At 45.5% G+C, this 277,585-nt stretch overlaps 24 protein-coding genes and 1 non-coding gene across 48 annotated transcripts; 13 read left to right on the top strand and 12 right to left on the bottom strand.

The window, feature by feature from the left end:
* The first annotated feature begins 23,543 nt into the window (after positions 1-23,543).
* On the top strand, positions 23,544-42,064 carry apln (apelin). The gene is made up of 3 exons (XM_029165367.3): positions 23,544-24,123; positions 35,486-35,658; positions 38,034-42,064. Exons 1-2 carry the CDS (start codon positions 24,057-24,059, stop codon positions 35,650-35,652), a joined length of 234 nt encoding a protein of 77 aa, XP_029021200.1. The 5' UTR covers positions 23,544-24,056; the 3' UTR covers positions 35,653-35,658; positions 38,034-42,064.
* Positions 42,065-56,476: 14,412 nt separating this feature from the next.
* On the bottom strand, positions 56,477-65,868 carry vimr2 (vimentin-related 2). Of its 3 annotated transcripts, XM_029164398.3 has the most exons (10): positions 65,726-65,868; positions 65,209-65,353; positions 64,969-65,127; positions 64,686-64,805; positions 62,641-62,736; positions 61,613-61,744; positions 60,511-60,636; positions 58,461-58,571; positions 58,147-58,271; positions 56,477-56,641 (listed from the first exon to the last, which is right to left on the bottom strand). In XM_029164398.3, the coding sequence occupies exons 1-10, from the start codon at positions 65,806-65,808 to the stop codon at positions 56,599-56,601; spliced, it is 1,140 nt and encodes a 379-aa protein (XP_029020231.1). In that variant the 5' UTR covers positions 65,809-65,868; the 3' UTR covers positions 56,477-56,598. The 3 variants fall into 3 exon arrangements, with proteins under 3 accessions (XP_029020231.1, XP_055368395.1, XP_055368396.1); XM_055512420.1 differs by lacking the exon at positions 62,641-62,736; XM_055512421.1 differs by lacking the exons at positions 56,477-56,641; positions 58,147-58,271 and adding an exon at positions 60,254-60,372.
* Positions 65,869-66,003: 135 nt separating this feature from the next.
* On the bottom strand, positions 66,004-78,319 carry ocrl (OCRL inositol polyphosphate-5-phosphatase). Of its 2 annotated transcripts, XM_055512418.1 has the most exons (23): positions 77,865-78,319; positions 77,239-77,317; positions 75,575-75,666; positions 75,240-75,278; positions 74,821-74,934; positions 74,132-74,320; positions 73,693-74,002; positions 73,512-73,613; positions 73,297-73,411; positions 73,027-73,143; positions 72,707-72,888; positions 72,507-72,618; positions 72,147-72,256; positions 71,885-72,020; positions 71,680-71,790; positions 71,368-71,533; positions 71,011-71,246; positions 70,366-70,389; positions 68,807-68,926; positions 68,606-68,690; positions 68,180-68,307; positions 67,970-68,081; positions 66,004-67,884 (listed from the first exon to the last, which is right to left on the bottom strand). In XM_055512418.1, exons 1-23 carry the CDS (start codon positions 77,905-77,907, stop codon positions 67,760-67,762), a joined length of 2,847 nt encoding a protein of 948 aa, XP_055368393.1. In that variant the 5' UTR covers positions 77,908-78,319; the 3' UTR covers positions 66,004-67,759. The 2 variants fall into 2 exon arrangements, with proteins under 2 accessions (XP_055368393.1, XP_055368394.1); XM_055512419.1 differs by lacking the exon at positions 70,366-70,389.
* A 274-nt stretch (positions 78,320-78,593) lies between these two features.
* Positions 78,594-82,119, bottom strand: si:ch73-335m24.2 (protein eva-1 homolog C). Of its 2 annotated transcripts, XM_029164388.3 has the most exons (8): positions 81,901-82,119; positions 81,043-81,248; positions 80,797-80,920; positions 80,560-80,712; positions 80,179-80,322; positions 80,039-80,110; positions 79,871-79,951; positions 78,594-79,544 (listed from the first exon to the last, which is right to left on the bottom strand). In XM_029164388.3, exons 1-8 carry the CDS (start codon positions 82,094-82,096, stop codon positions 79,159-79,161), a joined length of 1,362 nt encoding a protein of 453 aa, XP_029020221.1. In that variant the 5' UTR covers positions 82,097-82,119; the 3' UTR covers positions 78,594-79,158. The 2 variants fall into 2 exon arrangements, with proteins under 2 accessions (XP_029020221.1, XP_029020222.1); XM_029164389.3 differs by lacking the exon at positions 79,871-79,951.
* A 2,765-nt stretch (positions 82,120-84,884) lies between these two features.
* Positions 84,885-88,050, top strand: clic2 (chloride intracellular channel 2). The gene is made up of 6 exons (XM_029164414.2): positions 84,885-85,184; positions 85,877-85,986; positions 86,646-86,771; positions 86,858-86,958; positions 87,035-87,216; positions 87,458-88,050. Exons 1-6 carry the CDS (start codon positions 85,140-85,142, stop codon positions 87,617-87,619), a joined length of 726 nt encoding a protein of 241 aa, XP_029020247.1. The 5' UTR covers positions 84,885-85,139; the 3' UTR covers positions 87,620-88,050.
* Positions 88,051-88,150: 100 nt separating this feature from the next.
* On the bottom strand, positions 88,151-92,510 carry urp1 (urotensin-related peptide 1). Its single transcript, XM_041072552.2, has 6 exons — positions 92,424-92,510; positions 89,444-89,589; positions 89,237-89,362; positions 89,105-89,145; positions 88,813-88,918; positions 88,151-88,334 (listed from the first exon to the last, which is right to left on the bottom strand). Exons 1-6 carry the CDS (start codon positions 92,465-92,467, stop codon positions 88,303-88,305), a joined length of 495 nt encoding a protein of 164 aa, XP_040928486.2. The 5' UTR covers positions 92,468-92,510; the 3' UTR covers positions 88,151-88,302.
* On the top strand, positions 91,284-94,807 carry c1galt1c1 (C1GALT1-specific chaperone 1). The gene is made up of 2 exons (XM_029164412.3): positions 91,284-91,439; positions 93,202-94,807. Exon 2 carries the CDS (start codon positions 93,216-93,218, stop codon positions 94,167-94,169), a length of 954 nt encoding a protein of 317 aa, XP_029020245.1. The 5' UTR covers positions 91,284-91,439; positions 93,202-93,215; the 3' UTR covers positions 94,170-94,807.
* Positions 94,808-95,614: 807 nt separating this feature from the next.
* Positions 95,615-97,620, bottom strand: mcts1 (MCTS1 re-initiation and release factor). The gene is made up of 6 exons (XM_029164417.3): positions 97,424-97,620; positions 96,690-96,842; positions 96,497-96,594; positions 96,286-96,419; positions 96,140-96,207; positions 95,615-95,897 (listed from the first exon to the last, which is right to left on the bottom strand). Exons 1-6 carry the CDS (start codon positions 97,432-97,434, stop codon positions 95,816-95,818), a joined length of 546 nt encoding a protein of 181 aa, XP_029020250.1. The 5' UTR covers positions 97,435-97,620; the 3' UTR covers positions 95,615-95,815.
* Positions 97,621-98,013: 393 nt separating this feature from the next.
* Positions 98,014-105,646, top strand: cul4b (cullin 4B). The gene is made up of 20 exons (XM_029164381.3): positions 98,014-98,935; positions 99,868-99,983; positions 100,103-100,206; positions 100,300-100,369; positions 100,960-101,033; positions 101,118-101,280; positions 101,500-101,589; positions 101,851-101,933; positions 102,019-102,086; positions 102,186-102,304; positions 102,401-102,593; positions 102,694-102,798; positions 102,878-102,988; positions 103,086-103,171; positions 103,308-103,415; positions 103,514-103,627; positions 103,722-103,827; positions 103,926-104,098; positions 104,225-104,377; positions 104,483-105,646. The coding sequence occupies exons 1-20, from the start codon at positions 98,467-98,469 to the stop codon at positions 104,576-104,578; spliced, it is 2,601 nt and encodes an 866-aa protein (XP_029020214.1). The 5' UTR covers positions 98,014-98,466; the 3' UTR covers positions 104,579-105,646.
* A 111-nt stretch (positions 105,647-105,757) lies between these two features.
* On the top strand, positions 105,758-114,569 carry lamp2 (lysosomal-associated membrane protein 2). 3 transcript variants are annotated; one of them, XM_029164394.3, is made up of 9 exons: positions 105,758-105,956; positions 107,483-107,598; positions 108,321-108,534; positions 108,612-108,773; positions 108,853-109,058; positions 109,173-109,292; positions 109,559-109,604; positions 109,712-109,876; positions 113,344-114,569. In XM_029164394.3, the coding sequence occupies exons 1-9, from the start codon at positions 105,911-105,913 to the stop codon at positions 113,484-113,486; spliced, it is 1,218 nt and encodes a 405-aa protein (XP_029020227.1). In that variant the 5' UTR covers positions 105,758-105,910; the 3' UTR covers positions 113,487-114,569. The 3 variants fall into 3 exon arrangements, with proteins under 3 accessions (XP_029020227.1, XP_029020228.1, XP_029020229.1); XM_029164395.3 differs by lacking the exon at positions 113,344-114,569 and adding an exon at positions 112,634-113,016; XM_029164396.3 differs by lacking the exon at positions 113,344-114,569 and adding an exon at positions 110,248-112,468 and having other exon boundaries at positions 105,759-105,956.
* A 424-nt stretch (positions 114,570-114,993) lies between these two features.
* On the bottom strand, positions 114,994-120,668 carry atp1b4 (ATPase Na+/K+ transporting subunit beta 4). 2 transcript variants are annotated; one of them, XM_029164409.3, is made up of 10 exons: positions 120,561-120,668; positions 120,369-120,488; positions 119,575-119,643; positions 118,774-118,990; positions 117,230-117,358; positions 117,049-117,153; positions 116,570-116,769; positions 116,265-116,321; positions 116,087-116,179; positions 114,994-116,015 (listed from the first exon to the last, which is right to left on the bottom strand). In XM_029164409.3, exons 2-10 carry the CDS (start codon positions 120,369-120,371, stop codon positions 115,854-115,856), a joined length of 1,035 nt encoding a protein of 344 aa, XP_029020242.1. In that variant the 5' UTR covers positions 120,372-120,488; positions 120,561-120,668; the 3' UTR covers positions 114,994-115,853. The 2 variants fall into 2 exon arrangements, with proteins under 2 accessions (XP_029020242.1, XP_029020243.1); XM_029164410.2 differs by lacking the exons at positions 120,369-120,488; positions 120,561-120,668 and adding an exon at positions 119,800-119,986.
* Positions 120,669-120,687: 19 nt separating this feature from the next.
* On the top strand, positions 120,688-128,729 carry tmem255a (transmembrane protein 255A). Of its 4 annotated transcripts, none has more exons than XM_029164402.3 (9): positions 120,688-121,903; positions 123,697-123,839; positions 124,463-124,525; positions 125,687-125,776; positions 126,220-126,374; positions 126,516-126,587; positions 126,930-127,098; positions 127,177-127,323; positions 127,527-128,729. In XM_029164402.3, exons 1-9 carry the CDS (start codon positions 121,846-121,848, stop codon positions 127,671-127,673), a joined length of 1,044 nt encoding a protein of 347 aa, XP_029020235.1. In that variant the 5' UTR covers positions 120,688-121,845; the 3' UTR covers positions 127,674-128,729. The 4 variants fall into 4 exon arrangements, with proteins under 4 accessions (XP_029020235.1, XP_029020238.1, XP_029020239.1 ...); XM_029164405.3 differs by having other exon boundaries at positions 126,936-127,098; XM_029164406.3 differs by having other exon boundaries at positions 126,936-127,098; positions 127,530-128,729.
* Positions 128,730-128,929: 200 nt separating this feature from the next.
* Positions 128,930-133,361, bottom strand: zbtb33 (zinc finger and BTB domain containing 33). The gene is made up of 2 exons (XM_029164384.2): positions 132,959-133,361; positions 128,930-132,492 (listed from the first exon to the last, which is right to left on the bottom strand). Exon 2 carries the CDS (start codon positions 132,488-132,490, stop codon positions 130,379-130,381), a length of 2,112 nt encoding a protein of 703 aa, XP_029020217.1. The 5' UTR covers positions 132,491-132,492; positions 132,959-133,361; the 3' UTR covers positions 128,930-130,378.
* Positions 133,362-133,512: 151 nt separating this feature from the next.
* Positions 133,513-136,440, top strand: nkap (NFKB activating protein). 2 transcript variants are annotated; one of them, XM_029164385.3, is made up of 8 exons: positions 133,513-134,124; positions 134,390-134,470; positions 134,665-134,729; positions 134,811-134,903; positions 135,004-135,043; positions 135,126-135,320; positions 135,509-135,658; positions 135,790-136,440. In XM_029164385.3, the coding sequence occupies exons 1-8, from the start codon at positions 133,667-133,669 to the stop codon at positions 135,962-135,964; spliced, it is 1,257 nt and encodes a 418-aa protein (XP_029020218.1). In that variant the 5' UTR covers positions 133,513-133,666; the 3' UTR covers positions 135,965-136,440. The 2 variants fall into 2 exon arrangements, with proteins under 2 accessions (XP_029020218.1, XP_029020219.1); XM_029164386.3 differs by having other exon boundaries at positions 135,007-135,043.
* A 559-nt stretch (positions 136,441-136,999) lies between these two features.
* ndufa1 (NADH:ubiquinone oxidoreductase subunit A1) lies at positions 137,000-137,656 on the bottom strand. Its single transcript, XM_029164419.3, has 3 exons — positions 137,428-137,656; positions 137,225-137,314; positions 137,000-137,138 (listed from the first exon to the last, which is right to left on the bottom strand). Exons 1-3 carry the CDS (start codon positions 137,527-137,529, stop codon positions 137,118-137,120), a joined length of 213 nt encoding a protein of 70 aa, XP_029020252.1. The 5' UTR covers positions 137,530-137,656; the 3' UTR covers positions 137,000-137,117.
* Positions 137,657-138,018: 362 nt separating this feature from the next.
* upf3b (UPF3B regulator of nonsense mediated mRNA decay) lies at positions 138,019-141,367 on the top strand. Its single transcript, XM_029164387.3, has 10 exons — positions 138,019-138,281; positions 138,500-138,606; positions 138,688-138,794; positions 138,879-138,977; positions 139,185-139,295; positions 139,384-139,427; positions 139,530-139,718; positions 139,826-139,983; positions 140,066-140,393; positions 140,472-141,367. Exons 1-10 carry the CDS (start codon positions 138,171-138,173, stop codon positions 140,604-140,606), a joined length of 1,389 nt encoding a protein of 462 aa, XP_029020220.1. The 5' UTR covers positions 138,019-138,170; the 3' UTR covers positions 140,607-141,367.
* A 323-nt stretch (positions 141,368-141,690) lies between these two features.
* On the top strand, positions 141,691-143,809 carry rpl39 (ribosomal protein L39). The gene is made up of 3 exons (XM_029164420.3): positions 141,691-141,843; positions 142,178-142,281; positions 143,621-143,809. The coding sequence occupies exons 1-3, from the start codon at positions 141,841-141,843 to the stop codon at positions 143,667-143,669; spliced, it is 156 nt and encodes a 51-aa protein (XP_029020253.1). The 5' UTR covers positions 141,691-141,840; the 3' UTR covers positions 143,670-143,809.
* sowahd (sosondowah ankyrin repeat domain family d) lies at positions 143,794-145,878 on the bottom strand. The gene is made up of 2 exons (XM_029164413.3): positions 145,715-145,878; positions 143,794-145,535 (listed from the first exon to the last, which is right to left on the bottom strand). The coding sequence occupies exon 2, from the start codon at positions 145,406-145,408 to the stop codon at positions 144,449-144,451; it is 960 nt and encodes a 319-aa protein (XP_029020246.1). The 5' UTR covers positions 145,409-145,535; positions 145,715-145,878; the 3' UTR covers positions 143,794-144,448.
* Positions 145,879-146,021: 143 nt separating this feature from the next.
* On the bottom strand, positions 146,022-147,773 carry pttg1 (PTTG1 regulator of sister chromatid separation, securin). Of its 3 annotated transcripts, none has more exons than XM_029164415.3 (6): positions 147,626-147,773; positions 147,119-147,208; positions 146,893-147,032; positions 146,720-146,801; positions 146,414-146,575; positions 146,022-146,189 (listed from the first exon to the last, which is right to left on the bottom strand). In XM_029164415.3, the coding sequence occupies exons 2-6, from the start codon at positions 147,201-147,203 to the stop codon at positions 146,107-146,109; spliced, it is 552 nt and encodes a 183-aa protein (XP_029020248.1). In that variant the 5' UTR covers positions 147,204-147,208; positions 147,626-147,773; the 3' UTR covers positions 146,022-146,106. The 3 variants fall into 3 exon arrangements, with proteins under 3 accessions (XP_029020248.1, XP_029020249.1, XP_040928485.1); XM_029164416.3 differs by lacking the exon at positions 147,626-147,773 and adding an exon at positions 147,546-147,609; XM_041072551.2 differs by lacking the exon at positions 147,626-147,773 and adding an exon at positions 147,381-147,405.
* Positions 147,774-148,504: 731 nt separating this feature from the next.
* septin6 (septin 6) lies at positions 148,505-160,114 on the top strand. Of its 6 annotated transcripts, none has more exons than XR_008695876.1 (11): positions 148,505-148,663; positions 150,222-150,336; positions 151,303-151,498; positions 151,725-151,911; positions 153,060-153,221; positions 153,302-153,398; positions 154,158-154,326; positions 154,472-154,604; positions 154,705-154,895; positions 155,739-155,792; positions 158,412-158,637. XR_008695876.1 is itself a non-coding variant. In XM_029164393.3 (11 exons), the coding sequence occupies exons 1-10, from the start codon at positions 148,634-148,636 to the stop codon at positions 156,105-156,107; spliced, it is 1,284 nt and encodes a 427-aa protein (XP_029020226.1). In that variant the 5' UTR covers positions 148,505-148,633; the 3' UTR covers positions 156,108-156,151; positions 158,996-160,114. The 6 variants fall into 6 exon arrangements, 4 of the variants coding, with proteins under 4 accessions (XP_029020226.1, XP_029020225.1, XP_029020224.1 ...); XR_003787166.3 differs by lacking the exon at positions 158,412-158,637 and adding an exon at positions 156,974-158,159; XM_029164393.3 differs by lacking the exons at positions 155,739-155,792; positions 158,412-158,637 and adding exons at positions 156,104-156,151; positions 158,996-160,114.
* Positions 160,115-160,674: 560 nt separating this feature from the next.
* Positions 160,675-164,654, top strand: nkrf (NFKB repressing factor). Of its 3 annotated transcripts, none has more exons than XM_055512349.1 (4): positions 160,675-160,904; positions 160,991-161,058; positions 161,186-161,500; positions 161,763-164,654. In XM_055512349.1, exons 3-4 carry the CDS (start codon positions 161,410-161,412, stop codon positions 163,997-163,999), a joined length of 2,328 nt encoding a protein of 775 aa, XP_055368324.1. In that variant the 5' UTR covers positions 160,675-160,904; positions 160,991-161,058; positions 161,186-161,409; the 3' UTR covers positions 164,000-164,654. The 3 variants fall into 3 exon arrangements, with proteins under 3 accessions (XP_055368324.1, XP_029020215.1, XP_055368323.1); XM_029164382.3 differs by having other exon boundaries at positions 161,370-161,500; XM_055512348.1 differs by having other exon boundaries at positions 160,675-161,058.
* Positions 164,655-164,701: 47 nt separating this feature from the next.
* On the bottom strand, positions 164,702-167,817 carry ube2a (ubiquitin-conjugating enzyme E2A (RAD6 homolog)). The gene is made up of 6 exons (XM_029164418.2): positions 167,623-167,817; positions 166,338-166,418; positions 166,214-166,239; positions 165,852-165,941; positions 165,673-165,761; positions 164,702-165,573 (listed from the first exon to the last, which is right to left on the bottom strand). The coding sequence occupies exons 1-6, from the start codon at positions 167,664-167,666 to the stop codon at positions 165,445-165,447; spliced, it is 459 nt and encodes a 152-aa protein (XP_029020251.1). The 5' UTR covers positions 167,667-167,817; the 3' UTR covers positions 164,702-165,444.
* Positions 167,818-168,455: 638 nt separating this feature from the next.
* Positions 168,456-168,527, top strand: trnae-uuc (transfer RNA glutamic acid (anticodon UUC)). Its single transcript has one exon. It is a non-coding gene; the product is annotated as a tRNA-Glu (tRNA).
* A 308-nt stretch (positions 168,528-168,835) lies between these two features.
* On the top strand, positions 168,836-196,376 carry elf1 (E74-like ETS transcription factor 1). 3 transcript variants are annotated; one of them, XM_041072661.2, is made up of 9 exons: positions 168,836-169,431; positions 187,403-187,722; positions 190,843-191,014; positions 191,100-191,204; positions 191,348-191,506; positions 191,607-191,690; positions 192,255-192,447; positions 192,617-192,952; positions 193,437-196,376. In XM_041072661.2, the coding sequence occupies exons 2-9, from the start codon at positions 187,651-187,653 to the stop codon at positions 194,215-194,217; spliced, it is 1,902 nt and encodes a 633-aa protein (XP_040928595.1). In that variant the 5' UTR covers positions 168,836-169,431; positions 187,403-187,650; the 3' UTR covers positions 194,218-196,376. The 3 variants fall into 3 exon arrangements, with proteins under 3 accessions (XP_040928595.1, XP_029020912.1, XP_029020914.1); XM_029165079.3 differs by lacking the exon at positions 168,836-169,431 and adding an exon at positions 175,992-176,376; XM_029165081.3 differs by lacking the exon at positions 168,836-169,431 and adding an exon at positions 182,183-183,224.
* A 2,843-nt stretch (positions 196,377-199,219) lies between these two features.
* tnmd (tenomodulin) lies at positions 199,220-234,391 on the bottom strand. Of its 2 annotated transcripts, none has more exons than XM_029165750.2 (7): positions 234,234-234,391; positions 232,120-232,254; positions 213,128-213,268; positions 209,043-209,141; positions 205,207-205,366; positions 204,595-204,704; positions 199,220-200,793 (listed from the first exon to the last, which is right to left on the bottom strand). In XM_029165750.2, the coding sequence occupies exons 1-7, from the start codon at positions 234,279-234,281 to the stop codon at positions 200,584-200,586; spliced, it is 903 nt and encodes a 300-aa protein (XP_029021583.1). In that variant the 5' UTR covers positions 234,282-234,391; the 3' UTR covers positions 199,220-200,583. The 2 variants fall into 2 exon arrangements, with proteins under 2 accessions (XP_029021583.1, XP_029021582.1); XM_029165749.2 differs by having other exon boundaries at positions 205,207-205,369.
* Between the last annotated feature and the right edge of the window lie 43,194 nt (positions 234,392-277,585).

Consider the following 277,585-nt stretch of genomic DNA (forward strand, 5'->3'; position numbering starts at 1 on the left):
TCGCAGTCAGCGTTGGAGCCGCGTGCGTCCGTCCGAGCTGCAATCAGCGGGATTAATGATCAGGTATCACGTTCTACTGTAAAAGCAGCGTGGGAGGCTCCGGGGAACAGACGCCCGGAGTCTGCAATTCCTCACGTCTGTCTTCAATAATGTAATCGACTCCTGGGGTGGGAGATGTCTGTGGCACCGTTGAATTATGTTCCTCGACAACGCCATCACATGCAATCTGTGCGTCGAGCAAACGCCCCCATGAAAACCTACCTGCGCTCACGCGCCGCTGCTCGGCCTCAGAAGGTGTTCGCTGACGGAACCCAGGACTGTGACATAAATTGTGACATAAATTGATAAAAGCTCGTTAAGAATTTGCAAAAGGAGAAAACACAGTGATTTAGGGAAACGATTATGGTTCGACAAAGATGTCTGTGACTGCCAGAGTGAAAAACTGTTTTTAGTTGGATTCATGTTACAGTTTATTCTCTATTATTACTTTAGTAATAACCTGCCAAGGTCGATGGGGCTGAAGAGCAGCTGGTGAAGTGGCGGCATGTTTGGCAAGGCGTGATAACAGCGTGTGCTTGGCGTGAGGTGACACAGTCTTGTTCCAGGCCTCTGGGGCTCTGGACTCACATCAGGGAGACTTGTTACGCTTCCGCGTGCATCTCCGAGTGTCAGATTCCAAACGGCTGAGGGAAGAACCCGACTGCGTGGAGCGTACAGTAGATGAGTGTCAGAGCCACGGGTTCTAGTGATAAAGGCCTGATAAAGAGCGGAGTGACTGGATGATATGTTAAGAGTCAACAACTCTGCACAAGTCTGACTAATCCTGCATTATCAGCGCGTGGCTCGGGCCGGGATGAAAGCGGCTGAGATTTGGGCTGTGGAAGCAAACACAGACAGAGTTGTGTGGACTTGTGATTGGGGCAGCGTCAGATCTGCGACGTGTCTGACAGCTTCTTAAAGGGGAGATCACACCAGAGGACAGAACAGAGACCGAGAGACTGGGAGGAAGGAATGTGAGCGAGGCAGAAATAATTCCAACCGGAAAACAATATTTGAATCTAACAGCAAAGCGCTGCACTAAAAGTGTGCAGGAAGTCAAATAACAAGCAGATTATAACATTTTATAACAGTATTAAAATAGATTCTTCTCTCTCTTCTCAGTTATTTTATTCTTAGGTTGCACTCAGCCAATAGACAATGGGGAAAGAGTTTTATTCAGATCTGAATGATGCTCATTATTATGATACACAATGAAAATGATCACTATTTTTCTGTGAGGCATTCAATCTGAGTCGGAGAAACATTCCAGGATCTGAGTCACTGATAAAGTTGTCGTTCCTCAGAGAGAAAATTATTTTATATTTATAGGAAGTCCTTGGAAATGTTATTGTTTTATTTGGTTTTGCCGTTGGATGCCGTCGATGCAGGAGGCGGCTACGTGGCTCCAGAAATAGCTGGGGCCCAGGCCCAGCGTGGCCTCAGAACAATGCCCCGCACCGGTCTGCATCACACTTCCCTTGGCCGCTGCTCTGAGCCGCTTTTATGATGACGTCCGGCGTCCAGAAGGGAGCGGGGAAGTCGGACGAGAGGAAGATGTCGACTGAAGGGACCCAAACACGCCGGTAAACAGGAAAATACACAGAGGAAGGCACCTGGTTCAAGCGCCGCTGCCTTCAGGGACTCAGGTCACACTCCAGCTCCGGCTGCGTTGTTTCCTATTGACACTGTTTCCTTATTCTCACATATCCTGTGTGTCGGTCACAGCCTGTCATGGTGTCAACTTGTTTGCTCAATCGTGTCCATAGCCACTCTTATTACTGTGCGTGGAGGAACCCCGGTCACTAATTTGCCCTGACGACCAAGCGATCACACGCAAACATGTGCTGCTTCAGCCCACACAGATATTACGTGGCTGAGTTCCTGCAGCCTGATTAGAAGTGGACGTGCTTCTTTTGCACAAATCCCCAATCACGCGTGAGTAAATTATAGACAGCAGGTTGGAAGCGAATGAGGAATATGGCCAGAAGGATTTACTGACTCTAATGAGCCACAAGTCTGCTCTAATCAATATTTTTATAAAACGATGATGAGATGATGAGGTTCTAAACGCCGCAGCCATTTACCCACACACACTTTTAGCCTCGTTCCGTTCTGGGTCACTAAAGTGTGCTACACCACCTCAAGCTGTGACGATTCAGTCAAGTTGACCGATTACAGGCGCCGGCTGGGGTTTTGGTTGTGTTGCTACAGCACGAGCTGGTTTCAAGCCGCACATATTCAGCGGCTGGAGAAGGAGAACTAATTCCCTTAGAAAGAAAGTGAAATCCCATTATTAGACTCCGCGGAGGCTGCCGAGGTACAAGAAAGAGATAACGAGCAAACTTGGAGGCAAACTTGGAGAGGAAGCCGCATTAAGTGAAAGCGAGAACCAAGTCTCAGCGTTTGTGATGAGTCACCACTTTTATAGCAGCGCTTTTTTTTCACGTCGGAGACAGAAAATAACAAAACATGAGACGAGCGTGAACGCCACAAATCATTCCGCCACCCAGAAACTTGACACTGGATGCCACATATGTGACACAATAAAAAAAATCCATAAACCCTTTCAGTTGGATGAACTTGTTACAGAAGTATTTACGTGAAGATCGGCCTGTATTGTGGCTGGAGGCACGGGTTTTAAAACCTCTGCTGGAAGCAGAATAAAAACGAATCCCTGTGCAATGACACTCGGCCTCTGTAACAAAGCCATGTGCAGGATTTTTATGGGTGTCAGCAGTGACCAATGGAAAAATGGAGCCAAGGCGGCCGGCACGCACACACTGACCTCAGTCGACACAGTGGAGCGTTTGAGTCCGCTTCTTCCCCAGCTCTGATGACAAATGCTATTTATAGCGGGTTCTGACAGTGTTATTTGTGAGCTCTACCTTTCACTGTACCCTTATCTAGCATTTTAAAGTGATTAAAACAGCCCGCATGTCCCTCCCGTATCACCGTGAACAAATGTTATTCTACCCTTCAGACGGCGTCTGAGAAGCCAAGCATAACACTGAACGTCTACCTGGAAGAGAAAGGAACCGGTCCCACGATGCATTTCATTAAGGCGGCAGAAACAGGAGATTTAGATGAAATATCGTGGATAAGATGGAGATGTTCACTAACGTAGCTGTATTTTCATTCACATGTTTCTGATTAAACTGACTATGCTCTCTGATCTGGAACAATAGAAGCTGATCTATATTGCGTGTGTGTGTATTAATACTTGGCAGGAATACGTTGCTGAGTGTCCAGGTCCCACAATCCGAGCCGTTGTGACACATTCAGGGCTGCACACAGCGGCTATTTAAACCATTAATCTTCCAGTTGCTGTATTTTATGACTTACTGATTGTTTTGCTTTTAAAATGTCACAATCAGCAGCAAACGCTCGTTAAACACAGAAATGATTAGTTCGCTATCGTACATGAAGTTGTTGAAAGCAGCAAACTATAATGATGATACAGGGTGAACACGCTGAGACCACGTAATTTACTACAAGCACTAAATACTGTAACTTGTTTCCAGTCACAGTTTGTGTATATTTAAAACTTATTAATTATTTCACTTTCTTTTCAGGAATTTATTCCTGTTAAAACAACATGACAAGTGGAACCAGGTGACGGGTCTTTTCATTTCTCCCCTTTGTTGATTCATTACATTGAACCCAAGCCTCCAACGGTGCAGCAAAAACAAGCAGGATGTCTCGTCTAAACAAAGGCTCGGTGCTCATCAGCGACCCACGGGCCTGTCTGCTAGGCTCCGAGTGGCACCTTCCAGGTTTTGGGGGTCTCGGAGGAAAGGGAAAGGCATGACACATCGGAGCAGCTGGGAATCCGACCCCCCGCGGAGCTGCTGCAACCCATCTTTGAGAATTTCCTGATTGAATGTCTAACCCCTCAGCGCTTTTGGCGACAGCCTGCGGTGCATAACATGCGTTTTCATGGTGAGAGGGTGTTTACCATGTTACAGACAGGGCAGTTCAAAGTGGAGGAGAGACGGGGTCTCATTGAAAGTGACATTTTATTTTGAATAACCCATGACCTTTAAAAAACAGCTATGTCTAAACGAGACACAGTGTCTGTCTATTCAACAGCACAGGTCTCATACCCGGAGCTTATGGTCTATTCAAAGTGGAACATAAAGCGCTTCCAGACGTTTGTGGGTGCATTTAAACACTATCTCAATATTGCATTTGTTTCCTTAGACAGCGTCGGAGAAGCAGGTGAGCAGGGAGCGTTCCCCGCGCGATCGTCATTTCAAACACGTTTTCGGCAGCTGTTGATCCGAAGCGTGACATTTCTCCGGTTCTACTGGGACAAATCCGTTCCCATCATGCGGCTTTCATCGTCGCAGGTGTTCGCCCTTCTACCAGCGGAGGCGCCGCGCGTCACAGGCGCAGGTGAGCGCTGAGACCCGTTGCCAGTCGCACTTTACCTCACTTTACGTCGGCTCGTCTCTATTAAAAACAGCAGCCAGAATTCCAAGGTTGGAGATTCAAAGGCCTCAGAGTCAGAGGGTAACTCCAGTCGGGGGAAATGTGCGGCCTAAAGGAAGCGTAAATATATACTGTATATCCTTCCAAGTCAAGACAAAGGCACATTAGCCACTGTGCAGCTATACAACAGGTACGAAGGAAATGCTTGACATAGCGACACGTTAGAAATGTCTGTTGGCAAACGCATTAGGATGCACTGTGCCAATAAACAAGCATCTCACCCCTCTGGACCGTCGCCTCCACCTCCCAGTCAAAACAAGAGCAACAACACAATGGACCCTCAAGTATATTAAGTCTACAGGTGCTTAATATCAGTGATGAAGAGCCGTTCGCGTGAAACAATAGCCGCGCACTTGGCAGCGGCGACATCCAGGTCCACATTCTTCGCTGCTTCCTCCACACACGCTGCGCCGCCTTCAGGTCCGCCCGCATACTTTCCAGGCGGCACATCCTCAGGTTGCAGCGGCGCGCGGGCAGCAGGTGTGAGGCCGCGGCGGACTTTCCAAGGATGTCAAGTGAATGGGAGACACGTTAATGTCTTTCCCCTGCCTCTGCAAACAAAGGGGCTGGAATGCAGGAGGACGCCTGCGGACACGCCGCAGATGGAGGAGATACGGTCCTCTGAATAGGATGCTGATCACTGGTCAAAGATACAGCAGGGCTCTGGGCCCTAACAAAAATAAAAGCTGAAACCCGGAGGAATTACACATAATAATTTATAGCCCACCGGTTATAACTGCTTCTCAACCTGTCTATGAGCTGCAGGTATTATATGTGTCTCTTTGTTGAGTGTTCAGCAGGAGAGAGAACATCTTAGCGCTTCCTGCATCTGCCATTTTAAATATCGTCATGGTGATTGCTGGAGATGGGCTTGAGTGCTGAAATTGCACATAATTGCTGTATCTCAGCTTGAATCTGGAAGGGCCTAGAGTGCAGGGAACAAGCGATGCAGCTCTGAAAATCCCCCCGTTTGGTTAGAAACGTGAGAATCCTTGAAATATAAGACAGGACAGAGGACTCTTGACCTGCTGCCGGGCTGTAACATCTTACTGCAGGCCTGATTAGATCAAATCGATGTTAACCAAAAATACTGTGAGGTTCAACGACAACAATACAAACAACAATGTTTAGTTTTAGTCAACTGCACCCTTTAAAGCATATCGATGTGAGTTGAAACCAAGGTCAGGTTTATTATAGAGAGAGGCTTTTTACACTGGAGTTGCTGTGATGATGAAGCTTTTCCTTTTCCCCACGCTTTATCTTGGAGCTAATATATACAGTAGTATATCTTTATCACGCGCATGTCATTACATCAGCTGATAATGATATGATAAGACACCACGGTTCCCCAAGTTTCTCCCTTTTGTACTGTATGAGTTATTTAGCTAAATATGAGAACTTCTGCAGCCACCAGCCTTTGGACTGGTCGCCATGGCCACTAGCGTGGCCTCAGCTGCTTGTCAAGGTGTTTTAATGGGGCCTGTTGATGGATGACTCCATTACTGCACCACAGCATGCTGTGTCACCTCCAGCTGCACTGGCACGCTCCCCCTCCCCGGCCCAGGATGTTGTCTTGTGTTTGCAACGAAGGAAATAAATATATTTATAAGTAACAAACAAACAAAAAATATCTCCCACACAAATACTTCCTGACGATAAGAGGAGCGCTTGATTACAGCGAGCAGCCGGGATATGAGGCGGACATTGTGGACCGCAGTGACGGCAAGGCCTGCATCCTGTTGGTGATGGTTTTGACATGATGCTCCGTCCTGAGGATTGTGCCCACTGCAACCAGGCTCTAAATGTCGTCAGGCAGCTGTTCTCTTATTTGACTGAATTGCTAAAGCAGAGCAAGGTGAGGAGTAAAAAAGAAAAGAAAAGAAAAAGCGAGAGAGAGAGAGAGAGAGAGAGCAGAGAATCTGCTGAGATAAAGCCGCCACAACAAACAAGATATGGCCCAGATCAAGGTGCTCCCCCATCATCAACCTGCACGCTATCTGAACCACATTAGTCAAGCTTGAAAAGACCCCCCCCTCCCGTTCCCCACAAGACCGCTGAAGATGGACGAGCGGCAGGGAGGCAGATAAAGTGAAAGAAAAGAAGAAAGATACAGACAGAAAGTTAGAACTTTCCTCCTCTGTTGGAGACAAAGGCCAAGTTTTTTTTTTTTCAGGCACATGAGCTCGATGGCTAATAAATCCCATGTGCTCATGTCTGCGAGGTGTTAAATCTGAAGGGTCCTGCCCCCCGTGGCCTCGGGCCAACACCGAGCTGAGCAGGGTGGAGGACCCCAGAGACCTGTCACACCAAATCAGAAGACACATTTATTTTGCTTGGTGAAATTCTGAGGAGGGAGGCTGGTTTGCCTGACGTCGGGTCTCGGCGGCTGACGGGATCTCGGTCCCTGTGGCTCCTTGAACTTTCCCAAAGTGTGTCAATCCAGCGTGTGAGCGCGTCTCTCCGAACGCCCGTAAAAACGCTGCGAGGCGTTCGCTCTCGGATTGATACAGCTCTGAAGCCTACCACCAGGGGTTCGTGAAATGGGGCGATAAAAAATTTACCGCTTTACAATAAATTTTTCACCGGCAAAAACTCGGACCGCGGCCATTAGAGCCGTCTCGCTAAAGAGAAGTTGTTCAGGTCAGGGCCACGTATAAATCCTCAAAATTAAGTGTCTCGGCTCAGGTTTGCTGATGCTACCGCCTAAATTTTCCCCTTCATCCATCAGCCTTTAATTTTCTGCTATTGAGTGGAGAAAATATTGTTTAACTTCACAATTAATATCCAGCGAGAAACGAATGTGGTCCGGAGTCTCCTCAAATACCTTTCTGCTGAACTCTAACAATAACACGCTTTTAATTCATCGCTTGAGGCCAGTTCTGCAATGCAAACATGTAAATTAAAATGAGAAGCCAATTTCCCTTTCCAATTACGCCTTTCATTTAGCTTCATTGCAGTTTGTTGGATTTGCCAAATAACTGCCACGGAAATCATGAGCGAATCCATCAAACGTACGCTGGGAGGCTGCGGGGCAGGAAGCGCGTTTGTCAGGACCGGAAACTCTCTGAGTTCGGCGTCGTAGGAACGTGTCACTCACATTCACGCGGTGTCAGTCAGAAACCGAGGCCTACCAGACCCGGCTGGACCCGGCTGGACCCCGCTGAGCTGCTGGGCACCTGTTCTCTGTAAATGCCCCCCCCTCAAGGGCAGACAAACCGCCCCTCCCCCACGCTAAAACCCTCTCCTCCGGGGATTCGGACGCGTCTTATCGCAGCGCCTCGAATCCTCTGCCCTGGATTATTCCCATCCTGCTCAGCGACTAGCGGGTGCCAGCAGGCCACGACTGCCGGCGCAGATGGGACTCCAGGCCCGTGATGGCTTCCATATGTCACGGACCTCTGCCGGCTCTTTTTTTGTTTTTCTTCCCATCGTTCATCTCGTTCCTGCGCGTTGCACTTGAAAACCGCCGTGGAGGTGGGATCGGGTCAGCCGTGATGCCCATTAATACATTTCAGCGCAGAGTGGACATCCAGCCCCGGCTTGAAGTCTGCATTTTGTTGAATGATCATTAAGGGGTTAAAGACTGCAAGGTTAAGGAGACCACATTTTACTGCCAACAACCTGACAGGAGATAATTTGTACGTTCTAGAGAGTCCTCAGTGTCCACCGGGGCCTTGGTATTGGACCCATGGAGAGATTTCCCACCATAACTCCTTCCTCCATTAACTGTCACAGTCCTGAGAGGCCTACAAGTCGCCCTAGAGACCCTATAATATGGCACTGTGTTGTTGAATGGTAAATATGATCCAATCGGAAGCTGCTCACTTTGGCACCACAACCCAGGGAGGTTTTCTGGCCTTGACTGACACATGAGAAGGCTAATATTCCTGCTCTGATTATAATCCCTGTAGTCGACCTCATTAGCCAGGCATCCGCATTGAACCCTGGCTGAGTAGGGTCCAGGAGCTCAGCTGTCAGTCAACACCTTTTTCTTCAAACAAAAGGTGTCAGGGAGGAAAAAAAATCCAGCTCTCTTTCTTTTTCGCTCCCTCCGGAGCTCACGGACGGCCTTGGGATTTGTGGAAACGCATATGAATCGCTCCCTGGGTGCCCAAATGTTTTGAGACGTGATCAAAAAGAAGCATCCGCATAAGAAAGAAACATAAATTAAACTAAATGGGTTTCATGAGTGAAAATCCTCCTTTACAAACCTGATCCTTTATTGTTGCACTTTAACATCCAGAACAGCAAAGTGATCCAAACCAAAACCCTCCATGGCTGTGTGTCTGAACCTCCCCCTCAGAACTCACAAAGTAAATCATTGTTTATGAATCTCATGTAAATGCAACGCTCATACGTTCAGGATCACGTCCTCAAAGAATGCAATAAGCCTCCATTTCCATTCTAAAAGAATTAACTAAAATTCCTCAGAGTTCAGACTCTGGACAAAGGTAGGACTGAGGTTCCCCAGCAAACGCTCGGCGTAGATGCCTCCGCTTCAGGCTGACGAACGCTTCAACGGCAGTAAGAATGCAAAGTCACATGATTTCAGAGCCCCGCTGCCCTCAGCGTGCGGTGAAATAACAACCTATAAAATGACACTTCAAAACACGGAGCTGCCACGGTGATTTACGGCGCGCTCGCTTTTCCTGAGGGGGACGGCAGAGGCGCGGATCTGGGCCTTTGTGGGGTCTTCTCATAAAAGGCCGGGCAACGAGAGACCCCACTGTTCCCACAGCATTCCTCTGCTGTTTGGGTAAAAAGAGAGGATCGTCCACCGAACGCCGGCGCCGCTCACCGGCTAATTCATTGATCTCCATTTGCTGCATTCTCACCGGCAGCAGGGCGTCCGGTGCTGCTCACTCCCTCACGCCTCTGCGTTCGGCCGAGCGCTGCTGGACCGCCGCCTGTGAAACAGATGGCGGGGAATAACACCGTCACCCACCCTGAACACTGACATCCTGGGCCAGGGCGCCGCCGTGCACCATGCTATCTGTCTGTTTGCATGCCCCCCCCCCTCCCATTATCCTCGCACAGACATCACCAGATTAGGAGATGTACATGAGTGAAACTGACTGGGCAGCTGAGCCTCATTAGCCAAACATACGCTGCCATTATGCAACCAGTCTGATTGCTGGTTTGCTTAAGTGGCGCAGGTGGGTCCGCTGGGTTGTTCTGGGTTCAGAACCGGTTAGTGCAAGGACGGGGGTCTGGACTTAAACAATTAGACAATTAACTGGCCAAGTGGGATCAATTGGCCTCAGGATTAGGACCAATCGGAAATGGTCAAACACTTAAGATTAGATTAAGATTACAGAGGGGACATAATGTTCTAACACTGATTTAAAACAAAATAAGCCTTCTTACACGACCAGCCCACATGCCCACGTACCACTGCATGCAATTCAATCACTTTAAATTAATTGATTGTTTGCAGTGGTCGTTCCCGTTAAGCTTTTAAGTCAATAATTGACATCATGAGTTGAGGCATTTTTTTAATATGTCTTTGTTACTGTATGTTTGAGTTCACAGTTCGGTTAATGGGTAATGTCTCTAAACAAGAGAGGTCCATATCAGAGATGGTAAAGTCAGCATTGGTCTCATTCATGAAGCCTGGACTGTTTTAAAGTCTTTTTTTTTCAAATTAATCGTAAAACAAATACATTAGAATTAAACAAACAGAAATGCAAGCATTCAACAGTCTGATGATTCCAGGGTGTGTTGGTTTTGTCTGATTTGCTTCCGAAGGGTTAAAAGTGTTAAGACATGTCCTCTCACGCAGGTTGGTCCTATTCACAGCTCCCACTTTCACTTCAAAGTTTGCGTTTTGAACCTTTTCAGACTTGGTCATGAGGCAAAATGTCAAAATACCCCAGTGACATTTTCCATGTTCCACTCTCATCTGGGCCTTGGCTGCAGCCGCTGCAGTGTCTCATATCTCTCAGCTCCCTACTTCTCAGCTGTCACGCCACCAGTGAGAGGGTCCTTACCCAGCAGCCAGTGCAGGTCAGACCACCAAATGTGCCCTTGACTGCAAAACCATCAGGGGACTTTTTCAAGGCAAGAGTGAGTTTTTGAAAGAAATCCTCAGCAGTGGATGCACATCTGGAAGCTCCTGCAGCTGAGGAGTAAGGATCCGGAAAAGCAGATGGATGGATGCACGGTGGCTGGTGGAAGTCATCATTACCGTCCACGAGAAGAGTTCGCCCATTCAGGCCATTAATCCCTGGCTGCTTCAGGGGTCGTATGTCACTTCTAGTCATTCACTTCCTTGTGTCACACACACACACACACACACACACACACACACACACACACACACACACACACACACACACACACACACACACACACACACACACACACACACACACACACACACACACAGGCCCATTTGGCAGGCCCGGGGAGACAAGCTTGTTGTGATGGGTCAGAGTTAGCCAAGCGTGAGGAGCCAGTAGGATGTTTTCATCACAGGGGAAGGTGCACCGACAACAGACTGAGTGGTAACCTCAACAAGTCAATCAAAGCCATCTCCTACTGCAGGAGTGTCTCCACGAATCAGGCAGTCAAAGTTTGTATTCTCATAACACATTGTTCCGTCTCACTCCCTTCTCCTCTCACTGTATCATTCTTACCCAAACCATGGGAAGTGACGGCCTGTTTGCGGTGTCACGCGCAGGTAAACAGCGGTCTGACCCTTTTAAGGAGAGCTAAACATACCATCCACTGCCGGACGGCGAGAAGATTCGTCAAAGTGTCACGGGAGAAAAACCTCAGCTCTTGTATGATGCGCGTACGTAAGTGCGGATGTGCGAAGAAGATAAGCAAGCAACCGAGTCCAGTCCAAACAGGACAGAGTCAGTCAAATAGCTGTTAGTCACCGCTGTTAACACAGGATTGTTTACAGTTTTACATACTTGTTCATCACATGTGTATCATACACTAACGGTCACAGCAGAAGCAGAAAATGTGATGACTAATTATAGGCAGTATTTTCAGTATTTTTTTATTTTAAAGGTACAGTGTGTATTTATTTATGTCCCCTATCTGCAACCTTTAATGCTTAAGAATAAGAGATCGACTGATTGGTCAGATTATAATGAATATCGCCTTGGACCTGGTGCTTCATGCAAACGTCTCTGTTGTGCCCTTTATTGTTCACTAACGCGTCTGCTTTTGTCTCTGCGAGTAAAATCAAGGAGCCATTGTTTAAAACATGCCGGCAGTAAATCTGCCATCATCCTCACTGTAAACCACATGTGGGCCAAATGAGAAATTAAGCTTTCACAAGGGGACAATTAAGGGGACGGGGTTCACGGATTGGTTCAGAGTATTTTCATTTTGATTTATTGGACTTGTAAAAATATCCCGAAAGTCACAACAAGCTGCCTGTTACCAGGCAAAGTCTGCAAAGTATTGACTGATCTCCTCAGGTTGGTTTAATGCTTTTAATAACACTACGTTACAAAAATAGTAACCACCTTGAGCTACAATAGAGAATCCTGTCAATGTTTAACCAGTAATTGTATATTACAAATCAGCGCTCCACCAGAAACAATCCGTCCCCGGGGGCTTAAAAGGCTCTGGACACAGCAAAGTAGTGATGAGTGAACCAGCTGTCCTCTCTGCTGCTTAAGCCCCATGTGGAAGTGCACGCTCACACAACTATGCCTCATCTGTCTTTCTACTTCCCCGATCTCCCACTTGTTTAATGCGCGTCGGCTTGGAGGGGAACAGAATAATCTGACTTCACCGTCAAACGGCCACTCTCCTCTGTCTTGGGAAACGCGATATCACGTCAAAACAAGGGGAGAAGCGAAGTAACTGATGGTGTGGAAAGTGCCTGGGATCCACCGAAAGTGCTCAGTGACAGAAAAAACACGAAAAAAGATGATGAGCCCGTTTTCTTTTACAGCAGACATCTGCTCCTGGCTTGTGAACCTCAGGATAATTGGTTTTGGTAGCGCAGGCTGAATCATTCTTTCATCCCATTTTTCATCACAGCTGTGGTTTCAAGCCGCACTACAGCTCTGTTGGTTTCCTACATGTGTTCCACTGAAGACATCTATTATCTCACTTCTAGTACAGCATTGGATCACCTCCACATCCACTATGACAGAGCTACTGCTGCTGCTCTTTCTGTGTGAGGAAATAAATATTATATTAATATCTATTTATATATTTACAATTTCACACATACATAACTAATGTAAGACCAAAGGCAAATACACATTTAAACATCAGCGTTTAATCAATCATTAAACTATTATTAATTTTTCAGATTACAGAATAAGATACTGATATAGCTGAATTATGAACCTTCAGATCAAACGTTTCTCATCAAACTGTTTATTTGTCTTTGTCTTTTTTTTCTCCTTCTTCGTGGGCTTTGGTCACGGCTAAAGACTGCGTTCAGGAAGTTCGGTGAGAACCTTAACGCAGGTCATAAATCAGCTGCTCACTGCTGGATTATCGGGGAACATCCGACGGAGCAGGCATCTGGAGCTCGTCCAGCTCGCGGACAAAGGGCGGCCTATCTCTCCCTGCGCTCGGCCAGTGCACTTGTTAAACTCGGCTCCACTGTTGGCCTTTTCTTGGCTGCCCAGTATCGCGCCGCAACCCAAACTCTTGTCTCGCTCCCGCTCCCTGTTTTTGGCTGACTACAAGGCAGCCAAGTGGGACTTGGTCGGTAATTGGAGGCTCCGCAGAGGCTCCGCTCCAAGCGATGCACGAGGGAGGATCGCGTGGGGAAACTCCTCACACGTAGGTGCAGTCATCGTGGCGCTTTTTCCACTGAGGTGAACGGGACACCACGCGAAGGCGAACACCTTCAAATGCAGAACTCAAATGCAGCATTGTTCACTAAGCTGCATTTCTTTCATCTCTCCTCTATGTTCTATTACATATGTTCCCACGACGTGGCCCGTGGTTTAAAGTAGGTCAAGGTCCCTTTGACTCGGAGCATTGTCCTTTGCCTGTCTGTCAGCAGCCTTTGAACACTCTGTGCACATGAGCATTGTTCATTTGCAACACAAACACTTTATTTGATGTAGTCGCTTTCATTCCAACAAGAAGCATAAATTAAAACCTGTAGGATCCTATAGTAAGAGCAGGTAATTATCCTGTGCCAGATGCTCATTGCAGTACATCAACAGTCAAAACCATCAACAGATTCAACCCAAATTCTGCATGAAATGTGGAAAATGTTCCATGCAGCTCTAAAAAGTGGAGCTCTCGGTCCTGCTGCTTCCTAACTGGTTTCCTTCCAGCTCTCCAGGTTCCTCACTCACACACGCGCCTTAAGCGATTTTACAACAGTCATCCGTCCATTAGCCAAAACCACTTCTCCTGTACTACTCTTTTACCGTAGCCAATTTAAGCGAGCGCTGGACAGGTCACCAGTCCACCGCTCTATTTACTGATTCACACACACGTTCACACCTTCGGGCCATTTAGAGACATCAATTAACCTAACTGCATGTCTCTGGACCGTGGGAGTCACTGAGGAAGTCACAGTATCCATACAAACCCCACACACACTGACTGAAATATTCACATATATGTGCACTGATGTTAACATTTCTTCATATGATGCAGTCAATAGTGATAATAGCTTATATTATGGACCATAAGTACATTAAACATGAGCTACTTATTTGAAGTCCAGCTTTGGCTGAGATCCACTGCTGTGATATATTGTCTGTGAGATATTGTCTGAGCTGCACTTAGTAATAAAGGGCATTAAAGAGAGATTCCCCCGCCCACTTTAGGGATTAAGTGCTTATTCAGAGCACACCGGGCACCGGAGGGAGAGTATAAACAACGTGTTAATTGCAAAAAAATGGATCCAGTGCCAAGTCAGCGCTGTGGCAGCACCGCTGCTCCTCCGCACCACACGGGACAATTCCCGGTCGGCCGACGCGGAAAACGCTCCGCGGGGTTCATGTGGAGGGAGAAAGATGAAAGGGAACCGAGTCCAAGTGGCCTTTCAAACATTTATATTGTTCTGCCTCCTGAGATCTGTCAAAAAGTCTGGAAAGTGAGCTCAGGCCTCCACTCTGTAGGAAACTGATCCCACCACTGCAGGTACAGCTCTCTGGAGTCAGGACATAAATTTCAGCCACAGACTTGACATACAGTGCATAGTATGACAACCGGAGCAGCTCATGAATCACGGCTGGGTGCGATCGCTCCCTGATTAAGAGTCCAGAAAATTCAGAGCCTTCTCACACCCGGTGACACGCGGCGCTCGGCTGACGTCGTGACGAATAGGTAAGTGATGAAACACAGAGTCTGACCCCAGCAAGCGCTGCCGCCGCCCCCCAGGGGGCCAGAACGCAGTGGAAGGAGCTCAACACTATGTAGAAACCTGCAACAAGTGCGGCGCGATGCTCGATTGAGTCTTGTTCCCTCCACGAGCGGTGACAGTTTCACGTTTGAGCTGTTGATGCTGCAGCGGCTGCAGGAGAAGCCACCTGAAGAGCGAAATTCAACCTGGAAAACAACAGCCTGTCGTCACGTGACAGGAGGAGGAGGGCGAGACGAGAGGCTGCCGCCTAATTAAAACAGCAGGAGCGATGACTCAGCTGCCGAGCGTCCTCTGGATGCTTCATGTGACTCAGCCGCGTCTTCCTCCACACGGCGAGCGTGCGTTCTGACGCGTGGACCATGGTTACGCAACGGCCACGATGATGCAACACACCTGGAAAAAGGAGACGCTCCCGGAGCGGATCCCGGAGCGGATCCCGGAGCGCTGGGACTGAAGCTGAGCGTGCGCAGGAAGCGGTGGGCGATTTGTGAAGTGTAGAAGGAATGAATGTCCATAATTCACAAGCTACTTAAGCGTTCTTAATGCCTGGCGAGTAGATTGTATTTAAACAAGAGGGTTAGCCCAGTCATAGTAATGCGGCCCAGTGTTGCAGCGCCGAAGCACACAAGCTGACATTAATCCTAAGGGTAATGTGGCGCTTCCTGTGGCTAATGAAATCTGAAGCTTTTAAATGGCTGCACCTAATGACACTCTCTGACAGTTTTTGAATTAAGCAGCCGTGACTGCTGGGACCCGACTAAATAGCACACAGATGGCCCACACCAAAGTTCCCTGCACCCACCCCCATCGGCGTTTGCCCTTGGGGCCGTTGGATGCAACGGGCTCACGTTAGCGTTAAAGCAGCAGAAGAGTTTGTATAAAACTTTAGATTACTTTTAATTATGACATATGTTGATAATAAACAACTTTTTACATGATTACATATGGAAAGCTGAAATGTAATGGAAGAAGACATGAGTGAATATGAACCTGTGGTTTTATTTACTGGAGATCAACACAGAAAGGGTAACAGTGCAAATCAGATCCTTCCACTGAACAAGCCCTGAATGCTTTTGGACCACAAGAATGACTCTGTTTGCACGACTATGACTGGAAGCTGTTAGCATGCTCAGCTCGTGCACACAACACAACAGGAAACAAACGCGTCACCCGCTTGCACTGCAACGTTTGCATCCCCGAAACGGTCAGAGACTCATCTGAGTGTCGCTCCGCTGAGTCTCCACAGGCCAGAAAGTCAGCGTTAAGATCAAAAGAGGCACCAGCAACGAGGTCCTGTTTCATAATTAGGCCTCGCGGAAGGTTCAGCGTTGTCTGGGTGTGTTTAAAGAATCACCGTCCGTGTATTATTATTTCATTGTCATTATTTAAAACTTTACTGTTTTGTTTCTATAAATAACTTGTCAACATGTTTTGTGCTGGGACAAACTGATGCTCGCTTTGACTTCTACTACGGACGATAAATCCAGGTCCTCTGAGGACAGTTGAGCTTGTCACAGCTTGATGTAAACATGAAATCTGAAGCCACATAATTGCTGATTGGATTGCTCCAAATATGTAATGCGTGCAATCTTCCCAAGCCAAATAAATCACTTAATTTACAAACTGCCAGCCAGAAAGCTCTCTCTCTCTCTCTCTCTCTCTCTCTCTCTCCCTCTCTCTCTTTCGCTCGCTCGCCCGCTCAGACTTTTTATGAAGCCGTGCCATGATAAATAAACATCTGCAAAAAACAGCCCAGACCCGTTTCCTTCATGTGCAACAAACAAATCATTCTAGCAACCCACAGAGGCGCACGGCAACGGCTGCCAAGGGAGGCAGGGTGTGAAAGCGACTTTATATGGGATAAAAACACGCATCACCAAACCACAAAATGGAACCTATTTCACACACTTCACTGACATCTCAAAGGGACAATTTCCAAAATTCTTTTGTTCCTCAGGTGTTTCTCCTCAGTTTTAATATTTGCTTCCTACCAGTCGCAAAATGTGTATGTTTTAAGCATAGTTTGCCTACAAATTCCTGATTATGTATGATAGGCATCCGCCGCTGCTTTCCCAGGGCGACCGACTCACTTCGCCACCTCCCCTGGTTGTTGAGCTGTCAGAGAGCTCCGGTGGCGGTGTTGAAATCCAGACGCGCAAATGCAAAACCGCTCGGCCACATTTACATTTACACATACATTCAAACCAAGTTACTGTAAGATACGGTAAGAACAAGCAGATTGATTGAATATAACAAGCTGCCACATTTGAACATTGGGGTCAGTATCAGGCTGAAGGTCCTTCAGATGCACTGCACCTCATTGTGCTTCTCCAACTAGCAAACATTTCCCAACATGGAAGCGCTTTAAACTCAAACTGGTCTTGGTCATTTTATTCATCTTTTGTCCACATTCCCTACAATCTTTTGACTTTTTGGAGAGAAGGCTTGCGATGCTATAGATAAATGACCACAGACACTGCGAAGCCAGTTGAATGGAGCCTTCGATTCTCCAACCAAAGTTTTTGTGATTTGTGATGGTAGAGCTCCGTTAATCGCATGCAGCTACGTGTTGACATCACTTGGCACTCGTGTGAAAGGCTCCAGCCTCCCAGCGTTGACGTGCTGTGTATACATGTGTTTTGGATGTTGTTGGGGAGACTTTATACTGAGGCATTAGCCATTTATTGTGTTTCGTCAGATCCAATGCCAGAAAAACAATGTCTGGCAGTTAGTGAAACCAAATAGCGGGAACTGTTCAATTGACCCCAAACATAAGCTGAGGACTTAAAGCAGAAAGAGCAAAGACAACGTTATCCCTCTTCTTTAATGGAACACACGTCTGCTTTAGATATATGGCCGTGTGCGCATTCATAGATAAAAATGAGGTGAAATCCAATTCCTAACGCCAAACGTCCAGTTGCTACGTATCTGAAAGAAGAAGGGCGTTCCCCACGAAGACAAGCGGCTCCTTCAGAGACATCCATTCATCAAGAGCTGCCAACATGCCAGAAGTACAAAGGGCAGCAAACCCTTCGCCTGCTTAGTTTCCCTTTTTGTCTTCCTTGTCTCTTTTCTCCTTTCAAACTCTTTTCACAGTCGTATTTAACTTCCCTTAAGAAGTCAAAGCACAAAGAAACAACCATATTTCTTTTTTTTCCTCTGTTGTTGTTGAATAGCAATTGAACACTGTTGCAGAATCAGTTAGTCTTTTCCTTCCTCCATCTATTATGTCAACGCTGCTGAGGAATAGTGTTCCCTGCTATTTGTCAAAAAGAGCAAAGCAAATAATAAAGAAAGGAATTCAAGAAACATGAACTCCGAGGTCCCTCCACCTGCATTTCATTGAGGTGCGTATAAAAGCGACTTAATGGCTCTCGAAGCTCGTGTCGAGAATCGCCCTTCATCGAGCCCAGCTGTGGCAGGTGGGGACCGAGGTGGCTCACATAAAACAGAAACAAATTATGTTCAGGATGCTTAAAGGTCCAAGTCTCCATAAAACATAATGTGTCATTAATGAAGTCGCCTTTTCTTGCCCTTTTGCTCTTTTTGTTCGTAACAATGGCAGATGGGGAAACAGTCACCAGATCTGTTTAAGCCTTAGAGCCTACGACCATGAATAATTTACTTTGATTGCACATATCAGAAAAATAAAAGGGGGAACATTTTTGAAATGACTATTGTGGAGTTTTTCCTCCCAGACAGAGCAAAGAGAATTCATAACGGGGGAAGGTGACGAGGCATCAAAGAGAAATTTTACAGATAGATAAGAGACAAAAGAGCAGCGGCTTCAAAACGCTGCCAGAGTTCCCCTTCCCTGCTCTTGAAGCAACCTCTCTTCTGCTGCTCACATTCACACGGAGGTGTCAGACATTTCAATAACTTCCAGGCTTGCTAGCGCTACTAACTATTGACCACTGGCTCTCATTTAAAGGAAAGGTAAGGCCAACACTGGAATCAGATACCTATAAGATATACAGTAAATTATAAAGTAAGAATGAATAAAATAGCAAAGCTACAAACACAATTTCCCAGTTGCTTTAAGAAGCTATTTAGCTTTTGTAAAAATAGGGGTATGTGAAAGTCTAGGGGCTGTGTTTAAAAAGATTTCTATCTTCAGTAGGAACCTGGGGGCTGAGTCACAGACAGAACAAGCTGAAAGGCACAAAGATATGGATTAACACATGAAAGGTTCCTGTCTTTTTATGGGATTTGGCCCAATCAACAAAAGTAAATATTACCTCTATCCTTCATGTACTTCTGTGGGGGCATGATTGTCTATGAGGTCTGCTGCCTTCATCTTTTCTCAGGTCATTTCAACATCCCCCAATTTATATCAAGGCGGAAGAAATGAGTGAATGTGGTGAGAGGTTCAGTGAGTCAGGTTCCGCCACACATTGATCTCCTTCCTCCACCTCAACGTACAGACTCCAGCATTGTGAGCTTTTAACCGCGCTTCATGGGTGTTTTTCTTAACCTGTCTTCTCCCCCAGAAAACATTTCCTTATCGCTCATCTGTCCAGTCACGTTTCTCCATCTCGCTGCGTGTTAGCACGGACCAAGCAGCAGCATGTTCGGTCACTGGCACTTAGAAAAACCCCATTGTCCATAAGAAAAAAATCAGCCGTTCCCAAACCACATGCTGCTGTTCAGACAGATCAGACTTCTGATAACCACAAGAGAGCAGCTACACACTTTGGATACAGCGCCCTCCTCTATTTAGCTTGTTTTGACTCTCATCCTCTGTTACAATAAAGAAAGGGCGGATGATCACCAAGCCTTCCCCAAACCCAGGGAGAGAAAACTGCACTCAGGGAGCAGGAGGTATTTGTACTGTTTGTGCATGGGAGCGTGTGAAAGTCTGGCACGTGGCCACAGACTCCCGTCTCTGCAGCACCGACCAATGCACAGACAGTAGAGAGGAGTCACAGGTGAGGAGTCAAAGTTGGGAGCCGTGCTGAAGAGGTATTCAACACTCGCAGTGAAACATACAGTAGAGCTCAGAGCGTGATGTCAGAAGCCGGGCTGTCACCTGCCACCTGGAACAAAGCCCTCAGTAGATTTTTATTGCTGATTAGTCGGACAGTGCGTTCAAAAGAGCCTCCTTATTTGTTGTTTTACAATATCTGTGCAGAATCTGGCTTTGACAGGTTCATGGGGGCGCGAGGCGTGTTTGGAATACGCTCTTTGAGTGCGATCCAGCCTTTTGCTGCCGACCACAGAGACAAACGTGTCCATTACAAACCTGTTTCACGACCTGGAGACCGGCTCCGTGATGTGAATGGGATTTTTTTAAAGAGTCGCGTTCCTGCAGGTGGAACATCACTGCGAGCCCTTCATGCCGGTTCTTAGCAGGGATATTAATAATAATGAGTCTATTAGTGAAAAATGCTTCCCAGACATGACGTGTCTGTTACAAGACAGTGGACAGTTTGACTTCGAACGCTGTATAACCCATATTTAACAGATTCAGAGACAAAAACACAGCGTTACTGTAGGTCCCAGTAGATCATTTGTCTGGTGGATTTAAAAAGAGCGAAAACTTTTTGGAAGCTCATGATAAAAACTATAATCATCTTTATTTGGTTATTTTGGATTTAATATGACACCACTCCTGATAAATCTGTCACTGGGGGAGGAAGAGGGGAGGTTATTCCATATTTACCTCATTACTTTTGCGTAAGAAGCTTTCTTTTATTTTTGGAACGGCAGCAATGATGGTTGTTCTCAGTTCATTAGTTCAGAGCCTGTCCGACGTAGGAGAGAAACACCAGCTGGCGTCCGACTCTGTGGTTCAGTAGGCTTCTGCTCTGTCATGATTAACTTCTGAAAACGTGGAAACCCAGAACCCTATTTGTCTCTATTATCTTCCTTTTAAAAATGAACTCGCAGAAATGGTAAATCATGATTTTCATCAACTGCTAAATTTCAGCATAGTAGCAGTCGTCGCTACTCGAGGAAGATTAGAATGAAGGAAAGTGCTTGTTTGTGTGTGCGTGGCTGCTCGGAGGCAATAAAAGCAGGCTGGCAGAAATGCCGCCCCGTCTTCCAGGGGACTTGGCAGGTCCAAGACTTTTCTCAGCTAATTTTGCAAAACTGCTGATAATGTCACGATTAAAGGCAGATAAGTTAATCCACTGAGCCTGTGGGTTTGGACACGGAGGCGGAGGAGGGCGCCGGAGGGGAGGATCACGTTTGCTTAAACCTTCAGGCGAGTAAAACACTCCTCGTCTCTTTAATACACTGCACACTTTGAACTCCCCCTAATGAAGATGTCACACGTTCCTCGTAGCTGATCTCTCTGGAGAAGCTAATTAGCAGCCGCGGCCTGCTCTCCCGTTGACATTCACCGACTCTCGTGTGATTTGTCTTCCATTGCAATAAATGTCCTGGAAATGGAAGCGGACATGGAGGTGATGAGTGCATATTAACAACAACAACAACGCAAGCCGGCTGCCACCGCTCATTCAGTCATCGAGACCAAAACACAAACAAACATCCGCACACTTCATTAGGATTCCACAAATCGAGCGCTTGCTATAGAAACGGATGATAAACAGGAAAAGCCCTTATTGGAGAATACGGTAAATAATGCAGCAGCCACAGTGGCAGCGACTAATTTAGCCACAGCAGAGAGGGCACCTGTTCAGTCAGAGCCACATTAAAAAGGAAGCACCCGTCCTCATCATCACGTATCCTCGGAATGTCTGCTTGTTATTAAAAACTCAGGAGTCAGGAAGAGTCGTCATCGGTGGCTGGACGCGGCCACACGCCGCATTCCTCCATCAAACTCTTCCTGTAAACAAGCGAGTGCTTCCTGTGTTGACACGCGTGCGGCCACGTTGCCAGGTCCACATCAATCCTCCGCTTGCTCGCGCGCATCGTGGCACGGTCGGCCGGTGAATTCTGAGGAAACGCCATCTATTGCGTCTTCATCGCAGGCTTTGCCTGCAGCTCAGACAATTAACGCTAATAGAGAGCAAAGTTTGCTGCCAAGTTTGCAGCGTCTCATTTTTATCCATATCCACTGGACATTTAATGACTACGCAGCGCTTGCCTCCATTTTGATAGCTGCCTCCTGAACCATAACTCTTTTAATTTGAAATTACTCTGCAGGCACTTACTTTGTCCATTGCTTTACAATTATTCCTGAACGTTGGAATAAATTGAATTTTAAATTACGTCTAACTACTAAGTGGGCTGGTAATGGCGCTATAACCGTCGCTATCTCTCATTACAACGAGAACAAAAAACTTGCTCGCGCTCTCTGTCAGTGATCAGTGAGCACCTCTGAGAAAATGCTGTGAACAGACTCTTTTAAAGGCACTTGGGTCAATTATCTTCGGGCTAAAAAAAGGACAAGCTTGGATAAGCATCTTTGGGCCCCGGGGGCACGGCCACCCCCGAGGGGAGCGCATTGCTCCACACGAAGCGAGGGCTTCAAGAGTCGCATGTAAAAATGGAAGGTGCTGCTGTTGTTGGCTCTCAAGTGGGTGGCACAGACATGTTGCCCTCAGGGACCCGGGGCCTTTGGGAGACAATGGCCGGGCTGTGTGAAGCGGGAGCCGAGGGTCACAGGGCCCCACTTCTCAGGTCCACACCACCAAAGTGACTGTTTAGTGACAACACATAAAAAAGCAGTTGTCTTGAAGACCATGGTGTGTGTGTGTGTGGGGAGGGGTCCATTCATCATATGTCACTGAAGCCCTTAGAGGATTAAATATATGGGCCCAAAAGTGAATTGCTGACATGTAAACAGTATTTTAGTAACATTTTTATTGGTTGGTTAAGTTTGTATTTATTTAAATTGTTTAATTTACAGAATGCGGTTCCAGATCCACTTGTCTTATCAATAAATGCTGTAATAGGGCAGTGATTGTTTAAAACACACCAAATTCACGGCCCTTCCCAATGGTTTTCTTCTCCAGAAGGACTGTAGAAACGCGCCGCCTTGTTGTTTCTCAATGGCTCAACGCGATAAGAAGACTTGTTGTACCAAGGTACAGTTCTCACGATTCATGGCAAGAAATGCAACTTTCCTGTTTATTGTCTGATAAACAAGTAAAAAAACGCAAGTCGACTTATTTCACGGCGTCGCCGGGCGCTTGTTTTCGTGCCTCTTTTGTTCACGGGAAGAATATAATCTGTGCAGCAAAATAAAACAAATGGGTTCAGGGGCCGCGGGGCGAATGGGGCGAGCGATGGGACCGGGCCGGGCCTCGTACTGTAGGTTTTTTCCTGCGGTTCCTCCCAGTGTCACGGCCGCTAACTTCAAACGGCGCGAGTGATTTAAGCCGCGCCGCCGGTGAGACGAAGAATACTGTACGGAAGAAGGATCTGTACAGCTGGTGCCGATACAAAAGCAGGAAGGCATGAACCTCATCTCACACCTTCCCTTCTTTCATCTACTTCCCCTCATAAGCTGGTATTTTGATCCCCGGGTTCCTGGCAAGCAGCCCTGTTTGCAATTCAAAGAGTTTTCAACAAGAGCATCTGTTTAGGTATTATCATAAACCTGCATGCACCCCCACCCACCCTCGCTCGCCCCCTCCTCCCTCTCTCTCTCTCTCTCTCTCAGCACTTGCATGTTTGAGGCAAAGGGGAGGAGGGTGTCTGATAGTGGGGCGGAGGGAGGAAGGTGGGGGGGTTCTGTGACCCGGAGAGTCAATGATACATAAGCCACATGACCAGCTAGTCTCTTTATGCAGGGGCAAACAGGAGTCAAACTCACACACACACTCACACACACACGCCGACAGGCTGACTTCCAGCACGCTCGCAGCTGAACTTGGCTCACGCCGCCGCTTCTGTGGCGGAGAGAAAGAACACGCACCTCCGTGGGAGAGCGCAGATAAAGACGTGCCTTCAGTCTCGGAGCGGCGCTGTCACACGCTGATATCCAAATACGCATTTAGACGAATACACAGACACAGTCAGGGATCAGACACACACATGCCCACAAACTGACACACTCACTTCTGACACACACACAGGGGAGCGAATAGTCCCTCTCTCTCTCTCTCTCTCTCTCTCTCTCTTGCTCGCTCAGCTGCTCTCTCTCTCTCTCTCTCTCTCTCTCTCTCTCTCTCTCTCTCTCTCTCTCTCTCTCCCTCCCATCCACACACACACACATACACACACACACACACACACACACACACAAACCATTACAGTATATCAGCGAGTGACTAGCGGAGAGCCAGAGGGGAGTGCAGAAATGAATGTGAAGATCCTGACGCTGGTGATTGTGCTCTTGGTGTCTCTGCTGCGTTCTGCCAGTGCTGGTGAGTACAGGAGCGGCCAGCCTCGTCGCCAGCCGTCTCCCTCCGCTCGCGGTTTCTCTCTGTGTTTGCCTTGGGCTCGTGCAGGCAGCTGTAGTTGATCAGTTACCCAGCATGGTTAGCCTTGTGTGGGCTCTGAAAAGCAGGAATATCAGCACCTGGCTGTGTACAGTACTGCACTGCAGTGGTAATAGTGTCTGCTATTATACTGGCATGGCTTTTATGGGCAACTTCAATGTGGTTTGAGCATAAATTGACAATTTTCCTCCATGCCTCACCTTGATATCAGCTTGTAGGACCCAAATGTATTATATGGAGAGGCATTTATTGATGTACATTCATTTATGGAGCTGATGGACTGGATGCATGGGAGAGTAGACGCTGTTATGAAATATAAGATCTGCTTGGCATATGATGTGTTAGGTGGAGTGAAGCTGATTAATTTACGGCTTGATGTATTCCATCTGACCCGAGCGCTGTATGATTATTACATGACTGTGATTGTGCAGCCGAGCGACGCGGCACCTATACATGCACGCGTGCCTCCTGTGGTGATGATAATGAGGACTGTAATTGTTGGACGCATTGATAGGGGGGAAACACGGAGCCCAGACGCAGGCATCGTCTCCGGAGGGGCTCAGTCTTGATGCCTTGTCACAGTAAATTTCCGTAAAGTGGTGCTGCATCTCCGGAGCCATTGTTGGACTGTGTCTCTGTTCCACCGTGGACGTTGATTGTTGATATTTTGAACGAAGGCATTGACATGGGACGATTATACGGGGGGGTGGGTGGTCTGGGTATATTCGCTCTCATATAAGTAAAAGTATTCTGAGAAATGTGGTGGGTGGGTGGGGGTTAGTTTGGAGAGCGGAGGGCAGTCTGCAGATGTGATGCAGGTAGCGTTACGGTGAGAAAAAACAACAGTAAGGCCTGTGCAAATGTCTGGACCAGTCCTGGCTTTATCACCTGCCCACCAACTACACCGGCCGAGGACCCTGATGCTGAGACTCCCAAAAATAACGACTCCTGACAGTATGCCTCATACTGAGACTCCGTATAGGCTGTGTGTGCTCGGTGCGATACTGTGAGGACTTGGCGCTCGCTCGCAGGATGCCGTCCACCCCGCGCATCGATCCCGCGCTGCCCAGCACATTCGCCGCGGCGACGGCGCTATTTTGGGTGCGTGCACACGAGCAAAAGCGGGAAGCAATTATCTAGCATCCTGGTCAGTGTTGTTTTTCACACTCTGCTTGAGGCTAAGCATGCTCCATGCCTGAAAGCCCTCTGTGCTACTGTACACCGGCGACGAGGGGGGGGGGGGCTGCTTCGCCTCGGGCTTTCATGCGAGCGCATCCCTCTCAACGGCGTTCAAGTCGCCTGTGTGGCTCTCGCCCCCCCCCCACAACCCTCCACCACCCCCCGGCTGCTGCTGTAGTATCAGAGCTCCATTGACAGGGAGGAAGAGGCAGGAAGGGAGCGAAGGCGAGGAAGGGAGGCTCCGAAGGCGTCGATGGGTGTGGGGAGGGATGCTAGCTGGAGTGTGTCTGCGTAGCACAAGCCTCTGCTACAGTATGCGCTGTCGCGGGAAGGTGTCGGAAGAGGCTCTGCATGTAGGCAGTGGGTGTGAAGCCTTTCATCTTGAGACAAACGCTTTTCCAGTTCAGCGGGCTTTATCTCTCTCAGGCATCTGTGTGTGTGTACATGTGTGTGTCTGAAAAAAGATGAGACACACAGAGACAGTGTGTGTGTGTGTGTGTGTGTGTGTGTGTGTGTGTGTGTGTGTGTGTGTGTGTGTGTGTGTGTGTGTGTGTGTGTGTGTGTGTGTGTGTGTGTGTGTGTGTGTGTTTGTGTGCGTGTGCGTGTGCACATGCAGGAAGCAATGAATATAGATCTGAATCTGACTGATGCACTGTGGATTTGTCTGTGTCTGTATTTATGGACGTGTGTGCATATTAGCAAGTCCTGGCGCAACAGGCGATCCAGCTCAACAACATAATGCATCTTACAATATTCACTCAGTCCACTAAAAGAGCTACTGTGGCCTTCTCTATGTAATATTAGCATCCTTTAGCAGCGTACTTCAATTACCCATCCTTGAAAAGCACTCTGGCTCAGGAGTGGGCTCCAGCTTTAGACATGTGGTATCCATAATTCATCCCCGGGCTGATCGCTCTTCCTCCCTGTGTAACTCTTACGCCTAGTATATAAACAGTCCTCATTCTCAAGACCTTCCTGTGTCTTTCAAAGCCCTCTAGTAGGTATCAAAGCTTCAAAATGTTCCGCCGCCGAGACACCCTTCCAGTCGCCACTCGAGGGACGCGTGGAATAAAAACAGCAGCAGCTGGCTTGGATACGCACACGCACGCACAGAAGGTGCCAATGTTAGGTCAGGGTTGAACAGGTAGGCAGTGGTGAGTGTGAGCGGGGGCACGAGGCCCAGATCAGAGCAGCTACCTGGCAAAGAAATCGTCTGCTCGGAGTTGATTTAATGAGAGCTGTCAGCGGCGCTATTATTCCGTATTAAACTTTGATGTATTGTTGCTGGCTGCTCTGTGGTACCAGCATGCACGCGTCCTGTGCTGTTGTCAGCCCCGTTCAGATGCTGCGTTACAGGTCAAAGTACGGGGCTACAGCACTCATTAAAGCCCCTAGAGGCATAAAACACTGCAGCACTAGACTCTAGCTATTTGGTTAAACAACATCTATAGACCTTAACTAACCGTAACCCGGAAGCTTTAAATCATAATCCCAGGTCGTCTAATGTAAAGAAGGTGTTTGTGCCTGTGGATATGATCACGGTGGCTGTGAAGGAGCAAAAAGCAGGCTAAGCTTTTCCAGATGTCCACGCATAACACGAAAACAGTGGGCCAGCGCTTGTGTCAAAGGGGGGAAGCGGTGCAAAGGTTAGACGAGATTACGGAGAACGAGGAGTTTATTGTTTTTTTGTGGCCTCTACCTTCTGATCGCCGGCTGGGTTCGTGTCACAGGCGGGGGCAGATCAAATCTATTGCAAGACAAACTTGGATTTCCTCTCGATACAGCAGAGCCTGCAACATCGGCGGGGTTCATCTGCTGCAGACGCACACACACACACGCACGCACGCACGCACGCACGCACACACACACACACACACACACACACACACACACACACACACACACACACACACACTAAACAACCTTTGGGTTTGGGATATGAGTGACTTTTTTTCCTCTAGTTTGATGCATCTTCTTTATCTGATGGTTTTTAATAGTAGCACTACAACAAACAAAACCATGTTGGTTTGAAGTTTGACACTTTATACCATAAGATACTGATTTTCTATTACACCACTCACTATTTACCCTGTGGTGGTTACCGCTCCATGGCTCTGGGTGTGTTATGCTGTATTCACGTCATACTGTTTAGACCGTTACTACAAACAGCAGAAGAGAAATTGTATAGTGAATGTTTGCCGTGCTTCCCACTTGGCGGTGCGTCAACAAACTGTTGCGGATGCGACTATAACGGACCGCACATCTGCATCCAGGCACAATCCAAAATCAACACTAATACAAGCGTATGGGAATGTACGGTAAACAGAGCTGTGTAATGTTTGTATCCTGTTTCACCACTTAATAAACTGCTATGAATGGGGGACACAGGGAAATCAAGGCTGCTGAGGTGAGACTAATGGTGAAACAGGAAGTATTTTAATTGCTGGAGGCGAAATCAGAAAGTCCATCTATTAAGATTTTCTCAGCCACCGTATGCTGTTACCATAAAATTCCTTGAGAAAAGCTTGGTGCAGCTGCAGATTTAAGAGGGATGTTTTTCTATGATAAGCTGCTTCACATCTGTATAATATCACCCAATGTGAGCTTGGTTAATGGCAATCAATTGCCCTGAAGTGGTTGTGAGGAAGAGATTTGAGGAAAAATCATAACTCATTTGGTAGGGATATGAGGCTAACCTTTGGGCCGGCGCTCCCCGGGGAGCCCAACTGTTGAGGACTTTGGCATACGAGACTGCCGGGCTGCTGTAATGTAATTCAGAACTCTTTGAATGAATAAATCTACTCACTTAGATTTTCCCTCGAGAGCAAACGCAGTGAAGGGAAAAAGTAAAGGGGGAGTGAAAGAAAACGAGCCAAGGGACAGAAAAATAAAAGGGCAGACAGGAAGCGAGGCTATCTCAGAGCTGAGAGGTGGGCCCCTGTAAGTTCTCTGTGGCGGAGGAAGTCCCATCTGAGATCTCGCAGCTGGTGATCTGCTTCATCTTCACAGACTTCATATGTGGGGCAGTGACACTTAATGGTTGTAGAAAATATATCTGTTCCGCTTAATGTGCTGAGTTACTTGTAAATGTAACCCCGTCTCATTCCTCACGTGTATGTGTGCTGCGGTCCAGGCCCTCTTTGAGCTTTTGAGGGTATAAATCCACCATTTGGGCTTTGAGCAGTGGGGGCTGGGGTGGGAGGCCTGTGTTCACCAGATCTCGTGATCACCAGACCCTATCCTCAGGCCCAGGGCACTGGGTACGACTTAATTAGAGCCAGATATTTTCAAACAGCGCTCTGCTTTCCACCAATATTAATGTGATTTATGAGCCTCTCCTCAGCATTGGTACCTTTCTGACGGCTGTCCTGGCAGATCAGATTCCTGATCAAGATTTGAGTGGACACTTTTATGAATAGTCGGCAAAACCGCAGGATAAATATTGTGGTCGTTAGGAACGCAGGTGCTTTAATTACTTTCATGCTCAATTTACTGGGAGCCAGAATGCAGAATTATTACTTCTGCATGTTGCTTTAGAGGCGTCATTTGTGGTTCAGGTCCATACTTTGGTTGCTGTTGTTGAAGTATCAGTCAACTAAATGTGGCTAACGTCAAACCTCTGTAGGTGCTGCAATGCATCAGCGAGCTGTGCAGCTGCCTTTTGTCAGCTTGCTCTACTGGAAGTCACAGAGCGGAGTTCAATGCTGTGGAGATGAGTGTGGATCGGAGCTGTGGATGCTTCATTTAGCGATGCCCCCACTGGGATCCGCCTAAACCCAAAGCCTCAGGCAACAGCATGCGCACGCCGAGCGTTGTAAGAAGCCACGCTGCACCTCACAGGGCTTCAGAGCGTCGCGAACCTCATGTTATCGACTTCAATTAAAAAGGACTTGGAAAAATTCTTTAAATCCACAAACACAGAAAGCATCCATTATTCATCACTCTGACTTTTATCACAAATGTAATTGAGCCTAGGAGGCGACTTCACATGTTAGGACGTTGTTCAGGCATCCACTGATGAACAGACGAGGCCTCTGCTACTGAGGCTGCCTGCACCCAGAGCCCCTGAACATGAACAGATGTCTGTAGGAATAAAGCAAAACAATGTATGAGATTCATAAACATCCTCCACCGTGGAAACACTTGATATATATTTTTATAGCTGATGTAAACCTCTGACAAACACTGAACTTTGGCTCACCTGCAGCCCCATGCAGCGTGTGTTTCTTTGCCCAGTGTGTGTGTGATGAAACTGCTTACTACAGTTACAGTAGCATTGCATTCACTGCACCGCCCCTGAAGGTCTGCTTCAAAACCAGAACTGGATGCCACACATTATGTGTTAAACATGTAATATCTGTGGCTGCTGGTGACACCTTGTTCTAGTTACCTGTCCAGTGCAGCTGTCAGGGGTTAAGTGTCGGAGCTTTCCTCTGGTGGAGAGGTGACCCAGTCTAACGCAACGCTGCTCGTTTCCTTTAATAGTCCTCTATGCTACTGGGAACCGACAAGGTCTCCACATGCATTAAAAGCTGCAGTGAACCCGGGCGAGTGACGTTCCCGCTGCTCTCTCTGCTTCTCCCTTTCTCCCACGTCTCAAATGGGAGATGGCACGGAGGAGGAGGAGGATGGGAGGGGGGTGATGACACAGGAGAGGGAGGGGCTGTGGTTCCCGTGTGATTAGCGTGCCCATGGAAACGGATGCTTGGAGGATCCTTTTGCCCTTGACATGCAGTCTCCCGGGACCGGGGCAACGGCTGGTAGCCTCACCCAGCTCCTGCAGCTACCACGTGCACGGATGCACCCCGCTGAGCCCACGCCATTAAACGTGACACCCCGAATTATCCCCTTAAGGTCTCTACCGCTGGCTGCTGAACAGGCTGCGGTAACCTGGTAGCCACCGGTTCACCCCTGCAGCTGAAGTGTGATTGTGAATAAACCAACAGGCAGCCAAGTGGTGAGGGGAGTCAGTGGCTTCATTAGCTGGCTTCATGCGTCTGCCAGTCCTTTGAACTCGCAGCGCTCTGATCATACAGTAGCAGAGAATGCAGCCTCCAACCCCATCGTTTCATACACTTTCTGATTCAGGAGCATAAATAGCACTACACTTCACAGACGGCTGACTGATTCAAAGGGGATCTGAGAGAGCCAGACGCCGCACCGTTGCGGAGTTCGGTTGGTTTGTTTCTTAAGCTTATGTGCGTTTGGGGGGTGGGGGTTGCTTTCAGAGCGAACGCGACGAGGGGTTACGTTTAAACGCTGCAGGAATGGGGACAACTTTCCACGTACTTTGGTTTCCCCCGGTGGAGTTTGCGGAGACAAAGCCGGCCTTCAGCTCAGCCACAAGCGTAGCATTATCGCGGCTTAACAATGCTGCATATCAAGCAGTCCCCAGCAAAAATAAAAGAGTGCTCACAACCAAAACAACCCCCCCCCCCACAGCACCACTCCCCAGCCCCATTCAGAGGAACACTTTAAAAACAGCCGAGGTCGGACGGGGCTGAGCCAGAGCTCCTCTGCAGACAAATGTGCAGACTGAGGACCTGGTCAGTTTCAGCTGGCAGCGTCCTTCTTTTTGCTCGCCGTGCCTTTCATCGCGGCCGGGAAGTTGCCAATCGGGACCCCAGTTCGCACCGAGGCCCCACTGCTAGGCACGAGATAAGCAGCATTTACGAGATCAAAAAAAAATGTTGGATTGCGAAATGTGCACAACAAGAGACGACTTGCTTATCTACAGGAGGCACTGGTCCATATGAGCAGGCTGGAGGTGTGGGGATGGTGTCAGGTAGCGGTAGAACGTCGCACCACGTATTCTAGGTTAAAGGAATGTTGGGCCTGAATCTGGCACAATTAACACTCCTCATCCCTGGCTGAATAATCCTGATCCCGTAATGTGCTTATGCGGTGGGAAGCATCTGTGCCCGTGGCATGTGTGAGTGTACGTCTGTGGCATGGAGCTGCTGAGGGAATTAGGAGCTAAAGCTACTGCTCTCCTTTTAGTGAATGAAGGAGGGAGGCACACAATGGAGACAACAGGCCTGATCCTCCAACGTCATGGTAATAACCATGGCTACACACACCAGGGAATTTATTCTTCCTCTCTCCCACTAACACAAATATTGTTCTGTCATCCTTCATAGCACGCACACACACACAAACACACTTACTGTGTTTAGCTACCTACACACAGAAGACAAATAAAGCTGCTGAATATATGTTGCTGTGCATGTCTAGCAAATGCTGCATGCTAATGGTAATCATTGTTTTGTTGCTATGTGATCTTGTGCATAATCTAGTATTCATAAATTATTTGGACATATTTATTCTGACACTAGTACAGTAGATATTGAGACATCCTAATAATATTAAGCGATGACTATTCATGGACATCTGTACATTTTCCTATTTGGCACGTTGCTATTAAAATGTTTTTCTGGAGAAAACGGCTTTGATAAGAAGTGCCAAAGCCATTAAGGTGGGCACCGTGAGTCTGTAGACATCTGCATACCAATCCATCCAGTATCATTAATATTTCAGCTAAGACAAAAGCGGTGGATCAATCGGCTGACTGACATCTATACAACTGGCCTAAAACCCCCATCATCGACTGTAAGAGGAGAGTTTTTAAATTGTAGCATTCAGACAGTAGGGACCATGTATACAGTACACAGCATTACCTTTCTTTGGCAGTGATTCGCTCCCATTCTCACGGTCGGTAGCTCCATGCGTCAATATACGTCTAAACAAACGTCATGGGACAGAGGCAGAAGCAATGAAGGTACAAAATAAGACCCAAGGAGATGATATGCATTTGGGAAAGTCAGCCAGCTAAGAAAATAGATCAATGAGTTCGTCATCTGTGTGACTGTGAGTAATGAGCTGCTGTAGACAAGTGGAGGACAGCGTGTTAATTTGCAGCGACACAGAGAAAATCAAACACAACAGGATTTAAAATGCTTGGTTGCGCATGTTTACATTGGATTCAATCGCTTCTAAACCTTACGAAGCGCTGAGTGCTTGTTTTCTGGCGTCGCAGAGGGTGGTACAGTTTAATCTCCTATGTCATGGTAGCAGGGAACCTGCTGCCAGAGCTGCGTTTGGGTGCAGACATTTGTTGTGTAGTCTTTTTGGCAGTCGACACACACAAATCGGTTTTGCAGCTATTAATAAGCGTCTCTGGCCAATTCGCCGCGCTTTCCGTGATGCCGTATTGACACAGTTCCATGATATACACGCTGCTGTTGCCAGCCACGAGGGCAGCTGCTGAACCTGGCTTTGACCCAGAGGACCGGCGCTTCGCTACTGCGGCCGGACGGACAAGCTCTGGAAGATGTATGTGTCTCCAGGCCCCGCCGATGCGCTGCTGGGGAGTCAACAGGGATAAGCTGTCAGTTTTCCACTGTCTGCGGGGCCATTAGGGGACGGAGAGCCAGCCATTTGACAAAGCCAACAAAACAGATATCACCTTCAGAAGCAGCAGTAAAACTAGGGCAGGGAATTAGGGAGCAGGCAGATATTCATCATGAGTCTGGAGACTGGCCAGTTTCTGACAGTGCTTCCCATCCTGACCACCTCTTTGTATCCTCTCCTGTCCATTGACTTCTTTTTTAGCGGGGTGTGACGATGCAAACACGGCTAGTGGGAATAACCAGGCATTCCTGAAATTCCCTCCTTATTAAACTTTAATTAGGGAATTACCAAGTGTAGAAAGATGTTTTCAGATTTGGTGGCAAGAGGGCACAACCGTGGCTCCAAGGTCACCAGGCACAGAGATAAGACTGTTGTGGAACATGTGTTTTCCTGCATTGTGTTGTTTTACCGTATGGGAAAAGCTCAAATGGGATATAACTGGACTGGATCCAATTCCAGAGCAATAAGATAGTGGAGATATACTTGTTTATGGAGATAAAGCAGGCATTATCCAGTGATAACCAATCATAGAAACGATCTGAAGGTCTATATGCAACAGATGCTCCCACTTTCTATTTCTGAGTAGTCCAATACAGATAGCTAGTGATAGCTGCTGCTCTAAGTCCCGCACTGAAAGGCTTTCTCCACTGCTGCAACAGTTAATCTATACTGCCTGTGTTATCACTGGGGCCCGGCTTATTTTTAGCAGCTTTCATTACACTTTTCCGTCCCGTCGCCTGATTGGACGGGTTGGGATTCGTCAGGAGAATCGTCGCTCCTGTCGAACCCCGCTGCCGAGCGGCGGCTGACAGCTTGCCATGGCAGGAGACATCTAAATTGTCTCATTATTGACCCGGGATGTGACAGTCTGAGCCACCCAGAGAGGAGCGGCGGAGCAGCCACAATCGCTCCGCCATCCGGCGCTGCAGCGGGTTTGCGACTCGTGCGGTCGGTGAACGAGGGCATGTGTTTCCAGCGTGTGTTAAACGGGCCCATCACACGGGCGCCAGCTGCTGTGCTGTAGTTACTGCAGGTATTAATGAGACACTTAGGCTCATGTTGAATGATTAAATGTCCCGCTTCTTACCTTTTCAAAGCCGGGTTGTGGTGATTTATGGTACGTTGGAGACAACAATCCACCGACTAAATCCTGTTAATGCAGAGGCACCTGCCATGCGAGCGGACACAAAGTGACAGAGTACGGCCTTTAATTCTGTCTATTACTGTGACTCCTGTTCAAAATCTGCACTCAAAGCCCCGGGTTATGAAAGAAACAAGCCAAATGCCTTCGAAATGTCCTTCGTTCCCTGTATAAGTGGAACAATAACAAAAGGATAATGTGAAGATTAGTGTTCCTGGGGGCAAAGATGGACTTTAGATGCAGAAATATTCCAGACTTTCCCTGCTTCAAATGAATTACGCCACTGTTCAGCCACAAATGCAGCATGTAATGTGCTCGTGGAGGAAGCTTAGTGTGGAAATGGAACTTGAGAAGTCTGGCGTTTCGGGGATGTGCACTGACAGCATCCAGCGGGCCGCCTGACTTAGACGTGCGCTCCACCACCGCTCAGGCCTCAGAGCTGAAGAGCCCCTTCTGTTTACTCTGCTCTACAGTGTTGTTCTTTCCAAAATCTCACCCATAACGCCACGGCTGAGGGTCAGCATTTAAGAAATGCCGACGAGAGGATGCTCTTGAAGAAAGATGATCTGTATTGAAACAAAGTGGTCTTGGCTTTTAGACAAGCATGAGATTTCTGAATGCTGTCAACAGTTTTTTTGTGTGGGTTTTAATCAACCTCCACGTTCATACTTGCCTTTTGAGGTAGCTGCAATCTGGACATTTAGAGAGACTCCATTTAAGTATGTAATAGTATTTATTTGCATCTTCAAGGCTCCATCTTAGTCTAAGAAAGTCTGATAATAATTACAAAAATATGTCACTAAATAAGTAATACTACTTTTGTTTGCTTTTACTGAGATTTGACTGGACTTCAGAAGTGTCTGTAGTGTGAAAGATCACCCAAGTAAAAGATCCCATTACAAGGAAAAGATCTGCAGTTAGAAAAAAATGGGGATCTCCAAGAGGTGGTCTTTCAGTTTACAATAGGTTAAAAGGTCGTCGGGACACATGAGGTGGGCCCAACCATTTGGAAAAAAGGGGCTTAAGCGGATCAGGGCACACTTATTGAGAGATGACTGAGAACATCTGGGATCACTCTCGAACACAGCCGCGCTCACACAAACCTCGGACGTTCGCACACATCCTGCGCGAGACACGGTGCTGTTAAACTTATCTCCAATCGGGGATCAAACACTGCGACAGGATGCACCTCCACAAGGCGCAAGTGCTGTGTGGGGTTTGTAATCTTTATGGCGAGTGAGCGAGACATGAGACATGAGGGTTTGGGTTTCAGGCTCTAGCTAAGCTGTGACTATCTGCTGTAGTTTGGGTCCACCACACTCACTTAATGAACTGAGATTCCGGGTGGGCTCAGAGAGGCCCCACCACACATTTATCTGTGCGTGTCTCTCGTTTCCTCATCCATTACCACTGTGATCCTTCTGTGGATCTTTTCCTCTGGCACTGATGGACGTGCAATCAAAATGTGATATCCTCCGCGAAAAGCGATAATAGCTGAAAGTGCTGGCGAGATCCTCCCTGGGAATCTAATCAGGTGTCTCCCCCCGTGTTCTCCAGGTCCCATGGCCTCCACGGAGCACGGCAGGGAGCTCGAAGAGGCGGCTGCGGTTAGAAAAATGGTCCAGCAGAACGGCGCGAGGGCCGGTCAGACCCACAGACCAGCCGGCTGGAAGAGGAGACGCCCACGGCCCCGTCTCTCCCACAAGGGGCCCATGCCGTTCTAGAGCAAGGTGAGCCTGCAGCGGAGCACGGTTTGTTACCACTTTGACGGCGCGACAGCGCCGTCAAAGTGGTAACAAAGAAAAACAGTCAGTGTTCTACGTGTTCCACCTTGGATCGCGGATCTTCTCTGTGTTTGTAAAGGGGCCAATTTCCTGTACAGTCAGAACTACTCACTTCTACAGCGATGATGAGCAGAAGCTCTTCCCCAAAAATTCATTCATAACTGCTGACTATAATTCCATGGAGTCGTACCTCTCGTATCTCTGATGACGAATCAGAGAAGAACCCAAACTCTTACGGCAACACTGGAAACTCAGAGTGCATTCCAACACAAGGATGTTATTGTTGGCACTGAACAAGGTTACTGGGCTTTACTCTACCAGCTATTACATTTAGGGCTACGTCCTTTGAATCAGTTCATCTCGGCTCATAATAGTACAGTAATTAAAACCGCTTTCCCAAAAATAATACTTTGAAGAGTTGGGTTTCCTCCATGTAATGCTCTTCATCACACGAATGTTTTACTTGACATTATGTAAAATCTCATCTGACATCAGACATAATATTTTACTTTCAACTTCTCACGTTTTGATTTTCTCTTCTCAACCAAAGAAAACTTGCCGCGTTTATATACAAACAGATCACACTTCACGTAGAAAGTAAAGTAAGCAACATCCAATAAAACATCCCATTTACAGCACATATACTGTAGTCTAAACTTGTCTTTGCAGCCTGCTAATGTTTGCATGTAGCTGTGAACCATAAGGATCCACACACATCTGTCCCAGACACTCAGAGACAGGCGAACCTGAGCAAACACAATAAGCCAGCAGGGGGTGGCGGCCATACAACACGACCTCCAGAGGGCCGCCATAAATCACAGCTAGTTAATCAGTTTTCATCAAAAAGACGCTTGGACGCTCTGTTCTCTGAAGCAGCCTATCAGGGTGTAGAGTCTACCGTGAGTCATTTTATTTCGGGACAAAGCTGGCCTCCTTTTTAAACTTGCCCCAGCTTTCAATAAAAGCCTCCGGATTCTCAAAGGTGAAAACAATAGTAGTCGGGGCAATGAGCGCCTAAAGAGGCGATTCCTGGGTCTCCCAATTAAATGTGAGAATCCTTCCTGAGGAGCGAGTTGTCAGAGCTTGTGATCAGTGCTGGACACACAATACGGCAGCTTCAGGAAGTTGTGAAACTCTGTAAAAGTGAATGGCTCAGTGCCTAACAATGCCGACCACTTAACCCACATCATGCTGACGACTTCCTTTTCTTGTCCGCTTCCCACTCTAGCACCTCTCATTCTTATTAACTTCATAGTTGACCTCGTTCAAGGATTCCTCTCTATGCCACGCCAACCTGAATTTTAGTGATAACTCCACCAGCCTCCACTGAGCGTGTGATCCAAAGATTTAACAGAATGACCTGAAGAATTAACAGGATTTTGTTTAAATCTGAAGGTAATGACTAAAATCTAATGACTGCATTGTTATAATAAAAGTAAAGGCAATAAGACAATAATTGACATGACAGTGTTCATCCTGCAGCCGTTTCCTGACTCCTCATTTTGATGCCAGAAGCAGCTCCGATTTTATTCCCCTCGACACCTGAATGAACATTTGACCATTTCATTATTACACTTTCCAGATGTCTCAACTCAGAAAAGAAGAATAGCAACCTAGGTCATCTCTTTTTAGCATCTGATTAGACCCAGATTCAAACCTGTTGCTACAGCTTTTGGATCCGAGCCATTCCAGTGACTGTCTACAAGACGACTCATAAAACACAGAGTCAAACCCACGAGCAATTTACGAAAAGCCCTTGAGACTCCGAGTGTGAGAAAGCTCAGTGAATGAGTCTAAAAGAACAGAATTCCTCCCGTGGCCTCCACCCACCGTACGATATGACTGCGGCATCATACTGAGATCATACCGAGGACACAAGCAGCACAAAGGACAAAAACAAACAGCAGCACAAGTCAGCAGAGATTAGACAGACCACGCTGTACGTCAGTTGGTGAGGGATTACATGACTACAGAAATAAGGCATCTTATCACTGGCTCTCATCACCGACTGAACCTTGTTGTCATGCAACAGAGCTTACATCATCTGAAATCTCGTGAAATTATCACAGGAACGGAGAAGATAAAAGACTTCCTCATTGTCGAGCAGTACCGTAAGCCGGTGCCGGAGCATAATATATAATGTTGGTCTTGTCTTACTTAGCGAGACACACAATAGGCTATTCTTTACTTTACTTTTCAGGGGCTGCCCTTGTCTTGTTTGTGGGCTCGTCTTATCACAGAGCAATCTGAAATGTCTGCATCGTGTATGTTTTCAGAAACACCTGCTGATGAAAGTGCCCGTGTTGTGTTTCTGTTCGCAGGCACTGCTTTGAGCGCCCTCCCCCAGGTTCTGATTTCTATGCTCTTCCTTTGCCTTGGGGGGCCTTGCAATGACGGGCCTTCGCTTGCCCAGCCCGAAGAGTGATGTCCATAGCACCTGCTGGTTCTTCAAGCAACTCTGTCCACAAAAAAATCAGGACAAGCCGCTCACCCTCAGCTCTAGGAGGAATTGGGGACAGGGAAGGGGGGGTGGGGGGTATTGAGCCCGAGCTGTCCGACTCTATTTCTCTGTCTCTCTCTTTCTGTTTCTCTCACTCCCTCACTACTTAACTATCTAATTTCCAAAGTGTTTTTTTTATTTTCCTATTATTTGCTTAATCGAGCCCGATCTTAGCAAATCTCCCCGAGTGTTTCACACACTTTGCATGACATGTGGTGAAGAGGGAGCCCGGTCAAAACAATCTGAGTCCTAAAGCATCTGACACTTCTCCACAGTGTGATATTCCCGTCCTTCCGATCCAAGGTTACTGCAGCTGATTTCTTTGCTGTGTAGCTAATTGCTGGCTTTAATAGCAGGAGAGTGCGCCGATCATAAAGGGGAGCGATGTCGACAACAAATGGGAAAGAGATGTTTCGGATGACGGAAGAAAATCACAGGCTTCGTGTTTTAAGATGAAAGAGCAGGAACGTCACACCTGAACAACATAATCATTGATTAATTCTCATCATTAATGGTGCTTTGTGAGGTTCCAACAACAGTTTGTCCACATGCAAAGTAACGTTGGACTGAGAGGAAAGTACACATGGTCAAAACAATCTCTTTACTGTAAGCGACAGAGTACTTCCTTCATTTAGGAGATTCTTTAATCCAAAGTTTCTGAACTCATTACCATCTTAAGGGGGTTCACTGATAACTAGCCCCACCTTGGATGAGTCCTTTAACCCCAAAGCCCGACCCCTAGCCTCCTCACCACACCGCTGCCCTGCGCAGCTGCTCTACACGACTGTTAACTGGCAACGGGGTGGGCCGCTCCACCGGCGGGCCGCCTTGCCTCTTAATGAAGTGCCAAATAATAACCTTCTCCGCGATGCTGCCAGGAACAAAGTAATGAAAGGTTAGGGAGAAACGCATTACCTCTTCTTCAAAGTCTTGATACACTGACGCATTATGCATGTTCCATTTCTGCAAACAGAACTCCCACCTGAGACAGCGCTAGCATGGAGGACACGTTGAATTAGAGCAAATGAAAAGAACATTAGCACAGCAAATATGCCACCAGGTCGGACCCTTTGACCGATACCTTTCACTGACAAATGCTATGCCTTTCCATCGTACTGGAATAAATTCCTATTTATGTTTATTTCTGTGTTTTATTTCTTTTTTTCTCAGGGTGCTGTTATAGAGGCTTGTACTACAACATTTATTTAATAAGACACATACAATACATTTAAAGCTTATATAAACATATTTTCGTATACTGTATCTTTTATCTCCCTCTATGTATTCAACAATATAGCCATGTATCGGACTCAGTTTCCCCATATTTCGTTGCGTACAGTTGCCTTTCTCCACGGCACAGGTGGTCGCGGCTTTGATCATTACGCTCATTAAATCCCGGAGTTAATCTTTCTCAGATGGATCTCCCCAAGGCTGGCCAGGGCCACTTAGTCTGGGCTTATTGTTGAACACGCTCAGATTGAAACCCCCACCCCCCCTCCGCCTCCAACCTTCAAACCCCTGCCGATCCAGAGCGTAGCCGCTTCGCAAATTAAAAACCCAACCTGTAGAGCGGAATAGGTGCTCAAAAACCGCTTCCTGCTTCTAGGGAGGAATTCGATTTCGGTCCACGGGGATTTAATCAGTAAACACCGTGTGCGGAGTCAGTCTGGACCAAATAAGCAGGCGACTGGCAGGTTAATGTAGATTTTCAACACCTTTTCCCTCTCGCCATGTCTCATGCAAATACTATAATAAAATGCAGAGTCTCCTCAGTCACAGCATGAGAAGCTTTTATTAAGACAGCATCTAAAATCACAGTGGTAATCCACCCAGCCTTGCTCACCTTGATTAAAAATGTATTAAATCCTAGGGCACTGTGAAGAGTAATAATTTCAGTTCCACCATTATTTTTTCATACCCGCTCAGACAGAGATGTAGATTTCATTAATGCTCCTTGGGAGTGAGATGTATTATTGGGGAAGAGAGTAGGAGGATATGAGCTTGGGATAGAAGTTCAAAGTCGCAGGAGATGGGATGCTGGAAGTAGACTGGGTCACGACAAAGGGGTTCAAATCAATATTTCCCCATCTCAGAAGTTACTGTTATGGAGCCGAGCAACGTCTGTATCCGCACTGTTCTTCATGAATGTATCCTCACCATCTGCACCAGCCATGCTGCCCTTTCAGAGACCAGAGCAAACCGATGTTTATGGAAAGCACCATTTTAATTTTGGGCTGATTATCATTTGAATCCAAAAAAACAAAAGCCAAATATCGCGCTGACCCAAAGCCTCCAGTGTCAACGAGTCTGAACAAATAGACGTGGCTTTGCTCCAAGACTTCTCTGCATGGGTTCGCAAGGCTGCACTTTTGCAATTCCATTATGCTGCTGGAAACATACACCCTGAAAACAAGAGTCTCTTGGTATGGAATGGTTTTCCAGTGTATTGTGACAATTTTGTCTGATTCTTGTCTAGCTGGTTGTCCAAAGCTTACTTTTTGAATACAGTGTGAAACGGCTGTATCTTTTGTGGATGTAACAAAATAGAAAAGTAGTCTGCAGCACAATATGTCGTGGACACGTGAAAGCTTTCAGGCGTTCTTTTCTTGTAGATCATAGCCCACAGCCCTCCCCTGCACATCAGGTTAATGGGCCTTGTGGTGTGGAAGGACAAGCACGTCCAGGCTCAAACTGAAATGGTAAACCAATACATTATGCTTGAGGAGCAAAACCATTTTCCTTAATGGTCTATTCCAGCAAGGCTTACACAAGAGAAGCAGTTCCTTTCCTCTCAGTGTTTCCTCTCCAGTTCCTCCTGTGACCATCACAAGGCCTGAGTAATGTTCCTATGCACTTGTTAGCATGTTTTCCTGGTAGAAAAATGTTTGTTCCGACAACTTGCCCCCTGTGTTTAGTTCTTTTCGTCCGAATGCATTTGGCTGGGAGTGGGGATGAGCCGAGAGATAGAATATTCGTTCCTGTCAGAGGTTAAACTAGGCAAGCAGCAGATCTGAGGCAATGAGCCCCACGTGAAGAGATCCAAAAAACACAAGGTTTTATGTTTTGCCCCAGTGTCAGTCATTGCTCTCAGATACGATTAGTTCATGGCTAAATTCTTTGTTCGTTGAGGGAATACACATTCCAAGGTTTTAGCTCGTGAAGCTCTCACTGTATCAACTGTATCCAACTGTATCACGTGGCTGCCTGTGGGATCAAAAGGCTGATATTCAATCCAGCGCATTCGCACGTTTCCCCCGGCCGGCCCGTCCGAAGGATAACTAGATTTTAACTCCCGGGGGAAACAACTGCGATCTGTCATTATCTTCGCTTCCTACACCCAGACTAGGACAGGCCCCTCCCGGCTCGAATGCAACAGATTCTCTCCATCTACGTAGCCGCTGTGTGTGAGATCAGCTAGATTCAGAACAATCTCAGCAGAGATTCAGTCTGTGGGCTTACACGCCATAGCAACAGTGTTACTAGGTCTCAAGCAGATTCCATTTAAAAGACAATGTATTACTCCTGAAACTTATATTCTGTTCATGGTGTGTGCTCATATTACTCACCAGGCCAAATGTACAGTCCCTGTCTCTGTTTTGATGTTGAACTGGGCAAAAATAAATGACATAAATAAATAAATAAATAAAACAAGTGTATCAGAAATGGTTGAAATACTGTGTACATATTTGACCTTTTGGTTTCTAATTTATAAAAGATAAGCTTTAGCTCTTGGAGTACTTATTTTATTTTTCCTTTCATGCGTAGCTTTGTGTTTTTATTTTCTATTTCTGTAAAGTGTGTAAATATATCTTTATGATAATAAGTAATATTAAAAATCTTATTTTAAGAAAACCCTGTGTCATTTCTTTTTTGGTAAATGAAAATGATTGTACAGCTGCACTGGATGAGACTTCCAGTGCACCTCATGCTTAAATACTTATGTTACAGTATTTATAATAATAATTGCACAAACAGTAGTTTGTGCAATTATTTCTATGCCACAGTTTGCATTCCAGCACTTATACCAGCTATGTATGGCTAATTTTAGATCATAACTCCTGAAAGAGCCATTGCAACTTATTCTGAGTCTGCACCAACATTAAGATCAGTCCTGCCAACATTTAGATAGATGTGAGATAATCTCACACAAAACCACAGATGTTAACGAAATGTTAAGGGTTTATCATAACTATTCCGATTAATCCTGTGGGAATAATAAATGCCAGCAATGTGCCAATAAATCTCATAGAGAAACTGTATAGATTATTACCTGAAAAACTGAAATCTTTGTTTTTTGGTTTAACAGTGCATGTCTGTATAAAAGACAGGACGCTCCTCTCCTATATTTGACCATAGAGAAGCTGAACCAACCCTAAAAGTCCAAACGAGCTGGACGACCGGACCACAGTAGGCTCAACGCTTTGAAATTAGCCTTGCATACATGTAGGAATTCTTCCACCGCAATATGCACACGACTTTAGAAATGTAAATCTACTCCTCATCCATTAGGCAACACTTCACCACTGGCAGCCAGTCTTTCCAGCGCTTATAGTGCATACCAAGTATGCTGCACATTAATGCATCACAGCTGCTGAGCCTGCATAGAGACTATGGGAATGTGTAGCGCCACTAGGATTCAGTGTGCATACATATCATACTGTATCTGTATACCATGGAGGTTTCTCCTGTCAGCAGGGCAATAAAAAAAGAAAAGTCAGTTTACATAGGGTCGCGACGGCTTGATGATATGGTGGAAACATTTTATATCCACGTTTATTGCAATTATTGAAGAATGGCACACATAAACATGCTTGATAGCCCTATAAAAGCTAAACTGTGGATGAAATCTCTAGCAAATGTATTTAAATGCATGGCTCAACTAATGATCAACATCTGATGCAACAGCAATCAGGGAGTAACAGATGCATTTTCAGACAGGAGCTGCTGGGGTTTCACCTAATGTTGCTACAATTTCTTTGCAAGTCTGGTTGCTAGAGTTGGTGCTAAGAGTCTGAAGCAAAGACTTCACTTTCTTTATCAGCCCAGTTGAACTGCCAGTATCTTGTAAATGGTACTGTTTAAAACCATTTCCCAGTGTTGTGTCTTTCATTTCTACTTTTACTAGATCATTTTTACTTTTACTACATCACACATACTTTATTCTCAGTATAATAGCATCTATTTCTATCTAAACAGTGATTCCTAGTGAAGTTATGTAATGAACTAAACAGGACATTACATGGGCCACTTTTCCTCCCAAACCACCATTGCGACCACTCAGGGAAGTATCTGGTTAGCACTCAGTGCTGACATGTCATGATAGACAAGAGCTGCACCTCGGAGCCTCGGCAGCCCCAAAAGACGACCAAGGTTATATCATCAAGCCTGGGTCAGCTGTATAATTGAGCTGGGGGTCACCAGGAGGATATGGAGCATGACAATAAGGCTATAGGGTTACAGTTTGCAGCCGGGCAGCGAGGGCTGCCAGTGGGGCCTTACTGCGAGGCCAGACAGCCCCTAAAAAACTTCAAGGTCCATCTGCGACCGCGGCTCCAGTCCTGTTCACTGTCACTGTCTGAATGTGTGTCACTGCCTGAAAAGGGAAGGAGCAAGACGTGGAGTGTATTGGGTTGGTTGTCAGGAGGAAAAAAGCTTTCAGGATAATGAATGTCAGACATGGTTGTTATCTCTCATTAGCTTTCTAAAATTATTGATGAGCCCTAGGCTCGAGAAAAGGCAAGCGCACATCAAACGTGTGCCGCCCCCTGCGGTCTGTCGTGTACCTTAATGTATGTATAGACCACAGGCAGCTACAGTACAGTACAGCTGGGTCTCTCTTGGCACAGAGCAGCAGAATCAATGACTGCTACATCATAAAAAAACTTTTACTGCAGTTGGAGCTCCGACAATCCCACCAACAAAGCCCACAGAGCCGTTGACAAGCCCACACTGATGGAGGTTGGCCAGCTCACTGCTGTCGCTCAATGAATGTGCAATCCAGTGCGCCAGCTGTGAATTAAGCTCATACGCAACAGGCAGGTGTTGCCAGTGTTTTGATCACAACCTTGTTATTTTAGTTAAGTTAATATGCAGTCATTCAAAAGTAGGCAGCAGTTACTGTGGCTAAAGGCAAAGTTGGCATTTCGCCACTCTTGAGACCAGCAGTGTTTTCTGTTTCAGCAGACCACATGTAAGAGAAGGAACAGTCGTCCATTTAAAGGTGTCACTGTCGCAACAGCAACAGCTCCAACCGTTGTGTGCGACAGAGAAAGTCCTGCATCCTGCATCCGCCTCTGAAGCGCACATAAAAGCCTCCTGACTGCAAACAGAGCCCAGAGCCAGGTAAGACGCAAGAACAACAGTGTGTTTAATGCGCCTCAGCTGTGTTAACAGCAGCGCCGACGGATCGCTGGAGTGCTCGTAAAAACAAAGCCAGCGCAAACACAGCAGATGAGGCGGCTCATTAAAAAGTGCAATGCCGACGCGGGTGCGACGGACACAAAGCGGAACTGGTGGCTGAAAGGGTTTGCCCTCAACTGCACATCTGTTTGGAGTTTAGTGCAATTTTAACTTCCCCAAATCCTTTAAAACATCCAAATGCAGGCATCACGGCGTTATTTGGGGAATTTGCCCCCTTTTCTGAACTTGAATCTCTTGTCAGTGAGCCAAAGCTTCCTTCAGGATGTTCCTATGTGCTGCACAGCTTAGCCACATTAGCTTTAGCTCACAGGCCAAGAACAAAGTGAGTGCAGCAGCCTGTAGACTAAAATAATCAGCATCACAACGTTCCCATCATCGCAGTGTTACACACTAATGATGGATGGACTTATGAACTATAATCTTCCTCGACCTCTTCTTTGAGAGTCCTCATTGGGGCCGAGCTAAGACTTCTAGTCGACAGCAAAGCGTCTGTGTAGAAGCATCCAGACACTAGTGAGATCCTTGCAGTCAAACATGAGAGGGTATAAGAGCAGCCCTTAGGGCGTTACATGACACCTACAGTACAACAGTTTATTGAGCAATGACTTACTTACAGGAATGTTTTCTATTGTTCGACTGCCAATAACATTAAAGTTTCTCATCCAGTCTTACAAGATGTATTTTAACAACCCACTCAAACAAACGTCGCCGATGATCAGATCACACAAGTGTTAGACAAAGTGACATGTCTCTCGGATGATTATCTAATAATCACATTGTTGCTGAGTTCATGTCGGTGTCAGCAGACGTGCATTCATGCGTTATTAGAGTGTTCGCTGCTCGTCCCCCAACCAAAAACGCTCAACCCGAACCGTTTGCTGTTGATCTGGGACGCTGCGCGCTGTCATTATGTTGTTAAGGCCAGTAAAGAGGCCGCGTCTCAGAGGGCTGAGCTGACCCTGTCAGGAAGGGCTGCTGCTCAACCACAGGGATGTTAACAGGCCATGCGCTCAAAGACGGGAAGTCAAAAAGTCAACCACGGACACATGAGCATCTCACCAACTTCAAGTTATTTCTCAAAGTTGTCAAGAGAAATTCTCGTACTGGTCAAAGACCAGAGGTGGGTACTAAATGATGCTATGAGCCTGAACAAACTCCATTTCAACAAATATTCGATTAAACTACAGTACCTTGTGAAAGCTACTGTACCGGGAAGCAGATTTGCATTTCTCAGGTCTTCAGAAAACAAATCTCAAATGAGTGACTAAAGATCTATTTGACCAGTACTGAAAAGTAGACTTCAAGCAGCCGAAATGTGTTATTTTGATGGAATGATTCATCTTTAAAATCAGAAAAGGAGCGAAGATTGATTAGAGCGTCCTGTTCCATTCGCCTGGATTTTGGCAGGGGAGTATTATTCTAAAACAAGTCAAGCAACAATGATTCAGCGGTCATGCTGTTACTGCGTTTCTGCTCCACTTTAAATAGCAAAGAGAAGAACACAACTGATTGCGGTGGGAGCTGAGACAGAGCCATTCAAAGCGAAGACAACAATGTCGTGACACACACTGACCCATAATTGCTAATGCCCGGGTGCTGATGGGCAGTGATTGGCTGGTTCTGGCCCTGTAGCCTTAGAGGATAGGAGCCATCATGAAACTGAAGCAGTAAATCACTGTCAGATGGCCACTGGCTAGACCGCTCCATACCAGAGCTATTTCCCAGTCAGCGGTGGAGGATTTATAGCAAAACAAAAAACGCTGAATGGTTACAGTAAACATAAAAAACCTTTAGGCGTGTTTCAACAATCCCTGCAAAGTCTTGGAAGAAGAAAGAGTTAAAATGGAAATCTGTGCAGACTGCATGTAGGAACATAATACATGAAATGTAATACGTTTAGAGGAATTTTGGCTTTTTAGTATTTGTCATTCAAATACTAAAAAAAAAATGACAGCTTTGTACATGTCTAATAAATACGTTTGTGGAAAGGAGACATGGCTCCATGAAGAAGCATTTGGATGATACCCAGGCATTTTTAATCTGCCAACACAGATTAGATGGACCCCGTTTAAGCCATAATAGCATAATAGCAGATGACTGCCAAGCTCCACAGTTTAACAAGCTATTGAAGATGTTGTAGAAAGCGGTTCCTATTAGCCCGTCAGGCCGTTTCTGATGTCTTAATGCAGGTCAACTCCCAGACCTGCAGCTGCAGAGAAAGACGGACGAGGAGGAGAGGGGGGGGAGTGGAATAAACCCAGAATCAGCAGCTTTCTCGCGCCTCGTTTTCTTATCGGCTCGCGCAGCCAGCTGAGAAGCCCTCCCTCCCGTGTCTACAGAGGGACGAGCGCGTCCTCCCATCCACACCTCTGTGCAAGGCCCAGCACACATCGAGCAGCAGCCGCGAGCCCGTTTAATTGGCCAGCTGAGCTACTAATTACTTCATAAGCACCAGCCATTCTTGGACAGTCACAAACATCAGACCTCTACACAAGTGTGCAAGCGTGAGCCATATGCAAATGTCAGGAAATTGTCCTTGCTCTTGATGCATCTCCTTCAGGTTAAGTGATTCAGAATTCAGCATATGTTAATAAAAAGCTTTTGAGAGAGGCTCATCTCAGAGGCATCAGACAGTAAATCAAAGTTAGGTCTCCACTGAATTGTCATCAAACAAACACCTTGAAGACGTTGCTGTAGTTAAATATCTGTGTGCACATGCACATATATATGTATATATGTAATAGTATGTGTGTACACGTGCTGGCGTGGTAGGTGACATCTCTGTCTAACACTGCGTGTAAGACTAATAAACACAGACATCAGCAGTATACAAAGCACACTGACCGTGGATGCCACTGAAAGACACAGAGGAGATGAGTCAGGAAGGCCGGAGGCTGGAGAACATCATCAGGGGCCAGAAGGTTAATGCTGAAAAGAGCACACATTGCTTCTATACGAGATGCACAGGCAGGTCTGAACGGTGGCCTAATGCACATCTTTAACATATTGCAACATATTGTATGACTTTATACTGTATTAAGCTCCATTCCTTTAAAGAAAGATTATGTATTTTCTTGACTTCTACCCTAAGAAGCCTGTTTTTTCTGTTGACCGCAATCTTCCCCGTATTAAGTCTAAAACACATGTGTGAGTTGTGTTTCAAGGACAAATACAGTGTCAGCAAACATTTTGCAGATATGTTCCGTTTATAAACCTTTGCAACCTTTTCTAGTATGTAAGCTGACAACATTTCCCCATTACGTTAATAGAAAACATAAATATGCACGGTTGTGCAACACATGATTTGTAGCAGATGGCTCTTTATGTATTATTAGTGTGTTCACGTCGCAGAGACAGGTCATGGGGTTCTTCTGAAAGACAAAGGAATCCTTAGAAAAAGTTAGAAAACAATTCAGTGCCGCTACAGTAAATACTCAAAGACTTCCAGCTGCATCTGGAGTAGAAAACATCCACCACAGTCCATAACAGAAAGGTAGTGACTGTGTCAAACCAGACTAATTGGTGGGTAAAGCTGTAAATGTAAAAGTGAGCCATCAGCAGCAAAATTAGCTTAGCTTAATTAGCCTAATGGTCCCATTAGCATGTAGCGTTGAATTGGTCACATTAGCCACACATCATATTTACAATCAGTCCAACTACTGAAATTATGTTTAGCCTGTAATTAAAAACACAAAACCGCTGCATGCATCTCAGCTTTGAGCCTCCTAAACGGACGAACCCACAGTTTACGATTAAAAGCCCAGGATGAGGCAGCTTCTTCGGGTCTGGGTGCACGGAGCACTGAGACCGAGCCAAAACGTGTTCCCCTCTTTCCTGGAGAACGTCTGCCTGCAGCAGGTAAACATTGAAGGCACGGATCGGGCCACAGTCAACCAGCGGCCTGTCGGGTAAACAGAGCGGGGGTGGTGGGGGGGCACTGAGGGATCCAGTGTACACGGCCACTGATAAGGATGACACAGGATTAGGGTTTGACGTGACTCAGATCTCAAAAGTTCATGTGTGGAAATTAAAGTACGCAAGTCTATTTCAGACTCGATATTATCCAATGCAGCAAGGTGAGATATTTGTGCAGCAGCCCCCAATGAAAGGCCCAGACGCGGCCACACGGGGCCACTCCTTGAACAGCTACTCCACTCGTGTAAACATGACCTCTCTTAGAATAACAGCAGCATGAAAAATTTTAAAGTAATCTTATTCTAGGGGGACTCTCTATTTAACCATACCGGCCACTTTGAAAATCCCCAAGTATGTGTGTGCCAAACACATGGCTTAGCAGAGAGAGAGAGAGAAAGTCAGTGGCACATGCTGGAATTTGGTTTAAAGATAAATCATGGGTCTGTGGCCCAGTGGGCTGGAGGTGAACGCCGTGTGTTCCTGTCATCAGTGCTCAGAACCAGCGCACGACCCCTGCTAGACATCATCTGTTTCCTTCCTAAGCTTCCTGTCATGTTCCATGAGTCCTATCGAGTGAAGCAGAGGCTTCCCAAAAACCAGATAGCGCTGATGTTCGGGCACGAAAAACTGTAATGTCATTGTGGAAACTGCGTCCTAAGCAAAGCGATCCATCACCGAAACTCATAATTCCACTTTTTGTCAGTCTCTGTTTAATTTCATTCTGCGGCGAAGGAGCTGCCTGTTGAGCAATATACTGCACTCATCTTACTGTCAGTCAGCTGACAGCCACAGAAAGAAAGGGCCTCCTCCAGGGAATAATCCCTCCAAAACGTGTCAGCTTACAAACTTTATTGTCACATTCATGTCTGCTGGGGGAATTGTTGCTCTGGAGCAGAGGCGATCACTTCCAGCACAAAGCTTGGAGATTAAAAACAGGGCAATATCAAAAGTTGGACGGAAGAGACAGAGAACACAGAACTTTGTGAAAATGATAGAAACAAGAGGTTCAATCAGTGCTGGTGGTTTAAATCCTTGGCTCCATGACATTTAAGCAACATTTAAATCAATAGCAAATAGTCATTATTTCAGTAATGCAAAATGGATATAATAACAAATGGATCAGATTAATATTAAAAATGTAACTGGATCAATAAGTCCAGTTCAGACCAGAAGGGTCCTGGTCACTGGTTTGTTTGCTTGGGTGGGTGGAAGAAACCTAGTGGTCACAGATAACGGAGAGCTCTGACTGTAAAGCTGCCAACAGCCGAGGTCTTTAATCAGCCGTCTCACTCTGTGCCAACGCGAAACAGCTCGAAAGGTTTTACATGGGACATTCAAACAAACCTCCAGCTCGATTACTCGTCCAGTGCCTCCTGAAAAACACTGCAGCTCTGTGCTCGACCAGGATATCTGTGGTTATTATCCCATTAGTGATGCTTCATTTACAGTCCAGACGTATATGGAAGCAGGAGCCAACCACAACTGAGGATTACAGATAGAGATCTGCTGCTCCTGGCTGTGGGTTAAAACCAACCACTGTTTGCTTTCCAGCCGGTTAATGGGCAATTATAACTTGTCAAAATGAAAAACTGCTTTTCAGTCCAATGAAGCTTTTATAGTGGGACTCATTCGCATTAGAATATAGTTTAAAAAGACTTTTACTTCAAGATGCCCGTTAAAAATGATGCCTAAGTGAGTTAATGCTCTTTGTAAGTCATAAAGTGTCTGTTAAATGATGCCACTCCGCGTCCAACAGCAGTGAAACATTCCTTTAAGGCTGCATGTTTAGAGGCTCTGTCAGCATCAGGTCGACTGCTCCTCCTCGTGTGATGCAAAGCGCGATGTGGAGAATGTAAAACACGTTTGAAGAGCGCGGACGGGCCTTGGACTCGTGTATCAACAGATCCCTGAAAGGTGTTTTTGACACAAGGTGAGGGAACGATAAGATCCTGAATGTTACAGGCTGGAAATGAAAAACAGTGTTAACTTCACTAGCGGAAAATAGACTTATGATTAAAATTATGTGAAGTTACTAATTTTAGGGTTGTTAGAAGAGCTTTATTAAAGGTGACCCTGGTTTTAATAAGCACATTAAATCATTTACGGTACAAACATCATTGACTGACTGTAAAACATTAACAGTTATTATTAAGTCACTAATAAAAGGTCGAGTCTTTTCCATTATAATTATTCAACACACTGCTGATGTTAGTCAGGCGTTCATGAAAACAAAATATCGAGTCCTTCCAATGACGACATCATCACGTATGGTGTGATACTGGAGGAAAACCATCAGACGCAAAGACACGAACATGCCCAGTACAAACAACTAGAGCGTTGTATATTGTCTCAAGAAGTGGGAGACAGATGTTTGTGCAGTTGCCATGGAAACGAGGTTGTCCTCTAGCGAGGGAGCAGCAGAGGTGTCACGTGATCCGCATCACCTTCCAGCGCCCGTAGAGAGCCCTCGTCGTAGCGCGCGCTGTAACCGTATCCGCTCCACTGGGTGGGCTCACGTTTGGGAACCAGGACACACACTGGAGAAAACACACAGGATTTGTTTTCTCATAAAGCGCCATTTCACCTCCAAACAACCAGAGCCATATTTAAAGCTTCTGCACACGATGGAAAGTAAATATTCCCACATAGTGATAGCGGCGAAACTTATTCAATAAAGGTATTGGAAGTATATAAAAGTATATTTTCTCTATTTTCTCTATTTATTTTCTTTATTGAGCACAAACAGATAAACACGGTCAAAGAGGAGACGACTGGGTTGGATTTCCTGCTTTTCTAAAGTTAGCAGGGCCTGGGACACGCACAAAAATGCACAAGGACATTGTGTGGCCGCTTTTAAGGAGGCCACGGCCAATTATCAATTAACTGGGTTATTACTCAGAGCAGTAGCACATGCGAGGGATACATTTATAGCTGATAATTAAAGACTTTATTCGTTTTTCTAGTTAAAGTTGCAATATATTTAAATCATCAGATATTCCCATTAACGAGCTCTAATACACTCTGATGTTAATAACCCGCTTAAGGCTCAGATGATCAGTAGTAGAAACCGCGGGGCAGATCTGGTTCTGGTTCTGGTTCTGTCTGAGCCCCTTCTCCTAACATTCGTCTTCATCTTCGGGCCGTGGCCTCGCCGCCAGCCACTCGCTGCTCGTTTGATGATTAAATACATTTTGATTTGCCGGGGCCATGTTGTAAACTTCCTGTGTGGCTGCACCGTCAGGTCTGGGTTCCACGCCGCTGCTCCCCAAAGGCCCTGCATGAACACCATTATTATCCTTGCAAATTAGTCCAGTTAACCCGCCTCTGCTCCGGCTCACTCTTCGTTAACCCCTCATTTTTCACCGTGTCTGGACCGAGGACCAAAGGACCGCGGACCCCCCCCCCACCCCCACCCCCCACCCTCTGTTCCCACCCCTCCTCCGTCCCAGTAGATCTCAGGCCCCGGTGAATATTAAGCAGCGCAATCTGCAGGAATGGCATCGTCCAAATTGGCAGCAGATGTTTTCGATGAGATTTGGTGGCGAAGTGTTTTGTCTGCAGAGCGAGCTGTAAAACGTCGCAGGCCCGACAGGTCCTCTGGTGAGTCTCTGAGGTGAAAGGAGACAAGGGGAACACTGGCTGTAGCCTCAACAGTGGCTCAACGCTCGGTCGGCCGTTTCACGGTCACTCACGGAGGAGACAAACCCAACAAAGCGTCCACCGCAAAGAAAACTGGGAGAATTTAAGCTGTCAGTCCAAATGTAAATAAGGACCAGGAGAGAAGTCCATGGTTAAATTGGCAGAAAACCAAGTTAACGATTCTGTCCTTTACTCGACACCGAGAGGTTTTCATCAAATTAGACATTTCAGGATGTAGAAATCATGTCAATTTTAACGCAAATTACATTTTAATGTTTGTTAAAATACAGTGTAAAACAACCCATATGTGAGCGCGGAGTGGAAAGCGCTGCGTACCTGCCAGTCGTGTCAGTTTGACAGGAAGCAGGCCTGAGATGTTTGGGTGTCTGGGAGAAAGATGAATGACTGCTGCACAAAGAAAATGATTTTGCAGTTTGTTCCAAATTCGAAACCAGCCGCCGCTCCAGGCTACGACTGCCGACATAAACTGTGACACATGTGATTTCTTACTCCCAGCCCAAATTATGATGGTTTGGACTACTGGTGCTCTGGCCCCGGGTCCTGGGGGACGCAGAGGAAGGCACTGGTCGCCGGCTCCGCTGAATCAGCAGAAATGTTTCCATCCACTATAGATGTTGACTGGCAAAACAAAACATTTACAAGCCCGGCGCAGGATTTAGCTAACAGGTTAGCATCTGTCAAAACAGCACCCGCACTTAACACCCGTGCGTGTTTCCCTTAAGACGTGCTTAAACTCAAAGCCAAGCAAAACACAGTCATCCGTGGACATGCAACGAGTGGAGGAGCCAACACGTGATCTCACCAATATCAAGGTTCGCTTTTGAGGATGATAAAGAGCTATAGCTAATAGGTTTACTTAGTGTCAATTACAGTACAACGATTTAAAATGTCTCTCAATAGCTCTGAATGGAATCATTCCTTTTTAAGAGATAACTACCATAAGTATTGAATTTCCATTTAGTTGAAAAGACATAAGTCCCCATAGGAAGGATAAAAGCAGGGAGTAGCCCTTTTACTGACAAAGTAACGCTTTGCATTTAAGGGTAGGGTCCACAAAGGCCGTCTGCCAGGGATCCAATACAGCAAACTGTCAGATCCACGAACGCCCTGAGCTGAGAATAGAGTCACTCCTAAACAGATGCTAGCAAGCGAACGGGAATCACTGCAGCAGAACACAGATCTCGTCTTCCCCCTCCTCCTCCCCGTAGACCAGACTTTTATCCACTTCCATCCAGCGGCCCGCGAAGTTGATTAATTGGACACTTTGGGACAAAATTAAACCTCTTATCTTTGGCTGCGAGTTACTCGGCGACTGGAGTTTGGGGAAATAAAGAAAAAAGGCGGTTTGGCTCATCACAGATCTCAAGACATGCTAGTGAAGAGTTTGCCAAGAAATAAAAGGTATGGGGGGCGGTGGGCGGGGGGTGGAGATGAGGAGTGTGTCGGTGGGTTTTGCCACCTGCTTTGGGACAGACGTGAGGGGGAGCGAGGGGTAAACTGGGGTCACGCCTGTCAGCAGCCTCTCGCTTACACAGGACAGGCGAGGCTGCAGATACGAGCCGAGCAGCGGCCGCGGCGATGACACGACGGGGGGGCGCCGCCGTCTTCCTTCAGCACCGCGCGCACAAAGCGCCGGGTGTGTTTGTCCTCGGCTCCGGGCCGTTTTCTCCGGGGACCGCGACCCCGGCGAACGTGACGCTCCCACAGTGGAGGCTTGTCCTTAAAAAAGAAGGATGCCCACTTCCTGCTGCCCTCAGGCATGCCAGGCCTCCACAGACCCGGGCCCCATCATTTATTATTTGTTTCCCTCTTGTTAAGGAAATACTTTCTCAATGGCTCCTTCTCCTTTGTATATTTTTACTGTTCTTATTTTCTTCCTTGATTCGACCCTGTCCCTTCTTATTTATTTGCTTTCTAAACACCAGCCTGGTTTGTTACGTCCAAGCTGCCACGAAGAGACTTTAAAGAATGACTTTTGCGCACGTCGAAGACAGTGTTTATTTGTCTGAGTGAACCTGAACGGATAAGTGTATTCTGGGGATACCTAGGTTTGGGTGACAGCTGAGCTGAGTCATACAAGCTGACCTGGGTTAGCATTACCTCAGGCCTTAATCAGATTCCTGCTCTGCAGATTGAAGATATGTTGACTGCTACGACGAAACTCAGATACCATAATTTATCAGCTCGGCCCTGCCACTCTTAATGTAAGGACATTCCTGCACCATGTGAAGCTAATGGGATGTTATGTGCACCGCACGCGTGCGTGTGCGTGTGTGTGTGTGTGTGTGTGTGTGTGTGTGTGTGTGTGTGTGTGTGTGTGTGTGTGCGAAACGGTTTCTATCAGCGCTGCAAACCATCAGCCTCGCACCACAGACATCAAACCCTCACCGAGTCCCAGCAGAGAGGCCTTTGTTTGTTGCTGTTGCTCGGGCCCTCGCCGTCCACAGAGGAGTCGGGACGGGGGGAGGAAAAGGCCAACGCGCTGCCTGATCGCTGATCCATGACTCAGCTTTAAGAGGCTCCCACTTCAAATCAAATTGTCCAGCTTCAAGGCGCAGAGGTGCCACAGTCCCGCCCCGGGCCGCTTAATGTCACCGGCCGGCTTTGAAGGGGTTAACGCGCTTTTTTTGTCGAGGACGTGTGACGGGGGCGAAGGAAAACAGAGCGGTGCAGAGGTCGCGCCGAGCACAAATACCAAGGCGCTTTGAAATACTTAATTGTGTTATAGAAGGAGGCGGAAATAGCAGCTTCCCGAATGCAAACACAAGTAATTTCACTTTCTCTGCTTTTAAGAGCGCGCCTGGATCCACGCAGCCTGAGAACGTGTTAATTTATCCTGCGTCAGTGTTTGATAGGAGTCAGGTTGTTATCAGCTTCGTCACGCTACTTCAGTTTAGTGTCTTTCACTGTGTAATATTGAAGTTCTTGTTATTGAACATGTTCCTTTTCATATATTTTCTTCTTTATACACATCCTATATTTATATTTGAAATAGTTTTGAGGCTCTTATACAGTTTTATGCAAACAGTTCTAATAAAGTTGCCTTATTATTGACTGTTATTTTAATATTTTATTACAGGCTGATGATGATAAATCCATATCTCCTCCCTTTCAGTCACAGGTGGTTGGACTTTGCCTTTTATTTGGGATCCAGACGGCTTCACTCAGACGCCGTGTCCTCCAGTTCCTCTCGTCTGAGCTTGGCTTCCTCTAAAACGGGCCGTGTTTCATGTCGGGACAATTAAGCAAGTCACCGCAGCCACTCTGCCCCTTCTCCAGACCCCGAACTCAATTATTACACAGGCTAACTCCTCATCAGCACAAGTCCGCCGAGCGTGGCTAATCTTATCTGATCTGTTATTAGCAGCATTTTTCATCTTTATGGCAGAGCTAACAAGCCTCTGAGATCATTAATAGCTGGGAATGTTCAGATCTCACGTTAAGCATGAAGATGAATGAAAGAAGGATCACGGCGCATAAATCTTCTCGCCTGCATAGTTTTACAGCGCGGTGGAAGTCTTAAGACGAGGATTCAGGAGCGGTTCTCATGAAACAGAAAACACCCACAGTTTAAAGCAGCTACTTTTATTTCATTCAACCTTAAGCCAATTGTGCCGCTGGTGCAGAGGCAGGACGCAAAGATGATTTATCACAGACAGCTTGTAGAAAATCAGGAAAAGATTACGGAGGAATGTTTCGCCAAATGTTGTTTTTTTTTCTGAAACAACAACAAAAATACAGCAAATTGAGACACTGCTTTTGGAGGGAGACTAATGAAGCGCTCGCGCTGCTCTTGTAGATCCAGGTGCTCGCTCACGAGCCATTTGAAAAGCAAACACGGCAGCGCGTAGAAGCCACGGGGATGCGTGACTGTGCGGCGGCGCGCCTGCGCTTGGTGGAGCGAGCGCCGTCAATATGTGTGTTAACATTGGGGGGGTCACGGGTTAAGAGCTGGTGACCGGTTTGAGTGATGGATGAGGGGCAGCGGCGCTGGTTCCGCTTTGGTGCGTGTTCGTATCTGTGTGCGTTAGACTTGTACAGTGAAGTGAGTGGGTGAAAATCGAACCCACTTAAGGCAACGTCCCAGCCAGACACCAAACAGTTTTTCTCTCATCACCCCCCCCCAAATCAGTCTCAGACAGCTCCATCCTTCTCTGAGCCTCAGGGTCATCTGCCGGCGGCCGCTTATCAATGACTCGACTTAGGCCTCCAGACGGCATTAATCTGTGGTGATAAGTTTGCGTGCGCTCCAACCCGCTGCGTCGGTACCTTATGCTTCACCCTACTGCTGATCTGGGTTCTGCGTTTCTCCTCTGTCTGCTTTCTAATCCGCGTGAGCGTGGGAGCGTTCGGCCGCACGCCAGACGCTCCCGGAGCCGCCGGGCCTCGAGTCACAGGTCGCACAGCCTCGCCTCCTCCTCCTCCAGCAGGCTCCTGGAGAAACACAGGGGCACGCAGTCCATCATTATGCTGGTTCTGGTCCACGACGACCCGGAGCTTCATACCACAGCAGGCTGAACCACAGTGCACGACGGCTCACATTAGCAATAAGCAAAAGCAATGAGCATCCGCCCGAACTGCTCCGAGACACTTACCCAGGCGATAATCCGCCCGGTAACGGCAGCTCCGGGTCATTAGAGGCCGATGTGCAGACTGTTTGCCACAGCACAGAGGGGAAAAACAACCAAGCAGCATTTCCATGTCTTATTCATGCTTTTAATCACGGATGACAAAGCATCAAGCGAGTAAAGAGAGGACCGCGTGACTCCCCTGTGCTTTAAGCGTCTTTGGGACAGTTCGCTGGGTAACGAGGAGGAATTAAAAGTGTGGCGAATTCGTAAATGTGCGTAAAAGGGGGGGCTGACGTTAACAGGCTGGCATGAAGAGCTGGCAAGGGCCCAACACATGGTGCTGACAGCGTGGGCTCCTCCGTGCCCATGCTAATGAGCCACTGTGAGGGCGCGAGCCGCGCGGGGGCCGCGCGCAGCCCCGTCGGGCCCCCGGAGGAAGTCCGCGAGCGGAGGTGGCTCCTCCTCTGGTGCGTCGCTGCACAGACCAGGACGGCAGATGGCAAAACAGCCCCGAGGAGACGGCAGAGAGACACCAACTTCAAGGTCACGCGCGGGAAACGGCGTCGCGAGTTTTGTTTCCTTGTGTGCACTTTCCATTTGCACACAAGGAAACGAAACATGAGGTCGGCTCCACTCCTCTTAAACCTCTGAGGAGCCGAGCACACTTGCGTCGACGGGTTCAAACAATGAGTGGTGGTTTTCTGAGAAGCCGCCTGTTCTCATTAGACCCCCTACATCACAGATGGGAAAATCTACAATGAGGATTTTAATCAGGACCCTAAACTGAAGATAAACTAATCAGTGAAATCGCCTGGTCCTGTGTTTTTATTGAAACAAGACCCTCCATCTTCTCCGACTCCGTCCATCTTTGCCCGCGAGCCGTCAGCTTCGCTAACAATTAGTCGACACCCTTTAAAGTCTTTTATGTCTCCGGTATGACTGCTCTGAACTATACGTGACACGAGGCGCGAGTTAAAAGTTTAGAGGTCTCATTTAGGAATAACAACCAGCAGCTAAATTAAGACGGGCGCTCGCCTCCCGACGCGATGGAGGACGGCTGTAAATGTCATATTTATGGCAGCTCTTAAATTACAAAAGCTCACAGGGAATTGGGTCGGCGCTGCTACGTTAGGGTCTGTTATTGCATATCGGGGCTGTAAAGCAATGCCAGGAGGAAAGATCAATAATAGTGTACACATTAGAGCGCCTCAAAGGTGGTGCTGCACATACAATAGAGCTTTATCAAACTGTAATAGGTTAACAGCTCTGTCTGGGAGCTTATTCAATATAGTGACATCCTGTACGAAGAAATGTAGGCTTTAAAGCTCACAACCCTTGATATTGGATCAGGTCAATGATGAGTCTGACCTGTAGGCTGCGATCTCCATGTCTCTGGCCATCTTCTCACTGAGCAGCACCCTGTAGTCGTCACACTGCTCCTTCATTTGGGTTCGGAAGCTGGAGTCCCGGTGCTGCAGCTCATTTATGGTGTACTGGATAATGCACGGACACACACACACACACACACACACACACACACACACACACACACACACACACACACACACACACACACACACACACACACACACTTTGGATGTGGGTGAGACTAAATGACAGACTCAGTTCAAACCGCTGGCCCATTTCGGACTATGATTATATTAATCAGCCCACTCTCGTACCTCCAACTCCGCTACCTCTTCCATGTGCGCAGCCCTCTTCATTTCAGCCTCGTCCTCCAGCTCCTCGTTGCGCTGTTCGAGCTCAGCAAACTCCTTTTGTAGCTCAGAGACCTGCCCAAACACAGAAAACCCGCACATTAGACCCAGAAACCAGCATGTTGACTCATTATCTATGTGGATACAAGGAGGACAGGTTCTTCCCTTCAAGCTCATCTCAATGCTCCTTAACAGAATAGATGATGCTTAACAAATCCCCATCTGAAGCCTTGACCTTCAGCAAACCTTCAGGTGTGATCAAATCATCATGTCACACTCCCAGAGCAGCGCCACCACTGGAAATCCCCTATTTACATAGATGGATTACCCAAGGAGCCCAGAGGTCACGGTTCCAGTGGCCCAAGAGGTGAAGGGTCTCTGGAGCCAGAGCCTCTGCTCCGAGCGAGTGTTAATATTTATGCTTTGAAAGTCATAAAGCTCAGTCAAAAGACACACGAAAACAACCAAAATGACAAATTATGACCAAAGCCAGACACGAAATAACAGGATAAAAAAAATAAATCAACAAGAGAGACAAATAACAAACAATGTGACAACCTCCTCCGCAGCCTCGCTGTCTTTCAGTCTGAAGCTGTTGGAGGGTGGAGGTCTTTCTTGCTGAGCCCAGATGTCCACTTCACCAGGCCCTGGCTTTGTGTGGCTGCCATTTGATGCTGGAACCGTCTACAGACTCATTTTTCCAAATGATAAAGGGATTAAGGACATCGTGCATGTCCAGAGACATGTGTTTGCTATAAATATTAATTCTGGATAAAAGGTTCCTTCAGCCACAAACTCCCTGCGCCGGTGGCTGAGGTGTCCTGACGTGAATAATTACAGCAATCACACAAGTTCAACAATTAGCTGTCAGGTCCAGATGGGCGACGCAGGCGCTCCGATGAGATCATGTGCACAGAGAAGACCCGGTTACTACACGAAGCCCCGCGACTCGGCCCGACTGAGTCACATCTCTGCGTCAGGGCTGATTTCACCGCAATCTGTTTGTTTGGCCACGTTGCTCCTCAGTGAGAAACTGGACCCGAGGCATCCGTCACAGGCGACGGCGGCACCGGGGCCGATCGGGCCGCGCTGTCCATCCGTCATGCGGGACCGGGCAGAACCGGGGCGGGCGTGTTAGCGAGGGGCGGGCGATGTCTGCGCCGCTGTGGTCCCAGATGCTCGTGTTTATTTAAAGAGCTGGAGGTTGAGCCGCAGCCGCAGCCGCAGCCGCCGCCGCCGCCGCCACGTTGGGTGCAGATGTGGTCGGGTGTCAGCTGTGGTCCGACCGCTGACGGATGCGAAGCGGGGCCGACTCAGACGAGGCGATTTCGGTTTCCAACGCAGCAATTTTAGCCGAGTCACATCGTTGTGATTTCTCTCTCTATTAAAACCTTCATCGCTTTTCCGAGCCCCATTTGCTTCCACGGCACTTTTCTGCTGCCGGTCGGAGAACAAATATCCGCTGAACGGTCATTTCCACTCCTCCATTTGCAGAGGAAGTCTCCAGTCAGTGTGTTAAGACGGTTTAGGACATTTATGACACTGCAGCAGATCTGAAAGACTGTTCTTAATAACCGAAGACGCGGAGGGCAATAAATCCTGTCTGAGCTGAGGCCGAGCTCCTCACATCTCCTGCTGCTGTGTGTGAAGCGTAAACACTGTGTTCAGCAGGATGTCTCCCACTGCTGCTCCGCTGTCACTCAGCTGCCCTGCACTCCTTTCGCCCGCTGTGGGAAGCCACCCATTTGCGCCATTACCTCTGATTTAGGAGCTGATGGCCGATGAAGAACCACTCGTATCATTTACGGCGACTTTTCTCTTGGCAGTGAAGATGTGGGAACTGCATCCTGGGAAAATTTGAAGGACGACGCGGGAGCTTTATGGAGATGATAGGGAAAGTTGGTGGTTTCCTGGTGTAACGGTTCACATTCAAAAGGTGTGATTGTCAAGTCTCAAGGACGATTACCTCAACATAATCAAATCTAATCAGCTGCATGAACCAGCGTCCACTCACCAGCGTCTTCATGTCACCAGCGTCCTTCGTCGCCGGCCAGTCTCTGACCACCGACCTCCCAGCTCCTCTCACATCCCGCTGCTCTGCATCACCACCACAAACCACAGCGGCGGCAGCCACGACGCACTATGAAGGCACATTGGCAGACACACATACGGCTAATGACATATTCATGTTTGCAGTCGTCAGACCTTTCAGACCGGAGGCCACGGTAGCGCTCAGCCAGGGGAGCACAGAGCAATCAGACGCTCTGGTGCAGCCTGATGGGCAAATCCATGTGTTCTCTACACTTCTGATTAGATGGAGCAATCACAGGCGAAACAAGCAACACGAGGGCGCACAGGTGTGTGGGAGTCAGCCAGCAATTACGGTTCTGTTCGAGCCCAATAGGAATCATTTTAGCATCGAGACAATTGCGACTCATAATGGAGGCCAGGCGCAGATGGGACGGTGTCCAGCTGGCGGGGGAAGAGACGGAGTGGGAGGCAGAGGGAGTGAATGGACCGGGTTTAGCGCGGGGACGGGAGGCAAACCTATGCATTTAGACAGAAACACAAATATATGAATATGCCAGATACCCTTCAACCTCGGCTCTAAATAAAGCAGCAAATCCAGCGCTGCCGCGGAGCCTGGGAAGGCGGCCGGCAGTCTGATTGCAGCCGTGACCTCTGAACCGGGCAGACATCCTCGCCCCAGAGGGGGTCAGACCCACCGGAGCTGCAGCCTGACCCCAATCCAGCGCCTCGGCGCTCGTAATCCACACACGCAGGTAGACAAAAGGCGGCCTGTTCGGGCGCGGGGCTCGCGACCTCCGATTCTCAGGTTCTTCCCCGGTGTTGTGTTAGGAGGGAATGAAAACAGGGGGGAGCGCTGTCGTGTGATTTGTGTAAGCCGAGATTCGCGCCTGGACATGACCGGGCAGTTTCCGCGGGAAAGATGAGGCGGCGTGGTGGGGGGGGTCAGCTGGTTCCTGGACCGTGGAGGAAGTTCTACATCTTTATTTAAGAAAAGCATCACTAGAGCAATGTGAGGTTTGTCAATGAGGACTAAAGACAGGCAGGGACGCGGCGCTTCCACCTCGTGACATGTTTATGCGTCTCACCTGGAGGCTCTCCGCCAGCCGGCAGTAATACTCCTTTACACCCAAGGCCGCGGTGACGGCAGGGCTGCCGAATTTAATGGCTGCCACCGCCGGCGTGGACCCGTCAGCGGGCTCCAGCAGACGCTCGGCCGCCTGCTCGGACACCACACACATACAAATAGGCAGTTAGAAGCATGCAGTGTGACTGAACTCAGATTGTGAAGTGTAGTCAGGCTTTACATACTACAGTAAAAGTCTAAAGACCTCCCTTTTATCTCTGAAATAAGATACTTGGATGAATGGACCGAACTTCCTACCACTGTCTTCAGTTTTCATGTAATATAATAAAATGAGCTGCTGCAAACATTTTTCTGCTCCCCCTTCACCTACGCTGCAGCGCTGCGGCCGCGCCGCCGGGGGAATAACGGGATACCTGGAAGTTCAGACCATAACAACAGTTAATAAAACAAAGGGAACTTCTGTTTTCCTTCGGCGTCCAGCCGCGTTTCCCGGACTGTGAGTTATGGAGCGCGTCCCTGAGGGAGTGCGCTAAACGCCGGGCGGCCGCGCTCTGCGGAGGAGAGCAGGCGGGTGATGGAGAGGCTCCCGCTTCCGCCGCCGCTCCCCTGCCTGCCTGCAGCCTCTGCATCTGATAGTGGATGCGTCTGTCATCTCCTGGGGGGAGGAGGGGGGGGGGGAGGGGGTGTTTGCTGATGCGATCGAGCCGCTGATTCGCGTTGGACACGGCTGCTAACTTGGAACCGTTGGAATGTGCATGAAGATGGTTTCTGTCTTCACATCCGCCAGCACCACGGTTGAATTGCGTCTTAAACAACGTCTTAATTTGACTTGACTGCATCATTTTCTAATTCCCTTTTTCACATTTTGCCTTTGAATCCTCGCCACGTGTGTTTGTGTGCAGGCTTCTGGCTGCGTCCCTTCGCTAAGGCGACCGAGGCCGTCGCAGCTGTGTTTGTCACCACATCTGGGCACGTCTCCAGCGCCCCTGTCTGACCTCAGGGCTACGTCTCCAGCGGCCGTGCTCTCACCGCCGTGCGCTGGGCCTCCACGTTGGCTCGCTGCGCCGCGTAGACACGCACCCGCTCCCTCAACGCCAGACACTCCGCCGTCACGGCATCCACCTCCTGCAAAGACGATCAAGTCGGGGGACAGTTTACAAGTTCAGCTTCATATCTGGAGGTGTCAGAAGGGAGCACGCTGCAGCCTGGGAAGTAGAAAGGAAAAAGTCTCAACCGCCGCCAGCGCATCCACCCTGTTTCACTGAACACTGCAATGCAGAGGAAAGGGGAGGAGGACGATGGGAAGGAGACTAACTAGGTACAAAAGCCGTGTCCACCAATCTATTGGACAGCGGGGGGTCTCTGCTCATCTACTCTTTGCAAAGAACCAGATTAATTGGTGCTGGATGCAATTAGCGTGGGTGCCTGCACACGGATCTGGACTCATGCAGGGAGGGTTCGGTGCTGCAGCTGAAAGCACTCGCTGGGGGAGTGACAGGGACTTGGATGGACGGCATAGGCACAAAGTGGACCGGGTCTGCGGCCTCTTTACACATGAGAAGCTGAAGAGAATCATATTCAGAGCAACTTTTTCATACATTTATAAAGTTAATGTGGCAAATCTGTGCTTCCATCCACCTGATGAATGCGACGCTCCTTCTAGCTGGCTTTTTCTTGAAGCTACAGGGCGTGAACTCAAGCAGAGACCTCCAAAGTGATACATGATGCTGTGTCTAAGCAACTTCACCTCCATCCTCTGTGGCCACCTGCTGACTCTAACCACTAATTATTACCTCTGCTTTCACTCTGCAACTGCTGGGGATAATATCCGGATGTGTGGCTTTGAGCGTTTCACTGTGTTCGCCCAGGTACGAAGGAGCTCTACTGCTGCACGCCGTGCAGGTATGAATATAGTGGATTTCGGGGGCTTTGTTTGCTGCGGCAAAAGAAAGTGACACTTTGAGAACAGCGAGCGCGAGCAGAAGCAGTCCAGAAGCAGTAAAAATAGGAAGCAGCAGCATTTCAGCTCCTCCCTTTGTCCTGATGAGGACTCAGTGAGCGTTTGTTTCAACCCGAAGAGCACCTTAATGACCTGAACTCACTGACGTTTGGCATCTCCATTCATCCACCTCTTTGTATTCATATGTCTGGACTTGTGGTGAACTCTAGTCTATTTGTGCTGCTGCGTTTTACTGCACCATCATCATCATCATCATCATCATCATCATCATTAAGCAGTGGAAGAGACGCAGCACAACACAAAGACAAGGAGAAAACTGTGGGCCTTGGAAATAGAGCAGGATTGGCAGGAGGAAACAATACCAGGGCCAGTGTACACGTTCAAATAAACCAAACGTGCCTTGTTTCATCACTGTCAGTCTGCTATTATGTCGAGAAAACTGCAGCTAGTTGTGGGCTGAGCCGTGTAGTATTCGCTGCTCTCCTCCGCATCCCTGCTCTTCCTCTGCCTCCCCGCCGATTTCCCACCAAGGCCTGTCACTCTGCAGCTGCTTCCAATTCAGAACCAGAGGACGGAGCCAGCAGGAACATTACGGCACCACATCACAGCCTGCAGTACATCTGTATGGGAGAAATTAAAGCCCCCCTCACATCTGGACCAGCTGGGAGGAGATGGGATCTGGCGTTTGTGTGTGAGAGAAGGAGACCGGGATTTGGAAAAAGTTGGTGGCTCAGGCTGCAGCACCGGCCCAGAGTGTGTGTGTGCTGGCGATCCAGACCTCCAGAGGAGCAGCTGATTGACCAACAGGCTGAAAAGACTCTGGACAACACTGCCATCTAGTGCTGAGGGCACATTATCACAGCACTGAAAAAGTTGTTGTCAAGTATCCAAACTGTTTCGTTATATTTGAGTTGCTATAACTAGTTTTGTTCACTTTAATACTGAAGATGTTTACTTGTAACTCAACGTTAGAGATTTCTGTATAAAAATATGAATTCAACCAGTTCAGTTTTTGTGCAAAGGTGAATTTATCAGTCATACATTAGTTTAAAATGTTAAGATCACTCTTTCTTTAATGAGGACTCCTTGCATCCAGGGTCCTGGCTTCACTTACCGCAGCAACGTGCTGACGTTCCTGCTGGACTGAGCTCCTCCTGCGTGCGGCCTCCTCGTGCTCCCTCATCAGACCCTCCAGCTCGTCCTGCAGCGCTCTAGACTCGCACACAATCTCATCCTGCAGAGGGACACGTGCTGATGAGCCACGACAGGGTGATAAATGAAGCCGCCGCCGCCGCCGGCTATGTGCATCACATTAAGAGGACTGAGCGAGCAGCGCGGTGGACTGGACTGTGAGAAATGTGCGGCTGACACACCCAGCTGCAGCAGCTGCCTCCTACCCTTTCCCTGCGCAGCCTCTCCACCACCGCATCCAGAGAGCGGTCGGCCTGAGCCACCGCGGTGCTGATGCTGACGGAGGCGGGGGCACTGCTCGGCTGCGCCTCCAGCTCCGCAATCTGACATTCAAGAGACCCGTTCTCCTCCTCCAAGCGCCGAGCCTGCGGGGCCCAGGGAGCAGCCAGGCGTTAACTGCAAAGTGCTGACGCGCCAGCGGGGGCGGAGAGTGCGTTGGCCCTCACCAGCTCGATGAGCTTGACCAGCCGGTCGTTGAGGGCGGCGATGGTGCGGCGTTCCTGGGCCAACAGCTTCAGGCCGTCCTCGCCGAGAGACTTGGCAGCGACAAAGTCGAACGTGTCACGGTCGCATTTGTCAAGAGCCGCGCCCCTGAGGAGAAGGACGTGAAATACCACAGACCGGACCGAAGTCATTGTTTGACCCGCCTTTAAATGTCGATCCAGTGAAGGAGGAACCAGATTCTGACACAATCTCATTCCTTAAACGCATCTTTGCCTTTCAGGCCAGACAAGTGAACAAATGATTGTTTGCAGCTGTCTCCAGCATTCAAACATGCGAAGTACATTCTCTCAGCACCATTACATTCAGAAGCTCTGCACTGTTCATCCACAGTTGACCTTAGCAAAAAGCAAGAATACAAAAACATAATCCTTAGACTTCACAATTAAACAATTAATAAGTGATACCGTGTAAGAATCTACCCATCCAATATGATAAACATTCATATTCTCCCACACTCACCTGGGCATCCTCAGCCCCGCATTTCGCCTCCAGGCGTCTTGTTCAAACAGCTTGCGGTAGGACGACACTCTGAGCATGGCCATGGCTCCGGGCGACTTTGAACTGATCTTCAACGAAACAGCAGGCGAACAGAGGCGACAGGTCCAGGGGGGAGTTTATATCTACAGGGAATGAGACTGCATCACCGCCCAACTATAGCAGCAACATCAGCCACCGGCGATTTCACATGTACCCGAGCAGAGCTGAAGCCATCAACAAGCAGAGCCGGAACACAGGGGGGCTTTGTACATAGGTTTATTTCTGTTAAATAAATTAAAAGTACCAAAAACCTAGACTCTAACATGTTTCCTTGTGTACCTTTAAATAACCGTGAGTGTCATGAACAGACTGGGACAGAAGTGAAAACAAATGCACAACTCCACAGATACATCAGCTTGTACAGCGGCAAAAGACAACCAGACGTTACAGGCGATACAGATCTTTGCTTTAACACGGGGAATGAATGTTTCTCCCAAATCTGTCTGACCAGAAACCGATTCGGACCGGTCTCTGGTGATCAGCTCAGCTGAGGCCGACAGAAGTAAAACTGCTTTCATGGCAATGAGGCAGGAGAAGAGAGATGCGAGCTGGTTTCGGACCGCACGCTCGTCCTCTCAAGCGTCATGATTGTCAGTGTTGCTGCATTATGGGATAAGGCTTTTGATACAGAACTCAGTGTCCAGGATCAAAACCTCAGAGCCTTTCAAAACTATAAGCAATACAAAGCTGGGGAAGTCAAGGTCAATACTTTGTTATGATGTTATGGGGAAGCTAATAATAATATTACTTGGTTAAAACGGAAATACATTTCAGTGCACATAGCACAGATGTTCCATGATCCCATCATCATGTGGCTCTAATGTTTAAGGTTCATCCCTCACACTAATAAGCTACTGAATCCCGCATCACTTAGAGCTACACAGCTGTATCCAGGCATCACAGAGGCCTAAGACAACGGAGGACGAGCTTTAAGATGTGGCAGAAAAACAGACACGTAAACACAAACATTGTCAGTACGACCGCAGTGACAAAAGCTGTACACACCATCACCATGCTGACAGTCAAAAACCCATGAGACGGGGAAACTTTCACTACAATATTTACATTATACATGACTAAGTACCACAGAATGACTCGTGACTTGATTCCGGTTGACCAGGAAGTTGGTGCGTCAGGCTCGTTGCTTAACTCAACTCCTGCCGAACTGGTTAAACAAGGTGTAAGGCTCACGGCAAAAGGTTCAACAGAAGCAGGTCACACTTTCACAATGTAGTTATCTACTGTATAGCATCGTTAAAAAAACAAGTTATGAGCACTAGACATTCAGCGAATCTGAAAACAAACTCTTACTGGAACCACAAACTACATGTGGTGCAAACTTTGGAAAAATATATATAAATAACACTTAAAATACAACGGATATGGTGACAAACAATTTCTTCAGATGTTTGAATATTGTCAACTCAGCTGAAATGCATGATTGTCAGGATTAACCATAAGCTTAAACATTCTTAGCGCAAGGACTTAAACAATAAACTTGTTTCTTACTACTTTAAGATTTTAACAGTGTATTTGTGTTCAGTGTAATTCTTACATTAGAAAATTATTTTCTTTAGTGTAATCAATTCTTTCTCTAAGTATCTATAGTACATAGTGTTCTCCTGTTTCTTACCAGCACTGTTCAGGGATTATTTTGGCATGAGCACCTACATTAGTAAATGTCAGATAAGGTTGGGGACCAATCTGTTCTGGAGGCACAGGTCTTACAGGTCATCACAAAGTGCATAGGCATCAGTTCCAAATGTGTCCAGGTTCAGCTTGTGGTTATACTGTAACTGTTGAAGATGTAACACTAGTAAAATCATTGCATGTCATGCTGCACATGAGAATCTGTGAAGGGCTGCACTGGCCTCCAAAAGATGACGAATACCAGGTGGATCAAGTCCTCCAGCTCCAAACCACACTGATGCAGTGGTGGAGCTTTGTTTTTTTTATTTACTCCTCGTCTCCTGCCATGAGGAATCCCAGAATGAAGTCAATGGCTTTCTGCCGATCGTGTTGTGTCTGTCTGCCCACCAGGTTTGGAGGCGGTCGGATGAGGAGGCTGGCAAAGAGTGAAGCTAAAACAAGAGAGCATGCATAAGAATCAATGTATAATACAGCATAGATGTTTAACTAACTACGATAAAACAGTGAGATCCATACCTATGAGGCTGGCTGTTAAGTTGTTGTTGTGTGAGTGTCTGAGGAGTTCCTTCAGAAAAGCCATTAGATAGCGAAACACATTGCGATGAGCCCGGGGCAACTGGGCGATCAACTGTGAAGGTTGGAAAGGAAATAAAATGACTACAGATTCTAAAACCCTGGACAGATGAGAAACACGTGCTCTCCAGGCAGTCAGAGACGTCACTGCACCTGTTTGCAGAGGCGGCTGTCGTGAGAGCAGTCGAGGCACCGTTGGTAGAGTTCATAACACAACACGGGCTCCGGCAACGCCTCCAAGAAGATCAGCAGAGCCTCAGCCACCGAGTGGTTGCAACCAGCTACGAAAGCAGTCAGGGATGTGTAACTAGAACAAACAGCCATGATGCACCTGGAGTCTGATGTGGGATTTTAATACTGGATCAATGAACCATAAGCAAGCAGAATAGCACAACTAGAATAATTATCCAAATCCTCACTTTTTTTAAATTTGTAATTTTTCCATTTTCTTGGTGCCTTTCAAAAGAAGCCTCAGTCTCAGGTTTCACAACAGTTACACCATTCATCATGACAACCTGAACATTTCCAAGGGGGCACCAAGTAATTTAGATGCAGTCACGGGCTCCATAATAAGGATACGGATGGAGTCTGGGATGCTGGTGTCCAGACAGTCGATGATGCTCTGCAGCTCCTCTTGAAGGCCTGGTGTTTGGAACAAGTCCTCCTAAGAGCCGCGTTGACAAACATGAAGGATTTCACACAATTTAATTTGGTTCTTGGACAGAAAACACTGAAGTTTAACAAACACCAACAATTGGAGCACAGCTGCAAACTTCTCACCTGATCACAAGACTTGGTAAAGAGGTGGTTGACCAGAATCCACACCTCCTTGGGGATCTTTAGAGGTTTGTCCTCAGTACTTGTACCATCCACCATCAGGAAGTTCATTTTTGACTTTTCCTAATGAGAGGAAAAAGAACCAACATGATATAAAGTAAGAAAACCTATGACATTATTCCCCAGAATAATGATTATTTCTGCTTTGTGTAACAGGCTGCTGGAATGACTACACATCTGATCGTATGCTACTGAGGAGGAGCAGCAGCGAGGTCAAGGTTATCGCTGGTGCCTGGAGACTTGAAAAGCTTCATATCCCTTTTTTGTTCCCTCTGCAAACGGATCACTAGGACTAATCAGAGACTTCCAAAAATACCCATCACAAGTGAGGCCTTACAGCAGTAGAAGCTGAACTGAGCCTTGAACGAGGGATGATGGCAACTTATTTCAAAACGGATCTCATGAAATGCAAAATGCTTTAGTTGTTTAAAGTGATGAGACAGCTTTAATGACGAAAAATTACTTGTTCTTGTTTCGAAACATGACCAAGTCTACGTTGCAATTGCTCAATCTTTTCTCTTGTAGCTTCGTAGTTTCACTTCTCAGATTATGAAAATGAAAAACTAGTGGTGGGCGTCTGATCTTGACTGAAGATCATTAGCTTTAATTGGGTGTTTGAAGGCGCCATGCAGCGAGCGTGACCTCCTGTCCATTGAGATTTAGCGTGTCTAACTTTCACTAGACTGATGTGCCCTGCCCTCAAGCATTAATGGGAGATTTAATGAGTGACTGATCCACACACTGAACACATTAGAAATAAGCCAGCTTGGTCTGGCAAGTATTCGCCTAAGGGTAACCAATCACTGGCCTTGTCAGATTACTGAAACTCTAAGCAATTCAAATAAGCACTGATTTAGATTCCAAATACATTTGTACAAATACGTTTTAGCAATCGCTAAAACCGCAATTTGCTTGACAGCGTGCAGAATATATTGATGAGTATTATTTAGAAGTGTTTAACAAAATAAGACCAATTTAAGAGAATTACACGTCATTTTAAGATTCTATTTGTATTAAGACAACTGCAAAAGTCTGGAGGCAGTAAACAAGGCTTTTTAAAAAAAAAAAAAAAAAAAAGCACCGGTGTTGTTTCGACACATTTATTCTCCTCCCTAATAAGTAGGTGTTAATGAGCTTCAGTTCACCTCCAACTTACACTTTGTGGCGGCAGCAACAACAAAAGAGAAAATAACCAAGACAAATATCAGGGACAACTAAAGCACTGTGTAGATCATCACTTAGGGGTGACGATGCATCCGGTTCTATGAACTCTAGTCATTTATAATCATTAATCTCGTTAACTGCCCTCCAGCATCAGCTCCATAAAACATAATTGGTTCCAAACTTCCCAGCCACCACACAGGAAGAATTAAGTGTAAAACCAAATCTTCAACCTAAAATAACTGATTTAAAATTTGAACCACTTATTGACCCCAAACTGTTGTAGTGTGTCACAAAGTACTTGATCACAGAGCTGAGTAATATCAGTGTTAATATTTTACCTTTTCCATGTAGCTGTCCTCTCCCTGAGTAAGAAGTCAGCCCACAACCACAGTGAATGGAAAGGAATGATCAAGGCAATAAGAGGCGGTGAAGGGGAGAAGAAGAAAGAGAAGGAAGAGTGTAGATCGAAGTGCCACGAACAAACACAGAATCAGAGATAAGTCATTTGATCAAATACACCAAGCCAGTAGGAAAATGTCTGTTTAGGTAGAAATGAAGGCTTCTGGGTGATAGCAACACTACAATCCAAAGCTAATTCAATAGCAATATACAGTAGAAGTAGACAGAGGCGATCGTGGTGAGGCTATTTATATGAATCAGACTAAAGTGGGCCTAAGCTGAGTCAGCTTTTTCCTCTTGTGAAGGAGCACCCTTCCTATGTCTTTGATGCTTCCTCATTCCCTCAGCCCATCTAGCCATAAATATAGGGTTTATTCATGCTCTACAAATTTAGACTCTCAGTGCGACTGAGTATAACCTACGGGACCATGTTCTCACATACCCCTGCTCAGATTTCTAATCAAGAATTAAGTTACAGTTCAACCTAGAGAACTGTGTGCACAGCTTCTTTTCTATATGTCTGTACTAAGTCTCACAATCCCTCATCTTCGTGAATCTCTTCTTTTAGACTAGTTTTCTCTCACCAGGTCAATGAGTTTAGTGATGGGGATCTCTCTTATGGGCTTCTTCATGCGGCACAGTGTCTCCAGCGACGTGCCAAAGCAGCTGGGCAAGTAGTTGCCGGTGATGGTAATGAAATAGTCTTTGCCACGGTCCAGATGGAGAACCAGAATTTCCTCTATCTCGTCCTCTCCAGAGTTCAGCAGTGTGACGGAGTCCTTACTGACATAAACCTCCAGATAGATCTCCAGGGTCTCGTCTGTTCAGGAAAGAGGGAAACACACACTCAGATGATGCTTCTGTGTAAGTGAATAATTTCCAAACAAACTGGGAAATGTGTTATGCAAGAAAACCACCTTCAGACAGATTTCAAAACTTACTTGGTTCTAAGAATCCGTCACTTGGCTCCGCACGAAGCCACGACTTGCAATACTGCGAGTCACTGAGTTTGGGGATGAAGGCGAAGTGACAGGGGACCTGGCCGTCATTCGTTATTTGGAAGGGCGCTTTCTGGAGCTGTCGGAATTTTACATTTTGAAATATAAACTTAAAAAAAAAAAAGAGAAGAAGAGGAAATATTAATAACGGACAATGTAGGGGAAACCACAGCAAGCAGGAACAAGGAGCAGGTAATTTCTGAAATGCCAGAGGGGAAACATCACAGGCCTGCAGTATGACAGCCTTATCCTTACTTCTCTCTTGCTTAGAGACACAGATGGAAGGAAATCGTTCTCCATTCTGTCCATTGCCCGAACAATGTCCTCAAACACCTTTTTGTGACGCTGCTCATTTACCACTTTCACCTGTTGTTCAAATTGAAAATGTATTTATTATATAAATAACACACAGTGAAAACATTGAAAGCTGAAGGTTTTAAACATTATGTCAGTGTTTTACCCCTATACTGAAGAGGGAGCTGACGGGCTTATGGTCACTAGTTTGTAGCTCCATGTGACTTCGGTATTGGAGCTGATCGACATAACTTCCTCGCCACAGAATTCTGTCACACCAAGCCGGGACACGACACTTGCCACTGCAGGAAACAGGCAGAGTTTTAGCCAAAATAAAATGCATTCAGTGATGGTGACACTGTATTAGTTCAACAAGTCCAAGCAGGAATTGATCAGTTATGTGTTTAATAAACAATATAGGCTTTTACCTTGAGTCCCACTGATCTGTTTTTGGGTCGTACTTGTATGTGGGAATGAAGTTTACCTCTCCCTCAATAAAATCTGTGAATGCTCTCTTAGTCAGCCGCTGCATGTTCAGCTATACAAAAAAAAACGTGGCACCATTGTCAAATATTACTTAACACAAGTGCAGGAAAAAAAGGCCTTCACATTTATTCTTTATGACAGGTAAAGATTTTGCACTGATATATATTTACTCAGCTTGTGCTAATGATTACCCTTCTTTCTAAAACAGTGGTTTTTGGATTTGCCCACATGTATTGTCTAATTATGTTAGGACTACTGCAAATAAAATAATGGATAAAACATGGGCTGAATGACAAAGTCACCTGGTCAAACTTCTGAAGCGTCTTCAAGTCATTCTGAGCAATGAGCTGTTTGACTTCGCTAGCAGTGAAATTGCATAGACGGTAGTTCAAATCCCCCAGCCAGATGACTACACTGAAAGACAAAAGGACTCATGTTTTATTGTAGAGTTCAATAAACACGATGACACGCTGAACATACTGTCAATGGCTACAGAACTCACTCATGCTTGACGATACTAAGAGGCGGGTGGTCCAGCAGGTGGAACGTCATGCGAGCACAGATGTCTTTGTAGTCCTGGTTGCGCCGCTCAAAATCCTCCACATGTGCCGCTAGATGAGAGTTTACAATGCAGAAACTTGTGTTGTGAAAGACAAACCTCACTGCCACGCCTCCTTTGTTCCCCTGAGAAGCAAGACGAATGGAAAAAGAAAAAAAAAATAAGAGCGTCTGATGAGCGGCTTTAGTGACATCAGCGGTTTGTTCAAATTAGGCCATGAGAAAGTGAAGGCGTTTGGAGGTTTGTATGTAGCATTAACTCACCATTTTTCCCATGATTCCTGTCCCCACATGCTCTGCAGCCACTTCTTTAATGTGATTCTTGAGATTCTTCTTGACAAAAACCATAAGCATCATCCCAACTAGTCGTATGATCCAAATCTGCAAACCGAAAAAAAGAACATTAAAGACATGATGTTAAAGTGTCTAAACTAGATCATCAAGCACAATCTACTAACCTGCACCACATGTTCATCAACAAGACAGGAGCCAGCTGTCCTATTGCAGTGATTTAGTGATGTTTCTCTTACTCACCTTCTTGTACCTGGCTTTTTTCAGCAAACAGTTCTCCACAGCTTCCACCCACAACTGCTCCTTGGATGAGTCCATGTAGAAGAACGCTTCAGTGCTCAGGTCCAACTCTTGAAAGCTACAGTCCATAAACCACATGGTGTTAAAACAAAAAATGACAACATTGCACAATGTAAAGGAGAAAACATAGAGTACTAAAACAAATAATTCCTACTGACCCCAGAGCATACACATCAGGAGCTTCTTTGTCACAGCAGAGCCATGGCTCAAGGCTGCAGTCTGGAGCCTGGCCATTCACATTCCAGGTGCCTATGAAAAACCTGAAGAAAAGCCACATAGTAGAGGTAACGGTGAGACAAGCATCAGTATAGCACATAAAATCAAGTGAGCGCTTCTCACCTGAAGTTCTGGATATCCACATACTCGCGCTCCTTTTTACCCATGCGGTGCTTGATCAGGTATTCTCTTTGTCCTGCCTGGCTGGAGAGCACGGCCTGTCTCATGGTGTTGGTGGTGGGGCTGTCGCACCACGAAGGCTGCCTCTCCATTCGGGTCGATGGACTCTGAGAGGCTTTGCGAGGAGGCAAAGGGGGAACAGGAGGAGGCTCCCTAGAGGCCACCAAGCGATTCTGGTGGTTTTTCTTTTCCTCTATTTTAACAGTGTGGTTGAAATTTTCCACTAAGCCAAGGTCTGAGGCAAGTGACTGAACTGGATTGTCAAAAAGGAATAAGAATGTAATTCACAGAGGGTTAAATGAGAAACAGACAAATCAAATTACGCATTATTTACTGATCTATAACAGTTTTTGACCGTTCACAAAGTGTGTGCACTTCTCACCTGCTTTAGTCTGATTTCTTGTAGTGCTGACGTTGGGAGGCAGTGCACTGGTAGGTTTAGGTGGATTCGCTCCAGAGCTGACAGAGTTAGCCGTCTTGTTTGCTCTCTGCGGAGGGATGGGGTCAGTGCCTCGCGGGAATGGTGGAGGAGTTGGCTCCATTGCTTTCAGTTTTGTGTGGTTCGATTGAACTGAGAAAATGACAAAGTGGTGTCAAAGGTAAACATACAAAGACCCAAACAACAACGTATAAGGCACATTTGCAGAACTGGTTAAAGATAAGCAAGAAAAAGGCCCCACAGCTTGCTCAAAAAAAACAAAGCCACCACAAAGCTGACATGAATGATGAAACCTCTGACTTCACCAAAGTAAATTCACACCTTGGTTAATACAATCTCTCTATATGAACAGATATAACTGAGCCAACACCCACGGGAGTGATGACGCAATGAGAATACTAGCCAACAAGTTACATCTTGATAAAACGAAAAAAAAAAAGTTTGAATAACAAATTATTGAAAGAAATATAATAATCCATTGCCTGACGCCACAGAGGTGGATTGGCACCCGAGTGAGTGCTTCCACCACCGGTGGGAAGAAAGCAGGAAACGAGCGAGTGCTGAAATCCACCCTCAGTAAATAAATATTAGAGGAGAGATTAAATAATGAATCAGTTGCTGTGGAGTCTTACCTTGCTGCTGAGCACTCTTCACTTGTGTGAGGAAAGTCTGGGTCCGATCATCATCCTGCAGTTCCAGCAGCAGCTCTGGGGCTTTCTCCCCTTTAACTCGTATCTTTACAGAGGCTTCAGAAGGACACAGAAAACACACACTAAGGCTCAGCAAATATATTAGAAGCAAACTGTAGAGAAAACAAAGCAAGTGATTTAACTGTGAACCAGTTAAGCATGCTTTCAGAAAACTGTGGCAACACATGACCTGACCCAAGCAGCTACTAAATAAAGACACTCAGCTGAAGGAATGCTCTAAAACGTGATGCAGTTAGATGAGGACCATGTTAAATCAGATGGCCTGAATAACCAAACATCCCTCTCTATTAAAAAAAAAGCTAAAAGAAAAGTATTATTATTTAACTTGAAAATGTACTTACAACCTGATGAGAAGTCTATAAGAAGAGCCTCTTCAGCTTCTATAATGAAAGGAGGGAGGGTGTAAATGCAGGAAGTTCAAAGGTTTGTTGTGGGAGTAAACGAATAGTGCTATAAAAAAATTCCACAGGCTCTAGATGTTGTGATGATTTTTAAATTTAGTCAAATGCTAAGAACATGTTTACTGGACCTAAACCGCAACGTCACCAACCTCAAATAGCAGCATTAGTTACAGAAAATAAAGGTTGCTAGAGGAAATCAGAAACATCCTGTATAGCTGTAAGTTGGCAGTTTTTAAAACAGGAATTATTGTGAAGTAAGACAGAACCTTACATACCTCGTACAATTTTAAAATTACCATTGATGGGAATAGACAGCTGAGCCACTGGACAGGACACAACAGTGTCCGGGGAGGCCAAAACACACAATCTGAACGAGAACAGAACAGAACGGATATCCATTTAACATCGTTCTTCAGTCTTTTTTATCGTGATTTTATCAAAATTGTACAGAAACGCTACTCCAATTTGTCTGGTAATTAAAATGATGGTTCATGCACTGGAGTCAGTTTAAATAGATTACAATAACTGAAACCACAAGATGCAATATAGTGCAGTTACCACGGTTAAGATGCAACACAAGGAATGAGAAAAACAGCCTAAAATGCACATTCCCACATGCAAAGGTTTTTTGTAGTCTATTTACAATCTAGAAGTGTAATGACACAGGCACAGGACAGGTTTTCTGATTCATTCAAGTTAGTTTCTTGGCAAAACTGTAGCAATCAGTGGCCCATTCTGAGAAGCTCAGCTTACAGTCATTAATGGGAGGTTTATGTGGGTTAACGTCTGAGGGGTTAATGTTTCATTCTCTAACAATGCATGAGTAACACCCTGGGTCGGAGCAGCAGGGTTGGCAGCGCCTACATTTCCTGCACTGTATTTCACAATAAGCCAGGCTATGATGAAAGGAAAATAATGCAAACTTCTTGAACTCAGTCGTAACAGTTCCAGCTAAAGCCTTTTAAACACGCAGCAACTCATGATCTGCCCATAGGCAGAATTATGGAAACATCCGGTAATAAAGACCCGAATTTTTAATATAAACAATTGTTCATCAAAGAAACTGTGATAGTTGTTTCCAGCACTTTTCACTATTGTCTCTGTTTTGGTAATGCTCCTGGTGTGTGGTTTTAACACGTCTAGATGAGCACTGGAGCGTGTGCCCATGTGAGTCTCATTACAGTCAGAGGAATTTGCAACAATGAGTAGTAAGGCTGCTGGTTGGACTATCTGCTTTCTCCGTCACACAAACGATACTAAACTTTTAACACAATCACTGTCATCGCCCACAACATCCCCTTTCACAAACACAAACACCCGCAAACTTTAGAGGATGCTCATTAGAATTGCACGTGTGGGTAACAGTTATATCTCCACTGAAATAAGAGGTGACTGCACAGTGGGGTGTGCGTGCAGGTAAAGCGATTACACCAACTACAAGATGTGGCTTATAATTTTTTCCATGTCGCACTGAATAAAATGAGTACACCTCTACTTATTTATTGGGTCAGTAAAAGACACGAAGGTGACTTGGTTCAAGGTTCAAGTGCTGTTTTAGCCAGGAGAGAATATTAATGTAATTAATTGCAATCATTACAACATCATTATGCCAAAAAAACAATCATGGTTTCCATCGTTCCTAATACAGCAGAGTGTATTTCTATCTACCCTGGATACCGTGTCATCCAAAAGGCAGCTCACACAATTACTGTACGCAGCAGCAAAACACACAGATATGAAAATAGCTCACAAATGAGAAGCCCTCCCCCAACACACCAGAAGAAGCATTCACCTTTAAAATAGATTCGTTATAAATAGGGTTTCAGAGGAGGAACAAAGTGAAAGCCAGACATAGCTGAAGCTGCACAAAAACATCTAAATCCCAAGGAGAGCGAAGCTGCTTCAGACATCACAGGCACCAGTTTTCCCTCATACTTACATAAACTCCCCATTGCGTTCAATTAGAGACAGCAGCCTGGGCTCCTTCTGGCCCGACCTCAGCTCCTCACCTCTCACCGTGTGAGCAGCACAATCAAGGAATTATCGTGGCTGGGCATGGATGAAAAGCTTGGACACGACAAGGTCTAAGTCATTTTTATTCAGATGACAGGCGCCTCGCGGCCAGTTTTTAACGGTTTAACTTAGCTAACGTTTAATTGTCTGATTAAAACGAAGCTATTTGGGAGAATAGGTGTTAAAAGAAGCCATGCTAACTGAAAATTAACGTGACAACGGTCATAAGGCAATGAAAAGTGTCTCAGCTGTTAGCCAGAAAATGCTAGTTATCGTGAACGGAGTCAGGGTTAATATTGTTCTGGTGAGAAACGAATAGGGTTGCGTAAAATAAGCTCCGCGTGGTGGTGCGGTGAGTATGGAATACATAAACATAGTTAAAGTAGCTACGAACAATCTGTCAAGTTCATGCCGGTATAAAAGACTCGCAGTCGCTATCGTTATGTAAACATTTCAAGTTACCGGGAGAAGCTAACGTTAAGAGCTAGCCAACAAGCTAGAGCCGAATGAAAAACAAACACGAAAAGGCTTTAACTTCATCCAAAAAGGATATTCCCAAGCACACGTCCTCGCGTATCCCTAGAGATTTATCCATTCTTACCGAAACCAGTTCAACGCCCGTCTATCAGTGACAGCGGCGCTGGTTCCGTCCAGACGTCAGGGGAGAAAGTTAAATCCCCACCCGGCGCGGCGGCCTTCCTGTCCGTGGACAGCGGTGAGGCAGCTGGCTGCTAGCGCTAGCGGAGTGCTAACTCCTTAGCCAGCTGCTGTTGGTTATTTCTGGATGAACTCGCTGTGATCAACAACACGGGGAAGTCGGATTATCCCGTGTACAGTTCGCCATTCTGTCGGAAAGCTTCACGTATCCGGGTTGAGTGTCGTCCCGACGGCTGTCACGCTGCGGGCTAGTCGGACTACATCGCTGGCAGGAGAGAAACGGCACTTTGACATGGGGATTGGGCACTGTCCGCTTCTTCGGTTCCCTCTCCGTCCTCTGTAACGTGGCTTCGTCGCTTTGTCTGTTAATGGCGGCTGCCTACACGTATGAGGACAACTACCGCCCCCTAGAGCCTCGGAGAGCTATAACAGGTACGTGTAGAAAGGGCTCTGGAGGCTCAAACGCCTGTATCTCAGCATCTGATTCAAAATTCAAACTTACTTCTTACACCTTTGTTGCCTTTTTATATCTATTACTAAGTTTAAACTCTGTTTGTATATAGACATATGTGTACGTTAATGTACTGCAGGTGCACAAAAAACAACAGACTGCACACAACAGAGTTCTGTGAGTTGCATTAATATTTATTAATATATTAATATAAATTATTGACTGCATTATTATCAAGTTATCAACTAGGTTACATTTAAGCTTTTCCGTTAAACACCTTTTGCAATTACAGTACATATAATATTTACATATACAATATTGTACAATAGAAAAGAGTTAAATGTGTAAAGGTGCAGAGCATAAATATGAAATATGAAGCAGATTACCTTACTGCAGAGTTTAGTTTTTAACATTCAGTTTTCAATTTCTTCTTTCGCTGCATGAGGAGAATAAACCAAAGCCTGTTTATTTAATACTTTAACACATGTGGAAACAAAATTCCACATTATAAATGAGAAGGATCAGTTGTTTTTTAATGTGATATAGTAAACTAGTCTTTGTGTTTTTACCAAACATTCTGGATTCATTTTGAGTCTGTTGTTTACGTAACAACAATATATTCAGTCTAGTTAAGGTTTAAACTCTTAATAAGTCCAATGGCAATGAAGCACATGGAAGAAAAAACATGAACGTCATTGTGTTCTTTAGAAGTGCTTCCACTAACACAGGTGACGTCTCTTAATTGTTGTAGGTGCTAATCTTGTGGATGGCATAAGGGCTAGAGTCTCGATGTGGCCACATGTCTCCATTGGGCAGGTCCCTCAGCTGTCCCACCTCTCGATCCACCATTTCCACTGCCAAAGTGGAAGGACTCAAGACGTCCGTCGTGCGATAGGACTGCGTGAGGCGACGGAAGGATGACGTGTCTGAGATCTCATCATCAAAGAGGTCCTCCATGAGCTCCTTGCGCCGCCTGCGAGAGGCCTTCAGCTCCTCATTAAGGTCAGCAACCAGATCCTTAACGTCCTTCACCAGCGTGGAGCGAATACCGAAAACGCAGAGTAGAAAAACCAGACCTGCACAGATGCCAGAGACAAAGTACAGAGCCACTTTCTCTGGTAGACCTAAAAAAGGCAGGAGAGAATTACAGGTCAAACTAGTTTCAAATTATGCTGGTCCAACACACAAGAAATGGGCCCAGGTGATGCAAAGCATATATAGTCCAAAGCAAAATAGGTGTTTTTGTGTGTGTTGGGCCAAAGTAAAAATGTTGTTTGTGTGCAACAAAATATGTATTTTACACAGACCTGAAAATCAGATGATTACATTATATTTTGTAGCAATAAAAAAAGTAAATAGAACATAGAAATAATATTACAAAGTACAGTAGATGTCCATCAAAACTACCCTTAAATTGTGACCTGTTGTTTACAGACATCACTGCACATACCCAGTATTTTTTCAATGATCTCCAGAGAGTTGGTTAAGAACACGTTTTGAGGCCTGTAGGTGGGGCCAGTGTACCATCCACCTGCAGGTGAGAGGGGTCTGGGCTCAGACACCAGTCAACATCGGCCCCTCGCTACAAAACCCCGAGGATCTCGTCCCTCGCTCTCACCGTGTGTGTAGTCCGAAATCAGGAATGGATCTGTCGCCCCCCGAGCCACGTCCTCCAGAAGATACCGAGGTACTAAAGGGGAAGTGACAGATTTTTACATAATGCAGCAAACCATGGCGTCACGGTCAAACATCACTCACCGCAAGTGAAGGACACCCGCAGGTGTTTCCTGGTGCCGGGGAAGCAGGGGTCCCCGAAGGTCTGAGTGTCGGCAAGCAGTGAACAGTTGGCTCTGCCGTGACATCTGCGGGACACCTTCCTCAGAGCTGAAGGTGACAAGCACTCTGCAGGAAATCATTAGAATAGCTGTCAGAACAGGAGATTTCACTCACAGATGAGCTCCGACTGGGGTCAGTAGTGTGTTAAAGATGGAGCACAGCATAAGTAGATTAAATTATGTTTAATTAAATTAAGTTATAGTACTGAAAATAAGAGTACAAACAACTAAATGGGCACAGAAGCTGAACACAGCAGTTCCACCATGCGGCCACTAGATGGCGCTAAAGCGACTCGTCTCAGACCCATGTCCGCTTGCGGTGCGGGCTCCTGGGGGCAGTAAGGGCTGCCGTGCAGCAGGTGTCCGAACGTGGCCGAGTAGACTGCGAGGACAGTGTCGTTTTTACACGCCAGCCTCAGACGCTCGTTCTCGCACACCAGCCTCGTGCGGTGGTGCTCTGAAAAACAGGCGGGCGTGTGCCGTGACGAGCATTGTTTGCACCCGGTTCCGTGCGGCGTCAGCGTCGGCCCGGATCACCCACCTGGCCGGCACTTGTAGGAGACCAGCAGGTATTTGCTTGTGAGGGGACACGGGTCCTGTCCGAACACCGAGCTGAGGACCGGGATGCGGCAGGAGCGCCGGTCCTGACACTCTGACAGGGTTTTCTGAGGCCACAGGAAAACACGTGTTGACCTTTGACATCTGCAACGCGAGCCCCTCCTGGAAACATCACGGGGAAGGAAGCGTGAGTCAACGCGACTCAGACCCATCAAACCCATCAAAATACCTGGGTCGCGACGGGAGAAGCACAGTCTGTGTCCTCCTCCGCTGTCGCGTTCGGGTTCGCGGGCGGACACAGGTGTTGACTGGGGACGCGTCGCCCGTAGAACGCCGACAGGACGCTCACGGACGTCCTGGAGGGGCATTCGATGGCGAGCGCGTCTCCTTCACACGCGTGAGCCGTGTGGTTCTTCAGGATGGTGTGGAGATACACTGAAAGACAGCGTGACGTGATGCCAGTGTCACTTTAACCTCCCGTGGAACGATGACTATCAAAATAAAAGCTCGTATTCAATAACTGCCTCTCTGACCTCATTTAAAAACAAGGTGTAACTCCACAAAGTAATTACGTAATAATGTATTACTAAATGAATCAATAGAGTGAACTTCCATTGTGTTTGCTGAGCTGGTTGTGTGACTTCTGGTTTGGCCTGTGCTTTAGTCACTGGGTGTAACTCTCCAAGACTCAACTCAAAACGTGCACAACTATGAGACACAGACAGACAAGGGTGTCCCCTCCCATGTGTGTTTCCTGCATTTCCCCCCCGTGTCCTGTGTGTTTGTCTCCACAGAGGCAGATGAGAGTTCGTACCAGGCTCCCGCTCACAATGATCTATTATTAGTCCCCTCAGAGGCTGCAGATCAGGCTCCAGAGACACAAACACCGTGTCTGGCTCAGTGACACAACGCAACTCTGTGATTTATGCATTAATCCCTGTCTGTAGAGACGCTGACTCTGGTCCATCAACATAAGATGCACCAGCTGCTGGGAAATCACCCGCATCACCCTTCGCCCCCCTGAAACACGAGCCCGGCGAAAGCAAAAGTTGAAAGCAAAAGCAGACGTCGAAAGTGAAGCACTTACAAGACAAGTCGGGAGCGGAGCGCACGGTGTTCACCTCCAGAGCCAGAAGAAGCAGAAAGCAGAGAGACGAGCACAGACCCCACGGCGCCGGCATGGTGTCCCACGTGAAGGACCCCGGGTTGGGTTCCAGAGACTCGGTGCTATTGACTCCCTGAGCGTCCAGAAGGTCAATGATGCTATTGTGCTGCAGCATCATGACACAGCCCCCCCATCCTTAGCAATAAGAAGATGGAGTGTAGGAAGGCAGCAAGCGTCTGTTTAAAAAATAAAAGCTGATAGACTTTGTCCTGTTAAGAAACAGTAAAGTACAGGCAGCACAGTTGCCGTTATTTAACTGTAGATTAACAGTGCTTTAATGTAGCTGGAACTTACAGTTTAGCATCGTTTTAGTAAATACAGCAAAAAGCTCTTATTTTGTACCATAACAGTAAAATACTGGCCAATTTTTAGCAACTAATTACTGTTTATTTACACCTTTTTTAGAAGTCGTCTGTTTACAGAGTTAAATGTTTTAATTAAGTACACTACTTTAAACAGGATTAAGGTGTACATGAATGAGCAAAGTAGAGAGTGACAGATTAAATGATTACAAGATTACTTGTTCCTTCACTAAGTGAACATGTAAATACAGGAGAAGTGAAAGTGAATAAACATCTAAGAGAGAACTTATTTGACTACATGGCTAACATGAAACAAAGAGTATGGATGTTTGACTTCTATAAAGTCCCATTCAAAGTCAATTAGTTCTTGGTATCCTGGAGACATGAGGGATCACTGCAGTCATCTTTGAACTGTCTGAAACGCAATTGTGGGTGTTCATAAGATTTTCTTGCAGCACAACACACTAGCATTAGCAACACTGGCCATATCCTTTCTGTGAGAAAGATCTTAAACTAACAACAAATATGTACCCATCTTTTCATGTACAGGGACAATTGAATGGAAAATTCACATGTGTTTATACAGTATGTTCATGAATTTAAACTTAAATTTGATGAAATTTTCAGGATGACAATTAGAAGTCCAGTGCCAGTTTGCAATGTCATAAATTCCTCTAAAGAAAGAGAACGGTTACTACCATTTCTCCAATAAGCACTTTTATCTTTGAAATGTAAACATCCCTGCCTAAACCTTACATACATAAATTAACAGAAAAGTCCGTGAGTGCAGAGCCAGGATGTGTCAATGTCAAAAGCAGAATGAGCGGAAGATAATAAACTATCTGTGCAGCCGACTTATCCCAAGGTTTTTATTAAAAGCAAAATAAAAACTTTACATGCAAAGTCAATGACCACTCAGAGACACAACAAGGGAAGCAGTGTGTGTGTGTGTGTGTGTGTGTGTGTGTGTGTGTGTGTGTGTGTGTGTGTGTGTGTGTGTGTGTGTGTGTGTGTGTGTGTGTGTGTGTGTGCGTGCGTGCGTGCGTGTGTGTGACCTGTGGCTCCAGAGCAGGTTCTTTAACTTTCACATTCAGCCCAGACTAGTTTTGGCTCCTCTGGGCTTCACCGTGGGGCGATTAGTGTCATGTGTGTGTTTTTTGTGTTTTTGCAGTGACACAATCGAGCCCCATTCTCTTGGCTTGCCAGCAGTGTCAGTCTTGTTCATGGCGATAAGGCACTGTTATTTCCAGCTGCTCCTTGTGTCAAGTGCAGATATGACTATCTCTTCCAATAGGCAGGCGCTTTCCTTTCTTTTCGCCTGTAGAAGAGGAAGCACGTCGTCACTAGTGGCCTGCGGTTTTCCACAGCAGCGTTTTCCAGAATATAACCAGGAAGTCTCTTTGGTTGAAAATCCTCCCTGCGCAGCGCGGAGGCCTGTGATTCCACTCCTCATTTCCTCTTTACTCATCCTCTGTTGCAACCCCGCGTGTGTTGCCATGGCAACCAAACACCGACACAGTGCGAGTGTGGCGTGAGCCGGCACCGGCACCGGGCTTATCAGCGACCGCGGCCTCAAGATGGGTTCGTGAACCGCTCCGCGGTCATTTATCACGCCGCTCCCGCCGCAGCGGAGCGGACGCGATAATGGAGGTGGGAAGGAGAGGAGCAACACTCCCATCGCATTCTCCAGTAAAATTCCATTCACCTCCCATAGGAAGTGTCAATAAGCTGGTCAGGGATTCATTAAAGCTGTTTAAGGAGGAGGACGCGGTCGTTAGGGTTTAATTGTCCTGTATTTTCATAGAGAAAAGGGGGGGAAGGGCTCTCTCCATCTCTCTCCTACATTTCTTGCTTAGGGTTGTACTTGTTTGAATTCCACACGTTCTCCTCGCGTCCACAGAGGAATGAGGAGTCACAGAGCCACACGTCTCCTGGAGAGGTTCCCATTCAATTCCCGGCAGCGCGTTGCATAATTCTGCGTGTGGTCATCTTCTTCGTAGGGAAGTCTGTTCTACAGTTGAGGGGGGGGTTTCGTGAACTTTCACTTCCCCTCTACTGAAAGCAATAACACATTTCTTAATACTGAATCTAACGTCTGAGGACATGTGGTTACAAAATGAAAGCAAAGCATCACATTCACACTGATTTAATAGAAACACTCCAACAACTAATAACTTATAATAACACAAATAATGATCACTTTACAATGTTTGCATTAATTATGAAATTACTCTGAGTAGCGTATGTTCATATAATATCTTCTCTACTCCTCATCTTATGCAACAGAAGCTATCAAACGAAAGCCTCCACCTCCACAACGTATGAGACTGCTCTGTGTGTGTTTCTCCATCCAACGTAAACATTATGTACATTATGACGTCGCAGGGATGCTGTTCACTTAGAGGACGTGTCTCCCGGTCTCGAGTCACATCTGGCTCGGAATGCGAGTGACGCCGGTGGGTTGTGTAAATGTGTGTGTGCCCTTAGTCACATGCTGTTATCAGTTCCTGTGGACCGCCGTTTGCACAGGGACCTACTATTTTAAGCTCCGGCCTCATAGGGTTTTGTCTTCGGGTATATAAGTGTGTGCACCCCGCCCAGTCCTCTCCCATCGCCCTCCCCCTGACTTTGTCAGAGGCTCCAAGGAGCCGTCGCACAAAAACCCAGCCGGCAGTGAGGTGTTAAGACTTCGGCCGCAGAGACCAGAGCAGCGCTGGTTAAAGGGCGTTATCAGCAGCTTCCTCCTCGGCTCCGTGGATATTTTGGGGGCTGTCAAGTTCCACCTCACTTCAGGGGAAGCGCTGACGGGAGCAGGTAGTCAGATTTTTATTAAGGAAAACAACTTTTCGGGGGAACGAGATGCAGAACTCTGACAAGGAGCCGAGCATTGAGCTGTTCATTAAGGTCAGTCTTTTCTTTTTGTTTCTTTTCTTTTTCTCTTCTTCTTTTTGTGGGAGACCAGAACCACAGGAGCTGCGCGTTAGTTCACAGTATAGCTGTCATCCATTCATGTTATGTAAGCGTGAGGGGTCAGCTGTGTGGGGGGCAGAGGTCACATGAGCTCTGGCTCCGCGCGGGGCCACGTGCTGCAGATGTGGAGGTGTTTGCGTCCCCGCTCAGGGCCACAGGATGCTTTATCAGTGAACCGTGGCCGCAGAGCGGCGGCGCAGCTTATCGCTGCGCGCCTGCAGGGCGTCTGGCCCCGAGCCGCGGGCCGGGCACACCCACTTCACCGAACACGGGTTCACGGGTAGTGGGGCTGTGACAGATGTGCCCGTTAGCTTAGCTTAGCTTAGCATACACACTGAAAACAAATGGGAAAAGGCTCTGGCCAGATGTGACAACCTCCAACGTCACAGCTCTGAAGGACAGATCATGTATAAAGTACATTTGAAGGAGCCAGGCTATCAGTGCTAAGATATGCTAAGCTACGCTAACCAGATTTTCCGTCCACATTCATGGTCATATTTGTCTGAATGTCAAACTGTTCCTTTCATATTATTATGTTGATTTAACGTGTCGTGACTTCCAGCATAATGAGTGAATCATGAGACCTTCTGTGATTCTTTCTCTCATGAAGCGCCTTTGTTTTTCAGGCTGGACACGACGGGGAGAACGTGGGGAACTGCCCCTTCTGCCAGAGGCTCTTCATGGTGCTGTGGCTGAAGGGAGTCAAGTTCACGGTGACCACCGTCGACATGAGGAAGTGAGCCCCCTCCCCTGGCACCGACACTTCCTGAGCATCTGGCCGCAGGGACTTTCACAAAGAGCGCTGTTGAGAAAAATTAGAGAAGTTTGTTTTCCCCGGTATTTTCAGCGATTCGTGCGCTCGTTAAAATGTGTGGCGCTCAGTCTGCCGTTGACGGGAGGAGCCCTGAAGTCCCACGCGCACAAAGGCAGCAGTGTCACTTTCAGACAAACACCTTCATTAAGTCGCACAATAAACACCTCTTCGTGCGTGTGGGGTTTTTGAGGGAATTACCAGCAAGCAAATAAGATCAGGAACCTTTAAAAGGATGCTGATAATTGAGTGATTCAGGAGGCCTCCGGTGCCGGCAACCACTCCCAGTGTGTGTGTGTGTGTGTTTGTTTTTAGAGCTGAATCAACAGCCAGAGCTAAAGTTGTTAATGTAAAGTGGTTCATTTTGTTTCGACAGCCGCGACAATCAAAACAATTTTAGTTTGATAACAATCAGAATTAATGCATGTATAAGTAAATATGGTGGAAGACAAACTCATGTAAAAGTACCTGCTGTTGCACATGAGACTCATAAGTTTCTGAGGAAGTGTGATTATATTGTGAATTAAGACTGGACATGTTTTATCTTTAAAGTAAGCGGCCGTCGGTGTCCGTCTGTTCTCCAGGAAACCCGCGGAGCTGAAGGACCTGGCCCCGGGGACGAACCCGCCTTTCCTCCTCTACAACGGGGTGCTCAAAACAGACTTCATCAAAATCGAGGAGTTCCTTGAGCAGACGCTGGCTCCTCCCAGGTTCCCGCCGCCGTTCATTTCTCCAGGCGTGAATCTGGCGACCGCCGTTCCCCGTTAACTCGCCCTACTCGGTTCCTCCGCCGCAGGTATCCCCACCTCAGCCCGCTGAACAAGGAGTCCTTCGACGTGGGCGCCGACATCTTCGCCAAGTTCTCGGCGTACATCAAGAACAGCCCCAACAACGCCTGTACGTCGCGCTTCATTCCACGCGAACACACTTTCCAGTAAACGACAATGACCGCACGTGTCTCCGCCCCCTGCAGTTCACGAGAAGAACCTGCTGCGGGAGTTCAAGCGCCTGGACCTGTACCTGAACGCGCCGCTGCCGGAGGAGATCGACCACAACTCCCGGGAAACCGTCACCGTCTCCAAGAGGAAGTTCCTGGACGGCGACCGCCTCACCTTGGCCGACTGCAACCTGCTGCCCAAGCTGCACGTCATCAGGGTGAGGCGCCCATTTATTCTACCTCACCAATTACATGATGTACGTGTTCATTGCGCTGTATTTACACAACGCGCGGTTGGTTTTCACATTATTATTGTACAAACACGTGATAAGAGAATAAACAATAGTACATAGTTAACGATTAAACCGCTGGTTCACACCCAGATATTTTCTTTAAATGCATTTACAGTAGCTTTACGTGTTTTCTGTTTCTCATACGTCCTCCTACTTCTTTTGTCAGGTTGCTGCGAAGAAGTACTGCAACTTAGAGATCCCCGACGACTTCACGGGCGTGTGGCGATACCTGCAAAACGCCTACGAGCGCGAGGAGTTCAAACAGACGTGTCCGGCTGACCTCGAGATTGAGAAGGCGTACCTGAACGTGGCCAACAAGCGGAGCTAGACCCGAGATCACGTGCCCTGTTTGTACCACGTGGAAGCAGAACGCGAGAATGAGAGATCTGTGCTAAGGAATCACAGTATTCCACCTTAAAAACACCCACCTTAAAATGTTTATAGGTTATATGTCTCACAGACAAATTATATTTGAATGTCACAATTAGAAAGGCCAAAAGTGCAATTGACTGTTGATGTAATTAAGCAGGTTTATTTTTGTGTATATTGTAAATACAAATGTTTTTCACGCTCTTTCCAATCAAACACCCTTGTTCAAATATGATTGTGTTACTATAAGCAGCATCTTCATATTTCATGCAACAGATAATGGCAAATATCTTAAAGAATCTTAATACAAGTGTCTCATGTTTGATACAGTTAAACATGGGACATTTTTTCAATTTTATATTAATAAAAAAGTAAATACAGTAACTTGAAGTGGGGTTTGTGTTTGTTTACCTGATTAGCTCTAAAGTGAATCTCTGTGTAGAAAACACACAAAATAGTTTCTTCACACCCAAAATCGAGTCACAATAACTCAATTTGTGTTAATGAAGTTTATTTTCAGACACAAAAAAAGACAATTTAACAACTTCAAAAATATATTTTCTGATGGTCCAACAGTGACAATGAAGGTGCTTATAACAGGAAACTAAAAGCTGAAGCGAAGTGATGTTTTCCATCCAGACTCTAGTTGGTCACGCAGTATTTCCAGAAACAAGCTAAGAGCAAAGGAGACGTTTTACTAGAACTCAGCGATTTCTGCAGGTTTACATTCTTTTGTTTCATTAAAGTGACAGTGTAATATTTACCTGTAACAAAGTTAGTTTTAGTTGCCATGTCTGCTCCTACTTCTTTACAAATTAAGTAATTGTAAATTGCAGACTTCTTCCATGTTGGTTATAATCCAGTACTTTCATTTAATGCACATTTAGATAATTAGATTTTATATAAATACTTTTTTAACATCACTTCAATTGCTCTTTCCTTCAGTGTTAGTGTGTATATCTTGGTATCAGTTAGTCTCATTCAGTAACCTGTCCTACTTTAAAACCCCCAGGCCTTGTTAACTTTCCTTTTCATTAGTTTTCTAATAACCTCACATCACATCTCACTCGAACACCCGAGTCTGTAAATAAAAGGTAGATAAGGAGCAGGTGTGGTACAGTAGCTGCAAGATAAGAATCACGACTCACTCACCTCTCTTGTTTGCTTTTGGTAAGTTCTGCTCAGATCTGAGGAAACCCTGGGAGCGAAGCCTGTCGGCTGCTGCAAGCTTTAAAATGGCTTCTCTCAGGTCCTCAACCTAAAAACACGAAGATGCCGTTCAAGTTGTTCTATATGTTTATTTGCTGGATATGCAGAATACGTGGGATTTGCTCTATACGATTTCAACCTAAATGAAACTAATCATAATATCAAAAAATACTCTACTATAAAACACAAGTCAAATGCAGAGATCAGGCACTGAGTTGGACAGATTCAGCCTTACCATGTTTCCAACTTTGTCCTGCTGCTCTGGGTCTTTATCATCTGAAGAATACAACAGTATACTGGTCAAGCTTTTTTTATCACTGACTCAGGTTTCTACACACTACGCATCCCTGCATGCTCACAGTCCTACCTTTATTCCAGGAGTCCCTGCCTCCACTGTGCAGCAGGAGAGGATGTAGGATGTTCCCCTCCCTTCGCTCCCCTTCTGCAGGGCTCAGTCCATCCTCAACCTCTGACACTAATTTCTGAATGAAATCTGCAGAGAAAAAACAACTTCCCCTCATCACCTTGCCACGGTGCTACCTCCTAGACTCTATTTCTACATTCTGAGTCTTACCTGACTGAGACTCCAGACTGGAAGCGGGATACAGAGGTAGAGCATGTGTCCGTCTTGCAGAACAAATCACCGCTAGGAGGTAAAGCAGAGCTACAGACAGCATGGTGCCTCTATCTTCAGATGGTCTCAGCCAGACTGTACCTCTTCTAAATGAGAACTTCATTTATATGTCCTCCGTTGCCATCCATCACAATCTGATCAATACATTATCATCACACCCAGTCTCCAACGTAATGGTTTTGAGGCGATTGATCAGTCGTCATAGACACAATTTAAGGGCCCGCGTCAATTGTGCAGAGCCTATCTGTGCTTGTACAGAGAGGCCTGACAAATGTTTACTCTGGTAACAGCAATCAGTGTCTGTGCCGATGAGCTCTGATGGTTTATGTCGGACTCCGTTTCTGGTCAAAAGTGTCATTGCTCATGTCTGAGATCACAGACACAGAGATGCTGGAAGTGTGTCATTGCAGGGCTTGACGTCATTTTGTGTTGCTAACATTTGAGTAGCAATTAATTGTGAGTCACGTTGTGGTAAAGATTGTTTTGTGTTTTGTTAGTCATTGGTAAAAGTCACAACATTTGTTCTTCTGTCTGATCTTGAGATCGACTCGCATCAATATTTTATTTTCCATGTATTTGCTGACATCCTTCAATGCAAAAATTATATTGTATTCATGCAATGACACTATTTGTTCATCCTATTCAGTTCTGCTGTGTTTGTCTCTTATCTTGGATATTTAGAAATTTTTATAAAACTGTAATTAACAAAAAAGACAAGTAACTATGATTTAAATTTGGTGGAGGTTTGGACGGTCTGAATTTCCATTCCTGTTCTGTCAGTAAAAGCCAGAGCCAACGATTATAAAAAAGTAAAAACAAAAACACACATAGGGTCAAAGTAACAATATCATGGGCCTTGGAGGCATTTCAAAATAAATATTATTAGCATATGCTAATTCCCCTGCATGGTGTGCAAATGTGCTAGAATTCTGTCATTGAACTCTGTGGGCTCTGTGTACTGACTGTCCACTCTTCACATATAGTTTGAATGACACTAATGGCCATGCTTTGTGGAATAACAGGAGACCAAATCCTTTTCATCAAACTGAAAGGTCAGTAATGCTTCACAGATAAGTGTATGTCAGGTGATTTATAGGTCTGTCTCTGAAACTGCAGCCGAAAAACAACTCTTGATGCATCTAACAGCAGAGGAGGTTAGGCTCAAAAACAACACTTGTTGAGTTTAGTTTTTATGACAAAACACGACATGAGAAATTATCTACAAGGAAAGGGAAATGACGCATTAATTTGCATAAAAACTGTTGAAATTCCATCTGTGTTTATATAGTGTTTGCTTGGATTGTAATAAGAAAGTCATTATGGCTTCTGCTATTAAAGACAATCAACTATCTCAATTAAATAAAACCTGTTTTAAATGCCATATGTACAGAGTACTATTTGTCTAGGTTGACATTTAATTAAATATTTGAGTTTGTCTGAAAAAAAACATTTTAATGTTTCTGTGAGATATAAGTCATCAGGAAAAAGAAAATAAGTAAAACAAAACAAATACCTTAATTTCATTGACCTTAAAGTTTTATATGCAACAGCGGCACCTAGCGGCGACATTATGAAGGCCTTCAGATTCCTTAGTAATTAAAAAAACTTGATCTTCAAATTGTGGGAATAAACTAACAATAGGACAGACGCCTGTGAATAATACCTTTTTCTGTGTAAGTCAAAGGTAGTCAAAGGAAAATGTCAGGACAGCACATAACATAACATAAATCCACCTGTAGGAGCTAACGGGTTCCTGTAGGTGGCGGTAGTGAAACACAACGTAAAGCAGCCGTTGCAGCGAAGAAGACAATAAGGAAGCGATGATGTAGTTTAACACAGACAGCACGTCTTAAATTACTGGCAGTGTTTGCTAACCTCATCAAACAGGATAGGTGGCTCAAGCCGACGAGAGAAACACGACAGGCAACTTCTTTCGGTACAGTATCTTGAAAGTACTTATTGCAATTAAATATCAAACTGAATCTTTAAGTTTCCCAATTGTCAGAAGCTATTACAAAGCTAGGACACTAGCTACACCACAGCCAGCTTAGCTGGTCACAACTGATACGAATTTAAGGTGTGTTTGGTCAAACATTTGAAGACAGTGGTTATTTAATTGAGTGTCAACATTTTAGTCTATCTGCCTCCCGGTTATTAGATAAAGGCTTAGTGTTGCCAGCCGTCGTTGCTTTAGCAATAAGTTCGACATTATTTAAAAGTAGCTTTACAAGTTTAGAATTTGCCTCGAATCAGCAGATGTGTGTTTAGACTATTTGCTTTTTGTAGTAGATTTGTTTACCGTAATCTCCTCTCTTGTTTACACCGTTGGCAATCCTTTGGTGCTAAATGCGCATAAATAGTTTGTCTGTTCTACTGCTGCGGACGAGAACAAGTGACATGTGTCTGACCTTCTATAAAAATCTTTATAGAAGACATTTTATTATATTTTTATCTTTGTATGATGTTTAGCAGCATTTTCTTCAATAGTTAAAGGACATGATAATAAAGCATGTAAGATAAAACTTCTTGGCATTAACCCATGTGAACAACCAATATTTGTAATCTGATAAAATGCAAATGGTTGTCAACTTCCTCCAATGTGCACTGAACACACCCATTTAACTTATTTGAGCTTTGGTGGCAGGAATTTTAAGGGCTGGTTTAAATTTGTTGTTATGAGCAGACAAAAATGTAAACGAACAGGCAACCAAATCCAGTTGGATGGTCACTCAAATATGTGGCTATGGCTGCTGATCACGTACAGTCACGCCTGAAATTATTCATCCCCCTGGCAAATTCTTGTTATTAAGTTACTTTTATTCAACCTGCAATTTCTTTGACCAGAAATGATACAGGCTTCTCCCAAAAGACAATACAACGATGTACGAGAGGCATCATGGGAGAAAAATATAATACTCACCTTTTATTTAGCAGACCCTTCAATCTGAACGGGTTGGAGCTCATCACTAAAGATGAATGGGCAAAAATATCAGTGGAGACATGCAAAAGCTGGTCAGCAAGGATAAGAAGCTGTAAAAGCCAATAAAGGGTTTTCTGTTGATTATTGAAAAGTTTTTGTTCAAATGTAAATACAAGATGAGTAATATTTTTTACCACGATGATGCCTCTTGTACATTGTATGTTTTTTTAGGAAATGCATGTGTCATTTCTGGTAAAACAAAAGAAATTTGCTGGTTAAATAATATCTAAGTCAGAAGTTGCCCAGGGTTTGAGTAATTTCAGGCACAACTGTATGTAATAAACAGTACACAGAGCAGGTATAGTTGGCCCTTTTCCTGAATACAATCTTCAATTTTATCCTTTTTTTTAATATTCAAATATATTGTTTCATTATTGACATTGACTTTCTAAAGCCTCTGCTGACTACTAAAGCTACAGCCTGAACGAAAACTTGTGTGGGAATTATTTTTGCATTCCGAAGCAAGTAAAATTCTGATACTGTTTTAAATCAGATCTCAGTGTAGCAGCTTCACAGCCATTTGGCCACTGCTTTGTACTAACTTCTGTCTTAAAATATGCAACTGTATTACACTATTTCTAAACAGTTGAGCTTTAACTTGCTATTTATCTGCTTTGTACGTCTGCTTGTAGGGATTTTAAATCTTTCCTAATCATGGAGCATCTTCAACTGTCACAATTTCTGAACATCTACAGCATTAATTGTTTTTCTTTTCCAGTGTCTCCTGCCAAAATGTTGACTGAAGGTGGCTCTTTCATGAAGGGGATGATGCTTGGAAGCCTCTTCTGCTTGGTTCTGTCATTTATAGGTAGTTTCAGCCCGAGCACAGAGTATAAAGTGGAGGACCACCATCATCACCACGTCAAGGCACCAAGTAAAGATGAGCTAAAACAACTCGGTGACAGTGAGATGCAGGAGTTAAGCAAACAGGTGCAGGTGTACTGTGTAATAATGGTCCAGCCCAAGATCCTTGTGTACTGGGCTACAGCTTTAGACACCTGGAGCAAGCACTGTGACAAACCTGTGTTTTATACCTCAGAGAATTCAAAGGCCCTTGAGGCATTCGATCTGAATGAAAAAGATGACTGGGCGAGGTTGCGTAAAGCTCTAAAGCACGCTTATGAGAATGCCGGGGACATCCGATGGTTCTTTGTGGCACAACCAACCACGTTTGCCATCATTGAAAACCTGAAACACCTGGTGCTCACAAAGGATCCCAGCGAGCCCTTCTACCTGGGGAATGCTATGAAGTCAGGGGAGCTTGATTATGTGTCGTTTGATAGCGGCATTGTTCTGAGTTATGAAGCTCTGAAACGGCTTGTGGAGGTGTTCAACGACCAAGACAAGTGTCCAGAAAAAAGGGGTGCCCTGTGGAAGATGACCGATGACAAGCAGCTGGCTGAGTGTCTCAAATACAAAGGTGTGTTTGCTGAGAACGGTGAAGACGCTCATGGCAAGGGCCTGTTCAACAGCAAGAGTGTGGAGAGCCTGATAAAAGACGGCATGAGGGACCACCCCAACAATGTAGTGGAAGGCTGCTGCTCCGACATGGCAGTCACATTCACTGGGATGTCCCCCAGTCAAATGCAGGTCATGATGTTTGGCGTTTACAGACTTCGTCCTTATGGACACGATTTTCATGATCATCTAGTATTTTACCCTCCTGAAGGTTCGGACAATGACTAGAGGACAATTCCTTCAAACTGGACATTGCTTTCACATTTTTTAACTTCTGTGATGGCACATTTTATTTTGGGGACATAATTTTTTTATGCTCTTTGTAAAAGATGAATCTGTTGGGAACAATACTTCTGTATATTTGTACCTTTTGCAACTGGCACAATCAGAACTCATGGTTTGTTTATGTCTGTGACAAGAGTCTGTGGGTGTGCCATCCATTTAATGAAACTACACCTGTAAAATATACCATATACACAGAAATGATTGTCTTATTGTTGTTTTACATAATGTTTGTTTAAAGCTGTGATGTATTTATTGAATTATTTGACTGTTGGTCCTTTGGTTTATTAATGAACTTTTTAGAGAGAGTACTTTGGTAAGTTTAGAAATTATAATTTGTAAACTATTAACATGTCTTGGCCAACTTCCAAATGAAGTGCAAGTCCATGATTTCCTCTGTCACTCATTATACAAAGAGCTGGTCTTTACAAATAGGTGGAAAGATGTAAAACTCATTGTTACCCTAAGGGTACCATGTATTTCTTTTGTCACACAAACATTAAAAAGTGTCTGTGGTAATTCACACTGTAAAAAATACTAGTGCATGTGTTTATTAAAAGGATTTCTAAAACTGACTCAAAACACCTAAAATGTATCTGTGCTGTTTATTTACTGTTGAAGTATAAATGAGGGAGTCGCTGCTAGCTTCATGGTTAAAATGTTAGTAATAAGAACATCCATCATTTAAACAAGCACTGAAGGTGAATATACCAATATGTTACCGGACAAATTACCATAAAACGTTGTATCCAATTGTAAACTGTACAATTTAACTTTGTTTTTTTTATGTTTTTTTTCTTTATACTTATTGATAGCATTTATATTTTATATACAAAAACCACGTTTTACTCCACTACTGAACAGTAGTGTATGAAGTGACTATACCTGAAAATTGCAGGATATACAGAACTTGTATGAATGTTGAAGTTTAGATTAAGGAGAGAAGAACTACACCAACGCTGAAATCCACACTACCAGCAAATCCTGGAATGTTCACTTGATTTGATTGATTTGATTTCTTTAGAATCAGAAACATAACCTGTATTTAATATATATATAGAAAGTATAATAAAACAGCAAATATTAGATTACACCAGTAACACTAACCTTTTCACAATTCTGAAAACTTCAACTGTATAAAGTGCCACTAAAGCAATGCCAAGTCAGGGACAGAACAGCTAAACATTAACATGTGCCAACCTTTCTCTATTCTGTAAACATCCTGATCTGTCCAGGACACGACCATGATTACTCTAGCTCTGAAAACCCAGGTGATGTGTAACAAAAGCAAGGCGTATTGAACAAAGACCTGTTAAAGATTACAACACCCTAGAACAAAAACTCCTGTTGGTCATTTCATGTACATCATCAAAAATGGACGGAGAATGACATTTCAAAGCAACTTTTGTTTATTTGTGCAGATTGGCAATTTGATTCAAAGCCTCCAGCAAGTTACACAGCAAAGTCCATGGGTGTAAACAGTTGACTGGCAGCTAATGCCTTGCTGTTAAGAGCTTCACACTTTCCACGTGAAGGGGGTGGGGGTCGGGTGAGGTGAGATGGGTTGGCCGGTGCTGCAGGTGTGGATTTCATCATTTATACGTCTTCATGTGCCACAATCCATCATTCAGATAGTGAACATTCTCGATTCCAATCCCCTTGTTGACCTTTTCTCTGTTTGCAAAAGACAAAGAATAACATTGTTCATCATAAAACAGTCCTAGTGTAGTGACATCCTAAATACGCTGCATATGTCTACATTATCAGCATCAAACATATTTACTTTTGCAAGTTATTTGAATAAATGTCCTAGGACAAGAGACAAACCTACAACTCAAACACAAGTGTGTGTATGTGAATGTATGTCAATATCAACTTACAATCAAGGGAAAAAAATAGGGGAAAAATATGCTTACATGTTTTCTGCAGACATCTTCATAACACCAACACAAAGTGCATGTTGTTTTCCCTCTGCCATTATCGCCTGCATTGATTTGTTAAAGGTAAACTGGTAGACAAGACTGATACTTCTACTGAAAACAAAACCTGTCAACAAGGATACAACTACTGTGTCTGCCTCGGCTGGGAACAGCTTAGCGCCTGGCGATGTCAGCCCAGGACACATGATGTTGGCTCCACTTAAGACAAATTTAATGGCTCCTTTGTCTACTTGCTGGTGTGGGAGAATGAAGGGATCTGTGAACCAGAGAGTGTCATTACACTAATGAAATTCAAATGCAACTATTAACTAGTTTGGAGTTAGGAGGTTTTACATTTATGCAGTAGTCTGAGGGTTGGATAAAATGGTCCTTCTCTCTGTCTGAAAAAAAGTAATTCTCCATTCACTGTCAGGATTTCAATGTGTTCGTGGCTGGAGAAGAAACAAACGGAAATCTTAACAATGACAGAAAAAAAAAAGCAATATGATAATAGATAATATGTGTATGATGAAATACTACATCGTACCATCTCACTATTTTGACAGGGTCCTTTTTTGGCATTATCTGATTGAGCCATGACTCGATGTCCGGAAACTGTTCCAACAGCTGATTTTTTATGCCTTTGATCACTGATGTTTTCAGCTGGATACAGTTCGACACATTCTCCTTTTCATCAAATCTGAAAAGAAAATATGTGATAAAGCTGAGAGCTCTTAACCTATTAAATAAAAGTCAGTTAAGATTATGAACAATCTATTACATTAATAATAGGAAATGTTCCATAAGCACAATGATAATGTTAGTCCAGATGGAAGTCCTGTAATATTATAGTTTTTGTTTAATACAATGAAATACATTAAACAATAACCTCACATTGACCACTTAACAAAAAAGCGGCTTGTTGTTCGAGGAATCTATAAATTTAAACAAAGCGTTTGGTGAGTTATTAGGTTTACTGAAGACACAAAGTACATTTAGCTATTACGAGCAAGCAGACGTTATTACACTTTTAGTATCTTGTTATTACTGTGTCTCAGTGGACATTGTATTGGTTTGATGCGTTGAAATACAGTAAATCTGCTTCGTGTAATGTGGTACGAGGTTGACCTAAGGCTTTACCACTGGTTTTAAACATATATGTTTGAAAAATTCTTGAAATTAAGACCACCCTAAAGACGCGACTGCTAACTAATCGGTTAGCATTAGCCAACTAGCTGCTCTTTGCTAATGCTACAGCATAAAAAATAAGCAGGAACGTACTTTTTAAACATCCTCGTTGGTCACCGCTACCGCGTTCCACAAATAGTGACGAGATCTCTGAGCACTGGGTGCGTCAGATCAGAAAAGGCAAACAAGGAAACAACAATTACAATTCATCTATCAAGTTCTGGCGTCAGCTTCAGTTCTTCCACGCCTGTAAAGCAGTGGAGGGTCGGTTGTTGCGTCACTTTACGACAGTTTATTTTACGTTACAAGGCAGAGCGGTTTGCGTTCGACTGTTACCTAGGAAACGGTGGTCCTTGCAGCACAGTCTTGTATAGTTTTATTACCTAGGCGAGTACTTTTGTTGACCTCTGTTGTAGTACTACCGTAAACTCTTGATAAGTATTGTAAACACCAAAACATCTGAACATCCATTTTTCTGCCTGGACGCGTGTTCGTTTTTACTTGAAATTTGTGTAAAACACTGTCAGTGAACAAGTTTTGTTCTATATATGTGCTTAAAATAATATTTGTTTACATTTGAATTTACCTAAAAATGTGGTTTCATTAAAGACGTTCCAGTGGCGCCACCCTGCGTTCGTGACCGGTACAACACCCAAGTCACATAAAAAAACACGCTTGTGTAAAAAGTACTTCTGTGTAAAGTACTTCCGGTGGGGTCACGGACTAGCTTTCACGCGCTAATTTTCCCCCGTATTCGCTGGTGGGCGTTTTACTTTCACGAAAACTTACTTTTTTGCTCCAGGCACATTTCTCATGTAATTCCGTCGCTTTTGCGGCCGCTCGACTCAACGGCTCCGGCGGGACGACCCCGCAACGCGGCGAGACAAGCGAGGCAAAAAGAGGAAGCAATAGCCAACCATCTTTCTTCTCCTGCCAGCAATAACAAGAAAGAGACAGGCTTGCTTCAAGTGGGGCTGAACACTCCAACATTTATTGTGCTTTATTCGGGACAAACGGCGAAGCCTCAGCGCGTTGCGACGGATCCCAGCCCCCGGAGCCCGAGCTCAGCACCCCGGCAAGCCTGGAAGTTTGGGATTCTAACGCTGGCTGCTAAGAATTAGTATTCCCGTTTTTTCATGTTTCCAACAGGTTTATCTTCCCCTAATCCCCCACCACCGCCAACGCAGGAGGCTAGACAAGCGGCCACTAATGTCAAAAACGACAGCGGCAGCATCACATCTCCCAAGAAGAGGAAAATAAACGGCTCCGAGAGGGAAGACTCCGCGGACACCATCTCCTCTTCGCCGCCAAAGCCCCTGAATTCCTCGTCCTCCTCGTCCGGCTCCCCCACTCCGCTGCACATCCAGAAGAAGTTGCGGTTCGAGGATTCGGTGGATTTCATTGGACTGGATGTGAAAATGGCTGAGGAGGCTGCTGCCGCCGCCGCCGCGGCCGCTTCGTGCTCCAACAACAAAAGCAAAGCCGTGTTCCTGGCCGGCGGCGTCGGGCACCATGCGAACGGACTGACGAAAGCCGCGGGCTCCGGCACCTTCTCCAACAGCAAGCCCGGGGCCGCCAAGAAACTAGTCATCAAGAACTTCAAAGGTAGCGACACGCGGCCCGCTCACCTGGTCCAACTAATGCGTGTACACCTGACACATTACATGACAAAGCATTAGGAAGTTATGAGTCAGTGACTCCTTCAGCTGCTTGTTCATCACTTTAACGAATCAGGATCCGCATCCAAAACAGTTGATCTGGTAAAACATGTGTTTAGGAGAGGATCAATCGTTTTTGAGCCCACATTAGTCACATTAACTTGTTAGGTAGTTCACAAAAGCAGAAAAAGGTGCAACACAAGAGAACATATTCACAAAAACAATATTACAATTATTAACAACTTTAAAGAGAATTTTCCATATGTACTAATAGATGTATATAAACAGACAACAACCTTTAGCTGTGAGTAAGTAAGTAAGTGTGTATATGTCTGGTAATTAATGTAATACAATTATAATTACAAGTATATATTTTATTTTGACACTACAAACAGGATAATAAATATTACATTTCCTAGACAAGAAGAACACAAATCCTTATATTTGGATATGTATCTGTTGCTTTGGCAACACAAGCAAGCAATATATTATATTATATAATATATGCTTAATAACACACAGTTAGTCAGGATAAGTTACACTCTAACTCTGAATAATAATAGATAAAACAATTGTCTTGGTCTAATACACTGTCTACATGATAGATGTTGTGTTTTAAAGCAAAATGCTGAATCTCTGACCATTCAGTATGTGTTAATTTTGGACACAGCTCTACAAACCTGAAATGAAATGTTTGCCTTTTTGTCCATCAGATTCATCACTCAGATGACCTTTAAATAGAAACACGCACGCACGCACAGTGGTTTTAAAATAGCTCGTCTGACACTGGTGGCCCAGGGAGGACCGCTGTTATACGCCAAGAGCCTGCAGAAGATTGACGTGGTTGTCAAAATGTTTTGTTTCTCGTTTTGCAAACAGAAAAGCCCAAGTTGCCCGAGAACTACACACAGGAGACGTGGCAGAAGCTGAAGGATGCAGTGGAGGCCATACAGAACAGCACTTCCATCAAGTACAATCTAGAGGAGCTCTATCAGGTATTTCTCAGAGGAGGCTCCCTGTGTGGTCTGTGGGCGTCTGCTCCTCGTTCATTCATATCTACACCCATCACTGATAGCGAAACACTAATTCGACACCTGTGCTTTTGTCCCCTCAGGCCGTTGAGAACTTGTGCTCTCATAAAATTTCAGCCAAGCTTTACAAACAGCTCAGGGCTGTGTGTGAAGATCACATCAAGGCACAAATCGATCAATTCAGAGAATATCCTTTGCACCATTAAGTATCTGGCCTTATCTTAACATTGTTCATATTATGATTGATTTCTTGTTACATTTGCCTTAACCTTGTTCTTACGGATGCCCTGGATAGTGTGCTTTTCCTCAAGAAAATTGACAAGTGTTGGCAAGATCACTGCAGACAAATGGTAAGTTTTCTAACTTTGACTAATGGAGCAGTATTTGTTATGTGTAAATAAAAACAGTTATAAAGTTATAAATCCTTGTCCTTAATAAAACATCCAAATGAATTTTGTAAGTGGCAAAGTTTCACACATAAATTCTCTGTTTAGCGCTGCAATGTTTCCAGTTGTGTGCATTTCTTTAGTTCACTTTATATTGTCGTTACGTTTTAAAATACACGCTGTTCAGTAACGAGTTGTGTTTGGCAAATAATTTGGTGGTAAAATATGTTCATCTATATGGTTTTAAATGCTTTAGCTTCACCACATCAAAACACACAATAATAAAAACAAGGTCTAAATGACCAGATACAACCAGCTGAATTAAACAACAGTATGATCACTAATGGTTTCATCATTTTTATCTCTAAATACCCTAAACACCACAACTCTTAATTGTCTAAATTAAGATTGATTATATAAAATGTATAACCCACTTCAAGGTCAGTGTTGTTTTCTCCAGAAAACCCTTCAGACCCCCTGAAGATCTTATAAAGCATTTGGCCAGGGGAGTGACTCCTGTTTGCTCATGTTGAATGTTTCTCATTGTTTCACAGATCATGATTAGGAGTATATTTTTGTTTTTGGACCGTACCTATGTTTTACAAAATTCAATGCTGCCATCAATCTGGTGAGTCATCAGTGTCATTACTCTTTTTAGTACGAGGCTGATTTCTGTTAAAGTGTGTGTTGAACTAGCTGCTCTGGTGTGCAGGGACATGGGTCTGGAACTGTTCAGGTTCTACATAATCAGCGATTTGAAGGTCCAGAGTAAAACCATCGATGGGATTCTGCTGCTCATAGAGAGGGAGCGCAACGGGGAGGCGATAGACCGCAGTCTGCTGAGGAGCCTGCTGAGCATGCTGTCTGACCTGCAGGTGACTGACTGTGGACCGTTTCATATGATTCACACTTTAAATGATACACTGCTAAAGTTTATATCTGGAAGGATTTCATCATTGTCACGTACCATAATAAAAGCATGGCTGTGGCAGCTGTGTTGTTTAAGATTAGCACTTGCACAGGGCTGTGATGATCTGTCAGTTTCCTGCTGACAAATAGTTTTAATGAAACTGTGTTCTGTCGGTCCCCAACAGATTTATCAAGACTCCTTTGAGCAGCGATTTCTGGAGGAAACTAATCGACTTTATGCTGCAGAGGGACAGAGGCTGATGCAGGAGAGAGAGGTGAATTATGTGACCCTGATGTATCCGTGCAAATGTTGTTTTTCCTTAAGTATTATTATTGTTTCAGCTAATAGCAGACTAAATGTATCTTAGTTTAGAGTTGATTTGTATTAGATTACACCCATTATATTTTTCACAATGTTTGTACATTAACTTCACAAACCACTGATTGTAATCAGGTTACATATATTCATGCAAACTCAGTCAGAAAATGAGTTAACATTAAAAGATTAAATAAATGTAAACATTACTCATATTTAGGTACCAGAATATCTACATCACGTCAACAAGCGCTTGGAAGAAGAGGCTGACAGAGTCATCACATATCTAGACCAGAGCACGCAGTGAGTGTTACATTGTAATAATTACTTTGAAGTTCAACCATGACACAGCCTGATTTGTAACATGACTATTTCTCTGCAAACTCAGAAAGCCACTAATTGCGACTGTAGAGAAGCAGTTGCTCGGTGAACATCTCACTGCTACTTTGCAAAAAGGTACACCGCATTAGTCTGCATTAACAATTACGTGATAGTAAACAATAAAAGCTACGGGTGGTAGTGGTTTTTGACTTACTTCTTGTTGGAAACTTCCAGGTCTGACTCATCTTTTGGATGAAAACAGGATTCAAGATCTGTCTCTTCTCTATCAGCTCTTTAGTCGAGTGCGAGGCGGTGTTCAGGTCCTCCTGCAACACTGGATAGAGTACATAAAGGTATTGTATAAAACTTATAAAGGATGTCGGTTCTGAGCTCTTAAAATTGATGTTTATTTTCCATTTGTTTTCCAATGTCCTAAAATCAACCATTAGGCATTTGGAAGTACAATCGTAATCAATCCTGAAAAAGACAAAACTATGGTGCAAGAGTTGCTGGACTTCAAAGACAAGGTTGATCACATCATTGACATCTGCTTCATGAAGAATGAGAAGTTTGTAAATGCCATGAAGGAAGCCTTTGAAACATTCATCAACAAACGGCCAAATAAACCTGCAGAGCTCATAGGTCAGTAGTGCTTTTTGTGATTTATACCAGTCACAGTGTCAGTAAACAACCTAGATAATAAAATAACAAACACAAAAAGTAATAATGTTTCTGTTTATAGCAAAACATGTGGATTCTAAATTAAGAGCAGGAAACAAAGAAGCCACAGATGAGGAACTGGAGAAGATGCTGGATAAGATCATGATTATCTTTAGATTTATTTATGGTACGTACTTTACTTTCAATTTTGCTTCAGTGTAGATGTTTCTTATTTGTTAATGTAACATTTGTTTTTTTAATTGTAGGAAAAGATGTTTTTGAGGCCTTTTACAAAAAGGATCTGGCCAAGAGGTTGCTGGTTGGAAAAAGTGCCTCTGTGGATGCTGAGAAATCAATGTTATCGAAGCTGAAACATGGTCAGTTTAACCTTTAACACATGTCAACACTCTCAGCACACCCCAAGAACGACTGTATGCCAATACATACTGACATGACCGTTTGGCCTTTTCTCAGAATGTGGAGCAGCATTCACCAGCAAACTCGAGGGCATGTTCAAGGATATGGAGCTTTCTAAAGACATCATGGTGCAGTTTAAACAGGTAAGAGCCGATGTAGAAGATGCAGCAGGCCAGACTGATGAAGGGTGTTAGAAACCTTTGTATTCTATGCATATCCCGTGTTTCAGATTATTACTGGCAGTTCTTCATATCACACACTTCATTTTTCCTTGTGTAGTATATGCAGTGCCAAAACATCCCTGGCAACATTGAGCTGACTGTGAACATCCTCACTATGGGATACTGGCCGACCTACATCCCAATGGAAGTGCACCTGCCTCCTGAGGTTGGTGCTGAGCAGATATTTTAACTTTTAGAGCATTCTTGTTGTAATATTTCTTGTTTAATAAGTTATTAGGTAATAAGTTTATTATTTTTATCCAGATGGTGCGACTGCAAGAGATCTTCAAGACATTCTACCTGGGCAAACACAGTGGCAGGAAGCTGCAGTGGCAGTCAACACTAGGCCATTGTGTCTTAAAAGCTGAATTTAAGGAGGTAAATAACTTCTCAAATAACTAATAACCCTAACCCTACTGATTTCTGATAATTTAGTAGAGTAAACGCTATTTACTTATTTATTTCACAACAGGGCAAGAAGGAGCTCCAGGTCTCACTTTTTCAAACACTTGTGCTACTCATGTTTAATGAAGGAGAGGAGTTCACCCTGGAGGAGATCAAACTTGCAACAGGAATAGGTTTGTATCATCCATTTAACTGAGAGCTTAACTGCAAACACATTAATGTTGTGGTGGGAGCTCATTACGTCCCTTTTACATTGTATATTGTTTTACAGAGGACAGTGAACTGCGTAGGACGCTGCAGTCACTTGCTTGTGGAAAAGCACGCGTTCTCACAAAACTCCCAAAAAGCAAAGATGTGGAGGATGGAGACAAGTTTTCTTGCAATGATGACTTCAAACACAAGCTCTTCAGAATCAAAATAAATCAGATCCAGATGAAAGAAACGGTACTGTCTTAGAGTAGTTTAAATTATTTTATATATATATATATATATATATATAATTTATTTATTTATTTATTTATTTTTTTACGACATTGCTTAAATTATTTTGACTGACATCATTTACTACAGGTTGAGGAGCAAGCCAGCACCACAGAGAGGGTCTTCCAAGATCGTCAGTATCAGATTGATGCTGCCATTGTTCGGATCATGAAGATGAGGAAGACTCTGAGCCATAATCTGTTGATGTCTGAGGTGTACAACCAGCTCAAATTCCCTGTCAAGGTGATACAAACAACCAACTCATTTTGTTACCTCCACAGAAGTGTGAGGCAGTAACAAGTGTTTAGAAAGGTTGGCATGTGTGTTGACCTCTCTGCTTCCTTTCAGCCTGCTGATTTAAAGAAGAGGATAGAGTCTCTCATTGACAGGGACTACATGGAACGTGACAAGGAGAACTCCAACCAGTACAACTATGTGGCTTAAAGGAAAAAAAGTGACATGGTCCAATCAGGTTGAAAAGCTGTTTTGAATGATCGGTCTCTAAATCTTTTACTCCAGTGGATGTTCATCATTATCATCTTCAACCCAGCGACCGACAAGTGAATGGATACTGCTCCACAGGATGTTTGTCAGGGGTCTTGGGATCCTGTGGATGTGCATGCCCATTGAAAAGAGAATATTGTCCATGTTTCTCAGTGCCTCTGAGAGTGTTGGGCTACAGTGGACAGACAAAGAAGACACAGATGTTCTGTTTTCTCTTTTTTTTTAATGGAGAGAAAAAATATTTATTTTCAAACTTAGATTCTTCTTTGTCCATAGTTTCAATCAATGTCATTTTTTGTTATCAAGTCAGTTTTCTTTTTGTTCACTCACTATCCCAATGCTGACACACCTAACGATGCTCTATATGTACTACACGGAGAGAAAGGATCAAAAAAATTAAACTTATGCTTGTTTCTTTAGTTGGTGTCAAATGTTGGACTATGGGACTTGCATTCAAATTAGAGAAGATGAGAAACTGAAAACTCTGCAGTAAAGTCGAATAATTCCTGAGGTCATGTAGCTGTTTGACAAACCTGTGATCAAGAACACAAAGCAAAGTAGAGTTTGTGCCAAAAAAGGAACAGCACTTATTTTGTTAAAAGTTTTATTCAAGCTGCTGAGACACTTCAGTTGTACGAGTACATGCATTTGTTGCCCATTTGCTACTTTCTTGTATGCTTTTGTACATTCTTAACAAAAGTGACATTTTAAATGATCGCCTCTGACAGTAAGCTGCTTTTTAGTTTTTTTGTTAACCCTTAGAAAATATACTAAAAGCACAAAAGCACATATGTCCATCTTCTGTGGCGCCAGGCCACATCTACACTATTTTCTTTCTTTTCTCTCTTTATTTTGCAAGTCTCTGATGAGGCTTGTGTTGAAAAGTTGGGGTGAATTGGAATAGGAGCGGATTGCTTCAAAACATACGGGGATCATGATTGAGCAGACAAGCCCTTGTTTGTATGAGTCTGTTAGATTTATTGCTTCAGATTAAAATAACTGTTTCAACGCATGCGTGAGCGTGTTCTGCAAAACTATTACACATTAACAGAATTCCCAGGATCGAAAATGGAAACCTTGCATTAATTAACCATGCAAAGGGGAGGTTTAAAGTCAGACGCAGCCACTCCTCCCGGGCCTCGGTCATATGACTTGCATTTCCTGGTATTGTCGGTGGAGGTTCGGCTGCGTCCCAAACACAGCTGACTGAGCGACTCTGTCAGTCTTTTTCCACAGTCTCTGGTGTCCGACAACCCAGACTAACAGGCGACCATGTCCCGACATGCTGCATTTGTTTTGTTGCTCTCCTATGGAATAGGTACGTATCGTTACAGTAAATAATCACGGAGCCGGTCTTAAAATAGTGATAGAAAATTGACTAGGCTTCCTAGAAGTGACGTGATTAAAGTTGGGGCTAAGCTAACGTTTCCCCGGCCTTGTGCTGTTGGGTCGGAGATAAATGCTGCGGGAATTACAAAAATATGTGTTGGTTGTCATTGTTATTTCGATTTTGGGGCAAATGCGCTTTTGTAGTGTGCATTTATTTTACGAGGCATCGCCGGCTCACCTTTTGAGAGCCAAACCGTCCGTGGTGTTTTGCTAACGTCACTAGCTTAGCTTGAATGCTAATTGTTAACTACGTCAACAACACAATATTGGAAAGCATTCAGCGGGTTATAGTGTACGGCTCCAAAGCTGTACTTAATAAAGTCTTTTTTGACTGCTAGCGTTTTCTGACAGTGTAAGAAAACGAACATACCCCGAAAGTAGGTATCTAGCTGTTTTTTATGATGTAACCAAATTAGCTGTTAGCTTACTGCTAACAACTCTTGTTTTGAAAGCCGAAGTTGAACGAAGCGTTAGCGTTACGGGGGGGTACCGAAACCGCCCGAGTTTAAACCGGCTGCTAGACAATGTCAAGCTTCAAATACAGGTAAATATTGGTGTAAAAACGTGTTTATGGCGTCATTGGCGTAATATGAAATGCAGAAACACTGAACCTGCAAAAGCAGTTAGCATAAGTGGCAGCTAATGGTTTACAGTAGCTAAGTGGTCACGTGACTGTACACCTATAACGACACAAGTTTGGCTAACAACGTAATTTAGCTAAGTAGCTAACCTGACAAAAATGTCTGGAAAACCTCAAACAGTGAACATATCGTAACAAAGCAATAAAGTCTAATACTTTCGTCACTAACAAGAGATTTAAGCCAGTGAAGTGATTTACCTTCCAACTCGAAGACTTGAGGCCAGCTTTAGCACTAACTAGCCTATCCACGCAGTGCAACTAAATTGAAAAAAAAAATAACAACCGCTTACTCTAGTTATGTAGGTTTTTGTTTATTTTAAATAATTTTTCGTAATCCACAGTTAAAGTGTGCATATGTTTGCTAAAATGACTTTCGGTGGAGGACTATGACGTGACACCTGAGAGTCTGAGTCAGGTTAATATAGGCTGAAATATTCTGAATGGACCTTGGCCTCAATAGAGTTAAATTGTATATAATTTCCTGAAGCACTTTTAAAAGTCTCGAATGCCTAAGTCTCCTCACGCCACTTCTGAAATTTGTTCTTGTTTACTTCAGTCAGTTTGCAGTAAAGTATTTCTAATGTATAAGGAAAACTAAATTAATTTAGGTCCCATTTTAAAAATAAATAAATAAATAAAGCTTTTAAGTATCGCTATGTGACACAATCAGGTCACATGATGATGATGATGATGATAGATGGATGGATTAATTGATTGATTAATCACACAGGGAGAGTCATTTTACACTCCATGTCATTTGCTTATAACGTTTTGGAGTATTTGCTAGCATGAGATTCTTTTGTTTTTCTTTGCAGTGTTACAGCTCTCGCATGGCATTGAGGTGAATGTCACAAATAAAGCGGACAAGTTGTGCCTCTACGCCAATTTAAAAGTCAACTTCTCTGTCCCATATGACGTAGGCCAAGGGAAGGTGAGTTCTGCTTTGATTGTTATATTTCCATTATTTCAAGGAAAGTGCTTGTAAAGTTAAAGCAACAGAATGCTGCATCCTTATCAGCCTACCACAACAGTGTGACTGCCAGACAGCCCAAGGGAAGTTCATGTCACCATGGAACAGGAAAACGGGGAGATTCTCAACAAAACAATTAGATTTGTGCTGTTCAGCATTTCAGATAGTTTGTTTTCCTGGTGCATATCCTGCAGTTATGTTCTTTCTTCACTAGTTAGTTTTCTTAAACTAAATTAAAGGAGAATCACAGAATTGTAAAGTCCCTATAAATATGAACAGCACTCTTGAGTTTTTTTTCTTTTTGGGTCATACACAATATTTATAAGCTGATGTTGTGGAAAACATACCTATAGAACACTGTGTTGTGGATAAATGTGGACAAGCTCAATAAAGCTGAAAAAGACCATGACCCTAATCATTCAAACATTACTGGTAATTTATGTGCCTTTAAAGACCCAAGGTTCATGCTTTCGAGTGGCCAGACCTTTTTATATGGAGAAAAATTGTTCGATATTTGTGTCTTTGCTAATTTGTGGATTGCATTTAATATTTTAAAGTTTGCAGAATGTGAACAGTGCCAAAACACTCCATCTGTTTTTGTTTTTTTTTTTTGTTTGTTTTTTTGGACCTGTGAAGTTTAAAACTTTGTTGTATACTTATGTTTACACTTTCTTGTTATTCAGACTAAAATAGCTGCATTTCAACTTCCTGAAACTGCCAAAAGCAATGAAAGTACATGTGCCTCAAACTCAAGCTCAACACTGAAGCTCGACTTTGGAGCTGGGCACTCCTGGACGGTGAACTTCACTTTGCTTGGAAAGAACTACCAAGCAGACACCATCACCTTTGGCTACAATCTCAGTGACACTCTGCTTTTTCCAAACGCTACCGGAACTGGCAAGTTGTACACCTTACAGCATAAATACAGTGGAAAAAGCGTGTAGTACTAAAAGTGTGTTTTGAATGTGTTTTAGGGACAAAGTCTGTGACTGCAAAACCTGACATAACAGACGTAGGCTTGAACACTTGCTACTCGTGTAAGAGTAAGGACTTGATTCAGGCTGATTCGGTCAACATGACGCTGTCAGACGTGTTAATACAAGCTTTTGTCACCAACGGCAGCAGGAGTGAAAACAGTAAGTGCGAATGAGTCTCACATCTCATCCTGGCTCCAGGATCTTCTGCTGTTTCTTATCATGTTTTGGTTTTCCATAGTAACATCTTGCAGGGCTGATTTACCCACAACAACTGCTGCTCCCACCACTCCCGTCACAAACGCCACTTCCGCTCCCACTCCTCCACCCACCACCCCGACCCCAACCCTTCCCACACCCTCCACTGGGGAATATCGCCTTGGGGCCAACAGCACAGCCTGTCTGTTGGCCAACTTTGGTCTGCGAATTGGTTACAGACAAGGACAGGTGTGTTCAATAGCAACAAACTATACCACCGTAATCCTGTAATGTTCTGTCATTTACAGAGTAGTTTGGCTGAGTAATTGGTTATGTCGTTTTTTTTTTTTCCCTTGGATGTAGAAATACCAGGAGATCAACCTTGAGCCCAATGCAACCCAAGCCTCTGGATCATGTGGAACCAACAGCAGTGAGCTGGTGTTGGTATCGAATGACATGACCGTTGTGTTCACCTTCCTCAGTGTAAGTGGTGAATTGTCCCCATATTAGCTTAAAATGTAAAGATTTACTAGAGATCAGTGCTTCCCCATCTTTGCTATCCATAATATCGGTTACATCTTGTCCGGAACTATCAACAGTAAGAGAGCTTGGTTTTCCAGGATCTATTTGTATAGCTTAACCTTGGGCAACTGTGATTGAGTAATTGCCAAGGTGGGATTTTCAATAGAATCTTCTTAAACTAACTTTCCCGTATTCATGTTTTTTTTTCTGTTTTTATTTATTAACAGGACACCAAGAAATTCAGCCTACACGTTTTCAATGTCACCATTAAAGGTAACTGGAATAATCACATCTAGATCTGTATCCCAGGGCATCACACTGGTAAGATGATGTTCCTTGTACTTCCTTATGTGTCTTAACTTTTTTTTTTTTTTTTTAAGGTGTGCAATTTATCAACACCAACCTCAGTCTGTGGCAGGCTGCTGTCGGCAGCTCCTACATGTGTAACAAGGAGCAGAACTACACCATCACTGACGAGCTCAACCTCTACACCTTCAACCTACAAGTGCAGCCCTTTAACGTCCAGAAAGGAGTTTTCAGCACAGGTAGGTTTCTCTTCTTCTCTCAACACACAACTGACGTGATCCCGATCTAGGTATGCTTCTAAGTAATAGCTATAGAAAGCAAAGCGCGTGTGCGTGTGCGTGTGATTTTTAGAATGCACGGTTTTAGAACACAACATTTACCATTTTGTGATCAAATCCCTTCCAGGTTTATCCTCATTAATTGCTGTGATCTAAGTGATCCCTCACCCAATCTCTTCCTTTTGTATAACAGCTTCAGCTATCAACAAAAGCTTTTCTTTCAAATGAGATTGTGTTTTGTTCTTGTAAACGCACATGTTCTGACCATGTGTGTTGATCAAAAAAATAGAATCAATGTTCCACCTGTTGACTGACTTTCTTTTTATCTGCAGCCCATGAATGTTCAATGGATGACACCGGCATCTTAATCCCAATCATTGTTGGCGCTGTTCTGGCCGGCTTGATTCTCGTTGTAGTGATCGCTTACGTGATTGGTCGAAGAAAGACTTATGTTGGATACCAGACCCTATAAATCAACCCTGAAAGATGGTGGGACTCCCAAGCCTGGTCCTTGAATTTAATGTGCGTGTGTTAAATTGGAAACGTAAACACTAAAGAATTTTAATCCAAAATACACCTTGCCAGTGAGATTTTAGTCGTGACATTTTGAGACATGAATTGAGTACCTCCCTCTATGTGCCCTGAAAAATAGTGTAAAATCCATGTGAAGACAGAGGCTTGGTGTTACTGTCAAGGACCAAACTTGTCTTCCCACAAAGTTTGTTTCCCTTTTTGTTTTCTAGATGTGTGTTTTTGTTTTTGTTTTTTGTTTTTTGTTTTTTAAATTTATGAGCAAATGCAAAATCCAGAAAACCTTACTTTTTTTGGCATGCACTTGAGCGATGCTGATACTGCTAGACTTCCACGTTAACATTAGTGGTAAAAATAACATTATTTATAGCATAACATGACAATCAGTTTTTCGGATCCTGTATTTGCTCTAGAAACATTCCCCTTGTTTTTTTCTGTTTTGTCTTTGTGCATTTTTTTCTTTCTAATTAATTTTTGATTTTTAAAACAATTGTTTTCACAGCGTTCAAGCAAAAATTCCTTTTAATCACAAATGTGTTGAAGCAGCTTCCTTCTAAAGAAATTCATTAGAATGAATAGGTCTATTCCATTAGGGAAGTTGAAAAAGGAAATATGATTTGGTTTGTGTTTACCCCTGTAGAGCAGGAGAAACATCCAAGTAATTGTTCTGATTATGTGCTTTCAATCAATCAATCAGTTGTTAAACTTTAATAGGCTTTTCCATGCAAAGCGTTTCCGTGGCAGAGCAGTAGAAGCCTGGTGGAGCTGACCTTAGAGGAGCTCGTTGCCATCCCAGCAGCGAGGCCTTGGTTAGTGGTAATAAATGCATCTGTTCTTCTCCTGCTCTCCCACGTCAAAATGCTTGTCTATATTTGCACAAGTTTCAGCTGGAAAATGAAAAGATTTTTGACATTAGGTTTACAAAATAGGAGAAATAGGGAGAGTACTGTAGGTATTCACTTTCAGCAGCACGGACAGTTCTGAAACAAGGATACTTGCACAACAATGCACTAAGAGCAGTCTTTGTATTTTGCCAAGGCTGTAGACGTCACGTTGGATAAATCTGACGTTTAAGCCTGTATCCTGTTGGTGTCGCTTCCACCCTGGTTCCCTATAAGTAAAGAACCAGCACATCTAATTATCTAACCTTCTCCTGCTGCAGCTTCATATGTAGTGTACAGACAGGTGTGCGATAGCAGACCTATTGTCCAGTTCCTGAAAAGTAATTGTGTATGTTGTCAGCTGCCATCACACACTGATTGGCCTCGCTGGAGAAACTGACAGCCTCCTGTTGAAATAGACAAAGCCGATAACAGGCGTTTTTTTTTTTTTCTTTTGGTGCAGAGCTTCATCAGTTAAGAACCTAAAAGGCTTCAGGGAGCTAGTGCAGGTCAGAAGGAAGCTGTGTCAGGGAAACGGATGAGGCCCAGAAAGTATATTTTTGTAAAGATAGAAAATGTGGCACATGGTAATTGGTGTAAATTGGTGCGTAGCCCTTGCATCGTGTTGTGTGTTGGTCTAACTCTTTAGTGCTGGTACTATGTAGGCAGTGAACTAGCTTGGAAATCAAGTCTGCATGCAGTTTTATTATGCTTATAAAATGACCTTTTTCCATTTCCAGGACTTTGTACGTTTGAGTAAAACTAGCTCTGAATCATGACTCGTGGTTTATGCTTGTTGCTGTCCTCTGTAGCTTTGCTCACTCTGTTGCCTTTTCATGAAGATGGTTTTGCAGCACAGTATAACTGTGATGTGTTGTTTTAGCCCCTTGATCTGTGCCTTGTTCACAACAAAAACACTCTGGTAATTTTTGGTTGGTAGTCCTTCTCTGGTTGAGAATAGCACAGACATGTTCAGCGAAGGGAATTTTTACTGTAAGACCACCTTGTTAACCGTAGGCGTGTGTTGTGCTGCATCTCTGTTCTTCAGCTAGCTATGCTGAGTTGGATTACAAACTGCTTGAGGCTGGAGTGGGGCTCTATTATTTGAAGTTTATGCAAATAAAAAGTAATTTGTCTTGGACACTTGACTGTTTATTTTTTGTGAAACTGAACAACCCTACAATGCCCCATGCTCTTGGTTACTGGGGTCCTCCTCTTATCCTGCTACTCATGTATTAACTATACTTTTCCTTAATTTTTTTTATTCTATGACATTCACCCCTTTGCTCTCTTCACTCCCGTCTAGCTGAGGATTGCCAGGGCGATGCAGAGAGCTTCCTTGTCCCCATAGCTGTTGGAGTTGCCCTGACTGTTCTCATTCTTATCGTTGTGGTGGCCTATTTCATCGGGAGAAAAAGAAACATGGCCACTGGCTACGAGTCTTTCTAGTTAAACTTGTTGCTAAGACAGAAATATGTGGTGAATCGCTGCCTTTGAGTAATTGATAACCTTTTGCCAATGTGTTGGATTGGTGTAGTGTTGTTATGGTGTCTGCCAATCCATTACTCCTAAAGGAATGATTCAGCTTTAAAGTATAAAGCTACTTTAGATTTAGTCCACCTTTTTGAATCTAACCTACTACTGTTCTGTTTGGTGAAGCTGAATTAACATCATCTGTTTCCATTCTTTTTATTTAAAGACACACTTCCTTTTTTAGTTCTTGTCTTTATTTTGCTCCAACTTGATACAGAAGACACTAATATGCTGATGTATATATGTGATCGGTGCTTGTGTTGTATAATAATCCTTTCCTCTAATCTTGTGTTTACGTAGTTGGTTCCACTTTTCATCAGGTCTCTTTCTGGCTGCTGTCCCTCTTCCTCTAACCTTTTGCGTCCTTTATGTGTGTGTGTGTGTGTGTGTGTGTGTGTGTGTGTGTGTGTGCGCGTGTGTGTGGTGTTTTCTGCTGACTCGGCCACTAACCTGCTGTCCCTGTTTCCTCTTTCTGTCTGTCAGCTGAGGAATGCTTCCTGGACTCTGATTTGAGCTTTTTGGTGCCCATTGCAGTGGGCGTGGCGCTCAGCTTCTTAATCATCCTTGTGCTTATCTCTTACCTGATTGGCCGGAGGAAGAGTCGCACTGGCTACCAGTCTGTATAATACAGCTCGGCTGCTTCTGCTTATCAAACCCTCTCCACCTTCACACTCCTTTTTAAAAGCACCTTCTTACTCCCTCTCCTGCCAGTCACTGCATCAAAAACAGCCCAAGTTTATGCTTTAAACTTTTTTTTTTGCTTTTTTTTTATTTTCCGTTTCATGTGAGGCAGCGTCTCCCAGAATCAAATTCAGCTTATTTCTTGCACCCAGTTTAAACTAGATCCCAGCAGCCTTGCCAGTGGTTTCCTTTTTGTTTTGCTTTGATGTTAATGACTTAATCAATTACCAAACATTTATAGTGGATATTGCATCATTTGATTCTAGATTGCATGTTCTGGCTGTAAGTAGCCGCCCACCTCCTCCCACCACACAGAGGCTTTTTCTCTCTTCTTCTGTGCTGTATTATAGTATGTGTGTAAATTACTCTCTTGTATAGAATAAAGGACGTTGATTTTTGATGACGTGAATGTACGAGCAAGCTAAAACGATAGATCCATGCTTATTCTTCAATCTTCCTAACATTCTTCAACATTTTATTAAAGGCTGAATGAAATTAATGGAAGCTTTATCAAAGGGACACTAACGTAAGACACTACCAGCATTGGGACCAGCTTTTGTGGTGGTGTTAGGTTTTAATACTCAAGTTGGATTGTTTTTTTTAATGTGCACTTGTCCTTGAGATTGACATGACTGTTTAATGTTTTAATTCCAGTGTCATTCATAATCTTGTGTTCGTGAGGACTGATAATGAGTCTTGGCTCTGTTTAAAATTTCATCCAAGCGCATACACAATGGTTTACACTTAATATTGATTAACTAAGAACTTTGCACTTCCTTTTAATTATTGATGTAACATCAAGAGAAGAACCTGTTCAGTTGAGGAATGATCAACAGTTACATCATGTCATTTTTGTGGTCGTCCATGTGTTTTGGTTAGTGGACTCCCGACAGGGCCGTGCCTTTCTGTTGTGCACCTCACAGTCACTCGCTCGAAGCTTGTCTCAGTTTGATGAAGAATGTGACTTGACGAGCTTGTTTAAAACCTAGTGGGAACAAATTAAATAAAGCTGAGTTCTTGTTTTCGTATCATTGTGGTTTTTCACCAGTCTGGGTTCCGTAAATTGGGAGGTGAGTTTTGTCATGGGACTTCATGCAAAGGTGACTGCTGTAAACCTTCACACTGCTGAACAGCCCCGTAGTTGAACTCGCCATTCAACTTTGATCAGCGGGAGGCTTTTTACAGCCTGTAATGGTTCACAGAGGCATGACTGTCACAGCAGCCACGCTGGGTCATGTGGACTTCACATATTACTGCAAGTTTCAACATGTTTTACTGCCACTAAAATGTCTCTAACCGAAATTTACTGACTTCTGTGAAAAACTTATGGTAGCGTCACCACCTTTCTGATAGCTTCTCATTATCATGGTATAATCAATGGCAGACCTGCATTGATGTAATATAGTAAACAATACATGTTTCAGTTCCACATGGAAGAAAACTTACAGTAAATATCAGAACATTGTATTTATTATAAGACCTAAAATAGGAATAAATACAGCATTGACACCAGGTTTAGTAGAACAGTTCAAGCAGGTTAATACTAACAAAATAGTTTTACTTTTTAAAATGGTACAAGACGTTTCACAACTATTTCACAGTACAGGATGTCTCTTTATTGATCAGTCTTGTGTAGTATTTCATTTTCGGAAGCAAATGTTTTTACAAATGAGCGCGAGTTGTGGCTTGTGGTACTTTATCGTAAATGTATAATTCTGCTCTATTCAATAAAAATATAGTAATCATCTATTTGCAGTGATTTATTATACTTTGTTTACTGTGTAAGTACAGTACAAGTCCTGCTTTCAGTGTTTGCATGATACTTCTTTGAATTCTTAAAATATACATGTTTGAAAAATACAATTCAAGACAAATTAGTATGCTTTTGCCACAAAATGTTCAAACAAACCATAATCTAACCTGACAAACAGTATCTCTAATCACTATTTAATGTTTTAGGTCATAATTTGATTTGCATAGCCAGAAATGCTAAGTATTGGGCAGAGTGTGATTTAGTTTGATTAATCTCACTATTCATTACAAAACACCAGGATCTGAATCGATAACTCGCTCCAGGCACTTCGTTTTGTGCTCAGAACTGAATGTTGTGGCTGCAGGTGCCAGTAGGACACTCAAGGTACGACGAGAGACAACAGCAATGTAAGAGGAATTTCACAGCAGAAGATGATATTAAAGTGAAAGGTGAGGGGAGGGAAATCACATACTTAATGGAAAACGATGGTTCAACGTAATTTTTTTACTCGTATAATTTCCTGCCACGTGGTTACTGAAGCATCCTGCTGGCCTCTGCCTTACGCTCCCACCTCCAGGGAGAAGGTGACGCTGCCCAGGTAGCGATCAGTGGGCGAATCGTTGATGATCCCTTTTCCATTCAGTTTGCATTGCACCGTGATGGGAGTGTCGGTCTGCACCCCCATAAAACGCACAGCCACCACCGGAGAGGAGTAGTTTACCTGCAGAGGAGAGGCGGACATTAGGAACAGAGAGCGGCGCTATTCTAGACAGATACGAACCCTTCACTCACATGTCTGAGCTTTCCGTAGTACGGGTAGTACTTCATGTCGAAAACGCTTTTAGGGAAAAACTGAATTTGTCCCAAAGCTTCTGGTGGTCCTCTCTAAAAAAAAGATAAACTGTATGTGCAAGGATGTAAACATGACACAACTTCATGCAAATTCCTTATTAGTGAAAACAAGCTGTACCTTGACTCCACAGGTCACATTTATGGGTTTGCCCTGCCCAGGTAAGTATCCAAGAATCTATTGGAAAGTAAAAGCAACATCATTATTCAGGATGAATACAGAAAAATACATTTAACCTGATCTGGTTTATATATAAAGGGTTTTATAGTTGCTGCTGACTAGGTTAACATACAGTATGGTAGCAGTCATGGTACGTATCTTCATCTCTATGCAATGGCCACTAGATGTCACAGTAACGCCCTGTTTGGCCTCTTGTGTTGTTCGTGCATACGTTGAACAGGTTTCGGCGTCTCATCTCATCTTACCCGGTTCATTCGAAAGAGGATGCACGGCTTTCCCACATTATAGCCGTAGGTGGGGTCGCTGAGCCCCGAGCACTCCCTCAGCCAGGACCTCTTAAACTGACACGCCTTGCGCTCGGCGCTCTCCTCCAGGTTGTCCTGCATGAAGTATCGGTCCTGTGTGCAGGGAATATTCTTCCTCTCCTGAGCGGCGTCGTTATACTCTGGACATGGAGAGCGAGGGGAGAAGGAAGTGGGGGAATGAGAGACCAGGGCATACAAAACGCTTTGCAACGGCCGCTGGTTAAGGAAGCTTGACAAAAGAGGGGTGTGAGGAAAAAAAAGCTGTGAATGGCTGCACTCTCTCTACAAAGAGGCTTCCCTTCCCAGCATGCCCTGCAGGATTCAAATGGAGAAATGGGACAAAGGTAGCGAAGCTGGGGATTAACTCCCAGCACGCCTGCCCCCCCTGCTAATATTCAAGATGACCCCTCCTGACTCACGTCTTAGATATTCATCCATAGACCGGGCGTACTTCCTCCAGGATTTGCGATCGGAGGCGTTGAAGGCGATGTCGTGGCCTTCCAGGTGCGGGGCCATCGTCATACCTGCCAGGTGGAGACACAGACGAGGTCAACTGGGGTCAGCGGAGCCAAGAGGAGCGGAGCCGTGGGCTGCGTTTACCTGGTGGCATCACTCTGTCGTTGTAGGTCGGATGGTAGGGACTAATGGACCACATGAGGCAAAAAATACAGCCACCAAACATGGCTGCAAGAAACAAATAAAGTGCAGCGTAGAAGAGGAGGATGAGGCCTGAGAAGGAAAAGCAAAGTTTCTCATTAGGTTTATTTCTGGAGCAGACGTCTTACGTAACAACAAACAAATCATGATGCGTTTGGAGGAAAATGATGGACTGAGCATTTTCCAGCTTTGCTCGGACTGTGTAGACTGTGTGGAGTTGAGCTACGGCCCCACGTTGGCCACTAATTTGGTTACCTGCACATTACTGCAGTCATTTTTATATCAAATCCACCGAACTGAGCTGAGGAGCCTGCGACAAAGGAACCCCTGAGAACTCGCATTGTCCTGCATGTTTCAATCAACACTCCATTAGCAACTAATCAAGCTAAACGTGTCCTAAATTAAATGGCTTTTGCTTTGCGGGCAATTTCACAGAGGACTAACTCCAGCCAGCCTTGCATCCCCGGAGCCACAAAGGCTTTTCTGTTCGAGCTCAGTGAGAATTCTCCCAGCCGTCCTTTCACTCAGGAACACTGTGAACCTCCGGTTGCCATCGTAGTGAAGGTCTTTTGCAGCCATAGAGGCCCGGCCAGCTCCAAGGAGCCCCAATCACCCCACTCTGGCATTGTGTCCTCTGTGGCACACTCGTCTCACAGAACACACAGCGCAGACTCCAACTCGGGGTCCGTCTCAGGCGGACACATGGGGCCCCCTCTCCTCTGCAAGTGTGCGCACTGGTTATGCGGCTGAAATGAGCCGGGGGTCCGGCGCACACTTTTCGTGGGTATTCTCCCCACACTCAGTCGGATCATGTTTGCTATTGTGTAGCGTGGAGCCGAGGGGGGGGGGGGCTGCAGAACCGCGTCACACGGCAACGACCCTGGAATACTAAGAGGCTGCTCCATCATCATTGACTCAACAAACCCCGGGCAAAAACACGCTTCCGCCAAAACGGGCCTGCCTGCAGCCGAGGCTGCGTTTGGGCCGTCGGCTCTGTGGAGGAAAAAAAAATAATACAAGAGCATCTCTACATGTTTTACTGTTGAGTTCAGAGATGAGGTCGCAGAGGCTTTGGGAAAGAGTCTGCGGAGAGCATGGTAAGATGTGGAGGAATGTGATTCCTGGCCAATGCGAGGCCCGGAACATTGCACTCCCGCTGGGGATACGTCCCCAGGCAGTCTGTTTTTGTCGGGACACTCTGAATCGTCCATGCACCTATGTCAACACTGAGCATGAGGACGGACGGACACACACACACGCACGCACACACACACACACACACACACACACACGCACACACACTGGACTGCACAGACTCTCCTCAGCCATAAACTGCCCTGAATGCATCTTTTAAAGACATTTTAACAACACATCTGCCCTTCAAAATGACTAAGTGGAATGTGGCATCTGCCATTATTTAACACACGCACTACAAAATAAAAGCTCAAGCATCCAATCCACACACAACCGCTCTCTCGCCAACTCACTCCAGCTCTTTCCAGAGCGACCCATGAATTCGTTGGTCTCCGCATTCCACAGGTATTTCTTCAAGTCGTCTATCTTCTGGTGGAGCGTCCTCTTGGGTAACGGCCTGCGCTTCCATCTCTCGAAGTTCAGGTCCTCCTGCTCCAGCGGCTGGTGCTCCGCCAACTCCTCCTGCTCTTCCTCCAGCTCTTGGCCATGTTTGAGTATTACTTTGGCGGGCTGGTGGAAAGAAGAAGAAGAGAAAAGGCCCTCACCACACATCATCTGATTTGCCGAGGTCCGCAGTCAATCTATTGTCTTTGTTCAAGTCACCGGGAAAAAAATGTCATGCCTTCTGATCCGACTTTGACCGATAATCTGAAATGCCAGAGAGGGCTCGGCATGTTAAACACACTGATGGTCCGGTCCCCCGTTTCTGCAAATTATAAACCCGCTGGTGACCTTTCTGGCACTCATTGGGAGAGCTGACCTCCTGTGAGTAGACCCTCCTGCTTGGAGCAGCAGCTGCAGACAGCGGAGCTGGAGGGTCACTCTCACAGCCAGATGTTACTCACTGACTCACAGCATCACAGATCCCAGACGAGCCGCAGGCTTCGGACTGTCGTTAAACTGCTATTTCACGCATAAAGGCTTGAGAAGATAATCGAACGTTAAATATATTCGATTAAATATGCTTTTAGAGTATTTTGTCCACAAAGAGCCATTGTTGCGGAGTTAATAACAACTTAGTGGATAATTGGGGCGTCAGCTCCAGTGAGGAATGTGATTGAGGAGGTATTTATTTAATTAATGTCGGCACTTACAGGACCTGCTGGGTGATTTTTAGGCAGCGTCTCGTCAGCTCCTCCCTCTGTGGAACCGGGCTCCATGTTCTTCAGAGAACGGAAAGACACTTGTTAAAAGCGCTCACATCTACTGTGCTCTTTGACTCACAGACACACACCGCCAAGTCAAGTTCGACGGTTTCCAGAAATACGCATGGAATACGTGCTGTTCCAGAATTAATCTCGTCTAAAACTCTGACATACCTAAAGTTTTTTTTTTCAGTAAAAACGCAGATTAATATTTCGAAAGTCCTCTTGTCCCCTAGAGAAAAAATTGTATTCGTCAAAAAGTGTTTGGGGGTTTCATTAGAAAGTTTTAGGCATGCAGAGGGGACCGCGTGTGAAGAACCTCCTTCAACTAACCGCGCATCATAGTGAATGAACGTTGCACGGAGAGAAACGGGGGGTGGGATATAAAGTGCTTTTTTTTAATGGTCCCACACACGTTTTGGCAGCGGCCTGGCTGCACAGCACCGCATTCTGTGCACGCACACCATCAGCCATTGTCTGCGCAGGTTGGCTCGGGCTGAAGCAAAAGCCCCAACACAATATTTATAGCGCATCTCAACACAGGACGCTGTTGTCCGTGCAGCGGAATACTGCGCCTGCACAAAGACAATGAGGGACGAATGGAGCGTTTTGTTACGATGTGCAACTTTTTTATTGTTGCTTGAGTGTCTGATGCGGGACATATTACAGACGGTAAATATCAGGCACTTCCCATGCATGCGTGCATAGTAATCCAGCTGCCAGATCCTGCAGTAACTGCTTACCATGAACTCTCTGCGCCGAACTTCAAGTCGTCCTCATCCCTGACCTGATCTGCACTCCGGTCACGTCCCGCTCTGTTACCCCATGTAAAAGCGGGAGAGAGGGGGGTGTGGGGCGTCTTTCTTCTCGTACATGAAAAGAGACATTGCGTCATGGAAAAAAAAAATCCCGTCCTTCAAGATTTGCGCGCATACCTTCAGCCGCGAGGGCATCGCAGGAAGACGCAAAGACGCGAGGAGTTGCGGACGAGAGCCAATGAGAGGCGCAATTAGCGCACCTGCTTGTGAACCGGCGCTCGTGTCGTCCGTGCAACACGTGGGACCTCGAATAGAGAATACAAACAGACAAGAGGGAAAACACTGTACCAGACTTTAATAAAGAGATCCTGCCAACTCATTTTTCATTGTGGGAGGCTTGACATCCATTCTGCATGGATGTGCAGTGTATACATAAGCATAAGCTTCCACTGGGGAGCAGTAAAGAACTGCTGCTTATTAATAACAGTTTTGGGGGAACCTGAACAAGCTTCACAGTGTTTTATCCTTCTTAGGCAAAGAACTGTGTCAGTCTGGACAGAATTGGCACATTTAGTCCCTAAGGAAAAGTTGCTGGGCAAATATAGCATTAAGTTATATGTGAAATAAAAACAGATGGTTTGTTAAAAGTTGATATAAATAATAAAGGGTTGTATTTAAATCCAATATGATGGTAGAAGGCATGTGAAGGTAGAGCTCGTTGGTTTTAACTATACCTGAATGTCCAACAGGACCTGAATGCAACGCTGTATTTGCGGCACATGGCGGCGCTGGAGGTCCGGTTCTGATCAAGGGCAGAAGGAGACTGAAGGGAAATAAAAGGTCTTTCTTCAGTAGCCCATAAATCTGTACTCATGGTGCCATGTAGCGTCCAAACCCTTTAACGGCCACAATAAACCTGCTGGAGCCCAACTGACATAAACAAAGGCGTTCTGGCTTGAGCTGTACCATGCTATAGCGGACTAATGGACAAACAAACAGTAACACGGAGTTATTTGTTATTGTAATGAGACCGTGGAACACGCGGGAAAATAACGCTAGCAAAAAGCAGAAGACATCGTGTTAACGTTAGCGTAGCCGCGTTACTGCCGCGAAAGTAACGCGTGTAATCACATTACTTTACATTTCGCGTGCGCGTGAGACATGCGCACACAGAGGAACGCGGCGGCGGCAGCCAGCGACACACCGTGAACCCGGAGACGGGGAAGACGCACCCGCACCGGCGGCTGCGGGGATGTGGCCGACACGGACCCTGGCTCCGTGGGGACTGGATGCTGCCAGAAAGTGCCACGGCCAGTGAACGCACCATTACCTCACGGGTTTACGCGGTGCCCCCCTCACACACGCAGCGCCTAATAGCGACGGGTGATTCTTTATTTTCTGCGTTTGTCTGCGAGGGGACCGTCCGGGGACTAGCTAGGCTCTCCCGCCTCCCGGAGCCACGATGCCTCCTGCTCCGAGCCTTCAGTCCAGCGGGCTGACCCTGTCTGAAACCAGCATGGGTAGGTGTGCGCAAGGTCGGCGCCGCGTCTGCGCCAGCCTGCGTCCGTCGAGCCCCGCAGCCTCCCGCTAGCTTCCGCGTCGAGCCGCCGGTGCTCGGCGGCGGAGCGGCGGAGCGCGAGCGAGGGAGCGCTGGTCGCGTCGCGTCGCGTCGCCGCGCGCCGCGTTTTCCTGCGGCTCGGGCCGCAGCGCGTCACTGCAGGTAGCCGAAGCAAAACAGGGACGGGACAGCGGGCTGCGGTTCCGACCCGCCGGGTCACGCGGACGGACCCGGCGCCAGTTGGGCTGTGGACTGTGCGAGTTCGCTGCACTCGTGAGTTTGTTTGTTTGCACGGACACGGAGGAGTGACGTATTAGCGTGGGAAGCCTCAGTGTGACCTATGTAAAACCTATGCGGTGGGTTTAAATGGTTGACGCGCGTGACCGTGGGGCCTGCGTTCAGCCAGAGTTTTCCATCATATGGCAGATACCCACAGTGGTACGTTCAATGTCAGTAAATTCAAATAGACAGACAGTTTTCTTTATAAATTGATAAACAAAATTAAAGGTTATGAATTCAAGTAAGATGTTTCAAAGCTGCATTGATTTGGAGGATTACAGTGATTCTGCAACATACTGAGAAAATAAACAGCGTCAGTGTGATTTACATGGAATCTCGTGTGGCATTTTTATGACACTTCGTCTAATTATGGCCTCTGTGATTCATAACAGATGAATGTGATCTGATGCCAAAACAGAAGCATTAATTGTTGATTGATGCTAAACCCCCACATGATTTATTCAATTTAAGTGTAATGAAGCAATTCAGACAGAGAAAGCAAATACATCCAGAGGAAATGAAGTCTCATCACAGCATCTTTGTTATTGTAATATAACTCCCAGCTCTGCAAAACTGTATATGATGATGTATGTGTGGGTCGTTAACCTCAGAGTCTGCGTCCTTCGCTTTCCAGCAGCAGGAGGATAACGTGACTCAAACTTGTCAGTGAGCAGTGATGCCCTTGCGTTGAGTTGTAAAACAAAAAGCCAGATTCTGAGCATCAGTATTCAGCAGGGATGAGGTCCTTCTCTCCGCGGCCTCCAACTGCACATATGCACAAATTGATAAACCAGACCTAGAGGTGACTTGTGTTTCTATAAGGAGTTGCTGAAGGCCGTCGAGCGAAGCGATGGAGGAATAAATAGCTCCCTTCTGACTCCATCAGCACTTTACTTTACACGTCCAGCTTCACAAAACAGCTCTGAATATTGCCTGAGACCATTTTTAACACGGCCTCAAGGCATTTAAAGTTATTTCCAGGGGTTCGGGTTCCGTCTTGATGCTGATTATAGCCCTGCGCTGCAATAGAACAATGAAAATGATAACCACACACCGAGTGTGCATAATTTATTCACCCAATCAATGCTCAGACCACAACTTGACAAAGTCGTGGCTGAAAGTTTCAGTGTCTTCAAGCTAAACCATGTGTGTAAAGAAGATGTTTGGCAGAAGTTTTTTTTTAGTATTTCCTGTTGATGGAGCTGATACCTGGTGCAGTAGAATCAGGTTTTAACTGTTTTAGCATAAATTTCCCCCATGACAGTAAATCTTTAATCATTTACGAGCTGCAGAGGAGGTGAAGGAACGTCAGAGGACAGAGCCACGGAGACTCCAGCCTCTTTAGCCTCTCTACCCACTTCCATTACTCCAGTGCTTGTGGTGGACTCAGCCTCGCCTTCTAATTATATAACCATGGCTGCTTTTGTCACAGTGTATGACGCAGGCGGTAACGTTCACTCATCCGCTCCCTTTAAGGTTCCTTCAAGAGGAGGAAGAGGAAATCCATAATCGTGACCGTGATGCTGCTCATCGTGTCTGTGCTCATCCTCGTCTTCGGCCTGGCGGCGACCACCAGGACGCAGAACATCACAGTGGGCGGCTACTACTCGGGCGTCATCGTGAGTTCACGCTCTCACCTGTGTGGGTGAGACCTGATTCAATCAGACCGGACTCCTGTCACGGTGCATAGAGACTGAGCTTCTCCCACTCCCTGACTCTGATGAGCCTAATTACGGAGAGTCTCTGGGGAGTGAAGTTTATCTGCATTCATTATTCAGTATTGCTGTCATTAGAGGCTGAGTGAGGCAAAGTATCCAGTCCATAAATGAGTTTTCTTTACGGTACCAGGCTTTTAGCTTTTGTTGAATGTACAAAATGCTTCTTAAAACCTAACGCAGTATTTGTGGATAAATGTGTGTGTTACCCAGAACTCTCACAATAAATTACTAGAGATGAGAAAATGTAAGTAAAAAGACTTTCATATTTTTGCTTTCACTTACGAGTGATCAGTGTGAGCTGTCTGGTTTATTACTAGGTTCTTAGAATAAATGGGACAATAAATATTGGTTTAACATATTTAACATTCAGACAAGCTCACAAACAACCAAATGACACATTTTGTTTTCTGTAACTATGAATAGGTGACGGAAACCCAACACTTGATTCCTCTGGCTGTTCTATTAAATCACATCTTGATAGTAATTTCAGATAAGTGCCCTAACGGATGCTTTCTCTCTTTCAGCTGGGCTTTGGCTCCTTTCTGGGAATTATTGGTGCTCATTTGATTGAAAACAAGAGGCAGATGGTAAGAGGATTTATATTACCTCTGCGAGTTGAGATCACTCTGTGCTCAGTGTCTCCTTGCCTCCACAGTCACTGAGCACCGTTATTAGGCCTCATATCAGCCCCCTTTCCCTTTCAACACCTTACAGCTTGATTATGGCTTGTAATGTGACAATGCGAGCAGCAGACTAAACCCAGACTGAATCCCACCAAGCCCGAGGAGGTTTACGTGCATCAGAGAGAGAGAGAGAGCGTCCCGGGCTCCAGGGAAGGAGCAGCCAGGAATAGACGCATGGTGTAAGCGGAGCTGGACTGACATTCCTCGCTGGAATTTGCAGAAGGAAACTGCAGATGATGGGAGCAGGTGGGACGCGTCAGGCAGGGTCTGTCAGAGCGGGGTCCCGCTTTCCTACGGAGCGGCAGGGTTCAGATGCCGGGACTCAGTGGATGTAACCAAGTCGCTGAGCTCCGGCACGTACATGTGCCACCGCCTGTGATTTGTCGTTTGCCATAAAAAGTTACTACACAGTAAACATGTTGTGGTTGGGGAATGAGAGACACGGTCCTGACAGTTGAACTGATTAGTGCATGTACAGAAAGTTGATTGCAGCAATTTGTAGAATAAAATACAAACAACTGTGTGAAAGTGATTGAGAGGAAAGATGATTCAACAGTGAATCATAAGTTAGCAAAGCCTTTATTTCAACCTTGTTAAAGAATATTAACAATGCAACATTTTTCATTTCAGTCAAAATAGTAAGAAAAGTGGAGATTAGAGCAGGAGACGGTGTTAATGGAGGAAGGAACCCGTTGGAGGTTAATAGAATGGTGTGAACATAGACATGTCCCTGGACTGGCACTCTCCCAACTGACTCCGTCCCTGCTGCCGCCTCCCCTGCTGTGAGCTGCAGACCGGGGGGCGTAATTGAATACAGGCTGTTTGTCATTGACGAGTAAACAGAGGAGAGCTGGGAGGTGGCGCCGCGCCAGCAGCGCACACCAGCGAAGGAGAGCGGTGACCAGCGTGCCGCCGTTGTCCTTTACTGACCCTCATCCCAGTCAGACAGAGGGGAGGGTGGCACGCGTTGGCGTGTAAACCAGGTCAACGGGGGCGAGAGGAAGCGATGGGACTCGGTCGTGTGTTTTCACGATCCTAAAGCTGAGCCTCTGCTCCGTCTCGCAGCTCGTGGCGTCCATCGTCTTCATCAGCTTCGGGGTGGTGGCTGCCTTCTGCTGCGCTATCGTCGATGGGGTGTTTGCTGCGAGGCACATTGTGAGTAAAGTAGAGCGTACGACATTCACACCCTCACATACAGATAAATGTTTGTCCTTCTGCGAGGACGTTGCTCACGTTTCACTGTAGCAGCTGCCACGCCCTCCTCTGTCAGACACATATTTTGTGGGAGAGAATGAGAGAATATTGTTAATAACCCCAGCAATAAATAACCACTGATGCACTTTGACAGCAATTACACTAAAATGCATTACGACTGGACGAGAAGGGAAATCTGCCCCATTAGAAGTTTTTAATTTGGTCTTGGTGTCATTTGGAAAATGGAAACTTCTCTATTAAGGGGAAAGGGGATTAGCTGAGGAACATAATAGTGCAATGAAGCCAGTGGTGGTTTTATCTGATGGATGTTTAGTAAATGTAAACAGAAGCAGATGAAGATTGGGAGGTTGTGCAGCTGTTGACGTCCCCGTCTCCTCCTCTAGGACCTGCGGCCTCTCTACGCCGGGCGCTGTGAGTATCACTCCAGCGACACGGCGTCTGACCTGCAGGTGCCGTGTCTGACGTCGTCGCGGGCGTCCTGCAACCTGCGCGTGAGGAGCAACACGTGCTACTGCTGCGAGCTCTACCACTGTGGGAAGTGAGTGTCGAAGCCTCGGCACCACCGGCTGCCCGCTTCAGCTGCTGAGAGTTTCATGTGTAGCTCGCTGGCATCATTTTGCATTGAAGCGTTGATTGTTTTAGAACAAGATTGTTTTTTTTCTTGTAACCTTTGTTTCAGAGAACATCCTCTAATGGGACTTCAGAATAAAGATGTTTTGAAAAAGTTTAGGAAATCATCCATGATTTGGAAGTAGGTCCCTCTTTTCTAGACCCTTAATGGCCCTTTGTCATCAGCTCGCTCTAAACCAGCCGACACAGTTGTGTGTTTATGGCGTCCTAGTGCACCGTAGTGATGTGTCCCAGGTGCCATTTCCTCTGCATGCCCAGTTTGTTTGCGCCTAAACAAACATTCATCTAGGTCATCGTGTGTTTCCCTGTAGCAGCATCAATTAGACCTGAACTTTAACAACCATAAACCCGACCTGTTCTGTGTGTTTCACTGTGTCCTGACTACAAACGCTCGGTCGCGGCCCGTTGCTATGGTTACGCGTGTGGCTTGACTAGGCAGTTTCCCTGTCTCTCCCACCCACTGGTCTAGCCGCGTGGAGGTGATCGGAGGCTACCACGAGTACACGGACGTGAGGAGCTGCCAGGACGTGGTCCACCTCTACCACCTGCTGTGGTCGGCCACCATCCTCAACATCGTGGCTCTCTTCCTGGGCATCATCACTGCCGCGGTGCTGGGAGGATTCAAAGACATGGTACGTCGCCTGCGTGTGCTGAACCGAGCAGTTTGTGGCTTCAATGATGAGGGCTTCTAATATCGTACTGCCTTTCAGATCCCTGCGTCGGCCTCGGAAAGTGCGTCTGAACCCGAGGCCATCGTGGCTCCGGTCTCCTCAGAGCCTCCTCCACCCACCACTTCCATCAACTCCTATTACAGCACCACCCCCTGTCTGCCGCCGTACACCGCCTACGACCTGCAGGTACAGACACCAGCTGCATGTGCAGCGCTGCATCAGACGCTAAATGATTAATATCGCCTTCATTATTTCTTGTTATTTCTCAAGACAACGTTTGCAAACACTAAAGCCTTAATGGGTGTTTACACAACATCTATAATTAATTTAGTTGGATGGTCATAAACGATCGATGCTCAGTCCATACTGACTTGTCTTTCTTCCTCCAGCAGGGCTCCTACATGTTCCCAGACTCGTCAGGCTTGTCCGATGACTCCCAGTCTGGATCCAGTCACCTGTGGCCCACTATGGTCCCACCTCGCTACTCGCCTCCTCATAACCACCCTGACGAGAAGCCCCCACCCTACAGCCCATAGGACGCTGTGGCCTAAACACAACATTTGACACCGTCATTCGGGTGCCATTAGGATGTGTGGTTTGAATGCACGATGCTTTGGGCTTTTCCTCACAATTGGCTGCGTCGAAGGAGGCGGCCGGCCACAGGGCACGCAGACTTCCAGCCCGACACGCGGGGAGCAAATGCGTGTCTCCCCGGGCACCACTCACACCCCGGCCCGCTCGGAGTGTGTGTGCACGCGTACACGGCGTGAGACGAGCTGTTTACAGCCAGGACTGTTTACACATCTGCCTGCCTTAATGGACTCGGAGCACTGCAGCACTGTCACTGGGACAGATTGTGTACAGGTCATGCTTCACGTCACCTCTCCATAGTGCATAATGTAAATGCTTCCTGCCTTGAGCTGCACAGATAACAGGTCACGCCTGGATCTGGCCCAATTAGCACAGGTGCAAGCCTCATGAGAGATTAATGCAGTAAACTGAAAGCTTGTGTCTTTCTGAATCAGCTAGAAAATATAAACTGTAGAGGTGCCGCTATAGCAGTTAATTGTGTCTGTGTACATTATCAGAGGCGAAGTTAGCGGTAACGACGGAAATACATGCTCATATTGTATGTACAGCCCTATGATATACAGATATTAGCACGGGTAGGTATAAAACTCACCCTGGTATCTATTAAGCTTTCACTTTGTGTTTAAGAATATCGTGGTTGACGTCTGGTGATTTTAGAGCAGTCTTACTAAAGAATAAGCTATTCTAATCTAAGATTACGGTTGTTGACGCTCCCAACACTATTTATTGTATCATTACTCAAATCTGCAAAGCAGGTAAAACACATGTGCTGTTCGTCACATTCATAATGTCATTCTTCATTGATAACATAGGGTGAAGTCTCAGTGCTGGATTCACTGACACCAGAGGAACTACACAGAACAGGAACCGTTAGCGCATCCTTAAAACCAGTCTGAGCTTTATTCACCTGTTTTTTTTTTATAATTTAAACAATCAAGAGCAGATGAACCATCTGCTCCTTTTTTGTGTTGCCATTAAAAAATGTTTATGTGTAATTGACAGTATGTTTCACATTCCCTTAAGTTTCTGAGCAGCTCCACTGACATTCATGGATCTTAAGTGTGGCTGTTCACTTAAATGTGGCTCTGGCGCCACCAGGTGCTTGTGTTGCCCTTAACGTTGCTCCAGACGTTTATGTCCTTTAAAAAGAACACCGCACATAAATAAAATATCGTTTATATGCTGGTAGTGGAAAACAACCTAAAAGTAGAAAAGAATTTATTTACAATTTGATAACTCTCTTTGCTAATTGTCAAAAATTGTACGTGTAGAACAGAGTATTTTTTTTCTGCCTCTAACCCTAATAAATACATCTGCAACGTTAAAAAGAAGGTTAACAGAAACAATGCACACACGTGTTAATTTTAAGAGGAACTGCATGAAGTAACCAAACGACAGCAATCCATTCACGTGAACCCACATATTCACCCACGTGGACCAAACCAACCCTACCTGCTGACGTGAAGGAAAGGAAAGTTAAAATAGTACATGTAAAAGTACTCTGACCTTACAGGCTGAAACAATCCTCAACTTATTTCAGAGCTATCATATTAGTATGCAAAATCGCTAGCCTACTCTGAGCAGCGGGCATAAAAACATTGAACATAAAAAAAATAAAATGGCAGGAGGAAATACAAACATACAGAGTTATAAACATGAAGCAGGAGGTGTTTAAAGAACAAGGAAACAAAGACTAATCCATAACTATGTAACCACTGAAAAATTAAATAAGCATAAAATATTTCCCCTGCCACAAAACCCAAACGTTGGCTCGCCATCAATCACATTGAAAAAATATATTCAAGGATATAATTAACACTCTTGTACAGAATTAATTTAAAATGGCATCACATGAAAACCAGGAATGATCCAGAAACACTGTAAAATCCTCAACAACAGGAAAGATTCATGTCTGATGCATCACCTCATGGGATGAAGATTTAAGCCACCTTCGCATCTTTTGATTATAGGCCACATCTCATACATCATACAAGTCATAAATGTATTTTTAGAAATTAACCAAAAATGTACAGTTGTCTGATTATACAGTAAGTGGCCTGGTAGCGCAGTAGCAGAAGGTCCCCAGGGGATGGGTCAAACCTAGAGAAGAAATGTCCCTTTAGTGGGATCAATAATTATTATCATTAATTAGATGAGATTTCGTTCTTATAAACAGCTAACCCGGTTCCCATTTTAAAAAACTAAGACCAGACAGTTGCTTAATATCAGTGACTGATTCAGGTAACGTGGCCTAAAAGTTACAAGCTACTGCAAAAATGGTGAGAACTTCCTTCTGACAGATCTGTAGCTGGAAACCAATATAAGTTTACATGATGATGTTGTTATAATTTATCACCATGGTTAAAAAGGTCGAAGCAATTACAAGAAGCAAAGGTACACACGTTTCTAAACCTGCAACCATTTTTTGCACAGCTGCCGGATGAATCAAAGACTGAATACATCCAGAAGACGGTTCTTGTTTTGGTGGAATCAAATCAAGCCTGGTTAACAACCACATAGATTTGATTTATCACACGTTTAGACAAACATTCCTCCACCAAAGGCTCAGTGACCGTACGCTACTGAGAATTATGAAACAATATTGTGGTGGGCACCTAAAAGGCACAAACAATGGAGCAGTGAGTGTTGCTCAGTAGGTCTCTGGTATAATAAAGTCAAACTCTGTGGCTCCTTGAGGAGGACTGTTTATGGTGGACCCTGGGTGAGAGTGGGCGCCAGGGCCCATGTGAGCCTCGGGCTCCACAAAGATGTCGTCCCAGTTCAACATCCTGCTCTGGGTGGAGGAGTGAACGTCTTGAACGCCTGTGGCTATGCGATGCACACTGCCGTCCTCCGAGATAAGGGGGACCCCTGGCCCATCTTTACTCCACGAGTACGCCTTCATCTGCACCGTTTTGCAAGGCAGCAGACGGTACAAGTTGTTGTCCGCGTCGTCCTTCTCCTTCCTCCCGCTCGGATCCTGGTTGTGGACTTGCTTGCAGTGCGTGGAGATTAGCTGGTAGTTGAGGAACATCTCATCGCACAACAAGCACTGGTACCTCCGCTCCCCTGTGTGGTGGATTTCATGTTTAGTTCTGTATTCAGCCAGAGCAAAGACCTTGTTACAGTAGTGACATGGGTACTTCTTTTCCCATGAGTGGGTGTTAAAGTGACGCCGAAGACTCGTCAGACACACATACGGGCGCTTGCAGACAATGCACACGTAGAAGGTCTTCCCATCCATGACCAGCTCGTAGTGATCCTCCAGATCGGTCCTGGACTTCTTGGGCGTGTTGGCTTTGGGTGAAGTGGGTGTTTTTTCAAAGGGTTTTAAAGGCACTGACCTTTTCCCTTTATTGACTTTAGAGCCTCCTTCACCTGGATCTTCCTTAAGTGGGACAATGTCATAAGTATTTTCTCCAATATTGGCATACACTTTACAGCCAGATGATATAGAAGCAATTTCTGTTGCCGTATTGAGGGTCACTGTCTTTTTTGCTGATAGAGGCGAGTTGGGAACATTAGCCTGACTGATTGGGCTTTTAGAGACATCGTGGAGCCTTATTGTATTGAAGTCCCCTGGCTGAGCTGAAACAGATATTTGTTTCTTGTGGACTCCCAGTATATCACCGTTTTCAGAGGCTTGAGGGGCGCTCGAGGTCTTGTGGGTGAAACTGCTCAAGGTCTCTGGGGTGAAACTGCTCGAGGTCTTGGGGGTGAAACTGCTCGAGGTCTTGGGGGTGAAACTGCTCGAGGTCTTGGGGGTGAAACTGCTCGAGGGCTCGGGGGTGAAGCTGCTCGAGGGCTCGGGGTTGAAGCTGCTCGAGGGCTCGGGGTTGAAGCTGCTCGAGGGCTCGGAGTTGAAGCTGCTCGAGGGCTCGGGGGTGAAGCTGCTCGAGGGCTCGGGGGTGAAGCTGCTCGAGGCCGCTGGTGTTGCAGGAACAGTTGCTGGGGAAACTCTGGCAGGGGAAGACGAGCTGTTGGAGGTGGAGCTCGGACTGTGCAGATGGCTGCCGTCGGGCAAACTGGGTTTGGGACAGCTTATACTGGGGGAATTCGCTGCACACTTTTTCAAGGGGGCTGCAGCATCTTCTTTTTGTGTCACGGAACTATTCGAGTCTTGACTTTGCTTCGATTCAACATTTTCAGAGTCAGCAGTATCCAAATCAATGACCTCTGAGGAGGCGCCCTCCTTATTGGCTGTTTTGGTTGGAGTTTTTGTTTGTGAGACAAACATGACGTCGTTGTCGGAGTCTTCATCATCTCCTGCAGACTTGCTGCTCTGATTAAATTCCTCTGCAGAAATTGAGAACGACTCTGTGATGATCGGCATCAGCTCTGTGGATGGGTCACTTTTGCTTTCGGCATCTTTAGACAAACCAGGGAGACCCTTCACTTGTGATAATGGGGACCCCAGGTTTGCAATGAACTTGACACCCAGTATCTGTCCAGCACTTATAAGCTCTTCAAGCAGGTCTGATCGAACGCGAATAATCTTGGCGCTATAAATGTAGTTGAGAATCTGTTCAAAGATTTCAGCCCTGATGAAGTTCAACTCAATAACCTGCCCGGCGACACAGAAGAGCTGCTGGAAGTATGAACTTGAAGCAGACAGGATCGTCTTGTGAGCTCTGAATTTCTTGTCCTGTATGATGATAGTGACGTCGCAAAATAACCCATGGTTTCTCTGCTCATTCATTGACTTCAGCACAGCTGCTGGATACTGTGTGTCAGTTGCAGAGATCAGCTTCAGATTTGGCATGTCTGTAAAGACAAAACAGTAAAATAAATAGACAGTCCTCTACCGCGTCCCCGCCCGAGGTATCAGAATGAGTTGGAGACCGCTGACGCGCAGTAAGGCTAGGCTAACAGTAAAGCATGGCAATGAAAATGATCATGTTAGACATGAACCAAAACAATAGCATTAGCTCTTAGCTAACCCACGTTAGTTTACACAAGTTGTGGTCAGTAGCTGACACTTTAAATGTGCATGACATTTTAAAAGTGAGACGCTATGAAGACTGGACCTGTGACATAGTTTTGTTGTATAACTGAGCGTTTAATCGCCGTTGTTTGCTAGCTACAAAGGCAACGCTAGCTGTCTCCTTCCTCATATAATGACAGCGCGGCCTATTACAGGCATCATGTTAGCAGCTAGCTGACCACAGACTCCAGATCGAAGGCAATGCATTCAGCTCCGAAAGTTTTATATAACGTGAACGTCTTTTACCTGCTAATGTAATGTTTCCTGTCAAAACTACGTAGTATCGGTCAGACTGTCCAAAGAATATTTTAACGGCTAACAAGAGACAGCTTCCCCTGCCGTTCACCGCTAGCTACCACAGCAGCCTCATTGATTGATCCGCCACAAGGAGTCGCCATCGTGTACGGGTAAACTGGCAACTTCTAATCGCACGGCACTACTAGACGAACCAGAAATAAAATATTCATTCTGCGTTTTACCACATTATTAACGTTACAGACCCTGGGCGTTGTTTCGAATAAATATTATTTACTTTTTCCAAGTTGGGTTTACAGTCTAAATAACTACCGGTTCGCCTTCAAAATAAAAGTAATATTATTGTGACAAAAATGACCCATGTACAATTAAAACATAAAAAGTAAACGTCATTGCAGTCAGCGTAGACTGTATTAATGTGGTTGCATTAGAACTGTATCTTCTCATAACGTGACTTATTTACCACTTGCATGGCAAATGTTTAAAACCCATTTTGATAAAAAAAAAAAAAACGGAACTATTGGCATCAACGTAAGACAGATCGTACTGAGTTTGGAAACGGACGAGTCCGTACTTCCTGTTATTGGACGTTTACCGATCGAACTACAAAAAGGAGACAAAACAAGAACGAAACAACTTTGTTTAGAAATTATTTTTATCTTTTATGCAACCCATAATCCCGTTGTGAGTCTAAAGCATATGGTGGTTATGCCTCTGTCGGATCGATCGAGCTCAGATGGTGGAGGGGAACCTCGCAGTCCCCGGGCCCGGAGACCACGCACACGGTCCCGCAGCCGCCACCGCAATGGCAGCCACGACCGGAGTCTGTCTCCGGATAGTTTTGGCCCCAAACTTCCGAAGCCACGAAACAGGGAACGTGAACGCGAGGAAAGGGAGCGTAGATTCCGGGAGGCGAGAAACATCAGGCGGATCCGCATAGGAAGCCCCCGTCGTAGCCGGTCCCGCTCTAGGTCTCGGTCCCGGTCCAGGTCCAGAGAACGTCACAGCAACTTCAGCAGCACCACCAACGGCGGTCACAGCCACTGGTCCGAGCAGCGGGACGCTCCTGTCAAACACGGCAGCTTCAAAGATGATTATTACTACGAGCAGCAGAGGGACGATGCTCAGAGACAGAGACAAGAAGCTTTTATTGCCAGGTATGAAAACAGCAGCATTGGACGATGTTCTACGAAGCTTGGTAGAATTAAAATCATTCAGGTGGTTTGTAAACATTCTGCTTTTAAGGCTGCAGCTGAAACAGTAAAACTCTTGGTTGAACTTTGAAGTTTTATCTTGAGTTTATCACGCGCGCGCGCGCGCGCGCGCGCGCGCGTGTGTGTGTGTGTGTGTGTGTGTGTGTAACACAATTTCCAAGTCTATTAAATTGTATGCTACTAATAATTGAACATCTTTTTGTTACAGACGTCTGCAAGAAAGAGAAAGGATTGGTGAGTTAGGGTGCCCTGAAGTTTGGGGATATTCACCAAGAGTTAAAGAACCAGAGTAAGTTTCTCTTATTATGAGATGGGTTGGATAGAGAAAGGACTAAATGAAACATGTGTGCTGCAATTTTTAATTTATCCTAATTCATCTTACTATTTTTATGCTAATAACTTATTTATATAAGTACTGGTTGCATTTTCATATTTGTCTTGTTCAAACGTGGCGAATAAAACTGCCTTCTCTGTTTCTTTCAGCTCTGATGAATTCACCCCAGTTGAAGAAGATGAGAAAAACAGTAGCTCAGAATTAAGTTCAGAAGGTGAAGCCTATGTGTTGCTTGGACTGTGTGAAATTGTGTGATTCTGGGTGTAAGTATAATATACAAGTCTGTCATTTACAGAGGACAAAAAGAAGAAAAAGAAGAAGAAGAAATCTAAGAAAAAGAAAAACAAAAAGCACTCTGAGGACAGTGAGCTGGAGTCTGATTCAGATGGTAAAAGGAAATAATATAAAGTTCCTCAACATATTTGTTTTCTGTGGAATTAAGTTATACTAATTTTTGTTTTTGTTTGTTTGTTTGTTTGTTTTGGAAGAAGAAATTAAGAAGAAAAAAAAGAAAAAGAAGAGCAAAAAGTATGCTCAGATATTTTAATATCACTGTCCTTCAAATAGAAAGTGAAGCACAAATAATTCAGAGTCAAATGATTCCACACAGGTCCAAGAAGTCTAAGAAAAAGAAGGCAAAGAAAAGCCGTAAAGAGTCCACTGACTCCAGCAGTGAAGGGTCTGAGGAGGAGGAAGAGGAGGATCCCAATGGGGTGATGTGGGTGGAGAAAACTTCCATGGATGAGCATGTGGTCGGTCCTGAAGCTCCACTCACACACATGTCACAGGATGACAGACCTTTGGAGTAAGTTAGGTTTATAATTTACACAGCAGAACTTTGCTTTCTTCACGTCATTGTTTGCAGTCTGGTTCTCTTTATTAGCAATAGCTTATTTAAGTGCTGTAGCCTGTACACACTTTTATACAACATATATAAATTTTCTGTATTTTTAATAAAAAAAATTTTTTGGTAACTGTATTTTAATCTTCTAGTTTTGGTCATGCGCTGTTGCCTGGTGAAGGTGCTGCAATGGCAGAGTATGTGAAAGCTGGCAAACGTATCCCAAGAAGAGGAGAAATTGGTCTCACCAGTGACGAAATTGCAAACTTTGAGAAGTCTGGCTATGTGATGAGCGGCAGCAGGTTTGTGATGCCCAACTCCTCAAAAAGAATAAGCATCCAAAAATTTAAATACTTCAGTTATTATTACTCATTGTCTTGTGGTTCATCTTAATATTGTATCATACTGATGGACATCAAATGTAACTGTGCAGACATCGTCGTATGGAGGCTGTGCGTCTGAGAAAGGAAAACCAGATCTACAGTGCTGATGAAAAGAGAGCTCTGGCGTCTTTCAACCAGGAGGAAAGGAGGAAGAGAGAGAGCAAGATCCTATCAAGCTTCAGGGAGATGGTGTACAGGAAAACTAAAGGCAAGGAGGAGAAGTGAACATCACATTTTGCACATTCTTTCAGCTTATCCTCTGTTACGCCTTTATTACTTTCATGCAGTGTTTATATTTCATTTGGGGAGGATCCTAAATCGGTTTTAATTATTTCTAAAGGGTGGATGATAGTAGGATTTTTAGTTAAGATGTATGTTAGTTCTTGTATTTTTCTGCCCCTTGATTTCTATCCGGAATATTTCTTCAGTTGTTGTTTTCAGTCATTATTTCTTATTGTACATTTTTTCAACAGTCCTGTGTAAACCAGTAGATAAATTTCATTCATTCGTTTTGTATAATAAAAACTTTCTGTGGAATTATTTGTAATTACAGTAAAGTCATCATTAAAGTTTCTATTTATGATACATATGATTGGTTGTTCCCAGAGACTGTGACGAGCTCAATTATGACTGTTAAAGATTGCATTGCATTTTCTAGGTTGTAAATGTATACAAAAAAGATTAAAACCTTTATTATCTTGTGTTTTGTTAATTACTCTGTCACTTCAGATTTGTCTTACAACTCTTTGTAGACTTAACAAAGTCCAATTAGATTTTTTTACACAGATTATGCACATTTTACTTTGGCTATTTATTCATCAGATGTGTTGATAATTTGTGACATGAGTATTTTTAGGTGGGATTAGGTTGGAGGCAATAATGTGAATGTGTTTGTTAATAGCCTTTAACTGATTTACATTTCCAAGAATAACTTTCTCATTATCTCAACAAACTGTTAAATGCAATCAACTGTCAAAATATAATACACAGTGGTTAATACAGCAGCATAATGTTAGCACAGTCACCCAGGCCTTTCTGCGTGGAGTTTAAATGTTAATGCCATCTTTCATGCAGATACTCTGGGCTCTTTCCAGCATCCAGAGACATGAAGTCAATTGGTCACTCTACAGTGCCCACTGTTGTGAATAGAAGTATGTACTACTGGTTGAGACATTGAGCAAACACAGTATACTCCTCGTTACAGTATGAGCAGGTGTGTCATGTCTCATGAGGCTGTGCAAAACAAGAAGTCTTATGTGGTTTACATTAAAGAAGTTTATTCACTAACAACAACAACTGTCAAAGTCAGTCAGAAAACAAAGCTGAATGGTAAATATATTCTTTTGTACAGCAAGGAGGACTCTTCACATCAGCATCATCAGTGGATGTTCTCCAGTCCCTGTAAAAGCCATTCATTACTACAGTATTTACAAGCACCATCTCAAGCATCAGATGACGTTTTATTGTTGACAAACGCACACTCACCTTGGATTCAAACTGATGTCCTGCTCCTGACACTCGCTTGTCCCTCTCCATCAGATACCACTGCCACGGAACCCGAGCCACTTTCTTTTCCTAAAGGGGCAAGAAGACATTTGGTCAAGTGATTCAGACCTGAAACTCCGCATGCTGCAGGAATCATTTACGACTGTTAACAGCAGTCGCAGCCACGTTAGCATCACACTCACCTTCCCTCCGTTGGTGAACCTGTGAATGTATGTTGTGGCCAAGCCGGGAACGATCAAACACACGGTCATGATGGCAAAGCCGGGTAGAATTTCATACCACATGATTATATATTTTACTGATCCGGTAAGTACGAACAACCGAGTTGTCCTGAAACAACAGCGGACAGTTTATTTTGCTAACAAAATGTCGACCGTCCCACGACCTCTGTTCCGCCACCACAGAACAAGAAAATGCTTCCTGTTGGTGTTTTTCAACACAAAAGCATTTGTTCATCGCCACACTTTACGAGCGATTACTTTTTTTGCATGTCTAAAACCATTACTGATTTTTCATGCTTTGGAATTGGAGTAAAATGTTTTTTTCTGTTGTCACTACAATACACTGAACTGAAACGTCTGTAGATTTTACTATGAATGGATGTGGTTTCCAGAAGCTTTAATTATTTGGTAGCAAATGTTAAGGTCACTTTGATAAAAACAACCTAAATAATAATAATTATTATTTTATTCTTGGGGTAATACATAAAATCTTAATATAGTTATCGTATGTTAAGTTGACGATGTGCATTTGTTCTCTGTCACAGCGCCCCCGCTGGGGCAACGTTGAACTGCACGACCGACTGTCAGGAAGTTACGGTGAGTTCGTTTGCTAACTGTTAGCCGCCGTTAACCCACTAAAAAAAAGTAAAAAAGTCTGCGAGGTGACATGAAATTCAACCGCTGGACAAAGTAGCTTTTGAACCATGAAGGAGGACAAGGAAAACACTCGACCGAAGGAGAAAAGGGTGGAAATAAGGTGTGAAGATGCAGAAAAGACGGAGAGGACTAAGGAAAAGAAAGAGGCCATGACAAAGGTACTTGCTAGCTAGCATTGCGTTAGCTGTTAGAAATGAGCCTTTAAGGATTTACAAAAATATTAGTTATTGAAGTAATATTATTTAAAATATTTAACAGCTCAGATACGCATGGGTTTAAGCCAGAATTAGCCAGTTTGTTTCCTGCTTTGTCCTAAATCGTGTTTCTGTTCTGTTATGTGCGGCAATATTATAATCTTTTAAGAATCTTTTCCCAGATTGTGATCAGACGATTACCTCCAAGTCTGACCAAGGAGGAGCTGGAGGAGCAGTTGCAGCCTCTTCCAGAGGTGGACTACATGGAGTTTTTCTCCAATGACACCAGGTGGGTTGATTTCACTAAAGACGTTTACCATGAAAAACACAGGTTGGCCTCAGTAGTTTAACCTGGAATCTGTTCTTTTAGCCTTTACCCACACCTTTTCGCAAGGGCTTACATCAATTTCAAAAATCAAGACGACATAGTCCTCTTCAGGGATCGGTTTGATGGATACGTGTTCATAGACAACAGAGGTATGCAACCACTATATGGATGCTGGATTAAATAAATAGTGTGAGGTAGAAGTTGAAGTGTCTTGCTGCTTATTGTTTTAACAGGGCAGGAGTATCCTGCTATTGTGGAATTTGCACCCTTTCAAAAGGTTGCCAAGAAAAGAAGCAAGAAGAAGGATGCAAAATGTGGAACACTTACTGAAGGTAAGAAGGTCTTTATGGTATGTGCATCTTTTATCTTTGAGATGATGAATGAAATTGATGGCAGTGCATGCACAAAAAAAATCACTTTTACCACATCTACCAACAAATCATCTTTGACTGAACTTGATTTTTTTAGCCTCATTGCATTTTTCAACTAAGTTTCAATTAAAACTTGAAGCAGTACATGTACACGCCAATTTCTTTCAGATCCTGATTACAAGAAGTTCCTAGAATATTATAACGGTGATGATGAGAAATTGACATCTACACCTGAAACTTTGTTAGAGGAAATTGAAGCTAAAACAAAAGAACTTATTGGTAAGTCAACCTAAAACCACATTGTGTGTACTTTTACACCGTTACATTTCTGGAATGACAATTTAAATGTGTGTATTTCATTTTTAAGCGAAGAGAACTACACCTCTGCTGGATTTTCTTAAAAACAAACAGGTAAATAAGCAAAGTGGCGCAACAGTGTAATATTCTTTTAGGTTAGTTTGCCTAATGAATGGACTCATCGATCTGACATTGATCTGATTCAATGGTGTTTAGAGGATCAGAGAAGAAAAGAAAGAAGAGAGAAGAAGAAGGGAGCTTGAACGCAAACGTCTGCGTGATGAGGAGCGTCGTAAGTGGAGAGAGGAGGAAAGGAAGAAACGTAAAGAGGCAGATAAGATGAAGAGGTCTGATAAACCCCTAGAAAAGGACAAGGATCAAGTGAAAGAAGAACCTAAAATTAAGGTATGTGTGTAAACACATAATCGGTTTGATTATTTTTTTAAAGGTTATTCCAAAATGTAACCTTCAGTATGTCTTTGTGATTTTTTTTTTTTTTTTTACCTGCGTAGCTCTTAAAGAAGCCAGACAGAGGTGAGGAGGGTGATTCTGAGAAGCCCAAGGAAAAGGCTAAGAAGCCTGAGAGGCCAAATAAAGAGGACAGATCTGCTGGGAGTGGTGATCCAAAGAGGCGTCAGAATATTGAGAATAAGGAGGATCGTGGACGAAAGTCAGTTACTTTAATAACTTGTTTGAAAACATGTCTTACTGTAAACAAAATTCCCGAAAGAGCATTTGTGCTTTACACACAGAATTGGCGAAGACGGGCGGAAGGAGTTCAGGGAGCGTGATGCAGACAGAGACAGAGAGCGTGAACGAGAGCGGGAGAAGGAGCGTCGCCAGAAAGAGAAGGAACGCATCAGGCGACAGGATGAGGACCGTCGGAGAAGGCGAGAACGGCAGGATGGAGAGAACTCGTTCAGGAAGCGAGAGGAGGAGGTGAAAAAAGAAAAAGAGCGCGCTGTGGAGAAGAAGAAGGGTGAAAATGGTGGAGAATTTACTCACAGTGAGAGGCCGGAGAAACCTGCCAAAGACAACAAGAAGGAAGACAGTGGTAAAAGAGAGCGACTACGTAACAAGGTAATGACTCTCATCCTTCAGTCATCACATTTTACGTTACTTCCTTGTTTGTAATAGTGTTGCTTGTTTGTGCGTCAGGACCGACCAGCCATTCAGTTGTACCAACCCGGGGCCAGAAGCCGCAATCGAACTGGAGGTGGAGCCGACTCCAACACTGCAGACAGGAAGTCAGAAAGCGAGACCAAGAAAGTGTCTGACAAAGGAGATGATTGAGTAGATTTGTAATTATGGCATTTTAAGTTTGATAAGGTGAAGTGAAACAGGCCTGTGAGGCTCAGAGCAGAGATGTGGCACCAAGCGCAACACTGCAGCACTGCAGTTGAAGCAGGCCTGCCTCCAGCTCTCCCTGGCTCAGAAGGAGAGGTGTGACCGTGGAGCCTCCAAGTGCCTCAATGTGACCCACCTTAGTTTCATTTGTTAGACAAGGTAACAGTTTGGCTACAGGGTGCATTGTGTAAAGCCAATAGTTACTCTGATTACATGAAGTGACCTTATTTCAGTGAATACATTGCAAACACTGGCTTACAGCTCTTTAAGTATGAAATAATTCCATATGTTGATGTTGCCAAGCTGATCTACTGTTTCTCCTACATCTCTATGACAGTCCTGTTGTAGCACTGCTCTATTCTCTTAACCACACATGGCAATTACGTCTCACTCTGCCTGGGGAGCTTGACAGTGCAAAAATATTTGCAGAACTATTCATCGTCTATAATTCTAAAAGAGTTGTAACCGTGGTTTGGAATCATGTGCCCTGTTCTTGAATTCACACTTTTGGAGAAATAGCCATTTCTGACTAGACTGCCATATGACAGCCATGCCTGCATGCAGACTTCAGAGTGATCAACCTGTGGCCTTCCCCACTTTTCTAATATGAATGAAAATGTGATGCATGTAAACATATTACTGTAGGCATTGCAAACATACAGTAATCACATTTCACTGGAAATAAAAGAGCTCTTAGTTAAAATGTGCATATTGTTTATTTTATTTATAATATATAAAAATGCAAGAAATATTGACATGTGATAAGGTTTGAGATTTTTAAAATATGATTTCACAACTAAAAAGCAACAACACACATTTGCAGATTTATAATCTCAGGACTGATTGATGCGTTACATTATAAAACGTTGATAGAAATTCATAGTCTGTAGTGACAATAGACTAAACCTTGAGTGTGAGGACGATGAAAAGTCAAAGAGGAAGTAAAGCTGTATTTGGTTCATGAGTTGCATTTAACTCCAAAGTACTATATGTTGGTTTTCTACATAGTACTGCGCTCTAATTTCAAAACTCACCAGCTATGCTTTAACACGTCCACTAGGCGTCGTAGTCTGTAAACAGCGCCATATGTTTGGCCGACGCTGATTGGATAAAAGTATCCTACGTCACTACCGTCTTTCTCTTTGACCACCGCCATAGTGGGGAAAGGACTGTGGCCAAAATGGTAAATACAATATCTTTAAACATCCATGTCGCCGTTACTCGTAAAAGTGAAATAATGGTCCGAGGGATTCATTAATGTGTCGATGGTCCTTCAGAGATAATTATGTTATAAAAAATGTAAGCTATATGTATATAAAACGTCTCAATGACGCTAACTTGTATCTTCCCTGTGGAGCTTCGCATGTTAGCCTCAGCTTCCTTTTTAGATGCTAACTCCCAGTTTGGCCACTTTTACTTTGTAATTGTTTTAAGTTTAGTGTTGTCGAAGCCTCGGATACATGTCTGAGTATAAATGACGTGGCTTTGTGTTTAATGTTGCGCTCTGTTGTCACCAGTCGTCCCACAAGACATTCAAGATTAAGCGTTTCCTCGCCAAGAAGCAGAAACAGAACAGGCCGATTCCTCAGTGGATCAGAATGAAGACCGGCAACAAGATCAGGTGAGAGCCTTTCACGGAGTTTGTGCTGCTGGCAAATTATTGGGTATTTGCAGGATTTGGATTATAGATGGTTTGCAAAATGTATTATTTTAGACCAGTTTATCAAAAATTGGTACCTGGGTGCACATGCGAAACTTGGTAGTTTGAAAAGAAGAAATGTCTTTGGATATGGACAGATGAATTTAGGTTTAAGACACCAGTGGTGGTTTTGTTGTTCATTTCTAGATTGTGTTGTGGAGCTAAGGGTTATCTAAGTGCAGAGACATTTGACTACTTGCTAATGCAGCAACTCCACAATTTGTAAAGCAGGTCTGCAATTGCAGCACTTCATTGCAGTTGAGTGCTGTCATTATTCCTGCTAAGAGCATCTTCCTGCTACGGGGTTCCTAATCCTGTTCACTCTATTTGTGAGGAGGAAACTCTGTGGCCTAACATTAAACTGGAAGAACGGTTCACTGAAGGATTCCTGTGTCCAATTGTCACCTTACAGAACTGTTCACTGTTGCTGCAGTGCCACAGTAAAGTGGCTCTAATGTTTTTTTGAATTGTCGTACCAATGAATTCCTGTCCTGATGATGAAATTTCCCCATTCTGGGATCAAGGTTTTACTTAAAATATTTTAACTTGGGGGAAAAAAAAACACACTATTCATGCAGTGACTAATGTATGTATAAACATGATTGGAATTGTTTTATATAATTGACTTGAACATGTTAATGTTGTCCTATTGGACTATAAAAGCCGGCACTATATACTGATGCATTCACATGACGAGTGACCCAAATACAACATGATCTGTCACGTTAGTCTGTCAACATACACATGGAGAAAAAGAGAAGCTGTTATGGAGAAGTTCTGCTAAAACCAAAGTAAAAGGAAGAACTAACTTGGAGGAAATTGCACAAATATTGTCATTGGTATGATGTCACTGGCATTTCAGTTTAATGTACATGCTCATCTTTGGACTCAAGCTGTTTTCACACCGCTGTCATAGACGGGTCATTTATAAATGTGAACTGTGGAGACAAGTTTACGTGCACTTAAGTTTCCATGAAGGTAGAAGTCACAGCTTAGTGTTTGAGATCACAATAAACATTAAGTCAATTTGAGCATGTTGTAGCTGCTGTAATAGGATTTCTATCAAGACATTTAATTTGGCTTGTGCAGATTTGCCTCTGAATGATTTGCTGATGTGACAAATCTCAATTTAACCACACAGTTCAGAAGGTTTAATTTGCTGGACAAATAGCATTTACTTGGATGTGAATTAGTTGCTAATGCAATGACTACTCTATGATTTAGTTGCTTTTTTATACGTTTGGTATTTTTCTGGTTACAGGTACAACTCCAAGAGGAGACACTGGAGGAGGACTAAGCTTGGCCTGTAAACATGAGTGTTCCTGGATCCCAGCATCTCAACATCTAAAGGGCCTGACCACAGAGAGGGAGCCGTTATTAGGAGCACCGTGTATTTTGTACAGATGCTCATGTTTGACAATAAAAGATCTGTGATCAAACTTGAAATAAAGCTGCTGAGCCTTTTATTCTTAGATGGTACAAAGTGTACGGTCGGTGATGGGGAGTGGTAGCGCTGACACAGCTCTGCAGAAAGACGCTGTTAAGAGGATGTTCAGTCTCACCACAGCAAGCACTTCTGAATCACTTCAGGGACGACGATTTGGCCAGATTCTGAGTGGAGAGTTTGTTCTTCTGGTCATGCACAGCAGCAACTACAATTATAAATGTGACCAATGTTATTACTAGTTTACTAGTTGATTCAAACACAAGTGGAGACTGCTGTGTTCGAATAAAGCTGGGTTAGTCATGAAAAGCAATTTCAATGCGGTGATAAACTAAGATTCCTTCAGTTCTCAAACTTAAGGTCTTTTGAAGTCTGTGGTGATCGTTTCTCCAAATGTTAGTTTGGGAGTTCTTATAACATAAGTGGTTAACATTAAGAAAAACACATTAGTCTCCCTTTAGTAGTCAAAGTGTGCAATCCAATAGATTTACAAAACAACCTCGTGTTTATATGAAACATTCATTTGCAAAATAAGTCACCCACGAATGACGTGGCAAAAAGCGGCTTTTGCAGTGACCGTGTGACCCCTGCACAAACTGACATCCATTATGACCGCACATATTTGGGGGCTTGTATCATCGCGTCTCAGCTCCTGTTGCCAAAGAAGTACGTGGATATCTTATTTCTTAAAGACCCGAATCTCCAGCTGCCGCGCCTCGCAGTCCGGCTAAAGAACGTCGCGTCCGCGTGCCCTCCGTCCACCTCGTCACACGCGCCGGCGCTGTTGTTGTTGACGTTGCTGTTGGCGTCGCCCCGCGCACTCCCGCCGCTGTGCTCGTCGTCCCAGGCCCCGAGCAGCTCCTTCATCTCCACCGGGGCGTCTCCCCTCAGATACTGCCACGCTCGTCTCCCGCTGTAGTCCATGGCGTCGACGCTGGCGCCGAACGCGCCCACCAGCAGCTTGACGACCATGTACTGGCCGTGCATGCTGGCGACGTGCAGCGGCGTGAGCCCGCCGCTGCCCCGCAGGTTCACGTTCACGGGGACGCCCGCACTCTCGGCGTAGCGCAGAAGTTTGATCAGAGTCTCGTCCCGGCCCCGCTTGGCCAGCCAGTGCAGGACGGAGTAGCCGCTGATGAAATCCCTCCTGGTGAGCACGCCCGGGTCCTCGGAGATGAAATCCAGGATGGTCTCGTAGTTGCCCTCCACGGCGGACAGCATCCACGCGTGCTCCATGGGGTTCAAAACCCAGTCCGCGTCCGGCTCCGAGGACGCGCCGACACTTTGCGAGGACAGCACGCTGCTGAGCCCGCTGTGCGACGCGTTGCTCAGGAGCAGCTCCTTCAGGTACCGCTTGCGCATAGCGGGCGTGAGCGAGCCTCGCTCCGATGCCTCCCTGTGCGGCGCTCCGGCCGCGGAGCCGTCGCACACCTCCTGCTGCCGCTGCAGCCGCGACCTGCGCTGCGCGGCGCTGGGCACGAGCCGCGCGCCGTATCTGGACAGTCGCTCCGCGACGGTGCCCTGTGTGGCCGCCGTGCTGCCGTGGGCGTCGGTGTGAGTCACAGCTGGTTCGGGTCCAGCGTCGGCCGACGTGCTCCCGTACATGCTGCTCGGCTCGGCCCGCAGACCCACTTCAAGGCTGCGACTTCCTTTTATTTAGACAACACCCGAAGATACGAGTATCAAATTCTTTAACCGAGCGGCTTCCTCTGTGCTCCGCTGGGTTCATGCCCTGTCACGAGAGGACATGTTTTAGCCATAAAACTTCATAAACGTTATTACGTTGTTATTAACGCGTCTGGAGGTGTTCCCCATTTACATTAGAACACATTCCCCTTCACATTTTACACAGGAACCGTTCTGAAATGAATCGCCACTCAGTCAAACTACCGCCCTGCTAATGTTACTCACCTGTTCAGCTGAGTCCAAACGCTCAGGATTAAAAACGCTGCCTCTGCACACGCTGAACAACGAGCCTCTATCTACGTGGAGCACTTAATGCCGTGTACAAACAGACTTCCATTTACTCAAAACCCAGTGACTGGTCCAGAAGTCTTTACTTCATAGGAGGAACTGAAAGTTCATCTTCATTTCGAGCCAGAGGGCGAAAATGCCTCATGTGGCCACAGACTGACTTCAAAAACCAGGAAGTAATAATGAATTTTTTCCCGGTCCGTTAATTATAAACCAGCGCTGAATCTTACTGGAGCAAGTCACATTTAAAAATGGTGGGAAAATAAACTTTATTTCAATTTAAAGAAAGTCATTCAAAGCAGTCAAGACAGGTAAAATCACATTAATATTTAGTCAGCAACAGGTTCTGGAGGAAGGTCAACAGTGAGCTCCTCCAAGGTTTGAAGAAATGCATTGAGCTCCAAGCAGTCATCTGGAAACAAGAGACAGTGTTAACATAGCAGGGTTGTGATAACGTTTCCCACTGACAAGTTACAATTATATTGGCCAGAGATGGCTTAATGACAGTGACTGAAGCAAGTATTATTTTCAGTTCTCAGCACCAAAAATGAATTAAGAATAATGAGAAACACTGAAACCAAACCTTCCTCTCTTAAATATACTGTACACTTTATGCATCCGTTAGGAACTCTATACCTGAACGTCTTGGCATTTTTACAGGAGACAAGCTTGGGAGTGGTGCCAACGGTTCCAGGTCCTCCTCGCACAGATGTGGAGCGTGTGAGGGACGTGCTAGTCCGGGCAGGGCACAGCCACCCAGAAGAACCAAGTCTTCAGGTAGGCTGTACTTCTCAAACTCTGAGCAGAAAAAGAAAGTCAGAACAGGAAAGCATGGGTGATTAGTGTAACAGTGTACAACCTGTGGCATATTGACAGATGAGACCCACATGAAGATTCCATACACAACTTTACCAGGAAAACCATTCCTTTTGACTGGCTCACCTAGTGGGTCATAAGGGATGAACTTCTCAATTTCTGGATATTCCCCCACATGGGTTTGAGGCACACACTTCACTTTGGTTTCCTAGGAAACCAAGGTACAAGTTTTAATATGTACAGCAGAAAACACTACACTGGGCCAGTCCTTTTTGTTCCATGGTCAACCTCGATCTAACCTGTGGCTTTAGACGTTTTTTCTCTTGTGCAAAGACAGCAGGTGTGGAGACCTTTTTGTTGATGGCACCAAAAGCCTTACGACCAGACGCCAGAGGAGTGGCCAAGGTTTTAACAGGCATGGGCGATTTCAGGAGTTTCTCTGATGGGGAAGACAACATGGACGTTTCTACAGACTGTATTTCTGCTTGGGGAAAACAATCAGAGTAGGTGGTTTACATTTAGTACCTGGAGCAGACTTGAGCCGCTGCCTCATCAGGGTAGGCGCATGGAGACAGACGTTTTCTCGCTCTGGAAAGATGATGTTTGCCATTGTATCTGGGAAATATGACAACACTGGCTAATCAGACGCACCATAAAGCACATTTAGGACACAGAAAAGAGCAAGAGTACCACGCATCAAGCAAGCTAATGTTAACGTTTACCCCCGTTATGGTGGCTAACGTTAGCCTACCGATAACGTAAGTGAGTAAGGTTAGTGTCAGCCTACCAAAGCATGCGGTTAGAGCTTATAGAAGCACACATCATAAGTAGACCCAGTGTATTGCAGTTTGACAAGCTACCAAAAAGCCCAACGTTAGCTAACACAGTTAGCTAGCTAGCTAGCTAACACAGTCCGTCTCTCTTAAACGAGTTACATTATAGCCCAACTTACCAACGTCTCAGCTGGTTCACACAAACAACAGGAGCTAACATGAAGGTAACTGTTGCATTTGAGAATATTTGTAACGTTACCTTGCTTTGGAAACAGGCGTAACAGCTCCTGTTCTCGTACAGAATGTTTACGTATGACGTTGTGATGCCCGGCTCCTTTTTAAATTCGCTGCCTTCGTCCCATTGGTCGCCGAAATTCAGACGACATAAATAGTCGTCTCTCAAAAATATAGAATACTAACTAATCAGTTAATAATCTCTCATAAATTATAATAACAGAAGCAAAGACAAAACGATGCAACCTAACCTATCTACACTATAGTACACTATAGAATCTAATTGAATCTTTGTCAGTTTGTGATATATTTTTATTCCAGGTGTTTTATTCACATTATTAAACCTTTTCTTTGGTTATTCATTGTTTGCTTTTTTTCTTGTTTTTTTTTCATCAGATAATGTTTTATAAAACTTAATATTTTCTAATATTTGGTCAAGTCTATATATCTGGCTCTATCTTGCCTCCTGCTGGTTGGTAGGAGAGTTGAAAGGCTGCACAGTAGGTTTTGTGAGATTTTGCAACCAAAATCTTTAAATGAAAAAAAAATAATTTCTTAATTTAGTTTATTTCATAGTGACAAATAGAAATGTGTCAAATTTAATTTAGAATTTAAACACATAAAAAGGATTATTCATTCACAGCAAAATGGTGCAGAAATGCGCCGCTTGACAACTAATAGTTGTTGTACAGTTCACTGATTTTGTTCCACTATTCTCAGCAGACGAAACCACCATGACAGTCTGCGGGGGAGTCCAGAGGAAAAAGCTTACCTAAAAAAATATTATTTGAAGTAAAGCAGCCTCGAGAACCATCAGACATTGTATTAAAATTAATCGTAGTTATAGATATTCGTCAAACAGCCGTCTATGCCGGTAAAGTAGCCGGAACGTGAGTTGAGAATCACCAAACGCCCTGTTGTGACGTGGTACAGTCCAGTAGGCCACCGTTCGGCGTAACCTCAACGGCCGCTTTGGAGTCGTTTGCTAAGCTCAAGCAGGAGCAGCGCGTTCATCTGGCTAGCAGCTACCGCCATGGCGTCAACCGAGATAGCGAGGCAAGCGGTGAGTAGCAGCCTCGGGATGATATTAGCGCGTGTATGTTGGAAGTAGCGCAGCCCGTATTATAGCACACAGGATGTCACGGGCAGGAGACGCTTCTCAGCATCCGATATCCGGGGCTTCATTCGGTGTAGAATTCAATGTAACTTGATATAGCAAAACTAGACATATACACATATAAATCTGATTATGCATTATAAACGAAATGAATTAAGTGAAGGCCATGGAGTGTTTAGACGAAGCTCTCCGTCAGGACATTTACCGTCCTGTATTTCCATTTCTCTCCAGCTAGCTAACACCTGCACACTTCCTGTGCCTGGATCGTTAAGTGTCGTTAGCTAACACGTTCCCCCACGACGCGGTGCTTCACGAAACCAAGTGTCCTAAATAATGCGCTCGCCGCTGACGTTCCAACGCCGAGGCGCGACGTTGCCGTCGGTAGGCCATTCATTCTGACCACCCCCGTCCGCTCCGGTGCTCATTTCCGTTACGTTGCTCCACGCGAGTCCCGTTAACTTCACTCGGGCGTTGTCTGATTTGCAAAGAAAAGCCCCGAACCTCGCTGCTCCCAAGCTTTTCAGACCTACACTTTGAAAAGCGTGCGAAAAGTTTGGCCTTTTTTCTGCCTGGGGCGGAAAGGAAGCCACTTGACCACGGGGGAGTGCTCGGAATAGGCAGCTTTTCCAGCTTGATATCCCTTTGTGGCCCATTGAATGAAAACCCGCAATGTGTAACTTGGCCGTCTTAAAATGCAGGGATGGCTTCAGGAATGTTGCACTTGCAACTGAAGAGGGCCGAGTGTTTGTCCTTCACATTAGCCCCAGTTTTCCAAGTGCTCCTTCAGCTGTTTAAACCCAACTATCCAAATAATCCACAACTGTTCAGGACCATCAACATGTCTGGTTGTTTTAAATGGAATGTTTTTTCTTGCAAAGCCGTCGCCGCATTGCACAGCAACACTGTTAGGTCAGGCCGCATAATGGTCACTTGCACAAAATGTGGCTGTTTTTGCCGTATAATCTAAATTCTTTGCTCTCCTGCACCTCGTAATGTAGACAGAGCCTCCGAAACGAGATTTGCAGAGATGGAGATGCTCGCAGCCACCTACACGCCCACACACGTGTAACACCACCGCATTTACACACAAGTGTTAAGTGTCATTCTGCTGTGCTGTGCACAAATAGTGAAATAGTGAAGTGAATAGGAAGTCCAGCTGGCTGAAATGGACAGTTTAAGGGTATAAGTATGTAGATATGGAGTTTTGACTCTGAGTCTGAATGAACACAGCTGCCTCTCCATATATGTACATGGTGGTTTTGAACTGTCTCGACCGTGGAAGAAAGTAAGAAAGCAAAGGAAACAGGAAGCGATTTGCACTGCACCTTATTTCAGTCCTCAACACAAGTTTAAATGGGTAAACGAGCTTGGAATGGGCTCTAGTTTGATTCAAGGTTTTCACCAACAGAATAAAAATGATCTACTGTGTTGGATCATGTGCAAGACTATGTGCCTGAATAATGCAAATCGTCCAACACTAGATGTTAATTCCTCTTATTTCCAGGGTGAAGGTGCCCGTGCTGTTCCTCTGTCAGGCCATGTTGGCTTTGACAGTATGCCTGACCAGCTGGTCAACAAGTCTGTAAACCACGGCTTCTGCTTCAACATTCTCTGTGTTGGTGAGTGTTTCACGTATAATAGTGCTTCTACTGTGTTTCCTTAAAGGCTAAAAGAGGATTTACTTTGCTTCGATGTAAACACGACACGATGTAAAGCAGTGTGCTTAGTGTTCGAGTTGCTCACATTTATTTTACAGTGTATATCCCCAATGAAGCAAACACGATGCACAAGACTAACGACTGTAAAGGCTACTCTGTGACTCACGCGCTGCTCACGTGTGCCAAGTACAAGCAATACTTGAGGCAAAGACATGTGATCTCTTATAACTTTGTTGTGGTTTGAACTGGGAGTCTTGACATTTGCAAAGGGTTCTTCTGTTATTTATTTTGTTTTTCAAGCCTCGGCTTGAAAGTGCTACTTAAGAAATTAGCTTGGGTTGTTGCATTGACTGTATCATCGATCTTTTCCAAACAAGGTGCCAAATTGTGTTCAGCATGAGCGCATTCACTATAGTAATCTGAACCTTTCTCAACAAATGGTAGCAGGGCCCTTGATCCATTACTTAGTTTGAATTGTAAGGGGAAGATACAAATTTTGGCGCACAGCTAGATGTCCTACCAAAATGGGCTAACGCGTGTAGACTGTAGGTCAGGCTATGAAGAATAAAAATAGCTTTTCATACAGAGGGAGCCGTGTATCTTAGTCATCTGACAGCCTCTATCAGTGAGTGGATGTCAAAATACATCAGTAAATAAGCAAATACTTCTGCTGATTAAGTGCCTCTAATTTTAATACAATGAGCATCTCACTGAATATACACTGACCTATTAGACATGTATTTTAATGGTTTTGTTTTTATTTCCTTGGTGTAGTAGTCAGTTCAAGTGTCTTATGAATCATTATTTTATTGATTAATATTTTATGGCTGCAGAATGATGATGACAAAGGGACACTATGTAAATTATTTATTTTGCATTGCACAAAGTTAGATCACAGTGACATTGCCCTTTTTCTGTGTTGTCCAGGGGAAACTGGTCTGGGGAAGTCCACTCTAATGGACACGTTGTTCAACACCAAGTTTGAAGGTGAACCTACCCAGCACAACCAGCCAGGAGTCACGCTGAAGTCGAACACCTACGAACTCCAGGAGAGCAACGTACGCCTTAAACTCACAGTTGTCAACACAGTGGGCTTTGGGGATCAGATCAACAAAGAGGACAGGTAAAGATGACTGGACAGCAGATTTTACACACAAGTGTTTATCAATGTCACTTGTTTCACAGTATTTATGATAATAATTGTGAATAATATTTCCTAAATGTGTAAATAGCAGATATTTATGGTTTGAGTCGAGATGCTAAGCTTCAACATGTTCAATTTAGGGCACTACTTTACAAAGATTCATGTCTGCAAAAACACTATTATTATGTCTCTTCTTTTCTGACAGCTACAAGTCCATTGTGGAGTTCATTGATGCCCAGTTTGAAGCATATCTTCAGGAGGAACTGAAAATCAAGCGCACATTGCACAGCTACCATGACACCCGCATACATGCGTGCCTGTATTTCATCGCTCCCACAGGACACTCGCTCAAATCCTTGGACTTGGTGACCATGAAGAAACTTGATAGCAAGGTGAGATTCATTTGATCAAAGTAATACCGAGACGTGTTATTCATATAAGAGATTCACTTTTGAGTTCTCCATTCATTTCCTGAACAATAGCGGTTATTGTTGATGTAATAATATCCTCAGCATATGCAAAGCATGTTAGAGTTTATTATTACATTTCACGCATTATTTTTGGCTAGTTATGTATAGCATTAAGTAAAAAGTACAATTGCAGCCTAAATATGTATTAAAAAAAAACTACATGCCTACAAGCACGAATACAGCTGCTGTAGCATGCTGCTGATATCCTGTAGGTAAATCCTTTGGCACTGCATGATTGTTTTCAGAGTTTGATCAATCCACTCTAGTCATGGGTCATAAACACTTTCCAGGCCATCGGACTGTGTGCGCAAATTGGCTCTGGTCTTGTTACAGCGTTGGTGTAGGTCAGCTGTGAAATACACTCGGCTCAGTGAATGCCGTCTCGTTTTGCGGGGTCCTTTCCAGGGCAGCTTATTTGCATAGACCTCCTGGCATCTGCACAAAGAGTTGGCTCAGTGTTTGCCAGAGCAGCTGTGCCCTCGAGCAAGCGCTCGCAACTGTGATCAAAAGCAGAGCCGCCTTTGTTAAAGCATTCACCTGGAGGGAGCTTTAAACAACACACCGCTGAAGTGTGCTTGAGCAAGATTCTACCTCGACTGAGGGTTACACATGACCCTGGGCGTCCTTTGTCGTTAGGTAGCCCACATTTGTTGAGCAAGTAGCTGTGTGGGAGTGACTCATCAGCTAGTTCTAAATGTATATGGGTATGAGCCCGGCTGTTTTTCCCTCCTTTCTATCTCTGTAGTTCTCTGTGTAGATAACATAGATTGCCTTACATCTTGTTGCAGCCTTAGGACCGACTCTTTACATCATCGTGGAGCGCTTTGATTTGCTATAGAGCAGGATGTAAAAGCTTGGCACTCTATTTGTTGCATACTTTATTTTCGTGACAGTGATTTAGAATAGGAAAGGAAAAACGTCAGCAGCTACCTTTTTGTTTATTATGCTCCAACCAGTGTTTTCTTTTATGATGTCTTTTACATTTTGCAACAGCTTTTTATTAGTTTGAACTATAGAAGTTGAAGAAGTAATGATCTGTAACTGCTTCTCTCCTCATTTTTCAACCGTAGGTCAACATTATCCCAATCATTGCAAAGTCAGATGCCATCTCCAAGAGCGAACTGGCCAAGTTCAAAATCAAAATCACCAGTGAGTTGGTCAGCAATGGAGTGCAGATCTACCAGTTCCCCACTGATGATGAGTCTGTGGCAGAGATCAACTCCACCATGAATGTAAGCAGTCCACACTTATCTTAGGTCACTTTTTCAACATAAGATCTGATGTTATTTATGTTATTTTCTCTGCTCCGCAGAGCCACTTGCCGTTTGCTGTGGTGGGGAGCACGGAGGAAGTTAAGATTGGGAACAAGATGGTGAAGGCCCGGCAGTACCCCTGGGGGACCGTGCAGGGTAAGCCTGGGTCACATCCTGCACAGGAAATGAGAGCATGTTCCTGCTGTCACAGTTTTAGCAGCTCTCACTCCACCGCCTCGTGTTCTCCCTCAGCTCAAAAAGCTGATGTACACTAGTTATATAACCTCATTTAGCTACAGCACCTTCTCTGATGCTATGTTCCCCTGTGTGAACTGCAGCAGCTGTTAGATATTTGTATTACAAGTAATTAGGCCTTGTAATGAGTTCATTTCCATCTTCTTCCAATAACATGTTGAAATGGTAAGGCTTGACATCCACAGGCTGAATAGAAATAGGATTAGTAGAGAAACATCTTAAAGCCTTCCTAAAGTACGAACTCATGAACGTCATACTGTCTGGTGTGTTATATGATTCTTGTTGTTAAGGTTGTTACCCAGCTGACTGAATTTCTGTTGTGATGCTTCACTATATAATATTTCTGGCTGCAGGGTTTATCTGACATTGGGATCTCCACAAACTGTGTGAATCCGTGTTCACTCCTATGAAGTTACAGTCATCTCTAGAGCAGGGCTCAGTCCAGTAACCAGATTGATAGAGAAGCTTCAGGACGTGAACAGCACCATTACGTCTTAGTGCCACTGGCTGCGCTGAAACTGAGTCACAACACATGACATTTTTAGATTTTGTATATTGCAAATAGTCTATCATTCCAGATACTGATGTCTAATTGTACTTTATTTTCCTTCTATATAAAATCTTGCTGTGTAGGCTAAACTTTTAATTTGTGCCTCCTAGTGGAGAATGAGAACCACTGTGACTTCGTCAAGTTGAGAGAAATGCTGATCAGAGTGAACATGGAAGATCTGCGAGAACAGACTCACACGCGTCATTATGAGCTTTATCGCCGCTGCAAACTGGAGGAGATGGGCTTCAAGGACACAGACCCTGACAGCAAGCCCTTCAGGTACAGGATCTGACACTTTGTATTTCTGTGATTGCCATTTATCTTTGCAGCCCTTAGATAGCTTGCAGTAGTGCAGGTTTCTCTGTGTATGTGTGTTCAGCGTAATGTTAATAAATTGCTTTTCTTTCCTCCATTGTACTGTCAGTCTGCAGGAGACGTATGAAGCTAAGAGAAATGAGTTCATGGGCGAGCTGCAGAAGAAGGAAGAAGAAATGAGGCAAATGTTTGTCCAACGAGTGAAAGAGAAGGAAGCTGAGCTTAAAGAAGCAGAGAAAGAGGTGCATTAACCTTTAACATCAAGTCAAGTGTATTGCTGGCTATGGTTTCTACTAACTTCATTAACACACAATGCTCATTTTTTTTGTCATCACCACGTAGCTGCATGAGAAGTTTGACCGTTTGAAGAAGCTTCACCAGGACGAAAAAAAGAAACTGGAAGAAAAGAAGAAGTCTCTTGACGATGAGCTCAACACGTTCAAACAGAAAAAGACTGCTGCAGAGCTCTTGCAGAACCAAGCTCAGCAGGCAGGAGGTTCTACCACACTCAAGAGGGACAAAGAGAGAAAAAAGTAAGTATTACTCTCTTTGCCATGTTTTTATCCTTGTGCCAAAGGTGCAGGAGACCACCAAGCCGAGTCCTATAACCCTGTGGGGTTGTAGCTGTGTGATGATTAATAGATACCTTCCTGGATGTTGGGTCTCTCTGTCTGAAATAGTGCTGGAGCACCACCTTTACTGTCCCTCTAATATCGCTGAGTATTTAGTTGATTTTTAAAATTAAATCCACATAAGTCTTAGCCAAATTAGGAATCCTGTCACTCTCCCTCTGCTCTTTGTTTGAGAAGCAAATCAGTTCTGCTATTTACTGTCTTCATAAGAGCAAATATAGTTACTGACCAGAATTCACCAACAATATGGAAAAATACAAGAAGCAGAGAGGGAGGAGAGAATGAAAATGACAAGCTGTCCTCATTGAAATAGTTGAAAGATGGCCAACGGTTGGTGTTTGAGTGAATGAGTGAATTGTGGTCTGTAATGTTCACTGTGATTTAATGTTCCTGGTGACTCAAGCTGAGAACCACTTCATTGCAAAAGACACTGATAAATGAAGTACATGTTCCTAAGCTCAGTTTCCTTTTGTTTTATTTGCTTCATGGAAACTATTGAGCAATATGCTAATATCCAGTGTTGTGGCTTGAATGCATCTATGCACTGTCATCGCTCCATTTGTTAGGTTTTCTGACACTTATTCTGTGAATCTGAATCCTTTTAGATAGACTTCGTTATAATGAAGTCGTGATTGTAAGGCGGTATTTTGATGACCGTCAAGTACTGCAGCCGTGTGTCCGTCCATGGCTTCGCTGGCTGTGGTCTCTTCATGTTTGTAATCCCCTCCTTATTGTGTTTTCAAGCTGATGTGACTCCGTGCCTGTTAAAAAAAGGAAGGCCACACTTGCACTGAGAAGGTTCTTATTGCTTTATTGTCTTCCTTGTTAAATGATTTTCTTCACAGCCTCCTCTCTCAGCTCTGCCTGGACACTATCCTTTCCAAAGGCTGCAGCTTTGCAACTTTGGCTTTGTCTGTGGGAAACTGATTAAAACAGACTTAATGTTTTGTTTTGTTTTTATTTACATTTAATAATATTTTTCTACTTTAGAAAGTCTGCGTTTTCTTCAGTCCCCAGGAGACACGTTATTAACTACTGATTGTTTTGTAGATTTGAATCTGTCGTGTGAGTGCATGTGTCACCTATGTTGCATCCATAATGTTTTCCAGTTAACCTCCCCCTTCCCTTGCTGCATGCTGCATGAGGCACCTTTTCTGGTAAGAATTTGCTCATTTCAACAGTAAAGACACATTAGCTGCAGTTTAATAAATTCTGATTTAGTTTTTATTTCTAAATTTGTTGAGAATTAATCTATAATCCGTTTAACAAGGCTTTAATTTACTTGTTAAATACTTTACATCTAGAATAAAAAATTGGTACGTTGTTGCAGGCCTGCTTTACTCCACTGGTAAACATCTGTGTCAATAATATCCTTGGCTGGCAGTGTTTACTGTCTTGATGCCAGCTTCTAGATCAGCCAGTTTATTAGATCACCACACACTCATTCCATATACTGCCCCATCTGCCTCTCTAAATCTACAACAGTCTTCTTTTTGTGGTCTTACTCCGCCTCTGCGTTCGCACAAAGAACCATTCAGGGCTGCAGTGAAGACAGGTCACAGCGGAGCAGCAAAGAGCCCCAGGGTCCATCTGCGTTAGTGCATATGTCATGTTTTGTTGATCTCAAAGCCATATGATGACCTAGCCCATCCCTCTTAAAATCTACAGAGGGAGATGTTTCAGCCACTAGGGCATACAAACATCTGTGAACTCAAACAGTTAAAGATTGGATGAGAACAAGCAGCTTTCTGTGACGTGAGACAGTGGGGCATTTGTTCGTTGGTCTAAATCTAAAGACTAGACAACTGTACTTGCACTTTCACTTATGCAGATAATTCTTTTGAGTTAACTTAAAAGCATGACTTCCCCTAAATACCATCTTGTCACTAATATTGATGTTATGTCTGATGTTTAACTGTGTGTCATGGTGATGTTTTGACTCAAAGGAAGCAATAACAGCCCTTCTCTCTCGTTTCCAGCTTAGGATCGCTGTAGAAAATGTGCTCCCTTGTGGCCGTCCTGCTGTGAATGAGTTCCCACCCCATCATCCTTTACAGTATCCCTTCCCCATCCTCACCTAACCCCCGTAATACCCACCCCTCCACATGCTCACCCCTGCTCGGTGGAAGACGCTGGGCGTTGCTGTCAGTTTGACATCACCTTTTTGTATTTGCTGAATGTTGCTTGTGTGTCACACGGCTTTTACAAGCACTTATTCAGCTTTTGTTTTTTAAAATGAAGTTTTACAATTAATGCATTCCATATTTGTTTTTTTAAAGATTCTTTGCATGATGAAGCCAGCTTTTTATATCAACGTACATGGCTACGGTTGTGATGGGCTGAAATGTATCAAGGCTAAAGAGAAATATGCATCAAACATTGAGATCTGAGTTTAGTTATTACAATATATGCAACATCAGTAGGTTGCAGTGAAAAACATGTTAGTAAATTAAATGATTTATTTAATTTACTTTGTATACAGTACTGATGGCTTTTAAAAATGTCTTCTGGAGACTTTTAACTTAAACCACAGTTATTGCTGCTAATGGAAAATACATTGTTTACTGTAATTCTATACTGTAGTCAAGCAGTGAAACAATAGATGTATCTTAAACAATGAGGCTGATGTCATTTAGGTGACATTGTACTGATGCTGGATTATTTGTTTGTTTCCTGTATATTTGGCTCCATGCAGGACTGGTGGCGCCTGCTTCGAACTATGATTTCCATGATTTGAATTCATAAACAACTTAAAGCTTGCCACTCCACTAGACGGAGTTAATTGACAGGTTTACTAAATGAACAATATTTTCCAGTGCTGATGCTGTTTCACTTTGGCCTGATGCATGAGCAGATGAGCCTAATCTCTTTGCCACTTCTCTCATACCTCATTCGTTGTCATTTGTTATGTGCTTACTTGTATTAGCTTTCACATTTGCACTTTTCTCCCTATTACACACAAATGTGATGTTTTTTAAGTATGTTTTAATGTTATCAGTGCAATTGTAACTTTCTTTTTTATTTTACCCATTATGAAGGCACATTTACGTCGTTTATCATGATATCCATTGTCCTGCGGGGACCAATCTTGTTTGTATTAAGTATTATGCGTTAAAGAATTATCTCAAAAATAAATAAAGGCCATTTTTCCACCAAATATTACAATGTGGCCATATTAATTGTGTGTTTTATATATATATATATATATATGTGTACTGAAGGTTTGATTAACCCTATTAAGCTACATTTATTTACATGTTGTTTGGACACTTGACTTCTAAACATCCAAAATTCTTCGAGGTCTAAAACGAACTTTTTAAAGCATAAAAGGTTCGGGGTGGAAGTGGACAGAAAAAGAGCCGGTCCCCCTCCTAACTGTGAGCTCACTGGTCTGTGTGGTGTCACTTTTCTTTGCAGTAATCCCTGGCTCTGCACTGAGTAGGTCCTCAGCCCTCGAGCTTTGCAGGGGAAACGGCCTGTGTGCCTACTGTGTTACCTCAGTTGTGACCAGAGATCTTGTGGATCCCGTCCTTCAGGGCTTCTGAGTTTTTACCTGCTCCGTTGTATGTTTTTAAGTAAACGTGTGTGTCGCTGCTTCGCTAACATCACCTTTAGCAATTAAATTCTTGCGTATGGCTGTGAATTGTTTTGTTACCTCTTCTGTTTTTTTGCTGTGACTAACAAACGATCCACTTCTTTCCACCAGAGATCTGTCTAAATCACAACAGGTGTGTGTGCAGTGCACCTATTGAGTTGTAATTTGTATAACATTCACAGTTTGGCTCAGTGAGATGAACCACAGCCAATAACATAGGACTGTCAATGGGCCCAGGTAGTCGTGCTTATTGTGTTTTTTTGTTTTGTGAGCTGAATTTTGCAATGCCAATATTAAAACCAAACTCTCTCCTCCCCATGACATCGGCTGCACTTCTGATGTGAATCACGAAGGTGTTCCTGCTTTGCCAACTCTCTAACTGCTTGCTTTCTCTTTGTCTCTTTAGCTTCTTTTAACCTGTCTTGACCACCTGAAGAGGGGATTGCAGCTTCAACAAGAACTAAGCAACCTTTACCTCTTCCTGATTTTCTTGCTTGAACAGCCTTTTTTATTCTTCCCTTTGCATCTCCTTTTGTTGAATATGGCCTTTTGTGGACTCGCATGGTATTTCTGACCACCTAAGAAAACTCTAAACCCAGGCAGTTTACGAGCCAGGGACAGTATAAATTGCAAATATAATGTCTTAATGTATATAAAAACACTCTTGTATCATTGGGGAGTTTATACATTTGTAGGACTTATTATTAGAAACCATTATTTGATTTTTTTTATTACTGTAACCTGCAGTAGGCACTTCTATAGGATTCTTATTACAACGTACACATGAAAATAGACCACTGCTGAAACATTAAATACAAACAATCACCTAAGAAATAATGTTAACACGTTAGTAATAAATGGGTTATGAGGGGTAAGATACGTTCTCTTAGATCAGGTTTGAGGTGATCCTCTCCTGCCTGCAGGTTTTCTGAATAGAAAACAGCTGAAAAACAGCCAAAGCAATATTTCTGCACCTGTTTACACGTCACTGATGAATACCATGGAGGTCACATGGCATGGCCTTGTATTACACATTGTGCTTTATTATTCATTGGCCTCTTCTATATTTTGCATGCATATTTTTATTTTATTACCGCTGTGATCTTTGACCTGCTTGATTTTATTCCCTAATATCTGCATTTTGCAGTTAAACTTCTTTGCTGTTTTCTTCAAAATGGTGCATATTATTGATGTATATTTGCTCTGTCCCATGGCTCCAACTCCCATTTGGCCAAATATTAGTATAGGATGGAGTTGAACTGAATCCCAGATAGGAGTATTAAAGATACTCGTACATTTATATAATTTATAAGGATATATTTTGTGTATTGAAGTGGAGACTTGTTGTTTATTATGTATGATCTTTGGACGTGACTGAGTGTAAAGTAAAATTTTGTGTCAGAAAATGCCATACATTTTTCTAGTATCAGTCAGAGCCTCTCCCACACTACAGATGATTCAGTATCTTCCTTTAGTTTGATTCCATTGATGTACATTTTCAATAAAAACATCCAAAAAATGTGAAGCTTTTGTATTTGCTGCATTTGATGCCAGTGTTTACTTCTTTTTGACTGTTTGGTGAGTTAACCATCTTAATGGTTATATTATTATATATAATATAATATTTAAACCAAATTAAACTAATGATGGTTTTGTGGATAAAATGTTTATATTTTACTACATTGTTAAAGAAGTTTTAGCAAAGTCTGAGCTGAAGGGATGAGCTTTATGATCTTTCGTCATCTTTTCCTCCGTCTTCTGTTATTTAACGTTATCTGTTCTGACTATTTAATCTTTTCTCTGACCTAATATCAAATACATACCTGATGACCTATTGCCAACCTTAATTGTTCTACCCTTAATTGACTATACTGCTTAAAACAAATCACATCAACTAGTCAATAAAAGAAGAAATGACGTGTGGATACAGAAACCTTTGGACCCTTGTTGCACCTGATATGAGCATGTTTCTTTCAGGCGTTTACCCTGAGCTTACTGCAGTAAACTCGGTGATGTATGTGCGTCTGAGTTGACACCACGTGACTCAGACCAAGCGCACTGACAGCGACTCGTCGTGCCTGAACTGTCCAGCGGCAAAGCATTGTGGGTCACGGCGGTGACAGACGCCATGATTACGGTATCTGGACCAGAAAATGGATGCTTCCTTCTTCCCTTGAATGGGTGTTTATCTCTCCCGCCGGGAGTTGCTGGGTATTTTTCACGACCCGCTTCGGAAGTCCGGCAACGGACGGAAACCCGGATGTCGGTTCTCCCGAAGGACGGAATGTGCTGGAAAACTACATGAGCTAGTTGAAGTGCGTCTAAGTTAGCTGGAGGCTAGGCGGCTAACGCGAGGAGTCTCTAGCTGGTTATAAGCTACTCGTAATCTTTGTTTATACAGGTAGAGCCTCGGTCCGCTGCTCAGCTGACGTACAGGCGTGCAGACTGTACCACGGGCTGCACCTTAAGGTAAGAACCGACGGCGAGCAGCTACGCATGTGCGCGCTTTACGCCATGTTTCGCTGGGTGAACGCGTTAGCTTGTGTACCCTGCGAGTCCACTGCGTCATTCTGCCACAGCTTTGTGTTTGCACCAGATTCATCTTCTTCCCACCACATCCAGTCATTGCGCGTCTCGGGCCCGGCCCAAAGCTCACGTCTCGGTGCAGGCTGGCGTCAGGTGGTGTTGCTTTGTGCAGAGGAGGTCTGATCCTCCGTCTGCAGCATGGTGTATTAACCCACTGTGTTCACGTGTTTACGTGTGCTTGTCTGTGGCCTCAGTTACAGGTATGGCCTGCATTTGATTTGGACGGCCTAGGTGATGGCAGAAGAGACCGACTCTGGCGAAATGCCCTCCTTTGACCCAAGTCCTAGTTCTGAAGCAAAAAAGAGACCTACTCTTTCTGATGGCAGTAAGTATATATGTCTTGGCTGTTTGATGTGCACTTGATTGCATGTCACAACCTTTTGCAGAATTATCGCAGCAGTAAATATAATATAATTTGCCAGTATCATATTGACTTAATCATACAACACAAATGGTAACGGCTGATTTAATGTGGTGTCTTTGTGAATGTGCATGTTTAAACTACCACAACATCTTTTTGAAAAGAAATGACTAAAAACCAGTGTAATAGAACCAAAATCCTAAAACTACCTTTGTTGTTCCTCCAGGAGACGAGCCCATGCGGAAAATGCCTGCATCAAAATTTGGTTTCAGTTCCCGATTTGAGCCTGTACATTTCGTTAGTGGTGGAAGCAGTGGAGGAACCTATGCGGATGAGAAGGAGAACGATAAGGAGCGAAGGAGGAGTGAGATGTACTGCGTGAGAAAGTCTGACTCTGAACACGCCTCCTACGGCAGCACCAGCAAAGCACAGGGCTCTTTTCTGAGGCCTGCTTTTGACAGAGTGCCCTCCTACAGTTCTGACCCGTGGGGTACCCATCGAGATGGATACCGGGACCGAGAGATTTCAAGTGGCACGAGTGGTTTAGGTTATGGCTCACGAGGGTTCACTTCAAACTTTATGGCAAAAACACAGCAGGACTACACAACCAGGTATGAAGCGCATACTTCTCGGGTTTCAGACACTTACTGTCAGCCCCACAGGTACAATGGCTATGGGGGAGGTAGCAGATCAGGAGGCTGGGATTCAGGACGTCAGGGTTTGGGATACGGTAATCAAGATCGGCCATCATCCAACAGGCCTTTCAGCAGAGTCTACAGCAACCCAGACCGGAGCAGCCCTACCATGTCTCAGTCAGGCTCTTTATCTCAGCCACTTCCTATTTCTCAGTTAACATTGGATGAAAAGCAAAGGCTGATCGCCAGTGTAGCATCTGCACTGGATGTTGCTTTTAGGGACCCTTTGTTTATGACTGGAAGTGACTCCCCAAACTTTAATTTCATGTTAAGTCGCAGTATTCAGGCCTGCAAGACCAATCCCGAGTATATTTATGTTAATTTGAAGGATATTCCGCAGACTGATCTACCGAAGAACAGGAAAGTTCCGACAGATGGCTACGCCTGTGAACTGAGATGCCAGGGTGTGTATCTGGCTACTGGATACTCTGGCAGTAAAAATGGGGCACGGGACAGAGCCTCCGAACAAGCTGTCAAACTTTTTCTGAAACCAGTTGAGGTTCGTGTTGTTCAGCGCAAATACAGGCACTCCATAGTCAATGACATGGTTGTGTGCCAGATGCTTAGCCCAACCCCTGCCTTTTTACCTGCACTTCGCAACCCAGAGGATAAACCAACACCCAGCTCTAAGGGCCAGTATGAGCCTGACAAGGGCAAACACTGGACAGAGTTTGTAGTTATGGACAATGCTCACGATGCCATCTGCATACTCAACAATTCTGCAGCATTTAATCGTATGAAGATAGACTACAAGTTTGACCATCTCCCCAACAGTGCTTGGCGTTGCAGTGTTTTCCTGCAGGATGAGCTCGTGGCGCAGGCAACGGGCACTAAAAAGGGCTCAAAACATGCGGCAGCTGAAGACGCGGTGAGGAAACTTCGCATGAACCAAGCACAACGACAGCTGCTGCAGCAGGAGGTGCAACAGAAGCCACACTATAGAGGGAGTAATCGGTCCGATTCTGGTGGGCGCTTTGGACAACAGGTTGGCAAAAAAAAGCACTTGAGTGAGCTGGTCATCCTGGAAAACTCTGACAATGCAATCTGCATCATTAATGACACAGCCCAGTTCAATAAAGTGACTGCTGATTATAAGTTTACTGTTCTCCCTGATCATCGCTGGAGGTGCGAAGTTTACTTGGAAGGACAGTTTGTGGCGGCAGGAATTGGGCCAAAGAAAATAGTGAAGCACATAGCAGCAGATGAAGCTCTGGCCACGCTGAGACAGACACAGGCTGTGGTGAAGTCTACCCTAAGGAAGGAGGATCACAGTGATGCCATATCCAGATCGCAGATCCTCAGTCGCGCTGGTGAAGAGGCCACAAGACAGGAAATAAAGGAAGACAACATTGGGAACCAGCTGCTACGCAAGATGGGATGGAAGGGTGGTGGTCTGGGTCGAGATGGGGAAGGCATCGCAGAACCGATCAGAGTGAAGGAGCAGTTCTCCAGAGAAGGACTGGGTATGGACATGGACAAAGCTGGAAACCAGCTCCTCAAGCGTGATATTGAAGACATAATCCGGAACTACGCAAGCTCAGATCGTCAGGACGACCTTCGCTTCTCACCTGACCTCACCAATGACGAGCGCAAACAGATCCACCAAATATCTCAGAAGTACGGCCTACGGAGTAAATCGTACGGGCAGGGAAAGCAGAGGTTTCTTGTCGTCAGTCGGAAAGTGCACAAAGAACAGCTCATAGATCAGCTTTTACAGGAGGGACAGGTGGGAAGATATGAGCTGGTGAAACCTCAGGCCTCTCACTGAAATGCATGACAACATTTGGAAAGAGTCAATACAGTCGTTGGTGCGGACTTCAGCGTAAACGAAACGCGACCACAACAAGTGTGACAGATTTATAACACACACACACACAAATGACTCTTTCAGGTATCCCCTACAGTTTCTGCATTCCTTTGCCATAAAATGTGTTTGCTTTATCGGGAGCTTCAGGACAAGTCTCCTGCCATTCCACATATCGAGGTATGTTTGTAAAAGTTTTGCAAAGCCTTGCGTTCAGTGCTCTGTGGTATCCTCTCCTGATGATGCTCTCATTACACCATGAGTTTAAAAAAATCTATTTGTTTCGTGACTATTTAAGAAACCTGGCAGAACTTGCAGCTTTTGACTGGTGTTTGAACATTTAGAGCTGACTCAGAAGACAAGGATCGAACAGACATTGACATCAAACATGTAGCTAGGTGCTCATACTAGTCTCATTGTAGTGACACATATGAACTCAGCAATACCTGCAATGTTGTTTGCTACAAGCTGCATCTGTGATCAGAAAGTCTTCACATGGAAACTCTGAGCTGTGATCTTTGTCAAATGTCCAATGTATTGGTTCATGTGAGTACATTTAACTTGTCTGCTTGTTTTCACAGCTGTAATAACTAAATAAATTAAAACTGACAACCATCAATAGGCTGGCCCTGATTAAGGTGGATATGGAAAAGGCAACAAAGAGACTGATGTATATTTATTTTATTTACAAGAAAATGTACAATTTGTTACACGGGTTACCAGTGAAAAATTGTATAATTGAAAGGCAGACACCATCTTGTTTTATGTATTATCGGCACTGTGTAAAACAGCATAAAATGTTCCCACATGGCCTTTTATTGATTAAACAAGTGCCCACAATGGGGTGCAGTACCTTGTTTCACATCGACAGGACATCCTGATCACCAATGTCAATTTCTTTTTTTTTTTAAATCAAAGGCTGCACAAAAACATCTGAAAGAAAGGCATCTGTTGATCTGACAACTTGTTAGAGACACCGGTGTCTATTAAAGGTCGGTTTTCTGTCCCGCTAACGGGGCGAAACAGGACGAACACCCAATTGGTAAACTGTTTGTATCTACACAGCAACTCACACAGCAAGCACATCTAATTGTCACTGAATGATCCAAGCACTTCACTTAGTGTATGAAGACACGGATAAAAAAAGTGACAACCCTTTAAAAAGAGAAAAGACTTGGGGCACGTAGCCAGTAACCCAGACATAACAAGGTACATTAACTTTTAACAAACACGCTATTGCCCATAAACAACATTCTGTAGGAGTGAATGCCACAACACAACAGCATACAAACTTAGCAACAGCTATGGGACAAATATACTGAGAAGGATTTTAAGATATGTTGTATTTCTGTGAGATTGGGTGGTTTCTTGATTCGGAGCTGGACACTGTTCATACACGTCAACAGAGGTCAACAGTCACGCCAACTCTGTTCAACAATAGCAGAAACTCTCTTCTCATATTCCCGCTTGTTTTCCTGATACAGCTGGGCTGCTTGGCTGTTAGCTGGGCTGTTGGGGTTTGGCTCATCCAGTAAAGACTTGTAGAACAGAAGATGTTAACGTGTTAAGTTTCCAGTTAGCTTTTATGATACAACAATGTTAACTAACATACTTCAAAAATTGTGTTAATCATTTACCTGTATTGAGGTTAAGATTGAAGAGACATCATAGGTTGGACTCCAGCGATTCTGAAGTATATCTAAGCATATGCTGCCATCTGCATACACTGTAAAAAAGTGCAGTGACAATAAGGGTTTCTGACACATAATAAAGAAATAGGATTCAAAAAATAACATCTAATCCATCTAATACATACCATTTGGATGAAACATTTTGGAGACAAATCGCACTGTTGGAGGTTTATTTGGATATTCCTCTGTGAATTCAATAGTAAGTTTGAAAGTTCCTGAGAGTAAAAACAGAAACCTTGTAAAAAGATAAGTCTCGCCAGTTGTTTAGGTCACTGAAATCACCAGCCTGGTCATAAATAGACTCGTGTGGTGACAAAGTCCAAAACAAAAGCGAAATAGACTGAAAGAATAATTTTATGGACTTCAGCACCATTCTTGGTTTATTAGACATAGAGTTTTCTAACATTTAAAAACTAAAGCTTAGAATCACAACTATTTACTGGTAGAATTGGAAAAAGGTTCCTTGAACATGAAGAGATGGACTTACCATCTTCAAAAGGTGTTCCCTCTGGTCTGAAAAACAGGCACAAGTGGTAAATCATTATTCAAGCTCCAGTGCCATCTTTTAAATTGAGTTTCATTACAAAAATATTTTATGGTACTTGACTCACCCAAAAATGACAGCGTTCCATACCATAATATTGTTTTCTGATGGTGCCCCACTAACTCCAGCTGGAGGATCCTCTTGCAGTCTGATTTTAGAAAGAGCATACAATTTTATTACTGTTATATCACCGAACTGGAATCAAATTTCTTGTATGTGCTCATGCAGATCTTGTATGTGCAAATACACTTGACCTATAAAGCTGATTGTATTCTATCTTGATCAGTGGGTCTGGCCCCTTTATGATAATATATATAAAATAATGTATATATATAAGTGTAAACTTTATACTAAACACAACCTTGACAAGCAGGCAAAAGACAGACTAATGATAGTGGATTAGTTAATTGAACATATATTATATCTAGTCAGAGGTCTGAGGGATTTCCAGATCATTTCTGCGAATATCACACAAATCCTATTTATAACTTGTAACTCTACTCTACTAACAGTATCTATACACACCATATAATACTTTGTACATATGTCCTGGGGCATTTAAAAAAAACAAATTCTAAGCGTCTAATACTTTTCAATACCTGAAATATTTTATAAGTATTTTATAATCATAATACTATTATTTAGGCAATTAGACTTTAGTTTTTTGGTGGGTTGTTCTTAGTGAAAATAACTAGTACCACTACTATAATGATTAAGACTGAGATAAAGAATGGGGTCTTGGACTCTGACCGCATTGGTGTAGTCTCAGTATACTAAGGACTAGGGACAAAACATGTACCTTGTGCTGAGTGTCAGTAGGTGTTTAGTAACTGCATGGCAGATGGTTTGCTTATCCTCAGGCTTAGATAGTGATCTATCAAAGCCAGGGGATGGGAGCTTCCACGATCACAATGGCCTCTTTAGAGCAACCCTAACCCTAAGATGGAATCACTTATAAACCATTATTAGTTCCAGGAGAGCCTTCGTTTTAAAGGAGAATAGTTTTCAGGGAATATGAAATATTAACCTAGCAGAGCAGGTTGTGATCACGAGTGAACTTCTGTTCACAGGTCATTTACTAACTCTGTTACCAACGCAATACATGTAACTTACCACTTGTTAACGATACCCGTCAGTCCCTTAGTCGGGGTCTTGTTAATACTAAACATACAGATCTAAATGTGCTGAGCTCCCAGCAAAGATAAGGACGCGTGTATTGTCCGGTATTAATATTATTATATGGTATTATTATTTCTTGGCATTGTATAAAATGTCGTTGAGCTAAGGCTAACCAGCTAGTCTTGGGTTGCTAACGGTAGCTATGGATATGTCTCTGTTTTCCTCTCGCTTACCGTTTAAAATCTCTCATTAAGCGTCGTCTTGCTGGGGTTGACATCCTGTTACACTAAACCTAAACCCGGATCATAAACGTAAGCGGATGGAATCTGAAGAGATGTATTTTGTAAAACAGCAAATATGCTTTGACTTCTAGCTGCAGCCTAGCTAACAATTGCTAGTTTGTCAAATATTTGGCTACCTCTGCCAGTCTGAGGGCGCTACCACTTCGACTAAAGGGGAATAAACATAAATCGATTCTGTATTTCTTCGCTCTACAGTTACACAGACACACAAAACACATAATACAACTACACGCGTTGTTTATATTTATGGCCATTCGATTGTTATATAACTTTTGCTTAGTCGTGACTGGAATACGTTTGTAATGTAGATAAGCACCCTGTCTTTACACTTTGTAGCATTCCCACGAAAATTACGTCATATGTTTTAGCTCCCATGTTCAGTTTGTTCCGAGCACAGTGAGGATCCCTATATTTTCAGTATTTTAATCATCAGTTCTTAGGCATATTCACTTTATTTGAGTCGGTGTATTTTTTAAGAGATTAACTGGATCCACACAGAATTTTTACAACTTTATGTGTAAGACCCATTTGCCTTGTAGAAATCTTACAGTACCACCAAAATGCCACTAGATGGAACCAAGTGCCAAGTGTTAAATTATAGTCATCTGTGTTATTTGTGAACGTAGGAATTATCCTGCGCTTCTTAAGTAAGTGCAACGTGAGATCACCATGATAATGACAAACTACTGAAAAGTAATCGTAGCAGTCCTATATTTATTTATTTAGTTATTAAATAGGTATATTTCTGGACCTAGATGCGTGTGTCCCATATGGTCTAGCGGTTAGGATTCCTGGTTTTCACCCAGGCGGCCCGGGTTCGACTCCCGGTATGGGAACTCATTCTTTTATCCAAGCCACATAATAGTTAGTGTTTATTGTTTATTTATTGCGAATCGGCACGTAAAATCGCCGTGGGTGTTGTTAATTTGTTGATGAGGTGCAGCGAAAACACCGTTTCCGTTTTGTAGTAGCGCGTGTTTAAGCGCGAACAGTGACTGTTTTCGGTTTAGCTTATTTGCCATAGACATCACAACATGCGCTCATCATTTCCAGAGAATCCGCTGCAGACCCCGCCCGCTGAGGAGTTAACCTCAAGTGCTCTCATCTCACAAGGGCTTGGACATTCCCGGAAGATGCCCTTTTTCTTTTATTCGTCACGGCCTAGCGTTTGTTCTCCAACGGAGCGCGCGTGCAAACCCGTGGTCGGCGTCTTAATTGGACTTAATTTAGATTCAGCTGTGCTGTCGACCAAAGTGCCCGTGAAGTCACACCTGTAACTCCAGGTAAAAGCAAACAGAAACGGGCTTTGTGTGCGCTGTTGGTTTGTGTTCAGGCCGGAGGATGTGAGTCGGACGCAAAACAACATTTTCCCTGGAGACTTTTAACCCCAAACCGCGCGCATTGCTCAACGCTAAAACCCGTGCCCGCTCCCCAGGTTTCACCCGCTGCCGAGCGGCCGACAAACTTTGGTGCCGGGCCAATCATTTCCCAGGAAAATGTGACTGCCAGGAATTCCCCACGCATCAGCCGTTGTCGGAGAAAAGCAAAGCCTGTGTCAGGAAGCACGCGAAGGCAGCGGAGAGGGCGAAGCCGACCGGCGACTGGGCCACGATGGAGCCGCAGTAGTCTGTAGTTTGTCTCGAAGGAATAATAAGGTCTCTCCAATGCTTCCCGTGGACAGACACCTACTTCTTGAATAATTCCTGGGAATATGCGGCGCGGATGATAACTTCCAAAGGGGTGAGTACTTTTATAGTTAATACTTGTTTCTGTTTGTACAATCCCTCAGTATTTGTGTTTGATAGAAGCATAATCAAAATTGTCTCAGGGTTATATATCATTAAATTTAGCTTTTGTTCTTATTTGGGCGTTTCTTGTTATATAATGGGATCCTTTAAATAGATAATAACATTATAATATATCTCTTTCATTGCTCAGTGTTAAACTCCTAGTCGCCAGGAGTTTATCCGGCTACAACTGAAGAAGCGTGACTGAACTCATGATGTTAGTGATGCATGACCTGCAGGCTTTGCTTTTCTTACTACTCCAGAGATTTGTGTGACTCCCCTTTGTGTCAGCTGTCATGTGACTGCCCTGAAAGCATGTGTGCCGAAAGTCTGACACCACGACTAAAACAGACGATACGTTTATATTTAGTCATTTTATTCTACGAGAGTAAAAATGAATGGGGGACTTTCACTGTGTTCAATAGTGTTTATTAAATGTAGATAAACGACAAATAAAAATGCTTAAATTCACCCTTCTCAACTTCTAACACATTTTCTGTCTTATGGCCTTTTGTGATGGTGATTGCGATACTTGCGAGTTTTCAAGTTAAGAGAAATCAAATCTAGACTTGCAGCGTTTTTCAGTTCGTCAACCCTGTTCTGTGGCAAGCCCAAATGTTTGCCAGATGTTTACATTTTTTGGGCCAAGATGCTTGTATCGTGGGACGGACAGACGCCGCCTCATTGGTCGCTCGCAGCTTCTCCCTTTGGGAGCGGGCGGCCGTGACGCAGGGGGGAGAGACGAGTTAGGAGCTCTTAGTTTCAGTCCATTAGAAGCGGGACGGGCTGGACTTGGATCCCGGGCCCCTTTGGTCTTCAATGGTGGGAACTTTGGCACCAGCTTGTGGATAAGTGGAAACAATCCACTGAAAGCAATTATCCCGACGAGACTTTCCAAATAGACTCCAGCGCGGCGTCGCCTCGTTAGTCTCCAGCATGTGCTCGTGTTTTAGAGACATCCTGCCCTGTTTGCTGCCCACACACTCGGCCTCTCTCCTCCCCGTTTCCCCCTCTCCTTGGTTGGCTTTCATGTTGCACGGGCGCTCCAGCCTCCTTATCCTGTGACCGTGATCTCGCCATCAGCGGCCCGAGCGGCTGAGGCGCGCGACGGCGGCCAAGGACGGCGGCGCCGGCCTCCGTTTTGGTAGCGACTCGCTCCTCAGACGTCAGATTATTCTCGAGCCCAGATCCACCCGCCTGCTTTAATGGGCCGCTCGATATTGATTTGGCTACACAAAAAGGAGACCTCAGCTTTCATCCTATTTAGAAGACAGCACTCCAGTTTCACAAAAAGCTTTCTGAGTGGCCTTACTAGAAGCGGGCGATTCACTGCTTTCCCTTCAGCGTTTGCAGCTCTTGGTGGTGTTTCTAGTGCCTCCGAAGGCCGACGTTTGCTTAGTGTCAATGTTTATGCAATAGTTTTCCCTCTTGGGTAAATTAGTATGATTTGGTGCCTTATAAATAACCACAAGATGGCAATGTTCATGTGCTTTAAGTAACCTAGCTGCATATGAGACGACTGAAACCTTAAACGACTTGCATTATTGCGGGAACCAACTTATGAAAAGAGAAATAAAACTGTTCGACTTCCCTTTTCGTCATTTAGAAAAACACCCCATAGGTCTGTTTTGTGGTGGTGGGGGAGGGGGTGCATGGGCTGCTCTGTGCGAAGTTCCCTTTTGACTGAGCGCCGCAGTTTCGCCAACCCAGGTTTGCTTGTGACACCTGAATATCACCTTGTCAGACACGTTCGATGGCCGGGCCAGGGTGGGGGGGGGGCGGAGACTGCTGGACGTGACGTCAGAGGGAAAGGCGAGCCGAGGGGAAATTCCACCTGCAGCCTCGTTCGACTCCAGGGCCGGCCGCCCCGCGAGCACGTGACCTGGACGCGTCATCGCGGCAGAATCCATGAATCCGTGCATTGTCACGGTTCAGTCCAGCGTTGCACTACAACTATTTTTAGCGTGTTACACAGGGACGCTTTATTCTTGGTGTACCCTTTTACACCTGTGTTGTTTCAGTCATTCAGGTTAAGGATCTGTTTAAGCCCGGCTGTGCCTTTTGGTTTATTGCTTACATGTATGTTTTTGTACACATTAACCAGCTGACACGCATCATGTAAATGAGTGACCTTTACAGGATCTGTTCTGTGAGCTCACCCTCATATCCAAAAGACAGAGGTCTGAGTGTTTTCCAAAATATCAAACTGCTGCTGTAAAGTAAACTGTTTAAATTAGTTTTATTCACATAAAAAGCATATACAATGATATATTATATTAGGCTGCAGTCTCAGCGTAGGGCCTGCTCTACGGCGCTAATTAAGCTAGCATGAATCAGTATTTAGTGTCCTCTCTGGCAGCACGTTGACATAATAGGATTAATTAATCACATCACTGATATTTTTTGGTGCCCACGTAAGCACACGCGGCTGTAAGCTGTATCTGTGATGTACGAGTAATTACGTTAAAGCAGCGGCGGCGGGGTCTGTAATGTTCCGGATCACAGTCCGACCGCTCAAAGTAGCTACTCTCAAAAATAGAACCCGGCTTTGCTCTCAACTCCGGCACATAATGATATTTCACCCCGTCATTTTTCATGTCTCGCGGAGCTAATGAGGCAGTTAGTGTGGGGTTGGCGGCGGCTTTTCATGAGTCAGCTCGGCCGGTGCTGCTCGGATTCGAGCTGATCTCTCGCCCGGAGAAGCGAAGTGATCCCCCCCTCATTCAACCTCCGCGGCGCGGCTGACAGCCCTCGCAGCTCGTCGCGCGCGCCGAAAGCGTCGCGCCTCGTCACTGTCGGTGCATTCTCTTTGTTGTCTTTCTTCTTCGGAGCGCGTGTCGGAGTGACAGGCGGTCCTCAGGCGCGCTGAATAATTGAAGCGCTCGCAGCCGCTGGGTGTTGTCATCCAGGCCCTGAGTGAGCCGCGCGCTCTTAGGGCCGCGTGGCATTTGATTAATAATGAGCAGAAGACAAACAGGGCGCTTGGTTTAAACCCGCCTGCTTGTTGCCCGTCTCGGTCCTAAATTGGCCACGGTGACACAGACGTGCTGCCGGTGTGAGACTGGCCCACGTGTGACGTGGAGGACCTGCGCTGCGTGTTTATATTTAATGAGCTGGCGTCTGTGTGACGTAGGCAGCAGTCGACCCCGATGGCGGGTCCATGAACGCAGCGGGTCAGAAGGCGCACGGGCCGCATGCTGTCACGTCACCCACCACGTGGCTCATACGTTTGCTGGTGACGACTTGAATTGTGTCCAGCGTTTATTGCGTTAGCCGACGCGAGGTGCTAAGACGGGCAGCGTTCATACACCTGTATCAACTCATTAGTGGGTTTCAGAAGAGGAAGTGGCAGGTGTGACGCGCTAAGCTAACGAGCTCCTAGCTGTAGGTTGATATTTAATAGTGTTCCTGTATCAGTCCAAAGTTGATTCTGTTTATTAATCCGCTGCTACCTTCTGTTTTGGACACCCATATTCTTTATAGTGGCCTGTGATGACGGTTGAGTGGAATGAAGGCTGACCTCGAGTACCAGCGCTCCTAAAATAGGTGGATTTGCTCATGAGTTTAGTTTGGCCTCGCCTGCAGGGAGAAAGCCGCCGCGCTCCAAAAGCGCCGATCAGGCCGCGTTGCTCCATCAGCCGGTCGCTCTTACGAGGCAGCAGCTCAACCGTGCGCTTCGCTCACTTTACTGTTGATCTAAAAAAGACCAAAACATGTCACACACCAGAACCGCTAACAGAGCGTGGTATCGGACGCCGCGATCTCCCGGCCTGCGGCGTGTGCATCATTTTCTGCTCTGACGTGTTGACGAGTCGCTCCCGCGGAACGCGCCATAGCTGCACAGCTGCGCAGGCCGTGAGTCCCATGGTGGATGCTGGTCTGCGTTCTTCAGGGCCACGAGCTGCGTCGGTACAAAGGATTTCAGCCTCGGCCTTTCAGGTGACGTCACTGCTCCTGAAGGCTCACGTTCCACAGCCTCCCCCCTGGGCGCCGTCAGGTGACCTCCGCTGCACCGGTTCTCCGGCGTGGCCTCCGAAGGCTCCCGTATCTCGCCAAGGACCGCGTCTCAGGGGTTCGAGCGCCGAGGCAGCGGTTCTCAGAAGCGGCTCCGGGTCGGTTCTTAGGGCCGCGGGTTTGTGGCGCGCGGCTGGATGAAGCGAAAGCGAAATGTGGAGCGCGCGAGTGGCGTTCGGAGGCTGCAGATAAACTTTGACCGATAAAACGAGCTTTGGCGCTCAGATAACGTTTGGCTGCGGCGTTTAATGTCAGGCGACGGTGTTTGTTGATGCATTTCCCGGAATACCACGAATGCTCCACGGGCCTCGACCCGCCGAGCGGCCGCGCTCGGGCCACAAGCGGCGCCGGCGTCGAGGCCCAGCGGCACCGCGTGAGACAGACGCTTTGTGCTTTCGCACTATGGGATGCATTAAATTGGATCCCACTGACATTTCTTGAAGCAACAGCAATTTAAGTGCCTTCTCCTTTTTATTGCTTTGCCCCAGAGGGTGGAAGTGACTTGTTGTGCAAATCTGGTGGTGTTTATGTTAAGAGCGATAACTGGAAGAGGTGTTAGAGATAATACACACGTTCTTATTGACTGTTTTCAGTGAAAATTCAAAACGATACATTAGTCCCATGCTTTTAATGAGGCTGCATCATTTAGTCCAGCTTTGATTCAGTTAATGTTCAAGCATTGAATCTATTCACCATTGCTGTTCTTCTAAAACATGCTCATTGGCTTGAACTAATACAGACGGTGTGTCTTTCGTATGTCTGCCCGTCCTGGAGCTCTCGTCTCAGCTTCAAACCTTATCGCGTCTTTTGTTCTACATTAAATTTGCTCATGTCGAGCTGAGCTGACGTCAGGACGTCTCGCATACGTACAAAGCAGGAGGAAAGTTGCTGAGAATCCATAACCTGAGTGAATGCTCGATAGGTGAAGTGTGTGTTTGTGCGCGTTGTCGTTCCTCTAACTCCAAACAAGCGCTGAATGGCACAGAGGAAGTGCAGGGATGAAGTGTGTTGCTCTCGTGTTTTTTTTTGTTTTTTTTTTTATTTCTTTTTTTTGAGTCGTGCAGTTAGATAAATGGGTTTTTGGACCTAGTTAATTAGCTGCAATTAGCGCATCAGCGGGGAGCAGCAGTTTCATTCCAGATTCATTTCTGTTTATATTTATAAAGAGTGAGCTGAATGTGCTCGAGGCAAATGAACCCTCCCCAGCTCTCCAGCGTTTCCTCTGTGTATTGCAAACATTTCCTTTCTTTTGATGACTTTTTTTTTCCTTTTCAGACTTTCAGAGAACTGTTGATAATCTGTGTGACTTTAAATCGGAAGTCTAATCTCTGATTTACATCTAAGTGTTGGTGGTGCCACCCCTTCAATAAATCAAATCAGGGTCACAGCACATCACCGATCTTAACAGTGAAAACTAAACAGTCAACCCAGCGCCTTTTGGGTTTTATACCAGCTGTCCCATTCGCCGTGCGCTTTGTGCACAGCTGCTTTAACGCCACATTAACCTCTGCAGTTCATCGCCAGAAGCGAACAGCTTCCTGAAAATGGCTGCGGACCGTGTTCCCAGCGGCGGTGATGAATGGATCTTGTTTGGTGGAACTTTCCCTCACAGCGAGGCCATCAATTTGCTCTGCGGCGACCAGCTGCTTGGGGCTCCGGGCTGGACTGATGTGAAGCGAAGCCAGGACGCGTCGGTGGTGACGAGAGCCTTCGGTGGAGGATGAGAGGGCGATTTGGACGTTGTGACAAACGGCACCTCCAGTCTCATCTTCAGCCTCTCTCTGCTCGACTGTGTGACTGCTCTGTGTTCTACGTGGGGGCTTTCGGTGGAAAACGCATATTTCCTATTCTTGTCACACAGACAACATGCACCACAGAAAGCAACGCGCACCACAGACCACTGCTTCCTGTTTGCTTGAGAGTCATTTCTGATAAAGATTCTTATCAAGCCGCGCTTATAGCTACAGACACTCACTAAAACTCCAGTGAGCTGTGCGTCACCTCCTGTATAATGGAAACACTCCTTTGCTGTGAGAGCTGAGACACGAATGCTCAGCTGGCTCGGTTTAAGGCGGCGAGTGTTCGCGCACTGTGAACCTAGAAGAGGAGGAGGATCGTTTGTGGCGAAGAACCTGCTCATGTCGAAAGCCTCCCACTGGCAGACGTGGTTTCATGGGAGGTTTTAACTGAAGGGGAGCCTCTGGGTTCGCTGCTAATGTTATAATGGGCCGCGGGAACGTCTGAGCTGCCACAAAGGCCTTAACGACCGGGCCCGGCCCGTATTGTTTGGTCAAAGTCTAAAGGCGCATACCTGTCCAACTGTTTACCCACTCCTCCGGCGCTGCTCCACCTCTGCAGGAGAAACCCGTCTGTCGCCTTTGGTGCTGTTTAAGGTGTGGCCCTCTGGTTGGACCTCTTTTGCTCCCCCCTCCCCCCGCCGAGGCCTCGTCCAATCGCCGGCGCGCATCCAGCTCACCTGAAATGATTTGCATCCAGGGCCGATGCTGGCCGCTGATTGGCCAGGTGCAGGCAGCCTGCCTCAGGGCTCCCCTGCCAATGGCGACAGCGCTGCGTGACTCATAGGGAGAGGACAAGTTGCTTCACTACACTTCTCCTTTTTCTGCTTCAAACAGCAGCCATTGCATTGTCTTTTTTTTTTTTTTTCTTCTTCTTCAGTTTTGTTTTGTCAGTTTGAGTGAGAAGCGAGGGGGCGGCCAGTGGTCCACATCTTCACACAACTTGATCCCCTTCTGAACGAACTTTGGATTATTCCGCCTTTCACCTTTTTTGTTGTCTATTTTATTTTTTTTTATTTTTCTCATTGGTGAAGATCGTCGTCTAGTTGTTATTATGGACCTTGTCATCCGTAGCCTGTGTCTTTGAGGTTAGTGATGAATAGTCTTTTACACATCTACTAGATAAATGTCTTGAAATAGCTTTTAAACACACTAAGCTACATGCTAATTTGAAATTCTGTTTGGAAGTAGGCCGTCATTTGCCATAATGTGAAACGTTGGCTTCGTCGTAGCGTTTTCATCGACGTTGAGGTCGTTAAAGACGCGTTGACTTGTCACACAAGCCGCCTTCTTTAGCCCGTGTCATTCTAGAATCCCGCGATCCGCAGTCATAACAGCGTGACTTCTTATTTATTGCGCCTTCGCTGTGAGCAACCGCCTCTAATGTGTTTAACACGAAGGTGCATGTGTGAGTGTAGTTTCATAACTAACTATCCTACCTGCTTTGAGCTTTTCTTTTTTAAATTGTTGCCTTATATGGTGCGTTGAATCAAGGGCGGGAACAGTGTTTTGCAAGTGTTGACCAAGCCCTCGTGTTTTCTTTCTGCTTTTTTCTGTTTTTCTCGGGGTCGTAATCAGTGATCGCTCATCGGGTCAGTTTAGATCGATGGATTGCGGCTCAGACTCGGCCGCCGGTCATCTTTGTCGGCGCCCAGCGCCGCATCGGCAGGAGCTGCCGCGGTTTCGCTGCGGCGGCGCCGCGCGCGTGCAGCCGGTCGCGCAGCGCTGGTTGCACCGAAATCTTCTCATGGTTTCGTCAGAGGAGAATGCTGCTCGTCTCGTTGCGTAGGAGCCCAGAAAGCCCTGCCGGTGACTTTGAGGGAAGTTCAAACATCTCCCCGGCTTCCTCTTTTGTGCGTTTATTAACCAACCTGTTCTAACGTCTGACACACACACCCCACCCCCCAAGCTCCGGCTTAAATTATTCGGCTTTAAGCTGTTTCGTGTCTGTTTCTAAAAGTTGCTCAGTGCAGCAGAGATAAAAGCCCACTTCCTGTTTCACCAGAAATCGACTCTGCACTTTGTTGGCCGCACAAGCCTTGTGCACAAACTACATCTCTGAGTAAATATGGCTTCAGTTTGAGCCTATATTTCACAAGCGCTCGGCGTTGAGCGTGTTTTCCAGCGCTGATCTCCATCTTGGCCCGTAGTGGTGCTTATGTAGGGCCATGAAAAATTCTTCTTCTTTGGTTAATTCATCAGTTTGGCATTCAGAAGTGATGGTGCTGATGTAATGTCTGACGCAACTTGCAGCTGGGGCTTAAAACGGGCAACTGGCATGCCAGGAATATTTCTACGCTACACTTTCTCAGCCGCTGATCTATAATTAGCTGTGGATCCATTGGCCTTGTGCTGGAGGAGCACATCGATTGTTTGCCTGTTTTTGTACTGCGCAGCATCTGCGTTAGCATCAGCGAACACCCAGTGAGTCAATCACTCTGTTGTTCCCCAGCTCGGAGTTTGCATCTGGCCCAACTTTTTCGTCACACTCCGGCCCCACTCTGATTTGGATTGTAAATGAGGCCCTCGTGCCTCAAAGGATGAAGGCGCGCCGTCTTGGCGGCGTTCCGTCGCGAGGGCAGGGAGACGGGAGAGGGATGAGGGGGTGGACGGTGGTGGCAGGTTGGCTCCGCTTTCAACAGCGAGTCAACAAGTCTTGGCCTGTAATTAGATCATTAGGCTTGGGCAAGATGACGGAGGCGTTGCAACAGAAGGGGCACAGCGAGGAGGACGCGGGGCGGGGCGGGGCGGCTACTACAGCCCAGGCATGGATATGTAAAAACGCAAGATTTACTTAGTTTCATGTTACAGGTGCATGATTGGCGGAGAATAAACAGCGAGTGTTCATTGTGTGGTTGTTTATGCCTTGACCTGAGCAGAGGTGACGTAGGTCTCGCCCTGTCAGCTGACGATTCTTTATCGCACGAAGAGCAAATGTAAGTGTTCGTACAGACTAAACATTAGTCTGCTTTAAAAGGGGGTGGGAAAAATAATCTTGAGCTCACGTCGTCCTGACAACCACACGGGGAAACGGCCGAACCTCTAGTTATGGTTGATCGTTCCTCACCTTTTGTGGCTGCGGAAAGTATTGACTTCTGTTTTTAAGATGTCTGATGTTTCATGTTCAGTCACTTTTTCCCATTTAAGGACGAGCTGTGGAAAAGCCTTGGCTCGTAGTCAAACCGTGATATCGACACGCTCTGTTCGCCCACGGTCGTTATCACTTAATAAACCTGGCTGGAACGTGGGAATATGACGAAGCAGCATCACGGTTCCTTTTCCCGGCACCTTCCGTTGATGGAGGAGTTGTGTTTCTGACGAAGGCAGAAAAGGAGGAGAAGTGGGCTTGTGACTGGATGTTTGAGCTCCTTGACCAGCCAGGAAAGTCTGGGTGGGGAGAGTTAATGTTTAACTCCCCTGCTCAACCGCTCACTGCCAGCGCGCCTCTGAGCAAGGCACACGATGGACCTCCAACATAAAGCCACGCGCTTCGATGGTGCTTTCGTGTCCCGTGCGTCGTGGAGCGCAGGTCCCTTTTTATGAAGAAAGGCAACTGTGATTTGACCGCTGTCTCCTGCATGTGTCTCGTATTCAGAGCGGCTGAGAGCTGGAATCGTCGGACCCGGAGCCACGGGCTCGTTCTCTAGTCCTGTCTTATTTCTACTTTCAGAGCCATTTGTTTCATATGTGATGGCATTTTTTTTGCTGTTTTATCTATTATGTTTACCAAGAACCTAAAAGGATGTGATGTAGTGCTTCACATGTCAGTCTGTGTTACACCCTCCTACTTTCACATCCAAATGGTTTCGGTATTTCTTTTTATAGTGGCAAGATTTTTTTTTTTAAATTCTCATTTTTCACATTGACACAGCTTCCAGCCTGTAGTTGTTGCTCACCAAAGGCCCCAGGAGTGGGCAGATGTGAGAGCCTCCCAACACCCGCCGGGTTGAAATGGGTCAGAGCAAAGAGCACCGTGTTTTCTGACACAGAGCTGAGGGAGGGTTGATACAGTACGTGGAATATCAGGTCACACCTTTTGATAACACTCTGGTTATGCAACGCGCCGTGCCCTCCGAGGCGCAGGCCCTGCCTCCTGCTGACACGGCTGCGTTATCGCTGCGACGATGTGGGGAACGTCGCTGTGCATGACGTCGTTTATCGGGGGGGGCGTTTCAACAAGTGGGGCCTCCTGGGAAAACTTGGAACATCACTGCACTTATTTGACACGGTTGTTATGAACAGTGTAATTAACAGGATTCAATGAATACTTTTACCAATTCTGATCACAGGCGGCATACAGATGTTCAGGCAGTTCGGCCTGTTCTTCCTTTCTTAGTGTATCGACATGAACTGCCTCCCTGTGGAACTGTCGAAGGGCTGAGTTCATGTATCTGGATAAAAGTCAGCTTCTCGCTGAGCCTGTGTGGGTGGAGACGGATTTGAGGTGCAAGTTTACTTTGCTCTCGATGAAAGCAGCGCGCACGGCCTCATAAACAGCCTTGTCTCTGGCACGCGTTGTGTATGTTCAACACACGCGTGGCTCGTCTGATGGTCGAACTATCGGCCTGCGACCCGAAAACGCGTCCACGCAGCAATGTTTTTCTTTCCCGTTCTGCGTCACACCCTGCATGAGGTAACGGCGTTCGGAAAAGGGTTCACGGGAAGCATGTGAAGAGGAACCAGTGGGAATCGCTGGTTTGCTGTAGCGCAGCACCACTTGGTATAAAGAGGCGCTCAGACCCGGGCACGGGGATTGATTTCCCACATGGCTTTGAACGGCTTCGGGCCCAGACACCGACTCTGTCTGGAAGCAGCAGCAGGTTCCTATGGAAAACTGGCCGTGCCCAGAATGAGTCCAGTGCTCGAATCATCTGCTGAACTAAGTGGAAATGTCATAGTCATACATGTTTCAATTTCCCCATTGACTTTTATGCATAGTTTTGAAAAACAAGGTGCAAACGTTTTAAATTAGCATTGACACAAATTCCATTTCTCTTCTACTTCCAGCTCTTCTCATTTTCACGTTCAGTCTTAGCCTTGACGTCAGCACACGGCGCCGCATGCAGAAGTGACGGCGACAGAAACAAAACTCATACTAAAACTCAACTGCAAGCATTTCTGACATTTTAGCATAGTGGCTATTAATAGTGCTGCTCACTGGCGTTTGCACCAAAACCCACTTCAATCGGTGCCACTGTGTTGACGTCTGACCAGGTTCAAGGCCTCATTCTCGCTGCTGTGGACGGACAGAAGCAGGTCGAGCCTCCGGTGGCTGCTCTGTTTACGCCGGTGCTGCTGGGCCCTCCCTGGGCTCTCGCTGGGCTGAATGAGACCCACCTGCTCGCGTTCTTGCGCCACGCAGTTGACTTTACGAGCCCTCTCCCTCCGCCCGTTGCTAAGCAACAGCCGCTCCTTGTTTACCTTTTGCGTTTTTGCATTGTGACTCTCGTCAGAGCAGCGTGGCCCCCGGCCCCTCGGGAGCCGGAGCGTCAGGCTTCTTTATCCAAAGTCACATGAACGCAAAGGTGACAGGTTGTGAGCTCATGCATTTGTGAGAACGAGCAACATCCATTTTCCTGAACACATTTATATTTATATGTACCTACACTCCCACATAATTCCGATATATTTCTATTATGGTCCAACAGTAGCACCGTGTTTTATATAACCAGACTTTAACCGGCGCTTTATTGTTCCTCCTGTGCTCATGCTGCACCTTTTGTCACCTGACTGTCATAAATGAGTGCATTTCATAAACCTTCTCAAATATTGACCAGGCTGGACAGACTGGCCTTCTGCTTCCTGCACTGTGACAACGTGACTCTGATCAGGCGACACGAACGTTAGATTTATTGTTTTCGAAGCGATGCTGTAATGCTTAAAAGATGCAGTGTGTATGATGTCATGTATTGTAGGTGAGGCGCTCCTTTAGTCACACACGGCTTAATTGTTTTCCCCTTGACCTTTTTATTCAAAGCGTTCGCCTGACATCACGACAGGCGGTGACGCTGCACTTCTGTCCTCAGATCCCGGAATGAGACACACGTTTACCGTCTTGAAGATTAGATAGAAACATTGGCTGGTGATACCCAACACCACAGTGCCCCAGTATCCAATCGTGTGAAATCAGATAAGCTGCTCTGAAGGGGCTAAGCTGTCTCCGTGTGAGTGGTCCTGTCTGCGAGGCTTTACGGGGATCAGATGAGACCAGCTGATTTAGTTGTTATTAGCCGTTAAACTGGAGTTTGATCTGCGGACGTCTTAAAAACAGCTTTGCCAAAGCTGCAAATTGGCACGTCTCAGCACGCGTGAAGCTCCTCCGTCGTCTGATGCAACGACAGCAAACAACATCTGCATCCTTGTAGCGGGTTTGGCCTGTAGCACACTGGTGTTTTGGGAAAGATGCTTGTTTAGATTCAGATGAGAGGACCGATGCGACTGTTGGGGGGAAATAAAACCACAGCGAGAGATACGTAGCTTAGCATCAAGTCAAATGAAGCTAAAACTCTTGTTTGTTTAATTCTCAATCCCCACAAGGATCCATTACATGCACTTTGTTGTCTTCCAGCACTTATTTTGTTCCCATCTATCTCTTGGCCTCTCCCAACACTTTCTGAGCCGCGATTGTTTCATCGCCGCTGACTCGGATCCCTCTCTGGGCGTCTGCCTTGTGAAACGGTGCTGCGTGCCTGTCTGCGGGTGGACGCATCAGCCGGCGTGTGTCCAGACCTGTTTGGTATGCAGCCTCCTCTGCAGCGGCCGGGTCCCCTCGCTCCCACTGGAGCACTCCATAGGTGTGGAAAGCAAGAAGCAGGCTCCCAATAAAAGGTCACCCCCGCCCCCACCCCCTCCGAGAAAGGCTAGCTTTTGCAGGGAAGTTGCATAATCGGGTGGCTGTCGTTGGCTGTAATTTGGTTTTACGGCTTGAAAGCGGCGCGAGTGGGAGGACGCTGCTGGCTGATTCAGGCTGCGATGCTCTTTCTAGCTGTTGGCAGTAAACCTGTGCTGTGACATGTTAGTGTTGGTATGAATGTAAACACACCAGGGATGGGCCCGTGAAGATGCAGCTGCAATACACAGTTTACATACACTTTTTTTCTCTTACAAGTAACAGAAGACCTCCTGTCTGTATCCAACACCTGTGGGAAACTTACTAAAATATATACATAGAGTTAGCGTTTCCAGCGAAGTCATGCATCAACTGCTCCCACACAGCAGCCAAAACAACAGCGGTGTCAGGATGAAGCATTTCAAATATGTCTACAGGAAAGGAATCAGCAGGGCAGTCTGAGGCAGCGTGCACACATGCACAGACCTGTGGGGCTTTCACGCTCACCTTTTGTCTGGTTACCTTGGAATCATTTGCATTTTATGTAGTATACGTTTACTTCTGTTGCCAACAAATAAAGGGCCAATTCGTAGTTTGTATAGTTTGTTGTGCATTCAGCCATCGTGACTTGAGGTGGAACTGAGGCTACTGTTAGAGGCAGGTTACAAGCCGTATTAAAGAACGCGCCGTCCCTGAATGTGCCGTCAGCCGGCAGCTTTGTGCGTAAAGTATGACTGCACTGCTTTCAGGGACCTGGTTGCACTCGTCACCGTCCAGATGCTTGGAGGATAAAGGCTCAGCATCAAATCTGCACACACCACGTCGCTCTGTGATGTTCGAGGGTGCAGATGTTGTTTTCTACACACTTTGCTGCAACTTCCTGTCCTGTTTTCACAACTTCTATGGTTCTTTGTATGTGTGACATGTGGCTTGTTGCCACACATTAGAAATAGGCTGTTGGTGGTAGATTTGAGAAAGAGGCTGCGCATTTTAAAACATGCTTCTCTGTGGCAAAACCCAGCTTTGGATCTCTTTTAGATTATCAGGCCAGGTGGGATGTAACGTGATGCATTTTGAAGGATTTAATGTGATTTCTGGATTTGGCCGGTAAATATTTTATGCATTAATATGTGAATATGTGTTGTAGACTGTACGGTAGGTATTTTTTGTAATTGATTGACTTGTGAAAGGACTGTAGGAGTTACACTCACTCTGATATACTTGTCTTCCATTGTGACCTATAAATAACAGGAACTTTGTAGTTTGTTCTGAGAATTTGTGTAAAACCCAACTCATGAAACCGTGTGTGTGTGTGTGTGTGTGTGTGTGTGTGTGTGTGTGTGTGTGTGTGTGTGTGTGTGTGTGTGTGTGTGTGTGTGTGTGTGTGTTAGAGTGGGGGTTAGTATTGCTGTCTCTGTTTGCACGCCTTGTGTCAGCATTGTGGGGAAGCAGTGTCTGCAAATGGCAGGTGTGGCTTTGTGAGGCCTGTTGTCATCCTTTTTACAAATTCACCGTCACTGCCATTAAACAGGCCGAGTGCAGCAGGCTTGAGAATGTCAGAAGGCAGGAGAATGCCAGTGTTTCTGATTTCATCCCTCTGGAAAATTTCTAACTTGATTTTACACAAAAACAACCATCAAAGTTGGTCTTTTTAGTTTAAAATTCCCCTTTTTGTGATTCTATAGACAGTGATGCTCTGCTGATTGTCAGAAAAATACCAAAGTTTTCTGTAGATAACCCGTTTTGCACCGTGTGGAGTCTGGCTCCATCACTTGCTTCAGCAGCTTCTGTAAAGGCTGTAATACTGAAAGCGTCCAGCTCAAAGTGTGTGACTTTTGCCTTTTGCGTCAAAGGTAACTTCGAGTTGACATTGTCTTAATAGGAAATGCTATATGTGTCACAAGAGACCCATCTATGAGAGTAAGAGCGAGTTGCTAGAGAAGGAAGGAGGGGGAGTTGCGAACTTTCCGCTCTTACAGAGGAAGAAATTTTCTTGTGAGTGTGGTTTAACAGACAGGAAGCAGCAGAAACCCACTGTTCAGTGATGCTGTTCCTGTGAGCACAAGATTCACAGGTCAGTTTGTGGGTGTTGGTTTTTTTTTTTCAAATTGCTTTTTAAAAAAAAAAAATGTCATTCCTCTTCTGGTAAGGTTCAAACAAGAAAGTCCGGTATGTGACGGTGCTCTAAAGGTCACGTTAAAGTGGGCCAGAGAGGAGCCTGTTTGTCTCGCAAGGGAACGTGTCTCTTACATATTGGATCCTTTGTCTCCGGGGACTCGGAGCTAAGCTTTCATTCGCTCTCCAGACTTTATGATCTTCCTAAACCAGTAACGTGACCCCTTATCGAGCACCCGTGGGCCCAAGCGACACGAGTCCCTCTCGCCCGGCTTGAAATCTGACTGGAAAAGTACGGGTTTCACACCAGATGAGATTAAACTCCGCTCCCCTTGTGAGAGCCAGCGTTTGGGGACGTCCTCCTTTCCTGGCTCGTTTCTGCAGACGCAGAACACCTCGGCCGTGCCTCCCTGTGCCAATTATTCCTTTTTTTTTTTTTTTTTTTTGTATTTTTCCTTCTGCTGTTTTACCGCCACGCGCGGCCCGAGGGCTGCAGTGACAGCGCTCCTTTATTTAACCCAATCAGGTCGACATGGAGTTGGAGGACTGGCGTTGTGCAATGCTGGCTGGGTGGTGACTGAATTGTTTGGAGCAGAGAATACTGTATACAAAACAGGGTTCACGGCGCTGACGGTGCTGTAAGCGTTTCGAAAACAGCCTCTCGGTGTTTTTGTCTGGCGTTGAGGCAACTTCTTAATTGCGGCCGTCCTGCTATGTTGAATTAGCAAACAGGACCTGAGCTCTTGTGCGTTGGCTTGAAGTGCGTTGGCCATTAATCCGCCCACCTTGGCACCCGACGGGCTATTGTCTCGCGTGCTAGCGCGTCGTGGCCCCGGCCAAAGAGGAACCGCTGGCCCGAGCCGATGGTCCGGCTCCTCTGATGCTCGTACAGGCTATCGCGGCGCTGCAGCGCCGGGCTCCAGTGCCGGGCTCCAGCCACATGCCACTGAGTCATTTCCTTTGCAGGAATCTGCAAAAACAGCACGTCTGTGCCGGCAGCCAGTCAGCAGCGCGGCGGTGGTACAGCACTCGCACTTTCAGCAAGTCGGGCTTTCCCTGCACTGACGGCCCACTTTTTTTTTTTTTTTTAGATCCTCCGCACTAAATGAGGATCTGTCCGTTCCACTAAAAGTATCTCCACATCTAAACCAAGAAATTAGCATTTCTTTTTTTTAAACCTGGGCCCAAAATGGCTGATAAAGTTTGCCTTGGTCCTGTCCTCACATCTTACATCGTTTGCACTCACCACATGCAGGATGAGTCACTGCATAGTCACTAAATTGGCTTAAATTACCTCCTTTCATGGTCAACAATGAGCTCAGCTGAAGAGACTAAAGCAGGGAAAGCAGGGCCTTCTGGGAATGCTCCATTTGTTCCTGACTCCTGACTCTAATTGGTTGTTATTGCGACTGGCAGTCACCATGCTGTAGGGGTGGAGTGGGCCAGTGTTTGCTCCATAGGCCTGTTCATATGTAACACACAGCTGCAACCGCTGGAGGAGGTAAAACCTGAGGAGACGCAACGCTGTGACGTAAGAAACGCGTCGTGTTTTATTTTTAACAGCGTGATGGGAACGCGTGAGGATGCGTGCGGTCACGGCCCATTCAGCATCAGTCAACGTGAATGAGCCGTCGGTGAGGCACTGGTCGATCACGTGCGATGGACTGGGTTTGAATGCAGGAAGTGATGCTCGGCCCGGCGCTACGCGGCGCCGAGGCCCCGCCCCCGAGGGAGCCACCGGCGGCGTTTGCTGTTCGCTCCCCCCTCTCCTCCCCGTCGTGACTTAGCCGGGACAAGGCAGCTGTTGTCACGCTGCGTCTGACTAATGGGTAGCTCCCTTGTATTCCACTGCCGGTAGCGCCGTGCCAACTGGGCCACCCAGATCAATGCGGCGGCGACAAGAGGGCTATAGAAACACGCAAACACTGATGCGTGTCAGAATAAATGCAGGAGGTCAGACGAGTCCAGAGTGAGGCACAGTTAAAGTGATGTGACGGCGCCCGTTCACACTAACTGCTTCATAAATGTGTGTGTCCGTTCAAAAGGGGAACTAAGATGCTTTGTGGCTAAAATGACACCGCCTGTCTTCACAGAGGTCATCTGCTCCCATGTGGAACAGCAAGTAGGGAACTGTGTAGGACCTTGACTGGCGGTGGCGGCGTCAGTGCCCACCTCTGCCACAGCTGGACGCATTGAGCCGTGAGCCTCTCGTTCCACCCTCTCCCTCTCCCTCCCTCTCTGAGCGGTGCCCTCCAGGCCCCTGGACGCTCTGGAAAGATAAACTGCGGCCCGTATTATCGCGTCCTCTCCCGTTACCCCTCTCCCACGAGGTATGCGGCGTCGTCCGTCATGCAGGCGTTTCAAAGGCTTCACCCCTCTCCACCCCGGAGCCATGGGGAAACAGGCATGTCTTGTGTGATGGGGGGTGCTGCACGTCGCCATCTCCAAGTTCCCACCTACTAGCAGCGCTTTGGTCTCTGGGAAAGGAGCAGGGTGGCGGGTGTGTGGCCTGGGGGCTTCTTTTTCCAGTTATTCACTGTGCTCGAATCCCTCCCATCCCCTCCTTCGTCCTTGAAACCTGCCTTCGGGTATCGGGTTGTCGGGACACACCTCAACACAGACACTAACACCCCCGCGGCCTCGAGTTTCCCTCCCCCGCTGCCTGTGATCATGGTAACCCCCTGAGGGTCTGCGTGTGTGTGTGTGTGTGTGTGTGTGTGTGTGTGTGTGTGTGTGTGTGTGTGTGTGTGTGTGTGTGTGTGTGTGTGTGTGTGTGTGTGTGTGTGTGTGTGTGTGTGGGCGGGGGGTCCTTGTATCGACCTCTTGGGGATGGGGATAGAAGGTTCTACTCAAAGATGAGAAAATACAGTGTGTGTGTGTTTTAGTAAACTCAATACTGAATGAATGAAATGAATGAGTTTTTATATAATGTTTTTTTTCACTTTTTTGCTGAGCATTAAATCAGCTTCTAGCTATTTTTCCAGCAGGCACAAGAATTCTTCAGCCTGGTCTGGACTTGCTGGAGTTTATTAGCGGCTGTCAGGCAGGCAGACAGGAATTAGCCAGTGCTAATGCTTGCAGCTTCCTCCCCTTTGGACACTGGGCTCGTCCCAGTGGACCCGGGCTGGTCTCATGTGGTCTGACTCCGGCCCCTCGTCTGTGTGCTGTAGGTGTAGATGCTCCAGGCGCAGCGGGGACCCCGCCTCCGCGTCAGAGAGGGACGAGGCTGCTCGCGCCTGAAACCCGGCTCGCCGACCCCCGTCCCGCGGGCCTAGCCGCTCACCTTAGAGGCACGGGAGGAACCGGAGGGCTCACTGCGACGCCACGCCACGCGGAGCCTCTGCCCGTGCAGAGAAGGAGCTGGAGAAGTGGTAGCGGGATACTTGCGTCTGCCCCCCGACCTCTGAACTCCGCCACCATGACGACCGCGGTCCAGCCCAGCGAGCTTGTGTTCGAGTTTGCCAGCAATGGGATGGATGAGATTAACCAGGTACGTGTACCACAGCTGAAGCTTTATAGCGGTCCTTGTTTTCTCATTGGGTCAAATAACCTCTTGGTCAGCGTCTCCTCTTCTCTAACCAGACATACTATATGTGATCTCCTTGATAAATGCATGACTTTTCATAGCAGAGCAAACAGAACTTGTGTAAACAGCGTGGTCACTGGGGCAGAATGCGCAGTGGCTCCGAGCCTGTGATCTGTAAGTCTGCAGACATGTTGTGGCGGAGGGCAGGATGGAGCAAAGAGGTCTGGGAAGGGGAGTGTGGGCTGCTGGGAGCACGGCAGTGGAAAGACTGAAAAACCTGCAGCGAGGTTGGGGTGCGTGGGAGGGGAAGGGCTGGGTTCAGCCGGCGGTGCCTTCACGGCACAGAGCTCCCTGTGTGTCAGCGTGCTCGTCAGCCGGCCTTCTCATTGGCCGGTCAGGTGTAGTTGTCTCACCCCCCCCACACGCCCTGACCGAATCCTGTGGAGCAGGCTTCATTGTTAGTGGATGTGTGTTATTGTGTACCAGTATCTGTATGTGTGTATCTAGAGTGACATGTTGTCACTCGATCCCTGAATAGCGCCGGTTCAGGCCCAACCTGACAGACCAGTTACCGGAGTGCTTGGAAGTGATGGGATAATTCCACTAAAGGCCCCGTGTTGTTCCGCAGCCACGGTTTTGTTCTTTGCTGCACCCACTGGGCCTTTCGTACGAACAGCGTGCCCCTATTTATCAAGTCCTGGAGATGCAGCCAAAAACGAACAGCACACAAACATACCGCTGCAGTGGCCATTTTGTTTCTGCTGGCTGCGGTAAAGATTTATTTTGGCCACAATAAAGCTGTTGGAGAGTCGTTTTTGTAATGATTAGCTTTGCTTTATTGGGTTTTAAGTCAATAAGTGGCTCCCTAAGTGCCCAAGCGTTACGACTGCTGGGTGCTCGTGGTGATTTTCTCCACAATCCAGTTCTGGTCTAACGACGGGTAACTAAAAAATAGCTCTGTTGGATTAAAATACAGGTACAAAAGGGACAAAGGCGCTTGGCCTCCAGCCGCGTTAAGCCCGATAGCATCTTGCTAGTTACAGGTGGATACACTTGTTCAACTGGTGGACTGTTAGAAGCGCACAGACAGTTGCACCTCATTGTGACAGGGCAGGTAAAGCAGAAGAGCGCAGGGTGCGAAGGGGAAGAGCCGGCGCAGATGTGGCGGCTTTCAAAGGCTTAAATGGGGAACTTAAAAATGCAAATGGGCCCAGTCTGATCCTTATCGCTCCTGTTCCCCTGCTACAGACTCTATTCTAGTTAACAAAGAGGAAGAAGCAGTCGAAACCTCTCCAGTGTCACATGGTTTAGTGCTGAGCACCGGTTCTTGGGAGAGCGCCGCCTGTTTTACAGTTTTACATCCATAATTATTATCGCTCACGACCAGTTTGAGGTGTTCCCACCGAAAGCACGATTCGGTTAATATCAAAACACCAGCTCAGACGACGGCTTCAGGCGTCTCACGCTCTGTCAGCGATTGTTTAGGACTCAGGTTTCTGTATTTGATAGAGGGGGGGGCAGTAGTCAAAATGCCTTTTGTCTACACACACTTGACTCTCGCTCAAGGACGGCAAACATCATTTAACGCCAGACGACGATGTGGTAGCCTCACTGTCTGGCTATCTGATAATATGTCTACCAGCCGGCCAGGATTAATGGCAAACATATATTGTGTTTCCAGTGGGACACTGATAACAGCCTAGTCACAGCAAAACTCAGGGTTTCTATTAGCGCCGGGGGCCTTGTGGGATCCGCACACGCTGTTTATTGCTGATTTCCAGCGTCTCCTCCATTATGAACGGTGCGAACGACTCCTAATAAATAGCTGATTGCTGCTGGCGCTGCTTCATGGGCCTCGTTGAAGACTTTGTTCAAAAACTAGCTGCTCTGTTGGTTTCCTGGTTAAATTATAGCCAAAATGGAAGCGAAGCCACCGACACTGTAGCCCGGCGCCTCCCGCCCACAGGCTCGACTCCCAGACACCTGGTGCACCCCCCAAGACCCAAAGCAACAATGGACACTTGTGCAGAGAGACACACAAGCCTTCATTCATACTGGTCCTACTGCACCTTCCTGTCTTTTTCAGGTCATGGCTGAATGTGGCCTTAATTGATTTTTCTATTAAAATGTAATCTAATTATTTCATAAAACATTATATGTAGTTAAAGAGAAACAGGGCGGGTTGTAGTGATGTCTCTCATTCACTGCTTTACAGTGTGATTAAATACGGAATAGATAATAAATGTTGAGTTATTCGTTTAGATAGTTGATGATCTGGATCTGTTGCAGTGCTGTTTAGAAACAGCTCATGGCCTGTGTTTTCAGTGTAGTGTGCTGCCATCTCCTGGCAGGCAGTCGGTATATGGAATTCAAGGAATGAAAATCCCCTCCTTCAGCATTTTGTCATATTGAAATAAACAAATAAGCGGCTGTCAGGTAATCATCAAAGCGAGTCTGGAAGGTCATGTGACCCCCACAGTCACAGGATTGAGTCGGTCTCCTGACCCTTCGATGACCCTGAGGCCCGGGGAGCTGCCCGGTCTGTCTGGCTCCTCGGCGGTTGGACCCGACCTCCTAAATCTCCCCCGTCCCCTCGTTCCTCCCTGCGTCAGCCCGTGTCGTGCCTGAGATGGAAAGGCTGCAGTTCCCAGTGAATACTCAGGACGTGATGAAGTGGGGGCAGGCCTGCGATTCATGACCGATCCCTTAACATTCATGTGGACCTGAATGAAGGATGAACTCCTCTGGAGAAGTAGGCCGGCTCAAACAGCTGGCTGCCGCCGTCCTCCGCAGGTCCCCGCGGACCAGCGGCCCGGCAGAACCGAGCTTTGTGCTCCACGCCGTGCGCCTCCACGTCTGCTCAAATCGAGTGTGAATCTGCATTATTTTATAAGGCAATAAAAATAGCAGACCAGAGCCGGTTATGGTGTTAATCTTCTGTCGAGGGGCCTTTATATTGCATTTATGATGTGTAGTGAAGGAATTAATGGTGTTTTTATTGCACACACACACATGTATGAGCCCAGGGCCGTTCCCCCGCCTCCCTGTGACGCCTCCTTTCTCCGTGCTCCTCTTCCTGCACAGCTGGACGACCCGTCGGTGTTTCCGGCGGTGATCGTGGAGCACGTGCCTGCCGCCGACCTGCTGCAGGTTTACTCGGGCCTGGAGTCCGACGAGGTGACCAACGGCATCATGGTGGACACCTCCCACGTGGCGGAGGAGTCGTCGATCCTGGTGGGAGGCGTGGACCTCTCAGGTAAGCGTGTTTGGTGCATATATAATGAGGAATCGCAGATGAAGCCACGACTAAAAGCATCTTTAAATCTGCCTGTGACGCACAGAAACCACAGTACCCGGCGGAGAGGACAGCATGGAGACCAACGAAGCGGCAGCAGCTCTGCTCAACATGGAGTCTCCAAACAACATTTTGGATGAGAAGCGAATGCGTACGTTCATTTGCGTTAATATTCTGCTGGCGCACGCGCTTTGGTTCTGGGCTTCGACGTGAGCCGGGCTCGGAGCGCGGGCGTGTTTTTTTCTGGGATTTTAATGGCTCATTTGTGCCCGCGCGCCTCGCGTTTGTGTTTAGTTCACACTTATGGCGCTCTGCTGGAGTCGGACCTGACATACGTCCCGCTGAGGCCAGAGCAGATGGACACCGATGCCCTTGACATGTCGCCAGATGAAGACACTTCATCTATGGATGAGATTCCAAAGTGTCCTCTAAAGCCGCAGAAGAAAAACAAAGGTAACGCTGACGCATGTTAAAAAATGGGAACTATTGTACCTCATTTCCGTGTTGGTTTCAATCGGACGATTCCTAACGACCCCTCTCATTTGAACCGTAGTGCGGAAGCCGCGGGCGGTTCGCCCCTGCTCTCCCATCACCACGCCCAACCTGCCACTGAGGAAGAAGAGCAAAGAGGGCAAAGGTGAGCCCGGCTAACGAGTCGGCTCTCGTGTAACGAGCCAATAGAAATCAAGGTCTCCCCTCCTCCTGTGGCGTGTGCAAACAGCAGTCCTCAGCCCGCGCCGTCCGGCGGGGATGAATGCGGGCGAATTAATGGATGAGGGGCCTCGGAGTGCCGCGTTGCACGGGGGAAGCGCGAGTGATTGCAGGCTGGAGGGCACGGCGAGGCTCCGCCGATAGCAGCGCCACGCAAAGGGGAGGGGCCCGGTTCAGCGGCACGCGCATGCATCACGCTGTCACGGTGTCTGGGATTCGAGCGACTACTGGGAGCGCTGCTGTTTTTAACCACCGTGTCTCACACGTCAGAGTAATCTACTCCCAGGCTCGGTATAATTAATTCCCATGTACACACACAACTGGCACAGCAGCGTTTGTAGGAGGGCTGGCTCCACCTTAACCCCTCGGCTGCCGTGTAGCGTGCTCGTGAAGGCTCCGTGGCTGCAGCGCCGCTCTATCGCCACCCACCACCGACGTCTGTCTCTGAATGTTAAACCCGCCGCTTAATTCATTCTCCCCCCATTTGCAGGCAACACCATCTACCTGTGGGAATTCCTGCTGGCTTTACTGCAGGATAAAAACACCTGTCCCAAATACATCAAGTGGACACAGCGGGAAAAAGGCATCTTTAAACTAGTTGACTCCAAGGCCGTTTCGAAGCTGTGGGGCAAACACAAGAACAAGCCTGACATGAACTATGAGACCATGGGCCGAGCGCTCAGGTAGGAGCCTCACTGTCAAACGCACCAGCTCCCATTTAGCCCTGAAGCCCACAGATATGTTCATATTAACACACTGCAATGAAGCTTTAAATTTTTATGCGTCTGTTGGATTTGAGCCATGATAATGTTGGTGATGCGTTAACGTCTCCTCGTCCCTGCGCTGCCCCAGGTACTACTATCAGAGAGGCATCCTGGCTAAAGTGGAGGGGCAGCGCCTGGTCTACCAGTTCAAGGAGATGCCGGCCGACCTGGTCGTGATCGAGGATGAGGAGACGGGCTCCGATACCAACACCAGCTACGGCAACCAGCGGTCCAGCAACGGGCGCTCGGCGGTCCGCGGGGGGTCCAAAGGGCACGGCCGGGCCCACGGCCAACAGGCGTCGGCGAGGCAGCTGAAGAAGGAGCCCGTCGACGAAGGCCTGTACTCGGAAACGAACGGACAGGCCGAGCAGCTCCTTCAGTCGGTTCACATGATGCATGGATCGGATCCAGCGCACGCTATGAGGTAGGACGAGCACACGCACAGTTTCGGGTCTATATGCTAAGCTAAGCTTTAGCTCAACAGACGGACACAGAAGAGAAAATCAAGACAGTTTAAGTCAGAGGCTTTTGTTTTCTAAATGTAAACAACTGTGGTAAACACAGTAACAAAATAAAAGCCTCTGTCATAAATAACACCTTTTTAATGTTGTTCGCTGATGACAGCACGCGACACGGTTTCTGCTGTCTGTGTGATCGTTGTGTTTCTGCAGTCAGGAATCAAAGAGCATAGTGCTTCCTACAGCACAGCTGACGACGCTGTGTGTTGTATTAATGAGGGCATTAGTTCTGCCGTTTAGGATCATAGCTGTGTACTGGGTAACTTTCTCAACGGGGTTCCATTAAACCATAATCCCTGTCTATATTTGCAAATGTACAAACTCTATTGAGTTGGAAGTGCTCAGGCGGAGCAGATTAGGAACCCCACTCAGCTGGCTTTGCCTCCGCAGGGCCATGGCCGCTCCCGCATCAGTACCAATGGTCCTGACGCCCTCCGGCTCCATCCAGACGCTTCCCCTCACCACGGTTCTGGCTAATGGGGACTCCAGCCACTCGCCGCCCCGGGTCATCCTCCACACCGTGCCGTCCACCACGGCGGGCGGCAAGGACGTGCTCACCATCCAGACGGCGTCTCTCACGGGCGGCGCCGGCGGCCTGCAGGACGGCCTGCCGCAGCAGCTGCTGGTCACCGCCGTGTCGTCCTCGTCCCCCTGCGCCTCCCCTCCAGGAGTCATTAGCTCCACCGCCTCCGGCCTCAACGGCCTCCCCCGCCTGGTCGCCATCAACGCCTGCGGGCAGACCATGGTGGCGCAGCAGCCCGGCACCGTCATTGCCACCGTGCTCAAATCCGGCGACCTCTCGGGGCTGCAGGTCAAGGAGGAGATGCTGGACGGCAGCTACTTCCAGTCGATGGTGAACGGCGACCCGGCGCTGGTGCCGCACGCCTTCGAGAAGGAAGAGATCGCGGCCGGGGAGGCGGAGCTGCAATATAGGACGGTGATCATTGGTACCAATCACGGCCACGGGGCTGCGGGCGCGGCGATAATTAATGGACATTCCTCCCAGAGCAGCAGCCCCAGCGAGGGCCTGACCCCCGTGGAGGAGCTGGAGGTGCGCGGGGAGATGTCCCTGCAGCCCGAGCAGGGCATCAAAGGCCTGCAGGAGCTTCCGCTGTCTGTGCAGCTGCCCGCAAACTTTATCCAGATAAAGTCGGAGCCTGCGGAGGCTTAGGCCCGCGGGACTCCCTCGCACACGATGAACCAAAAAACAACCCATCCTTTTTTTCCTTTCCGCCACAACAGTTGACGTTTTCTTTTACCAACCGCAGTGATCTGATCAAAGATCTGACCGAGGCATCTCGAAGCCTGTTGCTCTTCATGGTTGGACTCAGGATTTATTGTTTACTCACATATTTTGTGACCATGTGCCTAAAAATCAAGGGAGTGTTTAATAGTTTTTCTTTTTCTAGGAACTCACTTTTCACGTTCAGGATTATAACGTGTAGACACAAACCCCAACCCACACGGACACAGACACTCAAGGACGTCTATATATATAAAAAAACTGCATATATAACAAACCTCTCCCCTTTAAGGAGGACAGCCATCGGATAAAGCAGGGATCCCGTCTACCAAATGTGCCAGTTAGTAAATATAGACTTCATGCCAAATGGGTGTATAGAATGGATGAATTTTTAAAACGCGGGCCATTTTTCCCCCGGGATGACGTGAAAGGACACACATCTTAGAGTTTAACTGAGTGCCTTACAGGAAGTTCACACAAGTGAAGAATTTCTTGGAAACATCTGGAGAAAGCTGAAAAAAACGGAATGGCTCCGCAGACTTATTACTCACTTATTTTCATATAAACAAAAAAAAAAGGTATGCGTTCAATCACGCCACTGGCCCTAAAGCACTGCGTTACTATGGAAATGGGCATTTTCTGTCCACCAAGGACAATCCAACATCAAACCGTTTGTATGGAGCAGCAGACTGGAGGAGATAGGGCGGCACAAATGGAGGCAACGATTACGCAGGGTAAAACAGATATTATCAGCCTCTGCTTCAGAGGCCTCGAGGTTTAAAGCCTGTTTATATGAAATGGAATATATATGAATCTATACATAAATATATAAATATACATCTAATATACAATTGAGGTTCAATTTTTAGGCCACAGCAAATTTATTTATTTTGTGAATTTCTAAATTCTGTACAAAAAGGCACATATGTCATCTATTTACATGTGTGAACATGTAATATACAAAGAATATGAGCGTTAATACCACAAAGCTTATTTGGCTTTTTTTTTTTTTTATACAACCAGCATTTTTCTATTTGATAGCTTTCCATATAATCAGCTTTAGTATCTCCTCGTGTTTTGGACTCGAGTGCTTAGAGAAGCATCAATATTCCATCATTATATTCTCTTTGTAGACTGTAGATGTTCTCTGTTGTGTCTGATTTAAGCATGTACTGAATGTGCTTTGGTTCTCTCCTTTTCAGTGGACATACCTCTTTGCGTTTTTCCAGCAGTCAGGCTTTCGCGACTGCATTCACAAATATTGTGTTCTGTGTACTGCGCTGAATATCAGATGTTGCAGCCAGTCAGTCTTTTGAAATCGTAACTCCGGATTCTTTTTAGTTATTTGGTACAAGGACGTACCAGTGGTGCCTTTAAAGCCCCTCTGAGTTTCTCCTACTCTCTCCTTGCCTCCTTTCCTCTTGCCTTGTGTCCTCCTCGCTCACAACTCCTGTCCCACCTTGCTTCCTTTCCTGTGTCCTCGCCCTCGTCCCTCAGGCCAGCGGTGTCTCTGCCTTCTTTATTTGCTGCCCCACTTTGTTAAGAACCTCTTAGGCCAGCCGTCCGATTGGCCCCTCGGTTCTGCTGGGGATGAAGCCATATTGATCCTGAGTGGCATCGCAGCTAAATTGGTTGTTTTCTCCGCCCGGACTGCAGCTGCAGATTGAGGACATTCAGACTTGCTGACCTCCATCTGCTCTGGAACCTGAGCACAGGAGTTAAACGCTGCCTCTCGCCCCACATCAGCCAAAGGCCGCTGCATCCGCAAAGACAATCTGAATGTATAGTCATTGTTTAGGCACACGCTCATGCAAAGATCTGACAATCAGTAATTACACTGGGTTACGTTTGCGTTTCAGCCTTTCAGCCTTGTAGTGAGGTTTGCTGTTTGGTTTATTGCTTTGGATTATATACTCTGTTTTACCTTCCATGCCTTGTTCCTCAAAGCACTGTGAGATGTTGGACCTGCCTCTGTTTTGTTGCTTCCTTTGTCCTGGGTTGTGAGTGGCCGTTCTTATACTGAATATAGAATAGATTTTTAAGAAAATGTCTGTGTACTAATTAAAAACCAACTCTTCTTTACCGAATATCCTCTTTTATTTGATTCGCCGCAGATGAAGTGGTTTTCAAATTGCTTGAGACCCAAACAAAATGTCATGAGGTATTTCTACAAAAAATGAACAAAATTAAACTTGGAAACGAGCAGGAGGGGGCGATTCAATCAATTAATATCTTCTGTTTAGATGATGAAACTGGAGGATTTTCAGCCTTGCAAACTCAAAGTCATCACGTTGAGTTGGTGTGTGTGTGTGTGTGTGTGTGTGTGTGTGTGTGTGTGTGTGTGTGTGTGTGTGTGTGTGTGTGTGTGTGTGTGTGTGTGTGTGTGTGTGTGTGTGTGTGTGTGTGTGTGTGTGGTTCTCAGGGAGCATCCATTCCATGTGTAGCTACATCCACAGCTGTGTACCTCTGAATGTTGCCATAGGGTGCACACACACACACTAAAAAGAAAGCAAGAATTGAGCCTCCGCCGTCACTGCACCTTTCTTTACTCCAGCAAACGGCCGCCTGAGCCTTTTGCAAATGGTTCCAAATCACCGCACGATCTCCATCTCGGCATTCAGAAACAAATAACCGTCCATTACATCTAAACAGACACTTTACTTTTCTGCTCAGCGGTTCATCGATTGGCTGCCATATGGTAAGCACAGGTTGTTATGGATTACTAAAATAATAAAAGGCTCCTAGCAGCCGCTACGTCTGTGCTGCCGCTTCGGTTAGTGAGTCACCGGCCCTGAAGACGGAGCGAGAGCCGGGTCCTGGGAGAGGAGGACTATTTCTGTGTCGCCTGCAGCCACTGACACAGCGCGAGTGTTTACTGCTGTGCCGTGCTGCCTCTCACAGTGGGAGCAGTTGAAGGATGACGACTGACATTACTCTGCCTCCAGCCTGTAGCAGGAACAGTACAGGGAGCGCTTATTTAACCATCGGGTCACCAGACTGACTGCAGCATCGGAGGACGGTGGCCGCCGACCGCAGTCTCGCGCGCCGCCCGTTGACGTGGCGTCGATTTGCGACGGCGTTTGGAATAAATGTCTTTAAAGGCAGCAGGTGTCACGTTGTTGTAATGCACAAAGAACAAGGAGGGGGCGGAAAAAAAAAACATCTGTATTGACGTCGCACCAGTACGCGCATGTGCACACAAGATGGCACTAGCGATACACGTGTCCTCAGCAGCGCGCGCGCCTCCGTCTGGAGCGGGGAGAACTATTCCTTCAGGTCACTAATCTAAATACAGACACTCCTCATACATTGGTTTTCACTCTCTGCTGCCCCAGAAATAGCAACTCGTGGATCTAAACGAACAGGCCGTAATTTGAATGAAAATAAGCAGCTGGGAGTGAAGTTCCCCAGCGTGTTTGATCGGTAACGACGGGAATGGACTCGCGCGTGAGCTCCGGTGACCGCGGCCGCTCCTCGGGCCGGAAGCCGAGGCCCCGTTTGAACCGAGCGTCTCACCGAGCAGTTGATGCCGTGTCCCCTCCTCATCCAAACAATGATAAACAAACAGCACACGAGGAGCAGGTGGGGGATCTCCCGCAGTACGTAACGCATGGGAGAAATCATTTGAAATGATATATTCTTTCATTCCGCCTGCGAGGGAGGGGTTCACTGTCACAGACGCGGATTTGGCTCGTATCTAACGCAGGCGGTATCGAACCACTTCATACATCGCAGCGGTGCAAATTATCCCCCATTTATGTGGATGCATACGCCTAAAAAGCCGTACATGTATAATCAAAACACTATTTGATTTTAAGTAGCTCAGCTTTTTTGCATATTCAGAAAAAAAAATCCACAAACTTGTTTTCCCTATTTGCAGCCGTCTTCACGTTCCCACTCTGAAATCCCATAAATAGGCTAAATTAATTTACTAAGCGTCACATTATTTACACTGCTAGATGTGTGTATACAAAATATCATATCTGGCAGTGTAAATAATGTAATGCTTAGAAACCATGGAGGCAGAATAGAAAAGGCTGCGTTGCTTTGCTGTAGATTCAACGCAGTTTCCTCAAGATGCTTTCACTGACCTCTGGAGATTTGTGTACTTTTGAGCGTGCGAGAACTGAGCTTTTTCCAAACCCGGCTTTCGCATACGTTCCGCTGCAGCGTCTCTCTCTGCGTCTCCATCTTGATGGCTTTTAATTGTGAGACGTTTGTACTTTTTGAAGTTTGACTTTCACGGTTGATGTTTGACTTCAGACCCAGCAGGCACGAGCCGCTCTCAGGGAGCCAGCTGTAATATCTGTATCAGCCTCTCCAGTCAGGGTGAGCCATCCCATTCAGAATGACTCTCAGGGCTTCCATGGCAATTTACTCTCACGACTACACAAAAGAGTCCTCAGAGTCCTCGGAGACCTCGACAGATAGACAACTAACAGCTAACAGCATCTTACGAAAAATAACACTTCACACCTTTTCCAAACATTGCGACTGCGCGCGCTGTTCGACAGCGGCAGCGACAGCAGCGCGATGAATGCATCCTTTGTGATAAACACTTGACTATTTGATGTGATAAGCAGGAAAATGGTGAGGAATGAATTATATAAACACTGATTTTATGAACTTTTCACAACTGCCTCGAGGGCTTTGCAGTACACTTGTCAGTTTATTTGAAGTATGTTTGCAATTATTGCATTTGTTAACTCATGCCACTATTTTTTACTTGACATGTAGCTTTGGGCCATTGACATTATTGATTTAAAAATAACAATACTGTAGCAGCCTGAACTCCATTCATGAGCATATCCATAAAACATTTACATACAGCAATATGTTTCACCCTCTTTTCCACAAAATCCATTTCACTGCCAAATATTATTGATATCACTGACATTATTATCCCATTGAGTCAACATGAGTCAACATCCAATGTACGGAAAGGTATTTTTATTTCACTGTAAACAAAGCATTGTTATGCATCAGGTTATTAAACAGAATAAGAGTATATATGCTTAGATTTTTAATTTCTTGCAAAGCGTTTCTAATAATGAGCAGCGGGACTAATGGAGGAAAGAGACGGAGATCTGTTTGTTCCACGTAATGAAGGAGACGCAATCAAACCAGCTTTCACACAAACACCTTCGGGCGTTAAGTTTCTTTCAAAGAATCACCTTCTCTTATATGTTAGTACAACTGAGGATATTCAATAAATCTTAATAAAAAAAGGCAAAACAGGAAATAGAAACGTACGCAAGACTTCAAGGCAAACTAGGACAACAAGACTGCTCCATTTTTCTCTTTCTGTTTAACTTCTGAAAATCTCACATAGCTCCAATACTCTCGGGTGTTTATGCACCTTGTTATTCTGACGACAGAACATCAATTACAAATGCCTATCCCGCGTACTTATCTGTTAGCTGCAGATGAGAGTTGTTTCGGCACGACAGATTGAGATGCGGCGCCACAGATTAGAATCGCCTCTGCAAAGAAGCAAGTGTTTGAACAGTGGCACTATTTAAAGCATCCTGCGCATTGCAACAGCAGCGCGAGCCGCGGAGGATAACACAACAGTAAGTACATCACAAAAGACAGCTGAGGTCTGTGCATCTTTAATTATACTGTGTTTATGATGCCAAAAAACACAAAGAAAGGAATTGACATAATACATAGAGACATTCAGGAAAGTCCAGACGCCTTCAGCAACTTCTTCTGCGTCTCCATTGACATTTTAGCAGTTTTATGTATTTTTGACTTGATTTAAATGAAAAGAAAAGGCTGCAGCTCGTGTTCTGATTGTGTCTGGGTTTATATATTTCATTCTATTGTGTTGCAATGACTTAGGCAAGTGTGTCTTTGCCGTTCTAATAATGTTAATGCTAAACGAGTCAGGTGTTGCTATGCTGCGAGCGCATATGTATTACAGTAAATGTGACAGCGTCTTTGAGCCTATTAAAAGCACCGCCAATGCATCACAAGAGAAGAGCAGTTAGTTTAGTGAATGGCGCTCATTCAGCGGCGTCTAAGAACAAGGAGGGCGAATAGGTGGATAAGCGGAGAAAATTAGACAGCTGGAAAAGATCAAAGCCTTTTAAACGCTTCAAATGCCATTTAGACTGTTTAGAGTGATTCATACTCAATGGGCCAACTTTCAGATTGGATAATTACTGTGTGCAATGGACTGCTATGGTCTCCCAAGTAGCCTGGGATATTTATCAAAAGGAGAATTAGCACCTGCAACAAGGTGCTGCGGTCCCGGACCCGGTCCCAGACCCGGTCCCGGACCCGGACGCCTCAGATCCTCCCCAGCATGCGCGCGATCCACCAGTTGCACGGCATCACGATCTGGCAGATGACCCGCCCTCCCTGGTAGTAGTAGGGCCACGGGTTGAAGCCGCCCAGGGGCTCGTAGTAGCGGCGGCAGTAGCGGTAGCCGCGGCGGCAGTGCTGGCAGCAGTAGCCGTGGTCGTCCAGGCGGTTGTCCAGCTCCAGGCCCACGTCTCTCTGCGGGGGGGGGGGTAAGGTCACACACGACAAACAGCAGGAGGTCAGCACTGTGCGTTAAAAGCAAGCGAGAGCCCGAAGATCGCAATGGATGTGTGCGAAAATGCAAAGTTGTGTTAGATTGCTTAGATAGCGGCGCCGTGATTCAAGCTCCCCGGCATAAAACGGGATCCAGCGCCCTTGACCTTTCTATTATACGTGGCGTGACTGCGGGCTGCACATCTCTGAGCGCGGGCGCCATCTTCAATCACGGCGACCCTAATGCCGGTAGTTAGCAGCGTAATTACACTACTTCTTTCATCTCTGACCCCTTAACTCCCCCTGACCGCAGCCCACACTCCGCACCAAAATGCTGCTCCTCCTCCGACAGAGCATTCAAAATTGAGCTCCCCACGTCTTGGCTCCCTCCTCCTGACCTTGACTTTAAGTGCGCGGCACATTCCTAAAGCAATTAGCAGAGTAATGATCGCCTAACAAGGATTCTTTCATTTGCTCTCGCTGGCTGCCTCTGAATTTATAGAGGGGCCAAATGAAACCCAAACGAAAGGTAAATTGGGTAGAATTAATGGCCCTTGGATTTTTCCATTGTGCTGGGTGGTTCATGCCCTCATAGACTTGTGGGGGCTGAGTGCCATGCCTTTGATCAAGAGCAACTCCAAATGGGGTTCGGAGAAGTGCCACTTAACTCACCGCACGCGCCGCAGCAGCGCCTGCCCTCAGTATGCGTTTGACCACATTTCAGTCTCTTTTAGTAAATGAATCCTCAGAGACGGTCCCCCCGCGCCGTCTTGTTAAACGCCTCGCATCCTGGAGCCGACAGGCTGCGCTGACTCCGCATCCGGGGCGAGCGGGCATCATTCTCTGCAATGACTCAGCTACGCGCACCGGCGCAGAACAAAACACGTCCACTGTTGGGAATAGGAAGTGTGTGGGAATTGCCGGGGAGGCCGGGGGCCCGCTGGGGCGCACGCCTCAGTCCCTCCAGTCCTCTGCTGCATCAAGAGCGGAATGAGGGGCTTTCACACAACCCAGTGCAGAGTCAGACTCATGCAGTCGCACGGCGGCACATTCGCTGCAAGCTCGACGAGCACTCGAATGGGCCCGGAACACGCGGACGGGGCCTGACGGATGATGGGTACGCTTGATTTATGTCCGCTGCGGAGCGCAGGTAGGGTGTTAATTATTTATTGTTTCAGTCAAGTTTCAGGTCATCAGCTTCCAGGCAACAATCTGTTATGGAAACCGCACAAAAGCTGTCGGTGGAACCAACAATGACCTTATCTGCGTCTCACAGCCTAAACTGGGACGCCACCAACCCCGGACCGCTGGTACTGACAGCGAAGGAAATATTTTATTCAAATGTGTTTATGAAAACAAACAGCCAATAGACAGCATTGTACCCTAAAGACAATTAATCAGAGCTATCCTTTTATAACGGAGGGTACATATTAATCATCCCGGCTCCGTGTTGCCGTCCCCAGTGGGATGCTGCGGTGATAAGAATTGTTCACCTTGGGAAATCTGAGGCAGTCACTCACAAACAAGCAGCATTAATGAAGAGTAAAAGCCATTACCCCTGTGCTGCATCTGATTTCATCACGCACACACACACACACACACACACACACGGACACCTCTGCGCATAATATGAGGCACTGGAAATGAATGAGTCTGCAGAGTAGAAGAGTGCGTCAGTCATTCAATAAGATGTAACGAATCAAAGCACGACTCCTCTAATCTCCACACTTGTTGGTGTTATTTCACACACGCTGATCACCGCTCTTCATGAGCTGGGAGCACATGCCTGGATGTGTTATTAAATCTCATAGCAGAGCTCATCACATTCATTCAGGGATCAAAACAGCAGAGATAACATTTTTGTTTTATGCGCTGCTTTGTATTTGAAACAGTTTTTTTATTATTTTTTTGTCATGTAGACACACAGGACGGCGTTACATATGAAATGCGTTGCTGTGTGTCCTGATCTGTGATTCTCATCGCACCGTGTCTCTACAGTGATGTGGAATAACAAAGATACGCTTATGAATAATGTAATTGAATGAGATAGTCATGTATTTCAGTAAACTCTGCTGGTTTACCAAAGCGATAAGGGGCTTTAGCTTCAGTGTAACCATTTCTCCGAGGCACAGAAAGGCTCCCGCATTCATGCGTCTGAATCCTTCGGAGATTTGCTCCTCGGCTGCTGCGGACCCGTCTGACCCTGAGCAGGTTCTTCCACAGGTCGGTTCAGCGCAGACTTGCTCGCAGGCTGGAACACACACCAAACGTGTGTGTGTGTGTGTGTGTGTGGACTCGGTTCATATTGGTGGCCCGTCCTCGCTATGTGGGTCAAGGACAGTGGCATCATCCCTTCAGTCCTGTCAGATTGTTGTTACACTGTTTGAAATTTCCAGGGCCGCCTCTGATTCGCGCGTCAGCCGCCGCAAAGGTCAACTTTATGTATCCGCCGGCCTCCGTCGCAAGGACTCCGGCCGTTATCCCGCGCTGCAAACGCGTGCCGCGGGAGCTGTGACTTGTGAGACGCGCATGAAGGAAACGCGTGCGTTTTATGTGTCGCCGTGAAGATGGATGAAAGGCAGGTAGAGAGAGAGAGAGAGGAGCGCGTGTGCTCGCTCGCCCGGCCGCTCGCTCGGCTTCTGACTGCGCGCACATTTACATGAAGCGAAATGAGAAAGTGAAAAAAGTAAAAAAATAAATAAAAAGGGCTCGGCGAACACATGTGGCGTCCCACTGGCGTGAGCGAGAGTTCAGACTCCCAATTACAGACCGCTGCCTGCCCTCCGCTTGGCCACAAAGGCCTTTGTTATCGCCGAACCCACAAACAGAGCCTGGATGTGCTGCCGGAATGGATTGCGGTGGTGTGCATTACTCAGCTGATAGAGGCAGAACGTTTCAAAAGGCGAGCCGAGTTTTTCATCCCCTGGTATGTTTTAATTGCTTAGTGCTGCATCTCCTGCCACAGACGATGAGGGAGAAGACGGAGGAGCTGGGGGTGAGGGGTTGTGGGGGGGGGGGTGGATGAAGACTGAGGAGATGAGCGGGAGGTGTTTCTGGGACGGGCCTGATAAATGTCAACATTATAGGACGTCTCATTTCTCTGCGTGTCTCTCACCGCTTCTCATTGCTCTGAGGAGCAGACTGAGCCTGACTCATTATCCTTGAATTTAGCTTCAGTGGCTATTCACCTGCAAGTGCTGAATGTGTGTGTGTGTGTGTTGTGTGTGTTGCCCGTATCTTTAGTGCGCAACCGCTGTTTTCTTGTGTTTGTGTGAATGCATTATTCATGTGTAATATACTGCTTTATGTGACTTTCCCCTCAGAGTCGGGGATAATTAATCATACGGCATTGAATGGTTTACATGCAAAACACCAAAATATGCCACTTGACCTTTTCCATTCATTTTATACGCTTTGATAATTAAAGCATCATTAATAAATGTGACTTATCGCCGCGGCAATGAGTGACCTTGAGAGGACTCCTTTGTACAGTGCTTTTCACCGCCTCGGAAAAAAGGAAGTGAGAAAAGGCTCTAACGGGTGCTGTAAGGCACAAGTTGCTGCCTTTGAAAGACTGGATATTCCTCTCAATTAATGGAGAGACATTAAGGGAGTCTTCAATGAACTGGCCTTACTTAAACAGATATATAGAGCAATTGCTATGCCCTCTGGTGCACAAAGTCAGTTTTAACATCAATTAGTGAGCAATTTATATGCAGACGGAGTCGAGGAGGCGCCGGCGCTGACTGAAGTCGCTCCGTTGGACGGTGGGTCCGAACTTACGTAGTCGTTGACGGGAGCGTGGTCCAGGACGTCGCGGGCGAAGCGCTGACCCGCGGCCTCTGCGCCGGGCGCGTCCACGCCGTCCGCGTCCACGCCGTCCGCCTCCGCGTCTGAAACAGAGGAGCAACGCGAAGGCTGACGTCTCAATTAGCCACGCCCACGCATCCGTCAGAGCAGAATCCCTTAAATGTTGGGAATTGAATTGCTTTATTGATTCACGTATAAAATTCGTCTAATCTAATTCAGTGGTTTTTGCGTGTGATGGAATAACATCGCTCGGCTGACGTCGCGGCGGCTCGTTTCTCGGCTGCCTGGCTTGTGTCGCCGCTGAGCGTTAGCCTCCGTTAGCCGCGTTTGTTTAAAAGCTGCCGCAGCGCGACGCGCTGACGCGCTGACGCGTTGCCGCGTTGCCGCGTTGCCGCGCACGCGTCAAGCCAACGCAGAGAGGCTGCTCTGCCGATTAGCCCCGGCACTTCTCCTTCCGCTGACCACAGCGTTTAACCCGGGCTACATGCTCACATGGCTGGGACCCCACGCGGCTCCTGTGGACGCCCTGTGGGGGTGAGTGGGCTAAAAGCCTGCTTTTAAAGACAGAGACGCCCCCCCTCTCACCGCTCAGGGGGGAGGGATGCATCCAGTGGATGGGCAGCTCCTGGCAAATCTCCCAGATCTTGGAGTCGAGGAGGAAGGCCGGGTTAACGATCGGCTCCTCAGCGGGAACCCACACTTGGGACTCGTCCACCTTCGCGTCCACGGCCTCCGCCTCGTCCACCTGCTGGAGAACACAGCACGGCGTCAGACGCTGCCCGGGACCCACACAAAGCGGCCCTGCGCTCGCTCCCTCCTCCCCTGAGTCCCTCAGCAGCTTCAGCCTCCATCCTTTTATGCATCACCTCTCTGTCCGCCGAGAGGGCGGCAACCTCCCGACTCCTGACTCCCTCGTCTCCCTCTCTCTCCCTCCCTCTCGCTCGCCCTCCTCTCCAGCCGCCGGCGTGCTCTTTCTATTATACATCATTGAAATTCACAGACAGTGATGATTTGACTTTTAAATGACTTTAGAAGTGGTCTTCATTACTCTGAGTGTGGCTGCAATATCGTTTAATGTGACAGACACAATAAAGCCTTGCATTCTCCTCCTTTCTCCCCCTCCTCCCCCTTCGCCCCCCACCCCCCCTCGCCACAATGCTCCACTTGGCACCCAGCACAATCAGTGGGCTTAATTTGTTGATACTGTAGTTCATGAGCTGTAAAGTAAACTATTATTACTTAATGATAGGACTACATGTCAGTGTTGTCTAATAGAGACATATGAAGGGGATTCGGTAATGCTCTCCCCTAACAGTGCAGATATTTATTTTCTTCATGTATATGTAAATATACACACAAACAAACCCCTCTTCCCGTCCTCTTGTTAATTAGCAACCCCGAACAGAAAACAGTTCACTTGACAAATGTTTTTACAAGGTGATTTTCTCCCAGACTAAAGCTTAATTGCACATTAGTTAAGCTCGACGTGGATTCCTGAGGCTACAGAAGGAGCGCGAGCCATTTATCCTGGGTCGCGCCCCCTCCCTCCCGTTCGCCCTCTGTCACTCTCCCCTGAATTAGAATTTGGCTTTGCGCGCCGCACCTTGTTTGTCATCGGGCGACACGGACGTGACCTGCACAGAGGCCGAATAAAAAAAAAAAAAAAAAACAGGAAAGAAGACTTAAGCACATTCTGTCACATCAAAGATTGTGTTTTGGCTCAGGAGGTGTTCAGCCAAGCTTTTGACACACTTTCCCTCACTTTTAAGTGCTGGCCAGAAGACTAATGATGACTCGGAGGACTGGTGTAGCCAGGCAGTGTGTGTGTGTGTGTGTGTGGGGGGGGTTCTCTAGCGTCGAGCTGGTTCACTCACTGGTGCACTGGCTGCAGAAATTACAATCAAACTCAAGTAACACAAACAGCCCTCTCTAATTGGAGCCTCTTAACCACTGGAGCCAAGTGAGTCTTCGCTGGGAAGTAAATGGAGGTCACGACACGGGGGCTCGAGACGCGACTTTGACTTCACAGCTGAGATACGGCTCCAATGAGTTGTAGGAGAGCGTCTGCGAGGGGGTGGGAAAGGTCAGCGCTTCAGCATGGAGCAGAGGCTTCGAAACGCTGGCTGACGAGCGCTCAGACGCCGTGATTACAGGCCTCGGCTTCCTGCACACCTTTGACGGGCTTTTCTATTTCGCTATTGACAAATTATATATTATTAGGACACAAGCAACTTTTGATCAAGTATCGGACCTTGGGAACGATGCCCCTGGTGCATGTTCGCCTTCTGCAGTGCATAACTTAATTATACAGTGGTGCTGTAGTAAATGAATTGACACTCTACTGCCCCTGGGTCCCAAGGAGCCGAGGGGGGTTGGGTACTGTCTACATGAGGCATTGTTTAAAGTGCTGGGTTGTTTGCTTGAGGTAAACAAAGACTTGGTCATGACACCCAGGCGCGTGTTCTCATGATACACAGTGCGGGTCCATTTTCAGGGGAGTCGATCCCGGAGCTAGCTTGTTCCCAGCTGCGCGGGATGCTGACAGTGTGTTTAAGTGTGCGCCCAAGTAGTCACCGCTTTACCGAGCTACCTACAGTAAGTGTGGACGACTGGTGCGACTGACGCTCACGTCTTTACACGCGAATATGTCTGCAACTCAACTTTTCATTTGTCCCTGCAAATAAAGCCTCTGACTAATATCTGAGTCATACGTATTTCAGTCCTGCAGATGAACACCAGATAAAATAAACAGCAGTTTGTGCTTTCGGGACATTGTGTTGTGGTTCTCTGCTGGCAGCTGTGTGAGTGGGAGGCTTTTGGTTGCTGGGTGAGCTTTAGACATCCATATTAAGTGGTTTATTTAATGGAGCAACCAGCATCCATTGAATATGTTATGAGGTGTGAGGGAGGTAGATGGTGATTTTCATGTCAGACTTGAGGGAACCTGAATGAAGCCCGGGGATTACTCCCTCACACGTTTCATAGAGGAGCTAAATTGAAAAGGGAGGAAGAAAAAATCCTGGCAAACAATTCATGTTTGTCACCTGGCTCTCCCTCGCACCGGCTCCAGTTCCTTATCAGCCCTTTGCAGTTTGTCCGCACTTTTTCCCATTGTTTATTAGCTCTGCTCCGAAGGCGAGCGGCTGCTCTGAACTCCCTCTGCTGAAAAGGCCCCCCAGCCGGGTTAAGCTACGGACCATGTGTGAGATTCCTGTGTTTTACCACCTGAGGAGCAACTTGTGCTGAACTTCACCGGCATCACATGTGGCTGGGTTGTTTTTTACTGAGAACAGATCAGCGGCTCTGTTTAATGTGAGGACAGACCTTGGAGGTCAAGGCAACCAACCAACGGGCCGGTCAAGCAGGGTTCACTGTTTATTACCTACATATGTTCCAGCAGTTCTTCAATGAAAGTGTCTTCTAGAGTCAAAAGCAGGTTATAGTTGGTTTATTGAACAACCTAAACTCGAACCGCATCTCAGAAATACCGTTGCCTTATTTTGTAGAACCAATAGTGCAGAGTTCTGTGTTTTACTCATAAAGGCTCCTGTAAATGCTGCTAGAAGCCCCAGTCACTTTCCTGGCCTCGGATAATTCACTTTGGAGCTGTGAATTAAGCCAATTAGGCTTCACAGTGCACAAAAAGAAAGAAAGCAGTGGCACGGACATATGGTAGTGCTTGGGCAATTAGTACGTGTTAACGTGGATCAGACATTACAGAGATGACAGGAAGAAACAGAGCCGTTTGGTTCTTATAGTTGAAGCTGAGACGGAAAGGGTTTTGCCTGGACCGGCGACTGTTCTTCAGCTGAGGCGTCAGACATTTGCCAGTCGCTACGACATGAAATGTAAATGAGCGCGCGCTGGAAGTAAAGACATTCGAGAGAGGGATTTTCTCTTTGAACATGGGATCCACTCAGTGAATTGCACTGTGACACGGAAAAATTGAGAATTTTGATTGATTGAATTCCTTCCATTCCTTTCACTGAAGTTCACACGCGACCATAAGAAGCCGGAGAAGTGAAATGAATCGCTCTAAACTTGGAGAGGGAGCCTCGTGAATTTTACAAAGAAAACATCTTTTAAAAAATACCATTTTAATGGCTTACCTCTCACTCAGACCTCTCTCGCACCCTTCCCCCTTTAGGCTATTTGGGTAGAGCCTTTGGAGGAGATGATTAAAAATTAATATTGGCTCAAGATTGACAGCAAACACCATTTGATGTGAGCCACAAAGAGGCTACGGGTTTGTGGGCAGCTTTCTGACGCTTTCACGGGCACCCAGTTTATTTTCCAGCGAGAGGGGCGGGCGAGATAGCATAAGATAGACAGGCTGAGGATCCGTGTGCTGGTAGTCTTCCTACAATATGCATGACAGCCTCTGTAGGACTACAGACGGCCGGGGGGGAGGCATACAGTACCAGCAGCTCAGTGTCCACCTCTGCCACGCTGGGTAGTTTCCTAGTCTGGGTCCTGATGTAGCACCTCTGATGTTGGGCAAACCGGATACCAGTGATTCCCTTTGAAAAAGAAAGAGAGACCAAGGAATGCTCAGTAATTCAGACATATGTATCATTCATTAGCCTTCTGTGATGTAGATTTCCCAGAAGCACCGGGGGCGATCATTTTAAAACGCTCAACTCCAATCAAAGCTCTTAAAAAAGTCAGATAAGTTAAAACCTAATGAGCGAGAAAAGGTGCGTTTTGATCTTTTCCTCCGTCTCGCGCGGAGCGCGAGTTGAAAGACGGGCGCGTTTCCGCGTAGCGGCCGCTGAACCGGCGCCGTTGAAGCCGCCGCCACTCCGCACGCAGCCGAGTGCGGCGTCGCCCTCTTTAGCCCCGCTGATGATCCTCCGCCACGTGGACCCGGGCTCTATTCAGGATGACACACACAGCCTCAATGGTCAAGAAAGATCTATTAATTCTCTGGCTGCCATTCTCCGTTAATCTAAGATATTCAGGCGGAATAACTCTGAAAGACTGTCTGCAGATTAGATTGTATCCAATTTATTTTCTGCAGAGCGGAGCTGCTCATTCAGCATACTGTATTAGGATACGTGGCAGGATCTACATCTGCCACGGCTGCTTTCAAATTGCATCTACCGAAAATTGTATGAGCGCTACCATGAAAATGGACTTGATTCAATCAAAATTTAATTACAGCAACACGGTGATTGCTGTGACATCTCCTTTGAATTGGCTAACTTGACCATGTGGCTGCGATTTCTCCATTTTCCGCGGCGCTGTCACTCTGAAAAGCAGATACCGAGCCGTACAAGACATGATACAAAGTGATGCTTGTCACAATGTGCCGCGTGTAATTTTGACTGTGCGGAAAAAGGATGGGCCAATAATAGTCTCAAGCGCAAAAGCATAATGTTTATGCCGGGCTTTTATTGTGATGAGTCTCCGTGTAATTTGGAGCCACTGTGTTGGCGCGGCGCGGCAGAAGAGAGGAGGGCGACGCTGCGATGAGATACAGTGATTACTGGGCTTGGTCAAGCAGAAAATGAAGAGAGACGCATTAACATAGGGATGAGAAATGGAAAAGTGATGTCGTTTAAACAGGCAACTTTTGGCGTCGACTTGATTTATCCGTTCGGCAAAACGGGAAACACGGACGCTCGCGTGTGAATAAGCAACTAGCAGGTGATCGCTCATTCTGCACACTGCTGCACAATAATCTAAATATTATATAAAATGAGTCGACCCGTAGTATATGGGAATCTGCGTTTAACACTCTTTCCCACAATGCATCACTCCCTCAACACCTGCAATAATTTACCTGCAGAACCGATTGTAAAGCGTTTCATTGGGGACCAGTGATTTTTATGACGTAGTCTGTGTTTGGATCCACCAGACGCCCCCTCAGCCTCCTGCGGTGATGATCCCGGACCTCGCAGGTGGGTCAGCGCGGCTTCAGGGCGGCTCTGTGGCAGCTGGTGCAGTCGCTGTGGACTCTTGCTTCCTGTGATTCGCACCTGCCTGCCGCTGCCTCCTTCGCGTCAGGAGGCATTTGCCGGAGCTGCTCCTCACGCTCTTTGTGTATGAGACTGACTTCCCTGCACCTGCCATCCTTCCACCCCGCGATGCTGCATTCGGGCGCTTGATTCCCGCCGCCTTTAAATTCACGACATAAAAAGGGAACTGTGCATTTTTTTTATGCTTATGTTTTATGTTTATGTGCTGCAGGGGTTGTATTTATGTCGTCTGCGCTTTCTTCTGTTTGCAGCCTGTGAACTTTACTTTTTTTTACTTTAGAGGACAACAGCGCGAGCATCTGGAGCACTCTCAGAACCAGTAAGTGCTGCATGAAGGTTGTTCCTGAAGTTAGTGAACCAGGTCGGCTTAAAACGATGGGTAGAAGTTGTAGATTTCGTAGTGAAAACTGAGACACAACTATGTAAGTTCTCTAGGAATCCACCTCATAGCAGCTTCAGATCCACTCTTCATTTATCGCCACGCTGCTGTTTACTCTCCCCTTGACGAGTCAGAGCTGCCCACGCGTGTCTCTCCATGGCAGGCGTCCCCGCATGCACGTGTCTGAGCGTTTAGGCATGTTCGCGGCACATCTCAGCCCGTCGGGGGCCGCCTGAGCCGGGGCCCCGGGCGCTCGCTCGCCTCGCTCAGTGTCGCTGCCCGAGCGATGCAGACTGTTGGAGTTTAATTTCAGAAAACACACTAGAAGCCATGTTCCATAAATAAACATCGGAGAGAACTTGGCAGGATGGAATTCAGCTTTTTGTTCAGTAGCGTGATCACGGTGACTCGTTTAGTTTAAATCCATTTCGTTGGCGCCTCGGGGACTTCAGACAGACACAGTGTGGGTTTCTGTGCCTCTGAGGTTCTAGACGTGTTATTCTAACAGCTGATGAGAATGTAAAACCGTCTAAGTGACATCAACAAAGGTTTCTGCCAAATATTTTCTAATAAAATGAAAAAAATTTTTAGCTTCAATTTAGTACCAGCCCAATTAAAAGAACGATTAAACTTAATTTACATTTTTGTTAATCCATTTTAACCTAAATTCACTTTATGCACATCCGAGTGAACTTGTGTTGTGTTTACTCTGTTTTACCTTGAACCTACGCTTAAAATGCGTACACTAATTCGTGCACGCTGATGCAGTTTTATTGAACAAAATGTTCAGAACAAAGTTGCAGCTGAATGTGCTTTTGTTCACGTGTCAAGAATATTTATAATGACTCGGACTTTATTGCAGAAACGACTGCTTTTCTTCCATTCGCTTGCTTCTCCCTCATTACAAGCAGCCCAGTGTTGGTCTGAAACAATAGTGAGCACATTTCTCCCGTGGTCCACAGCCCTGGTGGCACATTTTCCATTCTCCACAAAGCCCTGTGGCTTAATGGAGATTGTTTTAGCGGTGGCTTTGGTCTGTTTAACAAATGCAGCATTGCCTCTTTGTTTTACATTAAATAAAATCAATTTTAACATCAGTGCGCAAACACTTAGTATAGCCCATTATAAGTTTTGTGTGGGTTTAGCTCTCATCTTTTTCATTTAATTATTATTATATGTTTTCATCACAGGCTTTGCATTGCTCTGCTCACTCACTGTTTCTTCGCCTTCCACAGTGGAGCACTGAATCAAACAAATCTCCTCAGGGGATGTTCTTCACTAACAGGAAGTGGAACAAGCAACAGACACACGCAGTTGTGTGTGTGTGTGTGTGTGTGTGTGTGTGTGCGTGTGTGTGTGGACCAGCGCACAAACTTGGTTGAGGGCAGAGGGAGAGAAATGGAGATTGATCGCAGAGGTTAAGGTTTTCTGGCGCTGCGCTGGCGTTCCATCATGTACAGTAGCCGTTTTAGATTCACAAAGAGCACTGCAACAGAAACAATAATGATTCAGGACTCGGTGCGGGCTTTTTTCCTTTTTTTGTGCGGAGTGAGTTGTGTCCTGTAACTCTGGGCAGTGCACCACGTCTCACAGTAAATAATGGCGCGAGAGCGCGGGGCATTCATTACGGTGCGGAGCAGCGCGCGGCGTGTGCACCCTCCTGCACACTCCAGCAGGATTTAGGAGGGAAAGGTAGAAGTTAATGAGTTCTGCCGGAGACAAAATTGCAGAGAGAAAAACAAATGGAGATACGCTTCATAACGTTGTTTGTCTCTGTGCTGCGAAGCCTGTATAGAATTAGTGAGAGGAGATACTAATCTTTCTCTCTCTGCCCCTAAACGCACAGCAAATCTCCAGAACAGAGAAGTTTGTTTTACGCTTACGTTTCCTTTAGCACCAGCTACTGTGTTTAAAGTTAGTATTTCAAATCCCGAGCGTGCGCCGTGGTTTCTACAACTTCTTGTATTAACGGTTTATCAGGCTTTTTTTGTTGAGAATGACAAAGCCAGAAATCTGTCTAAATAGCGATGAAAAGGTTTTGAAAAGGTCAGGACTTGATGTGATGCTCCTTCCTCCCCCGAAAAGACACAATCACAGCACGAGCTCCCGCAGAGGAGTCGCTCGCGTGGTTTCACCTTCTACTTACGTGTTTGAAGTCGTGCACCTCGAGCACCTCCTCGCTTCCGTTCCCCATTCGGAAGAGCTCGATGCGCCGGCCGGGGTCAATCTCCATCACGCTGTCTGTCTCCACGCCGTCCAACACCGCTTTGTACTGATGATCGTACACCTGCAATCACACGCCATTGTTACTAATGCAGCTCCACTGTATTTATCATTGGCCGTATTGTCATTTTGTGCCGGAGAATAGAAAAGGTCTCTGAAAACAAAGTTAGGGTAAATTCCACAATCATAATACTTCAATACGCGCGTTGAGGACACAAGATTAGTCTCATGATTTGCTCTCTGTGTTGAAAATGGCTTCATTTATCCGAGCAGTCGTTCTCATGCGCAGCTGTTTCCTGGTAGGGGAAAAAAGAGCAGTGTTTTGTCTGCGGGATTAAGAATCGTAAGACATCATCTTCCCACGTCAGAGCCGGAAAATGTCTGCGTCTGAGATAAATAGAGCTGCGAGAGAATGCCACGAAATCATCTGTCCTCAAATGTATCACTTTAGTCCTTTTACCCAGTTTGAACCGGGACAAAGATCAGTAAAACTGCTCCCAACCTCCTGATTCCCTTAAGACATTAAGTCTGGTCGTGTGCTCCACTCTGACGAGGGCAAAGCAGTAGAAGAAGAGCGTTTGAACACAGTTTAGTATCAAAGGCACAAAAAAAGACAAAAGCTCAGTATAAAATATTTCATTCCTGCGCCACTTTGCTCCTGCAACAATCGTGTGGTGAGAAAAAACTGAATCCAAAGTCAATTCTAATCCCACTTTATAACTATCGACCGGTTGTTTGTTGTTGATTGAACCAATCACAGATGGAATATTTCCCAGCGGTTGCAGTGGAGGCATCCGTGTTCTGGGACGTAAGTTGAAAACGGAATATGTGAGACAAAAGTCAGTTTGGTAATTAAAATATTTTCTCTCACATCGGCATTAGCGGACGTTTTCTTCCGAAAGCCCCTAAAATAAAGAGCTTTTAATGGGCGGTACAGTAAAAGCCTTGTGCTGCTCACTGTTGCCTTAAAGGGCTGTTGTTTATCACCGCCGCTTGCTTATGTACTGTTTTTGGACACGCATGGGTAGCTCTTAAAATTCCCTGTCTGAAAAATGATTCATGCCCACCAGCTGAAAATATGCTATTAATATTTATGCGAGACTTGTGTTATGATGAGGAATATATTGCTGAGTTCATCTTCATCTGTCTCAGTGGCAAATCAGAGCCTCGCCAATGAGACGCATGATTAATGAATACACTCGGATAGGAGTCCATCAGGATTTATATCCCTCATCAGAAACATCTGAATGTCCTCTAACGTTTTCTTTTGCTTTACATTCCTTCACACATTCAGCATTTAACATGTTTTGAGTCTTCTATGCAGTATTCATGACATTTAAATGTACTGCGGCGCATGCGGCGGCGACGGCTCTTTCTTTTTGGTGGCAGAACAGAGTAATGGCGATCGAATTGGATATAATTCTTAATAGAAGACCACTGTTGGAGTGGCACTAGTCCATAAATCTCCATTAACACGGGTCACTGTAGCCTTGGCGCCGACGAGAAGTAGAACTTCAGGAGGAACCAAATTAAGATGGGCTTGAAATTTAAGTGTCAATTGAGCAGTTATGGATAAGATTGGTGCTATTAAACAGCCTGAGAGCCTGTGTGGTGAATTAAAGATCTATCTGAGCATTTCTTTTATATTAACATAAAGGTGGAATGGGGGAATAGATTCTGGAGGCTTATTGATTTATACTAAAACAGTGAATTACATTTTCAGCAGGCCATCACTTTTGATGAAAATCAAGCAGCGAGAATCTTCCCACTGCACCAGGTTGAAATAGATAATAATGTATTACAACAGTTTGACTTCAGCTGGTTCAATATCCAAAGCTGCCGCTGTGCACCGTAATTGGCATTGTGAAAATGGAAATGAATAGCCTCGGTATGGTCTCTCTTTATACCCCGAGATGCTTCGCTACATTGGGAAACTTTCAGTATGATTTATGCTGCAAGAGGGGAACAATTTCAGAGCACAACACACGGTTGTGCCCCGTCGTAAAGCTGATTGTTGTAATTTGTTTGCGTGCCAATTCTCATAACTCTTATCTTGTGTTTAGTTTAAAAATATACAGCGGAGGGGGCAGATCTCCATTCCTCATAATTTACTTAGTGCGTGTTGTACAATTTCGAAGCAGGAAGTGTCACTTGGCCGTGAAACCTCCTCCAAAACATCACAGGAGGTTAATTAGCGTCTCACATGACACGGAGCAGGGAGACGCCGCGCACGGACGCGAAAGGCTCCAATTTACAGCATGTTACGCATTCAGACCCAAAGAAACGTTCACTCAAAGCTACTTATTAAGTCGGCCAGCGCCCAACCTGTTTGAGGGAGAGCTCAGCGAACCGGAAGAAGGACCGTTCTCAGAGGAGCGGCCCCTCCGCAAAAACGGATTAAGGTGAAGATGGGCAGCGTTGGATGCTCATCGTCTGCTGAAAGTCAAATGAGCGAACCAGCGAGGATTCCTGCGTGTCCGAATAATCTGGTTGTAATAATGGGCTGTGAACAGGCGGAGGTGGTGGACGGACTGAAGAGTTGGGGAAAGGTCACATTTCTGTTTAAGCAGACGTGCTCTGTCCTGTGGTCGTTTGCTGACCTCAGCGAGGCCATTACATGTCGGCAATTTCTCCTAATTTCTCATGTCCGTGCTGTAAACGCATCGTGCTCATACAATAGTTTCACTCTTTACTTCCTGTTGTCAATGCATTAGCAAATATTTGACTGTTTTCTGATGAGAAGCAACGTCAGCAGTCATTTTAAGTCCAGTGCTCACTCTGTCATTTCCACTCCTGCTGAAAGCATCTTGTTGCTGAGCTGCTAAATGCTCCGTTACACTGTGTCCATGCACAAAGAAGCTTTAACTGGCCTAATTAATATTATATACTGCACATTATGGCGCCTAAGTTAGTTTTAATTGAGCTGCTTTCTTTAAAATCTTTAAGCTCTACTCTCGACTTGTTTTCTGAAAAGCACCATTAGAGAAACTGTCTATGTTAATGATTCCAGCCACTATTTGAAAGACCGCGTGTTTCTCTGAAATCACATTTTATGATTTCTACTATTTGACATTTTCAAAATTCAAAAGAGTTTCCTGTCAACTCCTGAAGTTTCCTACTGCGGCTATAAGCAGCAGCCTCTAATCTGAAGTTCAGTGCTGACTCCCTGTTGTCTCACCGGCATTACCAACTTCTGAGAGCAAGCTGAAGTGCAAAAACAACTCTCAGGAACGAGAGCAGTTAGTTTATAACAAGGCAAAGCAGTAACAACAATGCATCGGTGTCTTTGGATGCTATTATTTTTCCAAACGGAGCTGTTTATTTGGACACTTAAAGGTTACATAGAAAACCAACCCAGCGCTGTGAAATGCTCATTGATTGCCAAAGGAACATTACTGTGAGCCGAGCGCTGTTATGTATTTGAAAACCTGCCATCTACTATGTCCAATCTCGCTGCAGAGCGGCTCGTCTCTGCTCACATCACAAGATGTCTCACACTGTCGTACAGTATGAGATAAAGAATTCACATCTGTGCAGCCGAGGACCGCGAGGCGATGCGCGCGGAAGCCTTCGCAGACAATGCCTTGTTTATTTCCTCTCTTCAAGGTTTCTGTCTGAAGTGGTTCTTAACAACCTCCACCTAGATGGTTTCAAACGTAGGGAGCGAGCGAGGAGCGGCGGCGCCGGCGGACCCGCGGGGTGTTTGTGTGAGCGAGCGGGCGCTGGTGTGGCTCCCGAGGACATTAAGCAAAGGTCACGTAGATGTTGTTACAGGTGAGTGGGTCGCGGTTGGTGCCGTGTGTGTGTGTGGGCGGGCAGATGGAGTCGCTGTGCGCGTGTGTGTGTGTGTGTGTGTGTGTGCGTGTGTGTGTGTGTGTATGTGTGTGCATGCGTGTGTGTGTGCGTGTGTGTGTGTGTGCATGCGTGTGTGTGTGCGTGTGTGTGCGTGCGTGTGTGCTTCTATGGAGGAGGCGGCCGTGGGAATGAGGGAGAGATGAGTTGATGACAATACGTCCTCTTCGTCGTCCTTGAGGGTCAGGAGATAGAGGCTCCAGTCAGGCGGAACCGGATGCCTGTCACTCACGGCGCGGCGGTGGGAGGTGTGGGTGGAGGTGGGGGGTGCACGGGGCCTCCTGGGAGCCATAGGCAGCCCTGTGATAGATGGAGGTGGGCAGGAGCTCAGACAGCCACAGCAGCGAGCGCGGTTTCGGGCCTTATCGGCGCCAAAGCGCCCACAGACTTGTTGCCGCGGCCCGTTTCTATGAACCATACGCTCGTACGCCGGCGTTGCCGTGTATCCAGTCCGCGGATGAAACATTCATAGCACGCGGTTAAAGTTAGGAAAAGATAATGAGCTTGGTTAAATATGGAAAATGTCACCGTGACAGTGTCTGCGTGTCACAGACCCGCGGCTGCGAACGCTGCCTGGGCGCAATGACGGCGGCGCTTTCTCTCTAGAATGTAAAAGCAAAACAAATTGGTTTCCATAAGAGCGGCCTGACCTTTAAGAAATGACCACTAATGTGAACACTTTGCAGAGCTGCTGTTTACCTTATGGTTAAAAGAAAGATCCCCTTTAACAACAATCAGCTGCACAACCGCCCACCCAACACTATTTATTATCACTGAACACCTTCTGGCTTCTGAACGTAAAGGTGGAACGTTCCCTCAGTTAACAAATGTCAGGGACAACAAGCATCAAATGAAAGAGTGACTATAATATAATATAATGAAATGTAATAGTGTCGGTTTGCAGATTAATTAACATTTGTGCTATTTAATTCATATGTTTCACTTATTAGGTTTCCTGTTGGTTTCACAGCTCGTAAATATAAAACTACACCATAGTATTTATTATTGAAGCATATTATGTGTATAAATAAATAGTGTGTAACAAGTGGAGGTTATTATGGGTTATATACACAGACTGTCACAACTCACAAGCTCATTTACAGAAAACATAGGTGCTGCTGGTAACACTGGCTTATTCTGTACTTGTTACTTTGCTTCTTTTAGATGTAACGTATTCACAGACTTCCATTTACAAATGTATGGTTTAAAACGGCAGCGGCCGTATTTAGGGAGATTTCTAAGATGCTCTGACAATGAAATGGCAGCACACACACACACACACACACACACACACACACACACACACACACACACACACACACACACACACACACACACACACACACACACACACACACACACTTGCAGACTTCTTTGTCGTAACATTGACGGCAGCTGCTCTTTGTGTGATGTCAAACTGACTCTAGACTTTAAAGGTTTGTCTCACCTCGACTCAATCACGTTTGATCAGTGCGTTATCGTGTGCGTCGCTGTGTAAGTGGCTGCGGCGGATGAAGGCGTGGTATGAATGAACTGGAGAAATCCCTCCCGTGGTGGAGTTTGTCTCCAGGTGCAGCGCAGGAGTCCCGTTATATTGAGAAGCTTAGAGTCGGAGCCGCCGGCCAGAGAGAGCTTCACCTCCACCGTCTTCACAGCGACTCAGAGGGAGTTTACATGATTTCTGCCTGTCTTTTGTTTCCCCCGCTGCGTATAATTCAGAGCTCAAGTCCTTCTCACACGAGGACTAATGCCTCCCAACCACTCCGGCTGAGAATCCTGTTTTTATTAGAGTTGCTCATTTTCTCTGGAGCGGAGAAAAGCCACGTGTGCGTGAGCCGCATCGTGGAGGTCTCACCTTTTTGAAAAACAAAGAGCGAACATGGAATAATTAAACCCCCCCTAGAAAAACGACACGCGGTCGCGCTCGTACGGTGAAGCTTCACAGGTAATGAAAACAAGCCTGCCCGGTGGATTGTTGGAAACAGAAGATGCTGAAGGAGGCGTCTGAGATCCCTTTGGAGATATTAGTTGAAAATGAGGACCTGCCAGTACATACAGCATGTCCCACCCAGGACAGCGGTGCAGGTGGCCTTCATGCATCACACCCCCCCCCCCCCTTCACCACCAGACACCTCACAGAATGCAAATTTATGGACATGTTTCTTCCTACAAGGTGATTTTAGCAGATTTCATACATAAAACACACGTACGGGAGGCGGGAGGCGCAAACGGAGAGACATCTGATGCTGCGGCGCCCTGAGACCATGGGGGATTATGCTTGTGGACACTGATTACCAAGCCTGTCAACTCCCAAGGCCCGGAGAATTTGGATAAATGAAGTCGGAATGCCGGCTGCTGTCGGGCGACGCCTGCCGAAAACAGGCAGCTGCTTCTGGACGGGCGCCAGCTCAGAAAATTCAATTTAGAAAATACCGGTCAGTCACTTGTGCGTCATCCACTTAGCCGGCGCAGGGTACAATGAGCCCACTGGCAGTGCATGACATCAATCTCACTGAAGACAACCTGACATGGAGCACAATACAACATGTTGCAGACAGCGGAGCCCTGGCATCCGCCTCATCACGTGTGACTGTCGTGGTGCGTTCGTCAGCGGCGACATTTACATTTATTAAAAATGAAAGTGAGATGATAGTCGCACACAACGAAACGGGAGGAATCATCGCTTTCCAGGCGCCAGGTTTATGACTTAGAACGAAGTCTTGTGCTTTTGGAGCTGAAAGTTGTGCAAGTTTCAAGACTGGAACTCGAGTTTATTCTTTGCACATGCGTTTATATTTACTATGGGCAACATTCTGATGAAGAACCGCTGAATATAAAGCCAACGCAGTCGAAGTCTCCAGTTGTGTCTGGGAGCAGCGTGCATGCGCCCAGTCAGTGTGTAATGAGAGGACACGAGTCGGAGTCTGGCTCTAAATAGAAACGCTTGTAAGGCACTGAAACATGTGTGCGTTGTAATTATCACCAGGCATTTCTGTGGTTTCTTATATGCGGAGGTAAATAGCTGGATGCGAGCAATTAGGTAGCAGCGCCCCAAGTTTGGCCTCTCTTTATCTGCAGGAAGTTCTATCAATAGCACCAACAACCGATCTGAGCTCAGGCCTAGTGAAGACCGAGCATTTACTCCTCACTAGACTGACATGAAAACTGCGTGAAGTCATTTTGATCTTTGATGAATCGTATAATGTTGTTGCGCGTCGGCGCTTGAACTCTTGCATTTTTGCGGCGTCTTAATATGTTTTTGGAAGGCGTACAAAAATCACAGGGCGCGTATGGAGCATTAAATGGAAAGTTAAAAACTAGGCTGGCGTGGGGTTAAAGTGCTTTTGGGAATTCACCCAACCAATTACCGTAGGCATCAATTTGATGTTAAAATGTTTTAAAGCTGCCAATGCCACAGGCCAGTTAAGGGAAACGCTAAGGTCATTAGCCTTTTAAGGGAAAAGCCAGAGAGTGTCAAACGGCAGAAGCTTAATGGAGTCATCTTCGTAAACCGCATTAACACTGGTAGAACAAACCGCTACGGGCGCTGTACCCACCTTCTGAACCAATTGTGTTGTTAGTGTATTTTTCTTTTTCTAGCACAAAGCTCGCTAGCAGATGTGGCTCTCAGATACAGCACTGTAAGTCCAGCGGAGCTTGAGTGGTAGTTTACCCAGAGAAACACCACCGATCGCCTGGAACATCCGCGATAAAGGTCATCTTTCGGAGCGGGTCCTCCCCCCGGGATCAAACGGCAAAAGCTTCTTTCTTGTTTCACCATTTTGCCCTGATGCTCAATAATCACACGAACCCACTGCAGACAAATAAAAGGCACAAAACCCCTCGCTGACAGAATCCCAGTAGACCAGAAGACGAGGCCGCTGCCGTGAATTATGAGGTGATATTAGAAAAACATGCAATGTAGAACTATCATATTGTGGATTCTTTATCCCTTAATGAGCAGTAAACTGGTATTGATATCACTTCATCAACAGCCTCCTTGAACAAAGCTGTTTACCTCAGTAAATTAATTGTGAGGATGTTGCCATCGGTGTTTATAGTCGAGATGCTCGGATGAAGAATCTAAAAGAGAGACAGACTTTTCAGTTGTTCACAGAAGGACAGCAGGTTTCAAAGACGATGTTTCTTTCTGTGATAATTGTGGCTGTAAAGCTGATGGCACTTTGACTTCCCCCACACGTGGGTACGAACAGGAGAAGAGACTCTGACCAACTGTGGCGTGGTTTAAAAAGCCTCAAATCCTAAAACCAAGCTGTGAAGCGTGTGTGTGTAGGGCGGTGAAGTACGGTCGAGTGGCTGAGTTTCGTGTTCCGGGCTCTGCAGAACTCGGCCAGTACCGGGGTAAATGAAGAAAAAGGTAGAAATATAGGAATTGCATTTTGAACATTCTAAAGCATATTTAGTTCATATCAGGACTTCTGTTGAGGCCTGAATGGTGCATCACTGTAATTTTTGAGAGCTCCACACACAAAAGTGTGTCTGCTGTTCTTCCAGGTTTAAATGCGGCGTGAGGTGGGACACCTTTGAAAGCGAAAATGAAAACAAAACCAAGTCGCTAAATGAAAAGCCTCTTGCAGTAGCACGTTTTTTCTTTTTTTTTCGCTAGGAATAATGGAGCATGGAGACATCTGAGGGCTGCTGGAATATATGAAGCATATTTTCGCAGTAACTCAAGTGGAATGTTGGCAGAAGCCACAGCCTCTCGCACTTCTCCCCTTTTTATTTTTGTTGCTGAAATCAATTCAACGTGGAGCCTCTGAATCTTAAACGCAGCCTATCTCTCTCCTCTGTCACCCTCCTCGTACCTGAGAGGGGTGTAATGACCCACTTTCTCGCCTCGTCCCCCAGCGACTCAGACGCTTACCGCGTTTGACCACCTTGCTGTGGTCGACTACAGTCTGCAGCTGCTGTTAATTTACAGGAGCACTGTGCGACCGTTTTCCAGCTCTGAAGCATATATGACTAATCACACCAGTCATTTTAAACAACTTGAGCTCTCTCTGGCAATAAATCACCTTGATACGTGCTACTGTGCCCATAATAGAGCTGCAATCAGGAGGGAGGAGGCCGGGGAACTTTGGGAGCTAGTGAGTAGTTTTGGTCGACACTATTGTGGTACAAACGCGGGGATTGGGACGCGTTGTTGTTCGATGTGTTGTCTGATCTCTGTAAAAGTCAAAGTGAAAACAAAGAATCGAGTTCCAGCTCGGGGAATATGGTGTTTCCCTGGACCTTTAGCTTGAAGAGTTTGTATTTTCTTTTGCTTTTTATCTCCTTTTTTCACTTCAGAGTGTTTTTATACTAAATCCATAGCACAAATGCTGTGCTTCATGAATATGCCACGGCGCTTTTTCAACACGTATAGTAATGTATTCAAGCAAATCTGACACGGCCGGGCCGGAAATGCTAACTCGTGTTTAGCTGCTGTTTAATTTGCTTTTAGCGTTTTAGCCAAACCCCAGATAAACTAGAAAGTGAAGACACTGACTTTGTTTTTGTGGTTCGCCTGGATAACAGAAAAAAAGTTTTTTCAAAATGTCCAAAAGCCGCTGTTTTTATCTTCCAGTGCCAACTGTAAGCGGCCACAGAGGGGGCGTCACGCGGTCCTTCAAAGATGGCGGCAAACCTCTTTCTGGTACGTGATAAATGTTGGAGCATCCCCTAAAATGAAATGAAATGAAGTCAAACAACACAAGGACCTTGGCTACGCGGCGTTGTGCTCTTCTACCCCCCCCGTCATTGTTCCACACCTCATCCTCCCGCCGTGCCTTTTCCTGCCAAGGAACCACTGTGCCGAACCGTAGAACAATCTGCTGCTTGTCAGCGGCGCTGAATGAATCCTGTTGCTTATTGTTGAGGTGAACGTGTTATTTGAATACGACCAATCTCCTGTAATAAAAAGGCTGTTGTGCTTTATGAAATATTCATCAAAGGTATCCCCCGGAGACGCAGATGCATTCAGATGCATATCTCAGGCTCTGAAACAGACTTTAGCAAACAAAAGGTTGCGAGCGGCGCCTGCCAGCTCCGAAGGCCCGCTGCAGACGTTCACAGGGGGAGCGACCTCTATAGTGGACACGTCCCCTTGACGCTCCGCTGGTTCTCAACCAGTCCACCTCCTAATAAATCAACACAGCGCACGCTAGCACCCAGCAGCTAAGTGGCATTTAAAGAAACAGCTTGTGAGCGCTGTAAGGCTGCAATTTGGATCATTTGGACACGAGGCAATAATTTGACCAGATGAACGGCATTAACAACAACCGGAAAGTTTTCAGGCCCCTACGAGGTGGAAAAAAAAAGCCCAAGTAGCATTTTGTTAAAAGTCAATGAAGGCTGAACTTCATGTGGTTCAGAAGGGCAAACGCGTTTTCCAGTTCCAGCTCCAGTTCACTCGATATTGAGGATGTGATGCATTTAAATTCCCTGGCAATTTACCAAAAAATGACAATAGACCGTGGCCCTGCTATTTATCAACGGTGCATGATGTCGCCGCGTGCCAACTCATGCTGGGAAAATGTGCACGGAAAGCAATAAAAGCCGGCGCAGGTTCCGCCCGCCGCGCCGAGCGTCGGGCTCCTGTCTCGGCTACAAACGCGGCAACAACAGCAGCTTCAGCGAACATCCCAGTTCAGGCGGCGCCGTCAAATTTGGCATCGCTACAACGAGAGCACGACCACCTCTCCTTTATGATCACAGCGCAGCTGATAGCCCCGGAACGGCGAATCCCCCACCACGACTTCATCTGTGCCTTATCACGTATAGAACAAGTGAGATAGGGCCCGTAACAAGGTGGGCTGTTAGAAGAACTCCTGACAGAGCTGCTGCGGGAGACGCAGGCTCATAATTGTTCAAACATTGTTTACTCCATGCTTCTGCCTTGAAGACGCAATAAAAGCCAGGGTGATAGTCCTATGCAGAGACACTGGGCTATCACACTGGGACTATGGGTACTGATGAGAAGCTCTTGGTCTGTTGCCATGGCCCCTGTGTGGGCTGCATGTCAGCGCTGGTCTGCCCTTCTTTTTAATAACACTGAAAAACGCTTTGAAGACCCACTGGGGGAACACATCACATTACGCTCCCAGCGGTTTGGGTCTGTGATTTTGCAGTTTAACATTGTCTCGTGCCATTAAAGAGCTCAGGAGGTTTGTCATTTAATTTGAATTTCTTTTTTTTTTTTTTTGGTCAGAATTTATTGTGGATCCTACATGGCCCATTGTGGATGGCCTCTAATGAAAGACATGCAAATGTGGCCCTATGAAAGAGCAAAAATAATGCCGTTCAGTATTCGTGCCACTGGCTGGGACTGGGAAATTAAGAGACGGAACAGCCAGTGTAATTTATTTTCCCTCAATGAGGTAAATGAGGTTTTTTCTTCGAGTCATGTGGACTGGGAAGGTTGCTTTGCTTTAAGTATAAACATTAAATGCTCCTCCTTGACTTTTAGTCAATGTCACTTCCATTAGTAACCTATTTGTGTTCGACGTGGGTCAAGTGTTGGAGACTGGAGACATTTACAGACAATTCGCTTAGAGACTAATTGACGTGATTTCTCCACAGGTCTGTTTGTTCCACCTCTGTTTGAGTCTTGACCCCTGTTGTTGCTGTGGAAATTAAATTGCTATTTCTCCTCCAGCCACCAGATGTCACTCTATTCCCTGTCACCTGTTGGGCCCCTCCCGCTCTCACCTGTTCCCAGCTTCCTCCATCCGGCGTTCCCAACCCCAGCTCCCTCCTACATGGACCCTTTCACTTTTTCATTCCTTTCATAGTTACAGTTTTCTACATGCATCTGTTCCTTGGGGAATCAAAAGCTTTTTTGACAGTGGCACCGTTGCAGGTTCTGCAGCGATGACTTATGAGCATTAGGAGAAGAGGAAGAAAAGGGCAAAGGTCATGAGGAAAAGGCTGATTGATGGGGCTGAGAAGAACCCAAGCGTTGCACTACAGCATACAAGGACATCCCAGAGGGCTGAGGTCAAATAGCAGAGCTACTGTTGGGGCACGAACTGCAAAATTAAAATGCAATATTAAAATGAAATCCATGATTAATTTAAACTAAACTAAGCAATGGGTTAAAAAGCCTTACAACTGTCTTGGCTAGAGTTTTTTGGTAAACATCACTGAGTGTAGAATCAGAGGGAACATCTATTCTGAGGTATCGTTGGATGTTAAGCCGCATAATGACCTGTGGATTCATTTTTTTTGCACTGGTCTCTGTGACAGACAGAATTACCGGTCGCTGTATTCATGTAGCTAACGTTATAGAAACGCTGTGTTAATACGAGTCTTATGAAACTTGTTAGCTGTAATTATTACAGCAACAATATGAAAATCTGAGATTGCTTTGTAACCTAATTAAAATGACTCTGTGGTTTAATTATCTAGTGAGGTATTACTAATGCAATTCCAATTACAGGTGTGAAGTCATCAAGTCACGTTGCCCATATTATCCGTTTGGTCAAAGTGCAGCAGAAAAAAAAACCCAGAAAGATTTCAACAGGGATGAATTTTGATAAAAATTTGTATTGTTGTTAATTAAATCCCATAATTTTTCATCTAAGCTGTTATTTGTTCCTGCCAGACAGTTAATGAGCCCCACATTATCTCAGCGAGAGACAAAAGCCCAGAGGACGCGGGGTATTTTAAGGAGATTGAGACCCCTGGTGTAACTGGTTAGAGGTCGGCCATGTTTCCTAGACGCCAACGGAGGGGAGGGGAAAAATCAAAACAGGCGCCACGCTCGTCCCCTGTTAACAAGAATCAGACGCCTTTCAGTCCTCGCGCAGGTCAGCGCTTCGATCCCGCTGCCACCTTGAATGGCGAGAACGGGGCCCTGACGAGCGTTATCAGCGTCGGCTGACAAAGTGAAGTACATTTTCTGGGCAAATGAGACACAGCGGCCGAGCAGCAGCTGCCATCCATCACCGTCGCGGCGACGAGCGCTGGGAGGCTGCACGTCCAGCACCACTGACAAATTCATAAATACCCAAAACAATTAGATGCATTTCACTTTTTTATTGGGGTAAATAAACCAATAATGGCACGTCCATCATTAACAAAAGCACCAGCAGCTTGGACGCTAATTAGCAGCGTCCAGCAGTGTTACAGGACTCGGTCTTTGTCTCTGTCATGCTCTCGTTGGAAGGCAGAAAAGATTCTATGCCCTTTGATGTAACTCCGCTAAGGAATAAGAAAACAGAGAGGCTTTAATCTGTTTTGAGATCATGAACTATTTGTTTCTTTTTATTTTTCAAGTTCAACGTTGCTAAAAGTGCCAGTTTTTAGACTTAATTACACAACTGGCACAATTGAGTTTCATTTTGTAAGATTGATGGAACGTTTTCACAACGGACATCAGCAAAGATGAAACTGATGACATTACCAGACGTGAACTCAATGCACTAATCGCACTAATTACTAATTGTTAAAGGCCAAACGGTTGTTTCAACATGAGCGTAACAACGGTGAACCTGTTTTGTACGATCCCGTGCGAAGCAGATTCATTTAACTGCCGCTCGCTCCCTGAATGATACAGTACGACGACTGTTATTTCCACTGCGTTGTTATTTATGTGTGCAGCTGCGGCACAGCCTGCGGTGAGAAGCCAAACGAGTGAGGACCGGGTTAATGAATGTCGCGGAGCAGCCGTAAAACATGGCGGTCGGAGCGCTACGGCGCTTCAGCCCAGCGGAGAGGCCGTGATTTAGCCTAACAGTTATCTCTCATATGCGTTAGTGTCATGTTTATCCCACAATTAGCCACGATTGATGAAACAGCATGAGGCGCCCTGTCATCTCGCCTCCTCCGGTGACCAGCCCACTAGCTGCATTATTCAACACGTTATCACTTCGTGTTTGATTGAGTGACTTAATGTATGGATTGGAAACATCTGGAAGGAACGTGCCCTGATCATTAACGAGGCTCGTTCCAGCTCCAACGTCCAGCCTGTCGGCTTTACTCGCTCATTTCCTGCCTTAATGCTTAAAGTTGATGAAAGATCTTCCTTTGAAATGAAAGCCGGGCTGCTTTCGCAGATCATCCCCCCCATCTCTTCCTCCTCATGTATATTTTACCCCATCTGAAACGAGCCTGGCAGATCGAGACGTCATTAAAGTTCGCTAAAACTCCAATTCTTACAGGTGCCACATGTCGTCGCGTTTCAAAAGGGCTAATCAAGCAGGGTTGGTTTTAAATGAAGTGATAGACAGCGCCGGGGTAATTTAGGCACTGCCTCACCCTTCAGCGTAGTGAGCAAAGTGACTAATGGAGCGAGCGCACAAAAAGTCAGCGCTGCCTTTTAATTGCTGACAGATTTATTAATTCTTAAAATGGCGGCTTATTACGAGCGGGAGGAAAGGGAGCAGGTGGAGGCTCGCGCCCGCGCCCGCTGTTCGCTTCGCACGCGGCGGCTGCGAACGCGCATCCGGGGCCGTGAGCGGCGCAGCCTCGCCGGCGGAGCGACAGTGGATGTGAAAGCTCAGCCGCGTTTTAAATTGTACAACGGGGCGGCGGCGTGTGCTTGGCAGTGGAGGCGGGCGGAGCGGAGGCCTGGAGAGGGAGGCGAGCGTGTGTGTGTGTGTGTGTGTGTGTGTGTGTGTGTGTGTGTGTGTGTGTGTGTGTGTGTGTGTGTGTGTGCGTGCGTGCGTGCGTGCGTGCGTGCGTGCGTGCGTGCGTGTGTGTGTGTTTACCCGCCGCGCTGTACATACAACGCGCCGCACGCGAGCTGCTGGCGCCTTGGCAGAGCGAGGCGCCCACAATTAAGATGCCGATCTCTCGCGCACCCGTAGCATTCTAGCAGCTAAAAACAGAACCGCAGACACAATGAAACGCTACGCGGCACGGTAAATAACTCCCAGCAGGCTTTGCAGCGCCGCCGCCGTCCCGGGAAGAAAAGGCAACGTGCCACCGCCGCCGTGAAGCCTCTGCTTCCTCAGGCACTGGCAGCATTTTAAAACGACTCTCTTTTTGTTTCCCCCGATCTGCACCCCCCCTCGACTGCTCCCCGAGTAGACGGCATAATGCATCCTCCTCGATGGGAGCCTGTAGCGGCCTAATTTAACAGGCAGGCGGAGGCGCCGGTGGACAGTGGCCTGCTAATGAATGAATGGGCCTGACGTGTCAAATCAGGAAAGATTACAGACGGAGGGGCCGTCCTCCCAAAAGGTCCGGCCGAGCCAGCTGCTTCCGTGCGTCGCGCTGCCTCCCAGGAATAATAACTCCTCCATACAGGCCTGCGTCAACAGCCCGAGCACCAAGACATGTTCTAGTCCTGGACGCAAATTAAGAAAAAGGAGCATCTGCATGACGGGCAGACAGAAGCGTATCGTGATCAAATGCGGGGTCTCCCTCCCCCCTGCTGTGCGCTGACATCTGGACGCTCAGGTGGCTGCTGGGTGCACGCGGCCGAGCGGCAATAAATAAACAAAGAGGAGCCCGGCCTTGGAAAGCCGTACACCTGTGACCAGCGGAACAGCAGCGGGCGCAGTAGTGTTCATTAAAGGAGCCGGTCCTGACAGGGAGGCCTTTAAGAGGCCATCAGGAGCGACAACTCAGCAGCTACCTTGGGAGCGCAGAGGGAAAGGCATCAAGGTGAGCAATGCAATTTCAGCTTGAATAATGGAGCACTTTCCTCAGGACTGACGTTCATGTATTTCGCAGGTACTTTTGGGCTGTATGGCAAAACTGCCTGTGAGCTATTCAAGGTTCCCCAGGAAAAACGAGTTTACAATGTCTACGGGTTCACAATTACTCCGGGCCTGGCTGCTGGTTGGCAGATAATCTCGCTCCTAGTGGTCCATGAATTAAAAATAGCACCGAAATATATCAAATCAGGCGATGTGAAAGTCCGGGGGCTTTGGATGCCGCGCGCCACCAACGTCGCACAGCAGACGCCGTCTTCTAAAGTTTCATCTCTCGCATGTTTCTTTTTCTGTTTTTTTTTCCTGAAGAATAATTTCCTCAAAGCAAACTGTTACTTTTCTGTTGGATTCACAAGCCCGTTTCCATTTTCACAGAGTTGCTGATGTAAACTGGTAATAACAGAGGATTAATTTACAAGGAGGTAAAATCCCCTTGTGAGACTCGTGGCCCAGAACAATAATGAGCACATAGTAAACAGAAGTTCGCCCTAAGCCAGAAGAGAATGTGGAGGCACCCGATCTGCACACGGAAACCCGCAACGCGCACACAATCAAGCGCTCGCAGGCGCGGCCACGCCCTCGCACACACACAGGCAGAGAAAATGATGGTAGCATCTTCCCCGGGCCTCTGTAACAACATATGTTTGCAGGTAATTAAAAGAGGATCCCAAGCGGTTATCATGTCATATTGAAATACAATGCGCACAGCAAATTACCTTTCTGTGGTTATTTATACAGCGCCGGGTGCGTGGGGTCACGTTGCCGCAGCGACCTGTGAGAATAGCGTTCGTGCCTTTGACTCCTAATTAGAAGCATCGCTCTGATGTACAGTAGAGTGTGTGACGTGAGCGATTGCTTCCAGTCATGCTTCGTAATGTAAGAAGTAGTAGGGAAGTGAGCTACACCATTGACTGAGCATAACAATGTTTTAGGCTTGCAGTCATTTGCATAATGACTTTCAGGAGTGGGACACATTTTGTTGTCAGTAATTAGATTGAAGGCTCAATTATGGCCGCCTTTTCCACAGACGCAGGCTCCTGTCAGAAACGCCGGCTCCGCGTCGTGTCCGGGGCCTTTTTAAAAAATGCCCCACTGACACCGTCCATTGTCTCAGACCTGAAGGTGAAGCGGCCCACTTCCTCCCGAGGAACTTCATCACCGCCGGCGCCGCTCGCCTCATCCGAGGCTTTAACGGTGAGAATGACGAGTGTAACGGCTCGTTTGCACCTCTCACGTTCCCAGGCATTCGGGATCTGTCAAAACAGCTGGGGGGAACGGCAATAACAGATTTCAAACCGAGAGGAGGCCGCGTGAGCGCTGTTCTCCGCAAGGTCGGTTCTTAGCGAATGCGCATTTGGAATTAAAGACGTAATTTTTCTCTTTACAGATTGAGTAATTTGGGCTTAAGTTTAATGTATACGTTCTTAAGTCATCAGTCCAGTAGGTGAGTACAGTATATGGTTCCACTTACTGACATCGACTGCCCACTCAGTAGAGGAGCACAGATCTGGCAACTTACTGAAACAGTGGTCCATTCACAGCTCCAGGAGACATAGAGCAGGAGTGACAGCCATTTGTAGATGCTTTTCTTCTGCAGATCTAAACCCGGTGCATCCTCTTTCAGCTCCGTATTGGGCCTCCACCACCTTACAGCTTCGGTGATAAAAGCTTCTTACTTTCACCAGCTAGCTGCTAATAGCCTGATGATGCGGGGCATGAAAAGATGCTGGTGAACTACAACAAATCGCTAACAGGAAGTCGGAAGCAGGGAGACAGCAACACTGCAATGGAAAAGAAGCAGCACTGAGTGATGCAGTGAGAAGAACTCGCACCCGCCAGGTCATCCTTGAAAGCGTTTCCAGATTTTGAGGAGGACATTTGTTTGGTTGCACAAATATTTTTGCACATATTGAAGCTCTGCATCTACATTTGGATGCCGTTTGTCAGCAGACTGCTCGTCTTTGTGCTCGAATGAAAAAACAAGCCTCGCCGCGCAACTATTTCCTAAAATACATAGCGTTCACTCCCCTTGGCGTCAGTCTCTGTGCTCCGCTGCCCAGAGTCTGTACATGTAGGCGGCAGACGCTGCTCAGGATTAGCTGGTGAGTCAAGAAGCGTCCTGCTGTGTTGCACCTGATAACACCCATTTACCAAACACGACGCTGGCTGTGGCATCGCACTAATCCAGCCATTCCTCCATCTAATTACAGTATCTGCTGCGTGGATCCGGCTCTTTACCTTCCGAGAAGTCTCCAGATCGTTTCTGCACACCTGGGTTTTACTGTCCTACTGCGTCGGAGGGAACTTCTCCCCCGTTTGACAGACAGGCGGCTCTCCTTTGAAGTGCCTCCATCTCACTCACTCATGTGGAGGCTAGAGAATGAGCCTCCCCCTCAAGACCCCATTAAAGCAAAACCCGGGGTCCGTAGGTTTGATATTCATTGCCTGGGCAACCTCTGCCATCAACACATTTTGTGCCACGTGAGAATGATCACAGCTTATTAAAGTGGAAATAATGACTGCTCTACCTCCGGCATGAAATATTTAACAAGGACAAAGGAGATGGCTCAAAGGTGATTCATATCTATGTTGAAAGGAGAGAACGCGGACAATACTGTCTACACAGGAAGTGCAGATGAACCTCGGTGAACCTGAGCTGAGGAGGGACCGTCGGCAATTGAAATCTGCCGCTTAATGCAGGCAGAAATAAAAGAATAGCGTCGGAGGGTTGTCCGAATTAATGTTTATGAACCGCGCCGAAGATGTTGGTGTAACGGCGGCCGCTGTCCCGCGTGGAGCGCGTTCCCTCCACCCGCGTCGCGCGTCGAGCGGCTCGTGCGTTCACCGCCGAGAGATACGAGCTTTTGAGCATCGTTCCATTTTAATCATCCTCCCTCGCTGCCACACGCATGGAGCGTCCACTTTCTGGAGGTGGACTTATTGATGTATTTTCCTCCTAGCTTGGGTAAATTAGCTCTTTTGGCCCTTTTTTTGGGGGGGGGGGATCCCGGGGAAAAGGCACAGAGTGAAAACGTTCTCCATCAGGTATGATTGAATTGGATTTTACAAGATGAATTGCCACAAGAGTTTATCCCAATTACACTGCCAAGAGGCTTCAGTCCTGCTGCAGCCATCCTGGTCACCTGCAATAGGGTCAGCTTTGATTTATCAGGGTCATTGGGAGAAGATGTTTTTTTAGTGTGAGCAGAAAGCAGATAAATGCAGCAACAGCAAGAGGGTTCTTTTTGTTGTTCGGTCAGAACTTTTATTCCAACAGAATGCGATCCAGACCTCAGGAACCGCCAGCGGCTCTGAGCTTTCACTCTGCGTAACCTGTTGTAGAGACTCAGCGTTCCTCTCATAAGGCTGATCACTGGCAAACAGTGGGGCCGTGTCTTACCTTCCCTGGGCCGGGGCTCCACAGGTACCTCAGGCTGAAAACGCAGAGAGCCAAGACCAGGAAGACCAGCGCCAGAACCAGAGCCGCCCGCTGGAAGGTCTGGTACTTAGCTCTTTTCTCTTTGCCCGCCTCAACCTGCAAGTAATACACAGAAACATGTGGCTTGACTTTGTCCAGCAGCAACAATGTCGGCCTTTGTTTTTCCTCCTGTACCTTTCACCCTTCATTTCCAGTTTCAAGCTAACGGCCAACATAGTAAATTTCATTTATCCTTAGTTTAGAACTGTCCTTCTGGATTATTTGATTACAAACTGTCCAATAGTTACAGCAAGTGATTTTTTTATTTCTTGCTCCTGGTCTTATTTCTAATCTAAAGTCAAATCTTCCATTTTTCAAACTATCCACCAGTGATGCTGCTGGTGAGAACGCCTCACGCCGAGCACGGGGACGAGCGAGTGCCACAGAGAGGTTGCATTATCAAACTTCTCCTCGAATTAAAACTCTTCCTGCTGTAGTCAATTCCCCAAGCTTTAGGGCCACAAATTAATAAAGAGGCGCTTTTGTTCCTGCCGGGCTCCAGCAGGGAGAAAATGAAAGCTTCTCATTCACACCGGACCACTTTTGAAGGTCTCAAAGGACAACAGAAAAGCAGATATGTAAAAAAAATGGAACCAACTTCAATTAGCAAAATTGGTGTTGCTTATCTTCCTGTCTTCTAAAATGATGATAACGCAGCTTTGGTTTTCTATTGTGGCCGGGGTTGTTAAAGTAGTTAAGCTGCAGTAGATTGGACCGCACTTTAACATGCTGACTTCTTTATAATATGCAGGAATTATTTTAGGAGTACAGTAGTAATAGGTCTTTTCAATTTCTGGAATTCATTTAATATTTTAATATTTTAAATTGCACTCTGTAGGTTTGGAGGTATCAGACATTCCTGAGACATCATAAAAAAAACAGGCTACTATGGGAAAGCCAGAAATTCCGTACACTGTGAATATCTCTGTGTGAAGTGGAAGAAAAACAGTGGCTGAAATCCTCTGCTCTCCTGTGGCAGGTTGCATAAGCAGTGGAAACTTAACTGGAGGACAAACCTCGCTCGCTCGCTCTCTCTCTCTCTCTCTCTCTGCCTGCGTGTTGAATAACGAGTACTCGGAGGAAGGGGGTGGGATTGAGAGACAGACAGACAGACAGACAGACAGACAGACAGACAGACAGACAGACAGACACACACACACACACACACACACACACACACACACACACACACACACACACACACACACACACACACACACACAAAGGCAGGGATGGAGACGGCGTGAGCAGACTGACTGCGCAGCGACCGCCAACTAGTGTTTAAAGGTTTAGGAGTTCAGAATCAGCCTGGCAATTCCTCTTGAGCTTTGTGAGGAACAGTGCCTGGAGCCCCCTGCTGTTATCATGCAAAGAAGGAGCACTTCCTCGAGTAAACAACACAGAAAATAAACCTCAAAAGTAGCCAACGTGGCCAAGGAGCAGAAGCGGCGCTTTATCACACCGCCGCACGCTCGTAAAGCGCTCCAATTTGTGTGAAGGCTGCTGAAATGAGGAGCCACAGGTGATTCCTTAATCCCAATCATTCTCCATCCGTCACTTACTGCGTGTTCGTGATAAGTATCTGCAGGAACTGCTGTCTGCACCGTGAAAGAATCGCTTTATCTATTTATTTACATTTATTTTATTGCTGTATATTCGTATGGTGCATGGATATTCCGGATATAAAGCAAATCAAATGATTACGGGGCTGAATCTGAAAGTGGAAATAAGAGAAGGTGAAAAGCTGAAGGAAATTAGATGAAAAATTACTATTCTGAGAAAACTGGGATCACTCAGCAGGAGATCAAGCTGCACTCCCGTTTGATTTCAGAAGAGACAGATTCTGACATATTTTACTTAAAGCTTGTACTCGTATCAAGGGATTTTTCACTTTTAAACCACTCTTTCTTTTTTTTTGGGACTTAATTTATCCAGCCGTAAATTTTTAAGCTCGACTCTAATGACCTGAACTTCCTCACGGTATTTAAAAAGACAATAATTGATGTTAATTTAATAAATCAAAGCGAGAGACTCACATCTTTCCAGAGAATCTGTTGACTACTGGATTGGCTGCTAGTCTCCATAATGCACAGGAGGAACCTTCTACCCTCTTGGCCGGGGGAAAACACTAACGCTAACGCTCTGCGAGGGGACGAGTCCCAGCTCCTTTTCTTTGGGAGTGTGCTGAAGGGGAGGGAAGTTTCAGATGGAGTGGAATTACTGAAACATTTGTGATGCCCATTAAAAGCAAGGCAGATGTCTCGCCTGCCTGTCTGCTCCCATTTCAAAAGGTGGAAAGCCAGAAACGGATTCAGACTGAGGGACCAGATCTGCGCCGCATAAATTACACACTGTAATGGATGAAAAACACGGTAGCGGTTCACCACAGTCCAATAAATCTCCCTTATCTGACATTTACATTTTTTCATGCAAAATAACCCATAAATCTTATTTACATGCTGCTTTTTTGAGTCCTTCATTGTGAAGTATAAAGACGAGTTCAAGTGCCTTCTGTGTGATTCTGTTCTACAGCCACTCAGACTGTTCGACAACAATCAGGTGCAGCACAACAGAGGAATCTGCCTTGTGAAATGGAAATGAGTGTTTGCATTTGCAGAAATCAAAGGACGGAAGTTTAAAAAAAAAATCCCTTCAGTCAAAAACTTTTTTTTCCCTGAGTTAAATGCAGCTAATTTTCTTTTTAACGCTCCTCGATTAAACATCTGCGCGAACGTTGGCCGGTTTTTACTGCTGGACAGAAACGCTGCACTTGAAAGTCTGTTTTGAGCCCACGTGGAAGTCGCTAACAAGCCGTTACCTTCAGCTCGTTTTTAGCACATCTTGACTAAATTGTGCTCTGATACGATCTGTGCTAATAGACGTAGTGTGTGGTGTGATGAGTGCATGCAAACGGTGCCAAGGCTCCACATTATTTACATGTTTACTGAAATTCAAAGTGCTTTAATGTTTGTCTCTGGCTTCGGATGATTAACGCTGAACCTTTTGAACCGTATCTTTTGGAGACCAGTACTTTTTAGTTCTTTTTACATTTCTTTTCCTCTCCCAGCGTGCGCAAGCAGCATAAAACCCCATCGCTGGTTCCCAGTGAAGCTGTTAATCATAGCATCTAGACTGTGAAAACAGCCTCCTGGTGTAAAACTATCTGAGCGCACGCTGTACATCATTTTGCTCATCTGAGTGAAGTCGCCACGAGCGGAGCTCACTCCGGAGTGGAGGACTTTAAGTACTATCTAGAGGTCATCTGAGCAGCCGCCTCATGCTGCTACCAATGAAAGCTTCTTTGTAGGTGGAAGCGAAAACAAAACTTCAAGACGATTATTGGAAATTTCAGCGTTCAAAGTCAGCGGCGTGTTTTTTTTCTCCTTTATTGTGAGAAGCCTCTCAGCTGTTTTTGTGCAGGCAGTTGGTACCGGACCCCTTTAAGACCGGTGGAGTAACACAAACACCAACAGGAGCTCCTTAAACATTGGCAGCTTTGCTTTGCACAGCTCTCGGCGAGTGGAATAACGCATCCATACAGCGGCCGGGTGTGATCACACCTGCGGGTCCTCGTTGTTTCCCTTCTGGCCAGAGCTGTGGTGGGATCGCGCGAGAACCACGAGTCGTCAGCAACGGTGGCACAAAGAGTGATGCAAACGTAATGTAAGGTTTGTTTGAGCTAACAGCAGTATCAGACTCTGGTTACTGGGTACAGTTGTTATTGAGGCACGTTCAAGGTGATGTTTTGCTTTTGGTCTGCGTCTTCACTATGTCAGTAATTACTCCCTTTGTTTGCATCCAGCCTTGTTAAACCTATGACTTCTATAGTTCTGTGCACAGATCTTTTGTTTATCCTTGTATTTAGTCCCAGTGCAGCTTTCAGTTTAACGAATAATCACAGTAAGGCTTCACAAATGAGAGAAAACGCAGAGCACGAGTGATTTTCTCCACGGCCGATATTCTCCAAGTTGCTACGTCGTAATGAAATGATTGAAAGGTTGGAACACGTCTTTGCTTCGCTCATGTCTGGTAAACCAGCGGAGCTGCGGGACCGTTCGCCGCCTTCGGCCAATTTTTTATTTTTAATTTGAGTCCACCGGTGACTGTTCCTGGAAGTTCCACTATCTGCAATTCAGTTACATCTGAATTGCAGATCTTAAAGGTTAATAGCCTCTATGTTACATTACTGGGCTCAAATTTAATTCACTGCAACTTTGGAACCTTTCATCTTCTTTTGCCATTTTGTTGAGGTTTAATCTGGATTTTAATTCTTTGCGTCTGCATTTCTTCTATTAAGTACACAGGGAGAGTTAATCTACCTTCTGGAATTGAATCTAAAACATAACTTGTCCTGCATTTCTTTGTACATTTGATACTATTCTAATAATATTAATTAGATAATAATTAATGAGCTCCCTTAGCTTTTCCAGTAAATTTACCACAATGAGGAGCTGATTTCTTGCAGCTAATTGTAAAGTCTCATCATTACCCACAATGCCTTGCAGACGCGCAGCCCTGCATGTCTGTCAGTGTTTGTACAGCGAGTTGTGACAGAGCTTGAAGGATACGGTTTCAAAGCGCACCTCAACCTCTGCCTTTTAATACAAACCATGTGTCAGTCTCCCTTTTTTTTTTTCATATCTCCTCAGATGGCGCACAAAGCAAAAGCTAAATAGTGTGATAAAGGGTTTTGAAGTGAATCCAGTTTATTAAAAGCACAATTTCACAAGCTAAAAGTTCCACTTCACACTTGATTCGCGCGGGCGAAAGAGGAAACGGCGGCGCGGTCAATAGCGTCGGAGGTGGAACATTCCGGGTAAAACTGGTCAACCTGCGCGGCTTCAGTGCGGCGGGCAACATTTGAGAACATATTAAGTCTGTCAGATCTGATAGCTGTGGGACCTCGTCAGCTCTTTCCCATTGATATAAATCTACACAATTACTGTGACAGTTTGCTTCGCTGAATCAAGCGGTGGGTCTTTGAGAATAGTGTCGCATCAGCAGCAGAGTCGAGCATCCTGGGACCCCTCATTCCCCCGATAGCATTCAGCGCCGAGCCGCGCTTTGACACCTGCAGAATAGAATAAACAGCAATTTAGTTGGGAGTGCATAGCAGATAGTCGCAGATTAGAGGTGAGGTTGATGGCGGCCGCCGCAGCCAGCGAGGAGTAATGGCAAAATAAACATTTACTCCATCCTCTCCACGCTTCAGGCCTGATAGCTTTAATGGGAATCTTTCTGCTTTGTATTTGACACTCTTGCAAACACAGATTGAGCGCTGTGACCAACATTAAGGCCCGTAACAAATCCAGCGCACCGAGTTGAATCCCAGGCGTTTTGTTTTTCTTTGTAAATAAAACCGTTTTCCATCAGACAGGAGTTCTGCTCAAAACGACTTGTCATACTTCAGGCGAGCTCTGCCTCCACAAACTATATTTTGCTCTATTTTGCAGTGGCCATCTGGAAAAAAGCTGTTCCTTGTTTGCTTCTTCTTCTCCCTTTTTTTTTTTCTTTAACTCTTAAGCCAGCCTCCAAAGCCTTGTCGAGCTTCTGTCACTCACAGAAAGCTGTGGTGGAAACCCACACATTTCCCACATGCACATCCACAATCATTAACAGTCCCTTCCCACATGAAGGGAGGCTGTCACAGCTAAAGAAAGACGAGAAAGATGCAGAAAGAATATGTGGAGAAGAGATAGAAACGCGGAGGAAATAGAAATAACAGCAGAGCTGAGCTTTCCCCTACTTCAGTGGACTGATTCCCACTTGTGGGTGCAGGAACTGGGCCTGTGCAGGTCAAATGTGACACATAATCCTCTGTGATTTGATTATCTGCTACACCACCCCGGCCTTTCATTACAGCTAGGGAGATAAGGTGGGGCAGGAGCCGGCTCCTGGCGGCGGGGCCCGAGTCGGCCCAGACAGCGGATCTGAGCGCCTCCATCCGTCATCGCCTCAGATCCGCGTGCTCCAGTGACGGCGGGAAGGAAGAAGTTCACGCAGCCGCGCTCCCAGGAGCCGCTCGGCTCCTCGGCGCCTGCAAACGCCTGACGCGTCGCGTTGATTTGATTTGCCGGAGCAGCCGCAACTGCGAAAACCTGGGTGAGACCCAGTGAACGCAGCGCCGACACAGATGCTGCACTGACGGCTTGTCAAAATATGTCGGTGTTTATCCTTAGCTTAGGTTGATTGCGAGTTATTTACTGTAGCTTGAGGCTGTTAAGATTCCACATCGTCTCCTGACGCCGAGTAATTTACAGGAAATTCAAACCTGACTAATTAATGTGTAAAACTACATTTTTCAATACAAAAGGCCAAATTATTTCTCGCACTCCGATCCGTTAACATTTGGCCAAAACCCCTCATTAACACCAAGGCTAATCTTCAATTAACAAATGCATCTCCAAACTAATTTTCCAGTCTAAGTTGTCGTGTTCCTTGACAACGCACGTTGCTGCTCGCTCCGGAGCAGCAACGAACACGTCTCCTCGTTTAACCTCCTCTCCCAAACACCCCCGCTCACACTCACAGTGGCCGATGTTTGTGCCACTTGGTTCAAGGCTTTAATTACATCAGGCAGCACATGGACACAATTCCTCTGCTTTAAATTTGATATGAATAAACCAACCACACGTCCAACGTGCACAGTCACTGCATCGATTTCTGAGAGACTGTAATATGAGTAATTACAACTGGACATTCAAATTAAAACAAGCAGCTGAGAGCTTATGTAAACCTGACGAGCATCATTGCCTCCTCACACATTTAGATTTCACAGGGTTTGTACTGAAACTCCCTGTGGCCTGCAGCTGCCTGCGAGTGTAGCATTTAAGCTAGTGTATCAATACCTGCATCTCTTCAAACGCGTCCTTTTAGACAATTAGCACATATGAATGTGTAATTGTAAGACTAACTTCAACTGATCTATGAAGAGGAGTTTGAGGGATAACTATGCACCATCTGTAAGCAACTCTGTTCACATCTTGAGGAGCCAGATGAATAGGAATGTGGATTTAAATGCTGCCAAATCTTCTCCAAGTTTATTCATTCATTTCCCAAATCTCACCTTCAGAGTAAAGCTACTTGCCGGGGGATTTTCTCAATTTCTTGCTTGATGGGACAGGTGTATTTACTTACATAATTGTATTCCTCATCCAATTTCTAATGCGATTAAATATTAATACAATTCTGAGTTTGAAGAGAGGCAGATCTGTGAAAATTATCTAGACAGAAATATTGTGAAATCACTCTTCTTGCTTTGCGACATTTTCAATCGCCCGTAAACGCAGCCTTAGCAACGCGGGAGAAAATACTCCGCTTCTTTGGGCGCATTGAAAGCGCTGTTTCGACAAACACGGCGCTCTGTGAGGAAGATAAAAATAGGGCCGGGTATTTTTCACTGTGATGATCTCGACTCATCTCGGCTGAGCTTTGTTTAGTTAGCAGCAGCGCTCTCTCGGGGAACATTGAGTGGAGTCAAAGTGGAACTCTCCTGAATGAGCTCTGAGATTCAAGTCCCCAATATCCCAGCATGTGTGCGAACGAGTCAGACAATGGCGCCAAATGCAAGTCATAGCCAAATCGTAATTACCTCTGCACCCTGCAGAAGCAGTCCAATTGACTCCTCCAGATGAATGACAACAGGTAAAGGGCAGTGATTAGCCGCAGGCCTCTGAAGCTTTGTTTGGTACAGGAGAAAAAAAACCTCCATATACTGTAGGCCAGAAGATGTGCTTCACTTATTACGCTCTTATTGTTTGGAGGATTTATTATGGGCCCGGTTCTGCCCAGTGCTGGAGACGTGGCCCGTCACGCTCGGCTGCTCGTGCACGCACAGGTCCGCTTCGCTCGTGAACAGTTGTAACGTCCGGACCACACAGTTAACGCTTCATCACCCACCTATAAATCCTCAGCAGTGAATTAGTTGCCCTCTTGATTCATGCGTTGTCATCAGAAGTCGTTTCTAATTAATGTGGGACATGACAAACATCTTTTGAAAGAAAATGACAAACATCTATTGAAAAAATCCATTTACTCCAAAAATAAAGGTAAATGCTGCAAATTGCTGAAAGATGTTTGATAAGTTTCTATTTTTGCACTTGCGTTTAGTCTGCCTGACATTTCTCATTTATTATGGTGAAACACAGGCACTAATTTGCTACAGCTTGATAAACTAGTGAGAGACAACAGCCTAATTACAAAGTAGGATGTCAGTGATAAACAAGCTCAAAAATGATTAAACTGTGCACAAATGAGCTGTTCCCAGGTAATAAAACATTACCTAACCTCATTACATTTAGAAATATTGGTAATATATTCATTAATAAATCTGACGGAAAGAAAAGGCTAATGAATCTAAATAGTTATAAATTTCAATCTGTGTCCTACATGGAACAGGAGCTGAGCCCTTTGAACTATAACTTGTTTTCACATTTCCATCTTTTCCCTGCTTGAAGCCGTGCAGGCCCATTTCCTTGTTAGCCATTAATTATTAATAACCTTAATTACTATCAATAGGGATGTAATGATTCATTCATCGCGCAGAATGAATTGTACTGATCCGACTGCATCCATCTGGTAAAATAAAGAAACGGAGCGAACCCCTGCAGCAACAATCGATATGAAATTATTTGAACTGAACTATTTATGACAAAGTTGTTGAATATTTTTAGGGTAAAAGCACCAAAGTCATTTGGTCCATATAATATTACTTTCATATAATTCATTTCCTCCTCCATACAGTGCAAGCTACTGAAATTAATCAATACTTTGTGTAATTGTGAAATATATGTATTTACTGAACCCTATTCACTCTCCTCGTGTTTAATTTAATATTCTTTTACCTCAAAGCTGAACAAACCTCAAACCTAGATTAATATGAAACAGTTCAGTTCAGACGATATACGTTCTGTGGGCGCTTCATACTAACTCCACAGAAACACAAATGTCATTCTGGGCAGCAGAACCACACGTGTCGGCTGCTTTTATCCTCTGCACCAACTCGACCCGTTCCAAACCGTCTCCACTGGAGCCGGAGCCGGTGATTGTGGAGGCCCGGGTCAAGCCACGCAGCACTCACCGCTGCCCTTCGCAGACAAAAAGCTCTTACATAATGTGGAGATGTGTTTGGGGTCATTGGGGGTCGTGGCAGCCAGGTGGGACCGACCTGTCGCTGAGGAGCTCTGTGGCAAACACGCTGGTTAAATGTGTCACCAACAGTACTGCCATCATTTAGCATTCAACATGTGGGAAATACTAGAAATCCACTAGAAATGAAGCCACTGAAGGAGATGTGTCCAAAGGCCATCCTGCAGACAATAAATGTGTCCTGGCTCTTCACCGGGGGGACTTTTATGGGAAAATGGCAGAGAGACAAGAGCTCATATTAAATCTCTGCAAGAGTTTGTCAGAAAGCATGTGGGAGACTCTGAATCAGCTGGAGGACGGCTCTATGGTCTGATAAGACCAAAATTGCCCCGTTTGGAGAGGCCGTGTTTGGTGTAAAGCAGACGCCTGAGAAAACATCACACTGGTCCCAGCAGCAGCCGGCGGAGGGACGAAATGAACGCAGCCGCATGGAGGAGCGTCCTGCAGGAAAAACGGCGTCGGAGGATTTGTTTCCCGGCGAGACGACGGCCCCGAGCATCAGGCCGTCGTCCAAACAAACACTTCAAACGTCCCGGAGACGCCGACTCTGAGCCCTGGTTCCACCGCGAGTGAGGACTTGTGGCTGGATATGAAAAGCACTGTTCACTTCTATTCCCCATGAGCCTGAGCCGTTCTGCAAATAACCGTTTCCACGTCCAGATGTAGGAAGCTGCCGGGGACCTGTTCACACTGCCTCAGTGTATCATAAAAGCTGCCACAGCGGAATCTTCAGAATACTGAAGTCATCAATTCTTCTCTGGCAAATTATAATTTCCTACCGTGACATTTGGCCAGAGTGATGTTTCTGAAGTATCAACCAACGTGACACAGCGGGCACATTGTGTGAGACCCAACGCTGAGCCTCAAAGGTGAACGAGGATGAAATGATCTGTGAAAGCATCTTCTGTGGTATCACCATGACACCTGTTGGGCTGTGACAGCAGCCGCGCAGCGCGTCCCTCACCCCGGCCCTGCGTCGAGTCTGTAATGAGTGGATAATGTGATTTATCTGAGATCCAACGTGATAAAACAGACAATGTGACCAATCTGTTATCGCTTGTTGTGAACAATAGGCCCCTGATGAGAGCGCAGGCGGCGTCTGTGCACCGCTCACTGGAACGCGACACGCTGCCGCCGCCTCAAACCTGCGGAGGATCCGTCCGAACCTCCAGATCAAAGCAGGCGACTGCTTGCTAAATAATGCTGATAATCAAAGTTCAGGCTGCACAAGGTGAGCAGCGCATAGAACATTGAAGCCCTCCAGGGTTCGGGGGCAGTGGAATAAGTAGCGTCTGTGCACCGAGCGCATGCGAAGCGGCTCCAAGGGAGGAGGGAAGCGGTTCCTAAGCAACCGTTGCTGCTTCGCCGTGGGAAACGGCGACGGCCCTATTGGAAAGGGGCCCATTAGAAGAATTAACCCTGACAATCGTCACAATGCGTTCTGTTTGTGGAGTAAGTACACATTAACAAGCACACTGGCAGAATTACTGTGCATTAGCATGAAACAGCCAGTTGACCCAAGGTGGTTCTCCATTGAATCCCTCGCCATCTTAAATCCCCTTTAAGAGGAGCAGATGCAGCCGCTGGTGGGTGGGCACTTAAAACCGCTGCAGAACCGCACAGTAAATTAAGACGAAATCAATGGTTTTGATGTTTTCAGGTGAACGTACGGTCAGTTTTTTATACTATCTATTGATCCAAACCAAAAATAGGTCCTTTTCTTTTTCTCTGAGAAAATCCAGTAATTCTGTTCACGTGTTCCAACTGGACCCTCAGGCACTTTGCAGAGGACCAGAATGCAAATGCATCACAATTATAAATCAATGATTCAATTATAAAACTGGATTAGATGAATAGTTGTCATATTTAGCATCTATTGCTTCTCATTTGCTTTGTTTCTGTTTGACTGTGGCTTGTGTGGCAGCACGCGTCCGTCTGCCTGTGACGGCTGTTGAAAGCGTCCACTGAAAGATTCACTGCAACTGTGACTGAATGCTTCTGCAGAAAGTCTGATTAGTCCAGTAAAGAGCTTGAAGTTGGGTTCTCTGTGATGCTGCTGATCTACACGATCGGGTCTGAGAGGTGATGATGATGATCATCATCATCATTTTCAGTTTGACTCGGAACAGTTGCAGCCATATTGTGTTTCCAACACCAGGTAATATATGTGTAAACGCTCAACAACAGAATCCGCTATTTGTTATAATAATGTTGTCAGTGTGGCATCAGGTAACAACAAATATTTAAAGTTAAAGTGTGACCTACTTTAATGTGGGTCATGCGTCTTTAACACTGCTGGGAATAAATTTGAAGCAACACATGAAAACCGAACGACGAACCTTCATTATCTTAGTGCTCAGTGCAGTGGGAACAAAAGATCTATTCATCACATATTAATTATCCTGATTCGCCTCTGCAGACAAGCTTGTGTGTTTTGGAGGCCATGGACTATTCAAATGGACCTTTGCTTTCTGAGCCCTAATTCAAAGAATGGCTCTAAATTATTTTAATGTACTAATTTTTCCCCTTCCTTTCATCAGATGAAGCCGTGCGGTCGGCCATAGTCTCGTTTGCCAGGGGGAGATAATTTACCTCATCACTTTAAATTACACACACAGTTTAAAATGAAATAATGGTGGTTCGGCTCCAGCCCTTTGTCAGAGAACGCACCTCGAAGTAACACATGTAAAAGAAGAAGACTCACTTAATACTTACTATATTCACTCGTTGCGTTTTTATATAACCTAAAATTTCATAAAAATAAAAAAGACGTAATATTGTTTTAGAAAGATACAGAAAAATGCCTTCGTTCACCCTATAATTGAATATTACTGTCCAAGTTTCACCTGAACTTTTAATTAATGCTTGTTATGAATATTTGAACAAAATGACCTTCATGGTGTAATTACCACACAGAGTGTAATAAAGTTCAGAAGGGCCTGTAATGGCAGAGGTGCAGTAATACTTAGCTGATGAAAGAGCACCCAAAAAATGAGCTTCACCTACAGTTAAACTGATGCAGACGCTCCTCACATTCATATAAAAACACCCGATGGTAAATATGATGTCCTCCAGCTTCTCATTTCTTCATAAATATCCACTTCTACAATATCTAAAGAGGGACCAAAAGCTCTTTATATGGATTCTGTGAAGCATTAGGTGACCGTGACTAAACTTAGACTTAATCTATTTTCCATTCAAACTGTTGCTTCCACACTAATAAGACAATCAGTGATTTAGTGAATATGTTTTGCTCGTGTGTAAAGTACCACCTGTGAAGCTGTGGCAGTGGTTCTTAAACCCGCTACTTACAACCTCTGCCCTAAATGTTTTCCAACTATTCCATCTTCTGACTGATTCAGGTGCAGCCTCAGTCACGTTTCCGTGTTCTTTTAGAAACACAGCATTTTCCTGGAACAAGCGTTTAGGCCTTGCTCTGTCCTGGACCTTAACTTTTACCGTGTTCAATGACAAGTAGCTCTTACTGTAGTTTCTTGTGTTTCTCCGAGCGTCTGACCTTGGGGTGAACGTGCTGGGACGTCCACTCCTGGGTAGATTGGCCGCTGTCTTGACTGCTTTCCACTTGCGAATCATCGCTGAACTCCAAATTGTTAGAAAATGGTTTTTCAACTCTTTCTGGAACGATGTGCAGCAACCACAGCTTCTCTAAGACCAACGTCCTTCCCTCCTGGCTAACACACACACACACACACACACACACACACACACACACACACACACACACACACACACACACACACACACACACACACACACACACACACACACACACACAGTTCTCCCGACCAGCAAACTGCCAAAATCTCAGCTTTTACAGTGGTCTCCACACCTGCTGATGGTCAATAAATCAAAGGCTGATGCTGCTGATGCTTACAAGCACCTGTCTGCAATTACCCACTTAGAACCATTGTTGTTCTGAGGATGTGCACGGTATTAACCATGCGCATCCTACAGTATTTTCTTTTTGCTTCGTTAAATAAATAATTACACAGTTTAAAATGTTAGCCTTGCTATGACCACATGAATTGTTTTACATGCAATTACAATCTTTCTTTCAATCTTACAATCTACAATTTTCAGCGGTGCGTTAATAAATGCTTCAAAAACAATATCAATTATAAATTTGGGCAATTAAAAAATGTGTCTTGCAAAAGACTGCTGTGTGAAATCTCCACAAAACAAAAACATGCGAATCTCCCACACAATGAGTTGAAGGAGCCGGGGAAGCTGTTTTACATGGTGGAAACGGCTCATCCATCTCGTCCTCTGGCCACTCGGCTCTCGACTTAAACGTCTCTAAGCTCATGAAATATTTAATGTGACAAAACAACAGCATGCGCAATTGACCAGCTACTGTGTAATTATGTTGACCAACACCTAAACAGTTACAGCTTGTTATGAAAACACTCGCTTGCTTTTATATAAATAATGAATAAATCAAGAAATCCTGGCCTTAGACGTTTGACAGAGAAATTACTGTTACTAGATTTTGTGCTGAAAATAGATGTTGGCTGCAGAACCAAAGTCAAAATGCACATATTTAACACTAATAACCTTGAAATAGGTTCTGGATATAGGAAAATTAAAATAAATAACACATTTAAGCCGCAACATAAGGCTTTTCGCCTTGAGGTAGGAAGTATATTGCTTCAGTGGTCCTGCCCTCTTCCTCCTACTCGTCGGTCGTGTTCCCAACTGACACTCGTCACTCTTTTTGATGAAGGATCCGGCCTCGGGCGCCGAGCGTCCGCGAAGCGAGCTCAGGAAACCAAGCACCGAAGCCCAAGTGTGACGTCGCTCATCCTGCGAGCGCCGGCGTTGCCGTGTTTCTGTCTAATTCCGCTGATTGCAGCCGTTGCTATGACATCCCTGATGGCCAGCTGACTGCTCATTATCAGGCTGCAGGCTCATAAACACCCCCGAACCTCTCTGAGAAGCCGGGTCGCGGGCCGAGGTGTTGACGCTCGTAGGCACGGAGCGGCCATGAATAGTGCATTGGTGTCTGGGAAACCCGGGGTGCAGCTCGTAATGGAGTAGTAAATTCCTGCTGATTCCTGACGATTTCTTATGCATTACAAAGACAGAGTGGGAACATGGGAGAAGGAACACGCTGCTAATTGATCAGTAGGTTTAATCAAATGGAACTAAACTGATTAAACTATATTTCATGCAAAGGGGACAAAGCGATTTACTTTATAACATTTCCTCATCGAATCACCTAATATGTAATTTTAATCAACTCATATGTATTCTCTATTTTAAACGTGCTCATTCAGATATAATAGGAGCTATAATTGCTGTGTAATTACTTTGTGATATAATTAGACTATAATTAGAATGACATAGGCAATATTTATTGGAGCGGTTATTTTTTTCCTCGTTTTCCCACATATTTTTTTTTTTCAGGTAAACACGGCGCTACGTCCAAAAAGAACAAACATCAAAACCGAAGTCAATTAAAGCTCAGCCTGTTCTCCTCTTATTTATTATGTCTTCAATAGCGGCGGCGTGAGGGATTATTTGTTTGCTTGCAACAGGCCATTAAAGGAGCAAAATACTTTTGTTATAACGTTTAGAGCAAAGTGAAGGTGAGGGACGTGCAATTATGCAGCGAAAAAGCTTTAGGTGTGAGTTTCTTTGAATGGAGAAGGCGTTAGTGAGGCTGCTTTCCGTTTTAAGTGGTCTGCGATGCCTTTGTGGGCTTATTCCTACTGCCAGCAACTTTGCTTCCATCCATTACCTTGTCAGAAACTTGCTATTGAAATTGACTTATCCTGTGACTCCCAGTCCTTCCACGATGCATCTAAAATACTCTCCTGAGACCTAATTTTCCGCCTGCATCCCCGCACCTCCTTGTTTGAGTTATTTCCTCCGTGAGCGCAAGTAAGTCATCATGCTGGACAACGGCGAAGACAAAACTTCTTACAATGATGAAACACCCACGCGGACGCCAGCCGAAGCGTCTCCAGGCTGTTTTGGGTGCGTTTGTGATAGTTTTTATTGGCGTTTGTCGACCAGGAGTCGTGATCAGTGTCAGCGTTTAACGATATGTTCGCTCTGTGGGATTCAGCTTAAAACCTGAGCTTGTTGAGGGAAATGAAAACATTCGGTCCAAATGTATTGAGCTCAGTCAATGAGCTATTACCTTTACATGAGCCTGTTTTTTTTTCTGGCTGAAGACACGTATACATTTAGAGCAGGTGGTTTCTTAATGCCCAGGACAGCAGAATAATGATGGAAATTAAGTATTGAGCAGCAGAAAATCTTCATAATCCTCGTGGTGCCATCATTAGCTCACATGCTCCTCGCTGGATGTTTACTCTCCAGGTACAGCTGGAACGAATTACAGTAATTGATTGGATGCACATAGGTGGATGGAGCTCAGAGCCGTCCGCGTCCCTGATAGACCTCCTTGTTAGAGCCCGTCTCCCTCCTTCCCCGTCTCCGCCGGCTTCGCGGAGCCCGTCCTAACGCATGACCATTGTCTGGAGGTCACGGTGGACGCGAGTCATGTGGAGGTGGGCCGTCATGCAGCGCGCCGCATGCTTCGGGGAGTAATCACAGGCCTCCAGCTTCCCCCCATCAACATTCTCCGCTGCCCTTAGGCCAAGAAACCAGATTTTTCATGTCAGCTGGCATGCACCTTCAACTCATAAGTAGCTGTTTGACTTTCACAAGTATCACATCATCCAAGCAGACACACTTCCAGGCAAGGTTGCCATATCCTTGGTCCATAATTATATGCCAGTTGTAAGTGTCCACTTGCGCATGCAGATGGACCGGGCTCCTTAAAAATCCAGGTAGCAGGCTGGACCTACATACACAGGCTATTTATCATTCCCTAAGGGGGGAGCCCTCACATCATAATAATCATTTCTGATTTTTTGTTCTCGCTTCCCCACCCCACACACCTACTGTACTGTACGCAGCCCGCGCTCCATCACAAGACGAGAACTTTCTAATTTATATTTGTGACCTTCTCTGTTGCTAATCCTCGGCGCTACACAGTCCGTTTCGTACGCACCTTTAGACCAAATGATTCATTCTTACTGTCACAAAAGGACAGAAGCGCATTACTGCGCACCGGCTGACTTTCAGTGGCTTCATCTACTCCAGTTATTTAAAATAAACACCATTCCAAACTAATCATCATTAGAGAAAACAGGCAGGTTAATATAATTGATCCTCCAGCGGCTGATTGCCGCAGAATCTGATTCTCCGTCTGACGCGAGGACTCCGACGTTTGCTGCTGTAACGTCAGCGTCGCTTTTAAATAGACGGCGCTGAAGAAGGTCGGCGCTCTCTGAGTGCGGTTTGAAACCTGCCGATTACAGCGCGCCTGTCACGCCTCTGCATTAGCTGCTTTGTCATGTGCACAGGCCGCAGACTGTGGACGCGGCGCCGGCGTCTGCGAGCGTCAACCTGGAGCGGGAAGCGAGGCCCGAGAACCTCTGAGGAATAACACTGTTCCTCCAACACCTTCGAGGCCCAGCGCTCATGCTGTACTCGCAGCTATAAGCTCTAACCTCCTCCTCCTCGCCGGCGTGGGCGTCGGAGCTGCTGTAAATGTGAGGGTTTGTGCAGCCGTGATGGATCGCGACAGCTCTCGCCCCGCGAACGGCGACTGTTGCCTGCCTTCGTTACAAACACGGCGGCGCAGCTGCACACGCAGCTGCCGCGCGCGCCGGCGCCGGGAACCGCTCCGTCTCCAGACTCAATCCCAGCTTGATCTCGGCGCTGAACCAAACTTTGCGTTGTTAACTTTTGAGTGCTCGCTGCAAATAAACACACAGACACCTGCAGATGTCGAGGGTTCGGGCCAATTTGGAGTTGGTTAATTAAAACATGCTGATTGCTGATTTTCTCACATTCCCGAGGAATTGACGACTAAACAAACGCATGGTTTAACACCGCGGGGAGCAACTGCTACACCGTCATGGAAATCTTAATTGAAAATGTGCGCTGATGGTAAGATTGGCAGCTCTGTGTATTTGTCGTGACACCAGTATTACGGCGGAGCAGTCTGCGGGTCCATGAGGCAATTACTGTGCACAGTTGAGATCCAGTCAGAGACTACTTCCAATGGGAGAAGCCCGCGTGCAGCCCTCACACTCAGAAGCCCTACAAAATAGTCATTACAAAGTTCAGCCGAGTCAGCAGATTTGAGGAGAACTTTGTAGCTTAGTATTGGCAGCCAACTTGATAGTTGTACTCAGAGGAGGTTAACCATTGGCTGCCCTTGCTAACATAAAAATGTACAGAGATCTGACCTCCGCCGTTGCAAAATATCATGTCCTATATGGCAAATTACTTGCAGAGCAGTTGGGTCCAGACGGAGCTGGAGTTGGTGAAGTTTCATCCATCAGGACCTTAAGGCTCCAACGCTGACAGGATCTTATTGACAGACTGGAAATTGGCTTTTAAATAAAGCCTTTATTTGTATGTTCTGCTTATCATTGACAGACTGATAAAAAGGCATATTGAAATGTTCACACCTCCTGGGTTTGCACAAACTGGCCGCGTGTTTTCTCCAGCGTTGATGGATTTTCTCTGTGTATTCTGACGTCTGAACATGCGTCACAAAGAAAGAGCAGCAGCTCAAATAAGCCATTCACTAAGAATCAGAGGGTTATTGTCCTCACCTACAAATGATTAGACGGAAGAGTCCTTTAGAAGTTTTGTTAAATCCGAGGAGAAACTAAATCCAGCGACGTGCTATTTCTCCCAGTTATGTAAAACATTTTACATAAAACTGCCTGAAATTATTATGAATGATTTTCTGAAACTGTATTTTGCACACAATCCCAGAAATAATTTATAACAACATCTAAAATCAGCACTCATCATGTAGTGTGACTCCTTTCATTGTTTTTTGTTGTCGGTAATTTCCAAAGACACAACCGACCACCGGGTTTTTAGTAAATAAGTAGGAGCTCCTCTTCCCGACCCGCTTCGCCCTGCGGTTCTGCTCCATCGCTGGTAAAACAGCGCCGCTCGGTTTGTGCGTAGCAGTAATGTTTGGGCGCAAAGAGCCCTTTGAATATGGAACAGGTGCAGGTGAAATCAATCATGGCCTTCCATCTGCTTTTCTGGGTCACGCTGGGTGTGACTGGGATAAGAAAATATTTCCCCCCCAAGTGCAGCTGAGTTTTATAGGAAAGAGGAGCTCTATAAAGTGAAGTGGAGCCGGCTCCGGCCTCCTGCGTGAGGTTGTCACACAGGACACATCATCTCTGCTGCATCATTGCCACGATCTTTCATGTAATATTGACTATCTGAAGGGTACTTTAAAGTTCAGCGCTCGTTACACGGAGGAGTTTCTTTCTCGTTGCGTCAGTCCTGATCTCGTTTTTGAGCCCGACCACTGGGCCGTCCGTGTTTTGTGATACAGGCCACCTTTGACAGCGTGCCCCTTCGTCATCCCCTATAATGATTTGAAATGCCTCCATCTGAAATGAGGATTTGTTCTCTGAAAGTAATTAGGAGGCGATGTCCACAGATCTCATAAAAGGTATTGGTACAATGGTGGTAACCATAGAAACCTTGAGGCTGGAGTGATCTTCAGGGAGAAGTGATTTAATAATATATTGGCCAAGCAGAGAAGGCAAATATAATATCACTCTATAGAAATGCCAGTTGGTGATTAGATATGACTGCTTTGCCTTTCAGAGGGTGGATGTGGAAGAGCACGTACAGTATGTTGATGGAAAATACACGCGGGGTGAAAGGCCAAGTTGCTTTATCTCAACATTACCTTTTAAATGATGCAAATGCGCTGCACAGGCAAAGGGTTCTGGGCTCATGGCGTCGCTCCCGCTTGGCAACCGGCGGAGCCTGTTTGCGTGCACGCATCCCGGCCCCTCTTTAAATCTGAATTATTTATCAAACACATGTACACGAGTTGCCCTTTGAGTTGGGGTTTATATATAAACTGATTACACTGCAGGCAGTTGACACATAAATGGAGAGGTGAGCGTTCCATGAACCACATCTGCATACAATGGATCTTCAACGCAAATGATTACGTGCCTTTAAATGGCTGCCATTCACGTTATTATGTGCACTGAAGCATGTGTTGACAGCACCAATAGGAAAAGTGCTGCCAATGGTGCAGTTCTTTCTTACTTCCATTCGCAGAATCCTTCCGTGCTTTGCTGCTCACACGGCACCTTGTTTAATTTTTCACAGTTCCTTGTTTAACACCAAGCGTTTAAGTTGCAGGAATAAGTTATAATTGAGTCTTTTCCGTTTTTCTCTCTGTCCCTTAGAAAATGAAGTGACAATGTGGAGTAATTTTAAAATGCAAGGTCACGTTTTACAAACAATAGATCCTGATGAAGGATTTTCGTTTGTTAATTCAATTTTGTTAAGGAATATAATTAAAAGGAGGCTTAGGTTGTGCTCAGTCATGGTCGTCTCGAGTGCTCGCTTTGATTTGAATTTGAAAGTACTGTAGCTCCATCTTACTTTTTTTTTTACCCTGGAATTGATTATCATTTTGTGTCTTTGTCCATAGTAACGTTGAATTCTGTGCATAACTCTTGGGTGAAGGCGCTCTGAGTTGTTACACAATTAGCCTTGGAGTAGTTCAATTTTAGCCTGACACTATAAGAAGCACTGAGCCGGCTGAAAAGACACTCCAATTTGTCCAATTCCACACTTCTGTGGATTTGAGTAATCATCCGGCGATACACGCTGATTGGCTCTGAACAACGGCTGCTATTGAGCAGCAACTCGGTGCAGAAGATATGCTTTTTAATGTAGGTTTATCCCCACTTACTGCAGGCCGGAGCCCAGAGCTGCGCCGATACGCAAGAACAAAGGCCATTATGTGAAAAAAGGAGCCCAGACTGATACAGAGGCAGCGATCATTAGCATTACTGTCTAGTTAAACAGACAAAAAGACCTCAGTTCTCAGTTCAGCTTCCCACTGAACTGACCACTATGAACCAGAGGTCGTCTCTGAGCTCCCAGGAGGTCTGAGCTGCTGATCTGCTGAAGAAATCAACTGTCATATTTACAGTGCAGCGTGTACTGTGCACATATCGTAGCTTGTGCAATCCTCATGAAGCCATTCATTGATGCAAGTTAATTAATTAAGGTGGTAGCGTGCAGAGGAGCCTATGCTGTAAATGCTCCTCTGTTAATTAGGATACAGTCTTCATGGAGCATTTCACTGTTTTCTCCTCCGTCTTCTAATGCCCGAATAAAATATTACCATCAATGCATTAAATTTGGTAAATTTTTACTGATAATATAATTTCTATGATTTAATACACATATGATGCAGATTAGTTGCAGGTAGAGTGCTGTTCCCATGGTAGAGAAGCTCATTACACACACGCGGAGGTGCTGTAGGGACAGAGGGGAAATGATTAGACTGCTTAATCCGCTGAACGCACTTTAAATACGATGCTATCATAATTGTAATGACGATGAGCTTCAATGCGTTATTAATGTGTTAATGAACTACGTTTAGTCCTGACCACCGGCTCGCGCTGAAAAATGCTTGTGACTGAATGTAGGTTTATGTAAACTGGTGAGCCACAGTGCACCGGCTGGTGTAGTCCTTGGATAGTAGCTCAGCTGGGCCACGGGAGACTTTCAATCAGCTGTTTATTGCCGTGAGACGGCCCAGTTCACCAGCGGGGCTGAGAAGCGACCCGGTCCAGTTACGCTGCGTGTCCCTTTAGTTCCCAGATGCTGCTGACGTCTGGGCCTCGGTGACGGTGCCGCTGTCACACACACACTTTAGCGCTCCGCTGCTGAAAAGCAGTAATGATGCAACGGCGTTGTGCTCGCGAGGAGACGATTTCAGCTCCGTCTGAGTGTGTCTACAGTCGTACTCAGCTTTTCGCTGTGGAGACCGAGCTACACATTCACGGAGGAAACAGTGGCTGTTTACCAGCAGAAGCCGCTGTATGTATATAAATCAATATAGACATTCTAGTTGAGAATGCTGATGAAGTTGTTACATAAAAGCCCTGTAGATATCCTCATCACAGCTGTATTATAAGGCTTACTGAGTAAAAAACTGTGTGTGTGTGTGTGTGTGTGTGTGGGGGGGGGGGGGTCTTCAAAGTAAAGCGTCATAGTGACATTCACAAGGAATGCATTAGTGAACAGCAAATGGCAAAGATGCTACTGGAGCTCTGCTGCCGGAACTCACACTGCTCGCCACAAATCGATGGGAGATAAAACTCATTGTGTGTGACTTTTCTGAGGGACACATTCAGCCGTCGCGCTGCTCCTGCGTCCTTTGTCATGTCTGTGAGAGACTTCCGCCTCTGTGCAGATCCAAACGTGTGTGGTGGTGGTTCTGAAGAGCCGGGGCCATTTATCTGAAGCGTCGTTAAAGGTTCCTGTAACATTTAGCCGCTCCGTCGGCGCTTCGGAACGAGGAGGCTATTTGGGGAATCACACATGGATTTTCGAGGAACAGGCACGACGGCGTCTTTAATGAGACAGAGGTGCCTCTTGTGGCGAACGTGGGAAAACGAGCCGCAGCTACTGTATCTCTGAAATGCAGGGAGACAGTCGTGTTAGACAGTTTTAGCCTCTCACTGGAGTGCAGCCAGATGGGAGTCTGTGGTCGCCCACCCCCAGCAGACACACACACACACACACACACACACACACACACACACACACACACACACACACACACACACACACACACACTGAATGTATGAAAGCACGACTTTGGTTGCAGTAATACACATTTGTCACATTCCGTCTACCTGCATTACCCAGAAATCACCAGCGTCGAGTAGCTTGGGCTTTTTTCAAATACAAACATTGTAAAGAGCCTTTAAAGCGTGCTCTCGCCAGCCGATGCCCATCCTGCCAAGGTGATGGCTCCTCTGCAACTCACATATTCAGCTTAACTGCTCAGGGGCTGTAAATATGGAGCCTGTTCCAAAACTGATAAACTCTGTCCACTGGTAGTGTTTACACCACACTTAGGCCTTGACATATGTTTTGGAAATGAACATCTGCTGAGGCTAGTGATAATCCTATAGGCAGCCCATTAAACACCCGAGGTTCAGATAAGATATACGGTATCCCTATATTCCCACTCTGCCCCTCATCTTGAAACTGATTTCCAATAACATGCATGGGACTGAACTCTTAAGCTGTCTCCGGCTAATGCCACTTATCTGTTCTAAAACATTAAGCAGAGGCCTCGCGAGGGGTTAAATTTACACTGACTATTCCAACGGAAGCTTTGATCACTCGACTCGGTGTCGGGCGGTTTTCACTGTTATCTGCTAAAATCCGCTGGATCGGTTTTTCGGGGCGACACGAGCACATTGTGGGTACCGTCTAAAGTGAATTATCTCATCTGTGGATTTTACAGGATGATAATACCCGCTAATGTTTTTCATTCTGTCATTTTATGGGCTCTTACGTTATAAAGCTGCTAAGTCAGTGATTATCATAAAGTGGACATAGAATCATGATTCATTTATTCTTACATCCTACTGCAATTCAGCCAAAATACCTGCACTGCCGTTTAGAAATCTATACAGTATAAAATATCATACAACAAGCACAGTGCGTGGTATTTAGGGCATAATGATGAAAAACTAATACAACCAATGAAAACCTCTATTCTATTTGTGAGGGAGCGAGCATCAAGTCTGTTTACGGATAACGAACCAAACACAAGTAGTGAAGCGGAAGGTGTGAGCTGTGTAGCAGCGCACGTGGTCATCACACTGAAAACACAAATCAATGTTGATGTTTTAATCATACCTTATTATAATGAAGAGGTAATCCTTGGTGCCAATTAATCTCGTATGTTGGTGAAGCTGCTGGTGATGTTACATGTTACTGATTAGTGTGCTGTGCTGTAGGTGTGCCTCATGGAACCTGAAACAAAACCAAGGTCATTAACACCAAGCAGTGATAAACGCTGATGACAGGAGAAGGTCACGCTCAGAGTCTGGAGCAACACATGTTCTCGCTCGTCCGGCATTTATTATTGTCACCGTTACCTCATTCCGATGCCGCCTCAGACACACTAGTGCATTCGTTTAAAATAATGGCCATCGCACCTTGCAAATAAGAAAACATTTGCATCCGGCGACCAATTATTGTTTAACACGTAAAACTAGAGTACTGTGTGCATGCGAAAAACAACAAAGCTTAGACAAATCCAACAACCGTTCATGTGAAAACAATTCATTTAATCCAGTTTGTCTTCGTTATTAACATTTAAAGAGCTGATGTTTTACAATCTACTTTATTAGGACTTTGTTTATTAGTGACACGTATTTAATAACTAACCATAAAATGTTGGAAGACTAAATACTCCAGGAAAGTACCTCAAAAGTACCTTTTTTACCTTTTTAATTTTCAAGAAAATTAACTCAACCGATACAGGCAAACAGTACATTTCAGTTTGAGCTGTTTGTGAATTTAGTATCACTGTTTTGTCCACTTTGGGCTCCTGTAGAAATGATGATGCTGAATGCCTGAGTGACCTCCAGATAAGTCTAGCTTGTGTGAGATGTAAATCAGGATAAATCAGGATAAATCAGGAGGTGAAATGAATTCTGAGCTCCATCAGGAGAGGAGTGATTTCTGATGAGCGCCGCTGAGCAAACCAGACCCTCAGGTCTTTATCAGATTTTAGGTTATATAGTAAATATAGTGGTTGCTTGTTTAGTTTAATTACTCTACTTCTACATTCGTGGAACATTAATTTTCATCCAAAGCTGTGACTCAGACCTCATGTCAACTGTTTTACATCACTTTGTTTTACTTGCTTTCTGCCAACTCCAAAGAAAATGTGTCTCTTTAGCCGCAAAACAGCCCCAAAGTTGATCATCTGGTCTCCAACTTTGTTTGTGAGCTGTTTAGTGCTCAGCAGGTAGTGTTCTGTGTGTTTTCGGAGCTTTCACTGAACATAGCAGCCTGCTGTGACTGTTGAAAACAACCCCATGAGAGTGGTGGGAGTAAAAGGGGCCTGCGCCGCTAAACACTGAGCTGAAACTAATTTAACTGCCCCTGTAGTATAACTGTTAGCCCCAGTCTGGCCCCTAAGCTTTAAATGAGCCACAACAACTGCTGCTGAAAACAGCGAGTTACAAAATCTCTGCAGAGCGCGTTTGGGCAGCTTCTCTTTTTAATAGCAGATTTCAGTCTCACCAAACTAACAATACTCCTAAAAATTGGGGTAAATGTTATTGTTTGAAGCTGCATTTGTTACGGAAAAGAAACGGAGCAAAATAAAACATATTAGCTGGAAAAGTAAGTGTCAGAAACGAGGAAGAGCTGGACGAACGTTTTGCAAATGATTGGGTTAATTGGCAGCAGGTCAGTAACTACGTGGATTGGGTGTAAAAAGAGCAACTGTGAGGAGTGAAGAGGTTCCATCCATGTGTGAACAGCCATGTCTACAAATAGTCAGAGATTTTCAGAATAATGTTCCATTTATGTTTAATATTATTACACATTCATATAAAAAGCTTATCATGAGAAGAGATGGGGAGTCTGTAGGAATCTCGGATCATTTTTGTCTGTGAGCTACATTCAGTAACAAACGGTGACACAGGCACATACTTTTGTTTCGTTGTGGTCGATCCTCCAAAACAGAGTTTCTTTTTAATGTTTTTTTCCCCTCATACAGTTTTCTAACACCTACATTATTGTACACACGACTCATACACCAGATGTTCTACTGGGTCAGGATTTGCTCAGTATTTATTTATTTATTTATTCAATTATTGTTTGAGAAAATGTGACATTTTGTAGTTTAAGGTTCAGTTTTTCTGTGCACAGTGATCACAACCTGTAATGTACAAAAAATACCACGTATTACACACAAAGCGTTCAGAACATGTAAGATGTTTAAATGTAACACATTATCGCAGATTTGATCTATTTTTATTACATCAAAGAACTGTAACTAGTGCCTGTGTAATGGCCTATATTTTCTGGGGCTTCATTATTCACAGCCCACTTCTCTGTGATTTACCATCTTGGAAATATATTCATACCTCTCTCCTTTCTGTACTTTTTATGATTTCAACAGAGTTGAGAGTCAAGTTGAAATTTTCTATATTCATGAGACCAAAATAACAGTCTATTGCACAGTGAGCCTGTGGGGGAAATGGGAAAGAATAACATAACAAATTCAGACAGAGAGCGCTACGTAGCTGTGCCACCACCACTTCCAATCTGGAGCCGGAGATGAGTATCAGCCCGGTCAGAGAGCCTTCCTGTGTGCCGGAGCCGTCCTTGGAACTATTTAATCACAACATGGAACACTGTGGCAAATTGCTGCTTTCTGATTGGCCGGCGCTTGACAGCCATGACCATATGGTGGGAAGTGATATACCTACCTGCTATCTCCCCGTGAGTGATGTCTCCAGTAAAAATGATTACTTCATTTAACCACGCATTATTCGCTTTGCTAGGGGTTGGAGCAAAATAAAAATTTATTAGACCGCCGGGTGGTAAAGCACAGCACATCAGCTGAGGCTTTGGTTTGTTTGTTTTCCTGCCTTAAATGTGATTAGTTTGGTCAGATAAATTAACATGTTGTCACTACTGAACCAACAAATGCAGCATGGCTAGTTTTCACAATGATTTCTAATAAATGTATTAGGCTTTTCACATCTTGGGGCTCAGGACCACTGTGAGGGATCATGAGAGGAAGCAACGCTCAACCCCAGGTCATTCTTCTGAAGTGAGTCAGGGAAAAACACAGTTGTAATTATTTCTGCAAAAAATTGTATAGATTTGTCATTTTAGCAGGAAACTCATTAAACGGTTCTGCTGCTCATATTCACATTAATTACGATGTGTGTGTGTGCAAAGTATGTGATGTATTATTCTATTCATGTTACTGGTATGAACAGATATAGTAATTATATTAATATTTTGTAGTTGTTTTTACAATAATTCTGTGACAAGGCGGAAAACTCCCATGATTGAATATGTGTTGTGCTCAGAGATATTTGCCAGACAATTGTACGGTGATTTAGAAATAACACTTACCCACTGCCTGTCTGCCGGAAAAAGCAGCAAGGGTATGTGGCATTTAGGTAAAATGTCACCCAAAGAAACAAACAATCTGAGACACCCACCGACGTCCATTCATTAGTGCTGACTGACATAAACCGTAATTAGCAGAATTAATATATTTTAGTTAAACAAAGCTACAAATAAATGCCAATAAATGATCTTTGGTGCTGGAAATGTGTGTTAAATGATGCCAATGTGGGATATAATTTAGCAATTATCATTATGAGTGCCACATGTGAATGTGAAGACACTACATGTCGGTGCGTAGTTCAGTCATTAAACCAACAATTTAATACTGCGCTCATTATGTATGTGCTTGTGGAAAATGTGCTTTTCAATGATGACTTTTTTTGTTTTTATGAGCCCCCTGCTGTGCACGAGCATAGAGACAATATTAAGTTACCAAATTGGGTTATCATCTGAGCTAAGTGAATCCCAAGGACTCTTATTAGATTACCCAGTGACATGCAGATACATACGGCCGTAAACTGAATATTAAGGGGGAGAATGCGATTACATCAATCTGCCGGGGAAGGCTCCTCCTTTCCTCCACTGAACCTAAGAGAATGGCTAAACAAGCTTCTAAAGCACTGTCAAGGTGCTCCGATAAGTACAGAGGAGAACTGACACGTTTGCTGATAGAGTGGGAAAAACACAATGCGCCTTCGATGTGGGATTCTGCACAAGCGCTCATGATTCTCTTTATCACTCAGGTATAAATCAGTCATACTCAGCTAGTGAGCTCTGACAGGCAACGCTGGTCTGGGCTCCTTCATATATATATATATATATATAAAGTATATATACACTTTACTTTGTTTACGTTTGACATTTACACTTATGGTTTTATTTTCACTTAACCACCTACATCACTCAGCGACACATTCTGATCACAGAGACACGTTTTCATCAGAGAATGATGGAGTTTTGCAGAGAACAGCGGGTGAAATCGTGACTTTTCCATTTTATTTTTTCTTACATCATGTATACAAGACCGGGCAATTTACCTTGAACTATAGGCCCAACAAATTGAGTTTGAAAAGAGATGTGTCTGACGAGGCCGCCTTAGATAAATATCGAGGCGGCAAAGAAATCACAGTTCACACGCGGAGCTGAGACGACGCTGTCCAACCATATAGAATGTCATCCACAGGCATCTGCATGTCCTGTGTTGTTTATGCTTAACCCTGATACAGTACATCCCAGAGGCAGGTTTGTCACTGGTAGAACACACTCAACTTGTTTGTCACAATCCATTAGGATTGATTGAATTCTCTGCTTCATAGCCTCCGTAAATGATCTTCCAAAATAGAGAAATTAAGAATTTTTTTTTCCCTGTTGAAAATTCCAAGACACATCTTCATGACCCGATAATTGCGCCGAGATTTCTGGTGGCAGCCGTTGCCTAAAGCATATAGAAATAGGTCCGTGATTGGAAGGTTATTGGTTTAAACCCCTGACACTCCCAGCACCTCGCAGGGCCCAACGAACACGCACCGCTCTGCCTCTCTCCCCAGCTAATGTTGAGGTGCCCCTGAGCAAGGCAATTAACTAGTATGTGCTCAAGTGAAATGACTTGGTGACTGACGTTACTGTTCGGAGGCATCTCCCTGATGTGAGTGGGTGTCATCATGTGCAGTAGCAGGTGTGTCTGTATTAGAGCACCTTTGGTTTAGTTCCTTTAGTTCTTTTATTTGTATTTTATATGGATTTAATTTATTTTAGGTTTGGATTTTTTCCTTTTTTATGAATGTATGATTTCAAAGCATGATTAACCTTCGTTTTAAACTGTCCCTGAATGCCTCATCACAGGGTCGACCTACAGTCTTTACAGTACTTTACCTGCAGCTGATGCTGTAAATGGTCGACACTGTTACTGCTCTGGTGCCGAACGCAAACGTTCTTTTACCGTATTCGTTTGTGAACCTGACGTCTGTCGAGGGCTGCGCTGAATCCTGGTACAATGAAGTACCAGGATTAAAAACAAAACGTCTATGCTTTAATGTAAAATATCAATCCATCTTCCTATAAATGGAAACCAGCTCGGGCTGATTAAACTGAAAGCGACTCCAACCCCCCCCCCCCTCAACAATTTGCGCTCCGTCAGAGTTTAATGCGTTTCTGCCTCTGGAATCATTTGTATTCTTGACCGCGCAAAGTTATTTGTTTGTTCTCCGCGCTTTGGTTTAATAAGGCTGCTAATATCAATTACACTAACGATTTCCTGGCGTCCGTGTCTCTCCTGGCAGGGCGTCCGGGGGAGATCGGAGTCGGGGGTGGATGTCACCTCCAAACACGGGACTTCTAATTGCCCTGACATTGCTCATGCCACTGGGCCTCATTTGTATGTTCAGGTGAAGGAGCAGTTTGGTCTAATGCGTCGACACAGATCATTTCACTCCACCTCTCCTCTCTTCCCTTTCCCTCACTTCATCAGGTGAAGGTGGACGGGCAGCGAGAGTAATATACTGAACCCATCTGTTCATGTGTCAGACCTTTTTTTCTTTGCAATTTATGGCACGTCTACTTGTTGAAGTGTCTTCCCTCCCACGGAGGCCCCAAGAGAAGCCGCGGCGGTGAACAATCCGGGCTCTGATTTTACAACCTCTGAAGCCGACTTGATGAGTCGAGTCGGATCATTTGTGATGGAGGCTTCAGATGCATTCTAGGCTAATGGCAGTCAAGGCTACAAATTGCACCCACTTACACCTATATCTCGCTAAGCTCACTGCCTGAGCCTCAGATGAGCCTCCGCGGAGACAGGTGTACTGCTGACAGCTCCCTCTGAAGTATTGTCAGGCGTCTTTTAGCAGTTCCACCCCTATCGTACGCAGCCGGAGAGACGGGCCGTGGGTGAGTCTGCCTCTCCTGGACCAGCTGCTTTCTTTGATCCGCTTGCTAGCTTCACTTGGTTGGGATGGCGGAGCCATCTTTATATGCACGCGCGCGCATCTTCTCCGGCAGGAAGCCAGAATCTGTGCCATCTGACACAACCTCTAAAACAACTGCTGATTAACAACACAAGGCCAATCAGCTCCCTCTGTGAGCCAGCTCAGGATCCACCACTGCTCTTATGGCAGACGTATGGTAATTTTTTTCACTTAGCATAAATTAAAGTCTAGTACACTTGTCTGTGCAGGAGGTGTCCTAGCAGGCTGCATTAATGCATGACACCAGGTTTTAGACAGTTATTTACTGAATAACTCAGAAAACGGCAAAGGTGCCATTTGAATTTTTCACACTTGATCAACATCCTTCCTTCTTGACTCGCGTGACAGCACGGAGACCGCGAGTGGAGTATTTAGCTGGAGTGGACTTTGTGTCCGGGTTGCGAATCTGTATTTTTTTGCACAGGGAGAGAAAATCTATTCAGTTTGAGCGGAGCGAGTCGACTGTGCAGCGCCCGCCGTCACGCTGTTCCGCCGCTCTGTTGGACCTTCCCACCGGCTTATTGTGCAGAGTGTGAGCTGTGTGAGGACGCTGCTAGTCGTTAATGGCATTCAGCTGCACATGCGCCTCATCCTCTGTAGAGTCAGGCTCATGTTTGATGGCGATCAACCTGCCGTCTCTCTCTCTCTCTCTCTCTCTCTCTCTCTCTCTCTCTCTCCCATTTTCCCTGTTTTTCGCACCAGTCCCTCCTCGCCCAAACTCCGTCACTCCGCGTGAAGTCACGCTCACAGGGTGAGGATATAAATAAACAGACATGGGTTCGGCGGCGCGGCGCCTCACTGTTGCCTCATGGGAAGGACGGTCCAGAGTTTGTGCTTCATGTGTGGGGTCTTTTATTTATTTAATTTCTCAGATTATTAAAATGTCCTTTGAGCAGCGATGCTAAATATCTAACAGGTTCCCAAAATATACCTCTGTTTTAATGCGTTCTGCTTCGCTTGATGTCCCAAATGAATGAACAGTTCAACCGACCTGCCAGTCTGTCTCACTCTGCAACTAATCTGAATCATTAGTCTGGTTTTGGTTTATTAGTTCACGTCTTAGTGAATTAAGACATTTAGGCTTTTCATTAGAAAAAGCAAGTTTCTGTTTTGATCAGCTGCATTTAAAATCATTTTAACCCTCATGTAATCACAGTTTTAATAGTTCCATTTTGTGATTTCTGCTTCCAATAGAAACGTCCTTTATTATTCTATGCAACGCCGCTGACCTCTGCTGACCCACTTGGTCGCGGTGATGCATCTCTACAGACGTGAGGCCGAGCACCAGCCTTCAATGGCACATTCGTTTGGAGTGACAGGCTGCCATCCTGATTTAAGCTACTAAAAAATAACCTCCACTTTGCCTCCCCAGCTGACATATTGCATATGCGGATGCAGGAGGAGCAGCAATTTATTTCTTCACAAGGGGTCACTTGTATTTTTAATAATTCATTCAGCATATGTTGAGATGTCAGTTGCCGCGCTTTGATCAAACGCTGGCCTGTCTCTCGCTGAGCCATCAATTTCCAATGAAAGCGCTTGGACTCGAGCACACACCTGCCACGAGTGGCCCACGAACATCTTTCTCATATTCCCTCGCACCACATACCGTTCATTCGCAGAGAAATATCCGTACGCGGTTCTGGGCAATGGAACGTTATCGTTGCAGTAGATGGAATGATTAGATGGTGAAAAAGTGTAGAAAGCAGTATAGCCTGGCAGCAAACGATGGGTTTTCACCCTCTTGGGATGACCGCGTACCTCTGGCACCTCCCGGTTGGTGTCCGCTCCGTCAGCCAAGGAGCTCTGATAGGAAATCTTTAGCAGTTGCTAGGTGAAATTGCATCCATCATTACCCTCTGTTTTTGTTGCATTTTTGTGCATGTTTTTTATTTTGGCAATGTAGTTTTGTTGATGCGTCTTCATTCCTCAGGGACCTTTGTCCTCAGCACATACCAGTATTTGTGTAGGCTCTAAAAGATGTTGATGTGGACACTAGGAACATGAGGAAAATACTGGAGAAACTCAACCGCTTCTCCCCGGTGGTATGTTGATGTTGTTTATTCACACTTGCCCAATTGTTGCTACAGGTGAGAAAATGGTTGCTGAGACACTAAACCACGAACACACAGCTTTTTTTCCCTATGTGGTTAAAAAAAAAAAAAGCTCGGAGGGCAAACTCAAATTGCAAAAGTAAGAAAAGTAAAATCGAATAATATAAAAATGATCATTCCTGAGGGAACAGGAGGCGGAGGCACGAGCATCCTTCCACATCCCAAACACACGCACATCATCCGTAGTTTTATTGCTGTCTGACACCTTGTAGGTATTCAGGAGCCGGCTTAGTATTCATACAAACATAATTAGAGTGTAAGTGGACAAAGATATTTCCCACAAGGTAGTAAAGGGTAGTTGGATAATAAAGTTAGGTTTCTATGGAAACTGCCTGCACAGATACAAGATCAAGGAAGAGTGAAGTGGAGACAAGGAGATGGACAAATTTGGTCTGTCTTTGCGTGTGTACGACGACAAACTGGACGTGCAGTTAACAGAAAAGCCCGGACAAGGACGGGACCCAGAACGCTCAATTCAACAAAACCATACCATTACTCTTGGCCAGTGATCAACTTTCCTGTCATGTCCTCACATTCAGCATCAACTGTGTGAGGCTTATGTTTAGATTCTTGCAGTAATAGTGTAATCATAATAACAACATTTTAATTGATAGGTTTCATAGCCACACTTTGCTTCTAGTTCCTCGACCCAGATGACCTGGTTGCAGAACCGCTTCACCACCGCTTCATATAAACTGTTTACCACCATGTTTTTATCATGGTGTTTGTGATTGTATTCACCAGCAGCATTCCCTCCGCTCAGATGCTGCTCAGGTACTTGCCACGTTGTGGAGAAAAGCTTTCCCATCTATTAAAACACATGTGCACTTAGTTATTGTTTCTCATCAAAACCTTATACTCCTGTCAAAACCTTTTTAATGAAAGCGAGTGCAGCGTGTTTTCATTTTCTAATGCGGTTCAAAAGACTTTTGTGCTTTCTGTTTTTTCTTTTTTTTGAGGATAATTGGCAGCTCAAAGAAAACAAGCCGCGCTGCTGTAATTTACATACAAAGCATATGATGAGCTCGTGGAATGTAATTTACTTTTCATTACAACTAAGTCAATACAGCTTCTCTCTGGCAAAAAAGCCCAAAACCAAAACATATCTGATTCTGTTCTACATCTAATTTTACATAGATAAATTGTGTTCCCAAAAACAGCAACAACTCATAAAGTGTTTTATAATATTTAGGATTTTTATACAAAAACCTGAATCTTATTTATGAAAGCATTCAGAGCATTTACTCAGCTCCTCACATCAGTCAGGTGTCTCTTTTTTCTTTAATTTTCTTCAATACAGTGCACAAACTTGACTTGCGACCACTCTGCTGAAGTGAACTTAATTGATCTTGATTTTTTGGAATGATGCACTTGTGTATAGAAGTCGTCACTATTCAAACTGCAGTCTTCATTCGAGCTCTGTCTAAAAACTGTGAAGCATAGTGTGGGTGAGGACACGCGTGTCAAACCAGCAGAGGAGCTTTGGTAATTGACAAACAGAGGACGTTTGGATCCAACCAGGCTTGTTTTGGAGCAGGAGCTCTGACCACACTCACTTCCTGCTCATCCCTACAGTACATAACAATCCCCTCCGTCAAGAATGTGTGGGGGCACTTTTCGCTGGAAGCGACAGGGAGACTGGTAAGAAATTAGAAGAGTGCAGCCTGTGCAGAGGGGTCTTTGAGGAGAATCTGCCCCAGAGTGCACAACAACTGACACTGACAATTCACCTTTCAGCATGACAATGACCCACAGCATTCAGCCCAGACAATGCTGCAGCGGCTTTGGAACAAATCTATGACTGTCATTCTGTGGCTCAGCCAAAGCCCAGGTCTAAACCCCATAGAGCATCTGTGAAAAGACCCCAATATGGCAGTTCACAGGTGTTGCCTTTCCAATCTCACAGCGCCTTGAGAGGATCGACAAGGAGGAATGAGACAAACTGCCCAAATCCAGGTGTTTGCAGCTTGTGGGAGTCCTGGGAAGACTTGAAGCTGTCGAGTCTGTCAAAGGGGTTGCAAAGTTATGAGACATACCAATACTGAGTGGCAATAACTTGTTAAAATGGCTTTTCATTCAGGCCCTATTGATTATGAATTGGTGTCAAAAGTATAAAAGGAAAGTTTATTGATTAGAATCTCAATAAACGTGTAATGTGTTGTCTCTCTTCACTGCCTGCCTCGTTTTCCACTGTTGGTGATGTACAGTTTGACTAATGCTTGAAAATATTTCCTAGCTTATCACAAATGAACCCTATGCACCCCTTACTGTACACTGGGGTACATAGGGTTAATTTGTGATAAGCACTACTGATCTGAATTACAGCCTAGCATCATCAATGCAGTTATATGATACAAACATTGTTAAAGGTTATAGTAAATTAACTTTTCATTAATTTTTGATCTTATTTTAATCACTTTACAAAATGTGAAAAATGTTTACCAGGTAAATCTAATAACAGTTACCCGGCAAACATAATCCATTCATCACAAACTCCCTAATACGTGTACTGTAAGCGTGTACCACCCATTATTACACTGGGTTATACTGTACAGAACCTCTGTCAGTGATTAATTAGCAGGTTGTCCTACTTATCACAGTAGAGCTTAATTAAACTCCTCATTTGCATCAGTGCTCAATGAACCTTTGATTATTACAGACTTTTCGAGATAACTTGAATTGAATCACCAGACGAAAAAAATGCATTTGTTCTGTGATGCACAGTATCGATCTGTGCTCCTGAACAGCGCTCGAGCGGAGGCTGCAAAATTTCATCATCAGCGCCGTAATGAGTACAGGTTGTAGTGTTGATCAGCTGATGACGAAGGAACAAACCTACAGCCTTGAAAGTATTAATACACAAACTGCCGACGCTGACCTAAGAGACGAGAGGCAGGAATTTTTGTGGCTGTAACTAGGTCACATTTAAACTGAAAATATGTACAAATACCTCCACCTCTATTAGTAGGTCGTATAATTAGCAACTGTTAAGTACACATTAATCAGTAGCCATTATCACAATGGCAGCTCATAAAGTATCAGTCTTTTGGGTAATGCGAAATATTTAGGTCCCATGATTTTTTCTTTGGTTTTTTATGACGGAGATGTGTGTTTTAGTGGTCGACTAAATGATACCACATAAAGACATTTAATAGACCAACTAATTAACTGGTATGTGATTAATTTTTCAACGAGGAAAATCGTACACCTGAATTTGGTGTTTATAGTGTAAATGCCAATTTCAAAAGCAGCATCTTTATTGGTGTTGTTGATGTAATGTGATTAATAAAATGGCTGATGGCATCAGCTGAGAGCAGCAGCAACAGATGAATTGTCATATTATGAGCTGATAATGCAACCAATAAATATGCTTATCTTCTAAAGGTTGCTCAATTATACGTAATTACTGGGTGAACAGGAAGTAATTAGTCAAGGCGACGATGGTTAATCTCGAAAAAGGGAAAGAACACTCTGTGAAGTGTCCGTGTGTTATCATCAAACCTCTGTTAGGGATTAAAGGAATGTTAATATATGCGTTTACCAAGGGAGGTGATGCTAAGCCAGAGCCTGGCTAAAAGCAGGGAATTATGAGAGCAGGAAAAGGACTCGGGGTTCTTTGATCGGATTACTGTATTTATCCAGCAAGTGTTTGTAACTCAGGTGTCTCACTCACTCATGGCGTTGCGCGCGCCGGCTATTATTTCCTCTGATTAGAACATTGTCAATTCGCTCTTTGAGCCAATCAGGCGGCACGCTGGCGAGAAAGTGGAGCCAAACTTTTTAACTCTCAACTTCACATAATGCAGATTAACGCCACAAATTCTGTTAGACTGCGGATGACACAAGCATTGTTCCAGGCGGCACTCTCTGCAACGCACCCCCTAATTCAGAATCTCCCCCAATGCAGAAATTTATTAGAGGATTTGTATTTCTAATGACACCTGCACCCTGCCACCAGAGAAATGTAAATAATCCCATCATAGAGCCTCGACTCATCAGCGACAGGCTAATCCCTTGTTTAAGGCAGTTACACCGACCCCACCCATTAATACTGTCTTCATAAAAACACAGCTTAGCATATATTATAGAGTTATAATGTGGTGAATGCTTGCACCAACGGGGTGAAATCTCCCTCCCTGCTCCAGGAAGAACATGTCACCTCTGCTGCGTTCATAAAAGGTTCTGCCAGGGCACATCAGCACAGCTTCGGCTTTCAAACGCAGGAAAAAATAAAAAAATAAAAATCTCTGCGATTTATTGAGACAGAGTTGGAGCGGCAATAAATTAGACCAAGCCGAAAGGATTTAGTCCTCGGAGGGAAATCTTAAGAGAAGTGGAGGAGTCGGGCAGAAGAGCTCAGATCTTGTGATGGCCCCTCACCCGCGAGGACTTGCATTAGTTCCTAAACTTATGCAGCTTCACGGTGTGTGACTCCGTAAAGCAGCTGAAGAAACGTCGGCCATGTTCTCTCCTGTTCGTTGGACCTATTTACAAAAGTGAACTGTAATTTGCATTTTATTGTGGAGCCTCGTCGCTAGAAAGTAAATGTAGACAACATTAACACGTGATTAGTCATAATTAATGACTAATCACGTGAAATGAATAAAAAAAACAACATGCATGTTATTAGATTCAAATTAAATAATGCATTCATTACTATGAATGTCCTACAGTCTGATCATATCCTGTGTTTAAAGAATGAATTGATCAGAGGCAGCATTAGCGATTATTCAAAAAAAGTGCCTAAATCCTCTGAAAATTGTTTGGAGCTGATTTTCACCATTGGGCCAAAATGAAATCGCACAGTTCTGCAGATGACAAAAGGTTACGACTGATTCGCATCTGCTCATCATCACTATCATTATCCAAGACTTGATTACTTTTCAATTTTACTGCCTAATGGCCATAAAGATCTCTCTGGAGTGTGTTCTCCGCTTGTAGGAAATGAAAGCGGCCGCACTGTACAATAATAGCAACAGTTCATAAATGAGCACCAACGCTCGCTTGCAGATCACACGGCACAAATAATGTGTACATCAACAGGCATTAGGTTATCAGCCGTCAGCCTGCGATCAGCCAGGGATCGGCCAGCGATCAGTCAGCGATCAGCCAGCGATCAGCCAGCGATCAGCCAGCGATCAGCCAGCGATCAGCCAGCGATGCCGTAGTCTGAGAGCATAAACACAAAAACACAGCATGCTGCTGACAACACTGACGCCACCGGTACTAAAGTTCAGAATAACTTACTATGCAGCATATTTATTTACAATTACATGTCATCACATCAGTGTCAAGCGTCAGAAAGTTGATTTGTTAACAGCGTAAACACATTTGTGCAGCATTGATTGAATGGAAGCACTTAAATAGAAGGGCATAATTACTTAAGCATATAAATATTCAGTTTACAATTGATTGTAATTGCTTGGTTGGTGAGAAATGTGAATTATACTGTGACGGGTCTGCTCTGATATGTTGGAAAGGCTGTAGTGGTTTCATTCAGCTGCAAGATCACTGCAGGTGACTCAACCTTGAATCTAACGGTTGAACGGGATCCTTCTAATGTCTCTCTGGGTTTAGATGTCAGCCGTTGGCATTGACCCTATAGGTGTACTGTATATTGGCAAACAGCAGCTACAGTAGGAGCTGGTGGACTGTGGAAATACTGTGAACACTTTGGTGGTGGTGGTGGTGGTGGGGTAACGATGAAGAGAACAAAAGAATAGAAAGAGTCTGTATATTCTACTTGATTTATTATTTGTTAGGCTTTTTATACATTCATACCCTACTTCAGCGTTTGCCTTCACCCCATATCCAGCAAATATTCCCATTATTGAACTAATATATATGTATATATCTTATTTGATTGAATCTTCTTATTGCAGCATGCACAGAGTATATTTTCACCATATAAACACACTAAGAACATGAAACGTGAAGCCCCTGATGAAAGGCGCATGGCTGATCAAAACGTGAGTTGTGTGCGTGTGCGTCTGTGTTGTTCTGGAGGCAGCGGACAAACAAAAGGCCCAGAAAAGCAACATTTCTCCCCTGAAGTGCTGTTTGCTGCTGCACCATCTGCCCGCGCAGCTCCACCCACGGTCCCAATCAGCGGCACAAGCACCAATTGACAAGTTCTGCAGCCGCCTTCAGTGCACGTGTTGGTTTGGACCTTTAAAGGATAAATAATCTCAGGGCCTGAAGACAGTTGGTTTCTACTCTAGTCGTCTAACTTACTGTATAACCTGTTTATTCTCCCATCTGGACAGTATCTTCCTTCCATTGTATGTGAGCAGGTTCTGTCCAGTTAATCAGCGGACGGTCTTTGTGACGTCGCAGAAGCAACGGTTTATTTGTTATTTTGTGAGGTTTTGGTGGAACTGGCTTGTTTCATTTTTACCCGATGAGAATAAAAATCACTCACGGTGAATTCAGCAAAAAGCAACCCATTGCATCGGTGCGGCCGAGCAGCCTCGTAAATGGGTTTATGCCGGGAACGGATAGTGATGACGCTGGACACCAACAAAGGGACACCTTGCAGGTCAGGTATGATTTCCTGTATTACATGCTTTTTACCTCTCCGTGAGGCAGAACCTGCTCTCGCACACAGACCTGTCCTCGCTTTGACTGTGCTTTTGGCCTCTAAATTGCTGGACCCGCTCCTGAGCGTTTGATAATCATGTTGCTTTTCTTGGACTCCCTGCTGGAGACCAATAGATCAGCCGTTACCTCGGAGGTGCGTGCGGGCACCGTCGTGCCTCACATGCTGGAGTGTGAAAGCAAACTGTAGTGTCTCGCAGGCTTCTTATCGGCTCGAAAGGGGACTCTGTGGCGGAGGCCTTGTGAAAGTGTTTGTGGAGCGCGGGCCGCGGCCAAGTTTGGAGTGCTGCGAGTGCTTTGTCTGCTGCCGTTTGAACCCTGGGGGGAGCCTCAGTCAAAGGGGCCGTCTGCCAGAGCGACCTTTCTTCTTGCTAAAGCCCCAGTAAAGAATGTGGGTAAGCCCCACCTTGTTCGCGGGCCAAGTGAGCATGTGCAGGAATCCCCCCCCCCGAGCGGCCGCCTTGCTTCCATGCTAATCAGCTGGAGCTGGCAGCACATGACCTTGCGAGGAGGGCGACACATCAGAGCGCCGCCGCCCGGCGCGACCTTGCTCCAGAAATGGGGGGAAACGACGGGTTTGTTTGGGTCCAAATAGAGGCGCTGCATAGATGAGCTGCTGATGTGTTGTAAGCGAGAAGGTATCTCTCACAACCAATTAAAGACCTTAATGATGACGGACGGAGCTGCGTTAGCTTTGTGGCGAACGCTGTTGATATTTGCAAATAAATGAGTTATTAGCAGGGCCAGTGTTTGTTTGGTAATTACATAAACAAGAGTCGTAACGGAAACGCGTAGGAAACATTACTTTCCTCAACAAATCATTTCCTCAGCTTCGAGTAATTGCTTTTTTGAATAAATAAGAAAGCAAATGATTTAAATACAACTGATGCAGGATGAAAACGCTCATCTTGTTTGGCTTCAAACCTGTGTTGCATTACTAATTTGGTCAATTGTGGAGCTCCGGTTTTGTTTGCATTTTTTATTTTTGAGAGAGAGTCTTATTAAACTGTGTTTCTATGGTGATGGTCATTTTTTGAATTTCTCTTTTTGTAAATACCAGTGTTTTGTTAGTTTACAGTATTAAATATTGTAGTTGATAGAAGTTTTATGTTTGAGGCCAACACTTTATATCAAAAAACATACTCTAGTAGTATGAGATCATTCTTTCCATATTATTACCACATTAAATAATTCTTTTCAGGGTAAAACACTAAGAAATCATTATGGTATAATGGCAGCCTTCTAATTAATTATGTTCCTGTGTTGCCTCATTGAACCACTGCCTCCATCAGTGGTTAATCATGGTCATTTTGGCACATGACAGCTTGATGAAGCAGACAGAGACTGAGGCTTTTTAAAATATACAGGGCTTTAACACCTGATATGTCGTCTTTGTCTTATATGGGATTAAATGAATGTTTGCTTTGAGAAATTCTTGTTACGTAGCTTTTATTTACGTGTGTCAGTTGTTGTGGAAGTGGGTTTGGTATGAAGTTTGTTTCATGGTGTTTTCAGTCATGGTTTCTCTCCATGCTCTCCATCCCTTTTCTCTTTACTTGTCTCAGATCAGGAGCCGATGCTGGTTTTGGTTTGTTTGGTAATGTGCTGAGTCGCATCAAAGTGCTGGCGGTTGTGTTGTAAGGTGACCACTTTGAAGTGGAAACACAAACCGTGGCTGCAGTGGCTGCTTATCAGCACCTACTGCTCGTCACAGGAGAATAGATGGCGATAAGCTGGCGAGCAGAATTAAAATCAGAACTTGTAAACTTCATCCTGGAGCTTGTGGACCTTGATAGAACCAATGTGGTCCTATCCTCATCTGGTGACTGTGAATCCAATCAAACGACGTGCTTGCACTTCCGTGTGTTGTAGGGATGGTTTTAACCCAGGAGGAACCAGGTCACTGTATGTGGAGACTCACATCAGTCATTCAGTTGGTTGGTTCTGAGTGAAAATCTCAGTTTTTGAATGACTTTAATGTTGCGCTGACTTGATGCCACCTGCAGACTGACGTTTGACATTTTCAGTAATATGTGCTACTACTCGATTGACAACAATTGAATTTAATTGAATATCCATGACCTTTCTGGTCTTGGTTCTTGGAAGTTCTGCAAATATTTCATCTTCCACCTATATGCAAAATTACACCAATATATATTTCTATATTAACGTAAAGTTTCATGTCAAAAGTAACAGAACATGTTCGGTGTTCAGCAGCTGCATGCGCTTTTAAACGGGTCACAGGTTGCAGGTGCAGCCTTCAGCTTAGCTGGGTGAAATAAGAACGGCCTTACCATCAAATGTTGCTGTGTGCATTGAGTGTATTGTTACTGGCTCCTTCACAGCTGTGTGGGCTATCGCTGCTGCGTGCATTAATGCAGCTCCATATCATCACAGATGTGGGCTTTTGAAGTGCGAGCTGATAGCGAGCGGACACTTCTCTGATTTCTTGCCTTTTTTAGCCTGGAGGACAGAGAGTCCATAATTTTTTCAATAAACATTTCCTATTTTGACTCGGCCAGGCAACTGGTTGCCTCAGTCCATCTTAGGTGTATGATGCCGATTTTAGAGGAAAAAAAGCTCAGGCGGCGGAAATTACTCTACTAAAAGTACTTTTATTAAAACATTTATGACAGGAAATACTTTTCATTTTCTGAAAGATTTTCAGTCTGAACGTTCTCCACAGCGGCGTCGTGACAGACAGGACAAGTGGAGATGAACCCACTGATGTTTTTATCCATAACACTTCATAATAGCAGACATTCAGGATGAATTTATATTCTTAGCTCTTACTTACTCTAGGTCATGATACAGTAGTTTGAGTGAACCATGAACCATGCAGGGTTTTCACTCGCTTACATTATTATATACTTATAAGCGCGTCTCATGTCACAACAGCCAAGAGCTACTGCATTGCTTTTGGCTTCTACAGCCACATTTTCAAATGCTAATTAAATCTATTTATTACATCTAAATGAACCTGGATCAATGTAATCGCTTCATCAAAGGCTCAGTGAAATAAGGTCAACGAACTTCTTCAATGAGTCATAATGAGTTTCCAGTTAAAAAACAAGTCAAGGTACAGTAAAACTGCCCAAATCACACTCATCACTGTTCAGAGGGAGCCTGAACTCTGCACCACAGCCGTTATCTCACTAATTACTGTACTACATAATGTTCTCACCTGCATTTTCTAGTTACACCTTCCTAAATGTCTCATTAAAACACTCATTTGGAGACCTGCATCTGGCCATCTCATCAGGAGCTGGATTGCAAATAAGTGATAATTAATTAGCAATACTTTTCATCGACTGACTGAGACGCTGACAAATCCTCGGCGTCTGCGTGGCCCCGGAGTAGAACGGGGGAAGCTGCGAGTAATTAGGGAGCTTTCTGATGAAGTTACGCCGGAGCTATGAATAACGTGACGCTCACAGCCATTGATTCGGCTCCGCAATGAAGGCTTGGGCGCCATCACAATCTCAATCTAGAAAAATCAATACAAAAATAGACAGATAAAGGCCTCGTTGATTGTTGCATATATGATGGCACCGCCATCATTTCATGATGTGAGTGATTGTGTGGGATGTAGGACGCTTGCGCCGGGTACGGAGATCACGCTGAGCCTCTTAGTGATTGAATATTTTGGTAGAGATGATTATTTTGGTACTGATGTCTGTCATAAATTATTTACAGTTGGTCAAGACGCATCTAAACGTGAGTGGCTGCTCTGAATTATGTATCAGAAGAATGTAGATGTTTGGACTGAGATAGATGAAACAGTTGGTAATCAATATGCACATCTTCCTGGCACCTAACGCTAATAAAGATCTGTCAGGGGGAGCCAGACAGTTTGGCGCAGGGAATATTTACAGGGGGAGATTCTCCACTAATTGTCAGAGTATAGTCTACCCATTAGACAGACTGCTCGTGGCTGGTCTCAAAGCGATGCCAGTGCCACTCACTGCTGCTTTTACAGTGTAATTGGATTTATGGCTTGTCCTTACTGAACTGTGCAGACATGACAAAAGCACAACAAATCAAGAGAACTTTGTTTCCGTGACTGAAGATCAGCATATGCTGTTTCAGGTTCTCCGTTTTCTCCATTAAACGCTGGCCGCTGCTTTCTGGTGCCTGCGTGCTGTAGTTACAGCGACGCGCAGAGGAAAAGGCCGAACTGTGATGGAAAACCAGCCAGCGAGGCGTGTTCTTCGCCTCTGAAGGCTCCCTGCGCAGCGTTGACCACACGCCGCTAAATTTAAACATGTTAAACTGTTTCTTGTAGTATTACAGCGCGGCGCATGCGACCCAATTACAAACTGGGCCCGCAGTCGGCCCCGACTGTCAGTGGGATCACACTAAAAGTGCAGCGGCAGACATTTCACTTTAAAAGGATTATTAATGAAATCTTGCTCTTTACGCAAGTGTTTCACTCTGACATTGGAAGAAATTCTCTCTGCTACAAGAGACTGTTAAAGTGGATGAGTGGACTCGAGGAGAGAATTGGCTGCAATTGTCATAAGAGCTTGTGACTTCAATAGCGTCGCCTCGAAAGGCTTTGGTCACACTCTAAATCCCCGGACTGTAGCGCACGTCCGCTCGAATCTTGCACTTTGTTTTTCTGGCTCTGCTCGTCATAGTTAGCGCTCGTCCTCAAAGCGGCGGCTGAGTCACGTCACATCGCCGGGGCATCGGGAGCTTCCAGACTCCATTATCATCTGGACGAAAACCAGGAAATAGATTCAGCAACTTTTCCATATCATGTTATATTTAAAAATCCTTGAGCAAAGACAAACACATACACATATGCAAAAGCACATGAGCCTAAGCGCATGCTCCTGCCTCCTAATGTGGTAACACTGCAGAAGAGGGGCGAGAGGGATGACCCATAATTCATCACCCTGTGCCTTGGACATCTGGTGCAGAGAACAACCTGAGCGAAGGGACGGCTCAGTGTAACCATCACAGAGCACGGGTGTCTGTCTCACCAGGCTCTCTAAGCAATTGACTCATTAGCTCGTTGCCGGCCGTCCGAATGCATTATTCATGTTGTGGAGGGGTGGGAGCGCTAGGCTGTGTGTGTGTGTGTGTGTGTGTGTGTGTGTGTGTGTGTGTGTGTGTGTGTGTGTGTGTGTGTGTTAATGGGGCCATCGCGGATGGTCAGGGGTCTCGGGAGAGGTTGATGCAAGATGGAGATGGTAGAAGACAGTGAGTCCAGGTATAGACGAGGCAAACGTAGATGCACGAGCTGCAGAGCTGAAGCATGCTAACGGCTCGGCTTCCGCTAAGAGCCGCACTGCCAAACTCAAAATGAAAGGTAGTATTATACCAAACCATCATTCACATGATGTCTCTGGCATTTAGCAACCACACACAGTGAAGGTTAGCTACATTCTGAATTTGTGTGAACTCTCTCTTGCACAACAATGATGAAATCCACAGACTCCCCTAAAGCTTATTAATTTCTGTAGTTTCATGTTAAAAGTGTGGGATCGTGGGTTCTTCGGGCCCTCGGATGAGTCTGGCTCCCGGGTTTGAGCTTTGTGGCCGGATGCCGCGGTAATCAGGCAACCTGCAGGTGAGGAACTCAATGACAGACGATAATGCAACACTTTGACGATGGAAGCAGGGCATCAGAAACCGAACACAGCACTGAGATCTGAACAATATACACTTTAAAAGCATTTGTTCCGAGACGCCATGTGCTTGGTGGTTGCCAGTGGGCTCAGGTAAGAGCTGAATTTATCACATACAGCCCCTCCAGTACAGGAAGAGATGGATCACAACGGGCTCGTTGTTTCTCTCCTCGGCACAGAGCGGCCGGCGTGAGGAAGGAGAATGGATGTCGTCCCCTTGTATGTGGTGATCCTGAGGCGCCCCGAGCGGGACGATCCCTCAAACACACGCGTGAGCGTGGGCGTCCACGTAACGCGGCGTTAATGAATTAACTGATGTTAAGGAGGTAACAATGTCTGCAAAGCGGCTTTTAGCTTCTTCTGAATAAGACAAATAGATACATTTTTACATAACATGTAAAACCATCCACTGTATGTGAAGTGTCCACTATTGTAGTGGTCAGTTTAGCCCTAATTCTTCAGCACATTAAAGGTTTTATGTCCAGGTCTGCCGCCATTGTACAATTGCTAATCAATGTATTGATTGATTGGATTTACGGCGGCCCGCGATAATTTCGAGACTGCCCAAATTTTATTTGCTTCAGTGTACTGTGACCAATCTGCTTTTATTGAAGTGATAAAGTCTGCCGTGATATAGTGGGAGCTACGTCACAGCGAGGGAGGCCGGGGAGTTCGGCCGCGGCCGTCGATACGCGACGCGTTGGAGAAATACAACTCTTGCGAGAGTAACAGCAATTAAGGCGGCCTGCCTGTGTGTGTGTTGGAGGGTACTTTACAGTGCATCTGTGCGGTAATGGTACCTTGGGGGGTTGTCTTAATGACATGACAGTGCAATCTCCACTGCAGATGCTCTCGGAATTACAATGGCTTTGTGTGTGCATTCCAGGACATGTAAACAAATCAATATGATGAAGGTTTCCAAGAGCAAACATAATTACCAGTGAAATGAAAGCAATTGTGTCTGAGCAGTAATTACAAGCTGTAAAACTGTAAATCTGATACTTGACAAATCGCACACTAACATACCTGCCACTTGTTGAGAGCCGCGCTCCCCCTTATCGGAGCGACAGCTCACGCACACAGAGATCTCCCAGATTAACAGCACCTCTTAGAATCAGGTGGATCATTGCATTAAGTGGATGAGGAGGCTGCGCAAGATAAAGCCTCTGTGGATATTGGCTCGTGCCCCAGGTGCTGAGCGTCAGCTGTCGAAGTTTTTGTCCGGCAGATAACGACGCCACGGTGGGAGTTGTCTCTCGAATGCAACTCCGGCCGCTGTTTGACATTTACAGCATTGATTCCATTCTCAGGGAGCCGCATTGTCTTCCTTGACAGGAGCCGAGCGGCCAAACAAAAGCTCGCTCCGAAACAAAGAAGCATCCGCCGCCCGCTCACCTCGGCGTCTCATCCCTCTGCTGAATCATAGCCTTGATTTGTGCCGGCCGGCTCAACTTAGCTCAAGGGTTTTATTAGCTTCTAATAGGTATGTCGTTTGAAAGTGACAAATCTGACAGCTATTTCACCCAGGGTGTACGGCGGCGGCGCCGTAATAGAGCCATTGGTCTGTTTCCTGCAGGAAAGACGGACGGCGCTGGAGGAGCCGTGTCTTTTTGTTAGTTTTTCCTGCTGAGTTAATGTGAGCCGCACTGCAAAATCTTTGTTCCACCGTGAAGGGGGATTGAGAGGGATTCTGCAACAGTGTGCAGTAAGAAAGCAAGGGTTGATACTTTACGTGCAAATCCCACAGAAAGCCCTTTACTTACTCATGATGTCTCCTATTATGCTGGAGCTGTGCGGATGATAGAAATGTCCCGTGATGTGCTTTACATAACGAGATGTGATGAAGGGAGACTGAAAGCAGCGGCTGCGGACGGCGCAGACGGGCAAACGGCGACGCCTCATCCCG

The sequence above is a fragment of the Betta splendens genome, chromosome 10 (assembly GCF_900634795.4).
Source record: "Betta splendens chromosome 10, fBetSpl5.4, whole genome shotgun sequence".
Lineage (NCBI taxonomy): Eukaryota > Metazoa > Chordata > Actinopteri > Anabantiformes > Osphronemidae > Betta > Betta splendens.

What these genes read in the sequence shown, in the direction of transcription:
- zbtb33 (XM_029164384.2), bottom strand. Translation starts at nt 132,490, where the DNA reads ATGCCAAATCTGAAGCTGATCTCTGCAACTGACACACAGTATCCAGCA.
- cul4b (XM_029164381.3), top strand. Translation starts at nt 98,467, where the DNA reads ATGTTTCCAACAGGTTTATCTTCCCCTAATCCCCCACCACCGCCAACG. An exon ending in AGTCATCAAGAACTTCAAAG is followed by an intron (nt 98,936 to 99,867) that starts GTAGCGACACGC and finishes TTTTGCAAACAG; the next exon opens with AAAAGCCCAAGTTGCCCGAG. An exon ending in GGCTGATGCAGGAGAGAGAG is followed by an intron (nt 101,590 to 101,850) that starts GTGAATTATGTG and finishes ACTCATATTTAG; the next exon opens with GTACCAGAATATCTACATCA.
- ocrl (XM_055512418.1), bottom strand. Translation starts at nt 77,907, where the DNA reads ATGGATAAATCTCTAGGGATACGCGAGGACGTGTGCTTGGGAA. An exon ending in CAGGAATCATGGGAAAAATG is followed by an intron (nt 72,889 to 73,026) that starts GTGAGTTAATGC and finishes CTTGCTTCTCAG; the next exon opens with GGGAACAAAGGAGGCGTGGC. An exon ending in TCACTAAACTCATTGACCTG is followed by an intron (nt 70,390 to 71,010) that starts GTGAGAGAAAAC and finishes CTTCTTACTCAG; the next exon opens with GGAGAGGACAGCTACATGGA.
- sowahd (XM_029164413.3), bottom strand. Translation starts at nt 145,408, where the DNA reads ATGTACGGGAGCACGTCGGCCGACGCTGGACCCGAACCAGCTGTGACT.
- clic2 (XM_029164414.2), top strand. Translation starts at nt 85,140, where the DNA reads ATGCAGAACTCTGACAAGGAGCCGAGCATTGAGCTGTTCATTAAG. An exon ending in ACCACCGTCGACATGAGGAA is followed by an intron (nt 85,987 to 86,645) that starts GTGAGCCCCCTC and finishes TCTGTTCTCCAG; the next exon opens with GAAACCCGCGGAGCTGAAGG. An exon ending in GAACAGCCCCAACAACGCCT is followed by an intron (nt 86,959 to 87,034) that starts GTACGTCGCGCT and finishes CGCCCCCTGCAG; the next exon opens with TTCACGAGAAGAACCTGCTG.
- rpl39 (XM_029164420.3), top strand. An exon ending in AAGACCGGCAACAAGATCAG is followed by an intron (nt 142,282 to 143,620) that starts GTGAGAGCCTTT and finishes TTCTGGTTACAG; the next exon opens with GTACAACTCCAAGAGGAGAC.
- ndufa1 (XM_029164419.3), bottom strand. Translation starts at nt 137,529, where the DNA reads ATGTGGTATGAAATTCTACCCGGCTTTGCCATCATGACCGTGTGTTTG. An exon ending in GGTTCACCAACGGAGGGAAG is followed by an intron (nt 137,315 to 137,427) that starts GTGAGTGTGATG and finishes TTGCCCCTTTAG; the next exon opens with GAAAAGAAAGTGGCTCGGGT. An exon ending in GACATCAGTTTGAATCCAAG is followed by an intron (nt 137,139 to 137,224) that starts GTGAGTGTGCGT and finishes TGGCTTTTACAG; the next exon opens with GGACTGGAGAACATCCACTG.
- pttg1 (XM_029164415.3), bottom strand. Translation starts at nt 147,203, where the DNA reads ATGGCAAACATCATCTTTCCAGAGCGAGAAAACGTCTGTCTCCATGCG. An exon ending in GCGGCTCAAGTCTGCTCCAG is followed by an intron (nt 147,033 to 147,118) that starts GTACTAAATGTA and finishes CTTCCCCATCAG; the next exon opens with AGAAACTCCTGAAATCGCCC. An exon ending in AAAAATGCCAAGACGTTCAG is followed by an intron (nt 146,190 to 146,413) that starts GTATAGAGTTCC and finishes TCTTGTTTCCAG; the next exon opens with ATGACTGCTTGGAGCTCAAT.
- urp1 (XM_041072552.2), bottom strand. Translation starts at nt 92,467, where the DNA reads ATGAGCTCCAACCCGTTCAGATTGAAGGGTCTGCTAAATAAAAG. An exon ending in CAGGGACTCCTGGAATAAAG is followed by an intron (nt 89,146 to 89,236) that starts GTAGGACTGTGA and finishes TGTATTCTTCAG; the next exon opens with ATGATAAAGACCCAGAGCAG. An exon ending in ACCAAAAGCAAACAAGAGAG is followed by an intron (nt 88,335 to 88,812) that starts GTGAGTGAGTCG and finishes CTTTGCTCTTAG; the next exon opens with CTTGTTTCTGGAAATACTGC.
- lamp2 (XM_029164394.3), top strand. Translation starts at nt 105,911, where the DNA reads ATGTCCCGACATGCTGCATTTGTTTTGTTGCTCTCCTATGGAATAG. An exon ending in CGGCAGCAGGAGTGAAAACA is followed by an intron (nt 108,774 to 108,852) that starts GTAAGTGCGAAT and finishes GGTTTTCCATAG; the next exon opens with TAACATCTTGCAGGGCTGAT. An exon ending in TTTCAATGTCACCATTAAAG is followed by an intron (nt 109,605 to 109,711) that starts GTAACTGGAATA and finishes TTTTTTTTTAAG; the next exon opens with GTGTGCAATTTATCAACACC.
- si:ch73-335m24.2 (XM_029164388.3), bottom strand. Translation starts at nt 82,096, where the DNA reads ATGATGCTGCAGCACAATAGCATCATTGACCTTCTGGACGCTCAGGGA. An exon ending in CTCCTACAAGTGCCGGCCAG is followed by an intron (nt 80,713 to 80,796) that starts GTGGGTGATCCG and finishes CCTGTTTTTCAG; the next exon opens with AGCACCACCGCACGAGGCTG. An exon ending in GATTTCGGACTACACACACG is followed by an intron (nt 79,952 to 80,038) that starts GTGAGAGCGAGG and finishes TCTCACCTGCAG; the next exon opens with GTGGATGGTACACTGGCCCC.
- atp1b4 (XM_029164409.3), bottom strand. An exon ending in TATGGATGAATATCTAAGAC is followed by an intron (nt 116,770 to 117,048) that starts GTGAGTCAGGAG and finishes CTCCATGTCCAG; the next exon opens with AGTATAACGACGCCGCTCAG. An exon ending in ACTACGGAAAGCTCAGACAT is followed by an intron (nt 116,016 to 116,086) that starts GTGAGTGAAGGG and finishes TCTCCTCTGCAG; the next exon opens with GTAAACTACTCCTCTCCGGT.
- elf1 (XM_041072661.2), top strand. Translation starts at nt 187,651, where the DNA reads ATGACGACCGCGGTCCAGCCCAGCGAGCTTGTGTTCGAGTTTGCCAGC. An exon ending in GGATGGATGAGATTAACCAG is followed by an intron (nt 187,723 to 190,842) that starts GTACGTGTACCA and finishes CTTCCTGCACAG; the next exon opens with CTGGACGACCCGTCGGTGTT. An exon ending in GCCGCAGAAGAAAAACAAAG is followed by an intron (nt 191,507 to 191,606) that starts GTAACGCTGACG and finishes TTTGAACCGTAG; the next exon opens with TGCGGAAGCCGCGGGCGGTT.
- septin6 (XM_029164390.3), top strand. Translation starts at nt 148,634, where the DNA reads ATGGCGTCAACCGAGATAGCGAGGCAAGCG. An exon ending in TGAAGAAACTTGATAGCAAG is followed by an intron (nt 151,912 to 153,059) that starts GTGAGATTCATT and finishes TTTCAACCGTAG; the next exon opens with GTCAACATTATCCCAATCAT. An exon ending in TTAAAGAAGCAGAGAAAGAG is followed by an intron (nt 154,605 to 154,704) that starts GTGCATTAACCT and finishes ATCACCACGTAG; the next exon opens with CTGCATGAGAAGTTTGACCG.
- apln (XM_029165367.3), top strand. Translation starts at nt 24,057, where the DNA reads ATGAATGTGAAGATCCTGACGCTGGTGATTGTGCTCTTGGTGTCTCTG. An exon ending in GCTGCGTTCTGCCAGTGCTG is followed by an intron (nt 24,124 to 35,485) that starts GTGAGTACAGGA and finishes CGTGTTCTCCAG; the next exon opens with GTCCCATGGCCTCCACGGAG.
- mcts1 (XM_029164417.3), bottom strand. An exon ending in CCTCAGACTACTGCATAAAT is followed by an intron (nt 96,420 to 96,496) that starts GTAAAACCTCCT and finishes TCTGGTTCACAG; the next exon opens with ATCCCTTCATTCTCCCACAC. An exon ending in AAGATGTCTGCAGAAAACAT is followed by an intron (nt 95,898 to 96,139) that starts GTAAGCATATTT and finishes TTTTGCAAACAG; the next exon opens with AGAAAAGGTCAACAAGGGGA.
- upf3b (XM_029164387.3), top strand. Translation starts at nt 138,171, where the DNA reads ATGAAGGAGGACAAGGAAAACACTCGACCGAAGGAGAAAAGGGTGGAA. An exon ending in CGTGTTCATAGACAACAGAG is followed by an intron (nt 138,795 to 138,878) that starts GTATGCAACCAC and finishes TTGTTTTAACAG; the next exon opens with GGCAGGAGTATCCTGCTATT. An exon ending in TAAAACAAAAGAACTTATTG is followed by an intron (nt 139,296 to 139,383) that starts GTAAGTCAACCT and finishes TTCATTTTTAAG; the next exon opens with CGAAGAGAACTACACCTCTG.
- nkap (XM_029164385.3), top strand. Translation starts at nt 133,667, where the DNA reads ATGGTGGTTATGCCTCTGTCGGATCGATCGAGCTCAGATGGTGGAGGG. An exon ending in CCAAGAGTTAAAGAACCAGA is followed by an intron (nt 134,471 to 134,664) that starts GTAAGTTTCTCT and finishes TGTTTCTTTCAG; the next exon opens with CTCTGATGAATTCACCCCAG. An exon ending in CTCAGAATTAAGTTCAGAAG is followed by an intron (nt 134,730 to 134,810) that starts GTGAAGCCTATG and finishes TGTCATTTACAG; the next exon opens with AGGACAAAAAGAAGAAAAAG.
- vimr2 (XM_029164398.3), bottom strand. Translation starts at nt 65,808, where the DNA reads ATGGCCATGCTCAGAGTGTCGTCCTACCGCAAGCTGTTTGAACAAGAC. An exon ending in GCGGGGCTGAGGATGCCCAG is followed by an intron (nt 65,354 to 65,725) that starts GTGAGTGTGGGA and finishes CCTTCTCCTCAG; the next exon opens with GGGCGCGGCTCTTGACAAAT. An exon ending in ATGGAGATCGCAGCCTACAG is followed by an intron (nt 56,642 to 58,146) that starts GTCAGACTCATC and finishes GTGTTTCTCCAG; the next exon opens with GAGCCTGCTGGAGGAGGAGG.
- c1galt1c1 (XM_029164412.3), top strand. Translation starts at nt 93,216, where the DNA reads ATGTTGACTGAAGGTGGCTCTTTCATGAAGGGGATGATGCTTGGAAGC.
- tnmd (XM_029165749.2), bottom strand. Translation starts at nt 234,281, where the DNA reads ATGGAGACTAGCAGCCAATCCAGTAGTCAACAGATTCTCTGGAAAGAT. An exon ending in AGGTGCACGACTTCAAACAC is followed by an intron (nt 209,142 to 213,127) that starts GTAAGTAGAAGG and finishes TCTTTTTCAAAG; the next exon opens with GGAATCACTGGTATCCGGTT. An exon ending in AGGTGGACACTGAGCTGCTG is followed by an intron (nt 205,370 to 209,042) that starts GTACTGTATGCC and finishes TGTGTTCTCCAG; the next exon opens with CAGGTGGACGAGGCGGAGGC.
- tmem255a (XM_029164402.3), top strand. Translation starts at nt 121,846, where the DNA reads ATGCCTCCTGCTCCGAGCCTTCAGTCCAGCGGGCTGACCCTGTCTGAA. An exon ending in GCTACTACTCGGGCGTCATC is followed by an intron (nt 123,840 to 124,462) that starts GTGAGTTCACGC and finishes TCTCTCTTTCAG; the next exon opens with CTGGGCTTTGGCTCCTTTCT. An exon ending in TGGGAGGATTCAAAGACATG is followed by an intron (nt 127,099 to 127,176) that starts GTACGTCGCCTG and finishes ACTGCCTTTCAG; the next exon opens with ATCCCTGCGTCGGCCTCGGA.
- ube2a (XM_029164418.2), bottom strand. Translation starts at nt 167,666, where the DNA reads ATGTCAACCCCAGCAAGACGACGCTTAATGAGAGATTTTAAACG. An exon ending in CAAAATGTTTCATCCAAATG is followed by an intron (nt 165,762 to 165,851) that starts GTATGTATTAGA and finishes ACTTTTTTACAG; the next exon opens with TGTATGCAGATGGCAGCATA. An exon ending in CAATCTTAACCTCAATACAG is followed by an intron (nt 165,574 to 165,672) that starts GTAAATGATTAA and finishes CTGTTCTACAAG; the next exon opens with TCTTTACTGGATGAGCCAAA.
- nkrf (XM_055512348.1), top strand. Translation starts at nt 161,410, where the DNA reads ATGGCAGAAGAGACCGACTCTGGCGAAATGCCCTCCTTTGACCCAAGT. An exon ending in ACCTACTCTTTCTGATGGCA is followed by an intron (nt 161,501 to 161,762) that starts GTAAGTATATAT and finishes TTGTTCCTCCAG; the next exon opens with GAGACGAGCCCATGCGGAAA.